This window comes from Xenopus tropicalis, chromosome 6, assembly GCF_000004195.4.
Source record: "Xenopus tropicalis strain Nigerian chromosome 6, UCB_Xtro_10.0, whole genome shotgun sequence".
In the NCBI taxonomy this organism is placed as follows: domain Eukaryota; kingdom Metazoa; phylum Chordata; class Amphibia; order Anura; family Pipidae; genus Xenopus; species Xenopus tropicalis.
This window is the reverse complement of record NC_030682.2, coordinates 143,380,486-143,667,401: the sequence shown is the minus strand read 5'-3', so window position 1 is coordinate 143,667,401 and position 286,916 is coordinate 143,380,486. Positions and strand designations below refer to the sequence as shown.

The window sequence follows — 286,916 nt, the reverse complement described above, 5'->3', positions numbered from 1 at the left end:
TATTCACTAAGCCCACTTTTGAAGTTTGGGGTATCATTTTGTCAGGATTTACTGGGTTTAAAACTCTGGACTCCATGCTGCCCTACTCAAGCAGTTACCTATGGCGCCACTAGAGGTCCTTAGTGTTGCATTGCCTTGAATTCTTGATTTTCCTGTTATTTTCCTCCTTGTATTCTCTCTGCCTGCTATCTTTCCTCGCCCACCTCATTATCCTCATGTTTTGTCCATTATCAATTATGCCCCTTTATAAGCCCCTGATCATTGCACCTTGCTTGGTCACTGAGTTCATTTTTTGATCTGGCTTCTGTATCCTGTCCCAGTCCTTGTTCCTGCCTTCTGAGGTTCTGTTCCTTGTCCCTGCCTTCTGAGCTTCTGTTCCTGGTCCCTGCCTTCTGAGCTTCTGCTCCTGGACCCTGCCTTCTGAGGTTCTGTTCCTTGTTCCTGCCTTCTGAGGTTCTGTTCCTGGTCCCTGCCTTCTGAGGTTCTGTTCCTGGTCCCTGCCTTCTGAGGTTCTGCTCCTGGCCCCTGCCTTCTGAGGTTCTGTTCCTTGTTCCTGCCTTCTGAGGTTCTGTTCCTTGTCCCTGCCTTCTGAGGTTCTGCTCCTGGCCCCTGCCTTCTGAGGTTCTGTTCCTGGTCCCTGCCTTCTGAGGTTCTGCTCCTGGCCCCTGCCTTCTGAGGTTCTGTTCCTGGTCCCTGCCTTCTGAGGTTCTGTTCCTGGTCCCTGCCTTCTGAGGTTCTGTTCCTGGTCCCTGCCTTCTGAGGTTCTGTAACTGGTCCCTGCCTTCTGAGGTTCTGTTCCTTGTTCCTGCCTTCTGAGGTCCCAAAACCTCTCCCCAGGGAGATTGTGACACATTTATTATTTGGGAAGAACAACTCCCTATTCAGGAGCAAGTAGTCATCTTCATTTCAGTATGAGTAGATAAATAAGATGGTCTACATGGTCTACAAAGTTGGGCTTGACCCCATAAAACCAAAAACCAAAGCCTTAGAAAGACACTGTCAGCATTATGTTAAGGTAATAAGGTAAGAGCTAATTCTGCTTATCCGACATTTGTAAACCATTCATATTTAGGCCACACCCCTCATTTACCAAGGCCCACCCCCGTTATTATTTCGTTGCAATTGAGTTGATTACAGACAGGAAAAAACACATTTCAGACACATTTTTTTCTCACAATAACATTCTGGATAACTGCGGCCAAGTACTACAGAATAAATAGCCACCCAGGAGCCTGTAGATTTATTACTCTGCTTTTTTAATGGGTTTAAAAATGTTTACAACTTTTTCTTAAATAAAATAAAAATGTCATGTTTTACATAAATTAAAAAAAAAAAAAAGAAAATGAACCACAGTAAATATATTACAACTGGGAAACTGTAAGATTTGGCACATTATCAGCTCTTTGTTGATTCTGAAGAGGGATCAAAGGGAAAATCCGCCACAAAATCTTTCCAATTAAACACTTTGAAAGCTAATATTCATGTACAGGTATGGGATCTGTTATCCGGAAACCCATTATCCAGAAAGTTCCCATAGACTATATTATAAGCAAATAATTTTAATTTTTGAAAATGATTTTCCCTTGGGATCAGGTACAGTAGCTGTACTTGATCCCAACTAAGATATAATTACCCCTTATTGGGGGCAGAACAGCCCTATTGGGTTTATTTAATGGTTAAATGATTCCCTTTTCTCTGTAATAATAAAACAGTACCTGTACTTGATCCCAACTAAGATATAATTACCCCTTATTTGGGGCAGAACAGCCCTATTGGGTTTATTTAATGGTTAAATGATTCCCTTTTCTCTGTAATAATAAAACAGTACCTGTACTTGATCCCAACTAAGATATAATTACCCCTTATTGGGGCAGAACAACCCTATTGGGTTTATTTAATGGTTAAATGATTCCCTTTTCTCTGTAATAATAAAACAGTACCTGTACTTGATCCCAACTGAGATATAATTACCCCTTATTGGGGCAGAACAGCCCTATTGGGTTTATTTAATGGTTAAATGATTCCCTTTTCTCTGTAATAATAAAACAGTACCTGTACTTGATCCCAACTAAGATATAATTACCCCTTATTGGGGGCAGAACAGCCCTATTGGGTTTATTTAATGGTTAAATGATTCCCTTTTCTCTGTAATAATAAAACAGTACCTGTACTTGATCCCAACTAAGATATAATTACCCCTTATTGGGGCAGAACAGCCCTATTGGGTTTATTTTATGGTTAAATGATTCCCTTTTCTCTGTAATAATAAAACAGTACCTGTACTTGATCCCAACTAAGATATAATTACCCCTTATTGGGGCAGAACTGTCCTATTGGGTTTATTTAATGGTTAAATGAGGTATGGAGATCCAAATTATGGAAAGATCCCTTATCCGGAAAACCCCAGGTCCCAAGCATTCTGGATAACAAGTCCCATACCTGTATATGTCTTTGGCAGAGCTCTCTGTAGTGCTGAAGGTTTTTAGGCAAGAGAGATTCTGTATAGCTTTTTGTTGCTATGGGACACTTCAAGGAGAAGGAGGAGCCTAGCAAGAACTAATGACATTGGTCAGGACTCAGGAGAAGCCTAGCAAGAGCTAATGACATTGGTCAGGACTCAGGAGAAGCCTAGCAAGAGCTAATGACATTGGTCAGGACTCAGGAGAAGCCTAGCAAGAGCTAATGACATTGGTCAGGACTCAGGAGAAGCCTAGCAAGAGCTAATGACATTGGTCAGGACTTAGGAGAAGCCTAGCAAGAGCTAATGACATTGGTCAGGACTTAGGAGAAGACTAGCAAGAGCTAATGACATTGGTCAGGACTCAGGAGGAGCCTAGCAGGAACTAATGACATTGTGAGGGTCATATTTGAGGGTGCTAGCTGAGGTTGTGTAGTACCTTTGTGTGTGTTTGCAAACCGGCAAAATCATGGCATCACACTAACAAATAAGTGGAAATAAGCACCATGATTGGACCAGTCTGCCATCGTAACCAAACTCCCAGTGCGTCCAAGTGTACAATCATATTTTTAGTGCCAATTATAAAGTGACTTGTAAATGATACAAACTGAGTTGTTTCCCATGTTTTCATTAAAAAATACATTTATACCCGCCTCAAAGATTACCATTCAAACTTTATAAGTGCAGACAATAGAGTGCAGGGGGGGGCTAAGCTTATTGAAATTGGATTGTGGCTCATATTTTCATTTTTCAGTAAAAGATGTGGCAACGAGAAGAAGAAATAAGGTAGATCTTTTCATTTGTACTTTGCACAATGTTACGGGTAGTAAACCATTATTTGTTGAGATACCAGGGTCAGAGTGGCCCATTGGGTTAATGGGAGATCACCTAGTGGGCCCAGCCATTGGACTAACCTTTCCAGCCAGCATTATGGCTCTATTTTACCCAATTTGTTGAGGTGTTAGTTATGGACCTACTGTCCAGGCACAGCACAGACCTTTAAAGGTAGAACATTAGACATGTCCATGACTTATGGAAGAGTTGTAAATGTTGATATTTAGGACTTCAGAAAGAATATGAAACAGTATTGTCGCTTGTAAACCCCTCAACACTATTCTGCTCCCAGTAGAAAATGAAGTGGGAAAGAAAGAAAAGAACATTGTATGAGAGAGAAAGGGGGAGAAGAAACAGATGTAGAGAACCAAAAATGAAGAATAAAAAGGTTGGAAGAGAGAATCATAAGGAGGTGGGTGAGTTTTGTGCTTAAGGGTTCCACCAAGTTCCAACACTGGGGACATTTTTCTTCATGGAACGTGCCAATCCAACGTCTGGGCACCTATACGGAACTGTAAAACATAGCACCGAGGACATGGCTACGACACGTAGACCCAGACGGTTGCCTCCATCTCAGGGATTCACATCAGTTCACAATCTCCGTGTAGTCGTGATAGCTCTGTAGATCTGCAAAAATGTCATTGGGTTTGCGGCAGCTGAGGTTGCAGAAGCAAGCGTTGATCCACATGACGTTCCACGTGAAGCCGCTTCCATCCGGGCATTCAAACTCCACCTGGATGGTCTTTGACTTGTACGGGATACAGCACCTGTCGTCCGTGCACACCCCACAGTACTTGGGCCTGTAGGGTCTTTTGCTCAAACAGCCAGAAATGGTGAAGTTCTTGGGTTCCGCTTCCCTGTAGACGGACAGACATTTTTTCCCCGTCTAAAGGAAAAACAGATCAATTAAGAAGAAATAAATGTATCCAATTCCCAGTGCCTTTTATCAACTAATTAAGGATCCAATCTCACCTGCTGGTGGGTCAACCAGCAACATAGTTACATAGTTACATAGGGTTGAAAAAAGACCAGAGTCCATCAAGTTCAACCCTTCCAAGTAAACCCAGCACCCACAACCTATACTTACCAATCTATACACTCACATACATAAACTATATATACAACCCCTAATACTGACTGTAGATATTAGTATCACAATAGCCTTGGATATTCTGCTTGTCCAAGAACTCATGGAGGCCCCTCTTAAATGCATCAAAGCAACAAACCCTTAAGGTCCCCATACACGGGCCGATTGTAGTTGCTGATATCGGTCCCTTGGGCCGATTCGGCAGCTTATCGGCCCATGTAGGGGCAGAAACGAGGGGCCTGGCAAACCGATATCTGGGCTGAAATTGGCCAGATATCGATTGGGCAGGTTAGAAAATTCAGTCGGATCGGGGACCGCATCTGCTTGTTGATGCGGTCCCCGAACCGACTGCCCCATTGCCGCCGTTAGAATGTGATGGTTTGGCCCCAGGGCCAAATGATCGAATTCGCCTACATGTTACCCGATATTGCCCACCCATAGGTGGGGATATGGGGTGAAGATCCGCTCGCTTGGCGACATCGCCAAGAGAGCGGATCTTAACGTGTATGGGAAGCTTTATGGGTAAGTGTAATTGGATCCTCTTTATAAAAGCCAATTTATATCTACATAAAGACAACTGGCCAATTACTCTTTTTTCCATGTCATTTTGTCTTAAAGTAAGGGTAGAACCTCAGATGGCTCTTCTGCAGGGGGGTAGCAAATAGCCACCTACATGAGAGGTTGCCTTTACTTCTTTTAATTGGAAAGTTTGACCCTTACAGCTATAGGAGAAAGCAATGTGCTCCTATCCAGATGCTTCTCCTGAGAATTAAGAGTGACAGACTGGACCAAACATCCTCAAAGTTGTACTTTGGCTGCTACACAAGGTAATGGAGATGTCACGTGACCTTGGATTTATAGTGGTGGGCATTGAATGGTGGGCGCTTCTTCACTCAAGTAACCTCTTTCATGGCCTAAAGAAAGAAAAGCAAAGCATATACTTACCCTTATGTGTTGGGTTATGTCCACATCACATGGCCTCATGTCACACAGGCGCCTCTCTTTGCGGAGCCTGCACTTGTCATTTTCATTGGATATCCGGGTGGAAATTCCGAGTCCGCAGGTTTTGCTGCAGGGGCTCCATGAGGTCGTCTGTACAATACAGTTATTGTGCCAGGACTCGCTTTCCCCTCCATATGCTACAGAGGGTGGAAAAACAAGATTATGGTGAGATGTTGGTGAAATTATATAAATCAGCTTCCCAGTTGGAACCGTTCTACAGCTGGCTGAGCATGATGGGACACCAACCTGGAGAAGCAATATGGCGAGGAGACGTCTTTCGGACCCTCTTGAAGTCATCACATATCCACTGTTCACAGCATTTGCCCGTCATTTTGACGCGTTTGGGGTTTTGACACCAGACCAGGGGGGGTCGGGAGTTTGTGCAGAGCGGGACACACCCCACGTCCCCATTGACACACGTGCAGTTGTACTTGCAGTTGGGCTGGAAGCTCTGGCCGTTCACATATCTAATACCGTTGAGCACGCAGCCCACTCCGGTCATTTCTATAAGAAAGGAGATAAATAATTATAATTTCAAGCTTCTATTTCTGCAAATTGTTGACTTAAGTCTCTATGAGGTCATACAAATGGGTTGTCCTATGCTCTAGGTCAGTGATCCCCAACCAGTGGCTCGGGGGCAACATGTTGCTCCCCAACCCCTTGGATGTTGCTCTCAGTGCCCCCAAACCAGGGAGTTATTTTTGAATTCCTGACTTGGGGGCAAATTTGGTTGAATAAAAACAAGATTTCCTACCAAATAAAGCCCCCTGTAAGCTGATAGGGTGCATAGAGGCCCCTAATAGCCAATCACAGCCCTTATTTGGCTCCTCCATGAATATTTATGGTGCTTGTGTAGCTCCCCAAGTCTCAGTGGCTCATGAGTAAGAAAGGTTGGGGACCCCTGAGCTTGTCATACATTTTTGGTTCTAGACCTTCTTTGAGGGCCAACATTCAGCCATAGTTCCAAGAACATCTAGGATATCAAGAAGTTTCCACCTGAAATCATGCTCTAATTAGCCTCCAAGATGGTCTTTTAGGTGTATCTAGAAAAATAAGTAGGCCATCAGAGTCCAGAACACTACTGGAGAACCTCAGGTTCCTCCCACAAGGTAATGTTCTCTACCCATTAACAATTCTGCCATTAGGGGTGACTGGTAGGGACCAGGTCCCAGTAGTGGTCCTGGATTGCTGAAATGGAGGTAGGACTTGCTGAATCATGACGTGTTTGTACCGATGGGGGTTGTCCACCTTGGAACTAACTTTTAGTATGATCTAGAGGGTAGTATTTGGAAAAAAAAGTTGCAATTGGTCGTCTTTTTCTTTTTTTATTATTTATATATAGTTTTTTCATAATTTCACCAGGGAGTGGTTTTAAAAATAAGTAATAAAAAATAACAATAAAATTGTAGCCCCAAAGAACTTTTTGTTCCACAGCTCTCCAGTTTGGAATTTCAGCAGTTATCTGGTTGCTAGGGTGCAATTAACCTTAGTAACCAGGGAGAGGTTTGAGAGAGTGAGGGCTGAATAGAAAGATAAGTAATAAAAAGTAGCAATAACGATAATATTGTAGCCTCCCAGAGCAATTGTTTTTGGCTGCCGGGGTCAGTGACCCCCCCCCCCCCCCCCATTCAAAAGCTGGAAAGAGGCAGAAGAGGAAGGCAAAATAATTCGAAAACTATAAAAAATAAATAATGAAGACCAATTGAAAAGTTGCATAGAATTGGCCATTTTATAACATACTAACTTAACGGTAAACCACCCCTTTGGGTCAGTAAATGAGTAACCTGTGTTATTAATACCCCGACAATAAAAATCCTCAGCAGGACATGTTGGAATACCAGTTCAGCCAGCAGGTAAAAAAGAGAAAGCTCTCCCTACAGTATGAAATGAATGGATAAGATGTAAAACTTACGTCCACATACACCCACTTCGTACCTAGGACTGTCCCCGCTGTAGTCACAGTACAGTCCCTTGTGAGTATCACACGTATCCGCCTCCGTGCAGTTCTCTCCTCGCTGCTTGGCGCAGGTTTTGCAGCAATCGCAGCCGTCGGTGAGTAGGCTGACCCCTGCCGGGCACGCCGGGGGGACCTGGGGGCAATCACAGGGCCACTTACAGAATTGCCTCCGGGTGTAGGCTTCAGTTACGGCGCTCACGGGTGACATTGTAGTGGTGTTCTGACAAAATACCTGCAGTTTAAACAAAGCAATTATCCTATAGCAGAATAGCATGAAATTATACCCCAGTTTTCTAGATTGAAGCTGTGATTGGCCAATTGCCGATTGCTGTGTCATAGCCTCTACACTGTGACTCCACTGCCCCACCCTGTGACTCCACTGCCCCACCCCACTTGGAAAGATGGCAGCCCCATACCCATACCCATGTCTCCTACTGAAAACCGGGCTGTCTGGGCCAAAACTGGACAGGTGGCAACCCTACATATAAGGTGGCCACCTTTTCTGTGATGTAATAACGGCCTTTTGGGTGAGTGAATAGGAGGCAATGTCACACGGGGGCAGGGAAATGGGCAGACTGGGTGGGGCAATGGGCAGACTGGGCGGGAAAATGGGCAGACTGGGCGGGGAAATGGGCAGACTGGGCGGGGAAATGGGCAGACTGGGCGGGGAAATGGGTAGACTGGGTGGGGCAATGGGCAGACTGGGTGGGGCAATGGGCAGACTGGATGGGGCAATGGGCAGACTGGGTGGGGCAATGGGCAGACTGGGCGGGGAAATTGGCAGACTGGGCGGGGCAATGGGCAGACTGGGTGGGGCAATGGGCAGACTGGGTGGGGCAATGGGCAGACTGGGTGGGGCAATGGGCAGACTGGGCGGGAAAATGGGCAGACTGGGCAGGGAAAAGGGCAGACTGGGTGGGGAAATGGGCAGACTGGGCGGGGAAATGGGCAGACTGGGCGGGGAAATGGGTAGACTGGGCGGGGAAATGGGCAGACTGTGCAGGGAAATGGGCAGACTGGGCGGGGAAATGGGCAGACTGGGCAGGGAAATGGGCAGACTAGGTGGGGAAATGGGCAGACTGGGTGGGGAAATGGGCAGACTGGGTGGGGAAATGGGCAGACTGGGCGGGGAAATGGGCAGACTAGGTGGGGAAATGGGCAGACTGGGCAGGGAAATGGGCAGACTGGGCAGGGAAATGGGCAGACTAGGTGGGGAAATGGGCAGACTGGGTGGGGAAATGGGCAGACTGGGTGGGGAAATGGGCAGACTGGGTGGCACAGAGTAGTTACACCATTGTTGTAGGTCAGCGGTTCTCAACCTGTGGGCCGGGACCCCTTTGGGGGTCGAACGACCCTTTCACAGGGGTCACCTAAGACCATCGGGAAACACATATTTCCGAGGGTTTAGGAACCGAGACACCGCTCCACTATTCGTCTCCAGGCGGGTTCGCCCACCTACGTGTACCCGGCGTGATGACATCATCGCGCCAACCCCATCACATACACCCCATACAAATACAGGTGTATGTGACATAATGCGCCATGATGTACTTATGCGGACCAGTCACACGTGTAGAGAGCAGCTACTCTGAAGTTATGAAGTAGCAACGAAAATAATTCCATGGTTGGGGGAACTGAACTAAAGGGTCGCGGCATTAGGCAGAGAAACACTGTTGTAGGTGGAGGTGTTCAGCTTTTCAGCTTCTGCAGGTCATATCAAGGCTCCAGGCAGCATATTATGAACAACTTTATGTAGGTTTCTTTAACAAGGAAGATCTAATCCCTAAGCCCAGGGTGTAACTCAATTGTACAAGAGAGAGAGAACAAGTCATAGCAGAACATAGCACAGCGCCCTCTATATACAGTGATCCCTAAGTATTACTGCAGTGCTGACTCTACAGTGCCCCAAGTGGCTGAGTGAGTAAAAGCACCGTCCAGTCAGTATGAGATGCCTGACCCTGGGGAGGTGGGATTAGAGAGAATAATGGCTGCAGGCTGGGGCAGGGCGGGTATAAGGAGCAGGAAAGTTCACCCCGAGTGCCCCAAATGCTCCTGCTGCTCTCACATTCCTGGCATTTGTGCCTAGAGCCCCCCCTGTAACGTGAGCCCGGGGAGCAGCCCAATACGGAAGAGGTTAAAGTCATTTTTTAAGGAAGAAAAGAAAGGTTTTGATAGGTTTGAGGCGTTCCAACTGCCATCTCACAGCGGCTGCAATGTACATTCCATATGTATGAAATCACTCGGGGGGCTCAGATGATACATATTCCACTTCTCCAAAAAAAAATCCAAATTGAAAATAGAAAGGAGATAAAGAGGCCGGGCCGATCCAGCAGCACAGTGCAGTCCAGACAGACCATCAGCGCCTTGATTTACTGCACTGCAGCAACTGCCAAATCCCCAGCACCAAAACAGAGTAACAGGGGCCGGCGTGTCACGTGGCCAAATATCTCCATTAATAAAACCAGGCTGTTTGGATCCGTTAAATCGGCTTACGGACAAGTGGGATAGAGTAACCCTTCCTCTGCCGCAAGGGGTCGTTACACACATGTACAGCCCAGATGGTTCCGGAGATCTGCATGGACTTCTGGCATCCAGTCGTATTATACATTATGTCTGTCCCTTTATGCCTCTGACCTGGGCGGAACTGAGGGTAGGCTGAAGAGGGACATGCCTAGGGCACAATGGTGAGGGGGGCAGTATGAACAGTGGGGTAACTATAGAGAAATCACCCTTCCCAGGACTCTACCTGAGAGCTGGTGGGGAGCGGGGGATGTGAGGGGCAGTTGGGGGTAGGGTTGCCCCCTATTCGGTTTTCGGTAGGGCTGTCCTGGTCAAAACAACATGCCTAGTATTCCTAATTTGAAAACCAGGAAGGCAGTGCCGGGCCAAGCCGACCGGGCACCCTAGGCAACCTAATAGGCTTGACCCGCCCCGACTATGCACACAGGGTGGCGGGTTGCCAGGGCCACTGCAGTGGGGGAAAGGGTCCGGAACTAGAGGTAGGTAAAAGAAGAGGTACCTGCCTGGCGCCCCCCAACTATTGTGCCCTAGGCCTACCCCTAGTTCCCGCCCTGCAGGAAGGATTCTCTAAGATTGATGCGGCGTTTGGCCAATTGCAATCACCACATCATAGCCCCGCCCCCATGATGGCGCAGCCTACCCCAAGTCATACCCCACCTCCAAGGTGGCAACCCTAGGTGGGAGGCACACAGGTGGATGGGGGTGGGGCCCTTTAAGGGTGAAAATGCCCACCAGGTATATAGTTACCCCACTGGCTGGGCACATACCTCTCTGTGGGAGGGCTCAATGTACAGAGTTGAGTGGGATGGAGATAAGGGGATGTCTGAGCCAAGGTGTTGCATTTGGGGGTGGGGGGGATTAAATTTGGGCAGTTCCATAGGCGCCCTTTTAAAAAAATGCATCAAAAGTTTCCTCCAGGCCTGCTACTTTTTTTGGAGTCAGGACCAGCAGTGCAGGGAATAGAATATAACATGTATTAAGGACAGGGCTGTCTTTTAGCTGCTAATGCAACGCTCTACACCCCATGGCAAATTTTTAATGGTGTTAATAGAACAAGGCCCAGGGCACCAGTGATTAGTGAATGACTATGGGGTGCAATTTCATGCTGCTTAGCGCTTTAGCACTTGCACCTGGGGCCTCTGTAAATGACCCCTAAAATCTTTCCATTTTAAGTTATAAGACATAAAATAACACCGGGTGGCGCTGTTGAGCTCTCGGTAGCATTCGCACTCATTCACTGCCATAGGCTCCTGGAGAGAACCCGCTGCATTGGGGAATCCCAGACACCAGCTGACTCGCTGCTAGAGATGCCCCTCTATAGGTTTCCCATTATTAGTATTATTATTAATAATAATAATAATAATAATAACATGCATTTATAAAGCACTAACATGTTCTGTAATGTTGTACAATAAATGGGTGCATACACATTACACATACAGGAAAACATACAAAACAACCAATACAAAAGGTAAAGAGGGCCCTGCCAAAAGAGCTTACAATCTTTACCCAACAGTGTGGGTGCTATCACAGCGGCTGCCATGGTATTTGGGGCGCTGCAATGATGTCAGTGCTGCTGCACCACAGACCAATACAGATTCACAAGAAACCAGGGATCCCACAGGGCATGATATCAGAGCGCCACCTAGTGGTGTGGAAATGACCATTAAAGACCCACTGACATCAAAGGAAGCTGCCATTGACCTTCCTGTTCTGATCCAATGCTGTTATTGACCTGAGACTCCAGTGTGGCCCTGGGTAGGTACACATAATTTCCATTTCCACGGACTCTATGCCTAATATGTAATAAAAGGCACTCAGTTTGCCCAGTAGCAGTAACCCATAGTGACCAATAAGACCATTAAAATCTACCTGCTGATTGGTTGCTATGGGTTATGGCTCTTGGGAAAAATGAGTGCCTTTTATTACATAACTCCCTTATGCTTAATGGTCAAAATGAGAGCAATACGACTGGTAGAAGCAACCATTTAAATAACTACAGGTTACAGAGTGGGGCAAAACAACTGATTTTTGGTCATAAGGTTTCAGTGCTGCCGGTCAATTTCAAAGAACCAGGGACACCGCCAGGCAAATCCAGGGACAGTAGTTCCTACTTATACACAGTTGCCCCTTTCCCTTACACTAGCCATGACTCCTAGTAGTGTATCAACATTAGACATTTCATTGACAATACATGGCCAAAAATATGCAAACTCCCTCTTTATTATGGCAATTGGCTTTTTAAGCCCTGGCCATAATTGCCAACAAGTGCCACAACATCATGCAATGATATTCAAGACAATTTGGTGTCCTGTTTCAGCAGGATAATATCCCCCTGGACAAAGTAAGGTCCATATAGAATGGGTTGACTGAGATGGGCATGTTAGAACCTGACTGGCTGCACAGAGCCCTACTGAACCACTAGAGATGAACTGGAACCCAACTGTGAGCCAGGCCTGACCTCCAACATCAACTGTCAACTTTATTAATGCTCTAATCCTGACTTAAACCCAACTGAACCACTGAGAGATGAACTGGAACCCAACTGTGAGCCAAGCCTGACCTCCAACATTAAAAGTCAACTTTAGTAATGCTCTAATCCTGACTTCAACCCAACTGAACCACTGAGAGATGAACTTGAACCCAACTGTGAGCCAAGCCTGACCTCCAACATTAAAAGTCAACTTTACTAATGCTCTAATCCAGTGCTCCCCAACCTTTTTTACCCATGAGCCACTATCATATTTAAAAAGAGTGGGGAGCAACACAAGCATGAAAAACGTTCCTGGGAGGTGCCAAATATATTGGGTATATGGTAGCCCCTCTATGGTCTGGCAGCCTACAGAAGGCTCTGTTTGGCAGTTCACCTGGTTTTTATGCAACTAAAACTTGTCTCCAAGCCAGGAATTCATCAATAAGAACCTGCTTTGAGTCCACTAAGAGCAACATCCAAGGGGTTAGTGAGCACCATCTTGCTCACGAGCCACTGGTTGGGGATCACTGCTCTAATCCCAGCAACAAGGTCCCACATCTAATGGGAACCTTCCCAGAAGAGTAGAGTAAAAATGGTCCAACCAACACCTGGTTGAGATGTTGCACAGACAGAAGGCCAATGCCAACCCTTGATAAAACAAAAGAAAAGTGAAAGACAGATCGCCTGCCTTGATAAAACACTGACCAGCATCCTACATGAGTGTGTGGGACCCTTGGCTGCCATGTTCAACTCCTTGTCGGTTAGATCTGTTTCTACTCTGCCGATAATGGGAATAAAACCAATGAAAATAAAACGTAACTTTCAAGGCGGAAAGGCTAAAGATCAGTTTGTGTTGGTTCTGGACAGATCCTAGTCGGAATTCATGTTGGGAAGCAGGTGTAAAAACAGTAATGTAAGAGCCTTGCAACTGTTCCGTATATCATTGGCTTGCTCGCTGTGCAACAGAAGAATTTGGTGGCACGGAATTCATGTTTAAACTGAAGAAAGGAGTCAGAAAACTAATCCGAGGGGCGGCCAACAGAAATAGTTGAAAATATAAAGACTACCTTAGGGAACCCATGGCTATAGGTTTGTCATTATGGGAAGGAATGGTCTACTGTTGGAGACTGAACATTTGCTATGGCCTTCTAGACCCAGAGCAATAGTTCTTTCACTACCCCTGGGAGTAGGGAGGACTGAGGGATAATTAACACCTAGTAGGCTTAAAAGTACTTTTGGACCACCAGGTTGGCCACCCTAGTGTTCAGGTAGGAGAACAAATCTTATCATGTTTAAAATAGGGAATAAGATTCAGGTCATACTTGCCAACTGTCCCAATTTAAGGCACGTTAGTTGCCATTTGCTGAGCCCCCGGGGCACTTACTAAATGTGCCCAGCATGGGTGCCTAAAATGGGCAGCCCCAGGTAAAACCCCACATGGAGTCATTACTTCATTATTGTTTTTCCAACCAGAGAGTGGCCTTTGGTCATCCTACAGCTCCAATGGTGGAAACAATTTCAGGCAATAGGTGCCCTAAGACTACCTCAGGGAACCCATGGCTATTGGTTTGTCATTATGGGAAGGCATGATCTCAATCCTGTATATACTGTATGTCAGTGCTGTCCAACTTCTACGGTGCCGAGGGCCGGAATTTCTCTAGCATACATGGTGGAGGGCCGCTAATGGAAGCCAGTTTTGACCACTCCCCTTTTTGAAACCACACCCACTTCAAACCACACCTATTTTATCACAATGGTGGTAGCACAGCAAAATCCCAAATGCTTGGTCCTTACTGTGGGGATATCGACCATCATTCATATGTGAAAGAATTATGTCATATTAAGATATACCCTTAAATTCCATATGCCTCCTCCTCCCCTGTGCATAGCACAGCAACCCCCAGTACATAATTACACACCTTAGGGACCATTTAATGGCTATTTCCAACTGCTAACAAACTCCCACAAACCCCTGCCAGGTTCACCTTCCACAAGCAGCATAGGGCAAGCAGAGTATGGCACACACAGGCAGCACCCTGCCTGTCCTATGCTGTCTGTGTGTGCCATACTCTGCCTGTCCTACCCTGCCTGTGTGTGCCATATTCTGCCTTTTCTATGCTGCCTCTGTGTGCCATACTCTGCCTGCCCTATCCTTCCTGTGTGTGCCATACCCTCCCTGACCTATGCTGCCTGTGTGTGCCATACTCTACCTGCCCTATGCTGGCTGTATGTGCCATACTCTGCCTACAGTACCTACACCGTCTGAGGTGTGAAGAAGTGAACAATGGGAGTGATTACAGTCTGAGCCTGAGGTGTGAACACTGCAGGGGGTGAACAATGCATGTATTAAAAGGTGTGAGCAACACAGGGGATTACATTTTTAAACAATACAGAGGGATTACAGCCTGAATCTGAGGTGAGAACCATGCAGGGGGGGGGGGGCAGTTAATCTCAGTACTGATACCATTTAATGCTTACTCAAAGGTAAGCCATCAAAGCAGCCAGACAGGTGGGGGGCCACACAGAGGGGGGTCGCAGGCCGCCAGTTGGACAGCACTGCTGTATGTAATGGGTCAGTGTCCTCTGTCAAGCACTAAACTGCTAGGAACACTTGGTGGAATGTAACAGTTATAGAGACTGATTCCATTCTAGGAAACCATAGAATCCAGGCTTCAAGTAGAATCTAATGGTCTACTGTTTGAGGCTGAACATCTGCTATGGCCTTCTAGACCCAGAGCAATAGTTCTTACACTACCCCTGTGAGTCCATTTGTCCAACAGGACTGAGGGATAGTTAACACCTAGTAGGCTTAAAAGTACTTTTGGACCACCAGGTTGGCCACCCCAATGTTCAGGTAGGAGAACAAATCTCATCATGTTTAAAATAGGGAATAAGTTTTAGGTCATACCAACTGTCCCAATTTAGGCACATTAGTCGCCATTTGCCGAGCCCCCAGCAATGGTGTCTAAAATGGGCAGCCCCAGGTAAAACCCTACATGGAGTCATTATTGCATTATAGTTTTTCTAACCAGAGAGTGGGCTTGGGTCATCCTACAATAGGTGCTCTTTAAAGTGCCTGGAGGTGTTAGTTACCCTTTAAATGAAGACAAAACCCTTTACCATTGCTTTTATAACTAGGCCCTAGCTATAGGGATTGGTGGAAATAGAACGAAGGACCAACAATATCAATGGATTCTGTATGTTACTAAGCTGAATAAAGCAACATTTGTGTTGGCCATTATGGCGCGGCAGGAATACCGGTGCAGACAGGTGGGCGGTTATTTCAAGTCAGTGACCTTTTTGCCTGCCTTAAATAGTGTTGGGGGAACTGGAATTGGGAAGAAAACAGGAAAATAAAAATTTCACAAAATATAAGGTAAAGGGGCAGAAGAAAGGAGCGGAAGTGCCTGCGAGCCTGGAGTCTGGCCTGGGCGCCCGTATTAGACACCGACCTCTTTGTCTCTGCCCACATCAAACACAGTCACGGGCCATTGGTGGGATCTAAAATACAACTCAAAGCTATTTGTGGACTGGCCGGTGTATTTCAGTGACATGAGCACTACAAGTGGTTCCTATTGCTAATGGCTTTGCCACATGGGTGCGTAGCGAGGCCAGAGTGCGTACATACTTTCAGCCTGACGAGCCTGCCTTGGTTTCTATGGTTTTCAAATATTTTTTTGGAAGGTGCCTGTTATTCTAGATTAGTGTCAATTGTTCCCTGGGTCCAGCTGAGCAGGTGTTGCTAGTGGCTCGGGAATGGGCAAACTGTGCCCAAATAGTTCCGCCTATGCGCCACCCCCACCGACCCATCACTAGGGGAATGTAGGTCACTGCGAATTGCTCCCATTTTGTTGCACTTTGTACCCTACACCAAGTGCAGTAAATGACCCCCCCCCATAATTGTTGTTGCTTATAGCAATGAGGCCTGCCCCCAACTACTAGGGATGCACCGAACCCACTTTTTTGGGTTCGGCCGAACCCACCCTGACGGATTCTGCCGAATCCTAAACTGAATCTGAAAAATTGCCTCGCACACAGCGTGCGGCAAAATTCACCCCCCCCCCCCCACACACAATTTAACCCTTTCCGGATGCTAATTAGCAAATGCTAATTTGTGCCAATTCGGATTCGGTTGAGCCGGGACCATGGATTCGGGTGAAACCATCAAAAAAGGCTGGATTCAGACCAAATCTGGGATTCGGTGCATCCCTACCAATTACAGATCAAATTATGCTGGTATGAATAGGGAGCAGTCTGAAAGGGGACCTGTCACCCTAAGAAATGATTCCAAATCCTTTTCTATCATGTTAGTTGAGCCAAATAAACGTTATTTACACTATATACATTATTTCATTTTTTTTCCCTTTAGTCTTACAGTCACAGCCAGCAGGCCGGCGCCATTTTGTGGGCAGTGTTATTAAGGAAAAGCTTTGTATCACCCCAAAATCTTATGCATTTGCTATCTAGGGGAGATCTAGGAAGTGCTGAATGGGAGGCTAAAGTAATTGTAATTAAAAATCTGAGCTGTCAATCATATATTGCCTGCTCCGCCTCTATGCCGGAGGCATAGAGGCGGGGCAGGCAATATATGATTGACAGCACAGATTTTTGGAAAACCAGGCAGGACAACTTGGAAAACCAGGCAGGACTATTTGAGACTGAAGAATCGCGGATCACCATGTCATAGCCCTGCCCCTGTGACATCATAGTCCTGCCCATGTGACATCACATCCCGCCCCCCTGGCCGGAGTTAGCCACTGCATGCATAGAGTCGGGGCAGGCAATATATGATTTAGCACTTCCTAGATACCATCTTTATGGCAAATGTATAATATTTTGGGGTGATACAAAGCTTTGTCTTAATAACAATGTTCACAAAATGGCGCCGGCCTGCTGGCTGTGACTGTAAATTCCAAGACTGAAGGGGAAACAAACACGATAGAAAATGATTTAAAATGATTTATTAGGGTGACGGGTACCTATTAAAGAATCTCGCCAAACTGGAATATATATATATCAGTAAATTTTGCCCTTTGAGCCGCCATTTAGTGATGGGCTGTGTGCTCCCTCAGAGATCAGCTGACAGGAAGTGATGCAGCTCTAACTGTAACAGGAAGTAGTGTGGGAGCAAAAGGCAGAACTCTGCCCATTCATTGGCTGATGGGGCCTAGCATGTATGTGTGCCTTGGCTTGTTTGTGTGCACTGTGACTCCTATGATCCCAGGGGGCGGCCCTTAGTACTTAAAATGGCAGTTTCCTATTTAGGATTACCCAATGGCCCATACTGCTAAGAACTATATTTATATGAAAATGGTTTATTTAGATGAAGCAGGGTTTTACATATGAGCTGTTTATGGGATATATTTGTATAAAGACTACATTGTTTGTGGGTATAGTTTCCCTTTAATATTCCACACCTCCCAGCCCTGCCAGCACGGCAACATAAGCAGAAAGCCAGCAGCCTATGGGAGAGCTCGGCTGCACGTCCCGTTGTGAGAAGGGGTCAGGCCGAAATATAGGCTTTGTTTCTAATGACATTACATTGTGTGCCTGGAGCTTGCCAAGTACAATAACCGAGGGTCTAGGAAGGGAATAATTGAAATTCCAACTGTCACTTCTAGCAAAGGGGAGAGGTGAAGCTGGGACAGTGTCCAGCGCTGTAAGGGTTACAAGTTATATTTAACCCTTTGTTGCCGCTATATTCATTATTCTAACTGGACCTTGCACAAATGTCAGTTCCCCTTTAATTTGCTCCGTCTCCAAAAATCCGCCTCTCCGAGTGGAATAAAAACACACCGAATGGCAATAAAAATGTTCCTGATCACAGAGCGCTACCATTCCCAGCAGGGGGTTTTACTTCTCCCCGCCAAGGGCTCGCTACGTAACGCTCAGCGCCTTTCAACACCTTTCTAAACCCCTTTATTTAAGAGTATTCGCTTCACTGAGAGTGAAAGTTGGTAAATTGCTCCGCTCACATTTCTGGGCCCCCCGGGGCATCAACCAGTACAGGCAGGGGCCTGAGGAACGGCAGCCTGAGCCCATGGAATCCTGGGATTATTAATGATGCTGATATGCTCGCTATTCTCTCTCTGTTACCTTAAAAGCTAAATTTGTTGATAAAAAAGTATATATTTTGTATATTATATGATACAAACAGCTGGGAGTTGCCATACTGTTTCCTGCACACAGTATTGCGTGAATGTATAGTTTATTGTGAGCATGGAATGTTATTTTTTTTATATTTCTATTCATGATAGTACAGGTATAGGACCCCTTATCCAGAAACCCATTATCCATAAAGTTCCGAATTAAGGAAGGCCATCTCCCATAGACTGCATTTTAATTAAATAATTCACATTTTATTAATGGTTTCCTTTTTCTGTGTAATAATAAAACAGAACCTGTACTTGATCCCAACTAAGATATAATTACCCCTTATTGGGGCAGAACAGCCCTATTGGGTTTATTTAATGGTTAAATGATTCCCTTTTCTCTGTAATAATAAAACAGTACCTGTACTTGATCCCAACTAAGATATAATTACCCCTTATTGGGGCAGAACAGCCCTATTGGGTTTATTTAATGGTTAAATGATTCCCTTTTCTCTGTTATAATAAAACAGTACCTGTACTTGATCCCAACTAAGATATAATTACCCCTTATTGGGGCAGAACAGCCCTATTGGGTTTATTTAATGGTTAAATGGTTCCCTTTTCTCTGTAATAATAAAACAGTACCTGTACTTGATCCCAACTAAGATATAATTAATCCTTACTGGAGGCAAAACAATCCTATTGGGCTTAATTACTGTTTATATCATTTTTATGGCAGACTTAAGGTAGGAGATCTGAATTACGGAAAGACCCCTTATCCGGAAAAACCAAGGTCCCGAGCATTCTAGATAAGGGGTCCCATACCTGTATCTATCTAGGTGCTAGGGTCTTATTTACCCTAGTAATCAGGCAGTGGTTTGAACAAGGGATGGCAATATGGATAGAAGAGGCCTGCATAGTAAGATAAGTAATAAAAAGTAACAATAAAATCGCAGCCTCACAGAGCAATAGTGTCTGGCTGCCAGGGTCAGTGACCCCTATTTGAAAGCTGGAAAGAGGCAGATGAGAAAGGCAAATTATTCAAAAACTATAAAAAATAAATAATACAAACCTATTCCAAAGTGGCTAGGAACAGGCCATTCTATAAAGAGCTGCCTTATGCCCATGGAAGCTGTGCTTGTTCATCTTTACTTGCCCTTTAAAAGTATATTAAAATGACCAATACAGGATTCCTTCCTATACAGCACAAGCTCACTGATCTCAAGGAGCCTCGGGTCATCATATATTTAATACAGGAATGTCAGGCGTATGAAAGGGAACACTTAGCCTAACAGCACAGGGGAATGTAACATGTAATTTCAGATTTTATTCGGAGTTAAAGATAAATATCCCCTTTCCCACAGATGCCTTTAGGTGGTACCTGCACTAAGCGTTCCCGCTGCCGCTTATACAGACAGGCCTTTGGAACAGGAACAAAGGGTGCAGAAAGGAGTGTCGGGATAAAGTGTTGTTATACATGAAGGCTATTAGTCTCGCAATGGAATCAGACATGGGAAATATATCAGCCATAGGCTACAGGCATCAGATATCTGTCTCTATTGAATATATTTGGTGTGGGTGTCAATGGTACATTCTCTACTTGGAATAGAGTTCTTAGCGGCGTGCCACAGGGTTCTGTACTGAGTCCACTTTTGTTCATTAATGACATTGAAAACAATGCAGCCCAATTCATTTCATCTAAGACAGGGATCCCTATCCGTGACCCACATTCAAATGTAAAAAAAGTTGGAGAGCAACACAAGCATGCCAAAAGTTTGTGGGGGTGCCAGTTATGGGCAGTGATTGACTATTAGTAGCCTCTAGATGGACTGGCAGTTTGGCAGTACACCTGTTTTTTATGCAACCAATACTTGCCCTACACCAAGAATTCAAAAATAAGCCTCTGCTTTGAGGCCACTGAGAGCAACATCCAAGGCATTGGGGAGCAACATGTTGCTTGAGAGCCAATGCTTGGGGATCACTGATCTAGGATGTGGCAAACTGGCAATCTTAGGGGCAGGTGTGATTCAGTGTTGATAAATGAAAGTATGCACCTAGAATATAAACATATGCAGATATTTCTACCCTTAATGGGACTAAATTAGGCACATCCTGGATGAATAAGGACCAGGGCGCACTTGCAGCTAATAAACTTGGCTGTAGCAAGCAATGCCAGGCAGTAAGGGTCATCAAGGTTTTGAGCTGTATTAAAAGGGGTATAGATTCACGGGAGGAGGGGCTCATCCTTCCACTTTACAGGGTATAGCCCCATCTGCTAAAAGGGGATATTACTGGAATAGAGAAAGTGGAGAAAGGCAACTAAGCTGATAAAGGGAATGGAAGTTCTCAGAAAACAATGGCCAAGCTGAGACGGTTTACACTGGAGAAGAGGTGCTTATATAATAATTATGTATAAATATATAAGGGGATCATATAATAATCTCTCTAATGCTTTATTTCTTAGTTCTTTCTTTAGTTCTTCAAACTGAAATGAGGGCACCCATTCAGATAAGAAAAGAAAAGGTTCTATCAAAATATTCAAGGAGGGTTGTGGAATTCTCATCCTACTGGCAGATACATTAGATTACCCTTCAAGGAAGGGCTTGGATGGATTTTACCAAGTGAGAAAATAAAGGGTTATTGTAAAAAGTTGGAAAATGTTCTTAGTACACAGTTGATCTAGGGACTGGAGGTTTTTTGTCCCCTTTACGTTAGGTTCTTTGCCATCCTCTGGATCAGCTAACAGTTGGGCAGGTTTCACTTTGGTCTTCTTCTGACGAACGTTCAGATATCATACGTCTGTATGCAACAATCTAAATCTAACATTCAGCCTGAAATTGTAGGATAAAGCCCTAAGAATAACAAATGGGAGAATGTTCTGAACATGAAATAGTTGGCAGCACCAATCGTACGAAAGTGACTCCCATTGTAGGTCCCCCAAGGGTATCGGCAGTTACACAATACTGCGCAGATTTTATCGTTAGTTAATGGAAATTTTCGAACTTGCCAGATCAACTAAACAGCCGATCACCATGATAAGAAAATTATTGGGACAAGTCCACACGGTCCGAAAATCATACGAAACTAGGTTTTGTGCAATGTTATCGGTACGTGTATGTCCAGCTTTAAAGCTTTTTTAACCTAAATGACTTCAATTTGGGAAAGGTATACCTACATAGTTAATAATTATGGGACTGTATAGAACTGAGCGCTTGTTATTCTAGTGAGTTAATAATTATTTAGTAGTGGATTTCCCTGAGGCAACGGCTTTGCTGGATCGGTTAAAGATTTTATTAAATTTAGTGCATGACAAGTTCCCAATTCAGCCTTTTCCATATCTCCTCTCTCTCTCTGGCGGCCGATCCCCTCAGCAAATCTCTCTTCTCTAAATCTATTTTCAATTCCTAGAAAGGAGAAACTTTCCTCCCTGGCTCCACCATGTCAATCTGATTTCTATCTAGAATAACATTCCACATGCGTTCCAATTAAACTCTGTAACCCTGAATATCCTGCTTTTCTATTAGAAGAGAACACTTTCTTGGAGATATTTAGAGACTGTAGAGGAACGGTTTCAGTATGGACAACCCCTTGTTCCTATTGCCCTGGCACAGCCTTAGATGTGTCACTTCTCCCTCGATACTGGAATGGTATGTACTCTTGGCAGAGGGACTGTTTGTCCTATCCCAATCCAGTCTGAAGGAAACGTTTGCTTCACTAGTGCCATGTCTACGTGCCATGTCCACTGGTGGCACTACCAATGCTCCACCTAGGCCTCTACTCTACTCTATTCAATCACCAGTGGCCCCGAGACCCCCCTGAAGCTGCCTGATGGTCATGTCATTATAATTTGATTAATGTTTGTGACAGCCAGGACTCAAATGCAGGTGGATAATACTGGACACGCCAGTATCACGTTATTGCAGTATCCAAGTAAGGCTTTTAATGGTTCAGAACTTCTATCAGGGCAAAGATAAGTCTAGGAGGAAATCTCTGTATATTTTTTGAAAACTGAAATTAAGGACAATCTTAAATGATCTCCAGTGCAAAAGGAAAAGGGGCTAAGGGATATGCAGTGTGGGCCAGCGTCAAAATTGGGCTTTGTGCTTCTTTTCACTAATTTTCTTAGGTACCGGTTGACCTGCCTGGGTCACCACTGATTTTCCCTATCTAGTGCTATAATCACATGATCCACTTAATATGCTACCTTGGACAAGTGTTTAGTCAGGGGCAACAGTAAGGGAGAGCCTTGGGCCAACAATGTGGAGCACCCAATGGCGTTGTGTCCAAAGTTAGATGTCAGCACATGACATTATTGCATCATGCCTGGCGTGAAAATAAAAATAAATAGACGCCAAAGACCCGAATTCAATGCCTGAATATAGGCCTTACTATGTAAGTTCCCGGCTGTGTCTAAATTGCCTAATTTTGACTTGTTCCGGTTGTTTCTGTTTGAATCTGAGTACAATTGTTGGCTGCCTACTTCGAATTGGACTTTCTGTATACAAGCTTCCTCCTTGGTCCAGCCTTCAGCCCAGTAAGGGCCATCAGGCTTTACCCTCCACCTTGCATTGCAGCCTGCGCAGAATATTTCCCAAACGGTCTGTATATGGGCCAGAAATGGACTCCCTTAGTGCTATTGCACTTGTGCCTAATACTAAATTAGACCAATATTGAGTAAAAACAAACTCATATTCTTTGAGATCTTAAACACAAACCAGTTCCCTCCAACATCTTGAAGCAACATCTGACTGAAGGACATTGCACTCTGTTTTACATAATAATAATAAGAACCATCTCCTACTTACATGACACTCAATAATAGGAAATCCAACCTTCACTTTGGCTCCAAGATGCTCCGCATAGTTGTGCCCAGATCATACTGGCTGTAGGCATGTTTATAGAACTGCCAGAAAGACTGGATCTCATTAGTGTGTGTGTCAGGATGAACCTCACGGTCAGACAGTGATTTATCATTTATGGGAGAAGTCATGTTGTATTAATTTACAATCAAGCTACAGACAGAATCATTTTGTTTTAAGTTGTTATAGACTATATTAGACTATTTATCTAGTGAAATACATATGCAGGGGAGTAGGAACTCCCTTAATGATTGGAAGAAAGGTCATCCCTAGTTTCCCACGGTGAACTGTGGGTATAAAAGTGAAGGTACTCTATATAGATTGGATAATTTTAGGAGTTTACATTAATAAGAAGCAGCGTGAGATAAGGACCTCAGTGGAAGCCATGGAGCAGAACCCCTCAATGATGACTAGATGACTTTCTAGAACACTACTGTAGTGTAAGGTGTAGGATAGCTAGTAAGTTCTGAGCTCCACCAAGGAGAAACATTAAGGCATTAGTTCTCCAAATGGAACTCACCAGGGTATGTAGACTCAAGTGGTTACAAGCAGGGGGGCAACCCTTTGAGGCAACACTGATAAACAGAAGAAATGTGAGGTGTGTGTCGGCTTGGAGACCCTTTTTCTCCAAAGGGAGTCAAAGTCACAGCATGACTGGGCCAGGCTTGGGCATGATAAGGGCTTTACAGGGGCCATAAACCTCTCATGAGGTTGACACACCATTAAACAGTCAGTCACTCATCCCTTGCAATATACCCAGTGGAGATGAACACTAAAGAATTAGGGATGCTTAGCCTCACCAAGAGATATACAAGTATACAATTTATACAACTGCAACCCCTTTAGGCTGTAAAACAGACAAAGAGCAGCTAGATAGGCCATAGATCATGGGGTACACTGGACTCTAACACAAAGGATGGGCCTTCGCTATGTGGAAGCATCAAGGGGGAGGTTGTGCAACTACAACTCACTTATGCTGTGTGTAGAATAATGAAACAACAGATGCCAGAAGGTTCCTGCAACAAACTCAAACAGAACTTTATTGTCCAAGACAAATGAGCCACAGGGTCATGCAACCCTGTGGCTCATTTGTCCTGGACAAAAAAGCTCTCAATGCAGATGTAAAACAATGGACTGGCAGGTTTAAAATGGAGAAAATACAGAGGCGCCGCTGTGTAGAGTAGTTGGTAAGCAAGTCTTTATCCTTAGGGTTTCCACCTTATGGACCGGATCCCAAACAGCAGACATGGATCAGGGAGAAGGCTATGCCTGATACCCTTGTCACTACTGCGGTTCCTTCACTAAGGCAGCAGAGCCTGTAAAGGAGAATATCTCTCTAACTAAAGCTGACTATCTAACATTCCTACACAAAATATCCTGCACTAGATCCTCATTCACGGGGTCCCTGCTCCCGACTTCTCCAAAGATCCCTCTGGGGCAAGATGGCTTTACTGGGGCCTTGTTGATCCCAGGCTCAGTGAAACATCCTCCTGCTTCCACAGAGGCAGCCAAAGAGGAAGTGCCCACCCTTTGCTAAACAATATATTACAGTGTGGCAGGAAGTGGTCATAACGCACATAAGCCAATAACAGAGAATATGCTAATAGTAAAATAGATACATGGGCTTCTACCTAGTAACAGTAAAATAAGGAATGTAGGGATTTAAAGCTACAGGGATTATTAACCCTATAGGTCCATACTAGGGTTGCCACCTGTCGGTTTTGACCAGACAGCCCTTCCAAAAACCAAGCTGTCCAAACCTCACCTCAAAAACCCTAATTAGGAAAATTGGGCAGGACTCACTGAGATTGACGCAGCGATTGGGCACTCGCCAATTGACTTGACGTAGCCCCGCCCTGTGATGTCACTACCCTGCCTCTTCCCCGCCCCATGAGGCATCATGGCCCCACCCCTTCCTCTCCTCCGTGATGTCAATCACCCACCCCCTGCCTGGATCAAAAAGCCGGCAGAGGTGACAACTCTAGTCCATACTCTGCAACGGAAAGCAATCAATTATAGGCTCTTTAATGGAAGGCCTTCTGGTAGTAGCCTCCCAAACAATAATCTCACCCTCCCCCATATCAGCAATGTCTTCATTTATCAACCCAACCCCATCCCACCCCTGCGGCAACGGTCAACTGCGTCATCAATAGACAAGTGTGAAGACCTGCGTGACCTCAGTCTGAAAGGCTTTAAAGTGAATGTAATAATCCCACTCCTGCATCAAAGAAAAGAAAAAATGTGATATTTTTACAGGATTTCTGCTGTCGGGTTCATTTACTGAGCTCACGTTTTGCCTTATTTGTTTTACAAACATATAAATGTCACTGCCGATGTGCAAACTCTGTATTTAATGTGCTTGTCTGCCCACAATAAAGTAACAAACCTTTTATGAATGTGAAATACATTTGGCCTGAATGGGATTACAGTTAGGGTTGTATTATAAATATGATTATTCTCTGATGTGTAACGATATGGTTGGAAATAACGACTGTAAAGAAATAAAAATACTGTATGTTCTTTCAGTTAAAGAACAGTTGATATACAGGTATCGGACCCCTTATCCGGAAACCCGTTATCCAGAAAGCTCCGAATTACGGAAAGCCCGTCTCCCATAGACTCCATTTTTATCAAATAATTCAGAATTTTAGAACTGATTTCCTTTTTCTATGTAATAATAAAACAGTACCTGTACTTGATCCCAACTAAGATATAATTACCCCTTATTGGGGGGCAGAACAGCCCTATTGGGTTTATTTAATGGTTAAATGATTCCCTTTTCTCTGTAATAATAAAACAGTACCTGTACTTGATCCCAACTAAGATATAATTACCCCTTATTGGGGGCAGAACAGCCCTATTGGGTTTAATTAATGGTTAAATGATTCCCTTTTCTCTGTAATAATAAAACAGTACCTGTACTTGATCCCAACTAAGATATAATTACCCCTTATTGGGGCAGAACAGCCCTATTGGGTTTATTTCATGGTTAAATGATTCCCTTTTCTCTGTAATAATAAAACAGTACCTGTACTTGATCCCAACTAAGATATAATTACCCCTTATTGGGGCAGAAAAGCCCTATTGGGTTTATTTAATGGTTAAATGATTCCCTTTTCTCTGTAATAATAAAACAGTACCTGTACTTGATCCCAACTAAGATATAATTACCCCTTATTGGGGGCAGAACAGCCCTATTGGGTTTATTTAATGGTTAAATGATTCCCTTTTCTCTGTAATAATAAAACAGTACCTGTACTTGATCCCAACTAAGATATAAATTACCCCTTATTGGGGCAGAACAGCCCCATTGGGTTTATTTAATGGTTAAATGATTCCCTTTCCTCTGTAATAATAAAACAGTACCTGTACTTGATCCCAACTAAGATATAATTACCCCTTATTGGGGCAGAACAGCCCTATTGGGTTTATTTCATGGTTAAATGATTCCCTTTTCTCTGTAATAATAAAACAGTACCTGTACTTGATCCCAACTAAGATATAATTACCCCTTATTGGGGGCAGAACAGCCCTATTGGGTTTATTTCATGGTTAAATGATTCCCTTTTCTCTGTAATAATAAAACAGTACCTGTACTTGATCCCAACTAAGATATAATTACCCCTTATTGGGGCAGAACAGCCCTATTGGGTTTATTTCATGGTTAAATGATTCCCTTTTCTCTGTAATAATAAAACAGTACCTGTACTTGATCCCAACTAAGATATAATTACCCCTTATTGGGGCAGAACAGCCCTATTGGGTTTATTTAATGGTTAAATGATTCCCTTTTCTCTGTAATAATAAAACAGTACCTGTACTTGATCCCAACTAAGATATAAATAATCCTTATTGGATGCAAAACAATCCTATTGGGTTTAATTAACGTTTTATTAATTTTTTAGTAGACTTAAGGTATGGAGATCCAAATTACAGAAAGACCCCTTGTCCGGAATGCCCTTGGTCCCGAGCATTCTGGATAATGGGTCCTATACCTGTACCAGAATTGAGTGAAGAGTAGTGATGAGCAAATCTGTCCTGTTTCGCTTTGCCATAAAATTCGCAAAACGGCGGAAAATTGCCAAAACGCATTTGTTGCGTGATTTTTTTTTTGTCGCCCGTGTCTTTTTTGTCGCCTACATCTATTTTCTGTCGCCCGCATCTATTTTTTTGTTGCCCACCCAATTTGATGAGGCCGCGCCCTTTTTTGATGTGACCGCGCCCTTTTTTGCCGCGCAGCAAAAAAAAATCCACTCGACAAATTTTTCTGCAGTGAATTTTCACGGAAGTTTGCAAAACAATTCGCCAATGGTGAAATGCGGAAATTCGCTGGGTCTGTCCAGCCTCCCATATGGCACCGTCTCTACTTTGATACTCAATATGGATTTGCAGTGAAATTCCGCATTTTGCAGAAACCGCCACGGAAAAGAATTTGCTGCAGCAACAAAGTCGCCGCAACAAAAAAGCCACCGAGATATAAAATGTTGGCCAGACAAAAATGGCGCGAGACAAAAAAGTCGTCAAGACAATAATGTCGCTGATAAAAAAAAGTGCCTATTGACTTTAGTGCATTTGGAGTAAAATAAAAAAAGTTGCAAATAAAATTTGTTGCCTATTGACTTCAATGATTTGCTCATCTTTGATACTCAAGTAAGTATTGGTGTCACTGCTGGTTCTTCTGCAGAACTGGTTTCATAAAAATGTGTTACAGAGTTCTTTTCCCAACTAACATTGACAAGAAGGGTGAAATATGCCTTGAACTTAGTCCAGGCGAACTGCAGCCTTGTAGTATCTGTTAGAAGAGGGTTCCGCTGCAGGATAGAATAGCCACAAATGGGGGGGTTTCCTGACCTATATAACTTGGACCCTTGTGCCTTTACAGTAGGGGGTACATTATCCCTTATAATACATGAGTGATACTCAGAGTTCCCTGTATAACTCAGCCTGCAGCCTTGTGCCTTTATATGGGCACAGAACCCCTCAGTGACTGCTAATATCCTTATCATTTACAGTAGGGGGTACATTATCCCTTATAATACATGAGTGATACTCAGAGTTCCCTGTATAACTCAGCCTGCAGCCTTGTGCCTTTATATGGGGGGCACAGAACCCCTCAGTGACTGCTAATATCCTTATCATTTACAGTAGGGGGTACATTATCCCTTATAATACATGAGTGATACTCAGAGTTCCCTGTATAACTCAGCCTGCAGCCTTGTGCCTTTATATGGGCACAGAACCCCTCAGTGACTGCTAATATCCTTATCATTTACAGTAGGGGGTACATTATCCCTTATAATACATGAGTGATACTCAGAGTTCCCTGTATAACTCAGCCTGCAGCCTTGTGCCTTTATATGGGCACAGAACCCCTTAGTGACTGCTAATATCCTTATCATTTACAGTAGGGGGTACATTATCCCTTATAATACATGAGTGATACTCAGAGTTCCCTGTATAACTCAGCCTGCAGCCTTGTGCCTTTATATGGGGGGCACAGAACCCCTCAGTGACTGCTAATATCCTTATCATTTACAGTAGGGGGTACATTACCCCTTATAATACATGAGTGATACTCAGAGTTCCCTGTATAACTCAGCCTGCAGCCTTGTGCCTTTATATGGGCACAGAACCCCTCAGTGACTGCTAATATCCTTATCATTTACAGTAGGGGGTATAGCTGTATACTGCATATGTGAAAGCAGAAACTACTGTAATGTTAGAATAAATGTATGGGATTATAATTTATATAGTCCCTACTGTAAATTATAATACTATCACAAAGCACTATATTTAGTATTTAGCTGACCCAGAGGAAAGCAAAGATGTCCTTCTAAAGTAGCCAAGGTTAAAAAAAATGAATTTCTGACTCATAAATGGAAATCAGACTAATCGCCCCACTACAGTAATAATGTAATAATGTAATAAACTAATACCAGCAGCCTTGGATACTCTATTTTGCTAAAGAGACAACCAGCCTTTTCCTGCAGTTAAGGTTCCTGCCAATATAACTCCGCCCACTGGTACATTCCAAAATGTTACTGAGAAACAGAAGAACTTCTTAAAGATGAAACTGAATATTGTCTGCTCCTCTAGTCTCGTAGGACTCCTTTGTGTTTTCTCTAAAGGCCTATTAAAGGGAAACTACACCCCCAGAATGAATACGTAACCAACAGACAGTTTATATTATGTTAAGTGGCCTATTAAAGAATCTCCCCAAACTGGAATATATATATCAGTAAATATTGCCCTTTTACATCCTTTCCCTTGAGCCGCCATTTAGTGATGGGCTGTGTGCTCCCTCAGAGATCAGCTGACAGGAAGTGATGCAGCTCTAACTGTAACAGGAAGTAGTGTGGGAGCAAAAGGCAGAACTCTGCCCATTCATTGGCTGATGGGGCCTAGCATGTATGTGTGCCTTGGCTTGTTTGTGTGCACTGTGACTCCTATGATCCCAGGGGGCGGCCCTTAGTACTTAAAATGGCAGTTTCCTATTTAGGATTACCCAATGGCACATACTGCTAAAAAAGTATATTTATATGAAAATGGTTTATTTAGATGAAACAGGGTTTTACATATGAGCTGTTTATGCAATATATTTGTATAGAGACCGACATTGTTTTTAGGGGTATAGTTTCCCTTTAATAAAGACCTGTTATCCTTTCTTTAGGGTCAGTTAGATCATTTCTTTGTAGGCACTAGCAGACTGGGACCACATGTCCCACCACAAACAGGGCCCCTTCTCCTGCCATTCGTCCAATGAAGTTTATTGGATTATGTGGCTTTTATATGTCACTGTTGGGTAAGAACAAGAAACATTCTGAGAGAGTCTGGGCACTTTCAGGGCACTATCTGGGCACAGATACAGTATAAACAGTAGGAAAACAGTGTGCCAACCACAGTATTAGTGACCTCAGAATTGCTAAACTAATATAAACATTCACAAAAGGAATCAAAATAAGCAAAAAATAGAATTATTCATTCATGGAAATGTTTAGTGGCTTAATGTTAGATAAAGGCATCGTGCACAGCAATGAGCTATAAATCCCCGGATCCATGTAACTCTGTGAAACCAAACGATGGAACACTTATACCACAAAGGTTTGAATTAACATCCATTTCTCTAATTTCTACTAAATAACCCTGATTATTCAGTGCTGCAGCGCTAGGGTCAGGATAACCAAGATCTCTTATCCAACATTACTTGGTTCTTTCTGTATCTCATGTCAAATAACCATTCCCATCCGTATCCATGGGTGTATAGATTTGGTCTATTTCCATTCCAGTTTCTGAAAATGCCACATCCTTAATATATTGTGCCTGGTTTGTATGATAAGTCTTATAGTTTAGGGCAGTGCTGTCCAACTTCTGCGGTGCCGAGGGCCGAATTTCTCTAGCATACATGGTGGAGGGCCGCTAATGGAAGCCAGTTTTGGCCACTCCCCCATTTTAAACCACACACACACTTCAAACCACACCCATTTTATCACAATGGTCGCTGCAGGGATATCAACCATCATTCATATATTAAAGAATTATATTATGTCATATTAAGACACACTCCTAAATCCATATGCCTCCTCCTCCCCTGTGGATAGCACAGCAACCCCCAGCATATAATTACACACCTTAGTGACCATTTAATGGCTATTTCCAACTGCTAACAAACTCTCAGAACAAACCCCTGCCAGGTTCACCTCCCACAGGCAGCATAGGGCAGGCAGAGTATGGCACACACAGGCAGCACTCTGCCTGCCATACTCTGCCTGTCCTATGCTGCCTGTGGGTGCCATACCCTCCCTGCCGTATGCGCCATACTCTGCCTACCCTATGCTGCCTATACACAGGCAGTATAGTCCAGGCAGTACATACAATGTCTGAGGTGTGAAGAGGGGAATAATATGGGTGATTACAGCCTGAGCCTGAGGTGTGAACACTGCAGGGGGTGAACAATGCAGGGATTAAAAGGTGTGAACAACACAGGGATTACATTTTTAAACAATACAGAGGGTTTACAGCCTGAATCTGAGGTGATATCCATGCAGGGGGGGGGCAGTTAATCTCAGTACTGATACAAAGTTAAGCCATCAAAGCAGCCAGACAGGTGGGGGGCCACACAGAGAGGGGTTGAGGGCCGCCAGTTGGACAGCACTGGTTTAGGGTATTCTCTTAGCCAGTGATCCCCAACCAGTGGCTCAGAAATAACATGTTGCTCCCCAACCCCTTGGATGTTGCTCCCGGTGGACTCAAAGCAGGGGCTTATTTTTGAATTCCTGGTTTGGGGCAAGTTTCGTTGCATAAAACAGGTGTACTGCCAAACAGAGCCTCCTATAGGCTGCCAGTCCACCTAGGGGATAATTGGCACCCCCAGGAACTTTTGGCTTGTGTTGCTCCCCAACTCTTTTTACATTAAAATGTGGCGCACAGGTAGATGAAATGAATTGGGCTGCATAGTTTTGTGTTATCCATACAAAGTAATTAATGAACCAAAGTGGACTCAGTACAGAACCCTGTGGCACGCCACTAAGAACTCTTTTCCAAGTAGAGAAGGTACCATTGACAACCTAACCCAAGAGTTCATACAATATAGATTATCTGATGCCTGTCAAGCTTTAGCTGCAAAAAAATAAATAAATATATAAAATTAAAGAAAAATTATATGTATGTGTGTGTGAACTGCCAAACTGAGTCTCCTCTAGGCTTTAGGGCTACACAGGGGCTACCAACTCCGAATCCCAGTCCATATTTGGCACCATCAGGAATTATTTACATGTTTGTGTTGCTCTCCAACTTTTTTTGACATTTCAATGTGGCTTATGGGTAAAAAAGGTTGGGGATACATATTCTAAGCTAAAGCCTCCAGTTGAAAACTATATGTTTGGCTTACAAAGCCAGCTTGTTTTAGGGAAAGGAGGTCAAAAGAAGCTTGGAATTTAGAGTTTAAGCACCATTCATCAAGGATAAACATGGACTAAAATTAGTCCCAACCAAAGTCCTATAATTCCTCTACATCTGGACAGGGGCGGGGTGCAGGGCCCACAAGGGCTGCCACCCAAGGGGCTCCACACCCCCCACAGGTGCCCCTGCCCGACTCCCACCCCAAAGCTTGCTCATAAATTAAACTCATTTTCAGCCCAGGGAGCTCCGGCGGCATGGGCGTCCACAGAAGGGGGCAAGAGGGGGCACTTGCCCCCCCCTGGAAAAGTAGCAAAAAAAACAAAAACCTTACTCCGTTTCTGCACTTTCCCCTCAAGCCCGTTTTTGCTGTGCTCCGATTGGATCTTTCTTCTTGTGGATTCACCAATCAGAGCACAGCTTCCTTGACAGACAGTAAAATTGACCAATCAGAGCACAGATGCACACAGGGATCGGGAGATTTTGCAAACTGGAAACAGAAATAAAGACTGAAAAGATGAATCTGCAGCTGTAACTTTACCTGAGAACCAACTCTCAACTTTTGCTGCAGTTTTCATCCCACAGGTACTATACAGTTCTAAAGAATCACTAGCTGACATTAAATTGTTTAATTTATAATCTATCCCCTACCCTAACACATGGAGGGTAAGTTAACTCTTTCCCTCTGAAAAAGCTCATTGTGAGTTTATATATGTGTTGTTGTTTTTTGCACTTACTATTTTTTTTTTTTTTTTTGTCATTGTTTTGTTCATTTATAGTAAGTTACAGTGGGGCCAATGTTGTGTATCAGTGCCAGTGTTATAGTGCCAGGGCCTGAATATCTGCCATCTGTACCCACTGCTCCTCATGGCATATAATGTGCTGGTTTTGTAACTACGGACTGTGTCTCACTGTATATAATGGGGAGTCAGTACCCACTGCCTTTCTTGCTATAAAACTAACATAAACACATCTAAAGGGGTGGTTCACTTTTAAGTTAACCTTTAGTATGTTATAAAATGGCCTATTCCTAGCAACTTTGCAATTGGTCTTCCTAATTAATTTTTTTGAATAATTTGCCTTTCTCTTCTGCCTCTATACAGATTTCAAATGGGGGCCAAAAAATATTAGTATATTATAAGTGAATTCGAATGCGAACTACCCCTTTAAGCTAACTGATCCCAAACACAAATGTTTGCAGATCCCCTAACAGAAGTGCGCGTATGAATACTTTTACTACTAATACTAAACATTTTAGGGTAAAAAAAAAAAGCACCCCCACCCGCACTTTTGTACAGTATCCCTGGGAGTCAGTGGGAACGGCAAGAGGTAGTTGGGAGGTTAACTTTTTACGTCAGCAGTGAATCCACTAAGTGTCACATTAGCTGTAGGTCAGTCTGTGTATGGGCCATATTTAGCCTCCCCTAGTATCATCCTGCAAAAAAAAAAAAAATATATATATATTTATCTGTTGCAGGATGATGCTAGCTTACTTGCCCCCCCTTGGAAAATTTTCTGCGGACGCCCATGTCCGGCGGGGATCATGTCTGGGCCAACGAAACCCAGTGGGTTTATATCCCGGTGCCTCACCGGCCCAGTCCGACCCTGCATCTGGACTAGTCAATATAAAAGTACATCCTACAATTACCAACCCAAATTAAATGCTTGAAAACCAGAACTGCATATGTTCAATGCCTCCCACCATCACATGAATCCCCCGGGGGTGGCCCTACGTGGCTATAATGAAAAGGGCACTATGGGCAGAAGCAACAGAACCGAGGCAGAGACCCACTGCGAGGTTTGGGCAGCCACAAACACTTGTAGGTTTGGCAGGAATGTGCTAAATCCATTCGCCTCTTCGATGAGGACATTTCCAACGCTGCCTCAAATATGAAAGAACCTTTTTCTAAATCCAGTACGACAGCAACTTCGTTCCTAGTTCAACAAACTAAAGCTGCTTAATGGTTACTGCCTGCCAACACAACTCTCCTGGGCACGGAGTTTCATTTCTCACCGATTCCACCGTGCCATGGCCATTTGGCTTTCAAGGGAGGTTCTGTCTCCTGTACAACCCAACTGATGGAAAGTCAGCTGACCTTTTTGGAAGTAGAAGAGTTTCCATGGGCACGTGTGGGGTAATAAGTGATGCACCACTGGCTCTGAGTTTAGCAACCCAAAGGAACCAATCAGATGTTTCATTCCAAACAGCAGACTAGGAAATGATGCCTGCTGATTGGTTGATAAGGGATCCCAGAACTGGAGGACCTGTTGCCCCTGTTATTACATTACACGAAAACCACCAGTTGTATACCCATATCTCCTGTATCAATGCTAACAAGGGCCATCTTCACACTGGACAGAAGATTAAACGTATAATATATAAACTTAATATATAAAAGAAACGGTAAAACCAATTACCAAATTAAAGGGGTGGTACGCCTTTTAGTTAACTTTTATTATGTTAGTAGCCAAGCAACATTTCATTTGGTCTTTGTTACTTTTTTGTTGTAGTTTTTCAATTATTTGCCTTCTTCTTCAAACTATTTGCAGTTTTTAAATGGGGGTCACTGACCCCGGCAGTCAACAAACTATTGCTCTGTGGGGCTACAGTTTTATTGTTATTGCTTATTTTTGTAACTTTCTTTTCTATTCAGACCCTCTCCTATTGATATACCAGCCTCTCATCCAAACCACTCCCTGGTTACTAAGGTAACTTGGACCTTAGCAACCAAATATCTGCTGAAACTCCAAACGGGAGACCTCCAAGAAGACCAATTGCAAATTGCCTGAGAATATCAATCTCAACATCATACTAAAAGTTAACTCAAAGGTGAACAACCCCTTTAATGTTACCTCAATTCACCTTGTGTTTGAGACAATACACCCCAGGTGGCTCCTTGTTACTTCAGCTAAAAGAGCCACAAAGACCTTTAGCGATGGAAAAGCTGCCAATCACCCTAAGTCTTTTATCTTTTTCATGTCCATTACGTTCTCAGATGGTGAAGAAGTAACATCACTATTGCACCCCAGGCCTAGAGAGGGAGCAGATGAGAAGGAACCCGGTGTCTCCCAACTGTCACTTTTCCCAATATCCCAGGGCTGCCTGTACTTAATCATACACCGACGGCAACAATACAGTTATTCTAATTGCCTTCCTAGCATGGCCGGGGGGCACGGCGCTGATTGACAGGCCCGGGGAATGTATCAAGAACTTCATGACGTGACACCTTGCAGCAGATGTTTGGAATTCCTTAGCATGGGGTTTCATTAGACCAAAGGGAACGTTCTCTTCACAATATAATATTTCATCTCCAGTTCCCTGTGTCCAACAGAACAGAAGAAGTTGATTTGCTCCCTTATTTCACCCCATCTTGATTTTCCACAAAGAATAGTCAGTAGAATGCTTTGCAGCTGGCAATAGCGCCGGGCCTCGGGGACTAATTCCATAGGCGCAAGTGCCGGAACCCTACATAGCGTAAAACTGCACCCCATAAAACTTGTTCATGGAGCACTAGCAACCATGGGATTTAGAACTGCCACCAGTGTCGGACTGGCCTACCAGGAAAACTCCTGGTGGGCCCAGGTGTCAGTGGGCCCTCCTGCCCTTTACCATTTGGCCGGTTTTATGGTCATGGGTTGGGTGAGAAAAAATAGTTTGGAGAGTGGGCCTATGGTCTAAGGTTTTCTGGGGGGCCCCTGGGATCCCAGTTCGACACTGACTGCCACTAGTGATGTAGCGAACATCGCCGAAAATGTTCGCGAACCCGTTCGCGGACTTTCGCCAAAACTCGCGAATATTAGCGAACTTTGCGAACCCCATAGACTTCAATGGGAAGGCGAACTTTAAAACCTAGAAAAGCCATTTCTGGCCAGAAAACTGATTTTAAAGTTGTTTAAAGGGTGCCACGACCCGGACAGTGGCATGCAGGAGGGGGATCAAGGGCAAAAACTTCTCTGAAAAAAATAACGCCAAAAAAAAACGCAAGCTATTCCTATGTATATGCATAGGCGATAAAACGAAGCGAAAAAACGCGGCGGAAAAACCAAGGCGAAAAAACGCGGCGCCAAAAAAAACCGCGGCGAACCCAAAGTGGCGAACATCGGCAAAAGTCCGCAAATTTGCGCGAACGCGAACACCCGATGTTCGCGCGAATTAGTTCGCCGGCAAACAGTTCGCTACATCTCTAACTGCCACCTTTCAAATACTCAAATAAGTCTGGGCAGGGGGCAGGCCATGACATCAAGGGTGGGACAGTGCCTTTGTGCAGAAACCATGGGGTAGGTGCAAAAAATGGGGGCATTTTCCTGTTTTTAACACTTTGCACCCTGCCCTGTACTTAGGAAATGAAGCCCAGCAAGTATCAAAGCTGCTATAGACTCCTTAGCCCCTTTAGAACCCCAGATTGTAGAATTGACAGTACAGATATGGGTTCCCTTATCTGGAAACCCATTATCCAGAAAGTTCCAAATTACGGAAAGGCCATCTCCCAAAGACTCCATTATTAGCAAATAATTCCAATTTTTAAAAATGATTCCCTTTTCTCTGTAATAATAAAACAGTACCTGTACTTGATCCCAACTAAGATATAATTACCCCTTATTGGGGCAGAACAGCCCTATTGGGTTTATTTAATGGTTAAATGATTCCCTTTTCTCTGTAATAATAAAACAGTACCTGTACTTGATCCCAACTAAGATATAATTACCCCTTATTGGGGCAGAACAGCCCTATTGGGTTTATTTAATGGTTAAATGATTCCCTTTTCTCTGTAATAATAAAACAGTACCTGTACTTGATCCCAACTAAGATATAATTACCCCTTATTGGGGGCAGAACAGCCCTATTGGGTTTATTTCATGGTTAAATGATTCCCTTTTCTCTGTAATAATAAAACAGTACCTGTACTTGATCCCAACTAAGATATAATTACCCCTTATTGGGGCAGAACAGCCCTATTGGGTTTATTTCATGGTTAAATGATTCCCTTTTCTCTGTAATAATAAAACAGTACCTGTACTTGATCCCAACTAAGATATAATTACCCCTTATTGGGGCAGAACAGCCCTATTGGGTTTATTTAATGGTTAAATGATTCCCTTTTCTCTGTAATAATAAAACAGTACCTGTACTTGATCCCAACTAAGATATAATTACCCCTTATTGGGGCAGAACAGCCCTATTGGGTTTATTTCATGGTTAAATGATTCCCTTTTCTCTGTAATAATAAAACAGTACCTGTACTTGATCCCAACTAAGATATAATTACCCCTTATTGGGGCAGAACAGCCCTATTGGGTTTATTTCATGGTTAAATGATTCCCTTTTCTCTGTAATAATAAAACAGTACCTGTACTTGATCCCAACTAAGATATAATTACCCCTTATTGGGGGCAGAACAATACTATTGGGTTTATTTAATGGTTAAATGGTTTTTCTCTGGGTTACTAGACCTGTTGTACATCTTTATTACATTGACTAGTATGTTGACAGGTTACCCTATGGAAAAGACATGGATATGTTAAAGGGGTATAATCACCTATTGTGATTGGATTGTATATATATATAAAAATGTTTACCATGGGTGTGCCCAGAGCTGACCTATATGCATTATGTATTACATCTAAAGTTTTGAAATTCTATTGGCAAACTGGTTTTTATAAGTTCTTCAGGCAGTAAGTAGCAGGTACCAAGTTCAATTCCCACCACAGACAGGCGCTGGCACCGCTCATGTATATCTTAGTGAGTGTATAGAATACAGTTGGTAGCCAAGTTAGAAAATGTAAAATATCAATAAGATCAAATGTTTGAAGCTAAATGGGTGCAGACTGGATCTGAACATCCTAAGGAACTGGAGCAAATACAGCGGCTGTAAATCTCCTGGATTTCACACTCTGTTTAGCCTCTCAGGTTGGTGAAGTTACGGCATTAAATCATCACAAATTTAATATGAGAACATGACAAATGTTTTCAACCGAAACAGTGCTGTAATGTTTCCCGTATGTCCCTCCTAGGCCACTGTAACGGATCACCACAGCCAGAGGGGGGCTCCCTTCCAATTTTTTAAGAGAACATGGATTCCTGCCCTGGCACCGCTCTATTCCTCTGCACTTCTAAGAGGTTCGTAGCTAAACGCCTTTATAATAAATGTATTCATTCTGTAATTATTTTTTTCTGCCCATTTTTGGGGTTGGTGATATATTGATGGTTATATTGGGATATGGGATTATTCCAGGCTCTATATACAGGATGGGATCTGTTATCTGGAAACCAGTTATTCATTGTACTGATTAAAAACCCTGATGATCGTCGCTACCTGTGGGTGACAAATCGCTTTGTATCCAGAACAATAAAAACCAAATGCCTCGCGTGCCATCACCCTTAGGTGCTAAACTTTTCTTCCGCCAGAGCTCCTGGCTCTAATTTACACACTCGCAGCTCATCTACATCATGTAACGGAACAGAGGGCTGGCATGGAGCCCAGTGTTATACAGACCTCCCACATGGTTTGCTGCAAAGCCATTCAAATAAGCAAATCCTAATAATTTACAACAGGGGGTACATTGCCCCGTAGGCTAATGCAACATGAGTGCCAAAACGTTTAAGTTTGAGTGATACTCAGAGTTCCCTGTATAACTCAGCCTGCAGCCTTGTGCCTTTATATGGTCACAGAACCCCTCAGTGACTGCTAATATCCTTATCATTTACAGTAGGGGGTACATTATCCCTTATAATACATGAGTGATACTCAGAGTTCCCTGTATAACTCAGCCTGCAGCCTTGTGCCTTTATATGGGCACAGAACCCCTCAGTGACTGCTAATATCCTTATCATTTACAGTAGGGGGTACATTATCCCTTATAATACATGAGTGATACTCAGAGTTCCCTGTATAACTCAGCCTGCAGCCTTGTGCCTTTATATGGGCACAGAACCCCTCAGTGACTGCTAATATCCTTATCATTTACAGTAGGGGGTACATTATCCCTTATAATACATGAGTGATACTCAGAGTTCCCTGTATAACTCAGCCTGCAGCCTTGTGCCTTTATATGGGCACAGAACCCCCAGTGACTGCTAATATCCTTATCATTTACAGTAGGGGGTACATTATCCCTTTTAATACATGAGTGATACTCAGAGTTCCCTGTATAACTCAGCCTGCAGCCTCGTGCCTTTATATGGGCACAGAACCCCTCAGTGACTGCTAATATCCTTATCATTTACAGTAGGGGGTACATTATCCCTTATAATACATGAGTGATACTCAGAGTTCCCTGTATAACTCAGCCTGCAGCCTCGTGCCTTTATATGGGCACAGAACCCCTCAGTGACTGCTAATATCCTTATCATTTACAGTAGGGGGTACATTATCCCTTATAATACATGAGTGATACTCAGAGTTCCCTGTATAACTCAGCCTGCAGCCTCGTGCCTTTATATGGGCACAGAACCCCTCAGTGACTGCTAATATCCTTATCATTTACAGTAGGGGGTACATTATCCCTTATAATACATGAGTGATACTCAGAGTTCCCTGTATAACTCAGCCTGCAGCCTTGTGCCTTTATATGGGCACAGAACCCCTCAGTGACTGCTAATATCCTTATCATTTACAGTAGGGGGTACATTATCCCTTATAACACATGAGTAAGACCACAGAAATAAATGAATGTACTAGCTACTCCTTGGTTACACCAGAGATATGGAATGTTTCTGTGATCTCAGTTTCTCCGGTGTTTTATTCAGAGTTCACTTTAGCTGTTAGGGGGTTTTTCAGACACAACAAGGCTGGTTTCATAGAACACATAACAGACAAATAGAGAGGAAAATATTCCTGAGATTAGTCACAAAACCACTGCTTTCTCCTATGACTCTGTGCTATTAACATGATGAATGGATTTCAGCATTACCCAGTATCTCATATGAGGAGCTAGTGATGCCAGCGAGTACAAGCACACCATATGCTTCTTCAGAGAGATTCCGGAAATCATTTACAAAAACCCTTGAAAGACACCTGGGTCAAAATTAAAGAACGCGAGGTTCCAGCCTTCACCAAACACATAAACTCGGTGGACAAAAACATCACGTTCACAAGGGAAGATGTGAAAGACAGCAAACTGGCTTTTTTGGACTGTGCTATAGTTATCAAAGAGGGGAGGGACCTGGATATTGAAGTATACAGGAAACCCACCCACACAGACCAGTACTTGCTGTTTGATTCCCACCACCCTTTGGAACATAAACTGGGTGTAATTAGGACTCTACATCATCAGGCTGAAACTGTGGCATCCAATGCAGAGGCCAAGGAGAAAGAATATAAACATCTAAAAGGAGCTCTGAAAACTTGTGGGTACCCAGACTGGGCCTTCATCAAAACCAAATCAAAGACCAACAGAAAGACCAGACCTACAAACAGAAGGGAGGAACACAGCAGGCGAAACAACATAGTCATTCCATATGTTGCTGGAACATCAGAAAAACTTAGGAGAATTTTCAACAAACATCGCATTCCTGTGTTTTTCAAACCCAGCAACACCCTGAGACAGAAGCTGGTGCACCCGAAAGACCCAACACCCAAGCACATGAAAAGTAATGTGGTCTATGCTGTCCAGTGTAGTGAAGAGTGCTCAGACTTATACATTGGGGAGACAAAACAACCTCTCTGTAAGAGAATGGCCCAACATAGGCGGGCAAACTCCTCAGGACAAGACTCAGCGGTCTATCTACACCTCAAAGAAAAAGGTCACTCTTTTGAGGACAGTAACGTGCATATTTTGGACCGAGAGGACAGATGGTTTGAAAGAGGTGTGAAAGAGGCCATTTATGCCAACCTGGAAAAACCATCCCTGAACAGAGGAGGGGGCCTGAGACACCGCTTGTCACCAACATACAATGGCGCGTTGACATCCTTACCCCGGCAGTTTCACAACAGTTCACACTTCCAGTCATGTACTTTGAAGGATTAACACCTTCATCAATGAGAATCTTGGTACCATTGTGATTGGATCATACCTTCTTACACCTGTCAGTTTCAGCTAACACCTAACTGAACAAGTTCAATGGAACCATTGTGATTGGATGTCTGTGACTCTACTACCATCAAGAGTTTAAATACCGGGGAATTCCCTACCAGTCATTTGAACTGAAGAAGCCACTCGGATGAGTGGTGAAACGTTTTCAAGAAAAACTCAGAAAAGTCCAGTTGTTTTAGACTTAATTCTACTAGATACCTTGAAAGAAAGGCAAAAGGGGGAGCAAGAGAGCGCCCCGTAGTGCCCATACAGAGAGGGGCACAGTCTAACTCCTCTCTCTGCACAGCCGTCACCTCCAGTCTCCCTAAGGCCAGGTTCCAGCAATCTAATGGGGCCTATAAAAGTCTCCCTCCTGCCCCTTTAGTGCTTGGTCCTTAAGCTCATTTAGCTTTGATCCAGCCTTCTGTGCTTTTGAGTTTCCAAGATTCTTTGGTGCATTTCCTGGTAAAACCTATGGCCTGTATGTACTGTTACCATGTTTTCTGGCAAAAAATACTGGCCTTCCTATATTTTATAAATTTTACACCAATAATACAATGGTCATGAAGCATTATGTTTACTGACCAGGCTGGTAAAATGTCAAACAGGTTACAACCCTAGCTTTATACTGACCCCCAGCTCTGCCTGCCCTTGCCTCTGGCCTGTATACTGCCTCTGTCTGCCCTGACCTCTGACTTGTATACTAGACTCTGCCTGCCCTATCGTCTGGCCTGTATACTGCCTCTGCCTTCCCCAGACCTCTGGCCTGTATACTGCCTCTGCCTTCCCCAGACCTCTGGCCTGTATACTGCCTCTGCCTGCCCTGGCCTCTGGCCTGTATACTTCCTCTGCCTTCCCCAGACCTCAGGCCTGTATACTGCCTCTGCCTGCCCTGGCCTCAGGCCTGTATACTGCAGCACAAAAGTAAGATCATCTTAGAATTTTAGATGTTTCCACATTGTTTAGCTTTATTGTTACTCCATCAGTGAATATATAAGTGTATAAGGTATGTAGGATCCTGTAATACAAATGTATAGAATTCTCTAGAAAATTCCAGTCTGAACAGATCTCATTCTCATCAGCTCTATGGTTGCTAAGGCAATTCCTTCCCCTGTCACAGTGTAACCGACACATAGCTGGGATTCCAGAGCCGCACACCCCCCCATTACCGAGGCAGGTAGAGCGCAGCACCTCACCGTCAGGTAAAACTAATCGCCTGACAGAAGCTTTTAAAGAGGTTATTTGACTTGGGGTTAACTGTTAGTATGATGTAGAGACATTCTGCAATTGATCTTTATTTTTCATCATTGGTAGTTTTTTCATTGTTTTACTTTTTGTTCTGTTTTGTTGCTCTACAGTTTGGAATGGCAACAGTTATCTGGTAGCTAGGGTCCAATTTACCTTAGTAACCAGGGAGTGGTTAGAGAGAATATGAATAGAAAGATAATAAAAAGTAGCCATAACAATTGAATTGCAGCCTCACAGAGCAATAGTTTTTGGCTGCCGGGGTCAGTGACCCCCATTTGAAACTGGAAAGAGGCAGAAGAAGAAGGCAAATAATTCAAAAACTATAAAAGATAAAAAATGAAGACCAATTGAAAAAAATTGCTTATAATTGAACACTAACTGAAAGGAGAAGGAAAGGCTAATAAAGAGTTAATCCCAAGCTGCAGGCATACCTTCAGTTCTCTCAATAGTGCCCTTAAGTCTCCCCATATTTCTCCCGTTCAGATGATCAGAAGCCAAACAGTAAGAAAAAACGCTGAGCTGTGTAAAGAAAGTTCCCATAATGCCTCACTCCTGCACCAAGAGCAAGACCAGTTAGACTATGAGTCAGCTTCCTGCTGATTGGCTCAGATCCACATTCCTAAGGGGGGGGAGTGAGTTCTTAGCATTCTTGAGGGAGGGGGGAGCAGGAGAGAGGAGAGAGCTGCGTGTCTCTGGCACAGGAAAACAAAGAGACAAGAAATCCTGTTTCTTTTGATAGAGGACTCAGTGCAGCGTTTCTGTGAGTGCTTATGGCTGTATTTACATAGACCTTTCTGATAAAGCTTACTGAGTTTTTACCTTTCCTTCTCCTTTAAAGGTGAATCACCCCTTTAACCTTTCCCTCATCACCTACAGTTATTTTATGTACACCTGCAGTTCTACATGAAGGGAGGCCATTGCCACTGTCAAGAAACAAGTTATCCCCTTTTGTTACTAGAACTGGACCTAGTAGCCAAGGAATCATGGCCCCTAAAGCCAATAGGAAACTACTTTAGTCCAATGGCCTGTACTGAGACACGGTGGCATTTCATGGCTGTATTGTCTACCAGCTTGGCCGGTTCTATACAGCAGAGCGCAGCATCAGTAATTGCAAAGCGGTCCTGTTTATGGAGCATTAATGGTCTTTATGACCATTCTCACCAGATTTTGCGGCAAAAAAATGCCCATAGACTCCAATAGCTGCAAAAAAATAAGTAGAAAGTATGGCCATTGACTTCAATGAGTTGCAGTTGCAGCTTCATGAATTTTTTTGGCAAACCGAAACCGGACAGATTGACTCATCACTACTGGTTATGGAGGCACTGTGTAAGATTACTCAGTGTAGCTCCGGCAACTAGTTAAAAGCGCCATAGGCCCATGTAGGCCCAGGTCCAAGGAAGCACCAAAACTTGGCTTCTTGACTTGGTCCCTAACCAAGACCAAGTAGGGTGCACAAAGCAAGGGATGGTGGTGGTTTTAGTACCCACAAACCAACTACAGAAATCTCTTTACACTCACGTTGCAGGTTTACAAAGAACCCATTATAATCCGATTGGTCGGCTAAAGCCTTTATCAAACCCTTTCTAAACACATGAATTACTTGTTTGCTTTTGTGGTTGGTGGGACCAGTTCTAACAAGAATCTCATTAAGCTTTGAAACAATCACACAGCAACACCAGTGGGATTGGCGCAATTAGGGCTACACCCCCTTCGTTATAGGCGCGACGCAAGCCAGATGCTCGATGAGTGAAATTCCAACAAATGGAAATATGGATATTAATGGATTAATGTCTTTTACAAATGGATCAGAAGGGATACACGCAAACCTCAATGAAAACAAACCCATGACGGCATTTGAAAGGAGTGAGAAGCATCCAAACCTCAGTTTAATCCTCTTGGCATTTGAATGTATAAATTAAAATTCTTCATTTGATTTTTATTTCAATAGGAGAATAACTTTGTCCCGCCCACATACCCCATATCCACCAATCACACATCTTCTTTATGTTTTCCAGCTGCACCAAATCACTTTCTGAGCTTTTACTGAGAGGAGAATTTGCGGTGCTCATGTTCCTTTCTCTCCTTCCTTTCTAACAAAAGAACAGCAGTTCTGTCTTGCTTTATGGCAGGGATTCTAGAAGCAGCAGAACTCAAGTTCAGAATCAGAACCAGCGGTGCAGATAATATAAACAGTGAGACAATTTACAAATAACTTTAACCAGTCAAAAGTATATATGCCAACAAATTACTAAGCACTGAGCTCATAATCCCTAATAGACATAATTACATACCTGGGGATATGAGAAATGAGATAACTCACCAGCTCATTCACCATGTGTATCATTAACCCTTACACATAGAGGGCTGAATAACAATCTCTTGCTAACATACCCTTGGACTTCTGTTTGATCCAATCCAACATGCCCAAAGGGTGAAATTCCATGAGTTTATTTTGGCTCTGCTTGGCCACAAACTGTCCTACACATTGCCCTTTTGTATGCACAACTAAGTCAGTTTACTAAAGGGTTATAGAATGCATGCTAAAGGTTAACCTAAGACTTCATCTGCTTAGAATGCTCAGTTGTGTTATTCTCTTGTACTGCATAACTAGCATGGATTTTCCTGGATGTGTTCCAGCAGAGACATTGAGACAACTTGAACTTAGATTTATATGATTTTACTGTTGGTCATTTTACCTTTACAACAGAGTAAGTCTGAATGTCCCCATGGATGACCCCAGAGTAAGTCTGAATGGCACCCAAAATGGCCCAATAGGTGATCCTAGGAGTAAGTCTGAATGGCACCATAGATGGCCCCTTAAATAACCCCAGAAGTAAGTCTGAATGGCACCCAAAACTGCCCCATAGATGACCCTAGGAGAAAGTCTGAATGGAACCTGAAATGGCCCAATAAATGATCCTAGGAGTAAGTCTGAATGGCATCTGAAATGGCCCCATAGATGATCGCAGGAGTAAGTCTGAATGGCATCTCAAATGACCCCATAGATGATCCCAGGAGTAAGTCTGAATGGCACCTGAAATGGCCCCATAGATTATCCCAAGAGCAAGTCTGAATGGCACCATAAATGGCCCCATAGATGATCCCAGGAGTAAGTCTGAATGGCACCTGAAATGACCCCATAGATGATCCCAGGAGTAAGTCTGAATGGCACCAAAAATGACCCCATAGATGATCCCAGGAGTAAGACTGATTGGCACCATAAATGGCCCCATAGATGATCCCAGGAGTAAGTCTGAATGGCATCTGAAATGGCCCCATAGATGATCCCAGGAGTAAGTTTGAATGGCACCTGATATGGCCCCATAGATGATCCCAGGAGTAAGTCTGAATGGCACCTGAAATGGCCCCATAGATGATCCCAGGAGTAAGTTTGAATGGCACCTAAAATGGTCCTATAGATGATCCCAGAAGTAAGTCTGAATGGCATCTGAAATGGCCCCATAGATGATGCCAGGAGTAAGTATGAATGGCACCTAAAATGGTCCTATAGATGATCCCAGAAGTAAGTCTGAATGGCACCTGAAATGGCCCCATAGATGATCCCAGGAGTAAGTCTGAATGGCACCTAAAATGGTCCTATAGATGATCCCAGAAGTAAGTCTGAATGGCACCTGAAATGGCCCCATAGATGATCCCAAGAGTAAGTATGAATGGCACCTGAAATGGCCCCATAGACGATCCCAAGAGTAAGTCTAAATGGCACCTGAAAAGGCCCCATAGATGATCCCAGGAGTAAATCTGAATGGAACCTGGAATGGCCCCATAGATGATCCCAGGAGTAAGTCTGAATGGCACCATAAATGGCCCCATGGAGGACCCCAGGAGTAAGTCTGAATGGCACCATAAATAGCCCCATAAATAACCACAGAAGAACTGCTGAAACAAATGATATGGCTCTGTTGCTTTATGGCAATCGCTGCTCTAAATTCCTTTCCTCATAAATGTTTTCAGAGATAGAATCTCTAGCCCAAGGTCACACATTCTTTGTATGCAGCTTTACACCTGAGCTCGCTACTCACAGCACTCGAAACAATGGAGCTTTTCTCACTTACTTTTCACCTTTCGCAGAATCGAATTACTGCTCCGTGCCAACAGGCAGCTAACGCTTGGCACCGACTGCCGCACATTGCACCTGAGTTCAAAGGGAAACTCTCTCTTACATGAAATGCTTTGAAAAACATTGTTTTTACAAGGTTCCATGGAAACATACTGTAAAACTTGAAAGAGATGTATCGCCGTGCTATGAAAACTCATGCATTTCACCCCAAAGCAAGTTTTGTCAATAGTTTTGTAAAGGTTGTTTTTACAGGATAAGGAAAGAAGGTGCCACATTGTTAGACAACCCCCCCCCCCCCCCCCCAGTAGTCACTTTCTTTAGATCCCTAGTAGTGATGAGCGAATCTGTCCCGTTTCGATTCAGCGAAAAATTTGCGAACCGGTGAAAATGTTGCCCGTCAAAAAAAATTGTCGCCCGCGACTATTCTTTTGTCAACCGCGGCTATTCTTTTGTCGCAAGGCTATTCTCTTGTCGCCCGCAGCTATTCTTTTGTTGCCCGCGGCTATTCTTTTGTCACCCGTGGCTATTCTTTTGTCACCTGCGGCTATTCTTTTGTCACCCACGGCTATTCTTTTGTCACCCACGGCTATTCTTTTGTCGTGTGGCTATTCTTTTGTCGCCCGCGGCTATTCTTTTTTCACCCGCGGCTATTCTTTTGTCACTCGTGGCTATTCTTTTGTCGCCTGCAGCTATTCTTTTGTCGTGCGGCTATTCTTTTGTCGCCCGCGGCTATTCTTTTGTCGCCCGCGGCTATTCTTTTGTTGCCCGTGGCTATTCTTTTGTCGCCTGTGGCTATTCTTTTGTCACCCGCGGCTCTTCTTTAGTCGTGCGGCTATTCTTTTGTCGCGCGGCTATTCTTTTGTCGCCCACGGCAATTCTTTTTTCACCCGCGGCTATTCTTTTGTGACCCGTGGCTATTCTTTTGTCGCCTGCAGTTATTCTTTTGTCGTGGGCGACAATTTTTCGAAGCGCGGCAAATTTTTTCATCCATTTCGCAAAACCATCCGCCAATGGCGAAACGCGAAAATTCGCCACAAATCCATGCCTGGCGAAACATTTCACCCATCAATAATCCCTAGTCACTGAACCTCTTCTTCCAAAAATGACCAGACTGGGGTACTTAAGCTCTTAAATCTTGGAACTATACCCCCAGAATGAATACGTAACCAACAGACAGTTTATATTATATTATGTGGCCTATTAAAGAATCTCCCCAAACTGGAATATATATATCAGTAAATATTGCCCTTTTACATCCTTTCCCTTGAGCCGCCATTTAGTGATGGGCTGTGTGCTCCCTCAGAGATCAGCTGACAGGAAGTGATGCAGCTCTAACTGTAACAGGAAGTAGTGTGGGAGCAAAAGGCAGAACTCTGCCCATTCATTGGCTGATGGGGCCTAGTATGTATGTGTGCCTTGGCTTGTTTGTGTGCACTGTGACTCCTATGATCCCAGGGGGCGGCCCTTAGTACTTAAAATGGCAGTTTCCTATTTAGGATTACCCAATGGCACATACTGCTAAAAAAGTATATTTATATGAAAATGGTTTATTTAGATGAAGCAGGATTTTACATATGAGCTGTTTATGCAATGAATATATATATAACCATGCTGTGTAAAAAGAGGAGTGAAGCATTATCGGTGATGTTGCCCAGGGCAACCAATCAGCAATTAGGTTTCAACAGTTAGAAAACCAAAGTAAAGCATCTGATTGGCTGCTATGAATAATGTTTTACTCCACTTTTTACACAGCACGATAAATATACCCCTTAGTGTTCATTCCCACATTCCCACAGGGAGAGGCTTCCGGCCTGCGTTTAGTGCCGCTACTGTAGAACATGGGCAGACCATACTCAGAATAATCCTAAAGTTACCAGTCCAAATTAAGACTGAATTTACTCAGACATTTAAAGAGCACATGGGTTTTACAAAGCTTAAGTCTGCCCAGATGTAAACACTTTGAAATAAATATTTATTAAGGAAGCGATCAGCATGTCCCAGCGTGGTTTCAATTTGTAGCAGATTTATCGGGGTTATGTAATAAATTACTCTAGGTTTGCCCAGGAGCAGTAACCCATAGCAACCAATAAGCAGTTAGCATTCACTGGTCACCTGTCTAAAAACAAACATCTTATTGGTTGCTATGGGTTACTGCTCCTGGGCAAACTTATTGCTGAAGAAAAAAAAAATGAGTGGCGGCACATTGTCACTAGCACTTCAGGCGATTAAGTATTTAATGTGTTTGACTACAACTCTCTGTACTGCACTTCTGGAGAATTTTATATTTTTTCACTTGTGGGGTTTAATAATTATCATCTTTATTTTCACTTCTGAACAATAGCTCTTAGATCTCCTTAAAGGGATTCTGTCATGACTTTTTATTTCTAAATTACACTGTTTACATAGCAAATAATTCCCTAATTACACTTAGCTGTAATATTGGTGTGTAGGCGCCATCTCAGTGCATTGTGCCTGAGTCTGAGCTTTCAGCCAGCGCTACACATTAGAACTGCTTTCAGCTAACCTATTGTTTCTCCTACTCCCATGTAACTGGAGGAGTCCCAAGCCGGACTTGGATTTCTTACTATTGAGTGCTATTCTGATACTGGGAGCTGCTATCTTGCTCCCTTCCCATTGTTCTGCTGATTACTGCTGCGCTGCAAGTTGGAGTGGTATCCCCCTTCTCCCAGCAGCCAATCAGCAGAACAATGGGAAGGGAGCAAGATAGCAGCTCCCAGTAGGTATCAGAATAGCACTCAATAGTAAGAAATCCAAGTCCGGCTTGGGACTCCTCCAGTTACATGGGAGTAGGAGAAACAATAGGTTAGCTGAAAGCAGTTCTAATGTGTAGCGCTGGCTGAAAGCTCAGACTCAGGCACACTTTGGCTGCTGGGAGAAGGGGGATACCACTCCAACTTGCAGCGCAGCAGTAAAGTGTGCCTGAGTCTGAGCTTTCAGAAGGAGCCAGCGCTACACATTAGAACTGCTTTCAGCTAACCTATTGTTTCTCCTACTCCCATGTAACTGGAGGAGTCCCAAGCCAGACTTGGATTTCTTACTATTGAGTGCTATTCTGATACCTACTGGGAGCTGCTATCTTGCTCCCTTCCCATTGTTCTGCTGATCGGCTGCTGGGGGTGGGGGGGATATCACTCCAACTTGCAGCGCAGCAGTAAAGTGTGACTGAAGTTTATCAGAGCACAGGTCACATGGCTGTGGCACCCTGGGAAATGAAGAATATGGCTAGCCCCATGGGAAAAACAGATTACAATGCAGGATTCTGTTGGAGAAGCTCTATTAACTGATGGGTTTAAAAAAAAACACGTTTTGCCATGACAGTATTGCTTTAACTGAGGATTTGGGGGGTTTTGCGGATAACAGACTGTGTAATTCCAGGCAGTGTCATTCTGTGGCTACTAAAGCAAATAAAGTGCTGTCTTGCATTAAAAGGGCATTGACTCAAGGGATGAGAACATAATTTTACCCCATTAGAGGTCCCTGGTAAGGCCTCACCCTGAGTAAGGGGGGCAGTTTTGGGCTCCAGTGCTTAAGACGGATACTGGTGGAAAGAGCGATGCAACTAAAAGGGATAGAACAATTGAAATATGAGAAAATTCTATCAAGGCTGGGGTTGTTTCCTCTGGAGAAAAGGCAAAGAACAAAGAAAAAGACCAGACCAAGGATAATAGATCCCAAGGAAATCCCCTGCGGCAGTAACAGAGTCTCATGTTTAGGAACTGATCCTCCCTGATTGGTTCCATAGTTTGATAAATAATAGGTAGGACCCTGCCTCCATGAATAGCCTATTGCATTACGCGTTGCATTTGTTGCACCTACTGACACTGAAGCTACTACTCAACCCCTGAACCTTTACTCAGAGTTTAGACCAGATTTAGAGAACAGTTAAAGGGGTGGTTCACCCTTGAGTTCATTGTTTGTTATAGAACGGCTAATTCTATGCAGCTTTTTAATTGGTCTTCATTATTTATTTTTGATAGTTTTTGAATTATTTGCCTTCCAACTTTTTGCAGTTTGTTACAGTGGGGTCACTGACCCCGGCAGCCAAAAAACGATGTTATTGTTACTTTTAATAACTTATTCTATTCAGCCCCTCTCCTATTCTTATACCAGTATCTCCTTCAAACCACTTCCTGGTTGCTATGGTCATTTGGTCCCTAGCAACCAAATAGCTGCTGAAACACCAAACTGGAGAGCTGCTGAACAAAAAGTGAAATGATTAAAAAAACAACAAATAATGAAAAATGAAGACCAAATGAAGTTAACTCAAAGGTGAACCCCTTTGAGGGTGGGGGGGTTAACACATACATGGTTGCCTATAGCAACAGTGGGGTCCACGACTAAACAGACCTGATTTATACAAAGTAGGATTGTATGATTGTTACCCTGTTGTCATTTACAACAGCCAAAGGCAGTCAGAAAGTGCTTGGGAGTGGTACAAAGAGCTTACGCTCACTAGCGGTGCTGTTGCATTTGATATCTGTGAGGGATGTTAATGGTTAATCTTAGCCCAGGCAACCAGTATTTACATTACAATTATATAGGAAATAGTAGTTACAAGGGGAAGACCCACAAAACCCCCCAGCCTATAGGTATATAGTACAGTAATGGCTATTTCTAAGCGACTTTTCAATTGGTCTTCATTACTTATTTTTCATAGTTTTAAAAGTATTTGCCTTCTTCTTCTGATTCTTTCCAGCTTTCAAACGGGGGTCACCGACCCCGGCAACCACAAAACTATTGCTCTGTGAGGCTACAGTTTGTTATTGTTAATTAGTATAGCTTATTTTTCTATTTAGGTCCTCTTCTATTCAAAAACCAGTCTCTCGTTCAAACATCATCCTGGTTACTAAGGTCGTTTGGACCCTAGCAACCAGACAGCTGCTGGAACGCCAAACTGGAGAGCTGCTGAACAAAAAGCGAAATAGCTAAAAAAATAACTAAAGATAATAAAAAATGAAGACCAATTGCAAATATAACTTTAAAAGTTAACGCAAAGGTGAACAACCCCTGTGATCCTTATTACTTTTCTATGTTTTGGGGAACCTACATCCTTCTTCTTTGATAGCTCCAAATATGATATTAACCACGGCTGGAACTTAATGGGTTAATGGATTGCATCAATTTCCGCCTAACATCTCCAGATTTCAAAGGGGCATTGCTGGTGGAAATCTGTACAGCATCCCTATATGTTACTGGCAAGACATTTAACATTTATTGCCTTGTGGTTTTAAGTTGCCCTTTAATCCCCAGAATAAAATCACTGCAGTGACAGCTGGAGATGCAGTTCCAGTATTAACACATTTTATAATTCAGCTTCCAGGGACTATAAACCGCGTTGTGCTGAGGGTCCGGCTTCCTGCCTGTGCCACGTGGGTGCCGCCCCAGGCAACGGGGTCCCTATTAAAGGGACGTGCATCTGTGTCGCCGCGGCAGCGATTAACCCCTGCCACCAACAGATAGCTGAATATTTCCAACTACTTTAGATTTGCCTGTCCGTAAAGAGCCACTGATCTGTGGACATTTAACATATTTCTGTTCTTTACATACATGTAATTAACCCCTTGTCTCCTGCAGTCTCAAGCCGAGCTACTTTGAGACTTATTCAGTGTGGGCTGCAGATGCCAGACTTAACCCCTTTCCTGCTTTTGTCTCATTGAGCTCCTCCAGTGCTCTACTCACATGTTGTATTTAACCCTTACTTTCTGTCTTAGCTATTAAAGTGCTGCAAAGAACGGGACCTCCACTTACTGTACTTAACCCCTTCCCTGCTGTAGGGTCAGTGAGCTATTCCTGTGCTGTAGCTAATGGAACACTTATATACTGTACTTTACCCCTTAACTTCTGGAGTCTTAATGAATTATTGAAGTGCTGCTGGGAATAGGACCTTCACCTACTGTAATTAACCCTTTCCCTGCTGTAGTGTCAGTGAGACACTCCAGTGCTGCAGCTAATGGAACACTTATATACTGTACTTTACCCCTTAACTTCTGGAGTCTCGATTAGTTATTGAAGTGCTTCTACGAATGGGACCTCCACTTACTGAACTTAACCCCTTTCCTGCTGTAGTGTCAGTGAGCTACTTTAGCACTGTAGCTAATGGAACACTCATATACTGTACTTTACCCCTTAACTTCTAGAGTCTTAATGAGTTATTGAAGTGCAGCTAGGGATAGGACCTTCACCTACTGTACTTAACCCCTTCCCTGCTGTAGTGTCAGAGAGCTACTCCAGCGCTGTAGCTAATGGAACACTCTTATACTGTACTTTACCCCTTAACTTCTGGAGTCTCAATTAGTTATATAAGTGCAGCTAGGGATAGGACCTTCACCTACTGTACTTAACCACTCCCCTGCTGTAATGTCAGTGAGCCACTACAGTGCTCTAGAACTTTTTCATACTGTATTTAATCCTAACTTTCAGGAGTCTCAATGAGCCATTGAAGTGCAAAGAACCTTCGCTTACTGTACTTTACCCCTTCCCTGCTGTAGTGTCAGTGAGCCACACCAGTGCAGAAGTCAATGGAACGCTTACATACTGGACTTAACCCCTTGCCTGCTGTAGTCTCAGAGAGCTACTTCAGCACTGTAGTTAATGGGACTGTCACATTCTGTACTTAACCCCTTGCCTGCTTTAGTCTCGGATAGCTACTTCAGCACTGTAGTTAATGGGACTGTCACATTCTGTACTTAACCCCTTGCCTGCTTTAGTCTCAGAGAGCTACTTCAGCACTGTAGTTAATGGGACTGTCACATTCTGTACTTAACCCCTTGCCTGCTTTAGTCTCAGAGAGCTACTTCAGCACTGTAGTTAATGGGACTGTCACATTCTGTACTTAACCCCTTGCCCGCTTTAGTCTCAGAGAGCTACTTCAGCACTGTAGTTAATGGGACTGTCGTATACTGTAAATAACCCCTTGCCTGCTTTAGTGCTATTGCTTCACATCCTATATTAAACCCCTAAACTGCTGGAGTCTCAATGAGTTTCTCAGGTGCTGGACAGAATGGAGGTTTCACATACTGTACTTAACCCTTTGCCTGCTGCAGTCTCAATGAGCTCCTCCAAAGTTGCAAATAAAGGTACCTGCAGTACTTATTAACACATCCTCTGCTGGAAAGGTTCATTGAGCTGTTCCGGTGCTGTGATTAATGTACTTAACCCCTTGCATGCTGGAGTCACTCACCTGGCAAATGCTGCTTGCTGCTAAGATCCAGATTGGGAGCCACCTCATCACTGGAAGGCAGGCTTAGATACATTGATTGAAGCCAGACTGGGTCCCCTTGGGTGCAGATCCCTGTGGGCAGAGGCATGAAGTTGCCCTTCACTGACAGATACATAAAGGCAAATATATCCTTTTGTCTCCTTCTTTTGCTGTCTTTTTTTTTTTTTTTTTAAGACAGATCTGACGTCAGGTTTAAGGACAAACCCTTCATTTTCCTTTTGAGACACTTTCCCTGCCTCCTATTCTGCTCTCCCCACCTCCGGGTCCCTGTTCACTTTGCTCCGCTCTCTGCCTGAAGTTCCTTAAAGGGATACTCACCCCTACAGTCAGGCAGTCGAAATGTGCCCCGTCCAGCAGGAGAAATCACCCGAGGGACTTGTATTGATAGTTGTATTTAAATTCAGGCGCAGTATTTGATTTATTTTAAAGTCATTGAATGCCATGGATTGCAGTTCCCAGAATTCTCTGAAGACTGTTATGTCTAGTAATGACCAGGATTTCCATATATGTATAGCCAGGGCCGCCATCAGAAATCACGGGGCCCCTAACCACAAAATTTTCTGGGCCCCCTCCCAATGGCCCCTCCCATCAGTACAAAGGACACACAGACATAAAAAGTATCAGGGCCCCCCTAACGCTATGCTGACCAGGGTCCCAAAGACAGTGCCCCCAGAAGACAGTGCCCCCAACTGCCCCCATACACAGTGCCGCCAATTGCCCCCATAGACAGTACCCCCAACTGCCCCCATACACAGTGCTCCCAACTGACCCATACACAGTGCCCCCCATAAACAGTGCCCCCAATTACCCCCATACACAGTGCCCCTGAAGACAGTGCCCCCAATTTCCCCCATACGCAGTGCCCCTGAAGACAGTGCCCCCAATTACCCCCATACACAGTGCCCCCCATAGACAGTGTTCCTCATACACAGTGCCCCCAGAAGACAGAGTCCCCAATTACCCCCATACACAGTGCCCCTGAAGACAGTACCCCCAATTACCCCCATACACAGTGCCCCCCATAGACAGTGTTCCTCATACACAGTGCCCCCAGAAGACAGAGTCCCCAATTACCCCCATACACAGTGCCCCCCATAGACAGTGTCCACCATACACAATGCCCCCGAAGACGGTCTTCTTTGGCTTCTTCTTCGGTGTGGCTTCTTCTGTGGCAGCAGCTCCGGTGACTACGGACTCCTCCACAAAACAGTTCCTTTTATAAGGTTGCGCCCCATGCGTACTGATGTCACACATACGCACCGGGCAAAACCAATCAGATTAGATGACGGGGCGCGTAATAGATTAAAGTAAAGATTGCCCGGGCCCGGGTCGACTGTCCCCCCTGTGCCCCCCTGATGGCGACCCTGTGTATAGCTTTAATTGCATTGTGGTCTTGTTTGTTCTGCCTTAATGATATTTTCTTTGAAAATGTTGTTCTGCTGTAATGAACTGTTGTTCATCTCAGTCTTCATTTCTGTACAGGGACCCAGTGTAACCTGAGTTATCACCCCCCCTGTTTATCTTTCAGGCCTTTGCTCACTACAGCCAATAACCATAGCAGCACGGCCAAAGGTCGGAAGTCAGGGTCCAAGCCTGAAACACTTGGGCTGTGCAATGTTATTGCAAAAGGGTCTGGCCTTGTGGCCAGTTAATTAACAGTAGCCAGTCCAACTAGCCCTTTAAGCCAGTGGTCCCCAACCAGTCGCTCGTGAGCAACATGTTGCTCCGCAACCCCTTGGATGTTGTTCCCACTGGCCTCAAAGGAGGGACTTTATTTTTTATTTTTATTTTATTTATTGCCTAAAAACCAGGTGTACTGCAGAGTCTCTTATAGGCTGCCAGTCCACATTGGGGCTACCAAATAGCCAATCACAGTGCTTATTTGGCATCCTGTGAACTTTTTTTTATGCCTGTGTTGAATTTGAATGTGGAAACTGTATAAACAGACCCCTGGCCATGGACCATAGGGCCACTGATAGGGTTGCCAATAGGGTTGCCATCTGGCCAGTATTTTAAATGATGGCTGATCCTAATGTTATTAATAGGGAAGAAAGACAAACATAACAAACCCTCCCATATAGATTGTAAGCTCTACGGGGCAGGGACCTCCATCCTCTTGTGTCTTTGACTCTTAACTTATTGCAACTGTATCTTGTATTTATTTGTATTTATTGTTATACTGTGTATTTATCTATTATTATCTTAATAACCCCCTGTTTGTATTAATGTATTCTACTGTACAGCGCTGCGTACATAAGTAGCACTTTATAGATAAAGATATACATACATACATAAAGGAAGGACAGAGCAATACAAAAATCTAATTATCATTGCCCTCCACCAGCTTATAAACAGACACATATAAAAAGTGCATGCACCTAATTTACATGCATTCTTCATGGCGGCACAGAAGTCGTTGCAGTCTGCAGCATCTAATCGTATTGTAGGAGAGAAACAACAGAAACGCAGACCCAAAAGCTGCAGATGTTATTAAGGAGAACAGCACAATATAGGGTCCCCTTGGGGGGTCTTGACTAATGCAGAATTCATATAATGGGGTATATATACCAAAGGTTTTACGGACGATTTGAAACAATTCACCGTAAAGGAACACGTTTGTTTTACGGACTGTTGAACAAATTAACTCATAGATCTACTGTACATAAGTAAGCGCTTTACAAATAAAGATATACATATATAAAACATATGAACAAACAAAATACTTTGCAAAAGGGCAAACAGGGCAAGTCCTTGGATCTAATTGCCCTTTGCCTTCAGGAAGGAACTTTCTTTCTCCCTCTCAGGCCTTTGTGGGTCTTTTTTCAGCTTCAGCTACTAGGTAAATATGCTATAATTCTGGAACTAAAACAAATATTTCTAGTTTAGCCCCCCGTTAGTAGAATATTTCCTGTACTGAAACTCCTCCATTCATCTCAATAAATAAGCAAAGTCCCAGTGTTGTTGTTCGTGGGGGGATTAGATCGGACTCAGAGAGACATTTTCCCAGCAATCGGGCAAAAGACAGATTCCCAGATTAATCTCGCTGTTTACATTTCCCCAGTATGTAATACTCCGGTATATTTTTACTGCAGCCTCTATGTACCGACTCCGTGCCAGTTTCCACATACGGTGACTCTATTTATATTGTCCCACCAAATGCAGGGGATTCACTGGCTTAAAGATTTCCATTGGTCCCAGCACCGACACACTATAGGCATTGTACTCTGTCTATTGGGATAACTAATGCACTTATAGAGAGGTAGCCTCCCTTAGCTAGTCTGTGGTACTATATATTTCCCATATGTTATTATTATTGTTATTAACATTTATTTATAAAGCGCCAACATACCCCGCAGCGCTGTACAATAAGTGGGTTCCATACATTGGACATACAGAGTAAAATATAAAGCAACCAATAGCCGATACAGGAGGTGAAGGGAGTCCTGCCCAAAAGAGCTTACAATCTAAAAGGATATAGAGAGGGATGGCCCCACTGTGATTCTCCCCCTGGGGTTATAAAATGAAAGGAATCAGTCCCTTTTAATGTATTGGAGCTTCATCAAGAAGGTGGAGGATGCAGGTCTAGAACTTGGGTTCTAAGACTTCTATAGAGCTTGAGTCAGTGTAGGGAGCACAGGGATGAGAATTGGTAACTGTCCAGGCTAAATCCCAAGGTCTGGTCACTAAGAGCAGATTATTCAGGCTTAAATAGCTGAGCTGCCTATGTGGATGAGTGCAAGTCAAGTTGTCTAGACGTAACCACCATCGCCAGCCTAGTGGATTCTCCATAGTCTGTTTAGGGGATGTCTTGTCGCTGACAATGGTGGCCCCAGGGGGGTCAGGAAATCAAATAGGCTGCTGTGGAATCACTGTATTACAATACACTCTTAAAAAGACAAGTCAACCCAAAATATAATTTGTTGCCTAATAAAAGAAATCATAATTCTAAGCTTTGCAATTTACATTCATTACGCTTTTTCTATTCTTTACCCTGGGGGTCTGACTGAAACAATGTAACACAAGGCAGCAGCCTGACAGACCTGACTCGCTGGGGGAGACCGACCCCTGAAACAGTGTAACACAAGGCAGCAGCCTGACAGACCTGACTCGCTGGGGGAGACCGACCCCTGAAACACTGTAACACAAGGCAGCAGCCTGACAGACCTGACTTGCTGGGGGAGACCGACCCCTGAAACAATGTAACACAAGGCAGCAGCCTGACAGACCTGTCGCGCTGGGGGAGACTGACCCCTGAAACAATGTAACACAAGGCAGCAGCCTGACAGACCTGTCGCGCTGGGGGAGACTGACCCCTGAAACAATGTAACACAAGGCAGCAGCCTGACAGACCTGACTCGCTGGGGGAGACCGACCCCTGAAACAATGTAACACAAGGCAGCAGCCTGACAGACCTGACTCGCTGGGGGAGACCGACCCCTGAAACAGTGTAACACAAGGCAGCAGCCTGACAGACCTGACTCGCTGGGGGAGACCGACCCCTGAAACAATGTAACACAAGGCAGCAGCCTGACAGACCTGACTCGCTGGGGGAGACCGACCCCTGAAACACTGTAACACAAGGCAGCAGCCTGACAGACCTGACTCGCTGGGGAGACCGACCCCTGAAACAATGTAACACAAGGCAGCAGCCTGACAGACCTGACTCGCTGGGGGAGACCGACCCCTGAAACAATGTAACACAAGGCAGCAGCCTGACAGACCTGACTCGCTGGGGGAGACCGACCCCTGAAACAATGTAACACAAGGCAGCAGCCTGACAGACCTGACTCGCTGGGGGAGACCGACCCCTGAAACAATGTAACACAAGGCAGCAGCCTGACAGACCTGACTTGCTGGGGGAGACTGACCCCTGAAACAATGTAACACAAGGCAGCAGCCTGACAGACCTGACTCGCTGGGGGAGACCGACCCCTGAAACACTGTAACACAAAGGCAGCAGCCTGACAGACCTGACTCGCTGGGGGAGACCGACCCCTGAAACAATGTAACACAGGGCAGCAGCCTGACAGACCTGACTCGCTGGGGGAGACCGACCCCTGAAACACTGTAACACAAAGGCAGCAGCCTGACAGACCTGACTCGCTGGGGGAGACCGACCCCTGAAACAATGTAACACAAAGGCAGCAGCCTGACAGACCTGACTCGCTGGAGGAGACCGACCCCTGAAACAATGTAACACAAGGCAGCAGCCTGACAGACCTGACTCGCTGGGGGAGACCGACCCCTGAAACAATGTAACACAAGGCAGCAGCCTGACAGACCTGACTCGCTGGGGGAGACCGACCCCTGAAACACTGTAACACAAGGCAGCAGCCTGACAGACCTGACTCGCTGGGGGAGACCGACCCCTGAAACAATGTAACACAAGGCAGCAGCCTGACAGACCTGACTCGCTGGGGGAGACCGACCCCTGAAACAATGTAACACAAGGCAGCAGCCTGACAGACCTGACTCGCTGGGGGAGACCGACCCCTGAAACACTGTAACACAAGGCAGCAGCCTGACAGACCTGACTCGCTGGGGGAGACCGACCCCTGAAACAATGTAACACAAGGCAGCAGCCTGACAGACCTGACTCGCTGGGGGAGACCGACCCCTGAAACAATGTAACACAAGGCAGCAGCCTTTGCAACGTTGTTTAAAAAGTAACAATCAGGAGTTTAGCAAATGCTGCTTTCAATAGCAATTACACTTACACATAATTTTTAAAGCACTAACATTGTTTAATAAATTCAAATTGGAAAGTTGCTGGGAATTATGTTTTCTTTTATTAGACAAAAAAATATTTTTGGGGTTGACATGTCATTTATTAACTTTGGGATTTTCGTGGTTTTATATTTTTTAAACCCACAACTTAACTCATTTCCACGAATGGCATTTAATAAAAAAAATCCAAACTGATTTGGAAAAAGCGCAAACAAAAAAAAAAATTTGCAGAAAAAAACGGGAAAAGCAAAAAACTTTTTTAACTTATCGCACAAAACCACAACTTTTTCATATTGTCGTACAAAAGCCACTGTCAAATCACCCCCCCCCGAAATACCTTCAAAAACCATGAAGCCAAGAAAGCTCCTCCAACTGTAAAGGGATTGGCTTCTACATGATCTCGACAAGTTTCAGTTGGTGTATTTTTGCATTCTGGATTGTTGCTGTTTTGCCGCATAATAAGTTGTGACAAATTTGTGTTTTTTCCACACAAAAAAAAATATTGAGATTTTGGCGACAAAAATATCTGAACTGAAAAAAAAATAAAAATAAATAAATAAAAAAGCAAAAGTAAATGCCCCCCACTAGTGTTTTTTTAAAAAATGCACTATGTATGGGAGGGCACAATTTTTGAGCATAAATAGGCCAAAATAGTTAAAATGTCCCATTTTCACAGATGCTTTTATAAAGGGGGCAGTTTCTAAGTAACCAGGTATAGGGTCGGACTGGGGGGGCAGGGCCCACCGGGGCTGCTGACCCAAGGACCCGGCAGGTGCCCCCATAGGCCACATCCCCGCTGCACCCCCTAACCCCCAAAAAGGGGCCCCCGCTGAGCCTCCCTAACCCTCTCTCTCCAATTTTTATAAATTATTCCCTTTTCTCTGTAATAATAAAACAGTACCTGTACTTGATCCCAACTAAGATATAATTACCCCTTATTGGGGGCAGAACAGCCCTATTGGGTTTATTTAATGGTTAAATGATTCCCTTTTCTCTGTAATAATAAAACAGTACCTGTACTTGATCCCAACTAAGATATAATTACCCCTTATTGGGGCAGAACAGCCCTATTGGGTTTATTTAATGGTTAAATGATTCCCTTTTCTCTGTAATAATAAAACAGTACCTGTACTTGATCCCAACTAAGATATAATTACCCCTTATTGGGGCAGAACAGCCCTATTGGGTTTATTTCATGGTTAAATGATTCCCTTTTCTCTGTAATAATAAAACAGTACCTGTACTTGATCCCAACTAAGATATAATTACCCCTTATTGGGGGCAGAACAGCCCTATTGGGTTTATTTAATGGTTAAATGATTCCCTTTTCTCTGTAATAATAAAACAGTACCTGATTTTTATCAGACTTAAGTTATGGAGATCCAAATTATGGAAAGATCCCTTATCCGGAAAACCCCAGGTTCCGAGCATTCTGGATAACAGGTCCCATATCTGTACTGGCATCTAAAACGATCTCTCTCATATCTTTGTTTTAATATTAACATTGTAATGATAGAATATTAAAGAAATAAACAGCTTTTTAACACAGTAAGATTCCTATATTTTTGAGAAAGGCCAGAGTTTTCAGAGGGGGTATCTACAGCGGGGGGGGGGGTTGAATAAAGAGCTTTATATGAAACACGGTAAAAGGAAATGAAAAGATCCTTTTTGCCAGGATTTTAAACATCAAAAGTTCTATCATCTATAACCCCCACCCTATAACCCCGACTCTATAACCCCCACTTTTGGTGATTTAGGCTTTTATGGAAAGTAATAAAATGAAAGACAAAGAGAAACATCAGGAAAAAAAAATTCTAACATCAAAGGATCACAGAAATCGTGTCCAAGCTCTTTGTTGCCGGGGATATTTCAGATGAAAGTACTGAGACTCCAACATAAAGGTGCTGCTTTATTGCTACTAAATACCAATAATATGGGGGGCTGGGGGGGCATTAAGCTTAGGGTGAACCCAATAACGTGCTCAGCCTGGGCCCAATAAATATGTCCTTGGTGCTTTTATATAACGTTTAGTATGATGTAAAGAGTAATATTCTGAGATAAATTGCAATTGGTCTTCATTTTTTATTATTTGTAGTTTATGAATTGTTTTTTATGTAGTGCCTCTCCAGTTTGGAATTTCAACAGCTATCTGGTTGCTAGGGTCCAAATGACCATAGCAACCAGGCATTGATTTTTAACGAGAGACCGGAATATGAATAGAAGGGGGACTGAATAGAAAGGCAAGTGATAAAAAATAAAAAAAAGTGTAGCCTCGCAGAGCAATAGTGTTTTTGGCTGCTGGGGTCACTGACCCCCATTTGAAAGTTGGAAAGAGGCAGAAGAAAAAGGCAAATTATTATAAAAGTATAAAAAAGAAAAAATGAAGACCAATTAAAAAGTTGCTTAGAATTAGCCATTCTATAACATACTAATAGCTTATAGCTGAACCACCTCTTTAATAGGGAACAGAAGCCAAGTTGTGACCCCCCCAACCACTATATAAGCCTAATGTAAACCATGGTTACCTCTGTAGCCACTTGCCCAAGGCAGAGAGGAGAGGATGTATTCACTCAATTCACTGTGGTACTTGGGGTACAAAAATGGCCCCTTATTGAGGCTCATAACCATATATAACACATAACCACCGGGAAAGGGACAGCTGTGGGCCCCCCCCTGTAAGAAATAATAGTTAGAATGACCTGCACTGTGAGGGAGTAAAATGGTTGCTGCTTTAGTTTAGTAGGAGAGTAAAAAGCACTGAGGCACAATTTGAATTTTATTTTTGATATGATTTGCCTGAGTCAGATTTTGTTTTTTTTACTCTTTGTATTAGCAGCAACACGTTTGTGACATTTTTTACATAGATTGCATGCTGCTTGATAACCTCAATGTATGTTATGTGTTTTTGTATCAAAGCAGTATTCAGTCTATAGTTTTTTTTCCAAAGTTTGTCTTTTGTTATTTGTATCTTAAGTTTGATGTGTGTAAAGTCTTCAAGGTGGGGTGTTTAAAACCATTTCACTTCACTAGTCTGCATTATAGTTACCAGTCTGGTTTGTCCTATACATTTCTAGTACTTTGTTTATGTTTATGGTCAATGGACAGTGATGCTCCTTACATCTATGTTGCTCTATTTTAGATGATCAGGCATGAAACTGAAGGTGGAAATACTGAGACAAAGATGACAAACATCTCACTAGTGATTTGGCTAAGATAGTGCTGCACACTTTAGTGTAGTATATCTTTATAATTTCCTGAAGTCAGTATTGGTTATGGTCACACCTATCCATGAATTGAGGTGCTAATCCAGCTATGCTGATTAATAAAATGTGCCACAGAGTTTCTCACACTACCCCACAATAATAAAGGATTTTCCCTGTGTGGTCTCATTCATATGGTAACCGTGGTAAGCAAAATGTGTTGGGTGTTGCAAACACCAAAGTTTAATGGCCATGGGTTACTGCAGAGGCCTAAAATGGGATCCAGCCCAGACATGGGTGGAGCAGTGTCACGTGGGTAAGTGGTGAGTACAGCGCACAGACAATGCAGCAAAGTAAGCTGGAAACAAAGCCTCTAAAAGTGTGTGAGATTTTCTAACTGGCAGAAGGGTTCAAATTATGAATATAAACTGTGAGTGTTTTTATTATTAGGTTAAATATTACCTCACAGTACCCTAAAACTTTAGCATGTGTGAGTGTTATATAATTTGGGTCTCAGTAATCCTTTCACTTTCAGCACAAATACATATTATACATGAATGGGTATCCCTGAATGTTATACCTTTTTGTATTTAGAGGGCTCTTTCCTTTTGAAGTCCTTCGCCCTCTAGGTGGGGATTTGTAAGAAATCGTGTATTTGGGTGCCATTATTTGTGATATATATAAATATATATATATATATATATATATATGTGTGTTTGTGGCTCTATTGTGTTATACACTGAGTATGGGGGGAGCTCTACTGATTACTAAACTGATTACTATAAACCAGTTGTTCAAGTAAATCTCCATATCAAAGGGTTTTTCTGTGGATGGTGGGACAGTACGTCTCCGAGAAGCCATAAAACTCAGTTACTGAACACTGGGCAAGGTGTGGTTTTTTATCAACCCCATCTGATCAGATGGTATGTGGGGGGCAGTGGCTGAAAGGTGTATAAATGTGGGCTGGACAGTGGTCAAGAGAGGAACCTGGGGGAAGAACCTGGGAGGAGCACCTGAGGACTGGAGCAGAAGTGACTGGGCAGGATGTGAGACAGACCGGAGAGAGAAGGCCATGGCAAGGAATCAGACCACCATGTTCTTTGTTCATCGGTAGCTATAATGTAGATCTTGTCATTAATCTGTAAATGTAAATAATGTATAAATATTGTGTTTGTTAACTAATCATTTAAGTGTAACCGTCCATTGATTTGCTACTCAATATATTCATTTTAATATACACTTATTGGTGTGGGTTATTTGTCTGCTTCTCAAAAGAACCGAAACCCTAGTAAGAGGGGTGATTAATATTATTATTAATATTATATTATTATTATTATTATTATTATATATAGTCAAAATCTTACACCCCCTCAGTTACAGGGCCTGCCCCCTTAAGCACTGCTTATCCATATGATGGGTTAACAGACCCTATAACATTGGCGTAGGGATGTGTTGGCGTAAGGATACAGCCGTGTTGCATTGGGAATGCTTCCAGACCAACTGGAATGTGAAGTCTGAATGATTCTAAAGTCGTGTTATTTTGTTCCATTCTCCCAAAATTGTTTAGATAAAATATCCAATTACATAACAAAATTAACCGACTGATTTTTCATACCAAGTTATGTATTTCTAAGGACAATGAGCCAAAATTCCATTTATGTATATTGTATGAATGTTATCCTGTTCCTATCTCATATATTTTTAGCTCAGTGACCGGCAGAATTCTATTGGAGTGAATATTATGTATTCTGAGCCAAAAAGGCATCAACAACAATTTGCCCCTCTCATCTGGGTCATGTGTAACCTGGGGCAGCCATTCCAACAGATACGCTCTGAATACAATGGGAATCTATGCAACGTATCTGTTATCTGCTATGTAACCTGTGCCTTCTCTCCTCTTATCCAGCTTGAATGGCTGCCCCCGGGGCTACACAGCGGGGTATTTATATAAACTATAGTAGGGTTTCTGTAGCAAACACCCCAGCTGTACCAGTGCAGGAACGGCTGCCCCCGGGGCTACACAGCAGGGTATTTATATAAACTATAGTAGGGTTTCTGTAGCAAACACCCCAGCTGTACCAGTGCAGGAATGGCTGCCCCCGGGGCTACACAGCGGGGTATTTATATAAACTATAGTAGGGTTTCTGTAGCAAACACCCCAGCTGTACCAGTGCAGGAATGGCTGCCCCCGGGGCTACACAGCGGGGTATTTATATAAACTATAGTAGGGTTTCTGTAGCAAAACACCCCAGCTGTACCAGTGCAGGAATGGCTGCCCCCGGGGCTACACAGCGGGGTATTTATATAAACTATAGTAGGGTTTCTGTAGCAAACACCCCAGCTGTACCAGTGCAGGAACGGCTGCCCCCGGGGCTACACAGCGGGGTATTTATATAAACTATAGTAGGGTTTCTGTAGCAAACACCCCAGCTGTACCAGTGCAGGAATGGCTGCCCCCGGGGCTATACAGCAGGGTATTTATATAAACTATAGTAGGGTTTCTGTAGCAAACACCCCCAGCTGTACCAGTGCAGGAATGGCTGCCCCCGGGGCTACACAGCAGGGTATTTATATAAACTATAGTAGGGTTTCTGTAGCAAACACCCCAGCTGTACCAGTGCAGGAATGGCTGCCCCTGGGGCTACACAGCGGGGGTATTTATATAAACTATAGTAGGGTTTCTGTAGCAAACACCCCAGCTGTACCAGTGCAGGAATGGCTTGCCCCCGGGGCTACACAGCGGGTATTTATATAAACTATAGTAGGGGTTTCTGTAGCAAACACCCCAGCTGTACCAGTGGCAGGAATGGCTGCCCCCGGGGCTACACAGCGGGGTATTATATAAACTATAGTAGGGTTTCTGTAGCAAACACCCCAGCTGTACCAGTGCAGGAATGGCTGCCCCCGGGGCTACACAGCGGGGTATTTATATAAACTATAGTAGGGTTTCTGTAGCAAACACCCCAGCTGTACCAGTGCAGGAATGGCTGCCCCGGGGCTACACAGCGGGGTATTTATATAAACATTAGTAGGGTTTTCTGTAGCAAACACCCCAGCTGTACCAGTGCAGGAATGGCTGGCCCCGGGGCTACACAGTGGGGTATTTTATATAAACCTATAGTAGGGTTTCTGTAGCAAACACCCCAGCTGTACCAGTGCAGGAATGGCTGCCCCCGGGGCTACACAGCGGGGTATTTATATAAACTATAGTAGGGTTTCTGTAGCAAACACCCCAGCTGTACCAGTGCAGGAATGGCTGCCCCCGGGGCTACACAGCGGGGTATTTATATAAACTATAGTAGGGTTTCTGTAGCAAACACCCCAGCTGTACCGGTGCAGGAATGGCTGCCCCCGGGGCTACACAGCGGGGTATTTATATAAACTATAGTAGGGTTTCTGTAGCAAACACCCCAAACTGTACCAGTGCAGGAATGGCTGCCCCCGGGGCTACACAGCGGGGTATTTATATAAACTATAGTAGGGTTTCTGTAGCAAACACCCCAAACTGTACCAGTGCAGGAATGGCTGCCCCCGGGGCTACACAGCGGGGTATTTATATAAACTATAGTAGGGTTTCTGTAGCAAACACCCCAGCTGTACTCCCATACATTAATATTTCTCCAGATACCAGCTACAAATATCCAACTGCTTCAGTCTGGGGTCGAGGGACAGTTCTGGACTAGAAGTCACAATGGGATTTTGCTGAGAACTAGAGACAGCTGAGCACCAACCACCTAGAATATTATTTACCTGGGGGGGGGCAGTTGGTCAGATTCAGTTCAGATGAGAAATAGACATATATGTATACACTTAAAAATGAGGCTTTAGGGAGCTGTGAATTAGAACATGTTTATAATTTCACAGTGGGTTCTGATTTATTGGCAGTAGGAATAAATCCCATGTTTATATGCTGAAATCCAGCTGCAAAACAGTTCTTCTCTTTCTGCATCATTTGAAATCCTGGCAGGGGAGGAGGGACTAAAACACCGATGTTACACATTGTAACACCTTCCCCACAGCTTACAGACAGCATGCAGGAACTACATAACCCACAATGCATTGCACTGGGATGTTCCTTTCCTTATTGACATCACGTGTGCAGCAGGGAATTGTGGGATTGGGAGGAGGCAGGCTGAAGGCTGAGGGACAGGCGACTACTGTTACATTTATTTGAGGGACAAAATAGTCAGCCAGATCAGCAGGGGAACAGGGGCAGGGCTTAGGGAACAGGGGGCGGGGCTTAGGGAACTGTTCCAAACCAGATTATTACATTAAACATCATGAAAAGGCTGCATATTTTTAATTGATGTATATTGCAAAGTTGCTTGAACTTATGCTTACGTTGTGTTTGGGTGAAGTTCCCCTTTAAACAACCTCGCGTTTCAGTTTGCAGATGTCAAGCTGAGATATATATGTCAGAGAAAGCAGTTGCACCTGAAGCCCCAATCCCATAATAAGTCAGTACTGTGAGAATGAGAATATACTGGGCTTGGACAGAGATTTATAGCTGCGTCGGACGCCTTAAGAAAAAAAAAACAATCCCAGAGCTAAAATCAGATTCCACAGACACAAACCCTGCGCGGGATCTGTTCTAAATTATTTCTCTATTAATATTCACCCAAACATATTGGCATTAAGCGAAGCCACCAAAGGAACCTTGGGGAATTGGTTCTGCAGAACAGAACAGAGGTGGAAATAATTCTCATTTAAAAATCTGAGTTGTCAATCATATATTGCTTGCCCCGCCTCTATGCCGAAGGCATAGAGGCGGGGCAGGCAATATATGATTGACAGCTCAGATTTTTAATTACAATTACTTTTACTTTCCATTCAGCACTTCCTAGATATCACCTAGATAGCAAATGCATAAGATTTTGGGGTGATACAAAGCTTTTCCTTAATAACACCAAACACAAAATGGCGCCGGCCTGCTGGCTGTAACTGTAAATTCCAAGACTGCAGGGAAAAATAAATGAAATAATGTATATAATGTAAATAAAGTTTATTTTGCTCTACTAACATGATAGAAAAGTATTTGGAATAATTTCTTAAGGTGACAGGTCCCCCTTTAAGGTATTAAATTGGGCCACTTAATGGTCGAGGCAATAGATCCATCAAGTCAATATCAGACAGTATAAAGTAACCACACACTTACCTGGGTAAAGGTGGCCATACACATCAAGCAAGCAGATATATTCTCCCAATATGCCCACCGACAAGTGGGCCATATTGGGCTAATCGGAGCATAGGCGCTGTCGGATTAGGGACTGCATCAACGAGCCAATGCGCTCCCTGATCCCATGGAACATCAAACCTGCCCAATTTTAGGCCCGATCTGGGTTGGGTCTGGGTTGGGTTGGGGGGGGCAGATAAGCTGCCAAATCAGTCTTAAGGACCCAAATCGGCAGCTACCATTTGCCCGTGTGTGGCCACCTTTAGGGTGAAGACACACAGAGCTACTAGTAGCAGCTACTTCTTGTGGCTACTAAAATAGACACTGCTGATCATTTACTGATAATTGTCTCTACGTGTGTTTTAGCAGAGGCAATTCTCATTACTGTCTATGGCAGGGGGTTTTCTGGCGTTTAGTAGCCATGAAAAAGTAGCTGCTACTAGTAGCTCAGTGTGTCTTCACCCTTAGAGATTGGTAGGAGTATGGTCTTTAAAACAGGACAGACATTACAGGGAAATGAGCCTTGCTCTCTGGGCCCCAGTTACCCCACAGCTTCACATATCGTAGGGCTTTATCAGATGAGGGGCACTGCTCTAACAGGACACTGGTGGCTGACAGTGACTTACTGAGCAGTAAGTGATGGTCAACACGATAAAAGGAGTCTCCTTATTGTACCCGGGAACAACAGCCGTACAAGGACCCCGACCCTGAGTATGCCGGACCTTTAACTGCGGATTTGTTATTTTCTCTGATAATTTAGTTCAAACTGCAGGTTCCAGCGGTGCCTGTCTCCCTCCCTACGGACTTATCATTTGATATGGGCGTGTGTAGCTTTATAGCTAGAAATTCCTGATTGTGAACGGAATGTGAATATGATAAACACCCAACACAGCGAGCCTGCCGGCAGCACTGGAGGCCACACTCTATCATTCCCTGCCCCACACTCAAAGCGCCCGGTCTCTATGGTGCAAGGATCTCTGTACAAGGGAGAAGCTCATAGAAATGAAGAAGAAAGAATTTAAAGAAGATATGTAGCCCTATAATTGTATGAATGCTATAGTGCAACTGGACAGCACATCCTCACTAGGTCTGGGTAAAGAACCCATACTGAGCTGAAGTTCTGGCTGTTCCACTTCCAACAAAGGCCCAGGCCCCTAATGGCGTACCAGATCTTCAAGGGATATTGCTCCAAAATCACTGTACTTTTATTCCTTCTCTGGAAAATGTTATGTAGAAAAATTGACTTTATTACTGATTCCAGTGTAATCGTTATCAGAATAGCTTCTCTGTCAATGATGCTCTAAGCCATTGGTTGGGGACCATTGCTCTAACCCAACATGTTGCTCCCAACTCCTTGTACTCTATGTTGCTCTCAGTGGCCTCAAATCAGGTGCTTATTTTTTATTTCTTGGCTTGGAGGCATAAAAACCCAGTGTAGTGCCCAACAGAACCTCTTGTAGGCTGCCAGTCAACATAGGGCAACATGTTGCTCTCCAACCCATTAGATGTTGCTCCCAGTTGCCTCAAAGCAGGGACTTATTTTTTATTTCTTGGCTTAGAGGCAAGTTTTGGTTGCATAAAAACCTGGCATAATGTCAAACAGAGCCTTCTATAGGCTCCCAGTCCACATAGGGGCTACCAATAGCCAATTATAGCTCTTATTTGCACCCCCAGCAACTTGTTCCATGCTTGTGTTGCTCCCAAACACTTTTTCGATTTGAATGTGGCTCACGGGTATAAAAGGTTGGGGATCCCTGATATAGGGGCTACCAAATAGCCAATCATGGCCCTTATCTGTACCCACAGATACATGTTTTCATGCTTGTGTTGCTCCCCAACTTTTTTTTACATTGGAATGTGGCTCAGGGGTAAAAAAGTTAGAGAAGGCACTTCTTTTTGTATTCCAGGCCAGAGCCATATTTACCCTACAGACATCCAACTGATCCCCAAGTGCCTATGTAGACATGCACCAATGGTCAGAGGGAAGGGGACAGGCTGCAGTGTGGAGTCTGGGGTGACACTGGACTAAAATACAGCCCTGTTCCAGGTATTCCGGCTCCACCTGTTTATGCAGGACCTCTCCTTACTGCTTGTTTCCTATTGGTAGTTACATGTCACAGTTTCCTGCAGTCCATGATTATTCCGTCTCAGTCAACCTATCAATCATTGGCCACGACTCTCCATTTATGTTACCTTTGATCTCAGCTCCCTCATTTACGCTTCCCATCTAATAATGTTGCCATTGGCCCAGTTGTGCCAGGCTTTTTCCATACCGCAGTAAAGAGAGGATGAAATCACTGCTACTGTACCCTTACTGGTCCCTACATATCTGCCGACAGTCTCCCCCATTCTTCCTTCACATTTTCCCCTCACTCTTCAACCTTTCCATGCAATGCACTCATGTTCCCAGGATTTATTAAAGGGATTTATTACTCCTCTTTTTCCAAATATATTAATCCAGAAACAACACTACTAACTAGCATTCCCTATAAATACTCTAATTACTGTTACTTTCCCTACAGGAGGAGGTTTGGCCGTTAGGAAACAGGATTTTGTTTTTTACCATTTCTGTCTCTGCCCTTCGGACAAGGAACACATTATTATGAAGTAAATAACAGCAAGTTGGGAACATTTAAAAAAAGGAGTTGAAATTATCTTTAACCAGCAGAAAAATACAACATCCCGTGTCCCTTTTTACTATTTTAGGAGATTTTCAGTGGAACATTATTAACCAGTCCTGTTTATATCACATGAAAGTCAATGGGTCTGAGAAGGCCGGTGAGGCAAATGATGATAGGGTTCATTTACGAAGACAACGTAATGTGGTAAGTGCAAAATTTAGACACAAACTGTCCTGTTTATTTACCCCCAACACAGCATTTGTCCCTGAATATCACTTTAATAGTGGGCAACTGCCAAGTGGCATCCACCCCACTATATTTCTTACTGGTTTTGTTCACCAATGTTGTGTGTGGGGCCAATAACAGCATTAGGGCGGCCATACATGGGCAGCTGCTGATTCTGGTCCTTCAGACCGATTTGGCAGCTTATCTTCCTGTGTATGGGCAACCTGACCTGGCAACCTGACCTGCCTACCTGACCTGCCGATCTTAGCCAGATCTTGATCAGCCAGGTTTTATTTTCCAAAAGCAAAAAAGTGTCTGCACACTCAAAAATTACAAAAGAAAAGAAATTCCTGCCCCTTTTTTAACTTTTTTTTTCCCCCGATGAAGACCCATTATTGGGTTGAAACGCGTTGGGCTTTATTTTCCATGTTTTGTATTCAATAAAATTTTCTTTGCTTTTGTAATTTTCGAGTGTGCAGACACTTTTTTGCTTTTGTGATTATTTTTGGAGTAGCTGAATGGGTTTTCTCCAGTGTACTGCACCTCGTTCATGATTGAGGTTCTGGTAAGGTGTGCACTCTGATCTTTTGTATTAAGTTTTATTTTCCGTCAGATCGGGGACAGTGTCGGCTTAGCCCTATATCACCTTTAGGTGGGCATATCGGGAGAAGATCCGCTCATTTGGCAACCTCACCAAACAATGTATGGCCTCCACTTGGCACAAGTTAGTTGTGGCTATGGACACAGCCCCTAATGGAACCCTGGAATAGCAGTTCACTTCCATGCCTTTGTACTTGCACTAACATATGTCGTGGGGTATTTTTGCAGAAGACCACCCTGGATAAAACAGCAGTTATATGATATACTGTATGTCAATGCAGTTCCTGGGAAAAAATTGCATTATTGTAAGCTACAAGCTCAAGGCAAAATCATATTACTGTATATACTTGAGTATAAGCCTAGTTTTTCAGCACCCAAAATGTGCTGAAAAAGTCACCTTCAGTTTATCGAGTTGGGTGCTATGGGTCCCTCCAGGCTAGCACCCTTTGCAATTTAGACTACCTGCAACCAGACCCTTCAGTGCCCTGGCCTGCTCCCAGTCACAATACTTATTTTCCCTTACGTGGCCTCCGGGACCGGGTCTGCTGCCAGTTTGCCAATGTGCAATGAGCGTGGGGTAATACTCATGTTGTTTTTGTTAACCCTCTTCTCCACAGAGCTAGTTTACTGTTTTTAGTTGAAATAAATATTTAAAAACAAATACCCTATTGATGCCTCAATTAATGTAATTTTATTGGTATTTATTTTGATGAAACTTAGCAGGAGCTGCTGCATTTCCCACCCTAGGCTTATACTCGAGTCAATACGTTTTTCCAGTTTTATTAGGTAAAATTAGGTACCTCGGCTTATATTCGGATCAGCTTATACTCGAGTATATACGGTAATCCTACATATATTTAATGTCTTACTATATTTGTCTATCTCAGCCAAAAAACTATTGCTCTATGAGGCTCCAGTTTTATTGTTATTTATTTGTTACTTTTTATTACTTATTTTTCTATTCAGTTCCCCCTATTCATATACCAGTCTCTCATTCAAACCACTCCCTGGTTGCCAAGGTAATTTGGATCCTAGCAACCAAATAGCTGCTGGAACTCCAAGCTGCTAAAAAGTGAAATAATTAAAAAACTACAACTAATAAAAAATGAAGACCGATTGCAAATTGTCTCAGACTATTACTCTCTACATCATACTAAAAGTTAACTCAAAGGTGGACAACTCCCTTTTGAACAAACCCTTGCACCTGAGGGCAATTTGCTTTATTTGCCCTTTGCACCCCACCAAACATTAGTATATAAGACCTATAGTTCATAAATATATAATTTCAAACTGGGGGAAATGATTTGGAAACATAAAATGAAAGCGCTGTTATCAGAACAAAGAGAAATATCTGGAATGCAATATTTATGCCGCAAGTATAAAAAAAAATGTACAATTTTTTTCCGACATGAATATTTTGGATGTTTCTCTGAAACATATTTCAGTTCAGTTTGAATCCTGACAAATCGTGATCTTTTATTTAGACACGGAGCAAATGTTTCCAAGAACAAGCTGTTTGGTTGCTTATGTGTCTCTTGCAAAGTAACCGCTATCTGTCCGGGAACCACAGCCAAGACTTGGGTTGCCAAGGCCTGAATGGTGCAGTTCTGCTCCTGTTATGTCTGAACTGAATACCTTGCTCAGTGACCTCCTATTATTTATCAGTTTAATCTGCCTTAGTCTGGGGCTTCCATTGGACGCTGCTTCCAAGCCTTGTGTAATAAGGAAAGGGCGAGGGAATACAGAGCATATGAGGTGCTGAAACAGGGGAAATTTGGGGACATTCCATTCTCCAGTTCTTTCAGCGCCCCACGATGCAATGCACTATGGTAACTGCTACAAGAGATGGCAAGAACATTCTCAAAGCAGCAAATAACTAGCATGTCTGGGGCAGATACCTAGGGCAATATTTATGTTTATGTTCCAGTAATTAGTTATTTCCACATAATTCAGTGTAGAGCTGACTTTGCATTCTGTGAGTCTCTGGCAGAACAGATTAGGACTAAAGGTACACGAGAACCTTTTCACTGGGTTTTATTTACTCATGAAATATTCAGAATGCTCCCATAGGGATGTTGTTAAAATGTGTGCCTGTCGGATGTTTCCCTCTGTAGGGAGCAGTGATCCCCAACCAGTGGCTCAGGGGCAACACGTTGCTCCCCAACCCCTTGGATGCTGCTCTCAGTGCCCCCAAACCAGGGAGTTATTTTTGAATTCCTGACTTGGGGGCAAGTTTTGGTTGAATAAAAACAAGATTTCCTACCAAATAAAGCCCCTGTAAGCTGATAGGGTGCATAGCGGCTGCCTAATAGCCAATCACAGCCCTTATTTGGCTCCTCCATGAACTTTTATGGTGTTTGTGTTGCTCTCCAAGTCTTTTTACATTTGACTGTGGCTCACAATAAAGGCTGGGGCCCCTGCTCTAGATAGAGCCCATGTCTGTGTCCCCCCAGCCCAATAAATGTGAGTGTCTATGGCATCTACAGCAGCCCCTCTGGCATTTGCCAGAGCATAAAGCTTGCCTGTCTGGGCCCACTATATACATTTTAATGGTATCAGTCACTGGGGAAGGTTGTGGCCGTGTCATTGACCCATTGGTTTGGATCCCGGTACCCTTTTGGCCAGGTCTTCACCACTACTACTATGCAACTCAGAGGCTACAGGACTAGTGATGGAGTATCTGCCTGGTCCAGACAGAAGCAGTAAGGCTGAGGACTAGGGATGGGGTAGTGAGGGTTCTCAGACAGGTGAAAGGTTGGATCTATAATATTCATGATACTGTATAATCATCAATGGCACAGGTTTAAACTTGAAAATCAGATGGCATCCAGAAATTAGGCAGTGAAAAAGACAATTTATGTATGGCCAATACCAATCTGGGGCAAGCAAGTGTAGGCTTAGCCTAGCAATGTTCTCCAAAGCAGAGCTTTTCTATACGTTTGGTCCAGGCCCAGGTTAAAGCTTGAAATACATTGGACTAAAATATTGAATGCTTTGTCCTAACACCCCAACTAGTACAATAACAACCCCCAGTTTCAGATAATTATACTATTGTTTTATCTTATTCAGCTTTGAAGGTACAAGTATAGGACCTGTTATCCAGAATGCTCAGGACCAAGGGTATTCTGGATAAGGGGTCTTTCTGTATTTGGATCTCCGTACCTTAAGTCTACTAAAACATTAATTAAGCCCAATAGGAGTGTTTTGCATCCACTAAGGATTATTTATATCTTAGTTGGGATCAATTACAGGTACTGTTTTATTATTACAGAGAAAAGGGAATCATTTAACCATTAAATAAACCCAATAGGGCTGTTCTGCCCCCAATAAGGGGTAATTATATCTTAGTTGGGATCAAGTACAGGTACTGTTTTATTATTACAGAGAAAAGGGAATCATTTAACCATTAAATAAACCCAATAGGGCTGTTCTGCCCCAATAAGGGGTAATTATATCTTAGTTGGGATCAAGTACAGGTACTGTTTTATTATTACAGAGAAAAGGGAATCATTTAACCATTAAATAAACCCAATAGGGCTGTTCTGCCCCCAATAAGGGGTAATTATATCTTAGTTGGGATCAAGTACAGGTACTGTTTTATTATTACAGAGAAAAGGGAATCATTTAACCATGAAATAAACCCAATAGGGCTGTTCTGCCCCCAATAAGGGGTAATTATATCTTAGTTGGGATCAAGTACAGGTACTGTTTTATTATTACAGAGAAAAGGGAATCAGTTTTAAAATTCTGAATTATTTGATTAAAATGGAGTCTATGGGAGACAGGCTTTCCGTAATTCAGAGCTTTCTGGATAACGGGTTTCCGGATAAGGGGAACACATTTGGTTCATTTTACTCCCACAGCACATATCAGGGTTGGTGTTATAGCTGCTATCTGGTTGCTAGGGCTGAATCACTCTAGCAAACAGTCACAAGAAATAATAAATAGCAGCAAGCCCAAAGAGAGAGACAAGCAGTTACAAAATAAGAGTAAAATTACAAATGGAAGAGGAATGATGATGGTCTGAAACCACAATAAGTATAAAATGAAGACCAGCTGAAAGGTCACTTAGAATAGGTTTGTCTAGAATAGAGTAAATGTAAATGTATTTTAAAAGTAACATATAAATCATTCGGGATGTACTTGCCAGGGTCACAATAAACTGTTAGTTGTACCAGAAGATTTACAGTTGTATGTATATTGCTCTATAAATAAGGGAATTGGATATATACAGCGCAGGGTTTAGGATTCTTTCTCTTTGGGAGGAATGTATAAAAGTCGGTAACAGAAAAAATACTCGCAATGAGAAAGTGTATGGCTCTGTGGGAACAGATTTGCCTTCGCAAAAAATCAAATATGGGCTTTGTAAACATGGAAAAAGTTTTACGAAAAAATTGAATCTAATGAACAGGCATGTGACCTGTGCTCTGATAAACTTCAGTCACACTTTACTGCTGCGCTGCAAGTTGGAGTGATATCCCCCCTCCCCCCAGCAGCCGATCAGCAGAACAATGGGAAGGGAGCAAGATAGCAGCTCCCAGTAGGTATCAGAATAGCACTCAATAGTAAGAAATCCAAGTCCGGCTTGGGACTCCTCCAGTTACATGGGAGTAGGAGAAACAATAGGTTAGCTGAAAGCAGTTCTAATGTGTAGCGCTGGCTGAAAGCTCAGACTCAGGCACAATGCACTGAGATGGCGCCTACACACCAATATTACAGCTACAAATACATTTGTTGGTTCAAGGATAAAAGGTTAAATGGCAGAGGGAATTATTTGCTGTGTAAAAGTGTCATTTAGAGATAAAAAGTACCCCATAAAAATCATGACAGAATCTCTGTCAAAAGCTATGGGACTCATAATTAAGTAATAAAATATTCTTTTGCTTTCTGGGTTACATTTTCTTCATATAATTAGAGGCCAGTTGATCTCCAGTGCTGCCTCTTTCTGAGCTTTGGAGCAGGACAGTTAACATTGCGTGGAGCAAACTCAGCGGTAACTGGGTAACAAAGCTCAAAGTGATACCCCGAGTGGCTAGGTGCATCCCACGGTGTTTATGGGTTAAGTTGGCCATACACGGGCCGATTGTAGTTGCCGATATTGGTCCCTTGGACCGATTCGCAGCTTATCAGCCTGTATAGGGGCAGAAAGGACGGCAATGCCCAACTGATATCTGGCCTGAAATTGGGCAGGTTAAAAGATTTAGTTGGATTGGGGACCGCATTGGCTCATTGATGTGGTCCCCTAACCAACTGTGCCATTGCTGCCATTAGAATTCAATCGTTTGGCCCCAGGGCCTACATTTTCCCAATATCGCCCACCCGTAGGTGGGGATATCGGGAGAAGATCCGCTCGCTTGCCGACCTCGCCAAGCGAGCGGATCTTAACGTTTATGGCCACCTTAAGTGGGTGCTTAGTCTGACAGAGGTGTAGGGTTGGAGTATGCAGGTAAGTAGGCCAAGGGAAGTTTAGAACGTGATATAAAACATTGTGATATAAAATATTTTCCTGCCATTGGGTTGCATACATACATTAACAACTGACCAGCTGTGAAATCTACTCCTCCATCTGTTTTGTGAGAAATAATGTTTCATTTGGCACAACGAGCAGATCTAAACAATACAAACTCCATTCCATGAAGAAAGAAGGAAAAAGCAAGGTCCGCAGGGACCCATGGGAGTTACAGATACACTAGCAAACAAGGGGAAATTGTGCTCAACTACTAAATGTAATTGTTAAACCATTAGGCCGGGGTGCAATAAGACTGCGACCACAAAATTCATACAGACGGTGACAAGAGCCCCTCTGCACTCCCCCATTATCAGTATATATAGGGCATTAAGCCATTCTGTGCATTAAGCTACCAAGCAATGCCCCAAAACAGAGATTGTTTGTCCCTATATTGATAAAAATAAACAGCAAAGATTTCAGTGGAATAAAAACAACAACATTTATTGGCTCAAATTAACAAAAACATAACTAACATATAAAATATACTATACCAAACAATGGCTAGGTGCATCCCAGTCTCCTAACGCGTTTCGTCCCTATATTCGTCCCTATATTGCAATATATTCAAGCCGGCCAACTGCGCCACAGGGGGGAAAGTGTAGAGTTTTTATGTGTTTTTATTAAAAACTTCACAAAAAAGAATAACATAACTCAAACCGACACGCCGGCCAATAATTACTACTTATAACCAATATTCACCCCCCCCCCAGTCCACTGGGAGAGTGCAAGCCTTGGGGGGGCGGGAGGAGGGCCGAGTGGCCTTGGGGTGCACCACTTTAAAATCTGGCCCTGCTTCCAAATAGGAATCTGCCATTGATTTCTACATGATCTTGACAGGTTATAGCAGGTGTATTTGCGTATTTAGAATTGTCGCGTAATAAATTTGCGAAAAAGTTTTAATTTTTTTTCATAACATATTCGGGTTTTCTGCCTCAAAAACCGAAAAAACTGATTTTAAGTAAATAATGTGGACCCTTCCCAACTGTTTCATTTGTTATACAGTATATATGAAGGCTGGGAGAGGGGGGGGCTGAAGGGTAACTTGGCTCTACTGAAGGGCAATTGTGGTAAAAAAGAGTAAGTCAAATGACCAAAGAAATCCAGAAAATTTTGGAAATCCCCCACAATAAACTGGGCCAAATCCTGGCAATGTTCATTCTTTCCGTTTGCAGGGGGAATATTGGGCCACACCCCATGTTGTATGACAAGATAGATATATATTAGATAGAAATGTTAAACTGTGAAATATCGAAACACAATAATGTTTGGACCAACAAATAACGTCCCATAAACAAAACAAACTCTTGGTGAATAAATAAAGAAACGATACAAATCAGGCGCAATATCTCTAGACAAACCAACAAGCCTTCTTTAAGGGGGGGGGTCACCTTTGAGTTAACGTTTAGTATGTTATAGAGTGGCCAATTTTGAGCAACTTTTCAATTAGTCTTCATTATTTATTGTTTTTGAATGATTCTGACTCTTTCCAGCTCTCAAATGGGGGTCACCCCCCCCCCAAGAAAAAATTCCAACTTCTTTTCTATTGTGTTTGTCAAGCAAAATACGCTTTACTTACACTATATAAACAATATAAATCTTGTTTCCTTCAGTCTTGGAATTACACAATCACAGCCAGCAGGCAGGCGCCATTTTGTGGGCACTGTTAGTAAGGCAAGCTTTGTATCGCCCTAAAATCTTTTTTATGTCCCAGAATGGAGGACCTGATGCCCAAACCCATGCACTGGCTACACGATTAGATACTGGGGAGGAAAAGGGAAAGTAAGTGCTGAATGGAAAGTGAAAGTAAATGCCAGAGGAATAGAGGCGGGGCAGGCAATATATGATTGACAGCTATGATTTTTAAATGCCTTTATAATAGGTATAGATGTGTTAATAAAAAAAAGGAATTTGGGTTTCATGTTTCATTTAAAAAGGGCTTTTATTACACAGCTTTTATGTGTGAGTGACAGGGTCCCCTTAAATGATAAGTCCAACACTGTATGATGCAACTATAACCGAGTGCATTAAATCCTGAATATTTACTGTTATACATACTGTAACTGTCAGTTCTTATCTAACGACTGTCTGTAATAGATAAAAGCTGCAGCCACATCCCTGACTTTGTGCTCGTTATTTCCAATCTCGTTAAGTGAGAGGAGAGAATGTTGGGTTGTGGGTCGAACATTTGCCGTTATTCAGGGTTTAAAAAAATCTTCTAAACCCTTCCCAAACACAAATATACATATAAAGCATTGTACAAAGGGCAGTGACTAACGGGGGTCTTTCATTTTCCAGTGGTCACTTTGGCCGCCCAACCTCAGTGACAGGGGAGGATACGCTTCTACGAATTCCACGCTGCTAAATCTGCCCTGTGGTTTCAGCTGTTTGTGGCGCTGGTTTGTTCTTGCCACTATCATATAGAAAGCGGGGGGTTCCCAGGCCGTAGGGCCCACAGGGGTGTACTGGGGGGGGCACACTGAAGGCTGGTCAGGGGGAGATGTCTCTATATATAGTCCCTTGTGAGACTCACTTGCAGTTCTACAGTTAAATTCTTGCCGACCACAAGTGCCAGTTGCTTCTCTTCCCCTTCATTAGTGATACGGCAAATATTGCAAGATTTGTGTCCAAAAACATTGAAAAAACTAATAACGAGCGAATCTGTCCCATTTCGCTGAAACATTTGCCAGCAAAAGGTTTCAAGATACGGGCGTCAAAATTTGCAGCAGCAAAATTCACTGTGCAACAAAAAAATTGTCGCCCGTGCCAAAAAAAATCGTCGTACAGGTCAATAAAAATGACGCGCGTCCAAAAAAGTTGTTGCGTGCGTTATTTTTTTTTCCACAAATTTTAAAAAATCACAGGGGCGAATTTTTTTTTTCACTGTAAATTTTGTCACCTGTTTTGTGAAAAAATCTGCCACAAATCCATGTCTGGCCAGTTATTTCTAGGGATGCACCAAACACACTTTTTTGGGTTCGGGCCGAACCCCCGAACCCACTCTGAAGGATTCGGCCGAATCCCGAACTGAATCAGCAAAAAAAAAAAAAAAAAAAATTTCACCTGACCATTTAACCCTTTCTGACCGCTGATTCGCCCAAATCAAATCCGGGATTCGGTGCATCCCTACTTATTTCGCCCATTACAAAGCTTGCGAGTGACAGTAGAAGCCATTGGGGGTTGCGTTGACCTATTTTTCAATTTGTGTTGTTAATATTTCTCGTTCTCATTGAAAAGTTTTTTTTCCCCCCACTTTTAGGCAATCAAGTTTTATCTTAAATTTGAGAATTTTAATTAGGGATGCACCAAATCCCGGATTCGGTTCGGGATTCGGGCCAAATCCAGCCGTTTTTTTGATGGATTAGGTTTCGGCCGAATCAACAGCTGAGCCGAATTCAAATTAGCATATGTTAATTAGAAAATTGGTTAAATTTTAGGGGGAAAAAGTTGTGCACACAGCAACTTTTAACCCTTCCCGGATTCGGATTCAGTTTGGGATTCGTCAGAATCCATCAGGGTGGGTTTGGGGGTTTGGCAGAATCCATCAGGGTGGGTTTGGCAGAATCCATCAGGGTGGGTTTGGGGGCTTGGCAGAATCCATCAGGGTGGGTTTGGGGGTTTGGCAGAATCCATCAGGGTGGGTTTGGCAGAATCCATCAGGGTGGGTTTGGGGGCTTGGCAGAATCCATCAGGGTGGGTTTGGGGGTTTGGCAGAATCCATCAGGGTGGGTTTGGGGGTTTGGCAGAATCAATCAGGGTGGGTTTGGGGGTTTGGCAGAATCCATCAGGGTGGGTTTGGGGGCTTGGCAGAATCCATCAGGGTGGGTTTGGGGGTTTGGCAGAATCCATCAGGGTGGGTTTGGGGGTTTGGCAGAATCCATAAGGGTGGGTTTGGGGGCTTGGCAGAATCCATCAGGGTGGGTTTGGGGGTTTGGCAGAATCCATCAGGGTGGGTTTGGGGGTTTGGCAGAATCCATCAGGGTGGGTTTGGCAGAATCCATCAGGGTGGGTTTGGGGGCTTGGCAGAATCCATCAGGGTGGGTTTGGGGGTTTGGCAGAATCCATCAGGGTGGGTTTGAGGGCTTGGCAGAATCCATCAGGGTGGGTTTGGGGGTTTGGCAGAATCCATCAGGGTGGGTTTGGGGGTTTGGCAGAATCCATCAGGGTGGGTTGGGGGCTTGGCAGAATCCATCAGGGTGGGTTTGGGGGTTTGGCAGAATCCATCAGGGTGGGTTTGGGGGTTTGGCAGAATCAATCAGGGTGGGTTTGGGGGTTTGGCAGAATCCATCAGGGTGGGTTTGGGGGCTTGGCAGAATCCATCAGGGTGGGTTTGGGGGTTTGGCAGAATCCATCAGGGTGGGTTTGGGGGTTTGGCAGAATCCATCAGGGTGGGTTTGGGGGCTTGGCAGAATCCATCAGGGTGGGTTTGGGGGCTTGGCAGAATCCATCAGGGTGGGTTTGGGGGCTTGGCAGAATCCATCAGGGTGGGTTTGGGGGCTTGGCTGAATCCATCAGGGTGGGTTTGGGGGCTTGGCAGAATCAATCAGGGTGGGTTTGGGGGTTTGGCAGAATCCATCAGGGTGGGTTTGGGGGCTTGGCAGAATCCATCAGGGTGGGTTTGGGGGCTTGGCAGAATCCATCAGGGTGGGTTTGGGGGCTTGGCAGAATCCATCAGGGTGGGTTTGGGGGCTTGGCAGAATCCATCAGGGTGGGATTGGGGGTTTGGCAGAATCCATCAGGGTGGGTTTGGGGGCTTGGCAGAATCCATCAGGGTGGGTTTGGGGGCTTGGCAGAATCCATCAGGGTGGGTTTGGGGGTTTGGCAGAATCCATCAGGGTGGGTTTGGGGGCTTGGCAGAATCCATCAGGGTGGGTTTGGCAGAATCCATCAGGGTGGGTTTGGGGGCTTGGCAGAATCCATCAGGGTGGGTTTGGGGGCTTGGCAGAATCCATCAGGGGGTTGGGGTTGCAATCTCAGGGTGGGTTTGGGGCTGCAGAATCCATCAGGGTGGGTTTGGGGGCTTGGCAGAATCCATCAGGGTGGGTTTGGGGGTTTGGCAGAATCCATCAGGGTGGGTTTGGGGTTTGGCAGAATCCATCAGGGTGGGTTTGGGGGTTTGGCAGAATCCATCAGGGTGGGTTTGGGGGCTTGGCAGAATCCATCAGGGTGGGTTTGGGGGTTTGGCAGAATCCATCAGGGTGGGTTTGGGGGCTTGGCAGAATCCATCAGGGTGGGTTTGGGGGTTTGGCAGAATCCATCAGGGTGGGTTTGGGGGCTTGGCAGAATCCATCAGGGTGGGTTTGGGGGCTTGGCAGAATCCATCAGGGTGGGTTTGGGGGTTTGGCAGAATCCATCAGGGTGGGTTCGGTGCATTTTAATAAAGAAGCAGTATATGACTGAAAGCTGGGATTTTCAAATGCCTTTATAATGGATATGGATGTGTAAAAAAAGAATTTGGGTTTAATTTGAAAATTACTTTTAATACAGTTTGGTATGTTTGGGTGACAGGTCCCCTTTAATGAGCTGCTTTACCCCCCATTTTCCCTGCAGAAGTGGGCTTAGTGTAACAATTATTGTTTAGTTCTATGATATTTGTCTGTACCGGCTATGAGCAAACAGATGTTTTCCTGCTGAATACTAGGGGTAGGCAGGAGAGGCAGAGCCTAGGGTACCACTGAGTCCTACGGAGGCTTAGAATAGTAGAGGAACAGAATAGTCAGTGCAGCCTGCCCTTGGCACACTTTCAATGGAAAGTTAATCCCCTCATTGTTTTCTATTTCACCCAGTTTCAACTGAAACTTAAACACATTATTGTTTTCCAAGAATGAGCGCCAATGCTCCTAAAATGGCTGCTGGAGCACTTCCTGTTTGGGACGTAGTAAATGCAACATTTTTTTTTCGCCGTTTCGCAAATCAACCCTGAATTGTTTGTGTAAATACTATGGGAAATGGCATTGCCGTATTTTGGAGCTTGCAGGTGCTAGATTTTGGGGTCTTCAACCCAAATTGTAGGGTTCTAACTAAAACCATTAAGAATTGTATTGGTATTGTTGATATTAAGGGGCACATTTAATAAGCAATTTTGAGAAAAAGTCAATTTTTTTTTTACTTCTAGATATTTTTGAAAATTACGCATGGGTTTTTGGCAGTACTCGATTTTTCTGATATTGTTTCTCAAATAATTTGAGTTTTTCAGAAATGTAGTTAACTTTTTTTGTAAAAAAAAATTCAGCAGGTTTGATCTGTCGAGTACCATTGAGTCCTATGGAGGCTTGTGACAGCGTGTCCTTCAAGGAGAAATGTATCCCCTTGTTGTTTTCTATTTCACCCAGTTTCAAGGGGAATTTGATCTCCTCATTGTTTTCTATTTCACCCAGTTTCAAGGGAAAGTAAATCCCATCATTGTTTTCAATTTCACCCTGTTTCAAGTGAAACTTCTTGTTTAACAAGAATGAGTGACAATGCTCCTAAAATGGCCGCTGGAGCACTTCCTGTTTGGGAAAAATAAACATTCACATTTATACTACTTGAGTTTATACAACTTTCATGGTAAGAAAAAAATGAATTTTAGTAAATCAGCCCCTTAATGTATAGTGTTGGTACGGTGTTGTATTAAAGCTGTAACACCTTAGGTTTGAAAGAATTCATTAAAGGAACAGTAACACCAAAAAATGTTTATATTTTAAAGAAATTCAACTATAATGTACTGCCGCCCTGCACTGGTAAAAATTGTGTGTTTGCTTCAGAAACATTATTAGAGTTTATATAAACCCTGGTGTGTAGCCATGGGGGCAGCCATTCTAAAGAAGAAAAGACACAGGTTATATAGCTGCTAACAGATAAACCCTGTAGAATACAATGGTGTCTTATCTGTTATCTGCTATGTAACCTGTGCCCTTTCTCCTTTTTTCCAGCTTGAATGGCTGCCCCCGGGGCTACACAGCGGGGTATTTATATAAACTATAGTAGGGTTTCTGTAGCAAACACCCCAGCTGTACCGGTGCAGGAACGGCTGCCCCCGGGGCTACACAGCGGGGTATTTATATAAACTATAGTAGGGTTTCTGTAGCAAACACCCCAGCTGTACCAGTGCAGGAACGGCTGCCCCCGGGGCTACACAGCGGGGTATTTATATAAACTATAGTAGGGTTTCTGTAGCAAACACCCCAGTTGTACCAGTGCAGGAATGGCTGCCCCCGGGGCTACACAGCGGGGTATTTATATAAACTATAGTAGGGTTTCTGTAGCAAACACCCCAGCTGTACCGGTGCAGGAATGGCTGCCCCCGGGGCTACACAGCGGGGTATTTATTATAAACTATAGTAGGGTTTCTGTAGCAAACACCCCAGCTGTACCAGTGCAGGAATGGCTGCCCCCGGGGCTACACAGCGGGGGTATTTATATAAACTATAGTAGGGTTTCTGTAGCAAACACCCCAGCTGTACCAGTGCAGGAATGGCTGCCCCCGGGGCTACACAGCGGGGTATTTATATAAACTATAGTAGGGTTTCTGTAGCAAACACCCCAGCTGTACCAGTGCAGGAATGGCTGCCCCTGGGCCCGGTTTAAACTATAGTAGGTTCTGTAGCAACCCCAGTGTACCAGTGAGGAATGGCTGCCCCGGGCTACACAGCGGGGTATTTATATAAACTATAGTAGGGTTTCTGTAGCAAACACCCCAGCTGTACCAGTGCAGGAATGGCTGCCCCCGGGGCTACACAGCGGGATATTTATATAAACTATAGTAGGGTTTCTGTAGCAAACACCCCAGCTGTACCAGTGCAGGAATGGCTGCCCCCGGGGTCACACAGCGGGGTATTTATATAAACTATAGTAGGGTTTCTGTAGCAAACACCCCAGCTGTACCAGTGCAGGAATGGCTGCCCCCGGGGCTACACAGCGGGGTATTTATATAAACTATAGTAGGGTTTCTGTAGCAAACACCCCAGCTGTACCAGTGCAGGAATGGCTGCCCCCGGGGCTACACAGCGGGGTATTTATATAAACTATAGTAGGGTTTCTGTAGCAAACACCCCAGCTGTACCGGTGTAGGAATGGCTGCCCCCGGGGCTACACAGCGGGGTATTTATATAAACTATAGTAGTGTTCCTGAAGCAAACACCCGAGTTTTACCATTGTAGGGCAACAGTACGTGATATTTCAATTACTTTAAAACACTTTCATTTTTTGGTGTTACTGTTCCTTTAAGGATGGCTAATAGCCGCCATGTTTGTTTCCTTGCTGCCGGTCAGTAGAGGTCAGTAACCCCCCATTCAGATTTAATGTAGTGTTAGCTATTCTCACCAAATTCTTGTATTTGCATTGGATTTATGAGTTTGTTGTAACCTTGCCTAATGTCTAGGCCTCCTCCCTCACTAACCAGGCCCGGACTGGCAAACTGTGGGTTCAGGCAAATGCCAGAGGGGCTGCTGTAAGATGCCATAGACACTCACTATTTATTGGGCCGGTGGGGGGGCTGTTTGTGCCTCTGTCTAACTGAAATACCAGGGCCTTTTTTGAACCCCAGTCCGGACCTGTCACTAACAGTGACCAATGTTCTAATGTCTTGGAACAGTGGTCATCAGTCTTTTTTAGTTCAAGCCCACCTTGAAGATCCCACCATTGGTTAAAATCATAGTTTCAAGATGATCTAGAGCAGCAAATGCACATTCACCCCGAAATTACTGTAAATTACCTTCTATCTGGGTATTTATGTGTTTCTAGGAAAGCAAATGGACCTTCTCCCCCATTGTCACCCCAACTGGCTACGCACCTCCTGCCACTGCTTCACATCCCCCCAGGGGGGCCCCAGCTGTCAAATTTGGAAACCGCCAGTTTAAATTATAGTTGATGAGGATCATTTTCCTCCTGCTTCTGCTACTTATTATATATATTACATTTCAGTGTATCCCTCGTCAGCTGGAAAAACAGCAAAACGACCCGCTGAGAAGCATGAAATCCGGCACGTGTACGCAGTAGCCCCGTTTCTAAATAAATTCAATCGAAATGTGGTTCTCTCCTTGTCTCAAATGAATGACTTTTGGGCATATTTACACAAAAACACATCCTTTTGGCCTCTTCAATTGAGGTTACCAAGGCTTCCTACCCTCCGACATGTGTTATGTATCACAGCATGGACTGGTGCTATTTATACCGGATAAGTAGGGTGGCAGAGTCAGACGCACACATTTATATAGATCTGTTCCCGGGGAGGAACGTCTGGGAGGAGATGAGCTATAAATGAAAACCACACAGAGCCTCAATCAGGCTTTTTTTGTTTGAAGTCTGTTCCTCTATTGTAATTCTGGAATGAAACCTCCTATCTCTTGGGCTTCTGAAAACCTGCAACCTGCAGCTAAGAAAACACACATGTTCTGGCTCCAACGCCCAGTCGGCTACAATTAGCATGAGGCACCAATAAACTAGGGGCCAGGGTTACTTAAGGTCTTCATCTGGCTTCTGCTGTTATAAACAGGCCCAGTAATGCCCAAAAATGTTTATTAATCTGAACAAACAATATTTATTTGTATCAAGCTCATGTAGGGGATCCAAAATGGTTACAATACAACGTTTTCTTTAGGAAACATCCCAGTGCAATGCATTGTGGGCTATGTAGTTCCTGCATGCTGTCTGTAAGCTGTGGGGAAGTTGTTACAATGTGTAACATCAGTGTTTTAGTCCCTCCTCCCCTGCCAGGATTTCAAATGATGCAGAAAGAGAAGAACTGTTTTGCAGTTGGATTTCAGCATATAAACATGGGATTTATTCCTACTCTTTGAAGGAACAGATTACAGGGATAGGGATAGGGATATTAGGGCTTTCGGTTTTGTTAGTTTGGAAGCCGGAGTTCCCCTTTAAATGACAATGTTCATATTCAAGTGCAGGCATTTCTAGAGGTTCTTGCTTGGTTCTCCTTATAGGGACCAGAGGAGCATTACTTTATACCATTTTAATTACTTGAATAATGTTAGTTTACTATGTGCCCCTATAATTCCTATGTAAAGAGACCTGAAGCAGTGGAAGGGCACCTCCAGCCTTAAGACCAATTATAGTTATGAGAGTGAATACTTATTTATCTAGATATTCATGCATCTATAGAAGAGTCACTTTTATGAGCTAGGGGATCCAAAATGGTTACTTCCCTAGTTTTCCTTCCCATGCCCTGTGGGTGGGAGGTATCCATCCTTGGCTGAGGGATCTTGTGACTAGTTTCTGTCAATGGTGTAATGGGAAGGAACACATGGCTCATCCTCTTTGGTCTCCACCTAGAACCAGGGATGGGCGTGATGGGAACGTGGAGTGTAAGGTCCCTGTATCAAAGATCAGTATCCTTGGAGAAGTTGGGGAGCATGGGGAGCAGGTATCAGGGTCGGACTGGGTTGGCAGGGCACAGGGAAAAAACCCAGTGGGCCCCACCGGCCCAGACATGATCCTAGCCAGCAGATCCCCCTCTCCCAAAGTTCCAAAGGTAGGAATAAAGCATGCATGTTCAGGGACAGGTGGTGGGGGGGCCCTGGGGGGGCATGGTGCGGGTCCCTTGGGGGGATGCGTGGCCCCTGGCGCAGCAGCCCCATTGGGCCCTGCACCGCCCAGTCTGACACTGGCAGGCACCCCTTGACTGAGGTTAAGGCAGTGGATAGGCGCTTCTGGCACACTTATAGACAGGGAGGCTCATCAAGAGCAGTAACTGGCTCCACTGAGGAGTAGTAGCAGGGAGTTGCTACACTAAGAAAACGTTTTTTCTAAGTGTAGGGAACACAAACTAGTATAGGGCTCATTTTATCCCCAAGAAGCTTTCACTGGAGGAGAACCATTACACGGAGATAGGGTTACCAACATTGTTGGGTTATAAACCCGGACATAGGCGTGCGTGATGACACTGGCACTGTGCATCATCAACCTCATCACGTGACATCACCACATGATGACGTTTCTGACTGTGATGACATCATGGGCAGGGTTATTGCATCCACTGGACTCAATTTGGAGGATTTCTGTCCAGTTTTCAGAATGCTGGAGGTTTTGACCCGGACAGCCCCAGGCTGCCGAATTCAAAACCGGACAGGTGGCAATCCTACGTGGAGGTGACACTGAGTGTTAAGACTAACTCCGAAAAGTATTGGTACTAAAGCCTTTGTATAGTCTCGTATAGTCTCATCTTTTGTAATCGGCAAGTACTTTTGCTCCTGTTAATGGTTAAGATTTACTGATTCCCAGTCATGTCTCAGGGGAATTGTAGGTGGAGAGTTACAGTTTGATGTCTAAATCCTCTCTACCTGTAGAAGGCGCAGCTGAGAGAGAGGGTTGCAGGGTAACAGTAATGGTTCTACTGGTTAGCACCTGAGGGCACACAAGCACAGACAGGCTTCAGTTCCCTATCAGGTCAGTCTAGCTGCTGATTGGTTCCGATCCTACAGTGTAGTGTGCTGAGTGCTGCCGGCCCCCCTGCATAGCATAGGATAGGAGGCAACAGGAAGTGGAACAGGTGGGCGGGGCTAGTAGGGTTTTTGGAGAATTATTTTTTTTATATTATTTTTATCTTTTTATCAATAGATCAGCCTGGAACACTACTTTTTAAAGCACATTCCTCCTGTATTTAGATAAGTACAATTCATTGCCAGAATATTGTTATTTTTTCCTAAATAGAAAATTACCATGAAGAATTAAGGGCCGCCCCCTGGGATCATAGGAGTCACAGTGCACACAAACAAGCCAAGGCACACATACATGCTAGGCCCCATCAGCCAATGAATGGGCAGAGTTCTGCCTTTTGCTCCCACACTACTTCCTGTTACAGTTAGAGCTGCATCACTTCCTGTCAGCTGATCTCTGAGGGGGCACACAGCCCATCACTAAATGGCAGCTCAAGGGAAAGGATGTAAAAGGGCAATATTTACTGATATATATATTCCAGTTTGGGGAGATTCTTTAATAGGCCACTTAATATAATATAAACTGTCTGTTGGTTACGTATTCATTCTGGGGGTATAGTTTGCCTTTAACAGTTTATCCCAGTCATAATATAAACCATTAAGCTGAGACTACTGAACTAAACTGTATATACAGTATATATATATATATATATATATGTGTGTGTAATGGCACAGGTGCTAAACTCTAGTAATGTAGGCCAAGCTGAATACATTGTGCAGAGTCTATGGGTGATTTCCTGCCAGTAACACAATCGCTCCCGACCTTTGAATGAAAGCAGAATGTACAGATCATACGATAGGGTTACCTGAAACTGCAGAGAAAATGCAGCCGATGATGAAATGAGACACTGAATTAAAATAAATGTTTAGAGCAGTCAATGTGGGGTTTCCTGCCCAGCTGGGGATTCTTACATACGTGCGGAACTGTATATACTGCGCAAATATAAACAGATATTTATTTCCTTAATTACTTTGTTACAATATGAAGAGCAAATTGGAATTAAAAAAAACCAAAACCTATAAACTAAGCAGATATTATAAGCCTTTGCTGTGTCCCCCCAGGGATGGAAAGTAATAATCAACCTGGGCTTTTGTACTAATTGTTATAACCTACATGGTAAATATAGGGTTCCGTTCTCGTTAGATAGGAACCAGGAAGTTGGAGAACTGACAGAAGTCTGACTCCTCCGTAAGTAGGGGATACCCAACCATTACTGGTGTCCACCAATGCCCTTTTGGGGCCCGGACTTTCTGCTGTAGTTTTGGCTGGGAACTTACTAACTTCGGAGTTTAGACTCTCATAATACAAAGTACAGGTAATGATGAGACCAAAACGTGGTCAATTCAGGCAAAGGTCTAGGGGAGCAGCAAGTATTGTCAAAACCGGAAAAAAAACACACAACAACAAGGCTTAGCAGGATCTGAGACAACCAGAAGTCAGCTTGGGGAAAGAGGGAATGAGAGTAGAAAACACAGAAGGAAGTGATGGAAAAGGGAATAAAAAAACCATAACCAAGATGGTGCCTTTGCCTTCAAAACAAAGTCTTGCTGGACCGACAGGGCGCCTTACATATAGATATCTATCATCATGGTCAAATTGTCTTGATCTTAAATCGCCTGGGTCTCAGGCCTGACTTGGGTTAAGGTTTGCCCAGGTCTAGTAACCAGTGTCACCCAATTGGATATTTGCTTTCAACAACTAATCCGTAAAATGCCGTTATTGGCTAGATCTTGATCCTAAGACTAAGACTTAGTCCTGACTAAGTCAGTCAACTTCAGGACCATCAGGGGAAATGATGTGATAATTAATGATGACAAAGATTTTTTTATGCTGATTTGACTCATCAAGACCCAGGCACAATATATTGATTGTCTTTACCTTAACTCTGTACTGTGAAGAAACATCTCTCTTCAGACCAAAAAGAGTCTCAGCTACAACCAACTTTACCTACCAGTAAGTTAATTTCCTGCATGCTGTCTGTAAGCTGCGGAGAAGTTGTTACAATGTGTAACATCAGTGTTTTAGTCCCTCCTCCCCTGCCAGGATTTCAAATGATGCAGAAAGAGAAGAACTGTTTTGCAGCTGGGTTTCAGCATATAAAATGGTATTTATTCCTACTGTTTGAAGGAACAGATTACAGGGATAGGGATATTAGGGGTTTCTGTTATGTGTGGGGCTCTTTTGGTTTGGAAGCCCCTTTAAATGACAATGTTCATATTCAAGTACAGGCATGTATTTCTAGGTTCTTGGTTCAAGGTTCTTGCTTGGTTCTCCTTATAGGGACCAGAGGAGCATTACTTTATACCATTTTAATTACTTGAATAATGTTAGTCAGTTTACTATGTGCCCCTATAATTCCTATGTAAAGAGACCTGAAGCAGTGGAAGGGCACCTCCAGCCTTAAGACCAATTATAGTTATGAGAGTGAATACTTATTTATCTAGATATTCATGCATCTATAGAAGAGTCACTTTTACGAGCTAGAGGGCCCAAATGTTTGATCTCTGCTTATATCTCCCACTCTCTCATCCCCTAAACATTTGGGTTTATAATCCCCACACACACACACACACACACAAATATCAAAAACATTTCTATTTCTACCTGATCTTTCAGTAAAAAGAATCAAATTAAACTTCAAAATATAGTTTATTGCATCAAAGGAGACAAAACACGTCCAATGGAACATGAATATAACAGCTGTAAATCGCTTCAGGTTGAAAAAGAGCGTTATTATTTTATGATTATTTTATATAAAGCAACACCGGGTAACTTGTTATTTCCTTCTATTGTACCCCTCTTTGTCTTGCTCTGGAGATGCTGGAGTGAGACTGGGCAGCAGTTTGCTTTCTGGCGTTTTCTCTGTGGGTAAAAAGTCACTTTTCAATCCTAAAACACAAGGAAAACAAGGAAAAATGTTACTACAGGCATGGGACCCTTTATCCAGAATGCTCAGGACCTGGGGTTTTCTGAATAAGGGGTCTTTATGTAATTCGGATCTCCTACATTAAGTCTGCTTAACAATCATTTAACAATTAAATAAACCCAATAGGGCTGTTCTGCCCCAATAAGGGGTAATTATATCTTAGTTGGGATCAAGTACAGGTACTGTTTTATTATTACAGAGAAAAGGGAATCATTTAACCATTAAATAAACCCAATAGGGCTGTTCTGCCCCAATAAGGGGTAATTATATCTTAGTTGGGATCAAGTACAGGTACTGTTTGATTATTACAGAGAAAAGGGAATCATTTAACCATTAAATAAACCCAATAGGGCTGTTCTGCCCCCAATAAGGGGTAATTATATCTTAGTTGGGATCAAGTACAGGTACTGTTTTATTATTACAGAGAAAAGGGAATCATTTAACCATGAAATAAACCCAATAGGGCTGTTCTGCCCCAATAAGGGGTAATTATATCTTAGTTGGGATCAAGTACAGGTACTGTTTTATTATTACAGAGAAAAGGGAATCATTTAACCATGAAATAAACCCAATAGGATTTTTCTGCCCCAATAAGGGGTAATTATATCTTAGTTGGGATCAAGTACAGGTACTGTTTTATTATTACAGAGAAAAGGGAATCATTTAACCATTAAATAAACCCAATAGGGCTGTTCTGCCCCCAATAAGGGGTAATTATATCTTAGTTGGGATCAAGTACAGGTACTGTTTTATTATTACAGAGAAAAGGGAATCATTTAACCATGAAATAAACCCAATAGGGCTGTTCTGCCCCAATAAGGGGTATTTATATCTTAGTTGGGATCAAGTACAGGTACTGTTTTATTATTACAGAGAAAAGGGAATCATTTAACCATTAAATAAACCCAATAGGGCTATTCTGCCCCCAATAAGGGGTAATTATATCTTAGTTGGGATCAAGTACAGGTACTGTTTTATTATTACAGAGAAAAGGGAATCATTTAACCATGAAATAAACCCAATAGGGCTGTTCTGCCCCAATAAGGGGTAATTATATCTTAGTTGGGATCAAGTACAGGTACTGTTTTATTATTACAGAGAAAAGGGAATCATTTAACCATGAAATAAACCCAATAGGGCTGTTCTGCCCCCAATAAGGGGTAATTATATCTTAGTTGGGATCAAGTACAGGTACTGTTTTATTATTACAGAGAAAAGGGAATCATTTAACCATTAAATAAACCCAATAGGGCTGTTCTGCCCCCAATAAGGGGTAATTATATCTTAGTTGGGATCAAGTACAGGTACTGTTTTATTATTACAGAGAAAAGGGAATCATTTAACCATTAAATAAACCCAATAGGGCTGTTCTGCCCCAATAAGGGGTAATTATATCTTAGTTGGGATCAAGTACAGGATAGATTGGACCAGGATCAGGATATCAATTGGTTTTTCAGAAAGTAGATTTTAAAATTAAAGGGGAAAGCCTTATTTTGAGATGTTGAGAAATATGCAGTATAGATTTGAAGATGAAGGTTGGCTGAATGTATGGTATAATATGATGTCTAGTGATGGGCAAAAAAATTCAGCAGGCATGGATTCATGTTGAATTTCCGCTTTTCGCCATCTGGGAATTTTCCGTGAAGCGGGCGACAAAAAGAATTATCGTGCATCAAAAATAATTCTTTTTCCATGGTGAATTTTGTTACCCATTTTCTCCACTTTGCGAATCTTTTCAAAGATTTGCACATTTTTTTGGCAAAGCCAAACAGGACAGATTCGCTCATCACTAATGATGTCCAGTCCAATCAATATCTGGTACTGATTAAATTGATCAGGAATTGATTGCAAGGCCGGACAACCCCATTGGCCGTGGATTAAGGTTTAATTAATCCTAATTAATTAATTAAGGTTTAATAAATGCATGTTGACTTTTAACTGCCCTTGGTTGGTTTTCATTGGTCGCCATATGTTTTAATCATTAAACAGAAGGCCAAAGGATCATCCTTTGAGAGAAAGAAATTCTTATGAATCCTAAAAGTTGTCATCAGGAAATCACAAATGAATGATATTATTGTTCTCACAGCCCTGACTCCCAACCACGGTGGATCTAGAACAGTGGTTCTCAGCCTTCCTAATGCCGCGACCCTTTCATACAGTTCCTCATGTTGTGGTGACCCCGAACCATAAAATTATTCCTAAGACCGTCGGAAATATGTGTTTTCTAATGGTCTTAGGCGACCGCTGTGAAAGGGTCGCGCCACCCCCAAAGGGGTCCCGACCCACAGGTTGAGATCTGCTGATCTAGAATAAAGACACACTACAAAATTCCCTTTCCTCAACCATCCGATCATTATGTACCAGCATAGCTAATGTTCCATAGATGTTAGTGTTGGGTTCTTCTTTCATAGGCTGCTCACCTGTAGACACTTTCAGGGTTGGGATGTAGTCATTCCAGAAGGAGCATTCGGAATTTTTCAGTCCTTGGTTATTAGTCAGAGATGAACTAAACTCCTTGTAATTGGTGCCGTTGCTGTGTGCAAGATACATAGGCCAGACAGGTAACTCTTTGGAAATTCTTCTTGAAAATGTGTATGGAAAGTTGGGATTTCTGGAAAAGTAGGAGAAAAATATGTCATAGCAAGCAGTACCAAAATATACTGTTGTGTAGGTGGATGAGTTGGAGTTGAGTTGGCATTGAGTTGGAGGATGATTCAAGCAATCCATCACATGACCATAATAAAGAATAATGGTTGGATTAAAATCATATCATGAAGTTGCCCAATGTCTGTATTTTCCAAGAACAGTCCTATTTTGAAAATATATCTCGAAGAATTCTACGGGCTGGAAATGCCCAGATTACATACATACCCAGTTCTTACAAAGTTGGAAACATATTGCATAATCTTTAATGAGAGAATCTGTTCCTCAGATGAAAACTGGTTTTTATAGTTTGTGTGAAACGGGAGACCGAAAGCGCGGATAACGTCTTCGGGGAGATCCAGGCCAGAACTGTGAAATAACAAAAAAATAACCCCATAAAAATACAATATAGAAATGAGAACAAAAATCACACCAATAAGGAAATGAATTTATCTGGCTATCTGGGTTGTTTTTGGTAAATTTCAATAAGAACATTTGAGTTCACGGCTTCGGAATTAACTCCCGTCGATCAGGATAATTGAATGCAATTAATGTTAAGGTTTAGTTCTTACTCAACTCATCTATGGAGGATTCTGTAATCACCCAGTTATGGATTAGCTGGATACTTAGGGGGCATGTTCAATTGTTTTTTTCACAATTCATATTTTTTTTTTTGCCAAAATGTGATTTTGTCAACTTTTCCGCAACTTATTATGTGGCAACAGCGCTGGATTTCAACTTTGGGTGCCCCAAGGTCACCCCCCCTAAGTTTATGCGCCCTAGGCCCAGGCCTGTGAGGCAAAACCGTGACAAATACAAAAGATAAAATACTCCATCTAAAAGCCGTCAAGAAGTCAGCGGCAGACGTCCTTTCCACAAATGTCTTTCCTTCATTGTTTTAGAGGTTTTCAGGTTTTTATGACGCGTTTATAATTATAAATTAAATGTAAGATATTTTTATATACTTTTACACATTTAGAGCAGGTGTTTTTGGCATCACCAGTCTTAGAAACGCTCAGTGGAAAAGGTAATGGCTTTTATGTATATGGTTCCATACTTTCACATGTGTTTCTGTTTTCTTAACGTGGCCATACACGGGCCGATAGTAGCTGCCGATATTGGCCCTTTAGACAGATTCGGCAGCTAATCGGGCCGTGTATGGGCACCACCGACGGGCCTGCCCGACCGACATCTGGCCTGAAATCGGCAGATCTCAATCAGTTTGGGGTTTGTTTTTTCCGTCAGATTGCGGATCGCATCGACTCATTGATGCTGTCCTTGAACCAATGGGTCCTATGCCCACCGTTTGAAATCGCTCGTTTGCTCATGGCCCTTTAGACATATTCGGTAGCTTATCAGCCCATGTATTGGGCACCACCGACGGGCCTGCCCAACCAACATCTGGCCTGAAATCGGGATGATCTCAATCGGTTTGGGGTTTGATTTTTCCATCGGATTGGGGATCGCATCGGCTCATTGATGCAGTCCTTGAACTGTTGGGGCCTATGCCCACCGTTTTAATTTGATCGTTTGCCTGTAGGCCCAAACGATCGAATTAGCTCGATATTGCCCACATGTAAGTGACCATATTGGGAGAAGATCCACTCGTTTGATGACCTTGCCAAATGAGTTGATCTTACAACATATGACCACCTTAACTGACAATGTTCCTACTGCAAATACTAACTTACAGCTGGGTGTGAATGTTCTACAGGACTTCAGGCTAAATTGATAAAATGGACCAGCCTGTGGTGGGTAGTGGGTACCATATAACTTAATCTATCTATTGGCCGCCCAGGGAAAGATAGAAGAAGACAATATGGTTTGAATGCAAAAAAACATAACCTGCAATGTGTGAAGGTGGAAGGTGGATAAAACATGGTCAAATTACCAAGCACATTTAATAACCCAGTAAACTGAGTTTCAACTTTAATAAAAGACTGAAGCAATCCCTGTCCCATGAAGGATAATACAAGAAAGGGTCTGATTAGCAGATGTGCAAAAATGGCCGCAGGCCAAAGACAGTGTCATCTGTGGGAACGTGGCAGCCATCCTCTTGTATTTAATTGAAGAGACTGCACTAAATGTTTGCTGCTATGACAACACTACTACATTACTCTCAGCTTTGATGGACTCTTTTATCTGTGTCTTGGTGTAATGTGGCCGATATATTATTATAGAGACCTATACAAACAACAAGTTCATATTAAAAATCACTATAGTGGTTTTCTTGGCATTATTTTACTATTGCATAAACAGCTCATATGTAAAACCCTGCTTCATCTAAATAAACCATTTTCATATAAATATACTTTTTAGTAGTATGTGCCATTGGGTAATCCTAAATAGGAAACTGCCATTTTAAGTACTAAGGGCCGCCCCCTGGGATCATAGGAGTCACAGTGCACACAAACAAGCCAAGGCACACATACATGCTAGGCCCCATCAGCCAATGAATGGGCAGAGTTCTGCCTTTTGCTCCCACACTACTTCCTGTTACAGTTAGAGCTGCATCACTTCCTGTCAGCTGATCTCTGAGGGAGCACACAGCCCATCACTAAATGGCGGCTCAAGGGAAAGGATGTAAAAGGGCAATATTTACTGATATATATATTCCAGTTTGGGGAGATTCTTTAATAGGCCCCTTAATATAATATAAACTGTTAACTGTTGGTTAAGTAACACAATAAAATATATATTTTTTTTTACTTTTTACCAAAATGTTTATCTCTGGTTCTTTTTTTTTTTTGTGCCGGTGGCCCAGAACAAATACCATTTCTGCCATAACCTTACACTGAACTTGGCCTTGCATACTTGTCTTGTGAGAAATGTTCTGCTTGGGAATAGAGAATCCTGCTGACCCGACACAAAGCTCTGCGCTGTATGACCGGCTGATTTGATGTAACACACATGTGGGGACGTTGCTTTTCCAAGAGACTGTCAGTGGCCAGAATGAGACAGCAGACATATGCCGGCGGGGTAACTGTACGACGTGTCCATGGGAATAACTCCTATGTGACTGCTGTAGGTCAGTGAGCGCTTGGCTGGGACAGTAGGGCCAATGGTCATACAGGGTTTATAGCAGATAAGGGCTCAGCATGTTGTGCGGCCCAGACCAAAATGGATCTGTGGTTCTCCATTTACAATATTGGATTGTATAACCTATTGATCCCCCATGTTCCTCTATGTGGGGGCGGCCATATTTATGCAGCCGCAGTCTGTTAGCATTAGAAGCTCTAACTGACTGTTTTGCCAACCTGACTGTCAGCCTGATAACCTGTCAGGTTTAGGAACTTCATGTAACAGTTACTTACAAAAGCAGCCCTATCAGCAAAATATGATCAACATGACACATAGGGGCCGATTCATCAAATTACGAGTTCGAATCCCAAAATGGGTAAAATTCGGATTAGATACAATCATTTCTGATGATCGCAAATATCACAAAAAAGCTTACGAAAAATATCATCACCGCGATCGACCTTTTGGCCATTGCTGGGTTAACAATCAAATTAGAACAGTAAGTATAGGCACTGTCCATTCACGTTGATGAGGTCCCCGATCCGACGGTCAGATGTCAGTTGGGAGGCCCGTCATTGGTGCCCAAACACAAGCAGATAAGCTGCCGAATCGGTCTAAAGGACCAATAGCAGCAGCTAGAATTGGCCCGTGTATGGGCACCTTTAGACAACTCCCATAGACAAACTCACAAGCTTTTAGATGGCAAAGTTTTACATTAGAGTTTTTGGGATTTTGCGCACTTAATAAATACCAGACATTTGAGTTTCTGAACCATAACTTGAATTCGAGTTTTTTAAGTGCCAAATATTTGTACATTCATATTTTAAAAAGTAGTTTTTTGGTGTCAGTATCACTTTAAGAGTGAGATATTCCCTGGAAAAGCTGATGTGACTGCACAGAGAATTCTTCAGGGCCAATGCTGACTTTGCAGAGACAGAGTAGCTGATGTCTCAGCGAGAGATTTCCTAATGGACTGTCTCAGTGTGAGATTGGATTGGACCAGAAAAGAACAAACTGATCAGTGAGTGCCAGAATAAACACAAATAGCAATGTGTTTGTATGAGAAACCCAAACAATTCCAATGCTATTTTTGGGGGTATTTGAAGGGAATGATTGAGATGTGCTGTGCTCTTAATAACACTGTTATCTGTACTTGATCCCAACTAAGATATAATTACCCCTTATTGGGGGCAGAACAGCCCTATTGGGTTTATTTCATGGTTAAATGATTCCCTTTTCTCTGTAATAATAAAACAGTACCTGTACTTGATCCCAACTAAGATATAATTACCCCTTATTGGGGGCAGAACAGCCCTATTGGGTTTATTTAATGGTTAAATGATTCCCTTTTCTCTGTAATAATAAAACAGTACCTGTACTTGATCCCAACTAAGATATAATTACCCCTTATTGGGGCAGAACAGCCCTATTGGGTTTATTTAATGGTTAAATGATTCCCTTTTCTCTGTAATAATAAAACAGTACCTGTACTTGATCCCAACTAAGATATAATTACCCCTTATTGGGGGCAGAACAGCCCTATTGGGTTTATTTCATGGTTAAATGATTCCCTTTTCTCTGTAATAATAAAACAGTACCTGTACTTGATCCCAACTAAGATATAATTACCCCTTATTGGGGCAGAACAGCCCTATTGGGTTTATTTAATGGTTAAATGATTCCCTTTTCTCTGTAATAATAAAACAGTACCTGTACTTGATCCCAACTAAGATATAATTACCCCTTATTGGGGGCAGAACAATCCTATTGGATTGACTTAAGGTAGGAGATCTGAATTATGGAAAGACCCCTTATCTAGAAAACCCCAGGTCCGTAGCATTCTGGATAACAGGTTCCATACCTGTAATATTTGTGTTAAATATGTTTTTATGGGTTTGTTATTCTTATGTGCCGACTAAAAGGCAATGGTTGGTCGATAGGAATAATTTATAGCCAATTATAACCATAACCCGTAAAGCTTCACTCTCATAAGCACAAAGCATAATATCAACATGAATGAAGCTGTCTCTGAAGGAATTCTGAGTTTTGCCAAAATAAATAATGATGTTGGCTTTGCTAAATCGTTTAAACTAAACCAAACAGATATGAGCACATTGACTCATTATCAAGTCATTGTAATTAATAACACAATTGTCACTTGTATCAACATGTCTTCCAGCCGCAGCTGCTTTATTATATTGTGTTTGCTTTGTAGGGAACTCATTTTTAGTTAATACAAAATAAAAGATTTGGCTAAGTGTCTTGTTGTATAAAAAGTGCTTATGCATCAAAGATGTGTACGTGTATCTATAGTAACCAGTCAGATCTTTGCTTTCATTTGGCGGAGTGATCACAACAAAGAGCTGATTGGTGCAGCTGGGATATATCTTTTAAAGTTAATATTCTGAGACAATTTGCAATTGGTCTTTATTTTTTATAGTTTGGAATGTTAGCATTCTGGTTGCTAGGATCCAATTTACCTTAGTAACCAGGGAGAGGTTTGGGGAAGTGACTGATATATGAATAGGAGAGGGGCTTGAATAGAAAGATAAAAATAATAAAAAGTAACAATAACAATAAAACTGGAGCCTCACAATAGATTTTGTGGATGGAGACCGTAGGGCAAGATGGAGACCGTAGGGCAAGATGGAGACCGTAGGGCAAGATGGAGGCAGTAGGGCAAGATGGAGGCAGTAGGGCAAGATGGAGGCAGTAGGGCAAGATGGAGGCAGTAGGGCAAGAAGATGACAGTAAGGCAAGATGGTGACAGTAGGGCAAGATGGAGACAGTAGGGCAAGATGGAGACAGTAGGACAAGATAATGACAGTAGGGCAAGATGGAGACAGTAGGGCAAAATAATGACAGTAGGGCAAGATGGAGACAGTAGGAAAAGATGGAGACAGTAGGGCAAGATGGAGACAGTAGGACAAGATAGTGACAGTTGGGCAAGATGGAGACAGTAGGACAAGATGGAAATAGTAGGGCAAGATAGTGATAGTTGGGCAAGATGGAAACAGTAGGGCACAATAGTGACAGTTGGGCAAGATGGAGACAGTAGGACAAGATGGAGACAGTAGGACAAGATGGAGACAGTAGGACAAGACGGAGACAGTAGGGCCAGAGGGAGACAGTAGGGCAAGATGGAGACAGTAGGGCAAGATGGAGACAGTAGGGCAAGATGGACACAGTAGGGCAAGATGGGGACAGTAGGGCAAGATGGAGACAGTAGGGCAAGATGGAGACAGTAGGGCAAGATGGAGACAGTAGGGCAAGATGGAGACAGTAGGGCAAGATGGGGACAGTAGGGCAAGATGGGGACAGTAGGGCAAGATGGGGACAGTAGGGCAAGATGGGGACCATAGGGCAAGATGGGGACAGTAGGGCAAGATGGAGACAGTAGGGCAAGATGGAGACAGTAGGGCAAGATGGGGACAGTAGGGCAAGATGGAGGCAGTAGGGCAAGATGGAGGCAGTAGGGCAAGATGGAGGCAGTAGGGCAAGAAGATGACAGTAAGGCAAGATGGTGACAGTAGGGCAAGATGGAGACAGTAGGGCAAGATGGAGACAGTAGGACAAGATAATGACAGTAGGGCAAGATGGAGACAGTAGGGCAAAATAATGACAGTAGGGCAAGATGGAGACAGTAGGAAAAGATGGAGACAGTAGGGCAAGATGGAGACAGTAGGACAAGATAGTGACAGTTGGGCAAGATGGAGACAGTAGGACAAGATGGAAATAGTAGGGCAAGATAGTGATAGTTGGGCAAGATGGAAACAGTAGGGCACAATAGTGACAGTTGGGCAAGATGGAGACAGTAGGACAAGATGGAGACAGTAGGACAAGATGGAGACAGTAGGACAAGACGGAGACAGTAGGGCCAGAGGGAGACAGTAGGGCAAGATGGAGACAGTAGGGCAAGATGGAGACAGTAGGGCAAGATGGAGACAGTAGGGCAAGATGGGGACAGTAGGGCAAGATGGAGACAGTAGGGCAAGATGGAGACAGTAGGGCAAGATGGAGACAGTAGGGCAAGATGGAGACAGTAGGGCAAGATGGGGACAGTAGGGCAAGATGGGGACAGTAGGGCAAGATGGGGACAGTAGGGCAAGATGGGGACCATAGGGCAAGATGGGGACAGTAGGGCAAGATGGAGACAGTAGGGCAAGATGGAGACAGTAGGGCAAGATGGGGACAGTAGGGCAAGATGGAGACAGTAGGGCAAGATGGGGACAGTAGGGCAAGATGGGGACAGTAGGGCAAGATGGAGACAGTAGGGGAAGATGGGGACAGTAGGGCAAGACAGTGATATATTATACCATGGTTAGTCTCAGATTGATTCTAAGAAGCATCAATCTCACCTGCTCTGAGACAAGGTGTCAGGAACATGGTACAGGTATATGTTTCCCTTTGAATTTTCAGCCCAGTGTTTTGCCATTTTGATCACAGGACAGGCGATGAAATGGTCACTAGAAAAGGAGAAAAACATGTTATACATCAAATTACAACAATGCCGGCAATGCCTGGAACCTTTTATTCAAGAAGTTCCAAGAATTTATAAACCATTGTGAAAAAAATGCAAAAGCTCTTTCCTCTGCAACTGCCCCATTTCTTATATTTCAGTGCAGGACATTAGTCTCACAACTGCCAGCTTAGCAGAATATTGTAATCTGTTGCTCAACAATAAACAAGTACATCTCCCACTCATTTATAAATACAAAAACGCAGAATATAATGTAATATATTGGTGTGTAGGCGCCATCTCAGTGCATTGTGCCTGAGTCTGAGCTTTCAGCCAGCGCTACACATTAGAACTGCTTTCAGCTAACCTATTGTTTCTCCTACTCCCATGTAACTGGAGGAGTCCCAAGCCGGACTTGGATTTCTTACTATTGAGTGCTATTCTGATACCTACTGGGAGCTGCTATCTTGCTCCCTTCCCATTGTTCTGCTGATCGGCTGCTGGGGGTGAGGGGGGGGATATCACTCCAACTTGCAGCGCAGCAGTAAAGTGTGCCTGAGTCTGAGCTTTCAGAAGGAGCCAGCACTACACATTAGAACTGCTTTCAGCTAACCTATAGTTTCTCCTACTCCCATGTAACTGGAGGAGTCCCAAGCCGGACTTGGATTTCTTACTATTGAGTGCTATTCTGATACCTACTGGGAGCTACTATCTTGCTCCCTTCCCATTGTTCTGCTGATCGGCTGCTGGGGGTGAGGGGGGGGGATATCACTCCAACTTGCAGCGCAGCAGTAAAGTGTGCCTGAGTCTGAGCTTTCAGAAGGAGCCAGCACTACACATTAGAACTGCTTTCAGCTAACCTATTGTTTCTCCTACTCCCATGTAACTGGAGGAGTCCCAAGCCGGACTTGGATTTCTTACTATTGAGTGCTATTCTGATACCTACTGGGAGCTGCTATCTTGCTCCCTTCCTATTGTTCTGCTGATCAGCTGCTGGGGGGGGAATATCACTCCAACTTGCAGCGCAGAAGTAAAGTGTGAGTGAAGTTTATCAGAGCACAGGTCACATGGCTGTGGCACCCTGGGAAATGAAGAATATGGCTAGCCCCATGGGAAAAACAGATTACAATGCAGGATTCTGCTGGAGAAGCTCAATTAACTGATGGGTTTTGGAAAAAAAAAATGTTTTCCCAAGAAAACTCAATGCTGAGTAAGAGGAGGAATAAGTAGGAGAAGATAGAGTTAAAGCTAGGTCCAGAAATGGCTTATACTAAGAGTAAGAGTCAGGGTAAGGGTAATTAGAAGGGCAACCAAAAGGCCAAGGTAGGGACTCTAGAATATGGATGTTTTTTTATAGTTATGGCACCCCTTATAGATATCTAGTACAGTATAAAAAACAATGAAAATCTTTATAGACATATTCCCCTTATAGAGTTACCAGTAGTGGCTACAGGGTCCCATCACACATTCCCACAGACTGTTCTCTCCAGATTCTGCTTCATCTGAGACATCTTGTAAAAGTCATCGCTGGTTTAATAATAGCAATCCAGCGATTTGGGTTTTTTGTTGCCAGAAATAAAAATTTATTAACTGAGAAAAACTGTGTTACATCCCTTTTATATGGTGTAATAAAGCCCATCCTCTCCAGCGACAGGGAGAAAGCGCCGCTGCCAGGAAGTAGGTGCTTAAACTTATCAACAAAGCCTCCATCTCCGGCCAAGTGCAGCCTGGATTCTCCTGACTTCCCTCCAGGGAAATCTCTCATGTGATGAGCAGAGCGAGAGATTCCTAACTTATCAGCGCTGGGATACGTGTGTTAGGGCTGCAGAATGTTCTTGGATATAAATCAAACAAAGAGGAAAGAATGTAGAAGAACAAAAGGGCGAATGAATACGTAACCAGCAGATTATATTATATTAAGTGGCCTATTAAAGAATCTCCCCAAACTGGAATATATATATCAGTAAATATTGCCCTTTTACATCCTTTCCCTTGAGCCGCCATTTAGTGATGGGCTGTGTGCTCCCTCAGAGATCAGCTGACAGGAAGTGATGCAGCTCTAACTGTAACAGGAAGTTGTGTGGGAGCAAAAGGCAGAACTCTGCCCATTCATTGGCTGATGGGGCCTAGCATGTATGTGTGCCTTGGCTTGTTTGTGTGCACTGTGAATCACAAGAATACACCACCCGTCGGTGGACCAAATGTTCTCTGCACTTATTCAATTAGTTATGTCTCAACCAAGACTTTTCCCATAGCCAGCCCTAAGTTCTTCTCTCATGGCATGTTTAGCATTGCTGCTTTGCAGCTCTGGGGCCTGAGTTCAAGTCTGGCCTGGGTCCTACATGTAAAATGAGTGTATCTTCTACCCTACAACAAAATACAGGCAGGTTAACTGGCCCCTTAATTGGCCATACTGTGTGTGAATGTGATAGGAACCTTAGACTGTAAGCTCCACTGGGGCAGGGATTGATGTAACTGGTGTATAATCTATGTAATGGCCTACTTTAAAATGTGGGTACTTAAATAATACAGATATGGGATTCGTTATCCTGAAACCCCTTATCCAGAATGCCCTTAATTACGGGATGGCCATCTCCCATAGGCTCCATTTGAATTAAATAATTCAATTTTTTTTTTTTAAACGATTTTCCTTTTTCTCTGTAATAATAAAACAGTACATGTACTTGATCCCAACTAAGATATAATTACCCCTTATTGGGGGCAGAACAGCCCTATTGGGTTTATTTCATGGTTAAATGATTCCCTTTTCTCTGTAATAATAAAACAGTACCTGTACTTGATCCCAACTAAGATATAATTACCCCTTATTGGGGGCAGAACAGCCCTATTGGGTTTATTTAATGGTTAAATGATTCCCTTTTCTCTGTAATAATAAAACAGTACCTGTACTTGATCCCAACTAAGATATAATTACCCCTTATTGGGGGCAGAACAGCCCTATTGGGTTTATTTCATGGTTAAATGATTCCCTTTTCTCTGTAATAATAAAACAGTACCTGTACTTGATCCCAACTAAGATATAATTACCCCTTATTGGGGGCAGAACAGCCCTATTGGGTTTATTTCATGGTTAAATGATTCCCTTTTCTCTGTAATAATAAAACAGTACCTGTACTTGATCCCAACTAAGATATAATTACCCTTTATTGGGGGCAGGACAATCCTATTTGGTTTAATTATGTTGGGAGATCCAAACTGAAGAAAGACGTCTTAAACGTTAGACCCCATGTCCCAAAATTCTATTTGATGCAATAAGAGTAAAGGGAAGGGGGGGTAACAGACCATTTTATAATCAGTGTCTCTAGGATTGTTATGTCCCAGTACCTAAAAGCATGAATTGTATTCCATCTCTGCATTTCAGTATTCTTGTTTTTAATTAAAAGCGAGAGTGATTGTAGCCCCCTTGGGCATTGCGTTTGCATAGTCTTCTCATAACACTCACATGTGGCATCCGGACTATCTATAGTGACAGCCCAACCCCATAGAAACAAACCAAGGTGACAATTCAGGGATAGGAAACATGTATCTCTACCCTCAGTCTATTTTTACTCCCCCCCTTGGGATTAAAACGGTAGCGGAGTGTGTGAACTAAAGTTTCCGTACACCAAGGGCTCTTGGTTGCACAATGAGAAGCTAAAGCTTTCCTTAATGAACAGATAGAAGAAAATAAAGTGACTGTAAACACTTCTTAACACATAGTAACATAGTAAGTTAGGTTGATAAAAGACCTACGTCCATCACGTTCAACCATAATGCCTATATAAATGCCTATATAAACACAGGATTCCTCATTAAGGCGTGACAATATACCTCCTATTGTATTCTTCATTGACAGCTGTTCTAGTAACACTCGGAACTCTTTATCACTAGTCACATGGTGGTCACGGTGGGCAAATAACTATAATACAGTTCAGTTATTGATATTGAAATGATTGAAGTATTTTTTGAAGCACTAATGGGAGGTGTAGAGATACTGTCTGTGGTATGGTGCACTGTGTAATCTCTAACTAAAGCTTGCTTAGCTTTTAGGGTGGGCAATGCTAATCAGAACATAAAATACTAAAATACACCACCCCCCCAAGAGGCGATCAGCAGAACAATGGGAAGGGAGCAAGATAGCAGCTCTCAGTAGGTATCAGAATAGCACTCAATAGTAAGAAATCCAAGTCCGGCTTGGGACTCCTCCAGTTACATGGGAGTAGGAGAAACAATAGGTTAGCTGAAAGCAGTTCTAATGTGTAGCACTGGCTCCTTCTGAAAGCTCAGACTCAGGCACACTTTACTGCTGCGCTGCAAGTTGGAGTGATATCCCCCCCCCTCACCCCCAGCAGCCGATCAGCAGAACAATGGGAAGGGAGCAAGATAGCAGCTCCCAGTAGGTATCAGAATAGCACTCAATAGTAAGAAATCCAAGTCCGGCTTGGGACTCCTCCAGTTACATGGGAGTAGGAGAAACAATAGGTTAGCTGAAAGCAGTTCTAATGTGTAGCACTGGCTCCTTCTGAAAGCTCAGACTCAGACACACTTTACTGCTGCGCTGCAAGTTGGAGTGATATCCCCCCCCCTCACCCCCAGCAGCCGATCAGCAGAACAATGGGAAGGGAGCAAGATAGCAGCTCCCAGTAGGTATCAGAATAGCACTCAATAGTAAGAAATCCAAGTCCGGCTTGGGACTCCTCCAGTTACATGGGAGTAGGAGAAACAATAGGTTAGCTGAAAGCAGTTCTAATGTGTAGTGCTGGCTCCTTCTGAAAGCTCAAACGCGGGCACAATGCACTGAGAGGACACCTAGGCCAAATTGTAGGGACTTAAACATATAGTGACAAAGAGTAAGCAGGTCAACTTGTACTACACTTGTTGCTTAAGCAGCTTGGAGATAAGGGGAAGGAGTGAGATGGGTTGGAGTTTGCCTATACCCTATTTCTACAATACAGAGCTTATGAGTTTATGGCCCTATGTACAAGGAAATATTTCCCTTGAAAGAGCAATATTAAATTGATGGACAAACCTTTATGGGACCCAAGGGGGAAGTACGTTCCTGCAGGAACTGTGGCTTATATCCTGCCCATACAGATATTGCATAAGACCCAACCTGCTGACACTAGTCTTCAACAGCATCTTGAGTCATCAGAGTCTTGATTCTCATTACTCATCAAGTTTTGAACGTATTAAGACAACACAAAGAAATCATGGTATTTCCACTATACAATGCGGGGTCACGGGCCATTTCATCTGACAGTTACAAAGATTCTATAATTATTTACCGTGTCGCTTTTTCCAGAGCTTTGGAGAACCCAGTATAGTCATCTGAGGAATGTTCTAAAGAATAAAACCATACAGCTGCCTCTTGTAGGAGGGAATTAGCCTCGACTCCTCCTAAGGAATTCTGAAGGGCTTGATAAAATGCAGTTTTGTCAACTCGCCCTTGAGTTTCTTCAAATCTCTGGCGGGAATATAAACATATTTCACATGAAGTCAGCTAGTTTACCAAAAAAGGCCTGTTTACATTTCTTTTAGAAAAAACAAAATAAGAAAAGTCTGAATTATTGCTGGTTTATCTCTTTATGAGTACAAATAAGTTGGGTTGTTTACAATGGAAAAGAGTAGTGTAAAGGGGGGATATGATAACTATGTATAAATATATAAGGGGATCATATAATAATCTCTCTAATGTTTTATTTGCCAGTAGTTTCTTTTTCCAGGAAAGAAAAAAAATAGAAGAAAAGAAAGGAACGAAGGAAGAAAGGAAGGGAGGGAGAAAGGAAGGAAGGAAAGGAGGAGGAAAGGAAGAAAGGGAAGGAGGAAGAAAGGAAGGAAGAAAGAAAGAAAGAAAGAAAGAAAGGAAGGAAGGGAGGGAATACTTAATTTACCAGTAGTTTCTTTTTCCAAGAAAGAAAAAAAAAGAAGTAAAAAAAAGAAGAAAGAAAAATAAGAAGAAAGAAAAAGAAAAAAGGAAGGAAGGAAGAAAGGAAGGGAGGAAGGAAGGGAGGGAGAAAGGAAGGAAGGGAGGGAGAAAGGAAGGGAGGAAGGAAGGAAAGGAGGAGGAAAGGAAGGAAGGAAAGGAGGAGGAAAGGAAGGAAGGGAAGGAGGAGGAAAGGAAGGAAGGGAAGGAGGAAGAAAGGAAGGAAGAAAGAAAGAAAGGAAGGAAGGAAGGGAGGGAATGCTTTATTTACCAGTAGTTTCTTTTTCCAAGAAAGGAAAAAAAAGAAGAAAGTAAAAAAAAGAAAGAAAAATAAGAAGAAAGAAAAAGAAAAAAGGAAGGAAGGAAGGAAGAAAGGAAGGAGAGAAGGAAGGGAGGGAGAAAGGAAGGGAGGAAGGAAGGAAAGGAGGAGGAAAGGAAGGAAGGAGGAGGAAAGGAAGAAAGTGAAGGAGGAAGAAAGGAAGGAAGAAAGGAAGAAAGGAAGGAAGAAAGAAAGAAAGGAAGGAAGGGAGGGAATACTTTATTTACCAGTAGTTTCTTTTTCCAAGAAAGAAAAAAAAAGAAGTAAAAAAAAGAAGAAAGAAAAATAAGAAGAAAGAAAAAAGGAAGGAAGGAAGAAAGGAAGGGAGGAAGGAAGGAAGGAAGGGAGGGAGAAAGGAAGGAAGGGAGGGAGAAAGGAAGGAAGGAAAGGAGGAGGAAAGGAAGGAAGGAAAGGAGGAGGAAAGGAAGGAAGGGAAGGAGGAGGAAAGGAAGGAAGGGAAGGAGGAAGAAAGGAAGGAAGAAAGAAAGAAAGGAAGGAAGGAAGGGAGGGAATGCTTTATTTACCAGTAGTTTCTTTTTCCAAGAAAGGAAAAAAAAGAAGAAAGTAAAAAAAAGAAGAAAGAAAAATAAGAAGAAAGAAAAAGAAAAAAGGAAGGAAGGAAGAAAGGAAGGAAAGAAGGAAGGGAGGGAGAAAGGAAGGGAGGAAGGAAGGAAAGGAGGAGGAAAGAAAGGAAGGGAAGGAGGAGGAAAGGAAGGAAGGGAAGGAGGAGGAAAGGAAGGAAGGGAAGGAGGAAGAAAGGAAGGAAGAAAGAAAGAAAGAAAGGAAGGAAGGGAGGGAATGCTTTATTTACCAGTAGTTTCTTTTTCCAAGAAAGAAAAAAAAAAGAAGTAAAAAAAAGAAGAAAGAAAAATAAGAAGAAAGAAAAAGAAAAAAGGAAGGAAGGAAGAAAGGAAGGAAGGAAAGAAAGAAGGGAGGGAGAAAGGAAGGAAAGAAGGAAGGAAGGGAGGAAGGAAGGAAGGAAAGGAGGAGGAAAGGAAGGAAGGAAAGGAGGAAGAAAGGAAGGAAGAAAGAAAGGAAGGAAGGGAGGGAATGCTTTATTTACCAGTAGTTTCTTTTTCCAAGAAAGAAAAAAAAAGAAGAAAGTAAAAAAAAGAAGAAAGAAAAATAAGAAGAAAGAAAAAGAAAAAAGGAAGGAAGGAAGAAAGTAAGGGAGGAAGGAAGGAAAGGAGAAAGAAAGGGAATAAGAAATGGAATGAAGTATCATGCAATGTGACTATTGCACAAATTCAACAAATGAACAATATTACAACCATAAACCACAATGATCTTCTTTGTGATCATATAATACTCCTTCAATACAGCACAAATCGTATAGGGTTGGATAAGTTGTGCTGCAGTAGCAAAAACTTACTTTGATAGCTTTAGCACGGCTGATTAAGCCATCTAGCTCAGAACTTCCAGTCAGAAGGTCTATTTTCTGAAACTTCTTCTGCCTCAACATCCTAGATGGTGTCTCTTTGACATAAAGTTTATCCACAATGGGGCCCCATGTTTGAAACGGGCCTCTTTGAGCCAGCAGCTATGGATCACAGATAAAATAAATGTTAGTTAACAAGAATTTATTGTGTTGGGTTCGAACTATGTAGCAATGATATGTTATGACTAGGAAAATGATAAGGTCTGTTATACTGTAGGTCACACAATTGAAACAATCATATCCAACACACTGTTTATAATAATATAGACGTGTCATTTGCTGCATCCTGGGCAAAATGGCTGACCTTTGTCTGGGCAGCGTTTAAGGCTCCTGCGTCCACCCCTCGAAGGCAGGTCAGAAGATCTTTGTTTGATGATGAACACTCAACTTCTGCAGCCAAGAACTCTACTTGCTCCTTCGCTCTCTTCTCACTGGTGACCATCATTGGAGAAAACGCAGACCCTCCCTAAGTAACAGAGAATATAGTCTTAATGCCACCTGTCACTGTTTATGAACCCCAAGGGGACATCTTTACAGTTTAAAGTATATTCAGTCACCTTGTCATTCCTCATAACTTTCTTACATTCTCCAAGATTTTCTCATCAAGGACCAAAGTACCAACAACCCATTCCATTTATATGTGGTTTTCTACAAGATCTAGAAGAGTAGCTTACTGTCCACCCATGTCACACTGAAGAATCATCAGGCAAAGTAGGGTGTTTGTAGGTACCCACTGATTTAAGGTTGTGGGCATCTCAGAACTACACCTGGTCTCAGAGGAAAAGCTGGCAGCGATGATGGGCAGGCCATGTTACACGTCTACTCATCACTGCTGGCCTCAAGGCTCCGAGTCAAGCTGCACATACTTGGATAGTGTGACATGGCCATAGAAGAAATCCAAGATGGAGGGCATGAGAGAGTAAGAAGCCACCAAAGAAAATGCACCCATTCAGATGAAAAGACCACAGGGGTTATTTAGGAAGGGTAAGAAGCATGACTGTCAGTGCTCAAGTGGAGTAAACATAGGTCTCCTTAACAGAATATATAGAGCATTGCAGTGCCAGAAGGCAGTTTCATGTGTTTTTCAACTGTGTGGGATTCTGCTCTCAGTGTTGTCTGTTACATATATCGTGGATCTGAGCACATCAAACCCAGTTAGTTGGTTTCTACAAGGGGGATAATATGGGCCTTTTTAACTGATTGGGTCTTGGATGGAGCAAGGACTGAGCCATATCTAATTTCAGATCCAGAGTCCCTATAAATTCTAAGTTGGGTTCCTTAAGGAATAGCCATAAGTATGTTACACTGTATGCCTGTATTTGTGGTGTAATTAACTGTTTACTTATAGAAACAGGAAGAATGAGCCTCCAGAGTTAAAGTAAATAGACCGTTACAGCACTCAGCAAAAATAAATGAGGAAACCATAAATAGAACATTGGAAAGTAGTTTATTCTATATGGAAATTTTTGTAGATATAATTAATGAGCTTTCCATGTACTATATTTAGGGCCCCAAAGGGTTAATCAATGCTTACTATGGGGTACCCTTATATAGGTTAGTTGAGCCCACTCGGATGTGGAAAATTTGCCCTGGCTCAGGCTCCAAATGGGGAGGTGTTACCAGGTTTAGGCCTCTTTTTCATTAACACCATTAAGGAGTGAGAAGAGGACACTAAGTAGGGGAGCACCTCCATCACAGTTGGGGAGAAGGGGCCCTATGGATAAGGCCAGATAGTCTGATAGCAAGAGAAGTGTAGGGTAGCTTGCAAGAATATTTCTGTGCTATAGTAGTATAGTACCCCAGCTGAACCCCCAACAGAGTAAGAACTTCAATAACAGGACCCAGGGTCGAGTAGGATCCCTTTCAGACAATATTGCTGAGTGCTGTCCTACTGGACACTATTTGACACTAAGGATTAATATATTGTATATCCCACAATGACACTGATAAGGTTATAAGTCTTTTGTAATGCACCGGTATGGTTGGAACCAGGATAAAGAACTGCAATGTGGTCTGAATGCCAGCGCTTGCTGAGCTCACAAATCTTTCCAAAGACGTGTTTTGGGCCCCCGTGTTTTGAGTGACATTAATGACCCCCAAGTCAAGAAGTCAGTTGAGGTGCTGGTATTGAACAGGAAAAGGCGGAACAAAAGAAAAGCCAAGATCTCAAACTGCCACAAATATGGATCCAATGACTGAGCAGCACGCCTAATGGGGCAGACAGACCAATTGCAAATTGAGACTGATATAGGACACTCCTTCTAACTCTGGCTTCATCAACAGAATGTATTTTGGTTATATATTGCCCTACCAGCGTATGGGGATCAGTAAGGATCTGACTGTTGGTGTCCCTGTGTTGCTAAATCAACATCTATAAAAACATGTAGAGTTGCCCAGGGCCTGAGAACATGTTGGACACATTAGGGCTCTTTAATTAAAGCCAAGTACTAAGGGCCGCCCCCTGGGATCATAGGAGTCACAGTGCACACAAACAAGCCAAGGCACACATACATGCTAGGCCCCATCAGCCAATGAATGGGCAGAGTTCTGCCTTGTGCTCCCACACTACTTCCTGTTACAGTTAGCGCTACATCACTTCCTGTCAGCTGATCTCTGAGGGAGCACACAGCCCATCACTAAATGGTGGCTCAAGGGAAAGGATGTAAAAGGACAATATTTACTGATATATATATTCCAGTTTGGGGAGATTCTTTAATAGGCCACTTAACATAATATAAACTGTCCGTTGGTTACGTATTCATTCTGGGGGTGTAATTTTCTTTTAAGGTATTAAGGTTGAACTTGATGAACGTGAGTCTTTTTTCAACCTAACTGACTATATTACTAACAGTGTAACGTTCTAAATAGCTACTATTTAACATAGTACAGTCCTTTGAAGGTTATAAAGCTGGCTGACGTTCTTGAAAGAAGGTTAGATGCAGAAAATAAAGCAATTTGCCCACGTACAACCCAGCACATTTGGGCGTAAGCATTTTGGTATATTTCATTAGTAAGCCCCCTCCAGCCGAGAAAATGTTAATTCATGATAAAATCCCTATAAAATTAGCTCTTCTGTTTTCTTCAGAATTAGCCACTTCCTCCAGCTGCGGGCTCTGATAGGAGATGTGCTCAGGAAGTTTGGGGTTTCTTGAGTTCTCCATAGAGGCAGCAAACACTGAGGGTTGGTTACCATGTACCCAGCATGCACGGCAACTCCTATCTGAGCAACACGCACTGAGAGAGGCGAGTCTCAATAGGGGAAGCCAATGTATTAGGAAACCCTACAGTTGGATCCAGCACACTGTTTAGCCATTGTTTTCTATGAGAATCTTATTTATACAAGCCATGTGATTAGACAGTTAGATGGTTAAACTGTTGGATTATTGGAAACATACATCTCATTCACTATTTTTAGTTTCTAGGGTCAAAGAAACATTTTCCCATGTTATTATGTGCATTTTTGTTGCACATTCATGATGCATTTTCCTTCCTGAATTTTGACATTATTTCTATGCACAGGTACCTGGTGAGCTATCAGTTTACCCCTTAGAGCAGGGATCCCCAACCTTTCTTACTCGTGAGCCACAGTCAAATGTAAAATGACTTCGGGAGCAACACAAGCACCATAAAAGTTCATGGAGGAGCCAAATAAGGGCTGTGATTGGCTATTAGGGGCCTCTATGCACCCTATCAGCTTACAGGGGCTTTATTTGGTAGGAAATCTTGTTTTTACTTGCCCCCAAGTCAGGAATTCAAAAATAACTCCCTGGTTTGGGGGCACTGAGAGCAACATCCAAGGGGTTGGGGAGCAACATGTTACCCTGAGCCACTGGTTGGGGATCACTGTCTTAGAGAATACAAGGGGCTGATACCCAATGAATGAGACCAGGTGGTAATTTATAAACCCCAAATGCAAAGGCCAAAGTGCGGCCCTTAGTGCTAATTCTAAAAACACTTGCACAGGGGTCTGGCTGAGCTCTGCACCTACTGCTGGGTTGGAAATCAGGTGCAGAGCACAGAGACCTGCAGTAGTGTTTAAAACGTGTCGGGCAAGGTACAAAGTGCAAAAACACATGGTGCACTGCGGGTGTTTCTTGCATCTTGCACCCTGCCATGTGGTTAATAAATGACCCCTCCGATTGTTAGTGCAGGTATAGACACTTGGCATCCTAGCAATTGATCTCCTATTGTAGTCATCCCCAACCAGTGGCTCAGGGACAACATGTTGCTCACCAACCCCTTGGATGTTGCTCTCAGTGCCCCAAAGCAGGTGTTTTTTTTTTAATTCCTGGTTCGGTGGCAAGTTTTGGTTGCATAAAAACAAAAGGTACTACCAAACAAAGTCTCCTGTAAGTTGAGATTCTGCATAGAGGCTACTTAATAGCCAATCACAGCCCTTATTTGGCACCCCCATAATGTTTTATGATGTTTGTGTTGCTCTCCAAGTCTTTTTAGATTTGACTGTGACTCACCAGTAAGAAAGGTTGGGGGTCCCTGTCCTATTGATTATATAAATGAAGAGTAATCAGACTTTATATCCAGCACAGATTTAATTGTGTCATTAAGTTCTTAGACTAGAATATTTGCGATCAGCCAATTAGAATTAAGCTTTCACAGGTCTAGGGCAACTGCAATAACATAAGCCAACTATGCAGTGATGAGGACCCCAGGGCTGACAATAGGGGTAGGCAGAAGAGGCACGCAAGGCCTAGGGCACAATGGTAGGGGGCAGTAGGACTATAAGAATGTACCTATCCTGCCTATAGCCCCATCCCTACTCTTTGTTTGATTAAGAAGCCATGGGCACAGTGTCAGAGGAAGAAAGCGTAAAGGTGCTGGCAGAGGAGTGAGAGGGGCGTATTGGCAATGTCCCCTCGATATTGTGGCACATGAGATGTCACATTGCTACTTCAGACTCTGGAATAAAAGGGTCCCTGTGTGGCCTCCAGTCTGAAATAAAATCATTCCACTGCACCCCCCCCCCCCCCCCCCAAGAATAAATCATCTCAGTAGAAGCTGGCTCTCTGGGTAGCCCAACGGGACTAGGAAATTAGGCAACTGCTATTGTAAAAATCCAAATCCAAGCGTGAAGAACACCAAGCGCTCCGGACTCAGGGGTTTCGCTTAAAAGCAGGTTTTTATTGTTGTTCCATTTAAAAGATTAAACGCCTAACACGTTTCGTGCGCGTGCGTACTTACTCATAGGCACTTACTCAAACGCGTTAATCTTTTAAATGGAACAACAATAAAAACCTGCTTTTAAGCGAAACCCCTGAGTCCGGAGCGCTTGGTGTTCTTCACGTTTGGATTTTCTCCCCACAGCTACGGGGCCCCGAGAACCCGGACCAACCAGGGATTCCGGTGACCTACTTGATTTGACTTATCTATGTTGATCTCTGCGTTTCATTGTAGTATTGGTGAAAGGTTCGAAGTTTCCACACCCGGACCTCAACTAATTGATTGGTACGGACCATCCTTCATAATCAGAGTTTAACGCTAAAGCGAATTTACCTTATATTTGTATAGATATTGCCATTATCACTAGGGGCATTATCATTATCATTCATTGGTGTATAATTATTGCTATTGTAAAAACACAATTATAGACTTATAAACAATATATTTTATATGAGTAATTCATACTGTAAGATTAAATTAAGCCTGGATATTAAGCATCCCATTGTGCCATGCTGGTTAGTTATTATGGAAACTATGATAAATTCTAACACGGAGTTCTACATATTAGTCAAGTTAAAAATAGTATTTTCCTTTCTGAGCAAAAATATATGTGCTGTTTGGATTAAAGAGAGGTGTTTCAGCGGCCAATCACATCAGGAAATGAAAGCCCCCAAAGTATTGCTTAGAACTTGGAGCAGATTCATTAAACATCCCCGTCAGCTCTATTTGTACCTCCCTACTGCTATACAGTGCCATGGAATCTGTTGGTGCTTCATAAATATGTGATAATAATAATAATCTCTGACAGATAAAAGATGGCGGAACTAAGAAATTATTATTATTGCTTGAAATGAAAAGAGTTTTACATTTATATACTGTATATACTCGAGTATAAGCCTAGTTTTTCAGCATCCAAAATGTGCTGAAAAAGTCACCCTCGGCTTATACTCGAGTCGGGTGCCATGGGTCCCTCCAGACTAGCACCCTTTGTCCTTTGTGTGCAAATTAGGCCCCCCGCACCCAGACCCTCCAGTGCCCTGGCCCGCTCCCAAATTTATCTTCATCTACCATCCTCACCTGTCCCATTCTGCACTAGACATTGCACTTTATATTCTATATAATCTATATATAGTGTGTTTTAGCTTGGTTGCTGAGTACTCTTAAGGTATCATTGTTGATAAAACAATTGTTTTTGTTGACCCTTCACTTACACAGCTAGTTTACAGTTTTTATTTGAAATAAATATTTAAAAACATATACCCCACTGATGCCTCATTTAATGTAATTTTATTGTTTTTTATTTTGATGAAACTTAGCAGTAGCTGCTACATTTCCCACCCTAGGCTTATACTCGAGTCAATACGTTTTTCCAGTTTTCTTAGGTAAAATTAGGTACCTCGGCTTATATTCGGATCGGCTTATAGTCGAGTATATACGGGTAATAGTAAAAAAAAATGTCAGGTTATATAAATTTCACATCAGTGTTATTTAACCAAAACCACGAATGGGAGAGTCTCGAGATACGGACGGAGTGTTGGGAAAGGATGTCTAACGTATTCAGTAGAAAGGAGAAGTCAGGTCCACGTTGCAGATACACAGATAAATAAAGTGAATAGGGAGTCCATATAAAGATACACAGAGATCATACCCCCATTAAACTCCTCATCTCCAGGTCACACAATCCCCACTTGGCCAGACATTCTTTATAATAAAGATCAAATTTCACCTTTACAAAATGAACAATATTTTCCTGGACTCCCTGTAGTTCCAAGGTATCTTTATGTCTCCATGAGCCTATGGCGTTGGTTCTAATCTAGTCTAGCACTAGCATATATCACTAATGGGACTTTAATCAGGGTCATTACCCCGCAGTCCTGACCCATCAAAAATATCACTATGGAAATTACAGTTTTCTACTCTAGGGTTAGTGCCATGCCATTAAAAAACCCCAAACAACCCAGAAACCCCTAATATCCCTATCACTGTAATCTGTTCCTTCAAACAGTAGGAATAAATCCCATTTTTATATGCTGAAATCCAGCTGCAAAACAGTTCTACTCTTTCTGCATCATTTGAAATCCTGGCAGGGGAGGAGGGACTAAAACACTGATGTTACACATTGTAACAACTTCCCCACAGCTTACAGACAGCATGCAGGAACTACATAACCCACAATGCATTGCACTGGAATGTTCCTTATTGACATCACGTGTGCAGCAGGGAATTGTGGGATTGGGAGGAGGCAGGCTGAGGGACAGGCGACTACTGTTACATTTTATTTGAGTCACAAAGTAGTCAGCCAGATCAGCAGGGGAACATGGGGCAGGGCTTGGGGAACATGGGGCAGGGCTTAGGGAACAGGGGGCGGGGCTTAGGGAACTGTTCCAAACCAGATTATTACATTAACAATCACAAAAATTGATGTATATTGCTTGAAAAAAGCTTAAGTTGTGTTTGGGTGGAGTTCCCCTTTAACCATAAGGCAAATAGCATATGGGGCAAATGTTAGTGATTTGACACCTGTGCAATTTCCAGCTCAGCTAGTGGGTTGCCCATACACTGACCTAAATGGTAATTCCCTGGTCCCTGTCGTTCTTATCTAAACAATTTCACTTGGAAATGCATTAGCCTGCACATTGCCAGAGGCCCCACATTCCTCTTTACGTTCAGTTTCACAAACAACTTTGAGATTTAGAAAGAAACTCATTAAGGGATTAACTGGGTCAAAATTAAAAGGTTCTTTACCTGGGTAAATGTTGAAATAGATGTTTATTGGTTTTCCATAACTGGTATTGTGACAGCAACAGTGAGTATATACATCTCAGTATCGCAGCCATACAATACTCAGGGGTGGGGATTGTACAGGGATCAAGTACAGGTACTGTTTTATTATTACAGAGAAAAGGGAATCATTTAACCATTAAATAAACCCAATAGGGCTGTTCTGCCCCCAATAAGGGGTAATTATATCTTAGTTGGGATCAAGTACAGGTACTGTTTTATTATTACAGAGAAAAGGGAATCATTTAACCATTAAATAAACCCAATAGGGCTGTTCTGCCCCAATAAGGGGTAATTATATCTTAGTTGGGATCAAGTACAGGTACTGTTTTATTATTACAGAGAAAAGGGAATCATTTAACCATTAAATAAACCCAATAGGGCTGTTCTGCCCCCAATAAGGGGTAATTATATCTTAGTTGGGATCAAGTACAGGTACTGTTTTATTATTACAGAGAAAAGGGAATCATTTAACCATTAAATAAACCCAATAGGGCTGTTCTGCCCCAATAAGGGGTAATTATATCTTAGTTGGGATCAAGTACAGGTACTGTTTTATTATTACAGAGAAAAGGGAATCATTTAACCATTAAATAAACCCAATAGGGCTGTTCTGCCCCCAATAAGAGGTAATTATATCTTAGTTGGGATCAAGTACAGGTACTGTTTTATTATTACAGAGAAAAGGGAATCATTTAACCATGAAATAAACCCAATAGGGCTGTTCTACCCCAATAAGGGGTAATTATATCTTAGTTGGGATCAAGTACAGGTACTGTTTTATTATTACAGAGAAAAGGGAATCATTTAACCATGAAATAAACCCAATAGGGCTGTTCTGCCCCCAATAAGGGGTAATTATATCTTAGTTGGGATCAAGTACAGGTACTGTTTTATTATTACAGAGAAAAGGGAATCATTTAACCATTAAATAAACCCAATAGGGCTGTTCTGCCCCAATAAGGGGTAATTATATCTTAGTTGGGATCAAGTACAGGTACTGTTTTATTATTACAAAGAAAAAGGAAATAATTTACAAAAATTAGAATTATTTGCTTATAATGAAGTCTATGACTTCTTTTTTTTTTCCGTAGCAAATTTTAGCGGCAGTTTCACAAAAGCAATTCACCAATGGCAAAAGGTGGATTTTCTGTAAATTCATCCCTGACGAAAAAATTCACTCATGAACAGAATGTGGGCGAGTGTTTATGTATTAAGCTGTAAATTCACATTTTGATAAACCTGCCTGTGATTATTGGCTGAACATTCTGTAAGCTCACTTGGAAAAATTACTAGAATTGTTAAATTTAGATGTCAAAATAGACATATTCATTTGCTATTTCCTAATCATTTTCAGTAATGTAAGGGGAAGTAAAATGTACACAAGTACAGAATGTTCATGTGACTGAAAACGATGAAAGCGCGCAATAGGCTCCGTGTCTATGGGAGTGAGGGGCATCTGATGTAAGAGCATTGGCACCACCCACTGACGTTCTTTGTCTACATAATTAGTCTGTATAATTACACAACCAAGGGAGTTTGTGCAGCCAGTTTGTGCCGGAACCCCACTTGTTATATCAGCGGGGAGCGTTTAGTCACATAGACCTTGGGCAAGTGGTTGGATTACACCCTTGGGAGTTTGGTTGAATCAATAGCTGCTTCATTTCAGACTGGAACTGATCAAGAAACCATAGATGAGCCTGGCCAGTAGTGCTACTATTTATATGGTTACACCCCTTTGTTGAAATGGGGCATTTAGCATATAGTGGTTTTAGACCTACGGTTGGCAAGAAGGCTCAAATGTCAATAATGGGTCTCTACACATGGAGAGTGCTCACAGCTCACAGTGGGGCGTCAGTCTATGGAAACTGTGTTGTGCTGTTATCCCAGACACCGGGCAGTCACAATAGTAATGTACTTGTTGTACTGTGGTATGAGATGAATTAACCCATTTTAGACTTTTTGGGTTAATAATATGTCCTTGTCAATTAATGATGATAATTATCTAAATGAATTGTGTTTAAATTGACTTCACTTGCACCAATCTGTATGCTTGACAAAGGGGGTTTCCCCCCAGTTCTTTTGAACTCTTTAATGCTAACATGAGGAACACCCTGTTCCCTTGAACTCTTGATGATATTATAATAGCATGGAACCACCTGCAGTTATAAAGTTCCCTTGAACTCTTGATGATATTATAATAGCATGGAACCACCTGCAGTTATAAAGTTCCCTTGAACTCTTGATGATATTATATAAAACCACCTGCAGTTATGAAATTCCCTTGAACTCTTGACATTATGAGAAACACCTATCAAACAACTTGCAGCGATGGAAACCCTAGTTCTCTGGAACTCCTGGTAGTAAGAGAAACATTTCCCCACACCACTCGCTGCTACAAACACACAGAACCTTTGGACTCCCGACACACATCTACCCATTTGTAGCTCACAGGATCTATTTTTGCATGAATGCAAAGTTGGTTGATAAATGGAGATGTGAAGGTACTTCCTCTCTCATTAACTGAGCTCATGAATCTCTCTTCTTCTGAGACCTATAGAAAGACTCTCTCTCAGGCACAAACGGCAGTGGTTAGCGGTCTGCGATTAGTGGAAAGTTTGCACAAAGTCGTGTCATTTCACAGGTTGGATATAAATTTTCCACTGATCTTTATTTTATAACAAGCCTCATACTACCACTACTAAAGCAGATTAAAAAGAGGAGATAAAGAACCCCCCCCCCCCCCCCCCATTTGACAAACTCTCTTCAATCTATGATGATTCCCTATCACACGTGGGGGCTAGACATGGGTGGATTTTCATTAAGGCTAAGCCTCCCCAAATCTGCTGAGTTACACTGCTCTGGAATCTTCTGGCAATCCTGCAAGCTCCAGTTCTGCTGCACTCTGATTGGATCTTTCTTTTTGCGGCTTCTCCAATCAGAGTGCTGAAATGAAGGAACTGCAGAAAGTTGACCTTAGAACTTCACCAACAGACATTTTGCTACTGATTTCATCCCACTCCAACAGGTACTATATTGTATATGTTCTAAAGCAGTGATCCCCAACCAGTGGCTCAGGGGTAACATGTTGCTCCCCAACCCCTTGGATGTTGCTCTCAGTGGCCTCAAAGCAGGTGATTATTTCTGAATTTCTTACTTGGAGGCAAGTTTTGGAGGCATAAAGACCATGTGTACTGCCAAACAGAGCCTCCTGTAGGGTATTGGGGGCTACCTATAGCTAATAGCAGCCTATATTTGGCACCCCGAGGTACAATTTAGAAGTTAGTGGGAACCGCAAGAGGGAGCACTCAGTTTGGACCTGAAAGTAGGAAGGACTGCGCAAGAGGGAGCCAGTAACGAATCCACTAAGTCTCACATTAGCTTTAGGTCAGTCTATGTATGGCCCATCTTTAGCCTCCCCAAACAAAAAAAATCACCATCCAACTATGGGGCTAGAAATTAATACTCTGGGGCATATTTATTATAGTGTGTAAGCCAAAATCCCCAGTTACCAATCAGCAATTAGAATTAAACATTCACCTACAAGTTAGAAAACTAAAGCAAAGACCTGATTGGTTGCTATGGGTAACATCACCAGTGATGTTGGCTTACACACTATAATAAATATGCCCCTATATTTAATCTCTAGAAGACAATACAATACATATAACGGGGTGTCCTGCACCAGTCAAAAGACATAAGAGCTTATTTTCAAGCACAATTTCCTTTTTTCCCACAATGTAGTGCTTTTTCCCAGAATTCCAGTGTCATTGCGGACACAAACCTGGCAATTCTCTTAGCAAAATTATTCTTCACCTACTGTAATTCCATCCAATGCAACAAAAATCAACTATGAATGCACTTTGGAGCAAATCAGGTGCAATTGCGCCAATTGACACAAGGCACTGAGGGAACCCTGGAGCTACTACCTGGTCTGGAGGTGGCGGTAACTCCAGGGTTCCCATTCATCAATAGACGCAACGGCACTCAGTTTGGACCTGAAGGTAGGAAGGACTGCGCAGCAACTATAAAGAAAAGCAAGGAGTGCATTTTGACACAAGTTGCCCACTACGCTTGCGAGCATAAATGAGCCTTATTAAAAATATTGTACACATTAGGGTGAAATCTCCATTTTATCCACCTATTTCAAACATAAAGTGGGAGTCTCGGTTTTGGCCAAGTTTGTACAAGAAAAGGCAAAGGAACAAACATTCAAAAAAGTGCTGATACCTTTCCAAGAAAGGGGGCTCCATAGAGGGGACATGATCACATGTACAAATACTTACAGTCAGTAGGTTCAGTAGAAAAAAATTATTTTTTTTCCTTATGGGATGGAAAGAGGTCAAAAGAGGATTTTTTGCCATCAGAAGATTGGTTTCTTCCAAGGGTAACAGTGAACTGATTGCTAGTCTATGGGAGATTTTTTACCTTCTTCTGTATCAATTTTGGGTGCTTAGTTAGGGTGCACTTTTGGTATCTGAACCTGTATATACGCACACATGGGTGCGTTCTGCTAGAAATATGCCCACGGGCACTATAGTCGCTACCCACTGATCCTTCACCATTGCCGTAGAGACAGGGAAGGAAAGAAAATCTTTTTAAGGCTCATCCTCGCACCCTCTATGCACACAGTGAACAAGCCCTCAGCCCAACAACAAGGAAGTGTAACCAACAGGGAAACGTATGCGGTGCCCCATTCTGAAACGGGAAGGGACGGAGGAGAACTGCCAAGAATAATCCATTTGTAATTAGGGGAAGCGAGAGCGAGACAGATTTCCTCACTGGTGTGAGATAATTGTGCTCCTCTGTGCGGCATGGTATTGCATGGAGAGGGGAGCACCCAAATGTGAACCTGTTCATTTTCTAAGGAAAAATGTCACAATGAGATAGTGTAGTATAGTCAATTGCCCACTCCTTAGTATAAACCCTCTTATTGGGGCAGAACAGCCCTATTGGGTTTATTTCATGGTTAAATGATTCCCTTTTCTCTGTAATAATAAAACAGTACCTGTACTTGATCCCAACTAAGATATAATTACCCCTTATTGGGGGCAGAACAGCCCTATTGGGTTTATTTAATGGTTAAATGATTCCCTTTTCTCTGTAATAATAAAACAGTACCTGTACTTGATCCCAACTAAGATATAATTACCCCTTATTGGGGCAGAACAGCCCTATTGGGTTTATTTAATGGTTAAATGATTCCCTTTTCTCTGTAATAATAAAACAGTACCTGTACTTGATCCCAACTAAGATATAATTACCCCTTATTGGGGGCAGAACAGCCCTATTGGGTTTATTTAATGGTTAAATGATTCCCTTTTCTCTGTAATAATAAAACAGTACCTGTTCTTGATCCCAACTAAGATATAATTACCCCTTATTGGGGCAGAACAGCCCTATTGGGTTTAATTAATGTTTTATGGATTTTTTAGTAGACTTCCAAGGTATGGAGTTCCAAATTACAGAAAGACCCCTTATCCGGAATAGCCTTGGTCCTGAGCATTCTGGATAATGAGTCCTATACCTGTACATTAGATGCACCGTGCTCCAATGCGAGCACACTACAGTCAGGGCCCCAAGCATGGAAGCAATATAATGACTAGAGGGTAAAAGTGGGTTTACAACCAGATATGGCATTCTGGGAAGGGCAATGACAATGAATTTGGCCATCTGGCAAAGTGCAAATACAGAATTATTACAGAAAGGATCTACTAGCCCTTATCTAGCCCCTAATAAAACATTTTAGGATGTAGAAATCTTCCTGATCAGTTGACTGTACACTCACAGACAACCACATTGCACCAATTTCCTCTGAACGCATCAGCTGACCAAATTATATTTTAGCGAGTTTTCCGTGACCCCCAACAGACTTTGCTGTTTTGAATGTAAGTATAATTATTTGAATGTGGTTTATTATTGGCAGCGTAAGAATGACCTGCCCGTGTTTATTTACAATTATAAAGCTGGAGTTTATATTTAGCTTATTACTAACATGTTTAACGTGATCATTTTATCTCAAGGAAGTGAATTGCACTACGAGAAGCAAAGTCACACCGGCGTTTGCTCAGAGAAAACCAAAATTGTGGTTTTAGCAACTAAATCTTCCACGTAGTTGTATCTGAAATATCACAAGGCTTTACAGCACTGAAGCCGAGCATTTTTATCAATTGGGCAAATTACTATTGCAAGTTAGGATTCATATCCAGTTGGGTATTTGGTCGAATCCAAAAATGGTTTATCCCTAAACCACCAGCGATAATGACGTTAGTAAAAAATGGAGACATTTTTTCCGTAGTAAAGATAAGAAAAACTTATAAAAAAGTGTTTTTGTTGCTGGGGAGGGTTTTTTCTGTGAATTTATATGTATTTGTTTATCCAAGTAAAGTTTTTTCAGAATTATGCTGAAGATCGAGAAAAACGCTTCAGCTGAATTGGCAAAAACTCCACATTTCCACAGCTGATTAATAGGCCTCCTATTATTTACATGGTTAGAAATGTAATATACATTGAAAACAAAATTAATTACCGTATATACTCGAGTATAAGCCGATCCGAATATAAGCCGAGGTACCTAATTTTACCTAAGAAAACGTATTGACTCGAGTATAAGCCTAGGGTGGGAAATGCAGCCGCTACTGCTAAGTTTCAATAATCAAAATAAATACCAATAAAATTACATTAATTGAGGCATCAGTGGGGTATATGTTTTTAAATATATATTTCAAAGAAAAACAGCAAATTAGCTCTGTAAGTGGAGAAGAGGGTCAACAAAAACAATATGGTATTAGCAATGATACCTTAAGAGTACTACCCCCTTAGCTCAATCAGTAACCAAGCTAAAACACAAAGAGTTAAAATCCTTCAAAACTATATATATTTTATATAGAATATAAAGTGCAATGTCTAGTGCAGAATGGGAAAAGTAGATGAAACAACTGGAGGTGAAAAAGTTGCAGCCAGAGTCTATAGAAGGCTGCCTGTGGCTAGAGCATAGAGAGAAGGGCACAGTTCAGGCTTAAAGATTAAAAAAAATGTGGCACAGCAAACTAAAGGGGCAAGCAGACTTTTGGGGTTTAAAAAAAAAATCATATTAAAGAAGCTACCTGGTAAAGAAAGTGGGCCATTATGGCACCAGACTCGAGTATAAGCCGAGGGGGACTTTTTCAGCACATTTTGGGTGCTGAAAAACTAGGCTTATACTCGAGTATATACAGTAACACAATTAAAGACCCTCTGTTGACACAAAACCAACAACCTTGATAGAATGGCTGGTGAAAATGGACGAACGCAACAATTGGAAAACATGGAAAAGATAGAATCCCAATCATAAAACATTTACTGGATCGCTTCCAACCCAAGAATAAGAAAAGATCACAACCAACAATCCCTGGAGCTATTACACTCTACCCAACACTAGTGATGAGCGAATTTTTTAGGCAGGCATGGATTTGCAGCAAAATTCAGCATTTCGGTATTGCGGTCATGGCTAAAAAAGTCACAGTGGTGTAAAAAATGTCATGGTCGCATCAAAAATGTTGTGGTCAAGAGAAAAATGTTGCGGTCACGGCAAAAAACATTGCGAGCGTCAAAATAGTTGCGTTTCACAAATGTTTCAACTAAGCTTATCACTAACCTGCACCAACTGATCACTCTTACCTACCCCCCCCCCATACAATACCTAGTATCCCTTGGGCAACAACATGTACCATTTATGGCAGGGGCCCCAGCCTTTCTTACTCATGAGCCACAGTCAAATGTAAAAAGACTTGGGGAGAAACAAAAGCACCATTAAAGTTCATGGAGGAGCCAAATAAGGGCTGTGATTGGCTATTAGGGGCCTCTATGCACCCTATCAGCTTACAGGGGGCTTTATTTGGTAGGAAATCTTGTTTTTATTCAACCAAAACTTGCCCCCAAGTCAGGAATTCAAAAATAACTCCCTGGTTTGGGGGCACTGAGAGCAACACCCAAGGGGTTGGGGAGCAACATGTTGCCCCGAGTCACTGGTTAGGTATCACTGATTTTACGGGTAGATTTATCAAAATTCAAGTTAAACAAAAACTAATTATAAAATATCCATGGCAGGTTTTAGCTGCTGATTTTTTTCATTCACATTTTTAAGGCTTTTTTTGGATTAATAAGTCTCAAAACGGAAGACTTCAATTAGAAATGATTCCCGTTTTCTTGGATTAGGAAAAACCCAATCCCTTAGTGACCCCTAAACATGCAATCCCTTAATACTTGAATTTCTATTGAATGTAATTTTGCATTTGCACATTTTCCATAAATCCTCCCCCTCTCTCATTTCTGTATCCTTTCCAAATTGATGTTCAAGAAAAAAAAATGAATTATCCCTAGTTTCCAGGCTGTAGAACTTGGTCTCAGGATAAGATTTGGGGTACAGAGAAACCTGATGTTTTTGATTCACCTTTATGTTTCTTTAACTAGTGCCAAGGAGGGATTTGATCCAAAAATATCAAAAAAGGAGCTTTCCTGTTGAAATGTCTATGTGCAAAGTGCAACATAATTATAATCCACTCATGGTACAGACCTTCACGTAGCAGTAGGAATTTTTATCAGAACTTGGCATATTATATTATTACAAGTGCATGAGAAATGGGGGTGATGCTATAGATGGAAAGGGAAATTTGGGGGTGGATAACGGCGCTTCAGCATGTTCCCAGGCAATAGGTGAGATGATGCTTTGATAGTTGTGTTGCACAAGTCTGTAGCGTCGCTGGGATGGGCGCATTCTATAAACAGGAACCTGCGTTCTGTACAAATTCTCCTTGTGAAAGTCACACAATGAGGCAAAACGGCAGTTGCAGCAAGAGCCGCACACTTCCTCTGTATGTATAAAGCTAAACCCGGACGTTCTCCTTTCTGTCACTTTCTGCCTGGGGGCTGACAACACTCCATCATAAAGCCGGCAGCCTGTGTGCACCGTACAGCAATGGCATAAACCCACTAATTCTAAGGTAGGGGGATTTCAGTTCTACTTATATATTGAGTGGTATCATTCTAGAGTGTGCCATGGGGAGTGACCAGAGCAATGATCTTATTTGTATTTGCAATGGCTAAAACTTCTGTGTTTGGGAAAATCTGCAAGACTCTACGGTAGAACTCACCGACCTTCCTAAATCTCCTGCAAATTGACTTCTATTAGTATTATCCATTGTTGGACAACTCTTCACTTAAGTCAGAAAATGACAAGTGTCCATACATTCAGGTGCTCTAGGCCAACTCTTGGATAAAGACCGGTACAGGAATGGGATCCGTTATCCGCAAACCTGTTAAAGCTCCGAATTATGGAATGCCCGTCTCCCATAGACTCAATTTTAGATTTTTCAAACTTTTTTTCCCCTTTTTCTCTGTAATAATAAAACAGTACCTGTACTTGATCCCAACTAAGATATAATTACCCCTTATTGGGGGCAGAACAGCCCTATTGGGTTTATTTAATGGTTAAATGATTCCCTTTTCTCTGTAATAATAAAACAGTACCTGTACTTGATCCCAACTAAGATATAATTACCCCTTATTGGGGCAGAACAGCCCTATTGGGTTTATTTAATGGTTAAATGATTCCCTTTTCTCTGTAATAATAAAACAGTACCTGTACTTGATCCCAACTAAGATATAATTACCCCTTATTGGGGCAGAACAGCCCTATTGGGTTTATTTCATGGTTAAATGATTCCCTTTTCTCTGTAATAATAAAACAGTACCTGTACTTGATCCCAACTAAGATATAATTACCCCTTATTGGGGGCAGAACAGCCCTATTGGGTTTATTTCATGGTTAAATGATTCCCTTTTCTCTGTAATAATAAAACAGTACCTGTACTTGATCCCAACTAAGATATAATTACCCCTTATTGGGGCAGAACAGCCCTATTGGGTTTATTTAATGGTTAAATGATTCCCTTTTCTCTGTAATAATAAAACAGTACCTGTACTTGATCCCAACTAAGATATAATTACCCCTTATTGGGGCAGAACAGCCATTTAATGGTTAAATGATTCCCTTTTCTCTGTAATAATAAAACAGTACCTGTACTTGATCCCAACTAAGATATAATTACCCCTTATTGGGGCAGAACAGCCCTATTGGGTTTATTTAATGGTTAAATGATTCCCTTTTCTCTGTAATAATAAAACAGTACCTGTACTTGATCAAAACTAAGATATAATTACCCCTTATTGGGGCAGAACAGCCCTATTGGGTTTAATTCATGTTTTCTTGAATTTTAATTGATTTGTGGATCCAAATTACAGAAAGACCCCTTATTTGGAATACCCTTGCTCCCGAACATTCTGGATAACAGGTCTTATACCTGTACCTGAAAAGTAGATATAAACCTAACACAAACATTTTGGTACCTGCACAATTTACCTGTTTCTGGGTGCGTAGATTAGTGAACCCCCAAAAATCAGGCAAAACCTTAGCATTTCCTATTGGCAGGGCACAGAAGTAAAACTATGGTACGCAATAGCATCTGGAGTTTGTCGAAAATAAAGTTATATAAAAAATTAAACAACAAGAAATAAACTGACCAGCCAGGAAATACAGAGGCGCCAAAATAAGATGGAACAAGCCCAACAATTCTCACAAAAAGGTTCAGGGGCACTTTAGGTAGAATATATAAAAAATAACCACAAAAATTACTGTATGTACTAAATTAGAGGGATGAAGTTGCTGCTAATTTTGCTTTATTATATTCCTATGTCCTAGTTCTTGCGCCTGTCTAGTTATGTTGGGACCTGAGGCACCAAGTCCCTCTAGGCTGGTCCCCCTATGCCACCCAACTGTGTCTATGGCTTCATCAGGGAATAAGCCGCTTGTTCTTGGGTTATTCTAACATGATTGGTTTTATCTTTATCTTTTTTATACATTTCAATGATTATCTCAGGCTGTTTCCTTCCTGGTGCAAACGAACAGGTGGTGGTTCATGATGAGGGCATGTCCCTCGACTGATCGCCTGAAGAGAAACACAGCGAGCAGCAGTATCTGTTGCTAATTACCACTAATTATTATGGGAAGCTATCCATTGATCTCTTTCTATATCATTGAGACAGATAAAGGCTGCAAATGAGGGGGGGATAACGGCTGACGTCAACGTCAAAGGTGGATAAGCTAAATTATCTCTACTCAATAGACTGTTTGTTCTATGTTACTAATTAACAGCTGGGAATGTACCATTCTGTAAATATTACACATCTGCGGTTATTGCATATGGAATATGAATTTGCTGGGCATGTGTACAACAAGCAACTGTCCATGGAGTCAACTACGCATTCCAAGGTTTATTGTCCCCAAAGCATTGTCACTTGTGAGGGTGCAGTTTGTTGGGTCAATGCTACTTCTTCCTTATAGAAAAGGGACTGTTGCCTTTGTTAAGTATAAGATCAATTATCTGGTGTGCTTTAGTACTGGGGTTTTGTGGGTAACAAATCTGTCCATAATGTGGAACACCATCAAGTAGAAGGTACTTCTTAGAACAGTTTGGTGAATGTTAAGGGATCCAGAGAAGGTTAGGGCGGGTTTTCAAGCCACCAGTAGAAGTGATATGAGCAGGTGTCTCGCTCTGTTGTTTCCACCCATGTATTATGCATCAGGAACCCCAGCCCCCACATCCGCCGTAGAAGCCCCCATCGCCTGTCCTATCCCCTCTCCTGAACGTGCTTACCATCTTACTTAGGTCAGGGGGAGAGAGATCAGATCTGTCATGGGGAAAGGGTTTGGATTGGTCCAGTATGACCCTGGGTATTTGTTCAAGGGAGAATTAGTTTCCCATAAACCATTGGGTCAACAGTTTGGACAGTTATGTGTCAATAGACCATTTATTTTATGTTGAGATCTCAACATATGCCGGCCCACATCATTTTGCAATTGACACTAAGGCTGGGCTCCCTATTCAAAGGAGAAGTCAAAGTGTCTGGGAAAGTTCTACTGCAAAAACAAAAAAACTGCCCCCTGACCTCTTGTAGGTTGGTAGAAAAACATTCATATGAAACTCTTACATAATCCAACCCAAGTGAACAGGAACATAATTGGCCGGAATGTATTTGTACACAGGGTACACTTGGCCTTGCTTCAAGGGGCACAGAGATCACATGAGTTTAACCTCCATATCAACTGTCCAAGGGGCACAGAGATCACATGAGTTTAACCTCCATATCAACTGTCCAAGGGGCACAGATATCACATGATTTTAACCTCCATATCAATTGTCCAAGGGGCACAGAGATCACATGAGTTTAACCTCCATATCAACTGTCCAAGGGGCACAGATATCACATGAGTTTAACCTCCATATCAACTGTCCAAGGGGCACAGATATCACATGAGTTTAACCTCCATATCAATTGTCCAAGGGGCACAGAGATCACATGAGTTTAACCTCCATTTCAATTGTCCAAGGGGCACAGATATCACATGAGTTTAACCTCCATATCAATTGTCCAAGGGGCACAGATATCACATGATTTTAACCTCCATATCAATTGTCCAAGGGGCACAGAGATCACATGAGTTTAACCTCCATATCAACTGTCCAAGGGGCACAGATATCACATGAGTTTAACCTCCATATCAACTGTCCAAGGGGCACAGAGATCACATGAGTTTAACCTCCATATCAATTGTCCAAAGGGGCACAGATATCACATGAGTTTAACCTCCATATCAATTGTCCAAGGGGCACAGAGATCACATGAGTTTAACCTCCATATCAATTGTCCAAGGGGCACAGATATCACACGAGTTTAACCTCCATATCAATTGTCCAAGGGGCACAGATATCAAATGAGTTTAACCTCCATATCAATTGTCCAAGGGGCACAGAGATCACATGAGTTTAACCTCCATATCAATTGTCCAAGGGGCACAGAGATCACATGAGTTTAACCTCCATATCAATTGTCCAAGGGGCATGGAGATCACATGAGTTTAACCTCCATATCAATTGTCCAAGGGGCACAGAGATCACATGAGTTTAACCTCCATATCAATTGTCCAAGGGGCACAGAGATCACATGAGTTTAACCTCCATATCAATTGTCCAAGGGGCACAGAGATCACATGAGTTTAACCTCCATATCAATTGTCCAAGGGGCACAGATATCACATAAGTTTAACCTCCATATCAATTGTCCCTGACCCTGGTCCCTGAGCACCTAGTTCAGACAAGTCATGCATTTTTACCCTACTATTATTATATAAGGGGAGTAAATGGCTTGACGTGGTAGAACAAACAACATGGCGCATCTAGAACTTCCAAAGAAGCCAGTCTTTTACTCCATGTTTGTCTGTTGTATTTAAATGAAGCAAAAAGCTACATCTTGATCATTGGTCAGACACAAGCCAGCGTGTAAGAATATTGTTTTGGGATTTGGGAATCCTATTTCCATCACTATCAAATCAGGCTTAGCGCAATAATCCTCCCCAAAGACTTCACCAAATTTTCCAACAATTTATCAAATTCTGCAACATTTCCTATTTCCATTCCCTTTTTTCTGGTTTTAGTTTTGTCTCAGTCGCAAAGATTTGAGAAACCTGATGCAACATTCCCATAGGCTTCTAATAAATGGACTAATACAATTTGATGATTTTCACGTTATTTCAAAAAATAAAAAGCTGGCGTGCCCCAATGCATACAATTGAGTTATTTAGGCATGAAATAACTAGGAAAAAATCCTTATTATTATCCTTATTATTTTTTACCTGCTTGAGTTCAAATGATTAAATATACTGGGTTACTAATATGGCGGCAAACTAATATACTGTATATTAGAGGTTCCATTCTGGTAAATTCTTTAAAGATGGAATAAAATATACTTTTTAACCCCGCCCCCCCCAACTAAGGGTCAGCAGCGAAGGCAGAACCACTAACCATGCCCAGAGCTCCTTCCTTGCACCAACTTCCTCTTACAGACTCAAACCTGCCCCCAGCGACACGCACTATAGTCAGTTTTTTTGTTATTTCCAAACCACAAGTTGTCAGTACAGTACTGCCTTACCCAACTAGATAATGTTTAAAGGAATACAGTCACGGGAAAACATGTTTTTTTCAAAACCCATCAGTTAATAGAGCTTCTCCAGCAGAATCCTGCATTGTAATCTGTTTTTCCCATGGGGCTAGCCATATTCTTCATTTCCCAGGGTGCCACAGCCATGTGACCTGTGCTCTGATAACTTCAGTCACACTTTACTGCTGCGCTGCAAGTTGGAGTGATATCCCCCCCCCCTCCCAGCAGCCGATCAGCAGAGCAATGGGAAGGGAGCAAGATAGCAGCTCCCAGTAGGTATCAGAATAGCACTCAATAGTAAGAAATCCAAGTCCGGCTTGGGACCCCTCCAGTTACATGGGAGTAGGAGAAACAATAGGTTAGCTGAAAGCAGCTCTAATGTGTAGCGCTGGCTGAAAGATCAGGCTCAGGCACACTTTACTGCTGCGCTGCAAGTTGGTGATATCCCCCTCCCTCACCCCCAGCAGCCGATCAGCAGAACAATGGGAAGGGAGCAAGATAGCAGCTCCCAGTAGGTATCAGAATAGCACTCAATAGCAAGAAATCCAAGTCCGGCTTGGGACTCCTCCAGTTACATGGGAGTAGGAGAAACAATAGGTTAGCTGAAAGCAGTTCTAATGTGTAGCGCTGGCTGAAAGCTCAGACTCAGGCACAAGGCACTGAGATGGCGCCTACACACCAATATTACAGCTACAAATACATTTGTTGGTTCAAGAATAAAATGTTAAATGGCAGAGGGAATTATTTGCTGTCATTTAGAAATAAAAAGTACCCCATATTTCTATTTGTCTTCAATTTTTTTGTCAAATTAAATTGTTGGCTTTTCTATTCTACTTTTTTTAATCTCATACTGCCAACTGATACCCACAGGTGCTGATGCCAGGGGGAGATACAGTACGAGTGTTGGGCACAGGTGCTCTATGTAGGGCTCCGCCATCCCGCACAGACCCCCTACATTGAAGTGGTTGGCTGGAAGCCTTTGCCTCACTTTAAAACCAGACCGTATTTCTTTAAGCTTTCACACGCTGCACAAGAAAAAATAACAGTTTTTGAGCCTCGTCGCTGTCACTTCTTGAGCTTCCTATTGTGCAAAGGAGGCGATGGAAACTGATGCAAGATACTGGCCGACTTCCTTATTTGTGCAACTTATCACTTCTTTAAAAAAAGTACAGAACTAATCACAAAATAACTGCACGGCGGGGTTAGGCGGGGTTAGTCGGAGACAGACGGAGACCCATTATAGGAGCTGAAGCACCAGAATATTAACTCATTCTTGCCAGTGATTTACAGATTGATAACAAACACCCTACTGTGGGTTTGGCAATGTTCTGTTTTAATATTCAAAAATGTTCAGAAGCTCATAAAGGTAAAGGAAAAACTAGTCAAAAGATGGAGCAAGCTTTATCTAGAACAGTGGTTCTCAACCTTCCTAACGCCCCGACCCTTTAATACAGTTCCTCATGTTATGGTGACCCCCAACCATAAAATTATTCCTAAAACCATCGGAAATATGTGTTTTCAGATGGTCTTAGGAGACCCCTGTGAAAGGGTCGTTTAACCCCCCAAAGGGGTCCCGACCCACAGGTTGAGAACCGTTGATCTAGACATTGATCTAGGTGGGACTGGCCCCTTGTTGTGGAGTTCAAAGCCCTTGTTTGGGGTCCCATCTGAAGGCCAGCCAGGCTAGGCTAGTGCTAGGAATATCTTTTAGCCATAATCGCTAAGCCAGATATTTTTGGAACCATAGCAGGTTGCTTACATGTATTTGTAACCTTGTTTTGGCATTGACCAAATACTGGACCTCATAAAGGAGCATGAATTCAGGTGGTTCTGCTCCTGATGTTATTCCTTGGAGGAGGACAAAGGAGTTCTGGTGCCCCAATGATAAGTGGCTGGGTTTCTAGACAAAAATGCTGTCTAACCCTGTCCAACCCCATTCACCCAGGCTACAGTGGAGCAGAACCACAGGTGACTGGTGAAATACCAAGTAGGGTCAGCGCAGTGCATTCCTTTATGGTCTACTCTACAGAACTACACACTGCACTGTGATACTTTGAGGTACGGCCCATCTCTGTACGTCCCCTAAGGATATAAGCAATGATATCAATAGGGTTCGGCTATGAACATAAGTACCCCCAATGCAGGACTCATGTAGCAACTTCCACCAGACGTATCTGTCTGAAGTATTTGAGCATTTGCACATGTTGTCGTCAGTCAGGCAATATAATTTTGGTGGGAGCAATGTTTCCACACGTAACAAACATGGTTCTGTACTCATTTACCGAAACAGAAGGAGGAAATGAAAATACATATGATCTATACAGTATTGCAACCACAATACGCTTTATCTGCTGCCTGCCAGACAAACCTGGGCCTGTTTCCTATACAATGTGATTACTAGCGATGGCCTGGAGCAAAGCTCATTTACTGAATATGCTGCCTTATAACTCCATAATGTATGCCTGGATTGGCCCTACATTCCCTACTAATGATTTGTTGTGGGCCTCCTTGTGTTACAGCAATGCTCAATAGTAGCACCCTGTTATATATCAGGCAGCTTAGACATTTTTGTTTTGATAGATCACTGGTGACACCTCCCTTTGAATACTGCATTCAGTTTAAGAAGCCAATTCTATAAAAACATAATGATGGTCTAAAAAATACAAAGACTCAAAGACTCTCAGCCTAAAAGGGGGGTGTCATATTGAAGATACATTCAAAAACATTCAAAAGGGGCTAAATGGAGAAGAAAAGGTAAAGATGCAGCCAGTAAGCTTTCACATTTTGTCTCACCATGTCCAGACACCATTTATGAGTGTTAAATCCTACCTCTAGATGGTGCTAGAGTGCAAAGACTTGCCAGCAAAACACAATAAAAAAAATATATATAGACCATGCACCACATGGTGGCAAAGGTTGTTTTTTTTTTTTTTTTACCCGTGTTAACTGGAAGAGATAGAAGCGACAACATGGTAAAGGAATTCGGCTGCATCTGTACAATCACAGGGAGCTGACAAATGTTAGGAAGCATTTTGTGGGAGCATAAGAAAACCAGGGGAAACAAATTGTATCTCTATGGTATTGTCATTTTAGGTAGTTGAGTGCAGGGCCATACTCTATATAGACCCATTCCTAGGGCGGCAACTTTAGGGGGGCTACTTGGGTGCATATATATTGAAAAAAAACTTCAAAAAATTCAACCCAACAGGCTGAAACTTGTGGCTAAATCCAGTGGTGGAGCTAAGGGATACCCCTTTCCTCCATGATCAGTGAATGTGCAAAGACTATCCTGCATATATGACCATCGAGAAAAGGAGGCGGAGTCTGCGTCATAACCACAATCCCGTTTAAAAAAAAAAACCTCTTGCTCCCTCTACCCGAATATTAATATTCCCTATTGGAACGCTTGAAACCATTGTTCTATCTCTTAGTGTTTCTAGTTACAAAACAACAATTTTTTCACACTTTGTGGAAAAGAGAAATGATAAACAAGTCAGTTTCATATCCTTGTAAATACCCCCATGCTTAGCTGTGAGTAGGGAACCGAGACTGGAATATAAATGTTTCTTCTTAAAGTGACCTGCACCTTACTAAATGTTTAGTGTGAATATGAATCTGGTGTGAAATGCCACATAGAGCAAGTTATCAAAAGAAGGGAAAGATGGCGACATCAATGCCTAACATCTTCATTGCCCAACTGTCGTCGATGTACCATTGTCAATTTCCAGTTCTTTCCAGAGTTCTTATTGGATGCTGGAAAGTGAACTACAATAACAACTCAAGGGCCATAGGTTGGGCTGTTCTAATTTATACAAATAACTGGCCTATTAGGTCTGTTTCTTCCCAGGACCAACCACAGCTAATGATGGGCCTCTAGGGCTTTAGCCTTATAAATGGCTTTGAGATACGTCTGGCTAAACTGACCTAAACTAAAAACGTATTCCTTAATTTTTTTTTCTCATTGTAGAATTAATACACTGGAACAGAAGTGGAAATGGGAAACATTGTGAAAAACTCAGCTGCACCCCCAGATAACATTGTTCCCTGCCAAACAGGTACGTTATGGGTTTCATTCCACCAATCACACTTTATTGTCTTCTCTAATCAATCAATTACCCCAATTACACATCATTGTCTTCTCTAATCAATCAATTACCCCAATTACACATCATTGTCTTCTCTAATCAATCAATTACCCCAATTACACATCATTGTCTTCTCTAATCAATCAATTACACCAATCACACTTTATTGTCTTCTCTAAGGGCTCTGGCACGTGGGGGGATTAGTCGCCTGCGACAAAACCCCCTGTTCGCGGGCGACTAATCTCCCCGAGTTGCCTTCCCCTGCCATCCCACCGGCGACAATGTAAGTCGCTGGTGGGATGGCACAAGCGGTGGCGCGATTTCGCGCAAATCGCCGAAAAAGCCTCTCGAGTCTTTTTCGGCAATTTCCCGAAATCGCGCCGCCGCGTGTGCCATCCCACCGGCAACTTACATGTTCGGCGGTGGGATGGCAACTGACGGCTCTCTGATGGCAACTCGGGGAGATTAGTCACCCGCGAACAGGGAGATTTGTCGCGGGCGACTAATCTCCCCGTGTGCCAGAGCCCTAACTGTCACCCACTGATAAATATGCTTCTAAAAACCCCATAGGAATGAATAGAATGTGGGTGAATTTTTATGTATTATGCGCTAAACTCACATTCTGATAAATCTGTTCCTAAAGGGCAGATAACTCAATTCCACAAATGTCCAACATTTACAAAAAAAAATCTGAAAATGTAAAAAAAAAAAGTTGCAGAAATGTCGCAAAACTGCGACAAAAACTCAAACTTTTCTAAAAAAAAAGTTGAATAAACTCATTTCCATGAATGTTTGACATTTACTAAAAAATCTGAACTGAAAACTTACACCCAGGAAAAAAAGTTGCAGAAAAGTTGCGAAACTGCAGATTTTCAAAAACTCTAACTTTTATAAAAAATAGAATTAGACTCACGTCCACAAATGTTTGACATTTCCAAAAAAAATCTGAAAATGTACACGCAGGAAAAAAAGTTGCAGAAATGTCGCGAAACTGCGACAAAAACCTCTAACTTTTCTAAAAAAAAATTTCCATTAGACTCATGTCCACAAATGTTTGATATTTACTAAAAAGTCTGAACTGAAAATTGTACACGCAGGAAAAAAGTTGCAGAAAAGACTTTTTCATAATCCAAAAACCTCTAAAGTTTCAAAGCAAATAAAGATCCTGCAGGGAAGGGAAGAGATATCTGCCATGATCTACATGATCTCAACAGGCTTTAGCTGGCCAATTGTCGGATTCGGATTTTTAGCCGTTTTGTCGCATAGTAAATCTCGAAAAACTTGCAACTTTTTTCTCTATGATTTTTAGTGCTAAAAAAATCAGAAAAAAAGCTTTTTATTTATAGTTAACATATTGCGTGCTGGTCAGTCAGAAAGGATGTGCACTGAGGATGTGGCTGCGCAGACCAGAGAGCTTGGTGGATGCACCCAGTGTTTTTAGAAATTTCTATATAATCTGTAACGTCCCCTTAGTAACCACACATTTGGCATAGACATATATACTGTATTTATATTAATCAGTTGCAATAATGTCAGCCTTACTGCTCAACCACTGGTGCATTTAGAAGAATAAAATGATTATCCATTGATTAGTTTAGTAAAGGTGGCCAATCAGAAGTTAGGGCTTATTTTTACTTCTTCAACCGTAGATGCACCATGTAGTGGCCAGTGGTGCATTAGGAGATGAAATTCTCAAAACAGCCTTAACAAACCAGTATTCCCACTACATGGATACTGGTAAAGATGAACAGGCCCACCCCATACGCATCATGGTAAGACATTTTGTTTGGTACTATCGTATCTGTGGGTATTTATAGCCACCCTTTGTCCGGATACAGTGATCTTGTCTTTACTTAAGCAATGTATAAACCATCAGCAGATTTCTCTTCATATCTGCTTGCTCAGACCATAGTCAATCAATTACCAGTGCAACTTGGCTGCCCCCGACACAGTCAGCCCATAAACCCCCCCATTGTTATCTTTCTGCAACACTTGCACAGAATCATGTGATAACGAAGACAACTGTTACTAATGATAGGAAGGAAAAGATAACCGATCGGTTCTGATTGCTTCTTTCCTTTATCTGTTGGTATCTCCCAGTGTCAGACAGTGAGTTCCTAGCAGTACTTTGTGACTACCCTTCCCCTGATGTGAGTGAGCCAATTTTCAATTTTGGAGAAAAACTACGTGTCATTTCTGAGTAAGTAATTGCCTTTTACATTCTATTTAACTCTGTTCTATTACATAGAATTCTTCAGTGTGGCTTGAGATACACATTTTCTATGCAATGTTTGATACATGAATCCATGTAGACTTTACCCATGTTCTTCTAATGCCCAAGAAGCCCGTACAGTTTGCAGGGAATTGCTTGTCATCAGTGGGACTAACAATGAACAATGATGAAATTTCAGCCAAAAAAATGCCCAATGCCAGAGGAACAAATACCTTATTGATGTATATTTCACCTTCTGCACTATTTTATTATAACTGAAGTATGGTGGCTAAGTTAAGGGGTTGGTTCCGAGTGAAAGTGTATAACAAGGGAAGAAGGCGATGGCAATTAGGCCATTGAAGCAGTAGAATGGGTTTGGGAGAAATCTGGTTGGTTTTGGCATTTGCATTGGTTCATTGGCCATGGGATAATTGATTTTTTCAGTGCCTAAGCCTATGTAGAGAGGGGCATCTAATGTCCATCAAGTAAAGGTGTCAGTAGAATTTGGCTTCATTAACTGGTAATCTATTTATACAAATAAACTCTGGCTAATCCTGAGGAATCACAGTCTGACCCAAGTTGATCAAAATGGTAACAAAAATACTTTTGTCCAATACCTTCCTATGGAGAATTTAGGAGGACACAACCATCATGCAAATGGAAGATGCTGACCTCCTCATACGGTCCTGCCATATAGGCCAAAGCCAGACAATTATATTGGTGTTGTTTGGTCCCTAAAGGTCCCCATACACAGGCCAATCCGCGGATCTTCTCCCAATATCCCCACCTATGGGTGGGCAATATCGGGAGAATCCAGGATAATTCGATCGTTTGGCCAAACGATTTGGGGCCAAACGATCGAATTATAATGACGGGCATAGGAAAAGTCGGTCCGGGGACCACATCAACGAGCCGATGCGGTCCCCGATCCGACTAGATTTTCTAACCTGCCCAATTGAGATCTGGACGATTTCAGGCCAAATATCGGTCGGGCAGGCCCATCGGGAGTGCCCATACACGGGCCAATAAGCTGCAGAAATGGCCTAAGGGACCGATATCGGCAGCTAGAATGGGCCCGTGTATGGGGACCTTTAGCCACATTGAAAAACACTTAAGACACGAGGGACACATAATAACAAATGCAATTTTTGTCCAGGCTTGGTATTCCATAGCAACCAATAAGATGATTGCTTTATTCATTCTGACAGTAAAGAAAAAGAGGAAATATAGGTAAATAGAGTTCATTCAATAAAAAGCACCAAAAATAAACTCTATAAACAGATTTCGAAAGAACTAAGGGATCGTATGGATTTACCAGCTACAATGGAGTCATACTTCGAGGAATATGAGTCAGAAATATTAGTCAGTGCTACAGTTGACTCAGCAATCATATATATATATATAGCTTTTTTTTGTTAAGGGAGGCCTGACCAAAGGTGACAATACAATGGGGGTGCACTGGAGTGTTGGTCCATTTGATAATCTCCTTATGTTAATTGAAAACATGGGGACCTTATCTAATTTGGCAGCCATTTTGGTTCTGGCAAGGGTTTTTGGTTATAACAGCCCCACCCTGATCTTTGGTCTATTCCATCTGAAATTGCTTGGGTGCTACCAAAATTCCCCTTAATCATGACTGACAGATTAGTTGCATATAAGTAGATGACCTTAGTAATTACCATACTTTTTAAAAACAACATTCACATATGGGGAATGCCCTTCCTAGTGATGGGGTAATGGCAGATTTTGTTAATGCCTATAAGAGGGGCCTGGATGAGTTCTTGAACAAGCAGAATACCCAAGGCTATTGTGATACTAATATCTACAGTTAGTATTAGTGGTTGTATTTATAGTTTATGTATGTGAGTGTATAGATTGGTGAGTATAGGTTGTGTGCTGGGTTTACTTGGAAGGGTTGAACTTGATGGTCTTTTTTCAACCTTATGTAACTATATATGGAAACCACCTGTCCCTACGTATATATAGAAGTTTACTGAGGGCAATTCAGCCAGGAACAATGCTATGTGTGGCATTATCCATAGAAGAAAATAATATTGCTTCCACTTCTGAACATGGATCTATTGTATCTATCTATTGTGAATATCTCTTACAGAAATAACTGAATGTGATCCAACTGCCTCCTATGGCTTCCACTGATTTCAATGGCAACAGTTTTACCAGTGGAGAACCTTCCCCTTCCCCCAGACTAGCGTCTTTGGCTACCAATGGAGCTTAAGGAGCTCTCTGTTTCATAAACAAGTCTTTCAGATAAAGCAGTGATCCCCAACCAGTGGCTCGGGGGCAATATGTTGCTCACCAACCCCCTTGATGTTGCACCCAGTGGCACCAAAGTAGGTGCCATATTTACATTTCTGGCTTGGAGACAAGTTTTGGAAGCCCAGAGACACAGTTTTACCCCAAGCAGAGCCTCCTGCAGGCCAGCAGTCACATTGGGGCTACCAAATAGCCAATCACAACCCGTATTTGGCCCCCAAAGAGCTTTGTTCCCCGAATCAGTAGTGCTGGCTGATACATTATATAGCTTTAAGAAGGGGCTGGATGGATTCTTAGCAAGTGAGGGAAAACAGGGTTATGGGAGATAGCTCTTAGTACTAGTTGATCCAGGGACTGGTCCGATTGCCATCTTGGAGTCAGGAAGGAATTTTTTCCCCTCTGTGGCAAATTAGAGAGGCTTCAGATGGGGTTTTTTGCCTTCCTCTGGATCAACTAGCAGTTAGGCAGGTTATATATAGGCATTATGGTTGAACTTGATGGACGTATGTCTTTTTTCAACCCAACTTACTATGTTACTATGTTACTATGTTGTGTGGCTCCCCAACACTTTTTACAACTATGGTGTGGCTTACAAGTAAAAAAGCTTGGGGATCCCTGAGATAAAGGGTACTTTATCCTTCTTTGCATCTGGTTGATGCTTGATCTTCTCCCAATTGTGAATCTACAATCCCACCATGTAACATGAGAGTCGTATCATCTTGTTTGTGCTCGGAAACGACACCGCTTTCCTCTAACAAAAATATATTTTTTCATTATAAAATCAGTATCTGTTTAGATGCCAGAAATTAGTTGCATAATATTTCTTACAAGGAAAGAGACATTACTTGTATTTAAAAGTGCAAGCGAAGCAGATAATGGAAAATATGCCTTCCTGTTCTTGCTGTGTATAGTGAAAAACAAGATTTCTAATGCAAATTTCACCACTCAACGTGATATGCTCTGTGGGGCAAGGTAGTCGCACCTTACTGATTCTCCAGAACGGAAGGGCTAGTAAGGCTTAATGTGGAGGCACATGAGAGCTATGAAATGGGACTTACAGGACCTGTTAGTTTGCTGAGGATGATATGTCACGATAGGGTTCACAAGTACAGGTACTGTTTTATTATTACAGAGAAAAGGGAATAATTTAACCATTAAATAAACCCAATAGGGCTGTTCTGCCCCCAATAAGGGGTAATTATATCTTAGTTGGGATCAAGTACAGGTACTGTTTTATTATTACAGAGAAAAGGGAATCATTTAACCATTAAATAAACCCAATAGGGCTGTTCTGCCCCCAATAAGGGGTAATTATATCTTAGTTGGGATCAAGTACAGGTACTGTTTTATTATTACAGAGAAAAGGGAATCATTTAACCATTAAATAAACCCAATAGGGCTGTTCTGCCCCCAATAAGGGGTAATTATATCTTAGTTGGGATCAAGTACAGGTACTGTTTTATTATTACAGAGAAAAGGGAATCATTTAACCATTAAATAAACCCAATAGGGCTGTTCTGCCCCCAATAAGGGGTAATTATATCTTAGTTGGGATCAAGTACAGGTACTGTTTTATTATTACAGAGAAAAGGGAATCATTTAACCATTAAATAAACCCAATAGGGCTGTTCTGCCCCCAATAAGGGGTAATTATATCTTAGTTGGGATCAAGTACAGGTACTGTTTTATTATTACAGAGAAAAGGGAATCATTTAACCATTAAATAAACCCAATAGGACTGTTCTGCCCCCAATAAGGGGTAATTATATCTTAGTTGGGATCAAGTACAGGTACTGTTTTATTATAACAGAGAAAAGGGAATCATTTAACCATTAAATAAACCCAATAGGGCTGTTCTGCCCCCAATAAGGGGTAATTATATCTTAGTTGGGATCAAGTACAGGTACTGTTTTATTATTACAGAGAAAAGGGAATCATTTAACCATTAAATAAACCCAATAGGGCTGTTCTGCCCCAATAAGGGGTAATTATATCTTAGTTGGGATCAAGTACAGGTACTGTTTTATTATAACAGAGAAAAGGGAATCATTTAACCATGAAATAAACCCAATAGGGCTGTTCTGCCCCCAATAAGGGGTAATTATATCTTAGTTGGGATCAAGTACAGGTACTGTTTTATTATTACAGAGAAAAGGGAATCATTTAACCATGAAATAAACCCAATAGGGCTGTTCTGCCCCAATAAGGGGTAATTATATCTTAGTTGGGATCAAGTACAGGTACTGTTTTATTATTACAGAGAAAAGAGAATCATTTAACCATTAAATAAACCCAATAGGGCTGTTCTGCCCCAATAAGGGGTAATTATATCTTAGTTGGGATCAAGTACAGGTACTGTTTTATCATTTTATGAAATTAAAATTATTTGCTTATAATGGAGTCTATGGGAGATGGCCTTTCCGTAATTCTGAACTTTCTGAATAAAGGGTTTCTGGATAAGGGATCCCATACCTGTACTTAAAGGCTACTAACTAGGGTCCCCAGAAATGCCTTGCAAATAGGCTCCCCCAACCTTTCTGGGCACAAATACTTATTATTTTGGTGGCATAATACTTTAAATGACTGCAGAGAAAGCTTTTGTGCATGGCAAAAGAGACAATAAAATAGGTCATTTAAACATAGAGATTAACAATCATGAATACTGAGAAATAAACTTGCCGGCGTCTGAAGAAGGGGCCTCAGTATTCTGAAAGCATCACTCATTGACATTGGCAAGAAAGGTATCGCTTTCATGGAATATGTGAGCTTATCTACATACTAGTGATACTAGTTAGTAGTAGCTCTAGTTCTGTACATAAGGCAGTAAGAGCATTATGAATGTTTGTCGTTAAAGCCAAGCACAAAAGTTTTGTTTGTCTTAGGCAGTGATCCCCAACCAGTGGCTCAGGGCAACATGTTGCTCCCCAACCCCTTGGATGTTGCTCTCAGTGCCCCCAAACCAGGGAGTTATTTTTGAATTCCTGACTTGGGGGCAAGTTTTGGTTGAATAAAAACAAGATTTCCTACCAAATAAAGCCCCTGTAAGCTGATAGGGTGCATAGAGGCCCCTAATAGCCAATCACAGCCCTTATTTGGCTCCTCCATGAACTTTTATGGTGCTTGACTGTGGCTCACGAGTAAGAAAGGTTGGGGATCCCTGGTATCAGCAGCCATTGTTCCAATGCAGTAACCCATATCAAACAATTGGCTATAACTGGTCTTTAACAGTATAAGGCAGATTTATCAAAATGTGAGCTTAGAGCTTAAAGGGAAACTGTCACCCTAAGAAATAATTCCAAATCCTTTTCTATCATGTTAGTCGAGCAAAATAAACTTTACTTACACTACATAAATTATTTAATTATTTTCCCCTTCAGTCTTCGAATTTACAGTCACAGCCAGCAGGCCGGCGCCATTTTGTGTACACTGTTAAGGCAAACTTTGTATCACCCCAAAATCTTATGCATTTGCAATCTAGGTGATATCTATTAAGTGCTGAATGGAAAGTAAAAGTAATTGTAATTAAAAAACTAAGCTGTCAATCATATATTGCCTGCCCCGCCTCTATGCCGCAGGCATAGAGGCAAGGCAGGCAATATATGATTGAAAGCTCAGATTTTTAAATACATTTATAACTAAAGGACCTTTATTATACAGCTATTTATGTTGGGATGACATGTCTTCTTTAATAAAAACCCACATTCTATTCATTCCAATGGGATTTTTAGGAGCGTATTTATTAAATATTAAATAGGGACTTCAAACTTTCATCCATTGATAAATACTCTTCTAAAAATCCCATAGGAATGAATAGAACACTGGTGAGTTTTATGTATTAAGCGCTAAACTCATATTCTGATTATTCGGCCCCTAAGAAAAGTGACATGTCTAATTGTGCACAATACTACGTGGGTAATGGAGAATGAATGAACTGATGGTTTAAACTTTGCTTCTTTACAGTGAAGGTGGGTGGTGGAGAGTCGTGTCACTAAGAACGGGCAGAGAAAACTACATTCCGGCCAAATGTGTGGCAAAGGTCTACCATGGGTAAGTCCCCTACCTGGCATTTACACAGGCATCCCAATCCATATTATCACTTTTTGCCATTATTTTTGCCATTTTACAGCCATAAGCACTCACAGAAACGCTGCACTGAGTCCTCTATCAAAAGAAACACAGGATTTCTTGTCTTTTTTTTGTAAACATGTTCTTAGGGTATCTGACTTCCTCTCTCAGAAACATCCTTAATTACCGGGGCCAGAGTCTGTGCAGTTCTCTCCTCTCTCTCCTCCCACAAGAATGCTAAGAACTCCCTCCCCATTCCCTTAGGAATGTGTGATCTGAGCTATAACGGCTAGGCAGGAAGCTACTTAAAATGGCAGCTGCTATCTTAAGCAAACAGAGAAAGTTTCTAGGGCTCTTTACTTAGGTATGGTAATGGTTTCTGCAGAATAAATATAGGGTTTTAGGTGGCATTAATGTGGCAAATCTATTGGTAGTAACATGCCAAAATTACTTTCCTTCTCCTATAAGAAGATGGTTTGTTCTTCCCCAAAATAAAAGTAAATCATGCTTCCCATAAATCCTGTGCTAAATGCTACACACTTTTTGTATCTTGAGTTGTCATTAAGTGTCAAAGGGAAAAGGGTTTGGAATTCCACACAATTCCTGATCATTTGCCAGCAGCAATTAAAATGGTGCCTATGGGACAGATTGGGACCACCAATACTGCTATAGCCAAACTCCGATTTTATGTTCCCTCATGTAGCAGCAATAATATTTTATTATGTTTTACCAGGTATAAGTATAAATTATTAGCACATTGTTTTAGGGATCCTAAATAATATTGAACTCCGATTACCAGGGAATGTATTATAAGCCACTGTTTGTTACTGAAAAAGGGCAAATCTGTTGCACAAACCAAAACCAAAAAAAGGTCATATTGACTACAGACAGTGTATACTCATGACTTGGATCCATGAGACTCATGTGACCATTTCTAGTATCCTGTGACTGAAGAACGGATAAACAGAAAGGATGACCGGTAGCACCCTGGCAATTGGTTCTTCAGTAGCTGACTCCTCCCTAGCTACTGAACATAAAGTCAACTGCAGTACACTACATACGTAAATGCTGGTTATTATCTCGCCCAACCATTTAGGGCAGTGGTTCTCAACCTTCCTAATGCCACAACCCTTTAATACAGTTCCTCATGTTGTGGTGACCCCCAACCATACAATTATTCCTAAGACCATCGGAAATGTGTGTTTTCTGATGGTCTTAGGCGACCCCTGTGAAAGGGTCGTTCGACCCCCAAAGCGGTCCCAACCCACAGGTTGAGAAGCTCTGAAGTTGCTGCAGGAGGAGACTTTGCATGACTTTGGATTACCAAAGAGATGTGAAGGGCTTTCCACCGGCGACTCCTATTATTGCCGGTGGAAAGCAGTTTGTCGCCCATAATTGCAGTGATCCATCGCAGCCACTCAACCACTCCATGGGTTCTTGCCGATATACACAACAGAGAAGAGAAGGTATACCTGTGCCCTTTCCATCTGTATTGTTGGTGCCTTTTGCCTAAGATCAAGTGTAGTATCGAAATGAGAAACACTTGGTCCTCTGGCCTTTAGGTTGGCAGGCGGAAGCTTTTTCCTCCCAGCTGCCAGCCAAAGCCTTACCAAGGCAATTAATGGCATTGCACCCGTACACTTCAGCACCCTTTTTGTGTTTGATTTGAGCACCCTGGATAGGTGTCATAGTCCTCTGGGCTTGACCCTAGGCCAAGACTTGGTGGTCCCCACCCTAGCTTTGGCGAAGGCGGATCTGCCCGCACATGCTGTTCACTGGCGAAAGCCTTGGACACATGAGCATCGGAGCCCATACCTTCGGGAAGGACTCACAGGTGATGATTCAATATCATCTGTGTTATTGGTGTCTTCATTCCCTACATCTGGTTGGACCATTCTGGGCAAGTCATTTCAAGTCTATTAAATAAAGACACTAAACTAATCTATGTGTATTAACACACAATTCTAGACCAGGCATTTGCCTTCATGGTCTTGGCCTAGAATTGTTCGTAAATGCCCATTGATTAGTTAAGTGTCTTTTATTAAAAAGACCATTCAAGGGTAAATTTCACAATTAGACTAACAGGTCCTAAATCTGTTAATTGAGCCACTTGCCTTATACATTTCCAGTCTATTTGGGCTTTTCCCAGGACTATGGAAAAGAAGTAATGCGCGTTTTCTTCTTTAACAAATGTGAATCAAAGGATCAAATAGAAATGCTTGGCAGTCAAAGCTTAAATATGTTTAACATCTTGGACGTCATTTACGCACACACTGTATATTTAGAATATTTGCCTCCCGAGGCTGAGAGTGATGATGTGGCTCTCAGAGTAAATCTTCATATGTCTGAGTAACAACCTGCATAATGAAATATTATCCCACTGTAACTACTTCTACACTGTATTAGTCTTAAAGGGGAACTCCACCCAAACACAATTAACGCTTTTTGAAAAGTAAACGTAATTTCAAGCAACTTTGCAATATACAGCAATTTAAAAATATGCAGTCATTTCATGATATTTAATGTAATAATCTGGTTTGGAACAGTTCCCTAAGCCACACCCCCTGTTCCCTAAGCCCCGCCCCACTGTTCCCTAAGCCCCGCCCCCTGCTGATCCGGCTGACTACTTTGAAACTTAAATAAAATGCAACGGTAGTCGCCTGTCCTCAGCCTGCCTCCTCCCAATCCCACAATTCCCTGCTGCACACGTGATGTCAATAAGGAAAATGACATCCCAGTGCAATGCATTGTGGGTTAGGTAGTTCCTGCATGCTGTCTGTAAGCTGTGTAGAAGTTGTTACAATGTGTAACATCAGTGTTTTAGTCCCTCCTCCCCTGCCAGGATTTCAAATGATGCAGAAAGAGAAGAACTGTTTTGCAGCTGGATTTCAGCATATACAAATGGGATTTATTTATACTTTTTGAACAGATTAAAGTGATGGCCAAATAAATCTCGGTATAAAACCTTAAAGCTACTTGTATTGTTTCACAGCTGGCTGTTTGAAGGAGTCGGGAGAGAAAAATCCGAAGAGCTTTTGCAGCTGCCAGACACAAAGAATGGATCGTTCATGATCAGACAAAGTGAAACTGAAAAAGGTACAGTAAGGAGACGTGCAGTCTTAGTCGGTTACGGCTGCATTGGGCAATACAGAATATGGAAAACATAAAGGGAAACTACACCCCCAGAATGAATACGTAACCAACAGACAGTTTATATTATGTTAAGTGGCCTATTAAAGAATCTCCCCAAACTGGAATATATATATCAGTAAATATTGCCCTTTTACATCCTTTCCCTTGAGCCGCCATTTAGTGATGGGCTGTGTGCCCCCTCAGAGATCAGCTGACAGGAAGTGATGCAGCTCTAACTGTAACAGGAAGTAGTGTGGGAGCACAAGGCCCATTCATTGGCTGATGGGGCCTAGCATGTATGTGTGCCTTGGCTTGTTTGTGTGCACTGTGACTCCTATGATCCCAGGGGGCGGCCCTTAGTACTTAAAATGGCAGTTTTCTATTTAGGATTACCCAATGGCACATACTGCTAAAGAAAGTCTAATGGACCTCTAGACGTACAGGCTGCCCTAAAGGAGGTACTGAGTGCAGTCCATATACAATAGCAGTAATATAATGGTTTTTTTTGGAGCACAAAAGGCCCATATGGGCAGATACACCCACTGTAAGGGCAGTTGAATCAGCACGAGGATATTAGGGGCAAATATTGAAGATGTTTTGTGTATGTCATTGTGTGAAACCTGATATTAACTATTATATTTTCTCTCTCTATTACTGTATATATTTGCAGGATCCTATTCTTTATCTGTAAAACACAGACATGTGAAACATTACAGAATTTTCCGTCTACCAAACAGCTGGTTTTACATCTCCCCGAGGCTGACGTTCCAGTGCCTCGAGCACCTTGTTAACCACTATTCAGGTAGGTCCCAACAAGATGCCAAATCATAATCAGACATTGTGGGGGTTTTTTTTCAGTTAAAAAAATCTAATATTGCAGTACATGTTAAGGTGGCCATAAGAGTGGATCTTCTCCCGATATGCCCACCTAAGGCCCTAGGGCAGTGGTTCTTAACCCCCAAAGGGGTCCCGACCCACAGGTTGAGAACCGCTGCCCTAGGGCCAAACGATTGAATTAGAATGGCAGGGGGGACATTGGACTGAGGACCACATCCACAAGCCAATGCTGTCCCCGTTCCGATGGGAAAATAAAACCGGCCTGATCGACACCTGTCCAGGTTTTGGCCAGATACGGATCAGGGAGGCCCATCAGGGGGCCCCATACACAGGCAGATAAGCTGCCGAATCAGTTTGTGTATGGCCAGCTTCAAGATCCACATATTTTGCGAGGTTCACAAACATGGATCTTTCGCCCCACATGCCCACCTAAGATGGGCGATATAGGGACACTTCCATCGTTTGGCCAAACAGTTGAATTGCAACGACAGATATAAAAGCCATTAGAGAAAGAACCAATGAGGTCCCCGATCCAACAGGAAAGTAAAAACCTGCCTGATCAACACCTGCCCAATTGTCAGCCAGATATTGTTCAAGGAGGCCAGTCAGGGGTCCCCATACATGGGTAGATAAGCTGCCATTCAGCCTGAAGGACTCTAATCTAATATATGGCCAACAGGATCAATTGGTATGGGGTAAAGCAAACATGATATACTTCATCTACTCCATAATGTAGATACCCGTGGAAGAAAATTATTTCAAGCTGTAATTGTACTTTCACAAAATATATATTTTGGCCAAGAAGACCCCAAGAGTTTTTGACATGTCCCAGCCCTCCTCTAAAACCGCTATTGCATACATGTACAGTAAATACTTGAGATAGATTTTAATTTACTATAATTAAATCCCTGTATCTTTTGCATTCAGAATATGCAGACGGTCTATGCTGTGTCCTCACAAGTCCCTGCCTTACCCAACAGTCCATAAACTATACTGATGCTCTGAATCATCAAGTCCCTCCAGTTGTGAGGAGGCGGCGGCCATTCGACTGGAGAAGTACAAAACGGTAAGTCCTTGACATGGAAACCATTTAATGAGAGACAAATTTTAAATCTCACATCCAATGCCGGGTTTATGGCTCAGAGGAGCTGAAAAATAGATGATGAGAATGGAAAACTTGCCTTCAAAGTTTCTCAAACTGCCATTTAGGTGAGGGTCCATGTTGGCCTCTTGGGTTCCTGAATCTACATAGCTACAAATATTTCATTGTACAGGTATAGGACCCGTTATCCAGAATGCTCGGGATAAGGACAAGGGGTCTTTCTGTAATTTGAATCTCCATACCTTAAGTCTACTACAAAATATCAATAAAACATTAATTAAACCCAATAGGGCTGTTCTGCCCCCAATAAGGGGTAATTATATCTTAGTTGGGATCAAGTACAGGTACTGTTTTATTATTACAGAGAAAAGGGAATCATTTAACCATTAAATAAACCCAATAGGGCTGTTCTGCCCCCAATAAGGGGTAATTATATCTTAGTTGGGATCAAGTACAGGTACTGTTTTATTATTACAGAGAAAAGGGAATCATTTAACCATTAAATAAACCCAATAGGGCTGTTCTGCCCCCAATAAGGGGTAATTATATCTTAGTTGGGATCAAGTACAGGTACTGTTTTATTATTACAGAGAAAAGGGAATCATTTAACCATGAAATAAACCCAATAGGGCTGTTCTGCCCCCAATAAGGGGTAATTATATCTTGGATCAGTTTCAAGGTACTGATGTATTACTACAGAGAAAAAGGAAATCCGTTCTAAAATTCTGAATTATTTGATTAAAAATGGAGTCTATGGGAGGTGGGCTTTTGGTAATTCGGAGCTTTCTGGATAATGGGTTTCCGTATAAGGGATCCTATATCTGTAAATAAAAGAAGCAGGAAAGAGAGAATTGTATATAAGGAGGAACCTGAATGGAGAATGTTTCTGGATGAGCGTCCAAGAAAAAAATACTTGCAAAAATGCTCAGAGGAGGACGTGACTTTCAAAAAGTACAAAAAACATGGTGGCTGCATTGCTCCACCTCATAGAAAAACTAAATGTAATGTTAGCCCTGTTTATATAACACTTTATATAGGGGCTTTTAATAGGGGCTTTTAATGGCCTCCTGTAAAACATTAACCTTTGCTATTCTTAGTAACTAAAAATTAAGCTCCTAAATGACTCCATAAGTCTCGACCCCATAACTGCTTCGCCTTATGTTATAGAATGGTCTATTCTTAGCAAGTTGGTCTTCATTTTTATATAGTTTTTGAGTTATTAGCTTTCCTCTTCTTCCAAATGGGGGTCACTGACCTCGGCAGCCAAAAACTATTGCTCAGTGAGGCTACAATTGTATTCATTGTCTTTCTTTCAAGCCTCTGCCTGGTTGCTGGGTTTAATTGGACCTTAGCAACCAGTTTGCTGCTGCAATTCCAAACAAAAAGCGAAATAACTCAAGGGAACATTGCTTGCAGGCATGCATGTCTAGAGCTTACAAGGGCGGATGAACAAAGCCTCGTGGGGGGGGCTTTGCCGAGAGTTGCAGCTAATTCCATTTTGGGACCATTTTCTTGGAAAATGAATTGATAGCAATCATAGCCCAAAACAATGAAGAACTCATTACTATTCCAAATAAATCTTTGCTCCAAACAACAGAAACATATTAAGCAGTGTCATGTTTTTGCTTTTCCCCAGGGTTCCCCTGACTATGGAGGAGCCAGAAAACTCTCTAGACGACACATTTCTCAGCTACGGCCTCAGACAAAGCATCGCCTCTTACATCTCGATGGCTGGGGATGACAGCTTTATGGTAGCAAGCAATGCTCAGAAGAAAAAGAACCGCCGGAGTCAAGTATCGTCTGTAAATAACAGGAACAGTTTCAAGTCCTATGGGGATTATGAATGAAAACTTTTTGAAATAAAAGAAAAAAAAGAATCTCGACCCCCCAGTGGAGCCTGCCTATAGACACACAATGTAACCAAACGCATTATGATGGAGGACAAGCTTCCCACATTTGGACGCGTTACATATGCCCACGGCTCACTGGACGGGAAAGAAAAAGTTAAGGACATAAGTGCTAAGATGCCGCCTTGCCCAATGTTGAAACTACTCACTTGAAGTAGAACTTAGCAAATGTTTTATGATAGAACAGGATTTCTAACCCACTTCAAAATCGTAGTTGAACAGCACCACGGTTTGTAGGTAAGTCAGGCACATTCTAAATGGTAGATTCTTTTCTTACACGCCACAAGAGGGTCTACATTTGCTATCCTCTTTCCTACACGCCCCAAGAGGGTCTACATTTGCTATCCTCTTTCCTACACGCCCCAAGAGGTTCTACATTTGTAATCTTCTTACTTACACGCCATAAAGAGGGTCTACATTTGCCGTCCTCTTTCCTACATGCCATAAAGAGGGTCTACATTTGCCATCCTCTTTCTTACACGCCATAAAGAGGGTCTACATTTGTTATCCTCTTTCCTACACACCATAGAGGGCCTACATTTGTAATCTTCTTACTTAAAGAGGGTCTACATTTGTTATCCTCTTTCTTACACGCAATAAAGAGGGTCTACATTTGTTATCCTCTTTCTTACACGCAATAAACAGGGTCTACATTTGTTATCCTCTTTCTTACACGCCATAAACAGGGTCTACATTTGTTATCCTCTTTCTTACACGCCATAAAGAGGGTCTACATTTGCTATCCTCTTTCTTACACGCCATAAAGAGGGTCTACATTTGCTATCCTCTTTCTTACACGCCATAAAGAGGGTCTACATTTGCTATCCCCTTTCTTACACGCCATAAAGAGGGTCTACATTTGCTATCCTCTTTCTTACACGCCATAAAGAGGGTCTACATTTGCTATCCTCTTTCTTACACGCCATAAAGAGGGTCTACATTTGCTATCCTCTTTCTTACATGCCATAAACAGGGTCTACATTTGCTATCCTCTTTCTTACACGCCATAAAGAGGGTCTACATTTGCTATTCTCTTTCTTACACGCCATAAAGAGGGTCTACATTTGTTATCCTCTTTCTTACACGCCATAAAGAGGGTCTACATTTGTTATCCTCTTTCTTACACGCAATAAAGAGGGTCTACATTTGTTATCCTCTTTCTTACATGCCATAAACAGGGTCTACATTTGCTATCCTCTTTCTTACACGCCATAAAGAGGGTCTACATTTGTTATCCTCTTTCTTACACGCAATAAACAGGGTCTACATTTGTTATCCTCTTTCTTACACGCAATAAACAGGGTCTACATTTGTTATCCTCTTTCTTACACGCCATAAAGAGGGTCTACACTTGCTATCCTCTTTCTTACACGCCATAAACAGGGTCTACATTTGTTATCCTCTTTCTTACACGCCATAAACAGGGTCTACATTTGTTATCCTCTTTCTTACACGCCATAAAGAGGGTCTACATTTGTTATCCTCTTTCTTACACGCCATAAACAGGGTCTACATTTGTTATCCTCTTTCTTACACGCCATAAAGAGGGTCTACATTTGTTATCCTCTTTCTTACACGCCATAAAGAGGGTCTACATTTGTTATCCTCTTTCTTACACGCCATAAACAGGGTCTACATTTGTTATCCTCTTTCTTACACGCCATAAAGAGGGTCTACATTTGTTATCCTCTTTCTTACACGCAATAAAGAGGGTCTACATTTGTTATCCTCTTTCTTACACGCCATAAAGAGGGTCTACATTTGTTATCCTCTTTCTTACACGCCATAAACAGGGTCTACATTTGTTATCCTCTTTCTTACATGCCATAAAGAGGGTCTACATTTGTTATCCTCTTTCTTACACGCCATAAACAGGGTCTACATTTGTTATCCTCTTTCTTACATGCCATAAAGAGGGTCTACATTTGTTATCCTCTTTCTTACACGCCATAAAGAGGGTCTACATTTGTTATCCTCTTTCTTACACGCCATAAAGAGGGTCTACATTTGTTATCCTCTTTCTTACATGCCATAAACAGGGTCTACATTTGCTATCCTCTTTCTTACACACCATAAAGAGGGTCTACATTTGCTATCCTCTTTCTTACACGCCATAAAGAGGGTCTACATTTGTTATCCTCTTTCTTACACACAATAAAGAGGGTCTACATTTGTTATCCTCTTTCTTACACGCAATAAACAGGGTCTACATTTGTTATCCTCTTTCTTACACGCCATAAAGAGGGTCTACACTTGCTATCCTCTTTCTTACATGCCATAAACAGGGTCTACATTTGTTATCCTCTTTCTTACACGCCATAAAGAGGGTCTACACTTGTTATCCTCTTTCTTACACGCCATAAAGAGGGTCTACATTTGTTATCCTCTTTCTTACACGCCATAAAGAGGGTCTACATTTGTTATCCTCTTTCTTACACGCCATAAAGAGGGTCTACATTTGTTATCCTCTTTCTTACACGCCATAAACAGGGTCTACATTTGTTATCCTCTTTCTTACACGCCATAAAGAGGGTCTACATTTGTTATCCTCTTTCTTACACGCCATAAAGAGGGTCTACATTTGTTATCCTCTTTCTTACACGCCATAAAGAGGGTCTACATTTGTTATCCTCTTTCTTACACGCCATAAAGAGGGTCTACATTTGTTATCCTCTTTCTTACACGCCATAAAGAGGGTCTACATTTGTTATCCTCTTTCTTACACGCCATAAAGAGGGTCTAAATTTGTTATCCTCTTTCTTACACGCCATAAAGAGGGTCTACATTTGTTATCCTCTTTCTTACACGCCATAAACAGGGTCTACATTTGTTATCCTCTTTCTTACACGCCATAAACAGGGTCTACATTTGTTATCCTCTTTCTTACACGCCATAAAGAGGGTCTACATTTGTTATCCTCTTTCTTACACGCAATAAAGAGGGTCTACATTTGTTATCCTCTTTCTTACACGCAATAAAGAGGGTCTACATTTGTTATCCTCTTTCTTACACGCCATAAAGAGGGTCTACATTTGTTATCCTCTTTCTTACACGCCATAAAGAGGGTCTAAATTTGTAATCTTCTTACTTACAGGCCATAAAGAGGGTCTACATTTGCTGTCCTCTTTCTTACATGCCATTAAGAGGGTCTACATTTGTTATCCTCTTTCTTACACGCCATAAAGAGGGTCTAAATTTGTAATCTTCTTACTTACAGGCCATAAAGAGGGTCTACATTTGCTGTCCTCTTTCTTACATGCCATAAAGAGGGTCTACATTTGCTATTCTCTTTCCTACACACCATAGAGGGTCTACATTTGTTATCTTCTTACTTACACGCCATAAAGAGGGTCTACATTTGCTGTCCTCTTTCTTACATGCCATAAAGAGGGTCTACATTTGCTATCCTCTCACCTAACCATACATGGCCATACATCCACCCATTCCATTTTTCAAACACCATATAGTGGTTCTGTAGTTACCAACCCTTAGGTTCATACAATCAAATGGCTCTGTACCTACTCATCTTCTTGATAAATACCACCCTATCCGCCCATCCTCTTGCCTTCACATCATATATTGGGCCTGATTCAATTGGATGAGAAAAGCCTATCTCCTAATTCAATTCCAGATTTTCCCATAGAACTAGATGCAAATTCAATAAGGAACAACTTACCTCACAAGAAAATGCAGTTGAAGTCAATAGGAAATAACTATAAATGTCTTTTTCTACTTAAACTGAACGTTTCCACGTGATAAAACCATGAAATAATGTTTCCTCATTGATTTGAATCTGACCAATTGTCTCTTTAGTCACCTTCCTCACTTTCCAAAAATAAACATGAAAACGATATCATATTGTGTCCTCTCTACATATTGGATAGAACATTTGCATAGTATGGGGTTATATATTAAATGATATTAGTTATATTTAATGATGATATTCTATAGGAGAATGTATCCTGTTATAAATCCTTGCTTCTGGAACAGCATTTCTATTTTTGCATCAATGATAAAACGAGGCATTTTCACAAATTATTATTTATTGTTTTGACCTTTGTATATTAAATATGATTACAAGTTTGAAATCAATAGTTGCGCTTCCACTATTTGATTTTATTTTTATTGTATGTTAAGGGTAAAGCTTTAAACTCTGGGGTAAAGGTCCCCATACATGGGTCAATTATAGCTGCCGATATTGGTCCCTTAGACCGATTCGGCAGCTAATCGGCCCATGTATGGGCACTAACGGCGGGGGCCTGCCCAACCGATATCTGGCCTGAAATCGGCCAGATATCGATTGGGCAGGTTAAAAAATCTAGTCAGATCGGGGACCGCATCGGCTCGTTGATGCGGTCCCCGACCGACTTTACCTATACCTGTCGTTATGGATTCTCCCGATATCGGCCACCAGTAGGTGGGGGATATCGGGAGAAGATCCGTTTGCTTGGCGACATCGCCAAGTGAGCGAACTGAAGGTGTATGGGGACCTTTAGTCATTCTTTGTTTTAAGAAAAGCAGTTGATACCAAGTAAACCCAAAAACGCTATATAGTAGATAATCACGAAGTCAAGTTAATCACATAGGAGTCGTCACAGGTACATTAACCTACAAAGAATGGGCTTCAATGGCAAAGTATAAAACAAAAGGAAAAATACAAATTGTAGTATCCATAGGGGGCACTATACCCCACATTTTGCCCTTCCCTGGTTCATATCCCAAGATTATGTACTAGAGATTTATTCCTTACCCGGCTGCGTTACTAAGTACGGCTGAGGACAAAGGTCCAATTTTGTGATGACAATAACACAGTACGGACAATAGAACCCAGCTTTGCCAGTTGAAATATTCTGTTGAAATGCTGATCTACTGGTTGGCCAACATGTTCTTTTAATTATTTTACCACCAGACAAAATGTCAAAATAACATTTTTTTTACAAGAAAAATGTGTTCCTAATAAGGAACTGTGAAGGGTGGGGATCTTCTGCCAAGAGTTATTTATAATCATATATTATTTGTTGAAGATTTATAGAAACAATAAGGAAGATGAAGTCAATATTATCATTCCTAATGATGGTTAGTGAATGCACCAATAATGTAAAATAAATATAGTTAGTCTCTACATTGGCCAGCATTGAAGCAGTCCCTCTAAAACATATCAGATGTATTCTATAGAGCAAAACATTAGGGACATGCACAAGGTTATAAAGGTATGGAGGCTTGATATGAGTGGGCAGTTTGGCTGATTTCAGTCTTACTGCTGAACCATTGGCTCATCTATGGGCACAATGGCACAGACTATTTTGTTATCATATTAGATAGCAATTGGTTGATCCAGGCTGAAAATCTAATCCACTGTTCCCTATATCAGAGTCTATAGAGTAAGGAATGTGAGAAAGTGTCAGGGGAAACATACACAAGGCTATGAAGTTAAGGTGTCCATAGATTCACCCATATGATTGGACAGTTTGGCTGATTTTGGTCTTTGCTCAATCTTTGGGTCATCTACGGTCACCATGGCACTATTTTGCTATTCTTGTTCATAGCAATTGGTTGGTCAAGGCTGACAATCTAGTCCACTGTTCCCATATCAGAGGTAGTCTATAGAGTACGGAATGTGAGAAAGTATCAGGGAAAACATATACAAGGCTATGAAGTTAAGGTGTCCATAGATTCACTCATATGATATGGCAGTCTGGCCTTACTGTTCAACCTTTGGGTCATCTACAGTCACCATGCCACTAACTATCTTGCTATTCTTGTTCATAGCAATTGGTTGTTCAAGGCTGACAATCTAGTCCACTGTTCCCATATCAGAGGTAGTCTATAGAGTACAGAATGTGAGAAAGTATCAGGGAAAACATATACAAGGCTATGAAGTTAAGGTGTCCATAGATTCATTAATATGATATGGCAGTCTGGCCTTACTGTTCAACCTTTGGGTCATCTACAGTCACCATGCCACTAACTATCTTGCTATTCTTGTTCATAGCAATTGGTTGGTCAAGGCTGACAATCTAGTCCAGTGTTCCCATATCAGAGGTAGTCTATAGAGCAAGGAATGTGAGAAAGTATCAGGGGAAACATACACAAGGCTATGAAGTTAAGGTGTCCATAGATTCACCCATAAGATTAGGGAGTTTGGCTGATTTTGGCCTTACTGCTCAACCTTTGGGTCATCAATGGCGACCACGCCACTGACCTCGTTATTCTTGTAATAGCAATTAGTTGGTCAAGGCTGATCTAGTGAATGTCTACATTGACATCTACTGACTGAGGCTACATTGAAAGGTTCCTTACCATTAGCAGTGCTCTTCGGAAGAGCTTTCCTTCAGGGACTATCGTATGGATGCTGGAAATGTCAGCCCCAGCCCTGTCTGCAGCGATGGATATCAAAGTGGGGTCTCCTCCAAAATAGGCAATGTTCTCCTGGACCCATTTCAAAGCAGCGACTTGATCCAGCAGACCCCAGTTCCCACTTGGTGCTGTTTCACCTGCAGATTCAACACAAATTCTTGGAAACTGATCAAAATAATATAACAGTTAAGTCAAGCAGATGTTCCCTTTTTCATTTTTTTTATACAGGATAACACATACAGTTCCTATAGAACATTGCTTGTTAGAGAAAAAAAAGGAAATATCTAAAATAAAATTATTTGGTTTAAAATATGTTTTAGCGTGCAATGCTTGGATAATTGCTGCGACATGCAGGATTATTTATAGAGATTATAGAGAACAGTACAATTCTATAAAAGGCTAACTCCTGCCTACAGGAACAAACACACAATATTGAAATAATTTCCGTTTCTGCTCTTTAGAATGTAGAACTTCTTTTTCACACGTGTCAATGGCATCTACCCTCTGGGTGGCATTTTTGTTCAACACCGTAGTCATAGGGTATGTGTATATAGGCACAAGTGTTAGAGACTTGTTATGTTGAAACCACCATGGAGTTCTTTGCTTTGCCTTTCCAAAGTTTCTCATCTCAGTCACTCTGGTAAATAAGTCGCTAGGGCATCAAATTAGTTTGGACCAAATTTCCAAAGGGCTGTTCTGCCCCCAATAAGGGGTAATTATATCTTAGTTGGGATCAAGTACAGGTACTGTTTTATTATTACAGAGAAAAGGGAATCATTTAACCATGAAATAAACCCAATAGGGTTGTTCTGCCCCAATAAGGGGTAATTATATCTTAGTTGGGATCAAGTACAGGTACTGTTTTATTATTACAGAGAAAAGGGAATCATTTAACCATGAAATAAACCCAATAGGGCTGTTCTGCCCCCAATAAGGGGCAATTATATCTTAGTTGGGATCAAGTACAGGTACTGTTTTATTATTACAGAGAAAAGGGAATCATTTAACCATGAAATAAACCCAATAGGACTGTTCTGCCCCCAATAAGGGGTAATTATATCTTAGTTGGGATCAAGTACAGGTACTGTTTTATTATTACAGAGAAAAGGGAATCATTTAACCATGAAATAAACCCAATAGGGTTGTTCTGCCCCAATAAGGGGTAATTATATCTTAGTTGGGATCAAGTACAGGTACTGTTTTATTATTACAGAGAAAAGGGAATCATTTAACCATTGAATAAACCCAATAGGGCTGTTCTGCCCCAATAAGGGGTAATTATATCTTAGTTGGGATCAAGTACAGGTACTGTTTTATTATTACAGAGAAAAGGGAATCATTTAACCATTAAATAAACCCAATAGGACTGTTCTGCCCCCAATAAGGGGTAATTATATTTTAGTTGGGATCAAGTACAGGTCCTGTTTTATTATTACATATTATTATTATTGATGAAAAAGTGAATGTTTTTAATTAAAATTATTCATTTGCCTGATGTGGAACCCGTGTGTTTATTGTCTATAATGCATGTGGTGAAGTTTTGCTAATTTTTCAGCGAAACAAATGGGCCAGTTTTGCTCCTCGGTACTCACAGCCCTTCTCCCACACAAGGTGCAACTAAATTTAGAACAAACTAGATTTCCAAGAATTCCTTTTCCAAAATCCCTGCCGAGCTCTGGCAGATCCTGGCTAAAACCAAGGGGAAGTATACCCCCTACAGATGACCAAAAAACACAATAAAACATACAGAAGCCGGAAACAAGTAACAGCACAACATAAAGGCAACTGGCAAAGAGAGTTATATGATTATGTGAACTAAGGTTTTAAAAACTTTTTACCTATAAAAAGATTTATTTGAAAGGGCAGAAAAGAATGGAAATCAGTTAGACGTAGGAATGACTTACCAGTATTGCTCAGAAATCCAAATACACCAACCCTGTAACCTGCAGTTACAACCACAATGTTGCCTATAGCTGCCAGATAGGAACCGTCAATAAAGGTTTGTCCTTTTTCACTATAATCGCTTGGGCTGTTATGGAAATATAGAAGAACAGCTGCATTCGTGCCCTAAAAAGGGAAAAAAATATTCAAGTTAGTTGTCAAAGGGGGACTCTGGCTTCTGAATAAAAATGTGTTAAAGAGCCCCACACAACACAGAAAGCCCTAATATCCCTATCCCTGTAATCTGTTCCTTCAAACAGTAGGAATAAATACCATTTTATATGCTGAAATCCAGCTGCAAAACAGTTCTACTCTTTCTGTATCATTTGAAATCCTGGCAGGGGAGGAGGGACTAAAACACTGATGTTACACATTGTAACAACTTCCCCACAGCTTACAGACAGCATGCAGGAACTACATAACCCAAAATGCATTGTACTGTTCCTGAATTGCCCTATTTTTGTAGATGAGGCCTTGCATCTACCACCTTCAAACATTCCCTGCCAATGTATCTTCCTAGAGAGTTAACCTATCAATTAACTGTAGCACAGATGTCTACAGCATTATGATTGGAGGAGAGTCTCCTCCAATCAGCATGCTGTCAGTAGAGTTTCCCAGTTGTAGAAAAATGATCATTATTTTAATCACCAAACCCAAGAAAGCCTGAGAGCTAAAAGATGATAACTTACGGCATGTTGTGGGACGAACACATTGAGATACAGGCAGTCTTCCCCAACAGAAGAGTATTGAGCTTTCCCATCTCCAGGCTGCAAGCAGCTAGCCCTGAAATACGTACCAGAAGCTATGAGCAACTATATTCTATATAGAACATATTCTATATAACGTGGCAAAGCCTAATCAGTAATAACCAGCCAAGTACTAAGTATAAAATGAATTACAAATATATTTATTTTTATAGCGTGAAATGTGTTCCACTTGCCAAACTGTTACTCCTTACCTAGAATACGTGGCGTTCCATTCACCGGTCCAGTTAACGGGCTGTGGCGGGCTAAACCGGTAGACTCCAACTGGGGGAGCCGCATAGGGAATGCCAAGGAACTGAACAACGTTCTTTATGTTTGAGCCAATCACAACAGCTTCGGATTTACCCAGGAGGGTCCCTTGTGGAATGGCCACCGATGTCGAAGGAGGGGGGCGAACTAAAAAGTCAGATGAAGGGGGAAAAAATGAATATATTACAGCATTAGGGGAAATAATTCCTGTCTATTGGCTTTAGGTGAGTTTCTTGGCAGCTATAGTATAAAAACTAACTGCCAGGGTGGTCTGATGAATTGCCTACAAGTAACCAGGCTTAAGAGCCAATTGCACAGGAAGTAGCACCAGGAAGTTGCAGAGAGGGAAGGTCACTATTATAGTCTGTTCCTTGGTGGTCCATACTAGGGCTGCCATCTTCTGTCTCATGGCAACTCCTGGCAGGGGGCGGGGCAGTGACATCACAGGGGCAGGTGATGTTGTGGGCCGGGTATGTAATGTCAGGGGTGGGATTATGACATGCCGATAAGTGATAAGCCGATCACCACATCAATCTAACAGAGTCCTGCCTGGTTTTCCTAATACAGGTATGGGATCAGTTATCCGGAAACCCGTTATCCAGAAAGCTCCGAATAACGGATAGCCCGTCTCCCAAAGACTCCATTTTAATCAAAACTGATTTGCTTTTTCTCTGTAATAATAAAACAGTACCTGTACTTGATCCCAACTAAGATATAATTACCCCTTATTGGGGGCAGAACAGCCCTATTGGGTTTATTTCATGGTTAAATGATTCCCTTTTCTCTGTAATAATAAAACAGTACCTGTACTTGATCCCAACTAAGATATAATTACCCCTTATTGGGGGCAGAACAGCCCTATTGGGTTTATTTCATGGTTAAATGATTCCCTTTTCTCTGTAATAATAAAACAGTACCTGTACTTGATCCCAACTAAGATATAATTACCCCTTATTGGGGCAGAACAGCCCTATTGGGTTTATTTCATGGTTAAATGATTCCCTTTTCTCTGTAATAATAAAACAGTACCTGTACTTGATCCCAACTAAGATATAATTACCCCTTATTGGGGGCAGAACAGCCCTATTGGGTTTATTTAATGGTTAAATGATTCCCTTTTCTCTGTAATAATAAAACAGTACCTGTACTTGATCCCAACTAAGATATAATTACCCCTTATTGGGGCAGAACAGCCCTATTGGGTTTATTTAATGGTTAAATGATTCCCTTTTCTCTGTAATAATAAAACAGTACCTGTACTTGATCCCAACTAAGATATAATTACCCCTTATTGGGGGCAGAACAGCCCTATTGGGTTTATTTAATGGTTAAATGATTCCCTTTTCTCTGTAATAATAAAACAGTACCTGTACTTGATCCCAACTAAGATATAATTACCCCTTATTGGGGGCAGAACAGCCCTATTGGGTTTATTTAATGGTTAAATGATTCCCTTTTCTCTGTAATAATAAAACAGTACCTGTACTTGATCCCAACTAAGATATAATTAATATTTTTTGAATGCAAAAACCATCCTATTAAGTTCAATTAATGTTTTATTGATTTTTTAGTAGACTTAAGGTATGGAGATCCAAATTACGGAAAGACCCCTTATCCGGAATAGCCTTGGTTCCGAGTATTCTGGATAATGGGTCCTATACCTGTATAGAAAATTAGGTAGGCAGTTTTGACGCAGAAAGCCCTCCCAAAAACCAGGCTGGCCAGGTTAAAATGGGCAGGTAGCAACCCTAATCCATACACTGTGGTATCTGGAATCACCTTACCTCTCAGAGTTAAAATGTACCAAACCTTCCCCAAAATGATCATACACAAGAGCCATTTATAAGCTATAATGCATTTTACCATGCTCGGCGGGGGGGGGGGGGGGGGGGGGGGGTTACTTAACAAAGCAACCTGGACCAGAAGGCCAAAAAGGCAAAGGCCTGGCGGGGCAAACTGGGTGCTTCACTGGCGACTAGGCCAGCTGTCAAATCTCCTTGCTGCCCAGTCCCAAGTCATTCTCTCCCTTTAGTTTTTTTTTTATAAAGAAGTTGCAAACTGAATGGGCCGGCCTAGGGCTGCAATGATTGGACATCTGCCCCACTAAACGTGGGCCCATGCAGAGGAAAACAAACCCAAATCTCAAAGCAAGGGGCATTTACCTGCCTATGAGGCTGCTACTGGGAATGGTCTCAAACTAAATGAGGGGTAGAACCTGGATAATAGTGGTGAAATGTGTCTGAGCCGAGAACCCTACAAAGGATTTCAGGACCCCCAACACATAGAGGGGCAAGTTGTAGCTAAGCTTGCTAGTTCCTTGTGGTGGCCAGGGTGGGGAGATGGAACCTTCCAGCAAATCTCACTGGTAAAGCTGAAGAGTTCATAACCGTGTCCAGAGCTACTGATTTGTTAATAAGCAGCAAATTGGTGCCAACCAAACATGGCAGAAAGCAATACAAGTGCTGTGGATCCGCTCTATGGCCAAAGCTAAATGTAGCCGGGGGTCCCTTGTTCTAGACAGGGTTGGAACCTCACACAAGACAAAGCCATATCAAGCCGGAATCCATCTGCCCATACAGGAGGTTCATGGTGATCAACAGCTAATTTATCACTGATTATCAGTTTATCTCTGAGCTACTAACACATTCTCGGAATTCTCTGTGCTTTAAAAACAAATGATAATAAAGATAACAAATGCTAAGGTAAGAACCACAAAAAAATGAGCTGTAGCTGCACTAAATGAAATGTTTGATGGCAAATAGACTCTCTTCTGTTCTTTTTTCCCTCAGATAAGTTACTGTTAAATACATAAATGATGCAGCCTTGTGCTACATTGCACTGTGATGGGTAAACGGAGGTGCGGCTACATTTTTAGCAGAATCTAACACTTTTTAGCTGAAGTGATCCGTAGATTACATGAGGTCTAATTAACAGAAAATCAGAAAAAATGTCAACACTGACCTTTTCTTCTGAATATAAAAGTTGCTGGTTCCTTGACAAGAAGCTGGCACTGATGGTTCCGCAGGCCGTAGAAGCAGTTCTGGTTATCAGGATAGAACAGACATCTCACTGCTGCTTCCTGAAGTGCAACTGTAGCGGTGACGCAGGATGGAGCCCTGGCACATACTGGGGAGAGATGCACTGGATCAGTAGGGGCAGAAGTAGGGGCAGACAACAGAACCCCGAAACACCCTGCCTAGAGCCAATGGTGGCCTTGTTGTGGCTATAACTGAGCCATTAATAACTGCTCAAATGCACTGGCACATAAAATGGATATTATAAAACATTCAGCTCTTAATTTTTCTTTTAGGCAAATCCAGAAGGGAAAATGTGCAGGTATAATGGCCCTTTATTCCATAGGGACATCTGGGGCCCTTTAAGGGAACAGTAGCACCAAGAAATGAAAATCTATCAAAGTAATTAAAATATAATGTACTGCTCAAACAGAGAAGGTGGGGAAAGACGCCCTTACCTGCCAAGCAATAGTTCTGAGCAGCCTGGAGATTATCGGGGGATTCTCTGCTGATTTGCACCATATCATAGGCAGACAGAGATGGATCAATAACCGCAGAGGATTTGTCTAAGAGCAGCCAATCACCCAAATCTGTAAAATGAGGTTGGGAAAAATGAGAATATGTAGTACATTAAGAACATCTAAAATAAATAGCAATGGGCTGCTTATCTATAACATTGGGGCAGATATACTCATGTACAGTAGGTGGTACAATGCACCCGTGCAACTGGCAATATCGACCAATCAGTAAAGAGTATTTGATCAGTCTACTACAAGCTAGACAATGAAAGCAGGGGTCTTGTAGCTGGGGGTAACAGCACCAGGAAGATTTAGGAACAATATCAGTCATCCCTAGTAACAGAAATATAAATATTAAACAGAAGCATATTCCATATATCTAATGTGATAAAACGTTTTCGGCCCCCTTCTGCACAAAATTGCAGTTCCTGAGCAAACCCTTGCCCATATAAACAATTGTGGGTGACTACCAAGGCCGCAAACCCCCCTGTACTTGCGCTGGACTGGGCCAGTGGGATACTGGAAATAAACTTGGTGAGCCCTGGTCTTGATGGGTCCCAGTGACCCAAGCCCACTCCCCGACCTGGACCATCCCCTCTTCCCCGATCACAGCAGGAAAGTTAATAAAGTAAAAGGTACACGGCGCAAGGGGAAGGGAGGGTGGACACCGGGAGAGGGGCCCTTGGGTTCACAAGGAGGGCCCTTGAAATTCCTGCCCCAGTTGTCAGCCCTGGATGCCCCAGTCCGACCCAGTTCAGCAGTACTGTATTTATGGGCAGGGCAGCACATAGACACCAACCCTCCCAACCCATAACTTGATTATTCAGACATGCAGGTTAGGGGGCACCAGTGGGCATAGACAGAAAGCAACTGGAGAAGCAGCACTAAACTGAGGTGCCCAAAACAATCATTTCTGATTGACCAATATCAATATCTGATGATGGTAAAAAAACTGGGAAGTCTGGGTCCATATCAGCCCATAGTTTTAGCTGCTGGCCGGTGGCCAGAGTGACCTAAGTGGCCGATGTGGCTGAGCAAGAAAGAAAGAACATGCTACAGTATTTCTCCGGCACATTCACACCGCGCGCCTATATTTAGAGTATTTTCCACTGCATGTTAGTTTCGCATTGAGCCTTTTTTTTCACTTTTATTTCATCAAAGCAGGTCCTGTGCGTGTTGAAGCTGGAAGGAAATACTCAACACATTCTATAACATGTTTATGCTTCTGATGATAGCTGTCATGCCTTAGTCCTGTATACCGGGGAAGCAAGAATAGGCACCTCAATCCTAAGCAACAAGGGGCTGCAAAGTATCTTCTCAGTTCTGTCTATTTAGGGCCCATCACACCCTTTTTGTCTCAAACTTACCCTAGAAAATAAGGGAATGCTTATTTGGCCCAGGCGGTGGGTCTGATCTTATGGCCCCCGGATCTGTCAGGACCAGCTAGGAACCTGGGACTGTGTACTGGCCAACTGAGCCATAGGATGGCTGTTCCTGATTGGTTCTACAAATGTATCTCTTGTATTCCTGCTGTCTGCTCCCTTTTCTCCCCCCACCTCATTAGCCCCATGTGCCACTAATTATTCTATTATGTCCCTTTATAAGCCTGCCCTTGGCCATTGCTCTTTGCTTGGTCATTAAGCTTACTAACTGAGATCTTACCATCTTGTGATTCCTATGTTCTTGATCCTGAGACCCCCATCTGGTTCCTAGTTCCTGAGTCCTTGTCTGGTTCCTGTGCCCCTCCTTGACCTGTTCTCCAGATTTTGACCTTGGCTTGATCTTCAACTCCACTTGCTAGCTGCCTGTCCTGCCTACCTGCCCGATTACGGGACTCTCTTTCTACCTGCCAATTGTTCCTGTCACTGGCCTATATACTGTATATGTTTATATTTTCACCTTGCACCAGTTGCTGTTTTGTTATTTTGTCTTTATTAAAAGCATACATTCATGTAATCATTCTTGCTTCCCCGGTATACAGGACTAAGGCATGACAGCTATCATCAGAAGCATAAACATGTTATAGAATGTGTTGAGTATTTCAGTCCCTTAGACCGATTCAGCAGCTAATCAGCCCATGTATGGGGCACTCCTGACGGGCCTGCCCGACAGATATCTGGCCTGAAATCGGGCAGATCTCGATTGGGCAGGTTAGAAAACCTAGTCGGATTGGGGACCGCATCGGCTCGTTGATGACTTTTCCTATGCCCATCGTTAAAATTTGATCGTTTGGCACCAGGGCCAAACGATTGAATTACTCTGGATTCTCCCGATATCGCCCACCCGTAGGTGGGGATATCGGTAAAAGATCCGCTCGCTTGGCGCATAGGGAAATAGGAAATGGCCATGAATTAGGCCTAATGGTTAGAAGCAGGAGGGCCCACTGGGAGCTTTCCTGGTACAGTTAGGATATGAGTAACCAACCACAGCTCTGTGCTGGCACAGTAAAAGATAGAATGCAGTTCCCTGTCAGGTTGGCCCAACCAGGAGGGGATTGGCATTTGCCAGAACCCACAGATTGCCAGTCCGATCCTGACCAGGGGAGCTGCTGTAAGATGTCATAGACAGTCACTATTCAGTGGGCTGGTGTGAGGCTATTTGGGCCTCTGTGTACTGGAAATGCCAGGGCCTGTTTTTGGGCCTCAGTCCAGACATGGGATTGGCTGGCATCCTACAATGCCACCTTCTGTTTGTACAGACAGCTGGAAATGAATGGCTTGTCAATATAAGAATGGCTGGCTGCCCTCACAAGTGCAATAGAACTTGAATCTGATTTGTTTTGACTCATTGGGCCCAGCTTCCAACATGGCTGCCATTGTTGCATTGTGGGTTAAACAGTCGCAAAACCTGCCTTATACACGGTTGGAATGGGGTGTGTGGGGCCCACTGTGGCTGCCACCCCAAACTGCCTGCACACCCCCTGGTCATACTTAAGTAGGTGCAATTGGGGGAGGAAGGTCAGTAGGGGAGCACCGGTGGGGGTTGGTGGGACCCAAGGGGTGTCCCGCTGGCCCAGTCCGACCCTGCCCTTATAGACTGCTCAGCTGTTGGCAGGACTCAGGGAGGCACATGTCTATTTTCCAGGCATGCATACAACTGTTTCATAAATATATGACTTTTTTGTAAAAAAAAATACGCATTGTTTTAGAAATGTCAAACACACAGCTCCCTGGCCCTTTCCCCCCGCAGCAGATAGTGTAGGAGTGAGGCAGCAGTTGTACCGACTGCAGACTGTATGTGCATGAGTCAGGCTTCTGACTGGGCCGTAGGAGGGGATTATTTGTTTACAAGCTCTGCCAGGGGGCACATAATGAAACCCATGGGGAAGATATAACAATGCTAAAGGCATTTCAAGCCTCGTGCGTTTCTGCCTTTGTGGCAGTCACAGATCAGCTGATTCCATAGGAGGAAATTGCTGCTCGAGCAGAGAAAAAGTCCCTAAAATATCAAAGAGGCTGTAGGGATACGGGCACTGGGGAAGAACGTGGGGAAAAGGCGGTTACACCGCAGTGGGGCTGATGAGAAAGAGTTTGCATTGTGTAGTTATATCTCCGGCCTGTATGAAAGTCCATTATGAATCAGCAATGTCTATGGGAATTTGCAAGCAAAGCGACTCAGCAGTCTATTCCCCAGTGGGTTGGATTGGTGTGAAGCATCTGGCACATCCCCCCCCCACAGGGTAATTTGCTCCTTGTGACCGATTGGACAAGGAGCTTCTTATCTAACAGCCTCCAAGTACCCCGAGATTACCCCCCGAGACCCCACGCTTGTATGTGAGCGCCACCGATATTATAGCAGTCTCACCCTGCCCAGTATCAATGTGACTTCTGTAAGCGAATGAGCACGCGAATAGGGAATGGCGCAGTCACGGGAGTGATAAACACTGTGCGTCATGGCAATATCCTCCTTCTCACCTCATATGCACAAATGTGGTTTTAGCAAATGTGAGAATTTTATTTTACAGAAGGAACAGCCTGCAAGCAAAATGCCATTTATTTATCAACCCCCTGACAATATTTTGTTTAGTGTTTTCATCCTGAAGCCTGGGCGTAACTTTTAGAATTTCGTTTTATAAGGACCCGGAGGAATCTATTTAATTAACAATATCGATATATATTGATATATTGAGAAGCAAACTTCTGAATGTATTGTGGGGCCCTAAAGTTAATTTGCTATGGGGCCAAGTAACAAATGGAAACTTCATATTAATATAGAAAGGTCTTTAAGCGTATGGAGTTGTGCTTAGTATAGGAGAATGCCTCTATACAGGCTATGAGCTAACTTAGGAGGCTGTTCCTGCTGAATTGTGCTTAGTACAGGGGAATCCCTATGTGCCATAGTTTTATGGTATCTCTCTGTACAGGCTATGAGCAAACTTAGGGGGCTGTTCCTGCTGAATTGTGCTTAGTACAGGGGAATCCCTATGTGCCATAGTTTTATGGTATCCCTCTGTACAGGCTATGAGCAAACTTAGGGGGCTGTTCCTGCTGAATTGTGCTTAGTACAGGGGAATCCCTATGTGCCATAGTTTTATGGTATCTCTCTGTACAGGCTATGAGCAAACTTAGGGGGCTGTTCCTGCTGAATTGTGCTTAGTACAGGGGAATCCCTATGTGCCATAGTTTTATGGTATCTCTCTGTACAGGCTATGAGCTAACTTAGGAGGCTGTTCCTGCTGAATTGTGCTTAGTACAGGGGAATCCCTATGTGCCATAGTTTTATGGTATCTCTCTGTACAGGCTATGAGCAAACTTAGGGGGCTGTTCCTGCTGAATTGTGCTTAGTACAGGGGAATCCCTATGTGCCATAGTTTTATGGTATCTCTCTGTACAGGCTATGAGCTAACTTAGGAGGCTGTTCCTGCTGAATTGTGCTTAGTACAGGGGAATCCCTATGTGCCATAGTTTTATGGTATCTCTCTGTACAGGCTATGAGCAAATTTAGAGGGCTGTTCCTGCTGAATTGTGCTTAGTACAGGGGAATCCCTATGTGCCATAGTTTTATGGTATCTCTCTGTACAGGCTATGAGCAAACTTAGGGGGCTGTTCCTGCTGAATTGTGCTTAGTACAGGGGAATCCCTATGTGCCATAGTTTTATGGTATCTCTCTGTACAGGCTATGAGCAAATTAGGGAGCTGTTCCTGCTGAATTGTGCTTAGTACAAGTAAATGAGGTATCATTATTTATAGCCCTTGTGTGTACCTAGAACCCTCGCCATAAATGAAGACAGGGCTGCTGCTGGTTACCAGAAAGGAAACAGAATCACGTGAGCAGGAAGTGGATGCAACCGCACCATTATTAATAAAAGTAAAAAATACCTTTCCCCTCTATTACAGTTTTCAGACAAAATTAAAACACTTTGGTGTCTAGAGTAACCCTTAAATCCCTGGATTAAGCACTTATTTGTCTGCACTTTATAAGGAAGTGTCTGTACTTTACAGCAAGTGAGAAACCTATGGAGATATTTATAAATGCGGTCACCGAGCTCACAATGCGGAGGAGTATTATTAGCTCAGCCGAAAAGATTGGGTTTTACCAGTAACTGTGAGAGAATGTGCAGCAGGGAGGGCTGGGAAATACTGCTCAATATAAAGGGAAGTCATTGGTGGTGTAAACTGCAACTCCCAGCATCCTCCAAAGCTTTCAGCTGCCAGAGCATTTATGGGGCTGTGAGTTTGGGTGTGACTGGGTGACAAATACTCCCCTGAGGCGAGTATCTCTACTTGCCTTGTGGCAGCAGCACCCCCTGGTGGAAGGAGTGGAGAATGAATTGGTAATGCCTCCAGATAATTGGATCATCATATCATAGGCTGCACATATGCCCATATTCCCAGCTTGATGGGTTCCACTAGCTGATCCCAATTTCCCATCGCTTTCAAGCTGCTGCTAATACAGAAGTTCCAATAGATACACAATACAATAATTATAAGAACTACAGTGATTATATAACCCCTAACTGGTGGTGAAACTAGGCAGCACCAGCTAGACTTTCCTCAGACATAGAGTACATAGGACTCTACACACCAGATGGGCTTCCGCTATGTGGGAATATCCTTGGAGTGTAGTGCAACTGCAACTTTCTTGGGCTGGACGCAAAGCAAAGAAAGAATGGGCGCCAGAAGGTTCTTTGTGGCAAATCAGAACGTAACTTGTTTATTGTCCAAGGGTTGGTCCACAGGGTTGTAGCAATACTCGCACAGAGGAGATATCAGGCAATTGCACAGAAGGTAGAGAAATATGGTGTCCACCCGTATCACCCACCTCAGCAGAGGGTGGGGAAGGTAAGGACCACCAACCAGCATGGCTTCCCTGTGGAGAGTAGCCTGGCCCAGTATCTGTATCCTCAGGGTGTCCCTTAGCAGCCAAGGATCCCTTACAGCCGACTATGGATCAGGGATAAGAACTGACCTGATACCTGCATCTTAACCATGTCCTGCTCTAAGGCACAATGCCTGTAGGGAAGATACTTCCAGCTAATAACTCCTGGTTGGAGCCAGAAACTGCTCTTTCTAACTAACTTCACTATCTCATTTTCCTAGAAAGTGCTCTTATAAATAATCCTGATACTCACTACTCCTCATTCACGGGGTCCCTGTTCCCCGACTTCACTAGAGCTAAACGTAGCCTCTAGGGTAACTCGCTTTACTGGGGCCCTGTTGATCCCAGGCTCAGTGCGTCCACAAGATGAAGACCCACCCCTTTACCCAACACTAGAGTGCAAAGGGAGTGGCCTACCTATAAACCAATAAGGCACATATGCTAATGGCACACTAGATACATGGGCCTCTGCCCAGTAACAGGAGGGAGGAAACAGTAGGGTTTAAAGTCATAGGGGCAGCTTAACCCTATGGGTCCCTACAATTAGTATTATTAGTACTAAGACCTAGCTAGTTCACAAGAATAGACCTTTATCCAACATGGCAACCTCCGACGAACTGCAATGTATTTAGAAATTAATTGGTTGCTTACCTTCCTGTTTTATCTTCAACACATCTACAGGGGGGCAGAGCGATGATGGAGGAGACCGCTGATTGTCTACAGAAAAAAAAGAACAAAATGGAGGTAAAGGAGGTATAACACACAGAGTAAGATTGTACTTATCTCAGAATACAATTCTAAACCCCTCCCCTTACATTACAATGGTGTTAGGAATTAGTTTCCATATTGTGTTGCGTACAAGAAACATCTGGAGAACATAGGATGAAAATCAATGAGCAGTTGAGATGCACACTAACATAGTAAGAACAGAGAAGTAAACATACTATATACTGTCACACATTGGTTGTTTACTGCAAACAGGGCATCAAAATGGCCCCGGGATGGAACTGACTTTAAAATGAGTGTACCGGGGGAATAAGATCTGGTGACACTTGCAAAAAAGGGTATTGAAAAAGTTCTCATTGAGTTTATTAACACAAACCATCAGGAATTTTAATAAACTGGTTTCACAAATGAATCATTAGGGTTGAGGAGACTGCCTCATATGTATGCAAATAAACGCAAGGAATTATGGGAACTACTCCTAAAGTGCTCCAAGAAAATCCTATTTACATGGGTTTATCCTATAGAGCTCACCCACTGGGTTTACAAAGCAGAAGCCGTGATTGCTTTAGCCTATAAGATAAAGCCATGTAAATGGGACTTTCTTGGAGAAACCGGTGTGACATTGTTATAGCCATTCAGACAACATTTAATCATAGGCTTATGAGTGCTTTGTGCCCTCTCCTTGGACACCCAAGGCCCAGCTACCCATGAACTTCCAACAATTCTCTGTTACAGTGTCTGTATTTTTGGAATGACCCAGAAGCCAGTCTGGGAATGCTTGTGTGTGATTTCTGTGTCTCATCCTTGTACCTATAATAATTACTCAGATTCTATTGGCTCTCCTTGGTTGTGACTTTGGTTAGGCTTGGCTGGTCTAAATACCAACACTACATGTCTCCTCAGAGTACTTATTCCAGCACCCACTTGCAGCGTTCTCCCATTCTATACATGTTAAATATACTGAATTATCTCCCTTTTTGCTTGTGCAATTTCCCTACATACCACCAGTGCTGCTCTCTCCCCTTATGGGTCAAATGGGCTCTGATACAGTGGTTCTGTTCCTGAACTAATAAAGACATTTATAGCTATGGAATAAAACAACTGCGCATCTGTACTAACATTCAGATAACTTACCCGGCTTCTGGAACCACCCAAAAGGATGAGTTCCCCGACCTTCAATGGATGAACTGCAGTTTAGAACTCGCCATTGGTTTCCAGGCGTATCCATGCAGGACTGTATTCCCATACTGCTCAGCAGCAAACACCGCGTCTCTGTCCCTGACAATGAAAGTTGGAAAATAGATGACTTTGCCCAATACAAGGCAAAAGCCACAACAAAATAGTAATATGATTTATACGCCTGAGTAAAACAACTGCACTCACATTTGCAAGAGATGTTTTGTTCAAATCCTGGCAGGGGAGGAGGGACTAAAACATTGATGTTACAAATTGTAACAACTTCTCCACAGCTTACAGACAGCATGCAGGAACTACATAACCCACAATGCATTGCACTGGGATGTTATTTCCCTTATTGGCATCACATGTGTAGCAGGGAATTGTGGTATTGGGAGGAGGCAGGCTGAAGGCAGGCTGAGGGACAGGCGACTACTGTTACATTTATTTGAGTCACAAAGTAGTCAGCCAGATCAGCAGGGGAACAGGGGGCGGGCTTAGGGAACAATGGGTGGGGCTTAGTGAACAGGGGGCGGGGCTTAGGGAACTGTTCCAAACCAGATTATTACATTAATCATCGTGAAAAGGCTGCATATTTGTTAATTGATGTATATTGCAAAGTTGCTTGAAATTATGAGCTTAAGTTTTGTTTGGGCGGAGTTCCCCTTTAATTGCATGCACATTCTATGTCTGAAATCTGTCCCAAATTACAGCCATATCAGCAGAATGTTCTCGAAAACTCTGAGCAATTCAGGTCATCGCAAAGGAATGATTATTTTTCTCCCGTCCCAGTAAGATGAGGTTAGAGAAATACATTTCAGACTAAGTAGTGCGCTGTGGTTTAATATAAAGGAGGACAAGCTGTACAGAAAGCAAAGATTCATCTGATTATTAACGATACGGCACAATTCGGTGGTTGATGAGCTCAGTTCCACCACTAAAATACGTGGTTAGATGCAATCTCATTGGCTGTCATGCAATAGGAAGCAGAGAACTGTCAATCAAAGGAGATTTATGGGTGAGAGCTGTGGAAATAGAGAATTTGGTGTGGGATTCGGGTTTTAGCAATTCTAGACTTTTGGGAATAATCTACTTTATGTCAATATGTGGGACGATCATACACAGTTTTAGGGGGAACTGAATACGAGGAACAGTAAGCAATCTGCTTTTGAGCTTTAGTTAAAGGGGACCGGTCACCCTTACAGAGAATAAAGATCCTTTTCTGTTAGTTGAGCCAAATAAGCTTTATTTAAACTAGGGATCCACTTTTTTTGTATCTGGCTGCACCCCTGAACCCCTCGTAAACGATTCGGCCAAATACCGAACCGAATCCGAATACTAATTCACATATACAAAGGTTTTGGAAGGGTTAAATCTGGGAAAAAATTTCAACTACTGTGTTTACATGACAAAAAGTCATGTGATTTTTTAGGATTCCGATTCGTTTTGGCCATGGCATGGATTCTGTTGAATCCGAACCCTGGCAAAAAAGGCAGAATCTTGTCTCAATCCCAAACTGAATCCTGGATTTGGTGCATCCCTCCTATAAACTCTGTTGTCTTCAGTCTTGGAATTCCCACTCACAGCAGCAGGCAGGTGCAGAATGGAAAGTGAAAGTAACTGCCTGCCCCACCTCTTTGCCTCAGGCATAGAGGCGGGGCAGGCAATAGATGATTGACAGCTTTGATTTTAAAATGCATTTATAAAAGATACACAGATCACAGATACACTAATGCATTGTGTTTTGGATACAGGAAATGATTAGATAAGAAATGTCCTTATCTAACTATAAACAGAACATTGGCATCTACTGGAAATGTAGAAAAGCTGGCTTCCTCGTACGATGGGAAATGGGGGTGGAGCAGGTACCTGGCCCGTGGGTTGTTTGCAGGTATCCAAAGCCTTTACAGCATGGGTCGGCATCGCAGTGGAGCTCACACTCGAAAAATCTGAGTACAAAAAGAAAAAAAAAATCAAAAAGAAAATAATCATCTTCTGGTTTTGCCGACTGGCAGCTAAAGTCTTGGCTAAATAAATACAGTACAATGCCAAATGCAACTATGATTTTATGGTGTTTTTCTATAAATTGTAGAAATGATTAAATTTACCCACCACTTTCAAAAAGCCCTTACCCATTAGAGATGCTTTTTCCCGTCATATCAATCTTCCTTCTCACAGAAACATCAGTTATTTGTCGGAAGGGGAGAACTGAATAGAAGTTCTTCACTGTGTTACCCAACATGTCTGCACAGCAAGAAAGAACGGCAGTCATTTCAGAGGATGTCGCCTTAGAAATATTGTTTTTTTTTTAAATCTTTACTTTACTGATAGAAAGGTAAAGCCCATGGGGATGACAGGTAAGGGGAAATGTAATAACAGTCATGGTTGCTAGCAAATGCAATCTCACAACTGCAACAGGTTTAACAATGACAGTTCAGCCCCCTACCACTAGGTGGCGATGATCCCCTCTCTCTGTTTTTGGCCCCTGGATATATTTCAACAACATGCTGACTACATAGTCCTTTTCCCTGATAAGCTTCATCATCATCATCATTATTTGATATGGCACCAGAAGTGTCACTTAAACCACTTTGTGACAATTAGTAATAGGTATTGTGGCTGTTTGTATGATTCATAAGAACAAGTTAGATCTCTCAGTTGTGTTAACAGGACATAGTGACCTTTTTTAAGGTAGAGACGCTGTGGTTTGTTGTGCAATGTGATCTTGCAATCATCCGGGGTCAGACTGGGAGAGTTGCTACATTTCCATGCGTCTGGGTATAGGGTACACGTGAAGAATTCCTCCGTAGTCTCCTGTAAATCTGTCAAATGGCACCAAGACCCTTCTTCTTTACAACCTAAAAAAAAGGGCATAAGTCAGTTCTTTTTAATAACATTACCTATTCCAAAAGGTCTGTAGGGGCCCATAGGGTTAATAGCTGCTGTGGCTATAAATGTACAGATCCCTAGTTACTGGGCAGAAGGGAATGTATCTAAGTAAGTTAATTTACATATGGATGCTATTGGCTAGTACGTAGGGTGACCACTTCCTGCCTCACTTTGGTATAGTGCAGGGAAAGGAGTGGCACTTCCTGTTTGCTTCCACCTGAGGAACATTGTGTATGGCTGCTGGAGCCTGGGCCTAGGCCCTAGTAAAAGAGGTAGGACCTTGGTAAAATCAGGGAATGGGGCCCCCGTGTATAGAGCATTAGATAGGGGCAGGTGTAACCCATGTACCAGTACCACTCTAGGGGTGTAAGGCAGTTAGGGTTGGGCCCCCATACCAGTACCACTCTAGGGGTGTAAGGCAGTTAGGGTTGGGCCCCCATACCAGTACCACTCTAGGGGTGTAAGGCAGTTAGGGTTGGGCCCCCATACCAGTACCACTCTAGGGGTGTAAGGCAGTTAGGGTTGGGCCCCCATACCAGTACCACTCTAGGGGTGTAAGGCAGTTAGGGTTGGGCCCCCGTACCAGTACCACTCTAGGGGTGTAAGGCAGTTAGGGTTGGGCCCCCGTACCAGTACCACTCTAGGGGTGTAAGGCAGTTAGGGTTGAGCCCCTGTACCAGTACCACTCTAGGGGTGTAAGGCAGTTAGGGTTGGGCCCCCATACCAGTACCACTCTAGGGGTGTAAGGCAGTTAGGGTTGGGCCCCCATACCCGTACCACTCTAGGGGTGTAAGGCAGTTAGGGTTGGGCCCCCATACCAGTACCACTCTAGGGGTGTAAGGCAGTTAGGGTTGGGCCCCCATACCAGTACCACTCTAGGGGTGTAAGGCAGTTAGGGTTGGGCCCCCGTACCAGTACCACTCTAGGGGTGTAAGGCAGTTAGGGTTGGGCCCCCGTACCAGTACCACTCTAGGGGTGTAAGGCAGTTAGGGTTGAGCCCCTGTACCAGTACCACTCTAGGGGTGTAAGGCAGTTAGGGTTGGGCCCCCATACCAGTACCACTCTAGGGGTGTAAGGCAGTTAGGGTTGGGCCCCCATACCCGTACCACTCTAGGGGTGTAAGGCAGTTAGGTTGGGCCCCCATACCAGTACCACTCTAGGGGTGTAAGGCAGTTAGGGTTGGGCCCCCATACCAGTACCACTCTAGGGGTGTAAGGCAGTTAGGGTTGGGCCCCCATACCAGTACCACTCTAGGGGTGTAAGGCAGTTAGGGTTGGGCCCCCATACCCGTACCACTCTAGGGGTGTAAGGCAGTTAGGGTTGGGCCCCCATACCAGTACCACTCTAGGGGTGTAAGGCAGTTAGGGTTGGGCCCCCATACCAGTACCACTCTAGGGGTGTAAGGCAGTTAGGGTTGGGCCCCCATACCAGTACCACTCTAGGGGTGTAAGGCAGTTAGGTTGGGCCCCCATACCAGTACCACTCTAGGGGTGTAAGGCAGTTAGGGTTGGGCCCCCGTACCACTCTAGGGGTGTAAGGCAGTTAGGGTTGGGCCCCCATACCAGTACCACTCTAGGGGTGTAAGGCAGTTAGGGTTGGGCCCCCATACCCGTACCACTCTAGGGGTGTAAGGCAGTTAGGGTTGGGCCTCCATACCAGTACCACTCTAGGGGTGTAAGGCAGTTAGGGTTGGGCCCCCATACCCGTACCACTCTAGGGGTGTAAGGCAGTTAGGGTTGGGCCCCCATACCAGTACCACTCTAGGGGTGTAAGGCAGTTAGGGTTGGGCCCCCATACCCGTACCACTCTAGGGGTGTAAGGCAGTTAGGGTTGGGCCTCTGTACCAGTACCACTCTAGGGGTGTAAGGCAGTTAGGGCTGAGCCCCCATACCGGTACCACTCTAGGGGTGTAAGGCAGTTAGGGTTGAGCCTCCGTACCAGTACCACTCTAGGGGTGTAAGGCAGTTAGGGTTGGGCCCCCGTACCAGTACCACTCTAGGGGTGTAAGGCAGTTAGGCCTGACCTGAAAGAGCAGTTCTGAGCTCCAACATAGGAGTGGCAGAATGGAGGTATCTCTCCCAGGCCATGTTGTCTGTAGTGTAGGGATCCCAGTGGATAGGGAATCAGGGTAAATTAATTCCCTGAGGGATCTAGGCCACTAGGGGGTGTCACAGAGTTAAAGTGAGATTCCTGCCAAGTCTGTACTCAGGGGAGTGTCAGTCTGTATTACACTCTGTATGTGGTGTTGCCTGTACCACTGGCCCCTGACAAGCTGTATTGTAACCCTGTGGATGTTCAATAAACTCTTTCTGTTTTTGCAAGAACCTCTGGCGCCCTCTGTTTTCATTTTTCTGTATAGCAGCAAGAGAGGCGCAATTGCACAACACCCTCATCTTCCTCCACTTAGCGAAGGCCCATTCTGGGTAAGAGAACCTAGTGTAACCCATGTTCTACTGGTTTTACAATGACAGTTCAGCACCCTACCACTAGGTACAGATCTTTACATGTAATCCAATGAATTCTATGAGGCTATATATAGGCTATAACACGAGGAAATATCAAGCCAGCTTTGAACTACTTTTTTTCCTAGGATGGGGAATCATTTACACTAAGATACCTAAATCTTATTGGTTAAAGGTTTCATAACCCAGGAGGACAATAAAGTTGGCCATAATATCATTTAGTACGATATTTGGTATGTGAATGGGGCCCACTAATCCCACCCGATATCAATATACAGTACTATGGATACAGTTGGTCTGGGGGTTGAACATGGTGAAAAATCGAATCTGTCAATGTACCGTAACATTTCAAAGGTCGAATAGATTTTCTTAAGGAAAATTGTTTTCTAGTAATGACCGAATTTGTCCCGTTTCAATACGCCAAAAAATTCACAAAACTGCTAAAAAAAATTAGGTGAAATGCGGCGAAATGCGGCTACCACACAACTTTTTTGACCTGCGCAACATTTTTTGACACAACCGCAATTTTTTTGACCCCACTGTGATTTTTCCTAACTCAACAAATTTTTGTCATGCAGAATTTTTGTAAAAAAATTTGCCAATGGCAAAATGCAAACCCATGCCTAGCGAAAAAATTCACTCGTCGCGCTATTGTTTTCCCATTTTCCCAGCAGACGAACAATTTTCTCAGCAATTTCTGGGATACATTTTGTTTGCTAAATAGTTGAACAGACCTGACAACGAATCAGTTGGGTTCAATTAATGAAATTTTGAAAATTTGCCCTAATTTTTTGCTTTAAAAATGAAACCGTATGTTTTTATAAATTTGTGATAGATCTGGCCCCCAGTTAAGTGCAAAGTCTATGTGGATTATTCTCCTTGCCCGTAGCCTTCCCTCAGAAACTTCACTAACCACGAGCAATGGCTGATGGAGCAATGACACAGGTCGATAGGAAAACGAGATAACGCCATAACATAACGTACGTGTAAGGCACCACCGCAGAGCTTGATCGGAGGAGTAGCGCAGTCTGGATACCCCATATTGTTGGCTTGAGATAATCAGGTGGGGGTCAGTTGTTACTGTATTACTCTCTACTGGAAGGAAAAGGTCCAATACAGAATCTGGGGATAATAAAATGTACAAATAATGAAATATTCTTCCTTTTGAATATAAAATTAAAAAAATAGATGCTGAAACTATTTTTAACCTTGGCCACCTCCATGTCAGCCTCTACGGGTTAGCTCCTCCCCTAGTAGCTCCCTTACACTGATTTTTTGTCTTCTACCTTGGACTACTGACTCTTGAAGGTGTGATTTCTGCTATTCATGATCACTAGATAATGTTTCTTGCTTGGTGAGAAAGCAGTATGCCTACGCCCCGGGCCTCACAGAGAAGGCAAACGTTCCACATTCCCCCTCCCCAGTATGTCCTCCCAAACAGGGCTTCCAAAAAGGTGCCAGCCGGGGCACATAGGAATACTAGTTGTGGTGTGGGGGTTTAATGGTACTAAAATGTATTTTTTTTGTTCCTTGTTTTTGATATGGATCCTTTAGACTCCACAATCGCACAATTACAAGAGTTTGCAAAACCAGTATTCAGTATTCTCTGTAGGTACCAACAGTACAATGTGTATTAATGTTACCCCTTCAGTACCTGAAATGCTTGAATTATTCAGTTCCTGCACGGATCCAGCACTACAGTCAGAAAGGCCATTCCCTGACCCATCTGAAAGACAATACAAATAATTTATATTCCCAGCATTTCTTATAGATTATTGCCCAAACATTTAAATATGGTCTTTGTTATTAGGTATACTGGACACCCTACAATTGGGACCTCCAGCCAAATTGTGCTACTTACAACTGCTATACTATGCCAAAAAGGCATTGTTACTACACTGGAAATCTACAGGACCACCCTCTCTGAACTTTTGGAAAAAGCTCATTAATGACTCCCTACCAAAACAGAAGCTAGTGTATCAAGCCCGCGGATGCCCGGACAAATTTGAGGCCATATGGGGGACATGGCTCCTGGCAGATGCACCACCTTAGCCGACCTGAAACACTCAGCAAAAAAGACACAAGGTCCCCATCTTGGCTTTGTATAAATGTAAACCTTGGATATAGCACCCCTCCAGCTCACTCCCCCTTTTCTTCTTCTTCTTTTTCTGACTCTTCTTATCTCTTTCTTCTTTTCTTATTTTCCTCAAAGGGAAATTTCCCTTATGTTGTTGTTTAAAATTGAAAAATGCAAAATAAAATCTTTAAAAAAAAAAAAAATATGGTCTTTGTTCAAATAAACAACCCCCTACTGAGAGCAAGTACTGGTAGTTTTCGAAAATAATTTGTACATGAAAAGCTCCAGTCATCCTCTATATGGTTACTTCTAGTTGGCTACCTCTAGTTGGCTTCCTCTATATGGCTACCTCTAGTTGGCTTCCTCTAGTTGGCTTCCTCTATATGGCTACCTCTAGTTGGCTTCCTCTAGTTGGCTTCCTCTATATGGCTACCTCTAGTTGGCTTCCTCTAGTTGGCTTCCTCTATATGGCTACCTCTAGTTGGCTTCCTCTAGTTGGCTTCCTCTAGTTGGCTACCTCTATATGGCTACCTCTAGTTGGCTTCCTTTACGTGGCTACCTCTAGTTGGCTTCCTCTACGTGGCTACCTCTAGTTGGCTTCCTCTACGTGGCTACCTCTAGTTGGCTTCCTCTACGTGGCTACCTCTAGTTGGCTTCCTCTACGTGGCTACCTCTAGTTGGCTTCCTCTACGTGGCTACCTCTAGTTGGCTTCCTCTACGTGGCTACCTCTAGTTGGATTCCTCTACGTGGCTACCTCTAGTTGGCTTCCTCTAGTTGGCTTCCTCTACGTGGCTACCTCTAGTTGGCTTCCTCTACGTGGCTACCTCTAGTTGGCTTCCTCTACATGGCTACCTCTAGTTGGCTTCCTCTACATGGCTACCTCTAGTTGGCTTCCTCTATATGGCTACCTCTAGTTGGCTTCCTCTAGTTGGCTTCCTCTATATGGCTACCTCTAGTTGGCTTCCTCTATATGGCTACCTCTAGTTGGCTTCCTCTAGTTGGCTTCCTCTAGTTGGCTACCTCTATATGGCTACCTCTATTGGCTTCCTTTACGTGGCTACCTCTAGTTGGCTTCCTCTACGTGGCTACCTCTAGTTGGCTTCCTCTACGTGGCTACCTCTAGTTGGCTTCCTCTATGTGGCTACCTCTAGTTGGCTTCCTCTACGTGGCTACCTCTAGTTGGCTTCCTCTACGTGGCTACCTCTAGTTGGCTTCCTCTACGTGGCTACCTCTAGTTGTATTCCTCTAGTTGGCTTCCTCTACGTGGCTACCTCTAGTTGGCTTCCTCTACGTGGCTACCTCTAGTTGGCTTCCTCTACATGGCTACCTCTAGTTGGCTTCCTCTACATGGCTACCTCTAGTTGGCTTCCTCTATATGGCTACCTCTAGTTGGCTTCCTCTATATGGCTACCTCTAGTTGGCTTCCTCTAGTTGGCTTCCTCTATATGGTTACCTCTAGTTGGCTTCCTCTAGTTGGCTTCCTCTATATGGCTACCTCTAGTTGGCTTCCTCTAGTTGGCTTCCTCTATATGGCTACCTCTAGTTGGCTTCCTCTAGTTGGCTTCCTCTAGTTGGCTACCTCTATATGGCTACCTCTAGTTGGCTTCCTTTACGTGGCTACCTCTAGTTGGCTTCCTCTACGTGGCTACCTCTAGTTGGCTTCCTCTACGTGGCTACCTCTAGTTGGCTTCCTCTACGTGGCTACCTCTAGTTGGCTTCCTCTACGTGGCTACCTCTAGTTGGCTTCCTCTACGTGGCTACCTCTAGTTGGCTTCCTCTACGTGGCTACCTCTAGTTGGCTTCCTCTACGTGGCTACCTCTAGTTGGCTTCCTCTACGTGGCTACCTCTAGTTGGCTACCTCTAGTTGGCTTCCTCTACGTGGCTACCTCTAGTTGGCTTCCTCTACGTGGCTATCTCTAGTTGGCTTCCTCTACATGGCTACCTCTAGTTGGCTTCCTCTACATGGCTACCTCTACATGGCTACCTCTAGTTGGCTTCCTCTATATGGCTACCTCTAGTTGGCTTCCTCTATATGGCTACCTCTAGTTGGCTTCCTCTATATGGCTACCTCTAGTTGGCTTCCTCTATATGGCTATCTCTAGTTGGCTTCCTCTATATGGCTACCTCTAGTTGGCTTCCTCTATATGGCTACCTCTATATGGCTTCCTCTATATGGCTATATCTAGTTGGCTACCTCTAGTTCGCTATTTCTAGTTGGCTACTTCTAGTTGGCTTACTCTACATGGCTACCTCTACCTTAGGGATTTTCCTGTAGAAGATTTGTTATATCAAACCCTCCCACTCAGCTACAGAAAGACCACAGTGCAATATGGGGGTTTCTAGAAAGAAAAGCAGGAAAGTCCCTTCCGTTGGCCCATCATTCCCTTGGATTCACTCTCACCTCTTTTTAGGAAAACTCGCTGGAATGTAACAAAGAGTTGCTGGATTTCTTCTTTGACCTCAGCGGTTAATTCTGTGGTATATTCCACCTTGCCAATGCTTTCCGACAACATGGAATAGCCTAGGGAACAGGAAATCATTATATTAAGTATATTACCCAGCAAGAAGAGGATATCGGCTTTACAGTAACAGAAGGGGTGTTCTTTCTAGCAATAAAACAAAATGTCTTTCTCTCGTGGCTGTCAGAAGCCAGTGATACAAAGGCCAACTCCTACTGTATATTAGTATTTGGAATTTTGGCAATTTAAGATTCTCAAGTTTTTTTCAAGATTTCAAAAATTTTACAGAGCTTGTAGACCTATTGAAAATGATGAGTAGAATACAAATTCAATGCACTCAAGTTTTTTTTTCTTTAATATGGTTATAGTTGATCAAGTTTTTTTTTTAACGAATAAGCAAACATTCGAGTTTGGTACCAAAATATGATTTTGTGGCGGGAAAAAAACCCACAATTCTTTCGCAATTTATTATGAGTTTTTTAATGCTTTGTGCGGCAATACGAAAAAGTTGCGTTTTTTCATGCATCTTTTTTTGTTTGTGCTTTTTCAATTTAGAACTTTTTTGTGGAAATGAGTTTAACCGTGGTTTATAAAAAAAAATCTAAAACCACAAAAATCAAAATGTTGATAAATCTGCCCAATAATATGCAGCAAACCTGGGTAATCACCTGAAACTGCGGAAGGAGGCATTTTCTCATTTCCCTCAACCAAGGTCTGCCCCTTACATAAACATGTAATAAAAATGGCCACCCTGTAGAAATCTATTTTTCATTATTTCTTAGCACTCGTTACTATTTTTACCTCGTTACTGTTAAACCCTCCCCCAAAAGCCTTTATTGCTTGATGGCAGCAATTCCTGATACACACAGGGAGGGTGATTTCAATCATTTTAAAAATCAAGCCTTTTAGAAATTTGATTGTAAAAAAAATAATTGAGATGAAAATCGATTATTTTCATGATTTTGATTTTTTTTTTTTTTTATTTACAACATTTCAAATCGGAAAAACTTGATTGTGTCGAAGAGAAACCAGCCTGTAAAAATGTAGCTGCTTAATGGGCATCCCATTGACTTCTATAAACGCTGCATTAATAGATCATGAAAATTTAGGTTAGAAAAAAATATCCAACTTCACACATTTCACTTTTGTCGTGATTTTCTCCAATTGCTGATAGAAATTCAATTTCGAATTTTAGTAAATATTAGGGATGCACTGAACCCACTTTTTTGGGTTCTGACGAACCCCGGAACCCCCCCTGATGGATTCTGCCGAATCCCTAACCGAATTAGCATTCGGAAAGGGTTACAATTTCGGGGAGGGGGGGGGATTTTTTGAATTTCCCCCCTAAATTGTAACCCTTTCCGAATGCTAATTAGCATATGTTAATTTATGCTAACTAGGGGGCTGATTTACTAATCCGCGAATCCGAATCCCGAATGGGAAAAAATCGGATTGGAAACGAACATTTTGTGACTTTTTCGTATTTTTTGAGATTTTTTTCGTCACCATCGCGACTTTTTTGTAGCCGTTACGCGCAAGCGCATTGTTGCGACTTTTGCATAGCCATTACGACTTTCGTGAATTGTCGCGACTTTTGCATAGCCATTACGACTTTCGTGAATTGTCGCGACTTTTGCATAGCCATTACGACTTTCGTGAATTGTCGCGACTTTTGCGTAGCCATTACGACTTTCGTGAATTGTCGCGACTTTTGCGTAGCCATTACGACTTTCGTGAATTGTCGCGACTTTTGCATAGTCATTACGACTTTCGTGAATTGTCGCGACTTTTGCATAGCCATTACGACTTTCGTGAATTGTCGCGACTTTTGCATAGCCATTACGACTTTTGTGAATTGTCGCGACTTTTGCATAGCCATTACGACTTTCGTGAATTGTCGCGACTTTTGCATAGCCATTACGACTTTCGTGAATTGTCGCGACTTTTGCATAGACATTAGGACTTTCGTGAATTGTCGCGACTTTTGCATAGCCATTACGACTTTCGTGAATTGTCGCGACTTTTGCATAGCCATTACGACTTTCGTGAATTGTCGCGACTTTTGCATAGACATTAGGACTTTCGTGAATTGTCGCGACTTTTGCGTAGCCATTACGACTTTCGTGAATTGTCGCGACTTTTGCATAGCCATTACGACTTTCGTGAATTGTCGCGACTTTTGCATAGCCATTACGACTTTTGTGAATTGTCGCGACTTTTGCATAGCCATTACGACTTTCGTGAATTGTCGCGACTTTTGCATAGCCATTACGACTTTCGTGAATTGTCGCGACTTTTGCATTGCCATTACGACTTTCTTGAATTGTCGCGACTTTTGCATAGCCATTACGACTTTCGTGAATTGTCGCGACTTTTGCATAGACATTAGGACTTTCGTGAATTGTCGCGACTTTTGCATAGACATTATGACTTTCGTGAATTGTCGCGACTTTTGCATAGCCATTATGACTTTCGTGAATTGTCGCGACTTTTGCATAGCCGTTATGACTTTCGTGAATTGTCGCGACTTTTGCATAGCCATTACGACTTTCGTGAATTGTCGCGACTTTTGCATAGCCATTACGACTTTCGCGAATTGTCACGACTTTTTCGTATTGAGCGCTCGAAAAATTTGCGACAATTTGCGAAAAAGTCGCAAAATACCGATCATTACGAAAAAAACACATTTGGACACTTTTCGGACGTTCATGGATTAGTAAATGTGCCCCTAGGACTCGGATTAGGTTCAGCCGGGACCGAATCCATCAAAAAAAGGCTGGTTTCGGCCCGAAACCCGAACCAAATCCGGGATTCGGTGCATCCCTAGTAAATATGCCTCAAACTTGAAAATAACACATCAAGATCAAAAATTTTTTTGAAAATTACATTGTTTTTGTATTAAATAGTTTCCATAATGGCATAACAGCCCTTTGATACTACAGGTATATGTGTTTCCTACTGTATTTTAATCATTAGAGTTCTGTTACAGATAACACAATATTTTGAAATATTGTAAACAGGTATCAAACTTAAGATAATGTTGAAATTTTTGTTCTCGGAGTCACATGTAGAAGCAAGAAGAAGCACTGGGCAGAAGGAAGCGTATTCGGTTAGGGGAAAGGAAGTTCTAAACCACAACAGAGATTGCTGGTAGGTCATTATGAGATAAGCACTGACGTAGAACAAGCGGGTCCTAAGAAGAACACCTCTGTGGTCTGGGACTGTGGTCTCCACGTGTATTCGCCCCTGAACTCATTTATTTGCTTTTAGAATTAAAGAAAGATGAACATCATGTGGAATAGAAGTCGGACAAAGCCCCGGCTTATACTCTAGTCCCTACCACAATGTTCAATTTTGTCGGGAGCCGAATTATTTGCCCATATATTTTTGGGGTGTGGGTGGTGACCGGAGTACCCAGACATGGGAAAAACATACAAACTCAAAGTGTTCCGGTAAATGAACTCCCTCAATCTTGCTCGATAGAACTCTACGGTGCAGTATCCTTAAAGGAGAAGGAAAGGTAAAAACTAAGTAGCTTTATCAGAAAGGTCTATGTAAATAAAGCCATAAGCACTCACAGAAACACTGCACTGAGCCCTCTATCAAAAGAAACAGGATTTGTTGTCTCTTTGTTTTCCTGTGCCAGAGACATGCAGCTCTCTCCTCTCTCCTGCTCCCCCCCCCCCTCAAGAAAGGGAGCAGAAGTGTGCCTCTTGGTACTCTAAAGAGTAGACTTTTGCACTTCTTAGAACTCTTGCATTTGGGTGTGGTTACTCAGTAAAAGACCACTGTAGTGTTCACTTGTAATACATTGACTTATGAGACACTTGCTACCAGTTCTATTCCATCTCCATGAGAGAAACTTACCAACCCCTAGCACAGAGGTTACCAAACTGAGCTGCTGGCCAACCTAGGGTGGCTCAGCCTAAAGGCCAGTTTGGGTGAGGTTTGGGGAGAATGCCTATCTGATCTTCTACACCTAAAAACACAGTCTTTAGTTTTTACCCCAAACCTCAAATTGACCTTATTTGCTGCCCTGGTTATCCTTGGATGGCTAAATGTCTTCTACACTTATGTTTCCTATATCTGTAATTTGTTGTAACTTCTGTAACTTGTTATGGACTAAAGCTTCTGACAAAAGGTTAGAGCACCATGGGGACTTGAACTCAAAAAGTCTGTCCTTCAAAGCAGGCCCTATCAAGGCTAAAGATGGCCCCTTAGAATAGATGTCACTTTCAAGGGTTTATTGAACCAACACCACTTCTAACTACAGGTATGGGACCTGTTATTCAGAATAATTGGGACCCGGGGTATTCTGGATAAGGGATTTTTCCGTAATTTGGAGCTCCATAACTTAAGTCTACTAAAAATAATTTAACCATTGGATAAACCCAATAGGCTTGTTTTGCCTCCAATAAGGGGTAATTATATCTTAGTTGGGATCAAGTACAGGTACTGTTTTATTATTACAGAGAAAAGGGAATCATTTAACCATTAAATAAACCCAATAGGGCTGTTCTGCCCCCAATAAGGGGTAATTATATCTTAGTTGGGATCAAGTACAGGTACTGTTTTATTATTACAGAGAAAAGGGAGTCATTTAACCATGAAATAAACCCAATAGGGCTGTTCTGCCCCCAATAAGGGGTAATTATATCTTAGTTGGGATCAAGTACAGGTACTGTTTTATTATTACAGAGAAAAAGGAATCATTTAACCATTAAATAAACCCAATAGGACTGTTCTGCCCCAATAAGGGGTAATTATATCTTAGTTGGGATCAAGTACAGGTACTGTTTTATTATTACAGAGAAAAGGGAATCATTTAACCATGAAATAAACCCAATAGGGCTGTTCTGCCTCAATAAGGGGTAATTATATCTTAGTTGGGATCAAGTACAGGTACTGTTTTATTATTACAGAGAAAAGGGAATCATTTAACCATGAAATAAACCCAATAGGGCTGTTCTGCCCCAATAAGGGGTAATTATATCTTAGTTGGGATCAAGTACAGGTACTGTTTTATTATTACAGAGAAAAGGGAATCATTTAACCATTAAATAAACCCAATAGGGCTGTTCTGCCCCCAATAAGGGGTAATTATATCTTAGTTGGGATCAAGTACAGGTACTGTTTTATTATTACAGAGAAAAGGGAATCATTTAACCATTAAATAAACCCAATAGGGCTGTTCTGCCCCCAATAAGGGGTAATTATATCTTAGTTGGGATCAAGTACAGGTACTGTTTTATTATTACAGGGAAAAAGGAAATAATTTTTAAAAATGAGAATTATTTGCTTATAATGGAGTCTATGGGAGACGGCCTTTCCGTAATTCGGAACTTTCCGGATAATGGGTTTCCAGATAAGGGATCCCATACCTGTATTGGAAAAGAAATGTGCCAAATTTCTTCTGATCTCTTCAGTTTATTCTGTGCTGGCAAAAATATTTGAATCCAAAGACATTAAACAAAGCGAAAAAAGCAGCAATAAAGAAGCATTTTCTAGACTTTTCTACTTCATACTTTGAAGAGAATGCCAAGAGTGGGGAGGGGGGCCCCGCTCTGAGGGAAAAAAGCTTAATTATTTATACCCTGATACAGTCAGGGCAATTATGCTTGGAAGGTTACCGCTTTTTATTAAGCAGAAACAAGATGAAGAGAGCTGTAGTTGTGGAAGCTAATGACCGAGAACTCAATTTAGAGAAAGTAGCCTGTTGCCTCATGTAGATTAAGATAATTGCTGTAGAATATAGCCTGGGAATCTGTTTTTACAAAAAAAAACAAAAAAACATCTGTTTTTCATCGGAGGCAAGTGCTTAAAGAGCCCGTACGGCTGCAGGAAAATGATCATTTAAACTGAAGAACCTCAGTAAGAAATAATCACAGTCTGAGTCATTGTAAAACCATTTTCTTGCTGCAGATACCTGATAATAAGCACCAACCATTAGGGCTGCCGCCATCTTGGATTTGTTCCTTTGGACGTTTTAGTGCAACAAGTTGATGGTTATTATCATGGTTTTGCTCTCAGAAACTCATTTTTAAGTGTCATAATCTACATTTTTATAAAGTCCGGTGCACTTTTACACATTAACAGTGTGTTGCGATATCCCGGCATCTTAGATATGTTCCTTGTGGTGTGTTGTATAACATTAAAATGGCAGACAAATAGATAGTAAGAATTTTATAGATTCACGGTTGGAGGGGGTTATTCTTCCCCTTTACAGAGCGCTGGTAAGGCCCCATCTAGAATATGCTGTTCAGTTTTGGTCTCCAGTGCTCAAACGGGACATTATTGAGTTAGAGAGGGTCCAGAGAAGGGCAACTAAGCTGGTAAAGGGTATGGGAAGTCTCAGTTATGGGGAAAGGCTGGCCTAGTTGGGTCTGTTTACACTGGAGAAGAGGCGCTTAAGAGGTGACATGATAACTATGTATAAATATATAAGGGGATCATATAATAACCTCTCTAATGTTTTATTTACCAGTAGGCCCTTCCAACAGACACGAGGGCACCCACTCCGTTTAGAAGAAGGGAGGTTCCGTTTAAATATTCGGATGGGGTTTTTTGCCTTCCTCTGGATCAACTAGCAGTTAGGCAGGTTATATATAGGCATTATGTTGAACGTGATGGACGTTTGTCTTTTTTCAACCTAACTTACTATGTTACTATGTAGACAGAACAAACCTAAAGCAGGCTGTACCAATCCTAAAAAAATTGACATGTAGACGGTTAAACCTGGAATTTTGGACATTACCCTTAACACAAATGTGTCTACTTACTTCCAGTAAACTCCTGGCCTCCCAAGAAGAATGAAAACATCTTCTGCTCTTTGTTGGATCTCACCCCTTTACAAACTCCTTCACCACCCAGAAGGGACGTTCCACTCCAGTCGTTGACATTACACAGCAAAACATCAGGTGAGCTGAGCAAGCCACAGAGTATAGTGCCTAAAGTAAATGCAGAAGAACATATTTAGTAGCCTCTATTATTTTGTTTATTCTACATCCATGAAATGTCTAGTGTAGGGCAGGGGTCCTCAACCTTTCTTACTTGAGAGCCACAGTCAAATGTAAAAAGACTTGGGGAGCAACACAAGCACTATTAAAGTTCATGGAGGAGCCAAATAAGGGCTGTGTTTGGCTATTAGGGGCCTCTATGCACCCTATCAGCTTACAGGGGGCTTTATTTGGTAGGAAATCTTGTTTTTATTCAACCAAAACTTGCCCCCAAGTCAGGAATTCAAAAATAACTCCCTGGTTTGGGGGCACTGAGAGCAACACCCAAGGGGTTGGTGAGCAACATGTTGCCCCTGAGCCACATGTATGGGTCATTGCAGGGTCCAAAAGTGACAGAAGCATAAGCTTCCTGTCTTTCAGGTCATTAAGGTCTCTTCAGACAATGATTCCTTTGCTTTTCTGCTTATCCTACACCAGTGATCCCCAACCAGTGTCAGCAATGTAGACAAATGAGGCTTTAATTGTGCGTTATAGCCCATAAATAGACATATTCTGGTTCTTCTTGCCAATGTCCCTACACTGTGCACCCTGGAATGCCTCTAACTGAGCAGTGCACAGAATACAATCTACACACCTTTATACTTCAACCAACCCTTAAGGGTGAAGACACACTGGGCAACTAGTAGCAGCTACTTTTTCACTGCTACTTATTTTAGCAGCCGTGACAAGTAGCTGCTACTAGTTACTCCGGTGAAGACACATGGCTACTAGTAGCAGCTACTTTTTCAAGGCTACTAATTCCCTGCCATAGACAATACTGAGAATTGCCTCTGCTAAAACACACGTAGAGACAGTTATCAGTAAATGATCAGCATTGTCTATTTTAGTAGCCGTGACAAGTAGCTTCTACTAGTTACTCCGGTGAAGACACATGGCTACTAGAAGCAGCTACTTTTTCAAGGCTACTAATCCCCTGCCATAGACAATACTGAGAATTGCCCTGCTAAAACACACGTAGAGACAATTATCCGTAAATAATCAGCATTGTCTATTTTAGTAGCAGTGACAAGTAGCTTCTACTAGTTACTCCGGTGAAGACACATGGCTACTAGTAGCAGCTACTTTTTCAAGGCTACTAATCCCCTGCCATAGACAATACTGAGAATTGCCCTGCTAAAACACACGTAGAGACAATTATCCGTAAATAATCAGCATTGTCTATTTTAGTAGCCACGACAAGTAGCTGCTACTAGTAGCTCCGTGTGTCTTCACCCTAAGTCTGCAAGAAATTGTAGGAAACGTTGCTAATTTACTACCTTTTTTTGAGTCCATTTGGCAAAACTTGTGACTCCTCCATGCACAGACATAATTAAATCATCCATACCTGTTATAAATGTTTTTAACAATCTGAGCTGTCAATCATATATTGCCTGCCCCGCCTCTATGCCGGAGGCATAGAGGCGGGGCAGGCAATATATGATTGACAGCTCAGATTTTTAATTGTTATTACTTCCATTAAGCACTTCCTACATATCAAATGCATCAGATTTTGGGGAGATACAAAGCTTTGCCTTAATAACAGAGTTCACAAAATGGCGCCGGCTTACTGGCCATTTTCAGCCTTTCCAAGACTGAAGGAAAAAAAATTCAATAATTTATACAGTGTAAGTAAAGCTTATCTTTCTCCACTAACATGATACAAAAGAATTTAGAATGATTTCTTAGGGTGACAGGTTCCCCTTTAAACACATTCAATACAGGAACATGACTGGCAGGCCCTACCTTTATTTAATATGATCTGGCTGAGAATGAAGCCGTCACAGCAGGGATCCTTCCGACAAACTTGATGACAAAACAAATGGGCCTCACTTAGAGAAGCTCCATCAGCAGAGAAAACCAACGTCTTGTAGGCTCCAGATATTATATTGCCAAAGTCGGTTCTTTCAAATAGAGCCTGGCCACTTCGTAAAAATGTATATCCTGTGTAGGAGAAAAGTATTTTTTGAAACATAATTAACAGTGTAACAGGTGTATTGAGCCTCATACACACGGTCATTTAAATTGTGTTGATTTATTTTACGTAGCTCTCATTTAGTGGTACAGGTATAGGATCCGTTATACGGAAACCCGTTATCCAGAAGGTTCCGAATTACGGGAAGGTCATCTCCCATAGACTCAATTTTAATAAGATTTTTAAGAATGATTTGCTTTTTCTCTAAAATAATAAATACCTTGTACTTGATCCCAACTAAGATATAATTACCCCTTATTGGGGGCAGAACAGCCCTATTGGGTTTATTTCATGGTTAAATGATTCCCTTTTCTCTGTAATAATAAAACAGTACCTGTACTTGATCCCAACTAAGATATAATTACCCCTTATTGGGGCAGAACAGCCCTATTGGGTTTATTTCATGGTTAAATGATTCCCTTTTCTCTGTAATAATAAAACAGTACCTGTACTTGATCCCAACTAAGATATAATTACCCCTTATTGGGGGCAGAACAGCCCTATTGGGTTTATTTCATGGTTAAATGATTCCCTTTTCTCTGTAATAATAAAACAGTACCTGTACTTGATCCCAACTAAGATATAATTACCCCTTATTGGGGCAGAACAGCCCTATTGGGTTTATTTCATGGTTAAATGATTCCCTTTTCTCTGTAATAATAAAACAGTACCTGTACTTGATCCCAACTAAGATATAATTACCCCTTATTGGGGGCAGAACAGCCCTATTGGGTTTATTTAATGGTTAAATGATTCCCTTTTCTCTGTAATAATAAAACAGTACCTGTACTTGATCCCAACTAAGATATAATTACCCCTTATTGGGGGCAGAACAGCCCTATTGGGTTTATTTCATGGTTAAATGATTCCCTTTTCTCTGTAATAATAAAACAGTACCTGTACTTGATCCCAACTAAGATATAATTACCCCTTATTGGGGCAGAACAGCCCTATTGGGTTTATTTCATGGTTAAATGATTCCCTTTTCTCTGTAATAATAAAACAGTACCTGTACTTGATCCCAACTAAGATATAATTACCCCTTATTGGGGCAGAACAGCCCTATTGGGTTTATTTAATGGTTAAATGATTCCCTTTTCTCTGTAATAATAAAACAGTACCTGTACTTGATCCCAACTAAGATATAATTACCCCTTATTGGGGGCAGAACAGCCCTATTGGGTTTATTTCATGGTTAAATGATTCCCTTTTCTCTGTAATAATAAAACAGTACCTGTACTTGATCCCAACTAAGATATAATTACCCCTTATTGGGGCAGAACAGCCCTATTGGGTTTATTTGTTGGGGGTTTCCTTAATGGAGAAGGATCTAGGGGTTTTTGTAGATAACAAGTTGTCTAATGCCAGGCAGTGTCATTCTGTGGCTACTAAAGCAAATAAAGTGCTGTGTTGTATAAAAAAGGGCATTGACTCAAGGGATGAAACATATTTTTGCCGCTTTATAGGTCCCTGGTAAGGCCTCACCTTGAGTATGGGGGGCAGTTTTGGGCTCCAGTCCTTAAGAAGGATATTAATGAGCTGGAGAGAGTGCAGAGACTGCAACTAAACTGGTAAAGGGGATGGAAGGGTTAAACTATGAGGTTAGACTGTCGAGGTTGGGGTTGTTTTCTCTGGAAAAGAGGTGCTTGCGAGGGGACATGATTACTCTGTACAAGTACATTAGAGGGGATTATAGGCAGTTGGGGGATGTTCTTTTTTCCCATAAAAACAATCAGCGCACCAGAGGCCCCCCCTATAGATTAGAGGAAAGGAGCTTCCATTTGAAGCAGCGTAGGTGGTTTTTCACGGTGAGGGCAGTGAGGGGGTTGGGGAATGCCCTGCCGGGGGATGTTGGGTAGGGGGTTCCTCACGGTGAGGGCAGTGAGGTTGGGGAATGCCCTTCCTAGTGATGGGGTAATGGCAGACTCTGTTAATGCCTATAAGAGGGGCCTGGATGAGTTCTTGAACAAGCAGAATATCCAAGGCTATTGTGATACTAATATCTACAGTTAGTATTACTGGTTGTATATATAGTTTATGTATGTGAGTGTATAGATTGGTTAGTATAGGTTGTGTGCTGGGTTTACTCGGATGGGTTGAACTTGATGGACACTGGTCTTTTTTCAACCCTATGTAACTATGAACTATTTCATGGTTAAATGATTCCCTTTTCTCTGTAATAATAAAACAGTACCTGTACTTGATCCCAACTAAGATATAATTACCCCTTATTGGGGGCAGAACAGCCCTATTGGGTTTATTTCATGGTTAAATGATTCCCTTTTCTCTGTAATAATAAAACAGTACCTGTACTTGATCCCAACTAAGATATAATTACCCCTTATTGGGGGCAGAACAGCCCTATTGGGTTTATTTAATGGTTAAATGATTCCCTTTTCTCTGTAATAATAAAACAGTACCTGTACTTGATCCCAACTAAGATATAATTACCCCTTATTGGGGGCAGAACAGCCCTATTGGGTTTATTTAATGGTTAAATGATTCCCTTTTCTCTGTAATAATAAAACAGTACCTGTACTTGATCCCAACTAAGATATAATTACCCCTTATTGGGGCAGAACAGCCCTATTGGGTTTAATTTATTTTTAAGTAGACTTAAGGCATGGCAATCCAAACCATGGAAAGATCCCTTATCCGGAAGATCCCAGGTCCCGAGCATTCTGGATAAAAGATCCCATACCCCTATTTCTTTTGACTCTGTTGTCAATAATATCCTTGAACCCTGAAGTTCAAGACAAGTTATGCCTAACAAGTTAACCACAAGGGCCCACTAGGACCAAAATTAGAAAAGGGTAAAGCTATTGAGGCCATTCCTGATAACTTTCAACTATTTCTGTTAACGTTCAGCCTAGTTACTCAGAGCTCTTGTGCTTTGTAAAAGGGAACGTAAGCACAAATATAAAATCATTGCTTTCCAATGTATAAGTTATCTCAATGACATTTACAAAGAACTGTAATTTCGGTTTAATTACAATTGGATTTAAAGTTTCTTGAAAAGTTCTTTAGTACAACATTTTCATTAGAAAAATTTGAATTTTAGTTTTAGAACCAAGAGCAACGGATACATACAGTAATTACATTCTGGCAGCACAAAAATGTATTTTATTGTATTCTATGGAGATGTGATATGCAGTTAAACTGAACATTATTACCTTTTTTCCCATACACTGTGTGACTGCCAGTATTTCTCTGTCTGATCTTCATTTGGCACTTGGGGTTTTCTATTTTTACTGAATCCGTGTTTCCTAAAACGCTCTCTTTCTAAAATAGGAAAATATTATAACGCAATGTTACACTCAAGGAATACACGTTTAGGAATGCATCACACATTTCCTAGCCACAAATACAGCTACATGAACAGCATTATATCTCCCCAATGAATCAAAATATGGCCCCTGTTAGAGGAAAAAGCAGAGTCTATAAAGCCTCAGTAGATACATCAAGAAACACAAGGATATATAAGGAATCACTGTATCTAGAAGGCTTTATTGGAACTGGGATCAAGCATAAGACCAGTTGGGCTGAGTAGGCTCAGATACGGTGGGTTAGTAGGCTGGGATCCGGTGGGTTAGTAGGCTCGGACACGGTGGGTTAGTAGGCTCGGACACGGTGTGTTAGTAGGCTCGGACACGGTGGGTTAGTAGGCTCGGACACGGTGGGTTAGTAGGCTCGGACACGGTGGGTTAGTAGGCTCGGACACGGTGGGTTAGTAGGCTCGGACACGGTGGGTTAGTAGGCTCGGATACGGTGGGTTAGTAGGCTAGGATACAGTGGGTTAGTAGGCTGGGATACAGTGGGTTAGTAGGCTGGGATACAGTGGGTTAGAAGGCTGGGATACAGTGGGTTAGTAGGCTGGGATACGGTGGGTTAGTAGGCTGGGATACAATGGGTTAGTAGGCTAGGATACGGTGGGTTAGTAGGCTGGGATACAATGAGTTAGTAGGCTAGGATACGGTGGGTTAGTAGGCTGGGATACAGTGGGTTAGTAGGCTGGGATACAGTGGCTTAGTAGGCTCGGATACGGTGGGTTAGTAGGCTGGGATACGGTGGGTTAGTAGGCTGGGATACGGTGGGTTAGTAGGCTGGGATACGGTGGGTTAGTAGGCTGGGATACAGTGGGTTAGTAGGCTCGGATACGGTGGGTTAGTAGGCTGGGATACAATGGGTTAGTAGGCTGGGATACAGTGGGTTAGTAGGCTGGGATACAGTGGGTTAGTAGGCTCGGATACGGTGGGTTAGTAGGCTGGGATACAGTGGGTTAGTAGGCTAGGATACAGTGGGTTAGCAGGCTAGGATACGGTGGGTTAGTAGGCTCAGATACTGTGGGTTAGTAGGCTCGGATACGGTGGGTTAGTAGGCTCGGATACAGCGGGTTAGTAGGCTCGGATACGGTGGGTTAGTAGGCTCGGATACAGCGGGTTAGTAGGCTCGGATACAGCGGGTAAGTAGGCTCGGATAAAGTGGGTTAGTAGGCTCGGATAAAGTGGGTTATACAAAAGGAGCAAGAACATCTCTTGATCCCAAGAAACTACCCAAGCAAAAACGCAAGGCTATGAAAGCTTCATTCTATTACCCTCCAGATGATTGGACAACTCAACCCTTTAGGGTTAAGGCTCACTTTGTCTAAAGAAGTCCATGTTTAAACCACATCTGCTATGCACTTTTTTCTCACTGCAGCTCTGTGTATAAGGCTCTCTATAGAGAAATCTAGAAGTCTACCGGCCCTCACTGTCAGTTGATGAATGATACAGCCAAGCCATAAGTTCTTGCAGAAAGAATTTGTATTAGTAGTCCCTATTAATAATATCCGCTCTATTTCTTACTTAATATCAAGGGGGAGTAAAACAAAAATAAAATTCCTATAGAAGCCGCTAAATAAACATATTTATTGAAACTTGAATTAAATGTAATTTATTACACCTATTTTGCTATACCTACTGTATGTACTGACATTGGCAATTAACATAGTAACTTTGGTCTGGTCCGGTTCCCCATAGAAAACAATAAGCAGTAAACCATAATTGCAGTAGTTAGGATGTTCGCTAAGCTCGCTATACTAATTTAGTACCTGTTGGACGTCAGTGCAGACGATGTTTGATTCATTGGCGCTATATTGCTCGCAGATCAAGCCACTCCCATTTGTAGATACAGAAATGTAGTCACATGATTCTTCTGTGCCACAATCTAAAACCATAAAAAATAATAATTAGCATCCTGCACCATGATAAGGTAGTCCAAAAATATTACTGGAAATATCCTTTTGAAAGAGAGACTGTTATACAGTATTTATAGGAAAGGACCAGAATAGAAAATAAGTAATTAAACGTGACAAAACCAATCAAATTGTAGCTTCACAGAACAATAGTTTTTGGCTGCTGGGGTCAGTGACCCCCGATTGAAAGTAGGAAAGATTCAGAAAAGGAAAGCACATAATTCAAAAACTAAAAAAAATCTACAAAGAAAAGTGAAGAGGATCTTTTTTTCCTTTTCTGAACTTGGAGAAACGTTTAAGGAGAATAGAAATTCCATGACTTTGTTGTCAGCTAATACTGATGAGCATTTTGATATTGGGGGATTTTTCAAAAAATTCGCCAAGTGAGAAAAAAAAAGTGGCGGTTGCAGCTAAAAAAAGTTCCGGATGCGTCAAAAAAGTTGTGCATTTCACAAATGTTTCTGTTTCTATGGGCTAATTGTCAGTTGACTTCTCATTAAATGTAAAAGCAAAGCCACTGGAGACTGTTACAGAGATGGTTGGACTACAGGGCATAACAATAATGGGAAAAAATGGCCTTTATCCTGTTCTGCAGATACAGTAATGGATAACATATGAGGAGCATGCCAAGGGAGATGAATGGTTTGTATACGATATGGAATGAATGCCTTGTGTCCCAATGGCTTGGAATGTAGACGTATGTCATCGATGCACATTCATGGGAATAAAGACTTTGCCGCGAGTATTTTGGTTTTGGACTAAGATGTTTATTCGGTTGGCGGATTTCTAGGGGGTATGGTGGCTTTTATAGGGGGAAGATTATAGTCCTTTCTCTCTTTTTATGTCTTCCTTATTTTTCTAGACTGAATCGTTAAGTTTAGAATAAAGAAGGGGCCTCAATGTGGGTATTTGTTCTATAGTTTAGATAAAATGTTAAAACTACAAGACAAAAGGTTATTGGAAAGGACATTAAACTGACACTTTGAAGTGTGACTAGAAAAAACTATGCATTGCTAAGTAAATAACATTAATAAAATGTTTGCAGATTGAGGCCTGTACTGATTCCTACTAAGATTACATACGGACCTTTTTGCAATGGACTGAACTACCAGATGGTATGACAAACTTTTTTGATACATAAATATACTGTATGTACTTTATGGTGGTATGTGGATAGACCCTGCGGTAATTTCCCTAAATTTCTTTGTACAGGTATAGGACCCATTATCCAGAATGCTCGGGACCAAGGGTATTCCGGATAAGGGGTCTTTCCATAATTTGGATCTCCATACCTTAAGTCTACTAAAAAATCAATAAAACATTAAATAAACCCAATAGGATTGTTTTGCATAAGGATTATTTATATCTTAGTTGGGATCAATTACAAGGTTCCGTTTTATTTCTACATAGAAAAAGGAAATCAGTTTTACAATTGTGAATTATTTGATTATAACGGAGTTTATGGGAGATGGGCTTTCCGTAATTCGGAGCTTTCTGGATAACGGGTTTCCGGATAAGGGGTCCGATACCTGTATATGTAATTAGTGTACCTGGCCTCTAGATGGAGCTGGTAACCTTATCACGTGACTTAATTGGTGGATTATGGGTTTAAAATGGTTGTTTAAAAGTAGTGTTCTTTGTACTGCACCAGAGGAAGGACCCCAGAGGTCCGAAACATATAGTGCTATGCATCTCTAAGCCAATAAACAACACAGAACGCATTCGGCTCTCCAGTGGATTTTTTGTTTATTTTTCACGGTAAAACAACCTACTGAAAAACCACCACCAACAGGTAACGGCTTCAGGGTCATCTCAGCTATAACTAAATGTCACTGACCTGTTATGCAATCCAACAAGGATTTTATCTGTCCATTGGCTTTGGGCTGAGTCACTCCAGAATCTTCACCAATGAACAAGATTTTGTCTTCTGGAACCAACTCGAACTTTCTTAGCACTAAAATATGAACCATAGATGCACGTTTGTTAAAAAAACAAAACATCTCTCAATAGAGTCATGTTCACTAAACTAATCTTTCCAAGTTGTTATTTTAAACCCAACCACCATAATGTCTGACTTTCCCTTTAATGTAAAATTTAGAAAACACAGAAAATTACATTTATAGTAAATAATAACAGCACAGGGGGGTCCAAAAAAGTATTTCTAAAGATAAATAACAAATGAAGCTGATAGGTTTAACACACACATATTTAGGGCAGATACATACATAGGCACTGGGCGTCAGTGAGCTCCGTATCTGCTTCGCTCCAGATCAGCCTTTTTCCAAAAACATCAACACAAAAATATCTGTTGGTTGCCACATCCTTCTGAGATGGTTGGTATTGGCCGTTAGCGTCACAAAGCAGCCCTATGCTGTTCCTTTGGCAGCTGGTCACACCTGTCACCATAGATATTTTATGTATCAGTAAACAAGCATAGTTTAAAAAACTTGTTCCGATTATGCATGTAATGCCCAAGACAAGTTCAGGGTTACCCGGATATGGCTTATAGTGAATAATTTGGGGTGCATAAAGGGATTCTACCACAAAGGTAAGACTTGGCAAATCTGATCTGATCTTGGTTGTATAATGGACAAGTAAGGTAAAAAATCTAGGGGTTATGTTTTTGTTTATTTAAAATACCCATATAATCCCTCTCCCCACCAATGATTCTGTAAAATTGAATTTGGTCAGTTTGCCTTCTTTTACCAAACAGTAGCACCATTGTGGTAGATCTGCAATAACCACACTGGCCAAACACGGGCAGATTTCAGCTGCCGATTCAGGTCCTTAAGACCCGACAGACTCATCAGCTTATCTGCCTGTGTATGGGGCCCTCCAACAGGCCTCCCCGACTGATATCTGCCCAGTTGCCCATCAGACAGGCTTGATTTTTAGTTGGGTAAGGGACTGCATTAGCTCATTGATGCGGTCCTCGCTCCGACTTTTCCTATCACCGCTATTGCAATGCAAATCAAATGATCACATTAGAACAATATTGGCCACCCATGGTGGGGAAAGATCTGCTTGTTTGGCAACCTCGCCTAATGGGCAAACGGCCACCTTTAGGCCCTGTAATATGCACGATTTCCATAGAAGGAGAAAACTAATGACTGTCCTTCAGTGCATCCCAAGACTGCAGCCATAAAAGTCAATATTAAGTTGGAAGTAAGTATGGAAGTTCTTTCATGTTTAATTGCGTCTAGTGATGGACTTTTTTTGCTTCTATTTTAGATGATTTATGGCCCATTAGTGTGTAAACTCACAATGGCTTCTGTTGTAGGCTCCGCCATTCACTGTGGTTGTTCCCAGGGGGCATTTGGTGCAAGAGGCAGTTCCAGGCTCGACTTGATAAAAACCCAGAGGGCAAAGTTTACAGACTTCATTCTGTGCAAAACTCCCAGCTGGGCAAATAACTGCAAAGTGGAAACAAAACACATTTGTATTTGTTCATATCACTAACAAATGTTTCTTAGTCCATCTGTTCCAGGTGAAGATACTGGAAGATACTTATGCTATTTAACATATTTGATAAGTGACTAGTTTAAAAGGATATGTGAACTGTATGGTGGCTACAAATTGCATGGACTGCCCTATTCATCAGTGAGAAAATGAAAGCTAGGAACTATGGAAGAGCTACAAGCCCTCCGACAGCTACACAAGCTGAAGGGTCCAGTAGGACATACAGATAGGTGATGTACTAGTATTACTGGTTACATAGTTACATAGGGTTGAAAAAAGACCTGTGTCCATCAAGTTCAACACATCCAAGTAAACCCAGCACACACAACCCACACCTACCAATCTATACATAGTTACAGTACGTAGGGTTGAAAAAAGACCAGAGTCCATCAAATAGATAGACTGACAATAGGTTTTGCTTTTAGAAAACAACTAAAATAAATACCTACTCAGTATTACCAATATAAAACCTGTAAAGAGCTAGATCCCCTTAGCAATGGAAAAGTTACATACCACATCCATTAAACTGGCCGGTCTTGGAATTTAATGATTTCAAAAATCCTTGGGCACAGCCCAGACTGGTTTGTGGGAAGGAACCCAGCTTCTCCATGTGTGGGAAAAGCACAGTCCTATCGGCAACAAATTCTTTAGAGTCCAAGGTCAGAGAATAGTTCCCACTACTGATAACAGAGGCAAAGCGTCCAACCAGATTGTCACCAATCAGAGCATCTTCTGTAAAAAAAAAATGGACAAATGTCTATCAACATTGGAAAATGGAAATAGCAAGCATTTAAGCATATGAGGCATGGGTTGTCACGAGGTGGAATAACTTCCAACAGCCAACACTTTGATCTTGGAATCTGTGGATCTACAACAAGGGGACAACAATGGGCTTGAGATAAGGGGTATATACCATACAGCAATGATCCCCAACCAGTGGCTTGTGAGCCAACCCTTTGGATGTTGCTCCAAGTGGCCTCAAAGCTGGCTTATTTTTGATTTTCTGGTTAGGAGGCAAATTTTGATTCCATAAAAACCAAGTACAGGTATGGGACCCATTATCCAGAATGCTCGGGACCTGGGGTTTTCCGGATAAGGGGTCTTTCCGTTATACAGATCTCCTACCCTAAGTCTACTAAAACATTATTTAAACAGTAATTAAACCCAATAGGCTTGTTTTGCCTCCAATAAGGGGTAATTATATCTTAGTTGGGATCAAGTACAGGTACTGTTTTATTATTACAGAGAAAAGGGAATCATTTAACCATTAAATAAACCCAATAGGGCTGTTCTGCCCCCAATAAGGGGTAATTATATCTTAGTTGGGATCAAGTACAGGTACTGTTTTATTATTACAGAGAAAAGGGAATCATTTAACCATTAAATAAACCCAATAGGGCTGTTCTGCCCCCAATAAGGGGTAATTATATCTTAGTTGGGATCAAGTACAGGTACTGTTTTATTATTACAGAGAAAAGGGAATCATTTAACCATTAAATAAACCCAATAGGGCTGTTCTGCCCCAATAAGGGGTAATTATATCTTAGTTGGGATCAAGTACAGGTACTGTTTTATTATTACAGAGAAAAGGGAATCATTTAACCATTAAATAAACCAAATAGGGCTGTTCTGCCCACAATAAGGGGTAATTATATCTTAGTTGGGATCAAGTACAGGTACTGTTTTATTATTACAGAGAAAAGGAAATCATTTAACCATTAAATAAACCCAATAGGACTGTTCTGCCCCCAATAAGGGGTAATTATATCTTAGTTGGGATCAAGTACAGGTACTGTTTTATTATTACAGAGAAAGGGAATAATTTAACCATTAAATAACCCCAATAGGGCTGTTCTGCCCCCAATAAGGGGTAATTATATCTTAGTTGGGTACAGGTACTAGTACTGTTTTATTATTACAGAGAAAAAGCAAATCATTTATAAAAATGTAAATTATTTGATTAAAATGGAGTCTATGGGAGATGGCCTTTATGTAATTCGGAACTTTCTGGATAATGGGTTTCTGGATAAGGGGTCCAATGCCCGTATAATGCCAAACAGAACCTTCTGAAGGATGCCAGTCAACATAGGAGCTACCAAATAGCCAATAATAGCTCTCATTGGAACCCCCAGGAACCTATATCATGCTTGTGTTGCTCTCCAAAACTTTTTCCATTTGAATGTGGCTCACAGGTATAAAAGGTTGGGGATCCCTGCCATACAGTTTCCTTCTGGGAGCAAAAATTGCTTCATAATTTGCATTCACACATGATTACCAAAGAGAGAATATAACCTACCAATATCGTGTAAACTGGGCAAGAAGGATTCGGGGAAATCTTCTAACTGTGTTCTCCAAGTAACATTTACCCCTAACCGATCCACCGCCAAACATTCAACAAAGACCGTAGACTCATCGCAGACTGATACAGCTCCGGCACCTCTGCTTCCGAAATAGTTCACCTATATTACAGGTACAATGAGAAACATATAGAGGGAAGTAAAGTAAAGCTGGAAACTCACTTATTACCCTAAACCAATCATGTTCATCCTGTAGCTCTCAAGCTGTATCTAGACTGGAACTCCCAAAATCCCAGTAACAGTCCTAAACGGCTGGAAATACAAATAACAAAGATGGCAGCCCTAAGCCATCATTTAGCACATATTCCCAAACTCACTGCTAATTTTGTAAAGAAAAAGGTTATACTGCTGACCTTGTGTACAAATGTACCTTAGCGATTTGTCTTGTCTTGTGTAAAGGAAGTTATCACCCAAGAATGAGCCATTGGTTTGGCTGTATCTAAGGTTCAACGTTTTTATTTTAATATAACCAGTGTAAGTTTGTGGTAGAAGATGTTATTTGTTATGAGTAGGCACAACTGCTTAAGCAGGCCTTAGTATAATGGCAGATTTGATACCCCATACAGTGTAAGTCTATATATAATTATATTGCATAAACAGCTCATATGTAAAACCCTGCTTCATATAAATAAACCATTTTCATAAAAATATACTTTTTAGTAGTATGTGCCATTGGGTAATCCTAAATAGGAAACTGCCATTTTATGTACTAAGGGCCGCCCCCTGGGATCATAGGAGTCACAGTGCACACAAACAAGCCAAGGCACACATACATGCTAGGCCCCATCAGCCAATGAATGGGCAGAGTTCTGCCTTTTGCTCCCACACTACTTCCTGTTACAGTTAGAGCTGCATCACTTCCTGTCAGCTGATCTCTGAGGGAGCACACAGCCCATCACTAAATGGCGGCTCAAGGGAAAGGGTGTAAAAGGGCAATATTTACTGATATATATATTCCAGTTTGGGGAGATTCTTTAATAGGCCACTTAACATAATATAAACTGTCTGTTGGTTACGTATTCATTCTGGGGGTGTAGTTTCCCTTTAAAGGTTCTTCATTTCATTTTTTTCATTGTTGTAAAGTACTTTTGCCATAGACAAATCACCGAAGCAAAATAAACGCAAAGTAGCCGTGACAGCATTTCATGGAAACATTTTGTCAGTAGGAAAATATTTATTTTCTATTCTTGATTTACCATAGAGATTATTACCCAGAAGGAAACCCTGTCAAGCTGAAATCCTTTGTACGAATATCTCTGCCTTCGTTGGGTTTAAAATATATTTTTATATTGACTTTCAGATGAGGAAACTGCACTTGGCAGAACCTAATGGAATGTTAATATCCCAGATCTGTCCCATAAAGAGGAGATTAGCAAAGCCCTCAATGATTTACTGAAAATCTTCTTTGCAGTGTATATTCCACGTCCAGAGTCTAGAAATAAATCTGGCCCAGAGCGGAGCCCTCGTATATACCTGAATCTGGCACAGCCCTCTGGCCCTCAAATCGTCTAAAATGAAAGTCCTAAAAGCCTGTAATAATCCCGAATATTCGGCCATGCACTTTTTGCCAACAGGAAGAAGGAGCTGGAACTGTGCTTGTGTCTCGATGCTTTGAAACGACTGAATTTCTATTTGAAGGAAACAAAAGAACAAAAAAATAAATCAAATACCTCAATTAAACATCTGCCAGGTTCACTTTTAGTTGCGGTTATCAACCAATTGGTAAATGAAGATGTTATGTATTAGGGTTTGGGAGGTTCTATGGCAATTGGTGGGTTCTAATATGAAGTGTTAATGGAGTTTGCTCTTATAGAGTTGGATCAGGCAACCAACAATCCTCGCTATATGCGCTTTTCCAAGTTCTTTTTGCTTCTGTTTTGTCTGGATTATTGTGTGTAAAACAAATGTGTGCAACTAAAGTGGGAGTGTAGTGATCCTAGATTAATGGAGACCTAATGGGTCATCTATGAATCCAACTCTAAAATGGGCATAATAAACAGTGCATTTTGACATAAATCATTGTGGTAAGTACCTAGGGTTGCTACCTCTACCAGCGTTTGTTGCCAGGCAGGGGGCAGATAATGACATGACGTGTGGTGGGAAAGAGGCACAGCTGTGACGTCACAGGGCGGGGAAGAGACAGGGCTGTGACGCCGCAGGATGGGGAAGAGGCAGGGCTGTGACATCGCAGGACGGGGAAGAGGCAGGGCTGTGACGTCACAGGGCGGGGAAGAGACAGGACTGTGACGTCACAGGGCGGGGAAGAAGCGGGACCACGACGTCACTGGACGGGGCTATGACACGGCGATCAGCGATTGGCTGATCACCGCATTAATCTTAGTGAGTCCTGCATAGTTTTCCTAATTTGGAAAACAAGGCAGGAGGTTTTGACCTGGAAAGCCCTATCGAAAACCAGGCTGTCCAGGTCAAAACCAGACAGGTGGCAACCCTATAAGTACCAAACACATTCCTGCACTTCTACATGCTTGCCATTCTCTCTTCTGATGAATGGAGTGCAACTGCAGCTATCAACACTGGGAAACCCTTGAGCTTCTGGACTCAAAGACATGGCAATAGGATTCCCACCACTGGTTGAGTCAATAAGAGGCCAACACTATTTTATTTCTGGGACACACATAAGGCCAAAGTTTTTGTGAAATGTCCCATTGACTTTTTTTCCTAGAGTACCTTATTTTAGCATTGATTACAGTTGGACAAGTACATACTTTGGCAAGATCCAGGGTGAGGCACTTGGACACCCCAAAGTCGAGTATCTGTATTGCACGTAAATGTATCCTGGAGTAACACATTCTGATAACCTTTGCGGCAAACCAGCTGACATTTCTGAAACGTTATTCCAGCTTCCAATATGTTTTCACAGAAGACTGCTCCGTGCCTTATATCCTGGGCACTGAAGGCTAACGGGCATATTGGACCTTTCATTAAAGCAAGAAGAAAGAAAAAACTGTTTAACATGCCCATACAATGAGCTGAATAAAAATGTAAACATTTAACAAATCGTAGGCTGTGCCAAAATAGCATTTTTTTAAATAAGGGGAGGGTAGAAAAGCAAGGGGAAGTAAACAAGAGCAAAAGTTGAACAGAACAGCAGGGGTAGGAAACAACATACATCGAAACATTGGAACTTTGATCATGAGATTGGATTTTGAGTTATGCAGACCATGAACTGCCCAATTTATTCCAAGGGGACCATACATTCCAACATTTCAGATTTCTTTATGGCCATTATCTTTTCCGTGAGTTCTTGTAACAGAGTCACCCACATTTTTCCTCTTCATGAATCACCGCTTATGGAGAAATCATATTGTCGTGAATCCGTTTCTGAGAAATTTTTAATTGAAGCCAGAATTTAACCATAAATGATGTAAGGAATGACTCCCTCCCGGTAAGATCTCATTAGTCCACAGTTGTACCATATGTAGCGCAATGTTCCTTCATCGGAATTGACAAAAAAAAGTAGATGCCAATAAGGTATATTTGATTGATATTTAAATAAACCCAATAGGGCTGTTCTGCCCCCAATAAGGGGTAATTATATCTTAGTTGGGATCAAGTACAGGTACTGTTTTATTATTACAGAGAAAAGGGAATCATTTAACCATGAAATAAACCCAATAGGGCTGTTCTGCCCCCAATAAGGGGTAATTATATCTTAGTTGGGATCAAGTACAGGTACTGTTTTATTATTACAGAGAAAAGGGAATCATTTAACCATTAAATAAACACAATAGGGCTGTTCTGCCCCAATAAGGGGTAATTATATCTTAGTTGGGATCAAGTACAGGTACTGTTTTATTATTACAGAGAAATGGGAATCATTTAACCATTAAATAAACCCAATAGGGCTGTTCTGCCCCCAATAAGGGGTAATTATATCTTAGTTGGGATCAAGTACAGGTACTGTTTTATTATTACAGAGAAAAGGGAATCATTTAACCATTAAATAAACCCAATAGGGCTGTTCTGCCCCAATAAGGGGTAATTATATCTTAGTTGGGATCAAGTACAGGTACTGTTTTATTATTACAGAGAAAAGGGAATCATTTAACCATGAAATAAACCCAATAGGGCTGTTCTGCCCCCAATAAGGGGTAATTATATCTTAGTTGGGATCAAGTACGGGTACTGTTTTATTATTACAGAGAAAAGGGAATCATTTAACCATTAAATAAACCCAATAGGGCTGTTCTGCCCCCAATAAGGGGTAATTATATCTTAGTTGGGATCAAGTACAGGTACTGTTTTATTTTTACAGAGAAAAGGGAATCATTTAACCATTAAATAAACCCAATAGGGCTGTTCTGCCCCCAATAAGGGGTAATTATATCTTAGTTGGGATCAAGTACAGGTACTGTTTTATTTTTACAGAGAAAAGGGAATCATTTAACCATTAAATAAACCCAATAGGGCTGTTCTGCCCCCAATAAGGGGTAATTATATCTTAGTTGCAAAACACTAAAATACATTGGAGAGGGCTAAATAATACCGGCTTGGGTGAGGATGGCCCTGGGCCTGTCATCCACTTAAACTGTGCACCACTACTTTAGACCAAGCTGGATGAAAATTGGACATTATGATAGAGTTTTAATAGTGAACGGAATTATCACTTATTATTGAGTTTTACTAGTTGCATGTAAAAAGAAAAACTTTAGCCCAACTGTAAATAAGATAAATATATAAACCCATTTATAATAGGCAAAAGTCATATAAAAGGCCTCTTGGTGGTCAAACGAAACAGAAAAAAGTGGTCAACCTACTTTTACAGGTAGGTGGTTTTCCCATTTCTGATACATTCTGTCGTGTTCCAAAGGCTTCTTCCCCATCTGGAAAGACACAGAAGCACATAGTCCCGTCCTGGTCACACTGAGTGGATGAAAAATCTCCATTTTCACCACATTCAGGCACAAAAGGAAATCCGACATTACGTCCTTGCACTTCAGATTTCAACACACTGCAGTATCCTGGGCCTGATAATGCGGATACAATAGAGACAGTAAATATGGTCAGTAACTCAAGGTGTGAACTAGTAAAGGTTATCAATCCCCCAATGCCTGATGGGTAAGAACTATTAGGGTGAAGACACACTGGGCTACTAGTAGCAGCTACTTTTTCACAACTACTAAACGCCAAAAAATCCCCTGCCATAGACAATACTGGGAATTGCCTCTGCTAAAACACACATAGAGACAATTATCAGTAAATGATCAGTATTGTCTGTTTTAGGAGCCACGACAAGTAGCTGCTACTAGTAGCTCTGTGTGTCTTCACCCTTAAATACATATGGAGGTATTAAGCAACACTAGACACATTATTACAACTATACAGCTTTACAGCGATTATACATTATTCCCATCAGACCAAGTGGAGCTTACAATCTAAGGCCCCCATTACATACACACACATACTATGGTCCATTCTATCAGAAACCAATTAAGCCTGGCTGCACATTTATAGAGTGTGGGGGGAAACAGGAGTACCTGAGGAAACCCATGCAGACATAATGTTCCTTGCTAGCCTAAAGGTCCCCATACACGGGCCGATTCTAGCTGCCAATATCGGTCCCTTAGAAAGACTCGGCAGCTTATCGGCCTGTGTTTGGGCACTAATGACGGGCCTGCCCAACCGATATATGACCTGAAATTGGGCAGATATCAATCGGGCAGGTTTAAAAATTTAGTTGGATCGGGGGCCGCATCGACTCGTTGCCTATACCCGTCGTTCTAATTATATTGTTTGGCCCCAGGGTCAAATGACCGAATTAACCAAATATTGCCCATCTGTAGGTGGGGATATCAAGAGAAGATCCGCTCGCTTGGCGACCTGGCCAAGAGAGTGGATCTTAGCATGTATGGCCACCTTTAGGCCAGAATCAAACTGTACTACAGTTGGAGTGTACAGCAGTCATTTTTGTTAATAAAAATAAATGTAAGCCATCTCCCGCCCCATCCCTAACAGTCTCTTTGTGCCACTTACACTCATTATTACTGGGTATATCTGTTTTGCCATGCTGGATGACTTGGCCACTGGAAGGCGCCACACACCAAAACTGACTCTCTGATGTCTGCAGGGCAGAAAACTGTCCATTCTGGAAATGTAAACATATTATCATTTTCAATATGAGCCCATAAACTGTCCCCAGCACTCAATGTGATTTATACCCAGGCAGAATTATGTATAAATGAACAAAGAACAATAACAAAATGTTGTGCATAGATACACAGGAGTGAATGTAGGTCCGGTGCTGCCCAAACAAAGATGATAGATATGTTATTATAGACTTATTAATGTGTGGACATCGTAGGCATCACATTTTTCTTGATGAAAATAAGTTCCTTTCTATATCAATTTATCTTTGTTGGGGCTTTTAATTGGGTCTTGTTGGAAAAAGGCAGGACTGGGAAAGTCAATACAAATTCGTGTCTGTCCATCAGGAGCACAAAAATATATTTAAGATTTATTTAAATATTATTTATTTTATTATTATTATATATAGTAACATTTTTGGATCACTCGGCTTTATAATTCCAATATGGTATCGTGGGAATTTAAGATACTGATAAGGGAAAATAAAGAAATTTTAGAAAAAGGGTAAGCAGTTTTCTGGTTATCAAGTGTCAAAAATATATTTTTTAGTCTGTTTGGGAGAGGCGGCAGCCACTTAAGGATCTGTATTGTATTCAACCTTTATCAGATACAGTCACAGAACCCCTATCTGTCTGATGTAACGGGATATACAGTCTAATAACCAATATGGCAGCTAACAGGCTACAAGTTGTACCTTGAACGTTACTGTGTATATCTGTAGGAATGTGACGCAGGTTACACATTGGCCTGGATTACACAATGTACAGGAACACTGGGGCTATATTTGAAGTATTTCTAAAATTTCCAGACCACATTTCTTCTAAGAAAAACAAGCTGCCGACTGCAAGAGGATGTTTACTGTATCTAAAAGAGGTTATAGGGTAAAGTTTCACTTTTAAATGACCATTAAGTGGGTTATTGGTGGACCTATTGTAACAGCTTTTCAATAGGGCTTCACTCTATGTCATATTGTTTATATATAAAGGTATGGTATTCCTTATCTGGAAACCTGTCATCCAGAAAGTTCTGAATTACAGATAGGCCATCTCCCAGTACTTGTACTTGATCCAAACTAAGATATAATTACCCCTTATTGGGGGCAGAACAGCCCTATTGGGTTTATTTCATGGTTAAATGATTCCCTTTTCTCTGTAATAATAAAACAGTACCTGTACTTGATCCCAACTAAGATATAATTACCCCTTATTGGGGGCAGAACAGCCCTATTGGGTTTATTTCATGGTTAAATGATTCCCTTTTCTCTGTAATAATATACAGTACCTGTACTTGATCCCAACTAAGATATAATTACCCCTTATTGGGGGCAGAACAATCCTATTGGGTTTATTTCATGGTTAAATGATTCCCTTTTCTCTGTAATAATAAAACAGTACCTGTACTTGATCCCAACTAAGATATAATTACCCCTTAATGGGGGCAGAACAGCCCTATTGGGTTTATTTAATGGTTAAATGATTCCCTTTTCTCTGTAATAATAAAACAGTACCTGTACTTGATCCCAACTAAGATATAATTACCCCTTAATGGGGGCAGAACAGCCCTATTGGGTTTATTTAATGGTTAAATGATTCCCTTTTCTCTGTAATAATAAAACAGTACCTGTACTTGATCCCAACTAAGATATAATTACCCCTTATTGGGGGCAGAACAGCCCTATTGGGTTTATTTCATGGTTAAATGATTCCCTTTTCTCTGTAATAATAAAACAGTACCTGTACTTGATCCCAACTAAGATATAATTACCCCTTATTGGGGCAGAACAGCCCTATTGGGTTTATTTAATGGTTAAATGATTCCCTTTTCTCTGTAATAATAAAACAGTACCTGTACTTGATCCCAACTAAGATATAATTACCCCTTATTGGGGCAGAACAGCCCTATTGGGTTTATTTCATGGTTAAATGATTCCCTTTTCTCTGTAATAATAAAACAGTACCTGTACTTGATCCCAACTAAGAAATCATTAATCCTTTTTGGGGGCAGAAAAAGCCTATTGAGTTTATTCAATATTTGAATGATTTTTAGCAGACTTATGGAGATACAAATAATTGAAAGATCCCTTATCCTTAAAACCCCAGGTCCCGAGCATTCTGGATAACAGGTCCCATACCTGTATTTGCCTTCCTATCCTGCTTTTTTGAAGTCTGCAACCAAAATCAGACATAGATGGCAGATGGCAAAATTCCACATTTCACCATTGGCAAATTTGTTTTTCACAAAACTTCGGCAAAAAAATTGAAAAAACATGAGAAAAGAAGCTGCAATAAAAACCCCTATTCACTTTAATGCTTTGAAATGAGAAAAAATGCCCACTGACATAAAAAACTAGCACGGTAGCCGCAATAAACCGCCTATTTACTCCAATGCACTTTGCAAATTACAGTATATCATGAAATTTTCATCAGTTTAGTACATTTTTCGGCAGATTCGCTCATCACTACTCGCAATCACACAGCAATCTGAATTCCAAGCCTGAGCGCTACTGAACACAAACATGGATAATTCTCAAACCACAAAAAATACAAAGTGAATAAGGTTAAAATGCAAACTTTGCCTTTGAAGGTCAACTTTCACATTTTGATTTGGTTTTGCGGGTCCTACCTGCTTTTTAGAGGCTTTTGCTATGTTGTCGTGCCATCTAGCAGCTACCTTGATAATTAGTCTGACCCAGACAACATCTCACACATTGAGCCAAATACATAGTAACATAGTAAGTTAGGTTGAAAAAAGACGTACGTCCATCAAGTTCAACCATAATGCCTATATATAACCTGCCTAACTGCCAGTTGATCCAGAGGAAGGCAAAAACCCCATCTGAAGCCTCTCTAATTTGCCGCAGAGAGGAAAAAATTCCTTCCTGACTCCAAGATGGCAATCGGGCCAGTCCTGGGGTCAAATAGAACAGTGATTTACTTGTAGCACCACTATGTGGTGTAGACTTAATCAACAAATGGGTCGTCAATGGCTGAGGTTGGTTAGATAATACTGCATCACCACCCCGGGCTATTGAAGACATGATGACATTACCTCCATACAACCAGGTACAACCATATCTACAGGTCCACTCTGAGGGCTCCATGTTTGAGGGAGCCAGCTGGAGACCACCATGTTTGTTTGGTCTTGTTGGCATCTCGTCTGACCTGCAAAAGAGGAATACGCTGATAGACAGAGTGTTTACCCATGCCTAGCTGGTGCAGGGGCAGAAAATGACACATGCGGTTACATGGACACCTCCCTGGCTTTTTTTATAGAGAGACAGAGAAAATAAAACTATGGCAGCCTTGGTATTCCCCTTATAGATATCAGTATAATCCTGCCTGCCCTTAGAAATGACTTCAATGACACAAGGTTTCGTTCTTTTAAAACAATGAGCAACATGTTGCCCCCCAACCCCTTGGATGTTGCTCCCAGGGGCCTCAAAGTAGGTGTCATTTTTGGATTGGAGGCAAGTTTTGGTTGCATAAAATCCAGTGTGAAGCTAAACAGAGCCTTCTGTCGGCTGCCAGTCCACATAAGGACTACCAAATAGCCAAATATAGCTCTTATTTGCACCCCCAGGACATATTTCCATGCTTGTGTTGCTCCCCAACACTTTTTCCATTTGAATGTGGCTCACAGATATAAAAGGTTGGGGATCCCTGGTCTAAAACAATAAGGACAGAAACTGATTGGCTGGCTTTTGGCTATGCAGGATTTGCTATTAATTAGAACACACTGGGGCTCATTTATAAACTTTGCGTTTGGGGAAAACTTGTGCAAAACAACCATATGCGAATAGATATGCGACAAACTTTATAAATGACCCCCACTGTTGTAAATCAAATGTTGAAACCATTCGAAAGCAGGAAACAAGCAAAACTCACACTGTCGCGGGCGTGATGTTCTTCCCTCTAATGAACCCGCTATGTAATTCCCATCCGCATCTACACACCAGTTGTGGCCTGAACGAGAAAAGGTTATTTGCATTAATAGCCTCATTTTCCCCCCATAAATGTTACAGTAATTGTTAGAATAAAGCAACACAGTGTGATAGGAAAGATCATTATTAACACATTACTGGACTAATTAGAAAAGTATATAACATAATGGAACAAAAGGCACAACATTTGACTAGACAGCCACCCGTAGCGACCACAATAATTGTTTTTAATGTGCCCACAGTAAATGCTGCCTCCTGATTGGATGCTTTGGGTAACATAGGCACCTTTGGAGGGCTACAGGCTTTCAATAACAACGTTAAAGGGATTCTGTCATGATTTTTATGGTGTTGTTTTATAACTATATTACACTGTTCATATTAACAATTTTAGTTTTTAACCAATAAATGTATTTTGTTTTTTAGTTGTAATATTGGTGTGTAGGCGCCATCTCAGTGCATTGTGCCTGAGTCTGAGCTTTCAGCCAGCGCTACACATTAGAACTGCTTTCAGCTAACCTATTGTTTCTCCTACTCCCATGTAACTGGAGGAGTCCCAAGCCGGACTTGGATTTCTTACTATTGAGTGCTATTCTGATACCTACTGGGAGCTGCTATCTTGCTCCCTTCCCATTGTTCTGCTGATCGGCTGCTGGGGGGGGAGGGGGGATATCACTCCAACTTGCAGCGCAGCAGTAAAGTGTGCCTGAGTCTGAGCTTTCAGAAGGAGCCAGCGCTACACATTAGAACTGCTTTCAGCTAACCTATTGTTTCTCCTACTCCCATGTAACTAGAGGAGTCCTAAGCCAGACTTGGATTTTTACTATTCAGTACTATTCTGATATCTACCACTAGGTGAGGCATGGGAGCATTTTTCACAATACTGGCGTCAGGGATCTTGCTACCTTTCCATTGTTCTGCTGACTGAAATTTGACGTGGGGCAAGCCATATTCATTTTCCAGGGTGCCGCAGCCTTGTGAATTGTGCTCTGATAAACTTCAAAGTTCAATTCAGTTGGAGGAGCGCTACTGATGCATGAAGTTTTCCCATGATAGAATCCCTTTAATACCAGCTTTCTAGTATTATAACAGTACATGCCTTCTGCACTATGGTTTCCTACAATAATGTGTCTAATATGGCACTCACCGGTGCTCCCATAATATTGCACAGGCTCCCAATGCCCTAGCCCGTCACATTGGGGTACATACGGGCGATATGCCACCCGCGAGACTTCTCCAGAGGAACGCTCCAAAGAACTTCTCTGTTGCCAATGGAATCGCAATGCTGCAAATCAGGATAAAAAAAGTACAACTTTTCAGCATTCAGAAAAATATTTATCCTTTGTTGGAACTTATTCAATAACTACCAGGATCCCCCTTTGCCCAGTGAAAACATTATATGAACAAACCCAATTGATTTTGTCCACAAAATAGTTAACTTGGCACACAAAATACACCCGCAGTTCAACGCTGAAATACAGATTCGCCTTTAGTCGTTTGCGTGTTCAACCTTGTTCTAAAACCTAGAAAATCTTGTAATGTTATTGGCTGGGTTACAAGTATTTCAATTAATAAAAGTCAACTTCAATCTTATGATACATAAATCAGGGAAAAGTCAAACATGTTTTGTTTAACTATAGCAGGATGGATTTACTGCTGGATTATAATTACTATCCCCTATATGTAATAAAAGGCACTAGGTTTGCCTAGGAGCAGTAACCCATAGCAACCAATAAGATGTTGGCTTTTAAACATGTGACCAGTAAATGCTGTCTGCTATGGGTTACTTCTCCTGGGCCTTTTATAATACAACCCCATACGTTACGGTGCAAATGTTTCTTACTTGATTGTGCAGCCAGATGAACGGCATAGTCCCCTCTGTCCCGGAACCTCTCAAAGAATGGCTCCCCTGATCTAAAGAAGCCCTCTGGGTGCAGAAGTTCCCGTTCTGTTAGCTCTATCCCATTTGCTATTAAAAAGCTCAGTCCCCAAGGAAAATGAGAAATGTTAGATATTGCAGATAGATCTTCGGCCTCTTTGATGAACTTCATGGCCCTCAGCTTTGCAAGCTCACAAGATGTCGGGCCTACAAAGGCAAACACAGTTAGAAATGACTATGAAGATTTTCATTCATCCAGGTTCTTGGTATATCCAGTATAAATAAATCTAAAGCAACTGGACTTGTTAAGTAATCATTGAAGACGTTTCACTACTCATTAGAGCAGCTTCTTCAGTTAGAAATAGGTTTTAGAAAAAGAGACAAGACAGTGAGACTTTTTCCACAAAATAAAAAATGGGGGTTCCATACTACTATCCTAAACATGTATTGTTATAACATTTTTCTTATTCACATTAAAGAACCTCACTGTGCATAATTATATATATATATATATACAATACAGTACGATCATTACTGTATCACGGCATTGTTGTAGAAAATTACATGCACTGAAAGTTATAACTCTAACTATACATTGCCTGATGAAGGGGCCTTAGAGCTCCGAAAGCTTGCGATGTATTTTTATTGTTAGCCAATATAGGTATCTTTTCTACAATACTCTTGTATTTGTGTTTTGTTGACTATAACTTACAAACCACATTTTTTGAGGGGCAATGCCGATTTGAGACCCTACTAAGTGTGTGCATTTTTCTTTCAATTATACTGTGTAAATTACGTACAGGCAATTATAACCCTAAAGGAAGTTTCCTGGTCGTCCCCAGGCAGCAAACTAGAATACACACAGGTATGTTCCATCTAGGGATGCGCCGAACCCCTGAACCCCCACTGAAGGATTCGGCCGAATCCCGAACCGATTCTTAATTAACGTGTGTTAATTAGAATTGGAAGGGGTTTAAAAAAAATTTCACCTGGCAATTTAACCCTTTCCGAATGCTAATTAGGTGTTGGTTCACCCGAAACCGAATCCTAAAAAAAAAAGCCAGGCTGAATCCCGAACCGAATCCGGGATTCACTGCATCCCTAGTTCCATCACTGCCAGTTAGCAGAACTGGGGTTCCCAATGCAGCCAGGGGGAACTTTGCCTGTCAGGCATCAACAGTTGTTAGAGTTATGGGTGCAGTGGTAGCTTTTGAACCCCTGGATGTGCGACAATGATGCCACTTCCAGTGCACAAGGTTTCCCAGTTCTTGGTGCGCCAATCTCAGTAGCTACCTGGTCTGTGAAGGATATGAAACTGGGTTTCCCCTAAACCTTCTGCCTCGAAACCTACAGGGCGAGTGGCTTACCCGGGTGTTAGTTTGATTCTTCCCTGCTAAAACAGCTGCCTCTAATAATTACTATTAAGGAGTTGAGAGTCTACTCCTGCTGATGAGCCTCCTAAAAAAAGTGGAGTCTAGGGCAAGAAATTGTGCTGGGACTATGCTACAAGAGAAGTTGATTATTATTTTTCTAAAGATAAAGCTCCTGTGTCCCAGTCCTACTTCTGCAACAATTTAAGATCAAAGTACCATCATGAGATGGATAAAAGTAGTTTGTGAAACTATGAAGCAGTATAATAAAATCTCTGATCCTAAGCCTACTACATCTGCTTCATTGCAGGTTTGGTCTTCAGGAGGAGGGAGATTTTTTTGTCTTCAGCAGAAGAGGATCGGGATGTCAGACAGAGAACAGCAAGAGTCTTGGTTTCCTGTTCCACCAGAGATAAAAAAGTTATGAAAGAGGTATAAGAAGAGGCTAAGTTAAATGAATGATGCCCCTTTCCATCAGAGGATATGGAGCTCCTTCAGTGGATGCACCTACATCTCACTGACTCAAAAAAGATGGCTCTACCAATTAATGATATCTCTGCACTTAAGCATCCAATGGATAGGCAGATGGAAACAGAGTTGAGGAAGGCACATTTTACTGTAGGGGCATCCTGTAAACCTCCTGGCAACCTCCCATTTGATCAGTACTTAGTCCCCTATGTAACCTCAATGAGGTGGATATTTTTTTTTTTTTTTGGCAATGGAAGTGAAAGAGGGGCTCTAGTACAATAGACTGTTTATGGAGGTTGGTTTGACTGTGTAACTACGGTGATTTCAGACTCCACTGATCTAGATACATGCACCAATCCCTCCCCCCTCTTCCCTTTACTGCATCTGGCTAATCCTACTAGTACGAGGCCAATGCTATGGGATACATAGATCTATATCTCCTGTGCTAATGCATGAGACTAATGAAATGTGATTTACCCTGTAAATAAGTATCAATATTATAGTGAACTTCTACCTCAATGATTTTCACACTCTTGAATTTCTTCCTTGCAATTTATTAGATAACGGATCATGCTCAATGATTAATATTAATCTACTATCAAGACAACCAACAAAGGCTAATGAACGTGTAAATATATCTTTTGTAACTTATGTAACTATTTATTTATTATATGATATTCCCTTTTTAACTTTAAAATGAAATAAAAGCTATGTTTTAACTATTTAACCAGATGAAGCACTTAAGTGTTTTTGTATTGGGGCATCCGGTAAACCTGCAGTTGCAGTGATATTGGCGGCTAAGGCCATTGTTACAGTCTGTATGCTTAGGAGCCCGGTAACTGCCTGGAATAACCCCTTAGGTAAGCAGGAGAGCCCTGCCGACCCCGGTGTTCACCGACGCCCTTTTGGGGCCCCGGACTTTCTGTGGCGGGAGAGGCAGGGATCCTACTTACGGCCAAGGTTATTCAAACGCAGTACCAAGGGTTGAGAAGAAATCGGAGTCGTGGTCAGGCAAGGGTCGGTGGCAGGCGGCAAGGATTGTAGTAGAAAGTCAGGCAAAGGTCGGTGGCAGGCAGCAAGGATCGCCAAAGTGATGTCAGCGCATCCGCTGATGTCATCGCGCAGCGCCGGGAGAGCCTTAAGCTATTGCGCATGCGTGCGCCCCTTGCCATTGTGCGTCGGAACGCGCCGAAGAGAGGTGCGCGCAGGAGCACGCTGTACAGGAGGAGGCCGGGGACCGGCGCGCCTGAAGGTAGGAACGCGCGCCGGTCTCCCGGTACTCCTTACAGCCATGTTCTTACAGACAGAGAATATAGAGCAAGCTATTAGAGAGGAGGCTCGGGACAGTATCTGTGAAGCGACAGCAGATATCAAGAAGTTGGATGAGTTTTGCCTGGAAGCAGCTGTGGATATCTCAAGGGTATCAGCCCAAATCATGGCTTATAATGTGGTGGCTCATAGAGTGCGTTGGCTTTGAACATGGAATGCAGACACGGCGTCAAAGATTATACTTTGTAGATTGGTGTTTCTGCCTGGGGTGACCAGGAAAGGAGAAAATTGTATCATACTTAGTGCAGTCCTTTCCTAGTAATCCCCATGGCAGCATACAAGCCCTAATTTCTATTTGCATCTTTCAGCTTTTAAACAAGAGAATGTAAGGGATGTAAGGGGGAGGCTTCATTTTGTGACAAGTATACTAACATTTAAGGCTTGGATCTAAAAAGATTTAGTGCTAGTTGTCTTTTATAAATCTATTCATTTAAAAGATTGCCTCAAATCAGCTTGAATAATAAGGCCAAAGGCCAAACAAATCAAATTAAATACAGTTGTTATCCTGAATTTGTATAAATTGGGACCTTCCTAAATATAAAGAGTATGTTAGAAGTAGGTTAGACCTCAAGGTAATTTAGAATAGGATGGAATGAGCATAATAAAAAGAAAACGTTCAGAAAGTCTATCGAGAATGGGAGGTCCCAAGGAGAATGTTCTTACACAGAGATTTCTGAGTTTGTAAATGATAAAGAGCAGTTCCAAATAGATATATATTTTTTTTTAATAAAGATTTACTGCTTTGAGTATTTATTAGGGGACAGGGATTACTCTTTCCCTAAGATTAATTCTACATTTCCCCACATATTGCTGGGCGCGTGGACATTAATATTCTTTGTTTAGCCCTCACTGCTGATCATTGTTTGACAGCTAAATGATTGAGTTTAAATAGTAGTCCCACCCATGCTGTATTTAGTCATGAAGAAAACATATTTAAAAAATTAATTATCTTTAGCAAAACACATGGATACATTCCGGCCTTAGCAGCTGAGCTGGAACATCAACTAGACATGACAGAAGCTGCTGTATAGGAAGTCTAGGAATAACAAGAGGCCACACTTACATTGAGGAACCTCATTCTTGGACACTTCTTTCTGCTCAAGTTTTTGTCCTTCAAGGTCAACACACCAACAGTTCCGAAGCTCAAAATGGCTTAAGGGTTGAGAGAAGGCAGTGTATGGCCCTGGGTAGAAGGTAAGGCTTCCGTTTAACAGTCTCCAGAACACAAAAGGATTGAGTAAAATATTATCAGATGGTGAGGTCAGGTCTCCACTCAAAAGCTCAGCTGGAACATTATTAAAGGTATTATAGCTTGAGAAAATTGGGAAAACTTTCTGATGCCCATTATTGTACAGCTCATTGACAAAGGTAGGAAAGCTCTGAGCGGAGGTCCTTTTATACCTCTGTATAATATTGAAAGTCTCGGAAAGGGTAATGTTTTTGTTTTGCTTTGTCCACAGTTCATAGAGCTCAAAGACTTGCTCAGCAGGTCCGTTACACTGAACCGGTTTCCATTTCCCATCATGCGCGCACTGTGGGACATAAACATCGGATAACTGCACGAGTTTGGGTTCTGCCAAGAAGGACATTGTGCTCTGTAGAAAGGCGTTGCCGGCTGCCAGCTGGCACAAACTTGGGCCTAAATGAGCATAAATATGGAAAATATTAATAAAATAGAATCATTTTTATTTGCAGAGTTCAAAATTGTTGGCTTCAGGATTCCTATTAAACTACAGTTCAGCATAGATTAGTCTGTAAAACCTCTAGGACTGTTTTTATAAAATATCAAAATACAACGAAATTTTGCTTCCATTTAAAAAAAAAAAAAAAAGCGGATTCGGTCCTGGATTCGGCTGAATCCCAGCTTTTCTTTAAGGATTTGGTTTCGGGCCGAATCTGCAGTCCCAACTGAACCGAATCCTAATTAGCATATGCTAATTAGACTTTGGAAAGGGTTAAATGGGCAGTGAGAAAAAATATTTTTGCCAGACACGTTAGGATTCGGATACGGTCAAATCCTTCTGGGTCGGTTCGGTGCATCCCTACTCCTGTGTCATGATTTTGGAGAACATATTGCACATAGATTTTCATTTTACTAAAAGATTTATCGATGGTCGAGTTTGATTTTGTTTCTCGATTCGAGTTTTTTTGCACTTATAAAACTTGAATTCAAATTATGGTTGGAAAACTTGAAGGTCTGGTATTTATTAAGTGCAAAAAAACAAAAAACTCGTGTAGGGACCCCAAGATTTGGGCCCCTTAGACTGGGTTCCCCTTTAGAGAGGTAAACCAGTGGGTGGGCTTGTGGGATATGGACACCTAAGGGTGGTCCTAACTGTGTAGGTACTATAATTATTCTTACCAGGATTAAATAGAGTTTTCTCTGTAATTCAGCAGTAACCACTAGGTGGTGGTGTTCTGCAATATGTATATCTTTATTATTATTTAGACTGGGTTCCAAATATAAAAGGGAATGACTCACAAACTTTGAGGACTTTTCTTCCTGGGACGTCACCTCTTTCAGAGGTTAGCTACAGGATCCAGTTAGATAATTCAGTCAGACATTTTATAGATAGATAGTGTACTGTATTTAGCTGGACAGTCTGAAGCCCCTCCGAGGAGCTCAGTTAGGTTATTACCTCGCGGCATTACTGGCCGCAGTTCAGGTACATTCAGTGACTAGCTCAGGTCAGAGCATATTCCCAAAGAGAGGAGATTATCTGGAGAAAGAGAATCCCCTGGTTTGGTTCTGCATATCATATTACTGAATACTGTTTGGATTAAATAAAGCAGTTCATTTGGTTAAGTAGCAACCTCCAGTCTCCTGGTCAATTCCTCTCCAGGCGGATCGACAAAAACCTGGTAAGCACTCACCCAAGGGGCAGCAAGGTCCCGGGAGTTGCCAGTTGCAGCCTACACAACCCATCACAGCTCAAATAGCACACACGCTCAAAGACACTTATAGCCGACACTCAGGGGTGTGCTACACTCGAAAGTAAAAATCCGCCATCTAAAAGCCGGTGAGTTTCTATCGAAGTCAGTGGGATTTGTCATAGGCAAAGTCAAATTTTTGCGAGTATTTAAAGCTCGTATTTCGAGTTTTTTATAGCGGGTTTTTGATATGCGAGTTTATTTGTTTCAGAAGAACAAACTCAAATTCACAAACTTGAAAACTAATGAATAAGCCCCTAATAGTCAAATTGGTGAAAAATAAAAATTTGCCCAAAGCACTGTCTTTCAAATGTATAAATCTTCTTGATTTGAAATGAAATTTAACCAAAAGTAAAGATGAACTAAACAAAGCAGTGCCCGTCCCTATGTTGAATCCAACAGATGTTCAGTCTATATGGGCAGGTGTACCCATACCCAAGGCTATAAACTGTATAATTTTCCCACTGAATCTGATTTCCACTTAAATCAACACCGGCCTATCAATGATATCTCAATGCACAAAGACACACCTCCTCTCCACATAAAGATCAACAGTTTTGCTACAAACTGGTTACTTGTTATCTGGTGCCCGATATCACTTAAAAATGAACCCCCCCAAAATTCTGCTTCTCTTGTTTGAGACCAATACCATATAATACCATATAAGCCATTGGGCAAAACGCTTATTAATAATTAACTTATTCCTTCACTAATTTTGTTCATACAGTGCCCACGTTTCCCAGAGCATTTTAAAAATGTTTCATTCGTTTGGGATTAATTTTGTGTAATACAGGTATGGGATCCCTTATACGGAAACCCGTTATCCAAAAAGCTCTGAATTATAGAAAGGCCATCTCCCACAGACTCCATTTTAATCAAATAATTTAGAATTTTAAAATGTATTTCCTTTTTCTCTGTAATAATAAAACAGTACCTGTACTTGATCCCAACTAAGATATAATTACCCCTTATTGGGGGCAGAACAGCCCTATTGGGTTTATTTAATGGTTAAATGATTCCCTTTTCTCTGTAATTATAAAACAGTACCTGTACTTGATCCCAACTAAGATATAATTACCCCTTATTGGGGGCAGAACAGCCCTATTGGGTTTATTTCATGGTTAAATGATTCCCTTTTCTCTGTAATAATAAAACAGTACCTGTACTTGATCCCAACTAAGATATAATTACCCCTTATTGGGGCAGAACAGCCCTATTGGGTTTATTTAATGGTTAAATGATTCCCTTTTCTCTGTAATAATAAAACAGTACCTGTACTTGATCCCAACTAAGATATAATTACCCCTTATTGGGGCAGAACAGCCCTATTGGGTTTATTTCATGGTTAAATGATTCCCTTTTGTCTGTAATAATAAAACAGTACCTGTACTTGATCCCAACTAAGATATAATTACCCCTTATTGGGGGCAGAACAGCCCTATTGGGTTTAATTAATGTTTTATTGATTTTTTAGTAGACTTAAGGTATGGAGATCCTATACCTGTACTGGTATACTAACATTATTTGTGTACAGTTTGTTGAAGTTTCTTTTAAACAAATAAAATAACTTACATTGTATATCATCACCAGAGACTTTTTGGGTTCCTGGAATGATTCTTCCTTCTAAATCAACACAAAAGCAAAGCTTTCCTGTGCACTGAACTGTCAAAAAATGTCCTTCAAGATCACAGGCTGGAATAAATAACTCCGCCCCAGGGGGCAGGCTTTCCCTCACCACTGTTTGTCTATATCGTTCCTTTTCACATTTCGTAGGACATCTTGGGTGCTTTCCCTGCGTTCTTGTTCTATCTATTTCCCTGCCCTGGTCATCCACACACCAGCACTCGGTTTTACTGCACTGAATATCGTTATATCGTCCATCTTCTTTGCACACTGGAATATAAATCTCCGAGCTTCTTTTCTCGCAATCGTTTGACTGAACGACGACTTGTACAGCTTCTGCTGCACTTTGAGCAACGTTAGTCGGAACAGAAATTACGTTCCGCAAAAACAGTGCTAATTCTTCTAACTCTAGAACTGAAGCAAAAACTCCAACGAGGTCCTGGTTTTCCCGAAGGTTTACTATGCGACCGAAATCACCTTGAATGGGTTGGTTCAAGTTAAAGACGGGCTTGGAGATGTTTAATGAGTCTTTGGTAAGGTATGAATCTTCCGCTGCGGAAAATAATTTGGCGAGTTCTCTAAAATTCCCCCCGCTGTACATGCCCGTTAATCCGATCTGTTGAAAGAAACCACTAAAGTTGAACTTGCTGTTTGTACCAACTGCCCCACTGAAGTTGAAAGAACCAAGGTTTTTTAAGTACTTTCCCCCAAATAAGTTTTCTTGAAAATTTTTGGGATTGCGGACAAAATTTAAGGCAATCTGCATCAGTTCTTTGGATGGAAAAAGACCAGCAACCATGTCCCTGATAAAGCTGCCCAGCTGGAATCTGACTTTTTGCATGATGGGAAACAGGAGGCCAGATTTCCCAAAAAGTTCCGTCAGATAAGATGAGCAAAATTTTGCATTTATTTGGGATCCTAATTCTTCCTCTTGAGTAACAAACAGACTGTGCTTTCCAAAGTGTCCCGTAGGTCCATTAAACAAACTTGACAGAGCTTGCCTTCTCTTCGTAGGACAATCATCCATATCTAAAGGCAAAAATAAGAGTTATTAGACATACATTTGAGGTCATTTATTCAAATCATAATACTTCCCAATGCCAGAATCATGAATTTTGACTACGTTGCGGTCTTTCCATATAATCAATCAATACAGTCCCTAATTAGAAACACCAGTGATCCCCAACCAGTGGCTCATAAGCAACATGTTGCTCCCCAACCCCTTGGCTGTTGCTCCCAGTGGCCTCAAAGCAACATATTACTCCCCAACCCCTTGGCTGTTGCTCCCAGTGGCCTCAAAGCAACATGTTACTCCCCAACCCCTTGGATGTTGCTCCCAGTGGCCTCAAAGCAGGGACTTATTTTTGAATTCCTGGCTACTGGGCACATTTTGGTTGCATAAAAACCAGATGTACTTCCAAACAGAGCCTTATGAAGGCTGCCAGTCAACATAGGGGCTTCCAAATAGCCAATCATAGCTCCCATATAGCACCCCTGAGATTATTTTCATGCTTGTGTTGCTCCCCAACGCTTTTTGGGTTGGGGAGCCCTGATCTACACAGTTTGAAGCAATACATAGCTATCCATTCACAACTATATTAGTGGCTCCTATATCCAGTGATAACTTCAATTAACATTCATTAAACAGTGTCCAGTTGACTCACTGCAGCTTGGAGAGTCTCCTAAACGTCTTGTTCCGTGGATTTCACGTCCTTTAGAATCCACACACCAGCACTGTTGTCCTGTTTGACACTGAATAGGGTTGAAGTCTCCATTGTCATCACAAGAAGGAACATAGATGTCCCCCATTTGAGAGGCAGTGAATCTCTGGACTTCACAAACAGATGGACCTGCCACAAACATATGGACTCTATTCAGATGTAAGTGTGTCACCATAAGACTTTTCACAAAGAATATAGGAAGTTTTGGTACACTGACCTTGGGACATTGATCACCTGAAATCCCAAATATCCGAGGCTTGAGATGATTATTTCTGTATAACTACCAAGGTGACTATCATGCAATTTTCTTCACTTAGGGGCACATTTCTCAAAGTACGATTGAGTCCAAATACAAAAAAAATTGTATTTTCCCAAGCTTTAGAACTGTGCGTATATGTTTTGCGATTTTTTTTTTCGTTAATTTGCGCAACTTTTTCGTACCTTGCAACAAAATCGTATCTTTTGTAATTTGTGACAATTCTACGACTACAAAAATTCCGAAATTTTTGCATTGAAACGAAAAAAATCATATTTCGTGATTCAGATTCGTACGTCTATAAATCTGCCCCATAGTGTAATTTTTTATAGAAACTTGTAAATATCACTTTAGAATATTATTGGCCATACGGATTTGGTGGGGTAGTTTCACCAATATATCATCTTGGGATCCTGTCGAATAAAAGATATTCAGTCCTGGATGAATATCATCCAATTTACACTGGATGAGGCCACACAAATCTACGCTCAGTCATATGGTGCCCGTGTATTTTGCTCTCTGGCCAATTGGTCTATTCAGGTATAATTTAATGTAACTGAGGGAAATTCTAAAACTTGGCATCAACCACCTCTCATTTATTTCTTACAGCGGAATCTCCCGCAAGTCATCAGCCTCACTCCTAAAAACCGTCTTTGTAGAATGCGATAGACAGTGGTTTCTGTAAACGTGCGGGACGGCGCCAGCCCAGAGAAAACGGTGTCATAGACTTCATCCAACAGCAGTTCCAACCCTAAGGGGAACAAATAGATATAACGTTTGGACCAATCATTGTTTGTAATGGTAGCGGTAAAGCCCTATTCAATATGTAGTGGGGGATTTTTGCAATTTTTTAAAATGATGGCTACACACAGGCTACGTGCAAACGCCTCAAACAAAGTACAAAGTTTGTAGAGCTAAACTGCTCAGCTACAGGTTATAAGAAGAGCATACGTATACTGCCATAGTTTTATGGTATCTCTCTGTACAGGCTATAGGCAAACTTAGGGGGCTGTTCCTGCTGAATTGTGCTTAGTACTGGGGAATCCCTATGTGCCATAGTTTTATGGTATCTCTCTGTACAGGCTATGAGCAAACTTAGGGGGCTGTTCCTGCTGAATTGTGCTTCGTACAGGGGAATCCCTATGCTGCCATAGTTTTATGGTATCTCTCTGTACAGGCTATGAACAAACTTAGGGGGCTGTTCCTGCTGAATTGTGCTTCGTACAGGGGAATCCCTATGCTGCCATAGTTTTATGGTATCTCTCTGTACAGGCTATGGGCAAACTTAGGGGGCTGTTCCTGCTGAATTGTGCTTAGTACAGGGGAATCCCTATGTCCAATAGTTTTATGGTATTTCTCTATACAGGCTATGAGCAAACTTAGGGGGCTGTTTCTGCTGAATTGTGCTTAGTACAGGGGAATCCCTATGTGCCATAGTTTTATGGTATCTCTCTGTACAGGCTATGAGCAAACTTAGGGGGCTGTTCCTGCTGAATTGTGCTTAGTACAGGGGAATCCCTATGCTGCCATACAAATGGATATATTTTCATTCCGAAAAATGCAATGTGATAATAGAGGTGCTTTAGAATCTGGCCTAGTTGCAGACCCCATCAGCGACGCGGTAGGCTAAAAGCTTTCCCACAGGTTTAGGAATAAAGGCCAAGCTAACCGGTGCCTGCCAGCTCCCTGCCCAGCCTATCGGCACAGTAACAGTATCCAGAGATCTCTGGGAAAGACTCTCGTAGGGAAGAAAACGACTCGAAGGTTTCTGGGAACCTAAAAACCAAAAACAAATGATAAGAATAATTCACATAGAAATGATCCAATCCGCTCCATGAGAACCCCAAGGAACCTACCTGCTGAAACTGCTGACAACATCCACCGCCATCTTATCGGTTGTATTGAGAAGCTTACACTGTATCGGCTGGAATGTACCGTCGGCAGAGCAATGGGGAGGAGTCTTCTCTCCGAAACCGTGCAAAATACGGCGGCCTCTTACTTGGCAACTCCGCGGACCTAAATACATTTGCATTTTAATTCTCTGTTTCTCATGGGACATTCATAGGCTTACGTTGTCCCAAAGCATCAGGATGAAAACTGCTGTAAAGCAGAGGAGGAGAAAAAGATGGGAATAAAGGAATAAAGTCATGGGAAACGTGTTTTATTCAAACCCATCAGTTAATAGAGCTTCTCCAGCAGAATCCTGCATTGTCATCTGTTTTTCCCATGGGGCTAGCCATATTCTTCATTTCCCAGGGTGCCACAGCCATGTGACCTGTGCTCTGATAAACTTCAGTCACACTTTACTGCTGCGCTGCAAGTTGGAGTGATATCCCCCCCCCCTCACCCCCAGCAGCCAATCGGCAGAACAATGGGAAGGGAGCAAGATAGCAGCTCCCAGTAGGTATCAGAATAGCACTCAATAGTAAGAAATCCAAGTCCGGCTTGGGACTCCTCCAGTTACAGGGAAGTAGGAGGTTAGCTGAAAGCAGTTCTAATGTGTAGCGCTGGTTCCTTCTGAAAGCTCAGACTCAGGCACACTTTACTGCTGCGCTGCAAGTTGGAGTGATATCCCCCCCCTCACCCCCAGCAGCCGATCAGCAGAACAATGGGAAGGGAGCAAGATAGCAGCTCCCAGTAGGTATCAGAATAGCACTCAATAGTAAGAAATCCAAGTCCGGCTTGGGACTCCTCCAGTTACATGGGAGTAGGAGAAACAATAGGTTAGCTGAAAGCAGTTCTAATGTGTAGCGCTGGCTGAAAGCTCAGACTCAGGCACACTTTACTGCTGCGCTGCAAGTTGGAGTGATACCCCCCCCTCACCCCCAGGAGTTAATAGAGCTTCTCCAGCAAAATCCTGCATTGGAATCTGTTTTTCATATTCTTCATTTCCCAGATTTACTCAATAATTCTTTTTCAAATAAGGAAACAAAACCAATTAAGGATAACTGTCCGGTACCATTAAACAAACATGAAATCTAGAAAGCCTGATATTTCCAAGGATGAAATAAAAGTTAAAAATAATAATACCTCCATTGTAATTACAAAAGCGGTTAAAGGTGGTGGCACTTAATAAAATGGATTATGACAAGGAGGGTTTTTGCCAGGTAAGTAACACCTGTTACGATTGGTAACCCAAAACCCAAAACAATTGCCAAGGTCCTGGTCAGGGGTCCTTTGGCCTTGGGTGGAGCCCTCCGCTACTCGGGTGCTGCCAGGTCTTAAAGTGAGAGGACCAGGGCAAAGGTTCTGAATGGGCAAGGGAACTGGATCGTTGAAGGAGAACTAAGGGAGCTTAATAGAATCAGAGTCAGGCAGGCTGGGTCAAAACCAGAACAGAATCAGGATCCATAAGCAGAGTCATACAGGCAAAGGGGCCAATACAGGCAGAATTGACTCAGTCAATGTACAGGCACGGGTCAGAACCAGACAGGACAAAATGCGCACCCAGGAACTATGGTAGATACAGTAGACCTATAATGGGCGTGAGAGAAACTGGGGGGGTAGGGATTTATTGACTAGATAATTAAAGAGAGTGTGTGTAATTAGAGAGTACCTGTAGCCATCATTCCTGCCTGGATAACTAAGGGTATTATTGAAGTGAACCAGGAACCCAGCAGTCCTGCCCAAATACAGTAGGTGAGAGGCAAGGAAACTGCACAACAAGTAGTGGGTTCCTGGTTCAAATCCAGGCAGGTTGTTACAACATCTCACATTATGTTTAATTACAAAGTGATTAAGGTAACAAAGGATTATGTAAACTATAGCTGGCTGATCAACCCAAGGTACCATCTATGTTCTTCCAAAAGACTGCCACTAACCCCCCAGGCAGCCCCATTATTTGCAATATAGAGTCTCTATTCCAGACACTGGCTATTAATGTAGATATGCTTCTTCAAGAAACGTTTCCTTTTCTGCATTCATGACTCTGACCAACACCAAGTTCTTAACTAAAACTGACACTATTGCGCCTCCTTCTGATAAATTTAAGTAACTTCATTAAGGATCTTTTTATGTCTATTCCTTACGAGGAAGGTACTGAGTGTGTTTGTAGGTATCTGACCTACACTAAGCTTTTGGAAATTCTTCTATTTTGGGGGGAGATATATCTCATATATGAGATATGTGGATGATACATTTTTTTTATTTGGACTGGTTCTTTGAACAAGACTTTCTGGCATATTTACATGGGGTACGTCCTACTATCAAATGTGACCAGCAAAATATATATGTCCCGTGAAGTCATTAAATCTATTATTTATATCTTTGCAGCAGATATAGAGGCAGAGAGAACATAACTTTAGCATGTAGACAAAACGCTATCCTTGCTGAGGAAATAAGGAATGTTTCATTGGAACTACGTATTTGATTCTTGAAAGAAATCCATTAGGGATCCATTGGATAATCTAACCATTTTGGAAGTGCAAGAAAAATTCAATACATTTTGTTTTTTGTCTTGCCTGTTTAACATGTATAGCTAATGCACTCCTGCTCCTGGTATTTACCCTTCCCTGTCTGAACCTGACTGCCTTGAACCTTGCCTAAATTCTGTGCTTTAACCCCTTTTGTTCAAAACCTGAGCCTTTTCATTGCCATTAAGCCTGCTAACCTGTCTGGTAACCCTAACCTAACTGTTCACTGCCTGTACTTATGTGTTGGGGAAAGTATATGTACCAAGTGGCCAGTGGAATAGACTTCTTCTCACTTTGCAAAGGTTGGCATCAAAAAAATTTCCATTCATCCCAATGGGGAAAGCATTTAATAGCTGTCATTAGCTACATCAGGTAGGCAATTTTTGTCCTTCAGACTGATTCATCTGCCCCTATATGGGCTCCCTGACGGGCCTACCTGACTGATATTTGGCCTAGAATTGGGCAGATCTCGACCAGGCAGGTTTGATTTTCAATTGGATTGGGGACCACGTTGGCTTGTTGATGTGGTCCCCGATCTAATGACCCCTATGCATTTAGGAGGCCATATTAGAAGAAGATCTGCTTGCTTGGTGATCACGCCAAATGCGCAAATCTTCCCATGTATGGCCACCTTTAGTGTCCGTATTGGGCATGAGGTGTGGGGAATGGTTTGGGGAGAGGTGATACGTAAAAGGCAGGAACATTTTTGTTTTGAGGTAAATGTGGCTTATATGGGTTTTTTTCTACTAAATGTCAACTTATTGTATTCTCCACTCTAGACTAATACTAGTACTTTATTAAAGATATTAATTGCAAGAGAGCTCATCTTCTATCCGTGGTTTCTGTCTATATGAGCTACTTTTCCTATTCATGCCTATTTGTTATCTGTTGTGGCTAAATATCCATATAACTGACTTACATTGAGAAGGTTTTCCTGTCTGCCTTGTCCCATAGATCTCCATTCCTTCTGAATCCACACACCAGCATTGTCCGCTTTCCCGATGGCACTGTACCGGCTCAAACTCCCCCGAGTCCTTGCACTGGGGTATGTGGGATGTTGAGGTGCTGTTTATATACCCACTCACCAAAATCCGCTGCTTTGCAAGTTGGCAAAAAGATAAACCTAAAGTATAATATAAACACAAAGGGGTTACTGCATGTCACACAGTGTTTCAGTGAAAGGTGGGAATCCTCCACACATTAATAATATTTGTCTCTTCCCCCACTCTGTTAAATATAATAGATTTATAAATGCTTCTTATTGCAGTTCACTTACACACAGGGGGGGCATCGGTCTGCCTGCTTCCTGCTAATTCTGCCCCATTGGCATTTACACACCAACAGGTCTGCCCATCTCCACTGCACTGTATGTTTCTGAAAGTATAACATAGAAAACAAATATATTAAAAAAATATCATCGAGATTTCTTATGTAGCTGGTACAGGTAAGGGATCAATTATCTGCAAGGCCAAAATTCAAAAAGCTCTAAATTATGGAAGGGCCATCTCCAATAAAGTCCATTTTATTCAAATAATTAAAATTTCAATATATAAAAACAGTACCTGTACTTGATGGTAACTAAGATATAATTACCCCTTATTGGGGCAGAACAGCCCTATTGGGTTTATTTAATGGTTAAATGATTCCCTTTTCTCTGTAATAATAAAACAGTACCTGTACTTGATCCCAACTAAGATATAATTACCCCTTATTGGGGGCAGAACAGCCCTATTGGGTTTATTTAATGGTTAAATGATTCCCTTTTCTCTGTAATAATAAAACAGTACCTGTACTTGATCCCAACTAAGATATAATTACCCCTTATTGGGGGCAGAACAGCCCTATTGGGTTTATTTAATGGTTAAATGATTCCCTTTTCTCTGTAATAATAAAACAGTACCTGTACTTGATGGTAACTAAGATATAATTACCCCTTATTGGGGGCATAACAGCCCTATTGGGTTTATTTAATGGTTAAATGATTCCCTTTTCTCTGTAATAATAAAACAGTACCTGTACTTGATCCCAACTAAGATATAATTACCCCTTATTGGGGGCAGAACAGCCCTATTGGGTTTATTTAATGGTTAAATGATTCCCTTTTCTCTGTAATAATAAAACAGTACCTGTACTTGATCCCAACTAAGATATAATTACCCCTTATTGGGGCAGAACAGCCCTATTGGGTTTATTTAATGGTTAAATGATTCCCTTTTCTCTGTAATAATAAAACAGTACCTGTACTTGATCCCAACTAAGATATAATTACCCCTTATTGGGGCAGAACAGCCCTATTGGGTTTATTTCATGGTTAAATGATTCCCTTTTCTCTGTAATAATAAAACAGTAACTGTACTTGATCCCAACTAAGATATAATTACCCCTTATTGGGGGCAGAACAGCCCTATTGGGTTTATTTCATGGTTAAATGATTCCCTTTTCTCTGTAATAATAAAACAGTACCTGTACTTGATCCCAACTAAGATATAATTACCCCTTATTGGGCCAGAATATATATTGGTCTAACATTTACAAATAATGGCACTTTATATTATAGGATTCAATCATTTCTTTCTCATCTTTTCTCTTATTAAATTTTAATTTCATAATCACAACCTCTCGTGTAATATTACCTGTATAAGCCTTCACTTGAGCACTGAGGGACGTAGCTCTCTCTATTAGACAGTGCCCTTTCCCGTGCCAGCTCACAAGGACGCAGAGGCTGAGAGTCAAGCTGGTATTCTGGGTAAGACAAATACAAACTCATTAATATAATGTATGTGTAATGTTGCTGAGGTAGGAACTGTGCATTGGGCATGGAAGGAACATGTTTCCACTGATGATGACTATGGTACAGACCAGGTGGGTGTAGGATCGATGGTATAACTTGTATATCTGAATTATCAATGGGCAGAAATACATTCCCCTCCAATAGGAAATAATGGGCTTTTGCTAGGTCTAAACAAACTTTTGGTAGGTGATAAACAAATTTTTTTTGGTTCAACAGGAATTAGATCAGGGTTCCCCTATTTTTTTTTTACCCCTAAGCCACATTGAAATGTAAAAAGAATTGGGAAGCAACATACTCATGAAAAATGTTTCTAGGGGTGCCAAATAAGGGCTGTGATTGGCTATTTGGTAGCCCCTATGTGGACTGACATCTGGTTTATATACAAACAAAACTTGCCCCCAAGCCAGGAATTCAAAAACAAGCCCCTACTTTGAGGCCACTGGGAGCAACATCCAATATGCACATACATACCACTTGTCACTGCAGAAATACAATCTAATATTACTACAGAGAGAATACGGAGGGGGGACAGAAGGTTAAGAGACAGAGACAGAAGGTTAAGAGACAGATGGGCTTATTCCCGTCAAAATCAATGGGACCAAAGAGGGGGAGACCAGGGAGCATGGATACTAGCTATTAATAATCTAAGCGATTATGATTTAACTGAGGATCAGACAAATGTCCTATCAAAGGGTCTTTCCTTCTCCCCAAGTTACAATGTGTCTAAGTCTCAATTATATAAAGATTTGTTCTTCTTTTGTCGTAAAAAATATTTGGAAACGGATCTCAATTTACCGTTGAGTGAAATGAGTAATCCCGTTAGCAATTCCTGATTGGTCGAATCCTCATGAAATGACATACACTGATATCGATGCTAATCTTAAACAGGTTCTTAATGATATCAATGAACTTTTGCTTGAGAATCAGGATACAGTTTCTGTGATTAAACCTAAGAGTACATTTCCTGGTCCTTCACATGGCAGTGGGCACCAACGGGTTAATCCCCACATCAGGTGAAGGAAATGACTCTCCATATAAATTTTCTCCCCGCCCTCCATCCGGCCTCCTATTTTTTCCTGTCGTCAGGAAAGCTCACCCCAACCCGGCGGACCTGGCTCTACCGCTGATGCTGCGTGACCGGCGTGGCTTTGTGTGTCCCAGCAGGGCCTTTCTCCGGGGCCATGGCCATCCGTTGCCACAGAACGCTGTGGGGACGCATGCACAGTAAGTCGCCTGATCCAGGACAGCCCTCTTGGGCCGGAAATTCGTGTGTGACATCATCTTGGAGCGCAAACTTTTAAAACTGCGCGTATGGAAGCTCTCCTCGCTGCCTTTCAGGAGTTGGTTTGGGCCTCTGTGAGGGATTAAGTCACTGCAGTAAGTGCTCCCTGGGGATTGTATGCTTTCAGTTTTTTACGCTAGCTGTTGGTAATTTTACCTTATTCCCCTTTTCAGCTATGAGCTCTGGGAGGAGATCCCATTCAAGATCAAGTGGGTGAGTGGACATAGGCAGAGCCTTTTTAGCTACTAGCTAAAATATTGTCTTATACATTGTTATTATTCAGTTCTCCAGGAGGAAGGAGAGAAGAGGATGCCAGGAGGGAGAAATCTTCTAGGAAAGAATGCCTTTCTTGTAATAACCCGGCTTTATATAATAAGAAGTTATGCCAAAGTTGTCTGGATCAAGTGGCCGGAACATCAGCTCCACAAGATGCATCCGTGCTTTTGGAGTGGATGAAGAATTCTTTTGATCAGTCTATGGATGATATGATAAATAAAGTTAGTGATAATGTATTATCTAGAATGTCTGCAATACAATCTCAAGGGAAAGAAAGAAGAGCAGCTACCACCCTTGGAGTGCCTCTTTCAGATTCTCCTATTTCCAGTGACTCTGAATTTTCTAAAGAGGAGCAGCTTGTTGATAGAGAAGATATTTGTTGTAATATGGACTTAGTAGAACATTTAGTTTGTGCTATGAGACAAACACTTAAATTGGAAGTTAAGGATAAGTCTTCAGAGGAGTTTGACCTTATGTTTAAATCTGTTAATAAAAAGTCTGAAGTTTTTCCAGTCCATCAAGTCAAAGATTTAGTCAAAGAAGAATGGAGTGTTCCAGATAAGAAATTTTACTTGAATAGAAGAGTGAAAAAAATGTATCCCTTTAAGGAGAAAGATGTAAAGGATTAGGATACAGCTCCAAAGGTTGATGCTTCAATTACTAGAGTGGCTAGGAAAATAACTTTGCCTGTTGATGAAGGAGTGTCCCTTCGTGATGCCATGGAAAGGAGACAAGATTCTATCTTAAAGAAGTCTTATGTAGTGGTAGGAGCATCTTGTAAGCCAGCTATTGCTATAACATCTTTGGCCAGGGCCAATAAGATTTGGATACAAGATTTAGAATTGGCTTTAAAGGGTAAGACTAAGAGAAGAAATGCTTAGGAGTTTAGGAGAAAGTAAAGGCCACAAATGATTTTGTCTGTGAGGCTTCACTAGATCAAGTCTCTTTTTCAGCTAAGGGTATGAGTCTGGCGGTCGCAGCTAGACGCTCTCTTTGGTTGAGACACTGGATGGCAGATATTCCATCTAATAATTTATGTTCTCTCCCCTTTGAAGGAAATCTTTTGTTCGGCGCTAAATTAGACAGCATTATCTCTAAAGCCTCAGCAGGTAAATCTTCTTTTCTTCCCCAGGATAGAAGAGGGAAAAGACTTCTGGACCAGCTAGATCTTCAATTAAAGAAGTCAGATCATATAAACCAGGAAGAAATTTTTCCAGGCAAAATTTTTGGAAAGGAAAGAATCAATCTTTTCAGCACTTTAAAAAAGAGGGTAAACAAGATAAAACCAAAAACCAATAAAGGTGCGCGAGTCCGGCAGCGGAAGGTTGGAGGAAGACTCCTCGAATTTCAGGCTGTTTGGGCTCACACAATTTCAGACAAATGGGTGTTAGAAGCAATCTCAAGAGGATACTCACAGAACTTCTACAAGAAATTTTCTTCATTTCAAAATCCCCAAAGAATCAAGAAGCAGCCAAGGCTTTAGAGAACATTCTTTTTCAACTTCTAGAGGGAAATGTGATCACTCCTCTCCCAGCTCACCAAAGAGGTTTGGGAGTTTATTCAAATCTTTTTCTGAGGAGGAAGCCTTAAACAAGTCTTTTCGAATGGAGTCCATCAAATCTATTTGCCAGGTGATTCAGCCTGGATGATAAAGATAGATTTAAAAGATGCTTATTGGCACTTTCCTATTCGTCCGAATCATCAAAAATTCCTCAGGTTTTGCCTAAAGGGTTGTCATTTCCAATACAGGGCTCTGCCTTTCGGGCTGGCCTCAGCTCCAAGGACATTTACAAAAATCCTGGCTCCATTGATTGCAGCTATCAGATTGCGGGGGATAGAAATTTTTGTTTACTTGGACGACATTTTGATAAAAGCGGCATGTCCGATGGTCCTCAATCAACCTACAATGTTAGTATTGAAGATGTTGGAAGAACACGGCTGGATTGTGAACACACAGAAAACTTTCCTTGTCCCAACCCGAAGAATGAGGTATTTAGGAATGATAATAGATACAATTCAGTTCAAGTTGTTCCTTCCATCAGAGAAAGTGATGGAAATCGTTCGGCTGGCAGAAAATTTTTCCAGATTTCAAGTTTCAACAGCACTGGTGTGCCAGCAGTTGATAGGGAAGTTGGTAGCATCCATGGAAGCAGTGAATTGGGCTATGTACCACATCAGACCACGTCAGATGGAATTTTTAAGACAATGGAACAATTACCAGGAGGAACAACTTATAGTGGTCAGCTCAGAAGTCAGAAGCAGTCTGTTATGGTAGACAAGACCACAGAATCTAGCAGGCAAATCTCTGAAAGAACCAAAGTGGGTACATCTTACGACAGATGCCAGCAAACTTGGCTGGGGTGCCTATTTGGGAGAGAAAACAGTTTGGGGGAAATGGAAATCTTTTCAAGCAATGTTTTCCTCGAATTGGAAAGAGCTTATGGCAGTCCGTCTGGCTCTCTTGAAATTCAAGTTTCTGATCAAAGGGAAGTCAGTCATGATAAATTCAGACAATATGACGACTGTCAGATATTTGATGAAACAGGGAGGCACAAAGAGCAAGTCCCTATTGAAAGTTGCACAACAGATTTGTGCATGGGCAGAAACACACCTGGAAAGCTTAGGAGCGATTCATGTTCCGGGGAAACAGAATGTTTTGGCAGATTGGCTCAGCAGGAAGCCTCACCCAGGGGAATGGGAATTGGATCAAGAATCCTGGGATGTCCTGTAATAGACCTCATGGCAACCTCGCAGAACAATAAAGTGAACATGTTTTGTTCCAGATTCAGGAACAGGGAAGTGATGGTTCAGGACTGCTTCAGGATTCCTTGGCGATTCAAGCTGACCTATGCGTTTCCCCCCATTCCAATAATCGGGAAAACTTTGAAGAAAATAAAGGAAGACAAGGCAAATGTAATTGTGGTATTGCCATGGTGGCCCAGAAGGAGCTGGTTTCCCCAATTGTTCAGAATGACAAGTATTGCCGTCTTTCAAGATCATCAAGGTATGTTGAAACAGGGTCCATTGATCCACCCCAATCCGGGGGATTCAAAATTGACAGCCTGGCGACTGAAAGGTTGAATCTTTTAAGCAAAGGGTTGTCAGACAATGCAGTTAACACTTTGCTGGCAGCAAGGAAACCGTCCATGTCACAAAAGTATTACAAGATTTGGGAGATTTACCTTAAGTGGTGTTTGGAATCAGGAAGATCTCCTGAAGTGTCATCTCCTGAATCTATCATGGAATTTCTACAATCAGGGTTGGATTTGGGCCTCAGTGCTTCAACCCTTAAATGGCAAGTATCGGCTTTGTCAGCTTTATTTGGAGAAAACTGGGCTATCAAGCCACTTGTCATTCGGTTTTTTCAGGCCCTTAAAAGAATCAAGCCTAGGCAGAAGAATAGAGTTCCTCCTTGGGATTTATGTTTGGTTCTGCAGGCATTGACTAAAGAACCATTTGAACCATTGCAATCTGCTTTACTCAAATTTGTTTTGTGGAAAGTTGCATTTTTGTTGGCCATCACGTCAGGAAGACGAATTGGGGAAATTCAGGCTCTTCAAGTATCAGAAAATCACTTGATATTCAAGGAAGATTGTGTAGTCTTCAGAACTCCGAATGAATTTCTTCCAAACGTCTTATCAGGAAGAAGAGAAGTGGCATACTTTGGATGTGACCAGATGTCTAAAAATGTATTTGGAAAGAGTTAAAGAGTTGAGGAAAGATCAAAATATTCTGATTATTCTGGCAGGATCGAAAGTGGGTTGTCTTGTAAGTCTTGTATCTCAGAGGCGTACAAGATAAGTGCAGTGCAAGTCCCTTATGTGTTAAAAGCCCATTCAACCAGAGTGGTGGCGGAGTCCTGGGCCTTCCATGCCCAGGTTTCAGCAGAAGACTTATGCAGGGCAGCTGTTTGGTCCAATGTTAATACATTCATAAGATTTTACAAATTGGACGTTTTTTCAGCTAATCAAGCTAATTTTGGCAGATCTGTTCTTCAGGCAGTTTTGCATGAATAAATAACCTTTTGCATTATACTCCCTCCCGTGTGGTATCCTTTACTGCTTGGTAAGGTCCCGTTGGTGCCCACTGCCATGTGAAGGACCAGGAAAGTGGAAAATCTTATCATACCTACCGTGATTTTCTTTTCCTGGACTGGAACATGGCAGTGGGCAACACTTCCCAGCCCTTGGGGAGAGCTCTTATTCAGTCAAAAATAGGAGGCCGGATGGAGGGCGGGGAGTAAATTTATTGGGAGAGTCATTTCCTGTCCTTCACCTGATGTGGGGATTAACCCGTTGGTGCCCACTGCCATGTTCCAGTCCAGGAAAAGAAAATCACAGTAAGTATGATAAGATTTTCCACTTTATGCCTCCTAAGTATATAAGTTCTGAAGTTACAACTTTCGGAGAGCTAGTGATGAGTGATTTTTTTAAATTGCCTGATACTGGACCTTCCAATCTAGGTCCCAAGGAAAGACTGGCCATTCAACAAATTCGAAACTGGGAGGATGTAGTGGTTAAACCCTCCGATAAAGGAGGGAATGTTGTAATATGGCCTAAAATTCTATATATAACGGAGGCACTCGAGCAACTCACAGATGTAAATTGTTATAGTAGGCTACACCATGATCCTAGTGGCACTTTTCGGTCTTCAACGAAGATACAGCAGAATATACCAAATACTATATGTGATTGACTGGTTTAGATACATCGATGACCCGCTGTTTCTGTGGACAGGTACAGTGGAGATGTTAGAGAAATTTTTGAGACGGTGAATGAACATCAGACTGACCCACTCATTCACATACAACTGACGGTCAGCCAATGACTGATCTATATAGAAAACCCACGGCTACCAATTCAATTCTTCACTATAGTAGTCACTATCCAAATTCTACCAAGAAGGCAATTTCTTTTGGTGAATGTGTACGTTTGAAATGCAATTGCCCAGAACATCAGATATTTGGACAATGGGCCAAAGAACTGATGGCGAGACTTGTTAATAGAGGATACAGCAAAAGAGAAGTCAAATTGGCTTATAATCGAGCTCGAGGACTCTCTCGTGAGAATTTGTTAATGACAGGACAGAAGAAGTCGCAACCAACAGATGATTGTATACCTTTTAGCACTTACAACAATCAATGGCCTTCTATAACTTCAATTCTGAAAAAACACTAGCATGTTTTGGGGACTGATCCCCAAATTTATGAGATAAATTAGTCTCTAGTCATTTTCAATCTAGTGCCTGAGCGGGTAGAAATAAGGTAAATGGAACGTATATATATATGCAGTGGATGCAAAGCACGTGGATACATTCACAATTTAAAATTCATAAGGGACAAATTCAGTCAAAGACATGTAATCAATGGTTATTTTAATTGCCGAACAGAAGGTGTTATATATCTGATCACAAACTGTATGTGGGCGAAACGGTATGCATGCTTAAAAATAGGCTTCTGGAACATGTAAGGCAGGGGTGGGAAGATATTTTGGCTCAGGGGCCACATTGACTTACCAACGGGCCAGGCCAGCTTCACAAATCACGGGGCCTCTCAGCTCCCCACCCCAGCATCCTCCAGTTCCCTCCCAGCATCCTCCAGCTTCACCCCCAGCATCCTCCAGCTTCATTTCCCAGCATCCTCAAGCTCCTTTCCCCAGCATCTTCGAGCTTCAACCCCAGCATCCTCCAGCTCTACCTCCATCCCAGTGTCCTTCCCAGCATCCTCCATCTCTCTCCCCCACCCCCCCAGCTACCTGCAGCTCGCTCCCTCCTCCGGCACAAGTTGGCGGGCCAAATTGAAAAGGCCAATGGGCCAGATGTGGCCCGCGGGCCGTAGTTTGCCCACCCCCGATGTAAGGAGTATTGAACAACTGAAGCAAGATGCTATTACCAACAATAAATTGACCCCTATAGCGACACATTTTTTGGAATTTCATGTTGGGAATAAAATATATTTTATTTCGGATGGTTGTTAGGTGAAAGCAAGAAAGAGGGAAACCAGATCTTCAAAGTCCACAACAACAGGAGCAATTAAAGTATGAGTTACTTGAAAAGTCACAATTAGTTACGGTATAGTATACTTCCCAGTATAGCTGTTACCATAACACAATAATTTAATGTCTTACGATGCCTGGCACAATAACTTACATGCATCCTTACTTATTATTATTAATAGGAACAAGACCCAAAAGTATATTGAAATTAGACTAAAATCCACAATTTGAGGTTGAAGGCAAGATCAAAAATCCAAAAAGGGGGGATTAAGCGGTCATCTGTGTTCAAAATTATTAAAGTCATAAGAAAAATTCCCACAGTTCACCAAGTCTATGGGTGCACGAGACAGGGTTCAGAACATAATTTTGTGGGTTTCCCACAAATTAAAAGTTCATTTATTAGGGCAAGAATATCGGCCTAACGCATTTTGTGCCAATTGGGAGAGGCCTAACCCAAAAAATGTGAGTAACCTATTGATGCCCTGCAGGGATACAGTCAATGTGACCAATTACTGTGAGTATATGGCTGACCTGTGCCATGAACGAGACCTGCATTGGTGTCTGGGTTTGTCAATAAATAAGTTCAAGAACCACTAGAACCCGTCTTATTGTGAGTTGCAGTTGTACCCTGGCCTTCAACATAAGTGAGGGCTCACGTCTGAGAGAAATAGATTTATTCTGGGTAAAGTTTGGTGTATTCTATAGTTCTACAAGTATCAATTTACCATAAGCTTACTAAGGAATACTGTATATCCTGCTGAAGACGAAGACGGAAGTTGCAAAAAATGATCATAATGCGACATCACAAAGAGCTGTATGGAGGGTTTTTGTATGGAAATCTGTGTTCACCTCCTCCTCTTACCTCCACTAGATGGGAGTAGGATTAAACTGATAACATTACTCCATACAACTATTTAGTTATTAAATTACTGTGTGTGTGTGTGTATCAGCAGAACAAGGGCATTCTTATCCTGTATGTTAGAGCCAAGCGCCATCTAGTGGTAAAAGCTAAGAACTGAATATGAACAAAGAATGTTTAAATAATTGCTCTAGGATGGCCATACAGCAACATAGGAAGAAGTTAGTCAGTTTTTTTGTTTTTTAGGAAAAAACCATCACAATAAAGATAACATAATATGCCCCCTGCTTAGATAAATAAGGAAACTCCCAGAAAAAACAGCCCGTAATAAACCAGGCATTTAAACATATTTCAAAATAGTTTGTTAATTATACTGTGCGTCCCTCAGTAAAGTTTATACAATATATAAATATGTGTAATGCAAACAGTTTGGCCCGGCACCGGTTAGGGGAGACAAGCCTAATTCCATTAGGGTCAGAGGAGGTTCTGGGTCACAGTAGAAAATCATGTTGGGCGAGTTCTTGGAACTGTCCTGTAGTTCTGTAGCATCTGCAATAACCAGCAATGGGGAGTAAATGGAGACAAGCCCAGATTGGTCTTTAAATAGGCAGCCTGGCACTCTTGGTATGAGCAAACTCTTGGCGCCTATTTGCTTGGCTTCCGGTAACTGATTTGGCTGCAGTTTATATATGAAACTATATCAGTATTACCAAGAATGTAATTAGTTCCCCAACAAGGAACTTTTTCCAATGTTTAAGTAGCCACTTTATCAATTAGACTGCCGTCTTGTTTAATTAAACCGTAATTGCCGAGCTCCATTTACTTTGATAAAATCATAAATTAGAAAACAGCAGTTTCCTGATTAACAGGTATATTTATTATTTATTTATTCTGTATAAATGCAATGCCATTCCCCCTTAGATAGAGGTTATAGTGAATATGAGTAAGCTAGAAATGCAACTGCAGAATATTATGAAGCCAATAAAAACAGAGACAGTCTTAGGGCTGCAAACGAGGCTTATGGGTCTTTTTCATCATCAATGAGCGGTGGTGCTTGGGTTCGATTCCAGCCAGGGCATTATCTTTTAGAAGTTTGTTCTACCCATGCTTGTGTTGGTTTCCTCCCTTACTCCAGGAGTTTGTTTAGCTTTGGATAAAATTGTCCATTGGGCAAGGATTAATGTATAAGCTTTGTGAAATGTGTTGCCACTAAATAAAGAATAAGAATTATTCATGGCCAAGACCTAATCAGGTTTCATTGTCATTGGATGTGGTACGTAACTGTATAATAAAGCCTGAGGCGTAGGAGTACACAGGGGCTGTGAGTTTCAGTTGATGCAGAATTGCAAGTATAAGTAATAAGGTTTTATTAAGTAGAGGCCAATTTATGGCCGAGATGAGGTGTAGTTATATCTCAATGATAATTCACATTTTTCTGTCATCACAAGGTTTTTTTTTTAATTTTCCTCACTGCCATTGTTATGGTTTTAAAACCATAACCTGCCAAGGATCCATTTAAACCAAAGGGCACATCAGTGCATAGAAATCTGTTTTACCACTAACTTCTCTGTCATTAAAGTCTATGGTAAAAGAAAGTTATTCTTAATTTCTACACTTAAGAAAAGCAAACAATAATGCATACCTGAGATAAAATAAAAATTAGAAAATCTGCTTCTGGCCTCCTAATAAGGCTAGCTGAGCTATATATTTACATTTACAGTAAGACTATGTTCAGAAGTTAGTTTCCCGGTTTATACTTGTAGGCCTGGCCTGCAGGGGAGAACAAGACTTACCATGGACTTTGCTTATATCCACTGTAAGGCTACTCTCTGTGCTAAATTACTGTAATTTGTACAACAACCTGCCTGGATTTGAACCAGGAACCCACTACTTGTTGTGCAGTTTCCTTGCCTCTCACCTATGTGGGCAGAACTGCTGGGTTCCTGGTTCAATAATATCCTTAGTTATCCAGGCAGGAATGATGGCTACAGGTGCTCTCTATTTACACACCTGTTTTGAATCTCCAATTATCCAGCCTATAAATCCCTACCTCTCCGTTCCTTCGACACCCATTATAGATCTATCTAGCATAGTTCTGAATTCTGTACTGTCTATTTGGTTCTGATCTCTGCCTCTATCCTGACTTCGACTGAACTCTGCCTGGACTGACCCCCTTTGTCTGATTGACTTCTCTTCTGGATCCTGATTCTGTACTGCACTACTGTTCTGGTTTTGACCCGGCCTGCCTGACTGATTCTATTAAGCTGCCTCAATCCTCCTCCTATGATCCGGTTCCCTGGCTCGCTCAGAACCTCTGCCCTGACCTCTCACTTTAAAACCTGGCGGCACTTGAGTAGCGGAAAGCTCCACCCAAAGCCAAAGGCGGCTGTTATAGGCAGAAGTGTGAGCTGTGACTGGGACCTTGGCAATCGCTCTGGGTTTTGGGTTACCAATTGTGACAATTTGCTGTGACCAAGTCCTGACTATTATGCTCTTATTAGTGAGTCTATTTTTACCCTGTCCCAAAATTGTTACTGCTGGTCTCCTGCTTTTTCCCTTGGCCCGACTCACAGACTTTGTCTGCTGCCTGCCCTGGCCTAATGCCTGCCTAAGGACTTGCATTACGACACTACAACCCTTCACCAATAGAAATAAACTCTTGTTTGTACATCCACACCATCTCTTTTTATGTGTAGAGACCTTTCCTCTTAGTTCAGCAATATCATTTCCAATGTGGTTAGTCATCATCCTTACTATGTGCCGTGGCAAGTAAAACATGTACTCCATGGTACTCCAAACAATAAATTTGCACAAATTAGAGAGGACTAAACATTACACACAGTCAGAGATCTTGAGCAAAGAGAGTTCCCCTAAGGACAGTTGTCATCACAGACCATTACTGTAGATTAGCGCAACAAACAGATCTATACAGTCCTGATGGATGTTCCTATTATTACTTGAAACAAAATAAAAAACAGAAACAAAAAAAAAGAATAAAATAATCTAATAAACACATCTTGCCTCATCAAGTCCTAAGCTAAGGTTTTGACCATTGAATCCTATTGGTACACCGTACCTAAGATACACAAGGATCTCAAGCCTGTTTGGTACAGAGAAGAATTTTTATCGCTGGGTTAAAACCTTCATATTCCGACTACATATTAACTCCTTAGACTTTAAAACTTATACTGTCAATAAGAGGTTGGGCACAGCAGTAATAGACAATAGGGGTATGCCTAACTCACAGTTCCTTCAAGTGGTTCAATGCAACAGTGACACTTTCTTTTAGCCAGAGAAGATGTATAAACAAATTATTCCGTTAGAGCAGTGATCCCCAACCAGTGGCTCAGGGGTAACATGTTGCTCCCCAACCCCTTGGGTGTTGCTCCCAGTGGCCTTAAAGCAGGGGCTTATTTTTAAATTCCTGGCTTGGAGGCAAGTTTTGGTTGCATAAAAACCTAGTGTAATGCCAAACAGAGCCTTCTGTAGGCTGCCAGCCCACTTAGGAGCTACCAAATAGCCAATCATACCACTCCCTATTTTCATGCTTGTGTTGCTCCCCAACACTTTTTCCATTTGAATGTGACTCATGCGTAAAAAAGTTTGGGGACCCCTGAGTATCCCACCAAATTACTGAATGAGACAATGGCTTGAACCAAGGATGATGACCTGTACCATAAACAGAAAAGTCTAGTAACCTCCAATCATTAGCTTTTCACTACTACATACTTCACTTATGCCACCCAACTCATATAACCAGCTTGCAAAATGCACAGCATAAATGTACACAAAAACACTTATTGCTAAATCTTGTAGGATTTAATGCTCAGAAACCTTCAACATTTGTTTATTACATCAGTTGTACTGTATGATTTCCACATTCATCAAGCCTGCCATAAACTCACTGGCGTACAAGGCAGAATGCACACCAAAGACTAAAGGTCGCCAAGCGAGCGGATCTTCTCCTGATATCCCCACCTACGGGTGGACGATATCGGCCTAATTCGGTCATTTGGGCCCTGGGGCCAAATGAACGATTTATAACGACGGGTATAGGCGTCCGTCAGTTCGGGGACCACATGAACGAGTCAATGCGGTCCCCGATCCGACTAAAAAGAAAACCTGTCTGATCAAGATCTGCCCGATTTCAGACCAGATGTCAGTCGGACAGGCCCGTCGTTAGTGCCCATACACTGCCCGATAAGCTGCCGAATCGATCTAATCGGCAGTTAGAATCAGCTTGTGTATGGGCAGCTTCTGGCTGGCATGAAATAAGAAGTGCATTGCAAGAAATAACATGATGTGAATGAAAAATTAAAAAGGAGACTCATTCTTGATGCAGTTGGTTAATAATAGAAAAATTATGGGAAACTCTTATTGACAGATTCAAATCGGTCAGTATGAAACAAAGCAATTAAGACTGGACATGGAATAAATGGAAAGCTTTTTATATGTACTGTTGGACAGACTCCATAAAGAGCAGCACTAGTTGAGAGACTTATAGATTTCGGCGCTAACAGATAAATACATCCATCTTAGCGGACACTTGAAGGCTATAGCACAGGATACACTATAATACTTTATACATGAAAAGTTCCCTTCAGCTCTTTTAACCTGTTGTTCAGCAGGAACAGATTATTCCATTATGAGGAGAGGTAACAACTACCTTGGGTCAACGATAGGACAGGAGAGATTAAATGTTCTCGCCTTTCTAACTGCTGAAAAAAATATCATAAATAATCTAAGCTGTGAAGACCTCATTAATGAGCTTGAAAGTAATCAATCCCATAATGGCAAGTATTCATTTTGGCCAATATTGCTTCTGTTATAATACTGAATTTAGTAATTTAATATCTAGATTGTAAGCTCTACGGGGCAGGGACCTCCATCCTCGTGTGTCTTTGACTCTTAACTGTATCTTTTATTTATTTATCTGTATTTATTGTTGTACTTTGTATTTATCCATTATCTTTAACCCCCTGTTTGTATTAATGTATTCTACTGTACAGCGCTGTGTACATAAGTAGCACTTTATAAATAAAGATATAAATACACACATACATACATAATAAAACCATAGTTATCTATTAGGCTTATCTAAAATGAATAAAACATTATACTGTATTTTGCCAGTCTAAACCACCCACTTGCCCTAATGTCATCTGAATCAATTATTTATGATAGTCACACACTGCTTATGTGGAGTGACCTGCTAGTTGTGTAATGATTACTGTTTATTCATGATACGTAATTCTCTTTTTCCAATAAAGCGACTCCTACTTGTGGATTAACCCGCCCCCCATCCAAAGGCACAATTTTGACTGGTGCTTGAGAGTGACTGACTCACGATTTAGCGAATCATGGACCGGGACCTCATCAAACCCATTGGTGGAGATCATTTTAAAAGGCTCTCTCTCAATCTCTATAGGTCTATGACAAAGCCAGCCGGGAATGTACCTTTCCCCTTTTCACATAACCCAGCTCCAAGCAGGTAATGCTTGCTAACAATTATGTTAACCCTGGGATGCTATCATACATCTGACTACATCCATTACTGAGAATGCCAGTGATTGTATTTGGATACCACTTCTATACATGCCATGCATCAACTGTTAGAGCAAATGTACCACAGTTGGCCCGTGCTAATAGTTAGTGTTAAGACCTATGCTTAAAAGGTAATGATGAGATGTTCTCAGAAGATTCTGCATTTATTAAAGATTAGCTCATACCCTTAGTATCAATAACAATAGTGAGTATCTGAGTAAGTGGTCTGGTCAAGGCTAAACCCCAAGTACCACCCTTTGTATTAAACCAGAGCAGCACACATGTGGGACATGCATAGGGTACAACTCATTTTGAGGAAGGCATTTGGCCTACTGGGAGCTTGTGTTTGTCTTCCATAGGATCAACACTTAAGGTCCCCATACACTATAAGATCCGCTCGCTTGGCGATGTTGCCAAGCGAGCGGATCTTCACCCGATATCCCCACCTACGGGTGGGCGATATTGGGTAGCAAGTAGCTTAAAAAAATATATAATCCGATCGTTTTGCGGCCATGGGGCAGTCGGTTCGGGGGCTGCATCAACGAGCCGATGCGGTCCACGATCCGACTGGATTTTCTAACCTGGTGATCGATATCTGGCCAATTTCGATATCAGGCCGCTCGGTTCTGCCCCTACACGGGCCGATTAGCTGCCGAAACGGTCCAAGGGACCCATATCGGCAGCTACTATCGGCTCGTGTATGGGGACCTAAACTATACTGTACACAAGACAGAAAATGTGAAAGGATTCCCATTACCAGAACCTAATGGGGCTTTTGGTTGATAAGTAAAAAATTTGTAGCTACTCACCAGTCTCAATAGCAGCTATAATTCTGAAGACACAGAAGATGGTGTAGATAAAGCGGTGGGGCATTGTGCTTAGTAGTACAGGAGCCATCTCCCACCAGAAAGAGGGAATCTCCTGAACACCCCCAGGCATCACCCCCTGCCTTATATACACTGGTACCCTCTCCAGCAAAAAGCTGAATCATTCAATGACGCAGGTGCACATGTTGTGAAGTCTTCAGGTAATTACTGAAGCAAAAATGAACTTACAAGTGCCTGGATAGAATGCCAACATAATGTCCAAGCAGAACTTCAAGGAAAACATACAGCTGAATCTTACACAGCAGTTACATCTTCTAAAGCATCAATGTAACAAGGTTTTAAGGTGGCCATACACAGGCAGTTGTTACATGGTTTTCCTGTAGACATTGTTTCTAATAGGGGAGTACAATTTATCAAACTTTTGCTCTATCCAGAATAAAAGGGACCTGGGGTTTTCCATATAAGGAGTATTTCCGTAATTTGGATCTCCTACCTTAAGTCCTTAAAAAATATTCAAATAGTAATTAAACCCAAATAGGATTGTTTTGGCTCCAAAAGGATTCATTAAATCTTAGTTGGGATCAAGTACAGGTACTGTTTTATTATTACAGAGAAAAGGGAATCATTTAACCATGAAATAAACCCAATAGGGCTGTTCTGCCCCAATAAGGGGTAATTATATCTTAGTTGGGATCAAGTACAGGTACTGTTTTATTATTACAGAGAAAAGGGAATCATTTAACCATTAAATAAACCCAATAGGGCTGTTCTGCCCCAATAAGGGGTAATTATATCTTAGTTGGGATCAAGTACAGGTACTGTTTTATTATTACAGAGAAAAGGGAATCATTTAACCATTACATAACCCCAATAGGGCTGTTCTGCCCCCAATAAGGGGTAATTATATCTTAGTTGGGATCAAGTACAGGTACTGTTTTATTATTACAGAGAAAAGGGAATCATTTAACCATGAAATAAACCCAATAGGACTGTTCTGCCCCAATAAGGGGTAATTATATCTTAGTTGGGATCAAGTACAGGTACTGTTTTATTATTACAGAGAAAAGGGAATCATTTAACCATTAAATAAACCCAATAGGGCTGTTCTGCCCCCAATAAGGGGTAATTATATCTTAGTTGGGATCAAGTACAGGTACTGTTTTATTATTACAGCAATATTTAAGATGTTATGGGGCAGACAAACAATACAAATGGGCAGAATTACTCCCTTGGGCCGAGTTTGCCTATAATAATTCACCTTACACCTCCACTGGAGAATCACCCTTTTTAATTGTCTATGGTTTACACCCTAAAGCATTTTCTTCTAGTGGTCATTCGTGCCCTGTACCTGCAGTTAACTCTCCATTGGAACGCTTTTCTAGGATTTGATGGAGGGTTCAAGAGTCTCTTTCTGCTGACAAGCACCCAAATATCAGGTTGGAGACTTGGTATGGTTGTCTACCAGGAACTTAAAGTGCCATCAGCTAAGTTAGGGCCTAGATGCATTGGTCCTTATCCTATTTTGGAGGTTATTAGTCCCTCTACAGTTCATCTCAAACTTTCTGATAACCTTAAAACTTCTAATTCTTTCCAAGTTTCTATTTTGAAACCAGCTAACCGGGTCCATCAGCATTTTCCTCCGCCTCCTGTATTGGTTGAGGGTCAACCTGAGTTTATCGTTCAGAGGCTCATTGATTCTCACCTTGTTTGGGATAAGCTACAGTACTTAGTAGACTGAAAAGGTTATGGTTCTGAGGAGAGATCCTGGGTTTCCACTTCAGATGTTAGGACTGACCACCTTAAGTTTTCTAACAAACCTGGGGGTCCGGAGGGGGTAATGTAAGATTACCTGGTGGTCTAGTGGGGCAGCAGTGGAGACATCTGCTACCGCCATCACGGGGCACTTGCATGCTTTTCTTGCACACCAGACGCGCACACGAGCCTTCTCCTCTTCTTCAACGCGCCAATAAATAATATGCACAATCGCCACTGATTATGACACGATGCGTGACATCTTTGGTGCAAAAATTCATATATTTAATCCCCTGCGCTCAGTAAATCAGTGCCTGTTGTAGGTTTAGGTTTATAGTTCTTGGGTGTGTTTTTGATTTGCCTTCTGCTACCGACCTCTGCCTGTTATTTGACTTTACTTGTACTCTGCCTGTTATTTGACTTTACTTGGACTCTGCCTGTGCCGACTTCTGCCTGTTATTTGGCTGTGTTTGAACCCCTGTCTAGTTTTCCACTACACTGGTGTTTCCTCTTGCCTTCCCAATTGCTACGACTTGGCCCCTGTGTTTGCCCAGACCTCTCGTCTTCTTCCTCTGAGGGCTCCTCCGAAGCAAAAGGCAGTTGCCATAGTCAGAAGAGTGAGCTGAGACCAGGATCTTCACATTAGTTCTGGGTTTAGGGTGCCAGTCATGACACATAGTACCTCGGCTTATACTCGAGTATATACGGTAATTATTTTTGTTTTACCTGCAACTGACAGGAACCACAATGGGGGCCAAATGTGCTTCTTCTTACACCGACCTGTTCCCTGGTTGGTGGGAGTAAACAGTGATTTTTTTTTACGACAAAGAAAAGCTTGATGACCCATTAGCTTTACTAGAGACACACTAGTAATGACCCCATTCATCAGAGACAACACAGAATACCTGAGACATATAAGTCCGTGGAAGTTGACAGAATGTTGGAACTTGAGAATAAAAGGTGAATATTGGTTTTCGTAAGATAAACAGTGCGTCCAAGTTCACTATTTTTCACTACCCAGACTTTATTGATCAGTTAAAGTGGACCTGTCACCCTAACCTTAAAATTCTCCTATAGCTAGAATAGCCATTCCAGTCAACCCTCGTATTTTTTGTTTTTTCTGATTATTATTTTCCAAGATACAGCTACTCGTTTCTGAGCGCTGTCAATCAAATCTAAGCAGCTCCGCCTCTATGCCTTAGGCATAGAGGCGTCTTCTGATATTAAGCGTCACAGCTCCTTTCTCCCCCCTCGCTGGTTAATCTCGCGTAGTTTTAGGTAGAACGCGCACATGTGACAGCAGTACACGCGCCTATCAGTAGTGCACGCGCACCCTGTATCGTGCACCTCTATGTGGAACGCGATACGCGGCCTTAACCTATCAGACAGGAGCGCAATAAAATCTGAGGAGCCTACTCTTAATTCTAAATATCGGAAAGGTAAAACATAAAAATTTGAGCTTACAAAAACTAATTAGTGATCATATTTGGCATTATTTTCTCAATAAAAGCATTATGTTAATAATCGATTTTATATCAATCTTATTTTTGTTTTTCATGGATAATAAACTAATCCAAATAACTTGTACAGGACTTATGGTTATTTTATATAGTTATTACTTGTTTGCTATAGTTTGTCAACAATATCATGCATTTAGTTTATAAAGGGGAACTGTCACCTCTTACAATCCAAATAATTATCTGTATTGCGATTTAATGACCATACTGAATTCATTAATAGATATATATTTATGATGATATATAATATCATTTATATATATATAGAGAGAGAGAGAGAGAGAGAGAGAGAGAGAGAGAAATCACGTCATTAACTTCCCTTTGACATTGTGTGCATGGTAGAAAAACCTGGGCAGGACTGACCTTATATATATATATTTCATAAATTTCAAGTGGAATTTAATCACACTATGGTAATATATAGAACATGGGTGTCTTTTCATGTATTAAAGGGGGACAGTCAACCTAATATATAAATACAGGTTTTTTTTTTTTAGTTGAGCAAAGTTACCCCAAAATCTTGTTGGATGAGCAGATGCCCATACCCATGCACTGGTTGTACAATTAGATGATGAGGAGGGAGTGTAAAAATTATAATTGCATTGACATTTAGGAAGTACTCAATGGACAGTTACCGTATTTTTCGCCATATAAGACACTCCGGAATATAAGACGCACCCAATTTTAAAGGAGAAAAATCTAGAAAAAAAAGATTCTGAACTATATAATATACTAATTATCAAGTACTTGCCATCCTGCTGTGTGCTTTGCATGACTAGAGGTGCGCGCGCCAATGTCAGCAGTGTCAGTGCGTGCCGATTGGCACTGCAAGGGGAAGAGGACGCATGGTACGGACGTCCACGGGGGGGGGTAATATCCCCCCAAATATTACGAAAGTGCCCCCATACACAGTGCCCCAATTGCCCCATAGACAGTAGCCCCCACACACAGTGCCCCCAATAGAAAGTGCCCCCATACACAGTGCCCTAGTTGCCCCCATAAACAGTGCCCCCAATTGCCCCATAGACAGTAGCCCCCACACACAGGGCCCCAATAGAAAGTGCCCCCATACACAGTACCCCCATACACAGTACCCCAATTGCCCCCATAAACAGTGCCCCCATAGGCGGCTTATTTATTTAACCATGGGTGTAAGTAACCCAAATTGGCATATACGTGTTACAAGTTCTGTGAAAGAGGATTTGCTTGTATGGCAACAGTTTTTATCAATATACAATGGGAGAACTTGTTGAGAATTCAGCCATCCAGTTGTTTACAGATGCTGCTGGGTCAACTGGTTTTGGAGCATATTTGTCGGGCCATTGGTGTTGTGCAGCATGGCCTGATGAATGGAGGGATCAGGGATTGACAGGGAACTTAGTTTTGTTAGAAATCTTTCCTGTACTAGTAGCTTTGGAAATTTGGGGCCCCTTATTAGTCAATAAACGTATCTTGTTATTCTGTGATAATATGGAAGTAGTTCAGGTCATTAATAATCTTTCAGCAAAATCTCCTCCAGTAGTTAGGATTATGAGGCAATTAGTTTTCTTGGCTTTAAAGTATAATATCTGGCTCAGAGTAAAGCACATCCCAGGTTGCCAAAATAATTTAGCAGATGCTTTGTCTCGTTTTCAGCTCGATCAGTTCAGGTGGCTAGCAGGAGAGGCAGAGCAGGAAGGATATGCTTGCCCACATTATCTGTGGAATATTCCGCTATCAAATTAAGAGAATGGCTGATGCGCTCGGTAAAACAAAAGACATGGTCTGCATATGTAAAAGTATGGAGAACATGGTCAGAATTTAAGAAGATTTCGGGTGATGAGTTAGATGTTTTACTGTCATTTATGCTTCAACAAATTGAATCTAAACATTCCCCAGCATATATATGTAGGGGTTTACCAAAAATGGGCCCTTAGGACAGAAACCCCTAGGACAGGCCACAGGGTGGTGCTGGGTAACAGGGACACTGGGATGACTGGGTTCTAAATAGTTAACAGGGAGTATACCTGTAGTTCGGGTTATGGCCACAGGGTGGTGCATAGGCCCATATAAGGGATAGCAGCCATGTGCTGTAGGCAGACATTTTGGGGACTGCTCCAGGCAGGAGTACCCCAGGTACAGCTTAGTTAGAAGTTTGGTAATAGATTGCTCTAGGAGTAATATGTAGTACACCATAGGTAAGAATGGGCAGACCTGACCCCTCCAGGAGTGGTAGTGAGGTTATGACCTCCCAGCGTTACATCTGCTGGAGTGCAGGGCCACAAGTGGCTAGGGAAGGTGCACCAAGGCACCACTAGTCCAGGATCTCGGATTTGAGGATGCTTCATGTGAGTACCGGTGTGGGTCCTTGTGGAAATGCTTCTAGCGTGAGTACCGGGGAGGGCTCCAAGAGGGGAGCATGTGGCGGGAGTACCGTGAAGTAGTCCAACAGAAAATGAGTATCAATGAGTAGTAAGGAGATATGCCCTGCATGCTGTATAAATATGTTTGCCACTCCTGGAGAGGACCCTGCCTAAATAAACCGTGCATCTAGTTCATATACAAGATTGTGTCTGCGTATCTGAGTATCTGCCAAGCCCAGAGGACCACTACCAGCTGGTAAGGAATAACCCCAGGGTGGGGTACATCTGCCAGGAGTACGTGGGTCCCAAGAGGGGCATAACAAGTCTATTAAGTTCCCAGGGGGTGGATTATAGTTCCACAACACCATCCCTGGGTGGAGGCACGCCTTTAAGGGAGAAATCCCTGTTAACCCCCATAGTAAGCGGGGGCTCAGGACTCCTGTAGCGCCAAGTATAATGCTCCAGCAGGTAGTGCCACAAGAATAACCAAAAGTGGGCTACATATAAGAAAGCAATTAGCGGGTATTTCTTTCTTTTTGAGGTTATTTAGGCTTCCAGATGTCACAAAAGCGGCAGTTGTAAAGCAGCTGCAAAAAGGTTTCTCAAGGGTCACAAGTCAACAAGACCAGAGAAAGCCTATTACTTTGCCAATATTGCATGAATTCATTTGTTGCTTAGGGTCAGTATGTAGTAACATGTATGAAGCTACTTTGTTTAGATTTTGATTGTTTTTGTTAATTGTTTATTTTGATGTTTTTTGCAGCTCTTAGGGTTAGTGAAGCGGTATCCCAATCAAAACTCAGACCGGGGGGCTTGGATGTTAAGGATGTTATCTGTGTTAACCTTTTTAGTGCCATAGGACGTAGATTCTACGTCCTAGGTACCAAGGGACCAAAGTGCCATAGAACGTAGAATCTACGTCCTACAGCACTAACGGGTTTACAAGCGCTGCGCTCACTTTTAAAGCAGCGCAGCGCTTGTAAAGCCTGCACAACCCCCTAGGCAACGAGCAAATGAAGACATACTCACGGATCCGGTCGCCCAGCCGCACCGATCCGGTCCCTCAGCCAATGACAGCAGTGGACACGCATTGATGACGTGTCCACTGCTGTCCCTTTAAATGTCGCCGCCCCCGCCGTCGCCTCTTCACTCCTGCTGCCACGTGTGACTGCTGGAGCCCCCCTGCTGCCTTCCTGCTGGATTGGTCGCCCTGATCGCCTGCCTGCATTGTGTGAGCTGAACTACAACTCTCTAACCACTGTTTATTTTGCTTATTTCTATCTCAACTGTCTAAAAAAATTTTTTTTTTTTCCATTTCTTCTTCTATCTTTGTCATTATTACACTTTTACACACATACACACTTATTTACAACTTTCCCAAGCACACACAGACACTTACACACACACTTTTCTGTTTTTGAATTATTCTATTGCACTGTAACTTTTTTATTGCTATTGGGTGCTGAATTTGCAGTGACGTTGGTGGATCCAGGGCTCTGACCACCGATTTCATTGCAATAATTGTTCTTCTGTTGGTTTGAGTGGTTTTTATTTGAATTTACTGATTTTATGGTGTTTTATCTTTGCATTGTTCTTTATTGTGTATTTAGTGCCCCAAAAAGGTTGCTTTTGCATTGACATTGGTGGATCCAGGGCTCTTACCGATTTCATTGCAATTATTGTTCTTTGATTGCTTTTAGTGGTTTTATTCCATTTTAACTTCATTTGATTTCAGTTGTTCTAGAAAGGTCCAGAGGTGCTAAGATTGTTCTGGTAGTTTCTATTGCCAAGGGTTAGGCTGATGCCACACATGGCGTAGGGCTGATTTTTTCAGCAAGTGGAAAAACGCTTGCCGAAAATTCAGCCCTACGCCTGCTACTTGTGCCTGCACCCGAATGAATGGGATACGCTCAGGTGCAGGCACATATAGCCGATATACGCATGAAAACGCGAGACTTTGCATTCTCACGCGTTTTCATGCGTATATCGGCTACATGTGCCTGCACCCGAGCGTATTCCATTCATTCGGGTGCAGGCAAAAAAAAAAAGGGGTGCATAGAGTGCAGCCCCAATATTATGCATTTTCAGGTTTGGCGGCCATGTACTTATGTGCAACCAGACATAGGTATCGTTTTATTCAGGGGAACTTGCAGATTGATGGTTAGTAAGTTTTTGGTAGTTGCCATGGAGATTTTGGGGAGAAATCTAGGTTTGTATCTGGTTTTTCCTTGATTTCTGACCAAAGCGCTGACTTCTGCAAGGGACTGCGGCCACAGAGTGGTGTCTTTGAATAGCTGAAGGTGTGCACTTTTCATAAATATATAGTTTGCGGGGGTTATTTCACAGGTATGGGGGTGTTTAGACTAAATAACTGCAGGTAGAGCACATAGAGCACAGACCCCCCTTATGCATTGCCCCTGTTTGGGGGCATTTGGTGGCCACGTCTTTATGTGCACCCATACATATGGGGTATCGTTTTATTCAGGGGAACTTGCAAATTGAGGTTTAGTAAGTTTTTGGTAGTTGCCATGGAGATTTTGGGGAGAAATCTAGGTTTTTTTATCTGATTTTTCCTTGATTTCTGACCAAAATCTAGGTTTGTATCTGGTTTTTCCTTGATTTCTGACCAAAGCGCTGACTTCTGCAAGGGACTGCGGCCACAATTTTCCATGTAGAAGAGAAGAGTGGCGTCTCTGAATAGCTGAAGGTGAGCACTTTTCGTAAATATATAGATTTTGGGGGTTATTTCACAGGTAGGGGGGGTTAACACTGAAAAACTGCAGGTAGTGCATATAGAGCGCAGCCCCCAAAATTTCAACTGAAATTGCCCTTATGCATTGCCCCTGTTTTGGGGCATTTGGTGGCCACGTCTTTATGTGCACTCATACATATGGGGTATCGTTTTATTCAGGGGAACTTGCAGATTGATGGTTAGTAAGTTTTTGGTAGTTGCCATGGAGATTTTAGGGAGAAATCTAGGTTTGTATCTGGTTTTTCCTTGATTTCTGACCAAAGCGCTGACTTCTGCAAGGGACTGCGGCCACAATTTTCCATGTAGAAGAGAAGAGTGGCGTCTCTGAATAGCTGAAGGTGTGCACTTTTCGTAAATATATAGATTGTGGGGGTTATTTCACAGGTAGGGGGGGTTAACACTGAAAAACTGCAGGTAGTGCACATACAGTGCAGCCCCCAAAATTTCAACTGAAATTGCCCTTATGCATTGCCCCTGTTTGGGGGCATTTGGTGGCCACGTCTTTATGTGCACCCATACATATGGGGTATCGTTTTATTCAGGGGAACTTGCAAATTGAGGTTTAGTTGAAGTGCTGAAGGTGAGCACTTTTCAGAAATATATAGTTTGTGGGGGTTATTTCACAGGTAGGGGGGGTTAACACTGAAAAACTGCAGGAAGTGCACATAGAGCACAGCACCCACATTTTTAGCTGTAATTGCCCTTGTGCATTGCCCCTGCTTTGGAGTGTTTGGTGCCCATGTCTTTATGTGCACCCATACATATGGGGCATCATTTTATTCAGGAGAAGTTTGTCTTTCAAATTTGCCTTTGTTAGAAAATTTTTATGAGATTTTTTTTTGTCAAATCCACATTTGATCATGCGTCCAAGTTTACGTTTTAGAAAAAAAAAAATGTCATAAAAAGTTCCAAATTTCACAATGCACTGACAAAAGGTATTTGGCTTTTGAGTGAAAACTACATTGCACCTAGAAACCTGAAGGTCTGTAGTTTCTAAAGATACCAAACATGAGGGGATATTTTAGATTTACATATAAGTTATGCTGCATTAACTGTTACAAGCGCTTTTCCGCTTTGTTCTGGTGTGATATTGTACTAAGTATTGCCTTAGTTTGGGGGTTACTTCTGGACAGGAACTGTGGGGTACCACCACATATTTGGTATCGTTGGACTTGGGAGTATCAGGGCTTTTACAAACAATAAAAAAAAGTGTGTAAAATTAACTTTTCTATGGAAAAAAACCTCAAAATATACAGAAATTTTTCATAATTTTATTTTTTTTTTTTTTACATATTTCACCCAAAATACACATCATATCTCCAGAAAAGTTATAAAATTTGGTATGTATGTCGAAGCCCAATTAGTGACGAAAAAAACCATATATAATTTCCCTAGTTTCATGGAGGTTTTCCTACCAAAAAACATTGTTAAAGTGAATGAGTACAAAATGCTTAAAAAACGTCTGGCACTGGGGGGAACCGAAATGACGAATTCGGCTGGCACTTAAAGGGTTAAAGTGATACTGACACGAAAAAACAACTTTTTAAAATATGAATGTACATAAAAAGTTCCCTATAGGTCATGTTGATCATTTTTTGCTGATAGGGCTGCTTTTGTAAGTAATTGTTCCTTGAAATCCCAAAACCTGACTGTTTTGCCAACCTGACTGTCCCTTTTCAGCCTGACAGTTACAGCTTCTAATGCTAATGGCCCCCTGCTGGACAAATATGGCCGCCCCCTCATAGAGGAACATGGGGGATCAGATAGGGAATGTAAAAGCTTGGACAAATATTTTTATGGCAAAATTATAAATAGCCTGCAAAGGCAATGTTAGGGTTAGGGTTGTACAGCAACATCTGTTCCCCATAGTAAGCGGGGCTCAGGATCCTGTTAGCGCCACTAGATCTCAGCAGGTAGCAGCACATTCTCTAAAGTGGGCTACATTTGGAGGCACTGCTGAGATCTGAGACAGAAAAGAAGCAAGGCCATACCAGCGTTTTGGGCCTAGTGTGAATTTGGAAGCCTGACCTCCATCTGGGTTAAATTTTGGGGCCCCCTGAATCTGTATCCAGTGAGGGATATTTGGCGCGAAAAGAGCAGAGGAGTAGCTCTGGGCCAATCAGATTTGCAGACCCGTGGCGCCAAACAACCCAGGAAGTCTCGCAGATTCCTGCGTGAGGAGGAGGGGATAGGGCTTCACTGATTGTTAGAGCCACCCCCTGGAGTGAGCAGCCAACCGTTTCGCTCAGAAAGTGCGCCAAAGTGAGTGGGCGTGACTACGGCCGGTGACATCACCGCGGCCATTTTGAGAATCGGCAGAACGCGTAGAGCAGAGCAAGGGAACGGAGCTACCTGCGCACCCAGAGAGAAGTGAAGGAATGCCTCATCTAAGCAAACCGCTACCACCTGGGCAGGGACCTACACCTACGGTCAGGATGTCAGGCAGGGGATCCGTGCGAATGGAGGACACCGGCCGCAGATTCATCTGGGCGGACAGTTTCGCCGAGATGCGGGTCAACGAATCCCTGCATTGGATGGTTCCGCTGTGAGGCGGCTGTGAGTCTGAGTCATTTGGGTCCTTAAAGCATCCAGGAGCCAACTGCCCCTCGTGTGACCGACCCTATTGGAGTGGGCCGTTTGGTGCGGGCCCCAGGGGGGTACAAGTACTGGAAGTGGAGGCCCTCACTGATGCCTGTGAGGGTATCACCCTTAGCGAAGGGGAGGAGGAGCCCCTGGAACAACCTGACCCAGATCTGGGGGGGGACCCTGCCGAGAGGGAGGTTGACCCAGATGGGGCCTGCGCTCCCGCCTATGCTGCATCAGGTACCACACAGGCGGTGGAAGCTGCGGCCGAAGAGGTGAGTGAGAGGGGGGCCCAGAGCGATCTTTGGGTTGCCCCAGAACCACCCGAGGAGGGGGAAGTGCGCAGGGCCACACTACCACGAGCCCGTAGACACCGGGGAAGGCCCAAGAGGGGTACCTACCAGGGAGAGAGGGACCAGGCCTGGGCTGAAGCAATGGGACCCCCATCTCCAGTACCATCTGAATCAGGGCTTGATGAGGTCTTGGCTCCCCCCTCCTATCTGCAGAGCCTTAGAGAAGGGCCGGCTGACAGGGCACAACCACCCTACTGTCAAAGAGGGGCTTGCTCCCAGAGCGAATACACTACTGGGGCCGAGGACTCTGGTGATGAAGCTGAAGGGAGCGTGAGAGCCGTGCTAGGCTCCCCAAATAGTTTTGTGGCCCCTCCCTGAGTTAGCCCCGAAGAGGAAAAATATTTCTGGGTGCTGCCTGGCCAGGCAGACCCTGCAGTCTTCCGCTCTGTATCTAGGATACAGAGGGTATTGAACTTTCAGGTCCACATGCTGTGGGGTTATTTTCTTCCATACGCCCCACTATGGGTGTACGATAAGTTAGAGCACATGATGGAAGAATGGGTGGTGGAGGACATACAAAGGAAAGAGAAAATGCCACCTAACATCTTAAAGTCCCCTGACCGTGCCAAGAGATTGCAGGCATGGAAACATGTGCGCTCAAGGGAAAAGGAATGGTGGTGGGGCCGCACGGTGCTTAAACATGCGGTCCAAAGCTGTGGTAAGCACAACCCCAAGCCACGGTTTTTCAGTATTGAGCATACTATGCCTGACGGTGGCAAGGTGGAAAAGCCCCATCCCCGCTACTACACTTCCTACGCTGACGTGAAGCGCAGGTTTACCTATCTCGTGTGAGGGGGATGCTCAAAGAGAGGTTTGCCTGTCCGTTTAAGCAAGTGGGGGCCTGGACTGCCTGCCACTTCTCCCAAAACGGGGAGTAGTTCATCGGTTGAGGGGAGATGCCCCAAGAGTTCTGACCCAAGGAGGGTCCGGCAGCTACCGGCTGGAGCCGCCACTTTAAGTTAAGCAAATGCCCACCCTTTGGTGGAAGTCCCCTGGAGGTGCTGATCACCTGGGGGTATGGACTCCCTCAACAAGGAGGAGGGAGGAGCATGGAGCTGTTCAATAAAATTTCTTTTTGTTTTTGAGAAATAATTGTCCTGTGCATTTCTGAGTATATGTGTGCAATTTCTAACAGGGACAAAGACTCTTTGGGACTTATACCAAGACTTTGGGGTTGGTGGGAAAATGTAAAATTGTGTTTACTGTTTCCTTCCAGGTAATACAGGTTTCTGCGCAGACACCGCGAGGAACTGTTGGAGAAGTAAATTGGTATAAGTAATGTCTTGGTAAAATGTATATGGTTTTGTAAAAGGTATGTCAGCCGGGAGGTGACATTTTTCTTGCAGGGGGAGAATGTAGGGATCTCCAAAATTGGGCCCCTAGGATGGTTACCCCCAGGATAGACCCCAAGGGTGGGTGGTACTTTGATAGTGCAACACCTTGGGTGGTTTGGTACTTAAATAGTTAACAGGGAGTTAGCTTCCCTGCAGTTCAGGGTTATGGCCACAGGGTGGTACACTTAGTATATAAGGCTGGGCAGCCATGTGCTGCCAGGTCTTCCTGCCTGGGACCCCTCTTGGTATAGAGGTTAATAACAGGCCAGGGCATAGTGAGTGAGTTAATTGTTATGGGCCCCTCTAGGAGTGGCAGACAGGTTATTTAGCTGGGCAGCTTGGCCCCTACAGGAGATTATATGAGATTAAGATCTCCCAGCACTCATTGCTGGAGTCAGAGAACTAAGTGGAAGGAATAGGAGGTTTGCCTAATCCAAGGGATAGCCGGTGGATATTACCGGGGTGAGGTCTCTAGGGGGTGTCCGCTTGGCGGGAGTACCGGGAAGTGCCCTAGAGAGGGGCTTCTGGCGAGAAGTACCGGAGGGAACCCCAAGGAGGGTCGCCTGGCAGGGGTATTGCTGGTATCCCAGGAGAGAGGGCCTCTTAAGGAAAGAAAGTGTTCCCTGAGTGTTTGTGACTTATGCAACTCCTGTCTGTCAAGTTACAATAAAAAGACATCACTTGGTTCATCATAACATCTGAGTGCAGTGTCTTGCTATCTGGAGGATCCACCCTGCCTGGTAAGAATCTACCCCAGGGAGGGGGCAAGGTGCCAGGAGGGCTGGGAGTCCCCAAGCAGAAGTATAATATCAAGTTCTCAGGAAGGGAGTTACAGTTCAGTCTGTCCCTATCCTGGGTGGAGGCACGCCAAATAGTACTAAACTTTGAAATAGGACGTCAAGCACTCCGGACTCGAAGGGATCTGTTAAAACTCAAACTTTATTCCAGCATGTTTAAAAACAAAAAATGCCTGACGCGTTTCGTGCGTTTGGGGCACTTAATCATAGGCTAACTCTAACAAAAGTGAAAAGATTTAAATAGCGGAAACACTGTGACGTAGGGGCGAGGTAAAAATAAGACCACGCCCCCAACCATATATAAAAAACCAAAAAATGGATTTTTGTTCTTAATACTCGCCATCCCGCTGGCTTGAACTCAGTCAATTGTGTTTAGCCAAACGTATGTTTGTCATTACTTTTGCTATTTTTGCCATTACTAATTTATAGCAATGAGCTGCTACTTTTTCCATGTATCTAACATTCTTATCCATATCGGTATTTTTACTAATTGGGTGTTCCAACAATAAGTATACGTGATATTTGTGATATATATTTATTTAATTAAATGCTCTTTTAGCTTTAGGTAATTTATCACCTTTTTACGATGTGCTATTATAGAAGGGATTTGTCAAATGGAGTTTTCTATTACTTATTCCACATGTCTGTATTTTTAATATATGGGAGGGGGCGTGGTCTTATTTTTACCTCGCCCCTACGTCACAGTGTTTCCGCTATTTAAATCTTTTCACTTTTGTTAGAGTTAGCCTATGATTAAGTGCCCCAAACGCATGAAACGCGTCAGGCATTTTTTGTTTTTAAACATGCTGGAATAAAGTTTGAGTTTTAACAGATCCCTTCGAGTTCGGAGTGCTTGACGTCCTATTTCAAAGTTTAGAGATATTTCCCTTCAGCTGCGGGTTCGGGGCTTTAAGCACCCGGACCACTACGGAACTCTGGTGAGCACCTATTGATTTCTCTACCTCTGAACCACCTGTTAAGAATACTTAAATCTTAAGCGACTGACTCGGGGTTTGCACACCCGAGTCAACCTGACTACTTGGTATTTATTTTACTTTTATTTACTTAATTACTAAATTGGTGGACAGATTTTGTTTAGCGGCCAAGTTTTGCTTACTTGTAGCTTACAGTATTTGGCTAGCTATTTACTTATGTACCTATTTACCATATTAGTTATATTTAATTTCTATTTCTCGTTTATTTCACTTTTTGCTCTTTGAGAAACGCCAAATAGTACAGCAACATCTGTTCCCCAAAGTAAGCGGGGCTCAGGATCCTGTTAGCGCCACTAGATCTCAGCAGGTAGCAGCACATTCGCTAAAGTGGGCTACATCGGTAGCAGGAAAGATTTATTTTTCCTGTTATAGACTTTCATTGGATTGCTGAGAGAAGAAAAGTAAAAGAAGATTTATCTGGACAGGCACTATGTGTGGGAGGAGATGGACAATGTGATAGTCCAGGGCATAGTGCCAAGTATTGCATCTATACTATCATTGACCTGACATCAAAGAAAGTGGTAGATTTTGAGGTTGTCCAGGTTACCCAGTCTTCATCCTCTGTTGCTATGGAGAAATTAGCATTTGAGCTGTGCCTTAACAGAATTCTGAGTGAAAAAATGGAGGTGCATATCATTGCCACAGACCGTCATCCAAGCATAAGGAAATCAGTATGATGTTTGGCACTATGCTAAATCCTTACGCAAGAAAATAGCAGCTGCTAGTAAAAAGAGGCCTGTGCGGATTTGAAGTTGTGGCATAACCCAATAATTAACCACTTCTGGTGGTGTTGCAGACGATGCAAAGGAAATGAACAAGAGCTAAGAGAAAAATGGCAATCCCTGCTATATCATGTTCAAAACAAACATAAGTGGAAAAAGGGTAAACGATATCAAAAATGTGCCCATCTACCCCTCTCAAAGGACGAGATCAAAAACACACCGTGGCTTGACAAGCATTCTCCAGCTTTTGCAAATTTGCAGGAGATCGTTAAAAATGATCAGATTGAGAAAGATCTTCCACATCTCGCTTATTTTTGTCACACTGGCATCATTGAAACATACAACAGTCTATCTCTCAAATTCCGAAGTAAAAGAATTCACTACGGAATTGAGTCCATGGAGGCGAGAAGCAAACTAGCTTGTGGGAAGACAAAGTTCAAACACACACAGCAGAAGCAGTTGGAAACGTGCAAACCAAAATGGAGTTCAGAAAAAGCAGTAAATGATGGACTGTTCGCAATGTTTACGAAACAATGTCCATTGAACATTTCTCATTGATTTCTGCTGACATTATTCGAAAGGCCAAGGGTACTCTGTCTACCTCATGGATTCCTAGAGCTCCAACTGTACCTGCTAACATAGCCTCTGTTCTAGGAGCCTTAAGGAATTTCTTCCCAGAATCCTGTTATGATATTTGCATACGTATGAGGCAGTCTCCTCAATCCCTTTAGCTTGTTCGTGTATCCCCACTCCTGGCTCTCCCTAAGCGGATCAGAAAACCCTGCGCTACACTGATGAGCCCCAAAAAGGGCGAAACCGGTCTGTAGTTGGGAATCTGATCAGCTATTATCCTGGCTTCTGCTTTAAACCCAGTGGGTGAGCTTTAGCCCAGGGGTCCCCAACCGCCAGGCCGTGGACCAGTTCCAGGCCGCAGACGGCATGGCAGTGGGCCGCAGCGCCCCCTCCCCCCCAGCGCGTCGCATGTATTACGCGCCGCGCCCCACCCCCCCTCGGTCCGTGTAAAAGATTTTGTGCCTCCTACCGGGCCGCGGGGCTAAAAAGGTTGGAAACCCCTGCTTTAGCCTATAGGATAAACCCATGTAAATGGGACTTTTCTAGGAGCCTTAAGGAATTTCTTCCAAAAATCCTGTTTAGACCAGAAAAAGAAGAGGCAGTTCGAGAACATTTCTCTCGTTTCACTCAATATAATCGAAATGCCTAATGCACAAATCAGATAAATCTATAAAACAAAGAAATTTTAAGTTACTATGCATGATTTATGATTTTGATGATTTCTCTTGTTTTGTTTTACAGATATCCAGTGCAGATTTGAAGAACAAGAAAAAGCTTGTTTGTTTCATGATTATAACGACTTTAATTGAAGCAATTACTTTTACGATAGCACATAAATATTTTAATTTCCTACTCTAATTTTTTCTATACAGTATTTTTGGAATACTTGTTTAATACTTGTTTTAATACTTGGTTCAGTACTACAGTATTGCTTGTTCATGCTTTGTTTATAAACTGTTTTGGATCATTGCTGTGACACTGGGGATGGTCTTTGTTTGAAAGGAGACAGAAAGGTAAAAACCAGGTAAGCTTTAGCAGCAATATCTATGTAAATACAGCCATGAGCACTCACAGAAAACCTGCACTGACTTCTTTGACAAAAGAGCCTCTTTGATTTCCTGTGCCAGCGACACGCAGCTTTCTGCTCTCTACTGCTCCCCCCTCCCTCAAGAATGCTCAGAACTCACTTCACCACCCTTAGTAAGTTGGATGTAAGTCAATAAACAGGAAGCTTACTCATAGGGGCCCATTTACTTACTCACGAACGGGCCGATTGCGGTTTTTTCGTAATGATCGGTATTTTGCGATTTTTCGGAAAATTGTCACGACTTTTTCGTTGCCATTCCGAATGTTGCGCAAAATCTGGCGATTTTTTCGTAGCGTTACTACTTGCGCGAAAAGTCGCGACTTTTTCGAAGCCTTCGCGCCGAGTACGAAAGATTCGACTGCACTGCTGTTTGTTATGCCATGCATAATGGAGCTGTGTAACATTTTTTCTTTTGCCATTAAGAAATAAAGCCATATTTTTCTTTGACAAGCAAGCTTTAGCAAAAGTACCACACCACAGGGACTCTGTGTCATATTGGCCAAGGATGTTGCTCAAGCTGGTTTGGTTGGTTAGGATTGTTACCCCCCCCCCCATATATTTGCTATGCATTGTGGGGGGGAATGATCTAGGCAGGGTATCCTAAAGGAAACTCATAAGATTAATAAAGTGGAATTAAAACGCATGCAGTTGTTGCCCAAGGTTAACGGTTTTTCCAAGATGGAAGGGTGGGTTCATTTGAACGTTGAAGAGGAGACGAAGAGTAGGAAAGCTGTGAATAAGCAAGTTTCAAGATGCATTAGATAGCTTGGGGGTTTTGCTGTTATAGAAAAAGCCCTTTGAGATATTTTTAGAGGAGCACAACTGACCTAAGCAAGTGAAAGTGGCTGTAAGAGAGTGAATACTCCCTGCAGTGGGAAGGTCTACACTTGAGTTTAATTTGGTACCAGTCCATTGATGTAGGGTATTAAAGTGAGGCTAACCGTGCTCCACATACCCCACGTGAGGGCAGCTGAGATGGCCAGGGGGCACGTTCACTCCTGTGGAGTTTTGGCAAGAATCCCAGTGATGCCCTACTAACTAACCTACTGGTTATCGGCACTTGTTATGTTGTACCGTTGTGGCCTTACTGGTGTGTCTCTCCAGGGATTTTTGTCCATATACAAATGGGGACTTTGGATCTAGTGGGACGACCAACTGCCTTGGCCATGGATTATGTAAGCACTAGGGTACATGGAGCACCTCTGCCTTTAATGCACTCACCACACATGATGTCAATTTTAAACCCGAATTTCAGCCACTTTATCCCCTATTTGTGCAATAGCCTTGCATGTCTCAGGGCCCATCCCACATTATTTTATGTTACCACAAATCATTCATTTAAGCATAGAATGCAACAAGGACTATACCCCTGGGAACGTCAATGGTTGCTTTACTGGATGTGTGCAAAACATTGGGCACCTTCCCACAACAGCCTTCCATGTTATCTGACCAATCACATGTTACTATTCCATAGGGTATGACCAAAAGCAAAAACATCTACCAAGGGTTCTTCAGTGGGGCTAAGCTTGAACCTGCCATCTGTTTACTGCTAAATCATATTCTTGCCAATCTAGCCAATCATATTGCCACAATTTCTTGTGAGTAGTTTATTGATCCTATGGACAAAGCATGTATTTAGGGGGTGCTGAGCTTAATGCTGCCATCATCCATTTACCCCAAAATCACATGCCTCACATCCAACCAATCAAGACACAATAGTATTACTGCAGCTGGTAACCTGCCACCTAAGCAAAGCGTTTAACCTCATGGCAGGAGAATCCATAGCCCCAACCGTAAGCCAATAAGTTGCCAACTCAGCAGTTTGTATCAGCCCCTGTATGGCCACCATTAGGGCTATGTCACATGGTGCTACTTGCCGCAGCTACAGAATGTCAGAAAATACTCTGCCATAGACAATACTGAAACTGTCTCAGCTAAACCACACGTAGAGACTTTATTATCAATTATTATTTTATAATTATAATTATTTATTATAAATGATCAGCATTGTCTATTTTGTAGCTGCGACAAGAAGCTCCATGTGTCATTGTCCTGATTCTAGAGCACTTGGACACAACATATGCGATGTGCCTGGAGTTTTATGATCTACTGGCCCCAACGCAACATCACTCGGGTTTCTCTCGTCCGGCAATTGGACCTGTTTGACTGACCCATCACTTCAAAATCTAAAAATAATTTTTTATTCCCAAAGGAAATATCTTGCTTTTCCAGTTCTTTTCTACTACACAGGATTATGCAACTGGGTGGCTTCTACTACTCTGGATGCTTTAACTACTCTCCTACGTGAGGGGAGGGCACTTTCCATATGGGAAGGGGGAGGGGCCAGGGGGCTGTGACACAGGAGGGCAGGGTAGGAAGCAGCAGAGGGAACATGAGAGCAGGAGGGGGGGGACGAGGGGGCAGAGGGGGGGGGAGCTGCCGGCATGTTCCACAACGTGCTCACAATTAACCAGTTCTGTGCCTGAGGAAAAACAAAGTAGGTCAAACACAGAAAACCAGTGGCCGTGAAGCAGCAAAGAGACAGGACAGACATATGTGCTACACAAGTTCCCTTCCCACACACTATTCCAGGCTACAGCTTGCCTTACTACACACACTATTCCAGGCTACAGCTTGCCTTACTACACACACTATTCCAGGCTACAGCTTGCCTTACTACACACACTATTCCAGGCTACAGCTTGCCTTACTATACACACTATTCCAGGCTACAGCTTGCCTTACTACACACACTATTCCAGGCTACAGCTTGCCTTACTATACACACTATTCCAGGCTACAGCTTGCCTTACTACACACACTATTCCAGGCTACAGCTTGCCTTACTATACACACTATTCCAGGCTACAGCTTGCCTTACTATACACACTATTCCAGGCTACAGCTTGCCTTACTACACACACTATTCCAGGCTACAGCTTGCCTTACTATACACACTATTCCAGGCTACAGCTTGCCTTACTACACACAATATTCCAGGCTACAGCTTGCCTTACTACCCACACTATTCCAGGCTACAGCTTGCCTTACTATACACACTATTCCAGGCTACAGCTTGCCTTACTACACACACTATTCCAGGCTACAGCTTGCCTTACTATACACACTATTCCAGGCTACAGCTTGCCTTACTACACACAATATTCCAGGCTACAGCTTGCCTTACTATACACACTATTCCAGGCTACAGCTTGCCTTACTACACACAATATTCCAGGCTACAGCTTGCCTTACTATACACACTATTCCAGGCTACAGCTTGCCTTACTACCCACACTATTCCAGGCTACAGCTTGCCTTACTATACACACTATTCCAGGCTACAGCTTGCCTTACTACCCACACTATTCCAGGCTACAGCTTGCCTTACTACACACAATATTCCAGGCTACAGCTTGCCTTACTACACACACTATTCCAGGCTACAGCTTGCCTTACTACACACACTATTCCAGGCTACAGCTTGCCTTACTACACACACTATTCCAGGCTACAGCTTGCCTTACTACACACACTAAAAAGTTACAGCCCAGCCAGAAATTAAATAAATCCATGCTTCAAAAGTGCCCCTTAAACATCTCTGCACCCTCCCCGCTGAGAAGCAGCCACCCTGTTATGAGATCCCCCTTCCCAAACCCACTCGGGCTCTCTCCACTCGCACACAGAGGCTGTCTCTCCCCACACACAGGTACGGTCTCACCCCACCGCCCCAGACCTTCCTTCCCTCCCATCCAGGCCCCTCCCTCTCCCTGACATCACATCACACTAGAGCGGCACCGGCAGGTCCCCATGTCTGCAGCACAGTGTCCAACCCCTCCCATTGGCTGCCTGCCTCATAGTGTGAGCTCTGCTCACCACAGACGACGGACCCTATTGGCTGCGTTTAAAACCCCTCCCTCACCCTATTGGTTGCTTGGCAACTGAAGCCGGGATGCTGAGGCTGAGTCCGATGCCGCATCCATCCTCATGTAGTGTGACTATAACCCACAGACCTGCAGCTGTTGCCGGCCAATGTTGGGGCAGACACTCTGGGCAGGTTAATCCTCCCCAGGCAGGTAACCCTACTGCTGAATTACAGTCAGTGTGTGTGTAAGGAGGCAGGGAACTGAGCCGCTGGTGTGATCAGCCGGACACACTTAGTACACACCCCTTGTGTGTGAGAAGAAGGTACACGCCCCCTACTGGTTCCTGATCACTAGTGTGGGGCAGAGAGGAGCCACTACTGCATCAGTCTGACAGTTACTGCTCATCCCTGGGACACGGCTCCTGTTCTGATCCAACGTATCCCTTCCATATGGACTTGACTATTTAGCATTTTTAAGCTGGAATTTTTTTGGACGTTCCAACTTGGGTTTCTGGTACATAAGGAACAGATCTACTACATCAGCTTGCCCGGTATCCGACACTTTCTGGGGACAAGATGTGGACCTTTCTGGGGGTGGCCACCTTCACCTACGTGTACAAGAAGTGCGACGAGTTGTTGAACACCTCCCGCCAGGAGCTGATAGTGGCCGGCTTGTTGTTCTGCACCGCGGGGCTGGTCCTGTCAGTCCTGCACTATAGGGGCAGGCTGGGCTCCAAGAAATCAGCCGCTAAGCGAGCTGGACTCATCTCCAGGGTTCTAAACTGGCCGACACAACGGGGCAACCTGAGGCAGAGAGGAGCTCAAAAGGTATTGGTTCTGTTTTACTATCCTTGTCAGTGTCTATCTGTCCAAGTTCATTTACTAACATAGCTGCAAATGTAAACTAAAGGTCCCCATACACGGGCCAATTCTGGCTGCCGATATGGGCCCCTTAGACCGATTCGGCAGCTTATCGGCCCGTGTATGGGCACTACCGACGGGCCTGCCTGACTGACATATGGCCTGAAATTGGCCAGGTCTCAATCGGGCAGGTTAGAAAATCTAGTCGGATCGGGACAGCATCGACTCGTTGATGCGGTTCCTGGACCGACTTTTCCTATACCCGTCATTATAATTCGATCGCTTGGCCTCAGGGCCAAACTATCGAATTAGCCTGGATTCTCCCGATATCGGGAGAAGATCCGCTCGCAGGCAGCTGGCAAAGGGTCCAGGGCTGATAAAATGGCAGGGTTCACTCATGTGATGTGGTCATTGGTTAGATGGACTGCAGATGTGGTGCCCTTGCTGATCCAGCAGAGGCTGCCCATGTAGGAACGGCTTTGTACTTGTTTGATCAGTAATTATGGCCAGAGCTTTAGCTTGTAAATCAGAAACGTCCAACCTTCCGTCTTCCACCTGTCGTTCTGGGAGTTGCAGTTCACCAACAACTGAAGGCCAGCATGAATACTATCTTACAATGGTTATACAATATCATTTGATCTTTGTACGGGACATCCGTTCTTTGCCCCCATCCTTATACCTGCCCAGCCCCAAAGATTAAAATCAGCCAATTTTTTCCATTAGTCCCTGTCCCTTACTTAATGCTAAATATAGATTAGAAGGGCCCCACAAATGACTGTTTCTCCTACAGTTCTGTCCCTTGTACCCCCTCGTGGGTTCCCAGTTCAAATAGAAAACCACCTTCTTTTGAATGTGGGAGAAATGCACATATACACCCAATGCCTACGTGCAGGGGCGTTTCTGGCCCCTCGGCTGCCTGAGGCACCTCCTCCGACGCCACCCCCTCCATTGGCCCCCTTGTGCTTACCTTTACAGTTCCGGAGGGGAGGGGGTCCAGGGGGGGGGCGCATCACAGAGCCGAATTTTAGTTTTAAAAACCAGATATACGCCTCTTAAAGTTACCAGGAACAGTTTTTTGCCGCCCCTGGTAACTTGGGGGGCGCTGCCGCCTTAGGCGAATTGGTTAACTCACCTTATGGCAGCAGCGCCCCTGCCTACATGTGTTTATTCCACCATTCATGAAAAGCCTCAAGATAGTAAGTAATGCAGTCTAGAGTATTGGGCAATGATCCCTAACTAAAAATAACAACTAGGATACCATGAAATGGGACACACCTAATACTTAGAATGACGTTCCAGAACAAAATTCTAGAACGTTCAATTAGAAATTCCTGGGCATGGTGGTTATATAACACACTGGGCAGATATGACAAATACAGTATGTGCCAAGTGGAAACTGGGGCTCATTGTAATAACTGATATTACCTGCTGAGGGCTAACGTTAGAGATGTGGGGGCTCTGGGAAGTGCAGGAAGGCACATCATAGACTCTCACTAATACTGATCTCTGGTTCTCTCAACAAATATATATTTATAACCTCTGTCTCTTATAAAATTTCATTTAAAATGTTCCAAATGAGGCACAGATGGCTTCTAGATATTATGTTATACTGCACATATTCCCCAGAGATGTATAGAGATTTGTATATAGATTATACATAATTCACATCAGTGTCTGCCCAAATTGAATTTATAATCTAATCCCAATTATTATTATTTATATAGCGCCATCAGTTTAGGCAGCGCATTACAGAATAGAGGGGTACAAACGACAGAACAGTTAATGTACATATAAACAATTCACAAAAATGGTTTGCAGTTACATTGGATGAGGATCGGAGACACTAGGGGGAGGGCCCTGCTCGCAAGAGCTTACATTCTAAAAGGGAGGGCTGAGACATAAGGTCAGGGTAACAAGTGACAGCAACCTGAATGTAAGTTTTTGGAATTTGGGACGATAGTGGAGTATTGTACCTGGCAGAAACCAATGCAAACAGGGAGATCATGCAAACTCCTTGCAGATACTGTCCTGGCTGGAACTGAAACTAGGAACCCACAGCTGCAATGCTATGCGTGGCGCTATATAAGTGTGTTAATAATAATTAGAATAGCAGAATGTTGTACGATTTGTTGGATAGTATGATCAACGTGTTGGATAGAATGGTCAGTTTGTGTATGAGAGAATCCTATGCGACAACCCTTGAACAAGGGTTCAAATATGTGACATTGGAGCATTTGATACAAATGTACTGAAGATACGGTCTAGTAAAAGGGACAGAGTATCTCAGGTCTAGTAGCCCACATCAGCCAATCAGAAATTTGCTTCTATTAAACAGCACTTTGTAACTGTCATGGCCACTACCTAACATAGCATGCATAATCCTTTTTGTTAATGCAGAGCAAAACAGAAAGACATCTACTTGAAGCCACCGATTCTGGATCTGCTACCAAAACTTTTGAACCGGAAGTTGTCATTGTGGGAGCTGGAGTCCTTGGCTCGGCGTTAGCCACAGTGATGGCAAGAGATGGTAGAAAGGTGGCAGTGATCGAGAGGGACATGAAGGAACCTGATCGTATAGTGGGGGAATTGTTGCAGCCTGGAGGATATCAAGTTCTCAAGGACCTTGGTCTTGGGGGTGAGTGTCTGGGCTACCAGATTCCAGATCATGTGATGAGTTCTCTATAGATTTAGAACTTTCTGTAGGCTACACTACATGATTACATGATGTATGTTTATAGATGCGGTGGAAGGCCTGGATGCCCATGTTGTACACGGATACGTCGTGCATGATTTTGAGAGCAAAGCTGAAGTGGAGATCCCTTACCCTTTGAATGAAGAGAAGCAGTTACAGTGTGGCCGAGCTTTCCACCATGGCCGGTTTATCATGGGTCTCCGCAAGCTGGCCCAGGCTGAGAGCAAGTAAGTCACAAGAAAATCCTACATGTCCCACCATTCTCTGCTAGCCACTGGGCACTAAAAAGCTCAAGGGCTAGTAATGTATGTTCCAAAAATGGACACAAGCACTGCTGTTTTACCCTCCGCTGACATTTCTCTTCTCACATAGCGTCAGGTTTATGGAAGGGACAGTGACGCAGCTACTTGAAGAAAATGACATCGTAACTGGAGTGCAATATAGAGAAAAAGAGACAGGAGATACTAAGGTACGGTGCCGCTTGGGGACTTTACTGCGCTTACTGGATATTGTGGAGAAATATTCCCAACAATATATGGTACAGATGGATGTGGATATGGTGGAACATTTGAATATGTAAGATTTTGGAATTCAAAAATGTCTTTGTGCCACAGGTGCTCCACGCCCCTTTGACGGTTGTTGCCGATGGAGTTTTTTCCAAGTTCCGGAAAAATCTCATTACTGGACAAGTCAAAGTGTCCTCTCACTTTGTGGGCTGTATTCTGAAGGTAAGGGCGACTGCTCTGTGGGATTTACCAAGTGCAGTCTACGAGAATGGGAACTTATGTTGCCAAAGGGGGGAAACCCAGAAACATGTAGGGGGTGAATTCTATTTTTTTTGCTCTAAAACTTACAAAAAAAAGCCCAAAAACTCAAATGTAAAACTTTAGCATCTAAAGTTTATGTAGAAGTCAAGGGTTGTTGTCCTTGGCCATAATTTCAATTCAAGATTTTCAAATTTTTCGAGTTTCATTTGCGTTTGCAAACTCACAAATTCAAGTTGTTTTTTATTCCATCGAGTTTTCCATATTAATAAAGCAAGCATTTGCAATTTTTTTTTAAAAAACTCAAAAAATTGATAAATGAGCCCAGTAGTGTATGCTGGCACAATGAAACCTATTTGGAGAGGAAGGCTCTGAAGTAAGGTCTCTTCTTTCCAGTTGTTAAGGTTATGGCTCCTTTTGCTTCTGACTGATCAGACACAAAAGCCTTGACTGTGGGACACACTGTAATGTTAGATGGTAATGCACAGTCCAAGGCCAAATGGAATCTATACCCCTGAACACTGCAACACACACAGTATCTTAGCTTTATTGTTGATGTATTCAGGACTTACTAAAGAACATTTAACACCAGAAGAAAGACTATACTGAATGTCTATGCTGGCATTCGACCATTCTTCCTCATCTTCTTCCTCCAGAACTCACCACAATTCAAGGCCAATCACGCAGAGCTGGTTCTGGCCAACCCAAGTCCAGTGCTGATTTACCAGATATCATCGACTGAGACTCGTGTCCTGGTAGATATCAGAGGGGAAATGCCCAAAAATCTGAAAGAATACATGATTGAGCAGATCCTGCCACAGCTTCCTGGTGAGAACAGCTCTTGCTTCTACAGAACCCTATTTTTTTACATTTCATATTCAGTTGAAAGAGGGCTACCATCATGTTCTTCGTCATAGAAAGCTGTTATATTTCACTAAAGACCCCAGTTAAACATTGCCATCCAGTAACTTTAACTGTCACAAGCTCATTATAGTAGTACCCTTGTTTTACCCAACAAGTAAAGCTTCATATAGGTTTATTGCCTTCTAAGTTCATAATTCATCAGTTTAACATCCATAATCTACCATGGGGGTACTGCAGCACCAATTTATTTATAGTAAAATTAGCCAGATCAGATTTACTTTCATTGTACTTGATTTATATCTCCTGCAACCCCTCATTGTGGCATCATTTATCGGTGCTCAGAGCGTTTTGGTGTCCTTGTCTCTTAAACACTTTTCCCTTGAAGGGTATACTTGCCCAAGCTGACTATAAGTAAAGGTGGCCATACACGGTAAGATCCGCTCACTTGGCGAGGTCACCAAGTGAGCAGATCTATGCGGTTCCCAATCCGACAAAAATCAAACCTGCCCAATCAAGGACTAGCCAATTTCAGGCCAAATGTCGGTTGGGCAGGTCCGTTGTTAGCGCCCATATATGGGCCAATAAGCTGCCGAATCATTTGAAAGGACCAATATCGACAGCTACAACTGGCTCGTGTATGGCCCTTAACTCAGTTCCTGTCTAAACCCTTTACTCTACAGTTCTTCCCCGGTTTTGATCATTAACTCCAATTACTGCCCATCTGGGCCTGTTCTTGAGCAAGTTTAACCTCATGCTAGTCTGTACCACATTTTTAAAAATCTAAATTACACAACGCTTCTAATTCCAGACCATCTAAAGGATCCATTTCACTTTGCGGTAGAGAACGACAGGTTAAGAACAATGCCAGCAAGTTTCCTTCCACCCTCTCCAGTAAATAAAAAGGGTAAGTAGCATGTTCAGGAAGGCTTCAATATATTAAAGGGACACTACCGCTAACCTACAATGTACCTAGTTCTAGGACTTCCCCTTAAAGTGAGCATTCAGACATCCCCTCTGTTTTTTTCTTTTTAGGAGTCCTACTATTGGGTGATGCTTACAACATGAGGCATCCGCTGACAGGCGGTGGGATGAGTGTGGTGCTGAATGACGTGATGATTTGGAGAGAACTTCTTCAGGACCTGCCTGACCTCTCCCAACATTCAGAAGTTTTACAGGTATGAATTACAGTTAGACACATTTACGGAATATTTATTGGACAGTTGATCATAAAGGAGCAAGTACTACTTGTTTTGCATTGAGTATGATGTTGTATCTAGACATTTCGAGATGGCATTCTCTTTGTATTGTAGACTTAGCTTGTGATGTGCAACTTGTACTATGCCACCTACCCACACCTAACAATGTAGAACCACCCTTACTCTGCTAGAGTATTGTTAAGTAGAGTATGCATTGCTATCCATCTATACAGCTATGTACAACAACATAGAGCTCAGATTTATAGCATTTAAGGGATGAAAAACTCCCAGTAAACTGCAACATATGCCACCCATTTAAAATATATACTAACTTCACTCATGATTATTTGTGCCTCACTCATACTCATATTATTCACAGGCCAAGAAGGTATTTTACTGGTCCAGGAAGAAGTCCCATTCTTTTGTGGTCAACGTGCTAGCCCAGGCACTGTATGAGCTGTTTGCTGCTACAGATGGTACGTATTGTCTATATAGGGGTTATTATGTTCCACAACAATCTTTTGAGTTGATGGTTGTAGCCTTGCTAAAGAGTTTGTGTACTAATAACACATTATCTACACAGATTCCTTGTACCAGCTGAGAAGAGCCTGCTTCAACTACTTCAAGCTTGGAGGAGAGTGTGTCGATGGTCCTGTTGCACTCTTGTCTGTGTACGTAAATATTCAGCAACATAAACCATTTGAGATATAATGGAGGATATGAAATGGGTTATTGTGGGACTACAATCAGGATTATATCATGTGACACAACTATAGTTACTCTTATACAATACTGTGGGTAGGGGGCGGAAATGCTGAGCTGTAGCAGGTGTCCACTTGGAGAGGACTGGGTAATGAAACATCTACTCTTAATGATTTAGCCTTCATTTCATATCAACTCATATGCCCCTCAGAGAGTCCCTTGACAGCACTGTGCTATGTTTCCTAAGGGAAGAAGGACCTGGAAGTGACTGCACATAGCAGATCTAAAGGTGCCCAAACACGGCCCATGTATGGGCACTACCGACGGGCCTGCCCGACCGATATCTGGCCTGAAATCGGCCAGATATCGATCGGGCTGGTTAAAAAATCTAGTCGGATCGGGTACCGCATCGGCTTGATGATGCGGTCCCCGAACCGACTTTGCCTATACCATCGTTATAATTTCCTTGAATTAGCCTGGATTCTCTTGGTATCGCTCACCCGTAGGTGGGGGATATCTGGAGAAGATCCGCTCACTTGGCGACATCGCCAAGCGAGCGGATCTGAAGGTGTATGGGCACCTTAACACTATTAAACAATAGACAGCTTCAAAATATTGCCCAGTGTTAAGGAAGGAAAGGAACGTTAATCTTCACGTGTACCAATCTTTTTATTTCTTCCCTGCAGGGTGTCTCCCAAACCTCTGCTGCTCATTGGCCATTTCTTTGCGGTGGCATTTTACGCCGTCTACTTCTGCTTCAAGAACGAGCCCTGGTTGACCAAGCCCAGAGCCTTGTTCAAAAGCACTGCCGTACTGTACCGTGCCTGCTCTGTGATATTCCCGCTTATATACTCTGAGATGAAGTATTTGGTTTACTGAAGCCACCGACGCTACTGTGAGATACCGAACATGCAGGATTCATGCTAAATCTGCTACATGGAACCCAATGGTGCAATTAGTCAGCTTCATCCTCACCGGTGACCTGACAGATAAATGCTATTCACGCTATTCCAATGGTTCATAGTGTTTAATCGTGACAAGAAGAATTATTACGAAGTACAGCATTTGCAGTTACTAATGGTAATTAATCAAAGTGGTCTACTTGCAATATGGGACTAAGAAGAAAATCTTTGGTGCATTTGTGTTGATAAGACTTTGGGCGGTATCAGTATCGAAACATATTCCCATTCCCACTATTTATCTGCTTTTATTCAAAAGCTGCTCTTGTAAGGGCTGCCAGCATCCTTAATAACAATGAAAGGAACATTTGGGGCTAGCTTTACCTGCAATAGCATCCCCTGTAAATTTCCCAGACTCCCCCTACTAAATAAATTCAGGCTACAAATATCTGACCGACATCCTTATATCTTTACTGGGCATACCCAGATGGAGTCATAGAATCATGGAGCTGATCTACAACCAATTAATTCTACTGACTCTGGTGAAGGGGATTGCCCATTGGACTGCTCATAGCAGATGGTCAAAGCACACACAGCATACTCTACTTGGCCGGAAACTCGGCACTGGCCTACTCTACTTGGCCGGGAACTCGGCACTGGCCTACTCTACTGGTCTGGGAACTCGGCACTGGCCTACTCTACTGGTCTGGGAACTCGGCACTGGCCTACTCTACGTGGCCGGGAACTCTGCACTGGCCTACTCTACGTGGCCGGGAACTCGGCACTGGCCTACTCTACTGGTCTGGGAACTCGGCACTGGCCTACTCTACTGGTCTGGGAACTCGGCACTACTCTACTTGTCTTTCAGAACACATTGGACCTTAACACTTTTGCTTGGGACACAGTGTGCCTACACACTCTCAGTTATCTCATGTTTTTCCTTTGGACTCTGTAAGAGAAACTATACAACAAAAATATTTGGGTTGGAAGGTCACATTCTAAAGTCACCTTAACTGGGCACTTATTGTACAGAACCGCACTCTCTGCTGTCACTTTGTGTTGCTGCTACTGCCAGTCAGATATTTAATTGTATCAAAAATAACTGACAAACATAGGCGCAAGGCCTTTAAAATATGAGAGAACACCAAAACCATGCAGACTGTGCCCTGGTCAGAACTGAACAAAGGACTTCAGAGCTTAAGATGAATGCTAACCACTGGGCCATTGTATTGCTCCACTTCTAACTTGCCTACCTGACTTATTTGAAGGGGTAGTTTATCTTTAAATGAACTTTTAGTATGGTCTATTCTGAGCAATTTTGATCTTCGTGTTCTATAATTATAGAATCATTTCTCTTCTGCCTGTATTCTAGCATTCAAATAAGGGTCATTGACCCTGGCAGACCAAAACACTATTGCTCCATAAGACTGCAGTTCAATAGTTACCTTTTATTACTATAATCTTTCTATTCAGGTCCTCTCATATTCATCTTCCAAGCTCTGGACACCCCTACAAGACCTAGAAACTAGATTGTTTCTGAAATTCCAGACTAGAAGAGTTATAACTATATATTTCAAAAAGAGAACACGTAAAACCATTTTTTAAAACCCATTCCAACTTGTCTAGAATAGCTTTTTCTACACCATACTGAAAGTTAAGATCAAGGCAAACTAACCCTTTGAAAAGCTCCTAGCAAGTGTACTATTTACGATATCAATAAGTAAGGACACATGCTAGTAAACAATGGTAGGCTTTGGCTTATATTTCCAACATATGAATTCTTCCAAATGGGGCAAATTGCTCTTTTCAGCACACCCCACATACATACAAACTGCTTGGTTTTATGTCACCCAAATAATGGATTTCTTAGCAACTTATTAGTAAAAGAAATTGTTTTTTAAATAGGTATCAGTCTGCCCTTTGCTCAGCTCTCCTCTAGCGAAAAGACCCCAATTCGGGCATTGCAGGGGGTAGTGTTGCCTGGGCACCTCGCGCTGGCGCAAGGTACAAAGTGCAGCTACGCCATGGACACTTAGGGGCCGATTTACTAATCCACGAACGGATCGAAAGCGTCCGAATGTGTTTTTTTGTAATGATCGGTATTTTGTGATTTTTTTCGTCACCGTCGTGACTTTTTCATAAATTGTCGCGACTTTTTCGTAGCCGTTACAACTTGCGCGAATTGTCGCGACTTTTTCGTAGCCGTCACGAAAAAATCGGAAAGGTTTGCCCTCCATTTACTAGCGCTCAATACGAAAAAGTCGCGACAATTTGCGCAAGTCGTAACGGCTACAAAAAAGTCGCAACAATTCGTGCAAGTCGTAACAATTCACGGAAAAAGTCGCAATGGCGACGAAAAAATCGCAAAATGTTCATTTCCAATCCGATTTTTTCCCATTCGGAATTCAGATTCGTTGATTAGTACATCAGCCCCTTAGTGAATGATATTTGCCCCCCTTAGTGCTCTAGGACTTGCATCTGGGGCATACATAACTGTGGCCCCTTATGTAGTAAACAGAGCAACCAATCAGAACGTAGCTTTTATTAGTCTTCCACAGTTAGATAAAAAAGATGAGCAAAGACCAATTATTTGCCTAACAAACTTGTTCTTTAACAAATGAGACGTGTTGTTACAACTACAAGCTGAAGCAGTTACTATATGAGCAATTCCAATTTAATTTATAGCTGTCCATAAATTATTATTATAGTAATAATAATATATAGAGTTTTATCTACCTGAAACCTCAATGATAAATTATTTCATAATATTTTTCTGGTTTTATTTAACACCACAACCGACAATAATACGTTTTAGACTTTCTTTCATACTCTCACGTTTGGAAGGTTTTCCTGCTTTATTGGCAGTCGGGCAAAGTGCGGAAAGGGTGAAATGCAGACGCAGATCTATATGCAGATATTTTTGTACAGAATATTACACGAGTATTGTGTAAGTGTATTTTTATTTTTTTATATCTTGGGGCATTTGTGTACAGTGTTCCCATGAAATTGAGTTTTATCTGAAAAACGTTAATTTTTGCAAATTAAAACGGATTTGTGTACTGTTCTTACTTGTATACCTTGTTTTTATTTATAGTAATTAAATACAACAACACCAAAATTTGCCCTAAGCCACTCAGCACATCAAGTCTAATTTAAAATTTGAAACAGCCAGTTGGATCACCCCCCTGATCTGGTGGTCCGGGTGCAGCGCCCTAACCCCATCTCCCTTAGCACTTAGCGCGGGTCCGTCTGGGAAGAGGAATCCAATCTCAGAAGTCCCATGTTTGCAGAGCTGTCGTAGTTTCAACCACTGTCTGAACCTTCTTCTTCCTCACCCCAATAATTTGTGGGCGAGGAGTCCGTGCAGCTCATGGACTTCCAACATCTTCAGATGACGAGAAACTGGATCCAGAAAGACACTGTGACTGACAGCTCTGATCCGGGATCTGATTCAGATCAGTTTAGTGTCAAATTTGAATCTGATTATTCAACCGATTATAGTTCTAGTGGCGATGAACATGGTACGGCATTTCAGAGGAGGAGGATGATGAAATCAATGATGAGGTAGGAACATGTTTCATTGTGTTATAAAATGAATTTTCACTGCACTTTCCCTGCCGAGCCAATAATTACACCGCTTTAGTGCTGTTTAACTCCAGGGACTGTAAAATCTATGACACTTGTAGAACAGTTCTAGGTTTCTTGGATCCTTTGTATGGTGACTTTTTGTTCTCTCCTTGACTACTGGTGTAGCTCATGGTGTCTCTGAATGCCTCTGCTTGTACCTTACCCACTGCATGGAGATGCTTTCCCAAATCAACTGTGTTTAACAATGTGGCATTTAAGTCCCATATTTAAGGATGAGGGGCCAAAATCATACCTACTGCTATATCCAAACTTCAGAAGAAGGTCTGTAACCTGTACCTACTGTATTAGTGGCCAGCAAAAGAAAAAAGGGCCAAAGATAGGAACGAATCTATGAATGTGTGAAGGATAAAAGAGTAAGATGAAGTAGTGGAAGGAGGGTGGGGAGAAAAGAGAAACAAATTAGCGAGCAGTGTAATAGGTCTTGCATTTCTACCCATTTACACTGTGAAGGGAGCTGTAGGGAACAATAGCATTTTATAAATTATAATATTGATAATAGAAGATATGGGTGAATAAAGGGAAGAAGTAGGAAGACGTTAAGAGGCTACTAAAACTTGAAAATTCTTTTTTCCTCCATTATCTCTTTTGACACTTGTAGAAAAGTTCTAGGTTTCTTGGATCCTTTGTATGGTGACTTTTTGTTCTCTCCTTGACTACTGGTGTAGCTCATGGTGTCTCTGAATGCCTCTCCTTGCACCTTACCCACTGCATGGAGCTGCTTTCCCAAATCAACTGTGTTTAACAATGTGGCATTTAAGTCCCACATTTTAGGATGAGGGGCCAAAATCATACTTACTGCTATATCCAAACTTCAGAAGAAGGTCTGTAACCTGTATTGCCACTAACACCAAAAGACTACAAACATTTTAGCCTTTCTTCCTAGATGATGATGGAGAGAACTTATCTCTGCGTATGGTGTTATTTTATTTGAATCTTAATTCAAAGGTTTGCCACTAGATGACAGCACAGTTCTTGGACCCATCCTAATTTCAATCTACACCACTGGTCTGGGTCAACTAATCAGCTCTTTTAGATTTCACTCTCATTTATATGCAGATGATACCCAAATCTACCTCTCTTCCCCAGACCTGCCCTCACTCCTAGCTCGCATCTCCGACTGTCTAACTGCAATTTCTGCATTCATGTCCTCTGCCTCCAACTCCGTTTCCCTGCCTGACATCACTGTCTGTGTAGAAAATATTAATATAACCCCAGTTCCACAAGCTCGCTTTGTAGGAGTCACATTTGAATCTGCTCTCTCTTTCATTCCCCACATTCAAACACTCTCTAAATCCTGTCGGTTTCACCTCAAAAACATTGCACGCATTCGACCTTCCTTCACTCATGAGACTGCCAAAATTCTCACCCTCGCCCTCGTCATATCTCGCTTAGACTACTGCAACTCACTGCTCTGTGGGCTTCCCCTGTCTAAACTGCCCCCACTCCAATCCATCATAAACAGTGCTGCCAGACTCATACACCTCTCCTCTCCAAGCCTTTAAACGGTCTCTTAAAACTCCCCTTTTCACTCAAGCCTATAACCTAAAGCCCCAGAAATGCGATTACCCACTGAGCACCCTAATCTTCCCTCAAACACTCACTAACCGCTGATGTTCACCTCTCACTCCGCACTTACTGTCACTTTACACACCAACATGAACTCTAACGCCATGCTAGTTACCCTGACCTTATGTCTCAGCCCTCTCTTTTAGAATGTAAGCTCTTGCGAGCAGGGCCCTCCCCCCTAGTGTCTCCGATCCTCATCCAATGTAACTGTAACCCATTTCTGTGAATTGTTTATATGTACATGTTATCTGTTCTGTCTTTTGTACCCCTTTAAATAAACCCAATAGGATTCTCATACAAAGCGCTGTCTTCACTGCCATCCATAGCATTACTGATGCCACATTTCTTGAAGGCGCGTTGCACCATGTTCTCTGGAATGTCTTCCCATGCATCTCGAACCCACACTGCTATTAATTCTATGTCGGGCTTCATTAGGTTTCCAACTTTTGTCAGTCGGCTTGACCAGATGACATCCATTCATGCTACTTCTTTCGCACATGGTCTTCGAAAGGTTTATTTAAAGACACATCCAGGTGTAAGCCCACCTGGAATAACGGCCAAAGTAACTTGAGAAGACTTTGCCAATTTTTTTATGTCATCACGTGGGCTCTGAACATATCCCAAACTAGCAATGATGGTTTCTTCTTTAAGGCTGCTCCTCGTCTTCCAGCCATTTCTTCATCCATCCAGCCTCTAACATGGGGGCGCACTGTAATTCGTGGTGGGAATTTGACCTTTTCCGGCAAGGTCTTTTATTTTAAAAATAATGACAGGCCACAGCTCCGTTAGCCAAACATGACAGAACGACTGTGAAGTGTTTTTTTCGTTTCCTGTGGTTCTGAGGAAAATAGTTCTGTCTCCCAAACTTGCCACCGTTCTGTTGCTTGGAAGATCAAAAGTCATAGGGATTTCATCCATATTCCCAATATCTTCCAGGTCATAATTAGGAATCCTTCTTTGTTTTATGATGAATGATTGGATTGACATCACTTTTTCTTCAAGGTCTTGAGGCAACTTCTGTGAAATCTTCGTTCTTTGTTGCAATCATAGGCCGAACCTATTCATGAAGCGAGTACACCATCCAGCTGACGCAGCAAATTTTTCAATTCCTGGTGCTTTATATTTGTCATCATTTGAAGGGCACGTAAGTGAATACACTCTCCGGGTGTATTTAAAGGTCTTCCATATAGCCAGTTGAGTAGAGTGAGATGGATTATATCTAGTGTGGAGTTATATGAGGCAGAAGCGCTGGGTATGGTTAAAAAAATTGTGCAGAGAGGCTATAATGAGAAACAACTTAATGAAATTAAGCAGGATTTAAAAGGAGTAAAACGTGAGGAGTTACTAATCAAGAAAATACAACCGAAGAAAAATAAATCTGAGAGAGTGGCCTTTGTGTCAACTTTTGGTAGCCACACCCATAATATAAATAAAATAATTTTAAAGCACTGGAACATGTTACAAGACGATCGTGAAGTAGGCAAATTGTTTAAAGAGACCCCTCAATAGGACAGGTTTTGTCCAAAAAGGTTTTTCAAAAAGAAAAGTGGGTTATTAGCCCCCCTCAAATCGGGTACATTCGCGTGTGGCGATTGTGCGCACTGTACAGGTATTATCAGAGGGGATACAATCGCTCATCCCACTAGAGGCACACCAATTCCAATTCAAGGACATTTTACGTGTAACTGCTCTGGGGTAATTTATATGATAAAATGCCCATGTGGGGCAGACAGATAGAGCAATAAGAACCCGTTTAAATGAACATAAAAGTAATATAAGGAACTATACACCAGAGAGAGAAAAAGAAAAATCTGAACAAGAAAGTGGAAAGAAATATGTATCTGAATTATCTGTGGCCAGACATTTTTATGCAGCTAAGCATTCAGTGGCACAAGTCAGATGGGCAGTGTTAGAAGAAGTCCATTTACTTAGAGGTGGAAATTTGACAATTACTAAAAAGAGAGGCAGTGTGGATTAAAAAACTGGATTTTCTTTGCCCTCAAGGTTTAAACGAAAGCTTCAGCTTGAAATGTTTTTTATAGACTTTGTAACTGTTTATTGTATAATTGGTTTTTAAATGTGATACTTTGTATTTATGGTTATATGTAGTGATGGGCGAAATGTTTAGCCAGGCATGGATTCGCGGCGAATTTCCGCGTTTCGCCATTGGCGGATTGTTTCGCGAAACGGATGAAAAAATTCGCCGCGGAAACGTTCGCTGCACGTCCAAAAATTGTCGCGGGCGTCAAAAGAATAGCCGCGCAACGAAATAATAGCCGTGGGTGACGAAATAATAGCCACGCGACGAAATAATAGCCGTGGGCGACGAAATAATAGCCACGTGCGACGAAACAATAGCCGCGCGACGAAACAATAGCCGCGGGCGACGAAATAATAGCCGCAGGCGACAAAACAATAGCCGCGCGACAAAGTAATAGCCGCGGGCGACGAAACAATAGCCGCGTGACAAAATAATAGCCGCGGGCGACAAATTTTTTTCGTCGCACGACATTTTCGCCGTTTCGCGAATTTTTCGCCGTTTCGCGGATCTTTTTAAAGATTCGCAAATTTTTCGGCGAAGCGAAACGGAACAGATTCGCTCATCACTAGTTATATGTTTTACAGATTATGAAGTGTAAAGGACTCCTATGAAGGGGGATCGTTGATTCACATAATTGAATGGCTGCTTGGGATTGTTTGGCATTGCAGCCGAGATGGGGTTAATGGGTCACATGGTAGTGTCACATGGTCTGTTAAGGTATTTAGTGAGTAAATTGTTCAATTGTGTGTATTGCACCTGAAGAAGGGGTCACCCCCGAAAGCTTGTGCTGTTTGTACATTTCTGCAAATAAATGATTTAAAGGCATTGCCGACACACTGGTGTGCTTCTTCCCCTTTGCAAAGATACACGTAAGCAAATTCCCATGCGTGTTACGCAGTAACCATTTTGACGACCCGCCAGTACCCATTCATGCAATTCAGTCTCTAGAGCCCCATAAACGCCATTAAACCCCGTCGCGCTTTTTTTAGTCTTTGGAATCTTTTCCAAGCCAGCCTTCATTTTCCGCCACTCCCTCACTTGTTTTTCATCAACACAACATTCCCTACTTGCAATACTGTTACTGCTTTCTTCTGCTCTTGACACAACTTTGAGTTTAAAACCAGTTTCGTATGACCTGCGTTTTTGTTTTGGTCCAGGGTTAGCGGTACCGGTATCCATTTCTAACTGGATAAAAAAAAGACTTTAAAACAGAACTTTACAGTTCTAGATCAGCAACATACCGTATATACTCGAGTATAAGCCGAGTTTTTCAGCACTAAATATGTGCTGAAAAAGTAACCCTCGGCTTATACTCGAGTACCTGGATGTGCTGGACTCTTGTGTGCACCCCCCCCCCCCGTGCACTCTCCTAACGCGTTACGCACCATGTGGTGCTTCATCAGAGGACCACCTAACACGTCAGGAGAGTGGGTACCATAAGGCACTGGGATGCACCTATCCATTGTTTGGTATAGTATGTTATATATGTTAGTTTTTTGTTGATTTGTTAATTTAAGCCAATAAATGTTTTTGTTTTTATTCCAGTAAAGTTTCTGCTGTTTATTCATGTGTTGATTCGGGACATATCAGTGGGATATAACTTTTAGATTCCCTTTCTTTTTGCTTAATTAAGCTCCCACTGAATCCAGAGCACTTTTTCTTTTAGCTCTGGGTTCAGAAGACCTGATGTTGTCTGAAACTGCTAGCAGGGCTCACTGCGCAGGAGTCTGTGTGTGAGGTTGTAGAGCAACATCCAACGCCGACAGCAAGCACTGCTGGCAGTTACAGACAACAAAGCTGTCTCATCACATTCAGTAGAGCGGCAGATCTCCTGAACCAGAGCACCTATAAACAAAAGGAAAGTGCTCTGGATTAAATGTGAGCTCATTGTTCTAAAAAAGTTTAGATTCACATGAAAGTATTGTACCAGTAATTATAGCACCTAAAAGTATTTACGGTACTTGACGATTAAAGATGTATGTGTACTGTAACTTTAAATTACAGTAATAAATAATAATTTACAATATTCGCCTGTATTAGCAATGCTGATCACATGATATGGATAAACCTGATCAGCATGGCTAATAATAGGAAATACTGTAATTAGGCACTAATTGTAGGTAATTATTAATTGATTAAAGTTAGACACACATGATATGTGTTTAACTTCTTTTGAAATATATTTTTAAATATTTATCATTTTCAAAATAGAGCAAGAAAAAGGACAACAGCATCCAAATATAGAAAACAAATATATATGTGTTTAACTTCAATCAATTATTCTTAACTATAATTAGGATCTATGTGCATCCAATATAATTAAGACTGTTTATTATATTTACTGTATATAGCAGTGATCCCCAACCAGTGGCTCAGGGGCAACATGTTGCTCCCCAACCCCTTGGGTGTTGCTCTCAGTGCCCCCAAACCAGGGAGTTATTTTTGAATTCCTGACTTGGGGGCAAGTTTTGGTTGAATAAAAACAAGATTTCCTACAATACCGGGCATCAGTAACAGTCTCGCTGATGCGTTGTCTCGATTTCAGTTTGGCGACTTGTGGAAACTTGGTATAAATTTGGACGCGGTGGGAAAGTCTTGCCCGGATCATTTATGGATTTTATTAAAAAATTAAGAAGATGGCATTCTGATCTATATTAGGCAATCACTTGTTTAGTTCCAATTTTCTCTTTTTCAGTGTCTCCTCCCATGATATGGTCGATTGGTCACTCTTTCATCCATCGAGCAAGAAAGAGAGCAGAGGAGTGCATATATGGAACCAATTAGGCTATTACAAATATAAGAATTATTTGTATGGGTATCAGAGGCATTAAATGGAGGGATTTAATCCCAGTGGATTAACACGCACACGCCCAGTGACAGTATGTTTGCCAACAAATTATGTGTGTGTGAATACAGGTATAGGACCCGTTATCCAGAATGCTCGGGACCAAGGGTATTCCGGATAAGGGGTCTTTCCGTAGTTTGGATCTCCATACCTTAAGTCTACTAAAAAATTAATAAAACATTAATTAAACCCAATAGGATTGTTTTGCATCCAATAAGGATTAATTATATCTTAGTTGTGATCAATTACAAGATACTGTTTTATTATTACAGAGAAAAGGGAATCATTTAACCATTAAATAAACCCAATAGGGCTGTTCTGCCCCCAATAAGGGGTAATTATATCTTAGTTGGGATCAAGTACAGGTACTGTTTTATTATTACAGAGAAAAGGGAATCATTTAACCATTAAATAAACCCAATAGGGCTGTTCTGCCCCCAATAAGGGGTAATTATATCTTAGTTGGGATCAAGTACAGGTACTGTTTTATTATTACAGAGAAAAGGGAATCATTTAACCATGAAATAAACCCAATAGGGCTGTTCTGCCCCCAATAAGGGGTAATTATATCTTAGTTGGGATCAAGTACAGGTACTGTTTTATTATTACAGAGAAAAGGGAATCATTTAACCATGAAATAAACCCAATAGGGCTGTTCTGCCCCCAATAAGGGGTAATTATATCTTAGTTGGGATCAAGTACAGGTACTGTTTTATTATTACAGAGAAAAGGGAATCATTTAACCATTAAATAAACCCAATAGGGCTGTTCTGCCCCAATAAGGGGTAATTATATCTTAGTTGGGATCAAGTACAGGTACTGTTTTATTATTACAGAGAAAAGGGAATCATTTAACCATTAAATAAACCCAATAGGGCTGTTCTGCCCCAATAAGGGGTAATTATATCTTAGTTGGGATCAAGTACAGGTACTGTTTTATTATTACAGAGAAAAGGGAATCATTTAACCATGAAATAAACCCAATAGGGCTGTTCTGCCCCAATAAGGGGTAATTATATCTTAGTTGGGATCAAGTACAGGTACTGTTTTATTATTACAGAGAAAAGGGAATCATTTAACCATTAAATAAACCCAATAGGGCTGTTCTGCCCCAATAAGGGGTAATTATATCTTAGTTGGGATCAAGTACAGGTACTGTTTTATTATTACAGAGAAAAGGGAATCATTTAACCATGAAATAAACCCAATAGGGCTGTTCTGCCCCAATAAGGGGTAATTATATCTTAGTTGGGATCAAGTACAGGTACTGTTTTATTATTACAGAGAAAAGGGAATCATTTAACCATTAAATAAACCCAATAGGGCTGTTCTGCCCCAATAAGGGGTAATTATATCTTAGTTGGGATCAAGTACAGGTACTGTTTTTATACTACAGAGAAAAAGGAAATCAGTTTTAAAATTCTGAATTATTTGATTAAAATGGAGTCTATGGGAGACAGGCTTTCCGTAATTTGGAGCTTTCTGGATAATGGGTTTCCGGATAAGGGATCCCATACCTGTATTTTGAAATATCTTACATTTTTTTCCCTTATTTTAAGAAAATGAAGTTCACAGAGAGGAAGCCATTGGTTCTGGGTCAGTAGCACGGGAGGAAGGTGCTTCTGTGTCTCAGCAAGTAGCTCCTGATAGGTCCGGCAACAGGCACGGGGAGATTTCCAGGGCGCTTAACTGCAAGAAGGCAGACTCCTGCGTGGCCATCAGGAGATAAGGAGCTTGCAAAGTCCTATATGATGGAGGAAAAAAAAAAGTGGAGGCATGTATCTCGGCACCTATCCCCGATTCACAAACTGCAACTTCTAACGCTGGAGCGTTTTTACACCATGCTAGGTGTTTGGCAAGAAACCAATAATATTCTGAAGAACATAGCAGAAAATATCCGGGGGGGGGCAAGCAGCACGAGCGCATCCACCCAAACTCACGTGGAACAAGTGTAGTTCCTACAGTCACCAGTAGTAGGCCCCAGGCCTTTAAAATTATTTTTTGATAATATTCTAATAAAAGTTTTTATATGTTTGTTGTTGTGTTTAGTTAATACATTTTTGCAGTTGTTTCTTAAAAATCTAAACGTTGTGGTTTGTCTTAATTTCTAATACACTGACCATGTGACCTTTAATTCTAGTAGTAAATAACTCTTGTTTAAGAAGAATTTGATAATGGACGTTGGAAGAAAAAATGTTAACCGTCTAAGCAAAGCTAGTAATTAGTTGTTATCTTTGTTTTGACTTCAATAAGCTGTTATTTTAAAGAGAGGGCTGCTGGTTAAAATATTGGTTAAAAAATTTAAACTACAGTAGTTATACTTCTTTTAAAGTGGATACTGACCTTTAAAAATATAGGCAAAATCCATGAAGAATGCACAATTTTGGGTTAGTTTACACGGTGACGTGCCTTAAATTGTACAGTCGCGTAATAGATGCATCACTTGCATTATTTACATTTTTATTCTACTGCTTTTCAGCCATTTTAGCAATCTGGTTGCTAGGGTCCAAATTACCCTAGCAACAATGCAGTGTTTGGGAAAAAAAAGATGAAGACCAACTTTAAAGTTCTTTAAAATTGTCCATGTTAGTAAATGTAAAGGTGAACCACCCCCTTTCTCTGTGAAATCAAACCTTGATAATGGTTAACTTTCAACTTTTGATCATTTTTTACTGTTAAAAAAATAAAATTTAGGATTTTCATCAGAGATTACAGCTATTATCTATATTAATGCAGTATTATATACAACAATGTAAGCATCAGTAAGGGCAATGGGAAATTGTTAGGGTAGTGCATTTACAACTCCTCTAATGCTAAGAGACTTCTTGGACATCTTTGTCATAATTTATCTGGAGGATATTCTAGTGTTTTATAATTCCCTGAAAGAGCATAGTGTTCATGTGTTGGAGTAAACGCAAGTATATTTTGGCGACAATGCACACAAATAAACGCACACGACTAATATTATTCTGTCGCGGTGATGTCATTTTAATTATGCGACATGCAAGCATTCATTATT

General features: G+C 42.2%; 4 protein-coding genes across 7 annotated transcripts; 2 read left to right on the top strand and 2 right to left on the bottom strand.

Moving 5' to 3' along the window:
- Positions 1-2,375: 2,375 nt before the first annotated feature.
- ccn4 (cellular communication network factor 4) lies at positions 2,376-53,980 on the bottom strand. The gene is made up of 5 exons (XM_002939516.4): positions 53,717-53,980; positions 7,294-7,570; positions 5,628-5,885; positions 5,325-5,518; positions 2,376-4,178 (listed from the first exon to the last, which is right to left on the bottom strand). Exons 1-5 carry the CDS (start codon positions 53,762-53,764, stop codon positions 3,879-3,881), a joined length of 1,077 nt encoding a protein of 358 aa, XP_002939562.2. The 5' UTR covers positions 53,765-53,980; the 3' UTR covers positions 2,376-3,878.
- Positions 53,981-63,668: 9,688 nt separating this feature from the next.
- Positions 63,669-151,219, top strand: sla (Src like adaptor). Of its 4 annotated transcripts, none has more exons than XM_004915041.4 (10): positions 63,669-63,792; positions 70,378-70,462; positions 70,562-70,680; positions 134,930-135,017; positions 137,148-137,247; positions 143,494-143,580; positions 146,591-146,694; positions 147,401-147,532; positions 148,495-148,633; positions 150,306-151,219. In XM_004915041.4, exons 4-10 carry the CDS (start codon positions 134,957-134,959, stop codon positions 150,514-150,516), a joined length of 834 nt encoding a protein of 277 aa, XP_004915098.1. In that variant the 5' UTR covers positions 63,669-63,792; positions 70,378-70,462; positions 70,562-70,680; positions 134,930-134,956; the 3' UTR covers positions 150,517-151,219. The 4 variants fall into 4 exon arrangements, with proteins under 4 accessions (XP_004915098.1, XP_031759813.1, XP_004915097.1 ...); XM_004915040.4 differs by lacking the exon at positions 63,669-63,792 and adding an exon at positions 69,620-69,902; XM_031903953.1 differs by lacking the exon at positions 70,378-70,462.
- Positions 91,017-245,217, bottom strand: tg (thyroglobulin). The gene is given in 48 exon segments (NM_001329557.1): positions 91,017-91,129; positions 93,587-93,777; positions 94,038-94,178; positions 101,189-101,296; positions 106,575-106,753; positions 108,904-109,071; positions 109,274-109,435; positions 156,877-157,070; positions 158,838-159,000; positions 159,564-159,657; positions 159,833-160,034; positions 162,849-163,013; positions 163,360-163,491; positions 170,389-170,454; positions 171,598-171,741; positions 173,509-173,588; positions 173,772-173,883; positions 174,321-174,497; positions 177,975-178,112; positions 178,645-178,716; positions 181,471-181,590; positions 188,308-188,475; positions 190,267-190,464; positions 193,669-193,777; positions 195,585-195,700; positions 197,566-197,682; positions 197,954-198,124; positions 198,992-199,141; positions 199,701-199,919; positions 201,484-201,646; positions 203,018-203,172; positions 204,271-204,480; positions 206,323-206,532; positions 207,539-207,650; positions 210,698-210,810; positions 211,534-211,611; positions 212,734-212,871; positions 213,430-213,672; positions 217,696-218,271; positions 221,136-222,215; positions 222,851-223,036; positions 223,771-223,914; positions 224,833-224,939; positions 225,020-225,179; positions 228,495-228,698; positions 228,852-228,949; positions 230,209-230,317; positions 245,130-245,217. Coding segments are annotated over 48 exon segments (8,343 nt in total).
- A 20,661-nt stretch (positions 245,218-265,878) lies between these two features.
- On the top strand, positions 265,879-274,998 carry sqle (squalene epoxidase). Its single transcript, XM_002939513.5, has 11 exons — positions 265,879-266,647; positions 269,078-269,315; positions 269,419-269,599; positions 269,745-269,841; positions 269,987-270,100; positions 270,793-270,964; positions 271,809-271,904; positions 272,033-272,175; positions 272,576-272,672; positions 272,780-272,867; positions 273,585-274,998. The coding sequence occupies exons 1-11, from the start codon at positions 266,396-266,398 to the stop codon at positions 273,775-273,777; spliced, it is 1,671 nt and encodes a 556-aa protein (XP_002939559.1). The 5' UTR covers positions 265,879-266,395; the 3' UTR covers positions 273,778-274,998.
- Positions 274,999-286,916: the final 11,918 nt, after the last annotated feature.

Excerpts from the sequence above, each read along its gene's own strand:
- ccn4 (XM_002939516.4), bottom strand. The coding sequence starts at position 53,764 with ATGAGGTGGCTCCCAATCTGGATCTTAGCAGCAAGCAGCATTTGCCAG. Across the intron at positions 7,571-53,716 it reads CAGCAAGCAGCATTTGCCAG|GTATTTTGTCAGAACACCAC; the intron begins GTGAGTGACTCC and ends TTTAAACTGCAG. Across the intron at positions 4,179-5,324 it reads ACATAACCCAACACATAAGG|ACGGGGAAAAAATGTCTGTC; the intron begins GTAAGTATATGC and ends TTTTTCCTTTAG.
- sla (XM_031903953.1), top strand. The coding sequence starts at position 134,957 with ATGGGAAACATTGTGAAAAACTCAGCTGCACCCCCAGATAACATTGTT. Across the intron at positions 135,018-137,147 it reads CATTGTTCCCTGCCAAACAG|TGTCAGACAGTGAGTTCCTA; the intron begins GTACGTTATGGG and ends GGTATCTCCCAG. Across the intron at positions 147,533-148,494 it reads CCTTGTTAACCACTATTCAG|AATATGCAGACGGTCTATGC; the intron begins GTAGGTCCCAAC and ends TTTTGCATTCAG.
- sqle (XM_002939513.5), top strand. The coding sequence starts at position 266,396 with ATGTGGACCTTTCTGGGGGTGGCCACCTTCACCTACGTGTACAAGAAG. Across the intron at positions 270,101-270,792 it reads TTGTGGGCTGTATTCTGAAG|AACTCACCACAATTCAAGGC; the intron begins GTAAGGGCGACT and ends TTCTTCCTCCAG. Across the intron at positions 272,176-272,575 it reads AACATTCAGAAGTTTTACAG|GCCAAGAAGGTATTTTACTG; the intron begins GTATGAATTACA and ends TATTATTCACAG.